Genomic DNA, 288,358 nt, shown 5'->3' on the forward strand with positions numbered 1-288,358 from the left:
CAAGCATTCCCAAAGAATGCCTGAAGAAAAGGAATGTGTGCAGCACAGGAGGTCTCTCTCAGTCACACTCCCACTGTGAGCTATGTTTGATATCCCTCCTGTTAAGGATTTTCATTTTGGAATCTCTTGGAACCTCTTGGAGTCAGAGGTTCAGGGAGAAGGGGGGGGGATATGGGGGAGTCCTGCCTAAAAACGGAAGCACCTTAATAACCAGGTTTGTTTCTAGAGCTGCCACAACAAATTACTAGCAACTTAGGCTCCCAACGCAGGCTTTCACATTACAGCTCTGTAGATGAGAGGTCCTTGGGTGAAGGTAGTAGATTTCAGGACACCTGGGGGAAGTGGTTTCTGTCCTTCTTCTGCCTTCTGGAGGCTGGCCTGCATTCTGTAGCTCATGATAATTTCTTTTTTCAAAGCTACCTGCCCCTTCCCTATTGACACACTTCTCCCTTTTCCAGAGTATGGCAGGGAAAAATTCTATGGTTGTTTTTAATAGCTGAGTAGTATTCCATAGTGTAAATGTACCACAGTTTCTTTATCCATTCTTCTACTGAGGGACACTTAGGCTGTCTCCATGTTCTGGCTATTATGAATAAGGCTGCTATGAACATGGTAGAGCAAATGTTCTTGTTGTGTGCTGGAGCATCTTCTGGGTATATTCCAAGGATTCTCCACAGTTGAGTGGAGAGTGGGGACAGACTTTCACACGAACTCTGGTGCCCCATATTTGACCATGCCCCCTGGATGGGGAGGCCTGGTGGCACTCAGAGGAAGGATAGCAGGCTACCAAGAAGAGACTTGATACGCTATGAGCATATACAGGGGGAAGAGGTCCCCCTCATACATAGTCATAGGGAAGAGGAGTAAGGGGAAAATGGGAGGGAGAGAGGAATGGGAGGATACATGGGATGGGATAACAATTGAGATATAATATGAATAAATTAATAAAATATATTTTAAAAAAATTCTATGGTTGTAGGATTGAATACCTGTGTGTACAATTCAAGATAATCTCTCATTTAAACAGATTTGTTAACTTTTAATTTTATTGTTTAAACTGTGTGTGTGTGTGTGTGTGTGTGTGTGCGTGTGTGTGTGTGTGTGTATACGTGTTCACATATGTGTGAGTACATTTATCGGTTACATGGCAGAGGCCATACATCCAGAGGTCAACCTGAGCTGTTTCTTTAGTCAATACTCACCTTGTGTTTTGAGACAGGGTCTCTCACAGTCTAGGCATCACCAATGCAGGTAGGCTAGCTGGCCAGCAAGCCCCAGCTATCCTCCTATTTCTACCATCCCCAAACTGGGATTACAAACATGTGCCATGGCACCCAGCATCTCACTGTGGTCCTAAGATTGAGCTCTGATCCTCAAGCTTGTGCGGCAAAGATTTCACTGGCCAAGTTATCGCAGCCACAAAAATCCCTTCTGCCACGTAAGGGAACATGTTCTTGGGTTGTAGAGGCGGCTGGAAATAACTGGATCCCACCACAGCCAGAAAGCTGATATTCTCACCGAGGTACAAGGTTTTTACCTTAGGCCTGACTTTCCCATCTCCTTAGGAGCTAATGACTCTCCCTAGATATGTTTAAGCTCTCTGTTTGATGTGACATCAAACATGTGTATAATAAAGTTTTCTAGGCAAGCAATAGCAATACTAGCAATGACTTAATTTTTCTTTATTCAAATGATTAGCTTAATTTGTTATACCATAAGTTTGGTGTCATTTTCTCTATGCCTCTTTTTTCGAACATACACGAGTTTCCTCTACCTTAAAGAAAACTTTAGGAGCTTGGGGCTTTGCTCAGTGGTAGAATGCTTGTATACAAAGCACAATAACCTGGGCTTGGTCCAAAATATCGAAGAAAACAAAACAAAACAAACAAAAAACATGGCAGGATAATCTACAAAATAGCTTTTACCTTTCTTACCCTTTGTAGCTATACAACGATTCTGCTCCCTTCATTGCTGGAGTTCTCAGTAAAGAAAATAATATATCAATACGTGCTACCTATATTTTTTTCTTCACATTTTATTTACCCCTCAGAATCCAAAGGCTTAGTTTCTACTTTAGTTTCTTTTTTTCTGGCTCCTGAGCATTCCTGTAATTCTTTCAGTTCACCTTGAAATCCCACACCCTTGGCTCCGGAGGATCGCCTGATCCCTCACATCAGACTGCCGGACTGTAGCTCTCCCTCTCCCTCTGCCTCTCATGGCCACTATCTGGTGGGCATTTCTGCATCGTTATCCTTCTGGCCTCTGAAACTCAATGGTCAGAGCCTCAGTCTCCAAAGCTGCTCTCTTGCCTGGCTTGTTTGCCTGGCCACTTATATCACTTTATCTTTTAGTCACGAGAGATCTACCATTGCTTTAGGCTCCTTGGCCCGAGCATTCGACTCCTTTCCCCCTTTGATGGACTTACCCGATACTGTCTTCTTATGTCTGTGTCATCTCTTCTTCTGCTTCTGTGCTGTTGTTATGACTCCCTCATGCCTGGATGAGTCTGATGTGCTCTGTGACCATTTTCTTTGTCACCACAGTTAGATTAATTGCCACCTTTCTTCTTCCATGATGTTACAGCTCTTTTCTCCACTGCTCAATATCTTGATGGTGTTTAAACACCCTGGGTTCTGAATCGACGTGTTGCAGTTTTAGCCAAGAGTCTTGATCAAAAGTCCTCCATCCTGGCTGCACCGTGGTGCCCACGGACCCTGATGAAGTGCTTCTTCGTCACCACTACAGTGCTCTCCTTCACCTATAGCTCATCAGCTCTTCTGTAGACACCTCTATTTATAGCTTCCCCATCCTCTTAGCACATTACCATCGCCCGAGTAATACCAATCAGCAAAGAACTTCCGCAATGCCAAATTATCAAAACTACTCATCTTCCTGCTCCCTTTGCTGTGTCCTCGGCTCGTTTGATTGTTCCTGTAGGTAATAATATTGTCACACCTATGACACACACTCCATTTATCCACCAGATTCTCTCCCTTCTTGCCTGCACACGAGAAGTAAGAGACTAGGGAACAGCTTAGCAGCCAGTGATCCATTTGGTTAAGGCTACGTGTACACCCATCTTCTAAAAATGCATTTGGCACTACTAACTGTACACACAATGTCTACATACCTCTCAATATGGAGGGCACGGGGCAGATCTGGCGTGGCCTGGATTTGAGTACAAGACAAAAATGTGTCTTTCAGTAAATGTTTCAGGAAAATCTTCTATTAACTATCTTCTGCCTATGAGTAATAAGGTGTAGATATTAAAATCAGATGCATTAAGGAAAGAGGCATTCACCGTGAGCAAATGTTTGTGTAATAAAGCTAGCAGTCAAAATAGAGACTGTGATTACGCCCTAGGACCCAAGCTCTTTTGTCTTGTGTACCCTATAAAATGCAGCCTCGAACAATAATTGGAGCCTTGAGTATCTTCATCCGTGTGGCCCCCTGTTCTCTTGCAGCATCTGCAGCATCTTCTGTTCTTTTGCTTTTCTTGAATAAAATCTCCTCAGTGTTTTGTAATCTGTGTGGGCTTTGCTTTCAGGCCAAGAACCTGGAAACACCTGGCCCAGACCCTGCCTGTTACTAACATACCAACTTTGCCCAACAACAACAACAACAACAACAAACCAACCCTCTCTTTCCTTTGTGTTTTATTTTTCTCACTAGTCATTTCTGCTAGTGCACACACACATGCCATGCTTCAACAAAGCACACACGACCTTACTTCTGCTTCACCCCTCCCCACTTATTGCTGTTACATATGAGAACACTCTTAGAAAGGGTGGTCCGTACACGTGTTCTTTTTCCCCCTAGTCCTCTTCAGATCTACTCCAGTCAAGCTCACACGCCCAGCGCTGTTGAAACTCTTGCAGTTGAGGTCACAGGTGACTTCTGCATTGCTAAGCTCCACACCGTAGTCCCGGTTCCTGTCTCATTGGACTAGTCACAGACTTGGGGATGCCGATGAGTCTCTCCTGTCTGAAATGTTTTTTTCTCTGGGCTTCCAGGACTCTGCAGACTCCTATCTCTTTGGTCTTTTCTATTTGGCTTCTAGTGCTTTCCCGGACTCCAATAGGTAGTGTTTTTCCATGCCTCAGCCCTTGACCTTTCCTATCAAGGCTTACTCTCTGGCTGACGTCATTCAGTCTCATGGTTGAAGCCTCGTCTATATTTGGATTCTCTTCGTTCTAAGTTTCTATCTTTAGAGTGAACATCTTCCTTTAACTCTATGCTTGCATCTTTCATGGCTTGCTTAATACCCATACTTCGTAGGAAATCTTAGTACATAGTACTTAGCACTAGTGGTCCTTAGTACTGAATCTTAGTACACCCCATCTGAGCTCCTCATGTTGTCCACACTTCAATTTTCACTTGCCACAGCCTTCTGTTTGTCTGTTGACAGAACTGTCACACATTCTCTGTTGATATTGCATCGCAAATCCTTTTGGTTTTACTTTCAGTACCTACCCCCAGAAACCACGCACGTCTCACCATGCTACCTGCATCGTGGTCTAAAAACTGTCACCTGCCTTTAAAGTAAGCAAATAACAGCTACAAGTGCAGGCCCAGACGTCACATCCTGCAGACTGGAGCTGCGGCTCTGCCAACGAAGAATGATCTGAGCAAGTTGCCCAGGTCGGCTTCTCCAGCTTCCTTACTGGGAAGACTGGGAGAATAACAACAGGGCTGCTGCTGCTATTAGGAGTTGTGAAAAGGAGAAAAGGAAAAACACCATGCATGTAAAATATTACCAGTTCTTGTCAAATAGCATATGACCAATACATGCTAAGTATTATCAATACATCTACAGGAACTCCATGGCAAGAGGTGAAAGGTGGTTAGCAAGACCAGAGAAGTTCTGGAAATGGCTATTCTAATGAACATAAGCCCAAGCCGACCTTTAAATACCAAACCTAAGCCAGGGGTGATGGTGTGTGTCAATAATCTCTGCACTGTGGAGGAAGAGGCAAGGGGATTGGAACTTCAAGGGTATCCTTAGATAATAGTGAGTTCAAGGCCAGCCTGAGCAATAGGAGATGCTGTCTCAAAAATACAGAAATTAAACACATACATACATACATACATATATACATACGTACGTACGTACACAAGCCCACGCTGAATTAGGCTGGAGAAGAGTTGTTCCAACTACTCTGAGTTGGCCTGTTGTTTGGCCCATTGCATCTTGGTGCATCTTTTATTTACCTTGTAGATTTACAGACAGCCAATCCATTGCTAACATGCCTCAGTCTTGTACTACTTGCTATTATCGTGTTGCTTTCCTCTGCTTTAAAAACAATTTCTTTTCCAAATCGTCTTCTAGATCCCAGAAACCACAGATGGCTTTAATCTCAATCCTGGCTCCATGTTGGGTTGATCCCCCAATGCCTTTAAGGATTCCATGTCTGGTTTACTGTCACTGCTCCTAATTATAACATCTAAACGTGAACCCTAACAAGTCCAGCCTGTGTGGCTCCGCATCAGGTCCTCTGCCTATATATTGTGGTTTTCAGTTTAGTGAGGGTTTTTTTTTATGGGTTTCTTGAGTGTGCAAACGAGTGAATCTCTGACTCTTGTGCCCTCTCTTGTGCACTTTTCTTTTTGTTGGCCGGCCTTTTCAACTTTGATGTGATAGTTTTTGTCTTATCTCATTATATTTTATTTTGTAATATTAAAAAGTGAATGAATGAAAGAATGAAGAAAAACCTAGCCGCTGGCATAAAGGTGAACAACTAAACTATCACTTACACCTGCTGAGAGAGAGAAAATCAGCTTCCTCCAATAAAGTGACACTGAGTATATCAATCACTCCAGGACATGCCTCATGCTCAGCAGTAGTTGACCAAATTGGAATCCACAGGTTGTTTTGGTGTATGTGTGTGTGTGTGTGTGTGTGTGTGTGTGTGTGTGTGTGTGTGTGTGAGAGAGAGAGAGAGAGAGAGAGAGAGAGAGAGAGAGAGAGAGAGAGAGAGAGACTTTTACAGATCGGAGTGTTTTTTGTAGGATGTGATTTTACTTTGCTCTCTTGGTTTGGAGGGGTTCTGTTGTTGTATTGGATTTTTGTTTGTTTGGTTTCTTTAACTTGGGCAGGTAAGGAGGAAGAGAGGATCTGGAAGGACTTGGTGAGGGGAAGAATATGACCAAAATAGATTTACATTTGAAATTTATTTTAAATAGTAAAAAATATAATTAAAGCCATAATAAAAATGAGCCCCATAAATCCAATTAATACTCCCATGAATGCCATTTTAAATTCTCATTGGCAAAACAGCCTAGGCTTCTTAGGAAAGTAGTTGATACAGAAAATTGTGAGCACCAAGTGAGACTAGAAAAAAAAAACCTTAATATTTACCCACAAATTTCAAGGTGAGGCCAGCCAGGCAGGCATCTTTGGGGAGAAAAAAAAAAGAAATTCAGTAATTAAATAATTTCCCTGAACACCCATAAGAAACCTTTCTTATTTGTGACTAAACTTCAGCAGTAGAAGCTTTTTAGGAATTTCTTTTGGCTAAATGTGAGAGTTGCTAGGTTTGTTAGGATTTCCGCAGGGTTCCTAAGGCACATGGTGCCTTGGCTGGAAAACACTAAGAGACATCTCCCCCACTGCCAGCCCTCTCTCTGACTTGCCACTCACACAACCCAAGGCTCTCCATCACACGCAGGTTGCCGACACCAAATAAATTAGGCAGATGGAGCTCATACATCAACGCCACCTACTTGGATTCCTTTTTGGCCACTGATGCATTCCCTCTCTCACTCTTTTAATCAGCCTCATAAATCTGACCCTGACAAGGTCTTGCCCATCTCCATCCTGTAGTCAGAGGTGAGGCGGTAATTTGTCCCCAAGCTTTCATTTGAGTCTCTCCTTGAGTGACCATCAGTGCCATGTGGAGCCCATCATTACAGGGGCTCATGTGTGACCATGAGGACTGTGTGCCAAGGGCTGCCAAACTGGTGACTCCTTCCAGAAGGACAGCATGGTTCTCTAAGCACTGTGCGCATCAGATGCTCATGCTCCATGGTGCCTGATGAAATCCTGGCACACTGAGCACTGCAAAGAACAGACCACATCCTGAGCTGTTCTTCTGAGCATCCAGTGGTTGATAGCTAGTCACATCCAAGTTAATGAATATCTGGACTCTCCCAGTTTTTCAGGAGATTTATACAAGTCAAGAATTGAAGACAAAAACAGCTGTTCAGAGTTAAGGTTAAGATGCCTATGCGCTACTGTTGAGTTGAATTTGATTCAGTCTTTGTCTCCAGATCTTGGCTATAAGGATCGGGAATGTTGACCCAGCTCATAGCGGTGGATTTTATATTTCTCTTCATTTGAAGGCCAGTGCCTTCTGTCTTCTAGGAGATACATCTTTGAATCTGGACTATGTCTGAATCCTTGACCTTCCCTCATTACTCTTCTTTAAAGGGAGAGTGTTTCTTTTTCTCTTCTTAAACAGGTGCTGCTCAAGGCTGACGTGACAGTACCTCGTACTCTGAGAGCTTCTCCATTCCTGATTCAAGAGAGAAAAAGGCCAGCTACTTTTCCTCACACAATATTATTTGTGCCTGTGAGTTGCAGTAGCTGTGGGCAGACACGTCACAGACGGGCCTTTCTACTTCATCCACTCTAAAGACCTTGGGAGGTGAAGACACTGTAGCATGCCCCAGCAGCTCATTTCTGCTGCTCACAAAACCACATTAAGCCCCCGTTATTGGCCCATAACAAAATAGGCTATTGAAAGAGCCAAACGGCTCCTCATTGTTTTCCATGCATATCATCTCAATGACACTATAGGCAATTTATGTGTTTCAGGGTTTTAAACCAGGCCTTCATGCTTTTCATTAGGGCCCAGTCCTTGGAAGGGTAATGTTCTGACCACAGGATTATGGTCTGCAAAAGCGAGCAGTCTCCAGATATTATTGTTGGAGATGATAAACGATAACCATGGCAACAGCTGTCAATTATGTTGAACACTTACTGTACATCAGCCTTCACATTCATTGTGTCTATGAGTGCTTTGTATTTGTCATCTTTAGATTCTTCTAGAATCCTTACGGAGGAGCCTGTTCTTGTCCCCACTTCACAGATGAGGAACCAGAGGCTTGGAGTATTCTCTTCTAACGAAGCTCTGAATTTTCCAGTGCCTCAGAACCTAGACCTCAACCTCTCATCTTTTAAACGCCACACTTCCCTTGAGCAGTCTCATCTAGTCTCATGAGTTGAACTGTCAATATGCAACTCACATCTATATGTTGACATCACTAGTCTAAACTCTCCCCACTCTTTCTGCTTGGGAACAAACCCAGGGCCTTGTACTCATCACCAGAACATTCTACTGTCAAGCACCACCCTCAGCCAGGCTGCTTCTCTTAGTCTTAAATTCACACATGCAACTGCCTTTTCCACTGGGCTCGCTAAGTGCCATCTCAAAGTCAACATGTCCAGAACATTCTCCTGCTTCTCTCCTCCAGTCTTCCCTTCTGAGCTCATGGCAAACCACTTAGAATCTCCCTCTGAAAATGTTGTGTGGTTCTTGACTTCTGGTCCCCATCACCTGCGCTCACAGAGATTCTGCAAGTTTGACCTTTGATCTTCACCCGGTTCCCTTTGTTTCAGCTGATGCCTCCTTGGCCCATGTGCGAATGGTTCCTACCTTGACTGGACCATAGCCTCCTGACTGGTTGTCCTGCCTTATACTTACCTTCCCCAGCCCCCAGCCAATTTCATACTGCAGTCTGACATTTCAAAACATGAGTCAGTTCATGCCCTTTTCCCTGCTTAAAACCTTAAAGATTTTCTTTTGAGTCAAGTCCAAGCTCTGAGTTGTGGTTGAGCCTAATGCTGCAGTGTCATCTCATGCCTTAGCTGGCCCTCATTCACTCATCCCTTGCTAGCCATTCTCCAGGCACAGTGGTCGGTGGTTTTCAGTTCTTTGATGGTACGAAGTTCTTTCCTGCCTCAGGGCCTTTATGCTCACTATATTCCCTCTGTTTGGAAAACTCTCTCCCTGGCCTGTAGGAACTCTGTAAATAGTATTAAATAAGTGAAGATAATAGGTTGCCTTTTTTATTTGAATATAAATAAGAACATGGAAAGGTGCCACTGATAAACTATTTAGCCATTTGTATCTATAATATCTTCATTAGAAGTTACTGAAATGGGCACTGGGGAGAAGAAGGAAGTGAAAGGAGGAATGACATGATGATTGTGTGAGGAAGACATTTGTAGCTCAGTTGTTCAGAATTATGTATCTGGGAGGCTGGATAACTACCGGCCTTGGGATATATAGGTAGAGAGCAGCGAGTCTCTGTTAGGCAGGCTGGTTTAACCCAAGTACCCACGTATGTCTCCCAGGTTCCAGTGTTTCTGCAGAGGTGATAGAAGATTTATATGTCTGAGAGAGGATGAGTAGACATTTGGAACGTCTGGCTCTTTTGTCCATCTGAGCAGCATCACAGATGGCTGTGAATTGGAGGCAGTGGACATCTTAGCTACTACATCCAGTTCTACTTTGGTTGTCAAATACGGCCCAAGAGAATGGAATCGAACCCTAGTATATGCAAACACAGACAAGGCGGTGAATGTAGTTAGGTATGGCAATTAATGAGCCACCATCTGCTAGCACATCACACTTTGAGTGGGACTTAACATGGCTATGGGTTTCTTTGAACATTTTCCCCTTACCATATGTGCTTAAAGGATCCAAAAAGGAAACAGCTTAATCCAGGAATGTGAAAAAGAATGGTGACATTCTGTGGTGTGTCAGCGAGATGAGAAACCTATCAGGCACCATCTATTTCAGGGTTTTTTAGTGGTATTTTGTGGTTTCAGGCATCTAGTCCGTGACAAAATGGCACTGTCAGGATGATTTACCACATGTGTAGGATACAGAAGAGCACCACAGTGTGAGTGTTACTTCTAAAATATAACTTTGGGTTTGCCCTGGACATAGTTGACACAGAAGAAAATACTTTTCTTCCAAGGGCCTGAGATGGTGTTGATGCCATATGAGTTACCTATGTTTTTCAGAGTGGAAACTTTTGTCTCTGGACTAGGTTTTCCTCTTGCACTTTGTTTGTGTACTCTGTGACACCATTTGTCCAGGCTTGCCTCTCTTTATTGCTTCTTACATTTCTGGTTTCTTCCTCTACCAACCTAAAGCTTCCTGAGGGCATGCATGGACTGTTTCTTCCATCTTGGCAGGAGCCAGTGAGACTTAGCACCAAGACTTGCTTTGGAAGTGCTTAATATATCTTGAACTAAAATAACATTGCTTCCAGAGAAAAACTTAGAGACGATACCTCAAGTATTTTTAGAAACGACATATTGTAGATCAACAACATAATTGACTACATCCTTACATTAAGTACTGAAAAAATGTGTGATATTACCAGGAAAGAGAAAGACTTGCTTTTTTTAATTTATTTTTTATAAGAGTTGGTGACTAGTTTTGGTTAAATGATATGGGCTTAATCCAATTGTTCAAAATAAGGAAGGACGGTACTTGGAATTTTGGCATTATTACAGAAAGGTGAAAGTCTCTTAGAATATTTATGGCCAGCAACGTTAAATTAGCATTGATGTATCAATAAATCATTGTTATAGTGTTATAGCTCTGGTATATGTGGAGTGTGTGTGTGTGTGTGTGTGTGTGTGTGTGTGTGTGTGTGTGTGTGTAGATCTTTTTATACCGAAATATCTATATAAACAACTTCTAACTAATGATAAATATGATCATTGTCATATGGCACTCAGATATGATGGCAAACGTGTTTGAGGAAGACAAAAGTGTTTTGTTTTCTAAATATTTAAACATGGCCAATATATCAGTTGGGGAATTTAAATGCGGTGGGAACACTTATCAGTAACAAAGGAGGACTCTAGAGGAATATAGTGAATTATTCTGCCTTTCCTAAAGAGCAGGAAATGCAAGGTGACAGAATGAAAGAGACATTGAAGAGGATGCACTGGCAACAGTGTCTGTGGCAACTGCAAGAAGATCCTGAAATCCTGGGGACCAAGGAGGGCACTGCCATGCCAACCCGGAGGTAAGGTGCTAAAGGCCCGGCGATACAGCTTGTGGAACAGACACATAAGCATGAATAGAAATAACACTTCAAAGAAAAAAGCTTCACAACTTGGACTATTCTGAAATTCCAAATTTAAGTGGCTTATATGAATTGTCAACAGGGGAGAAAGAGAGGCTGGGAGGGGCAGCTACAACGTGGGGGAAAGACGAGCTTGAGGTTTTGACATGTTGAGTTTCAACACAGTGAAATTCCCAGGTGGAAACTCTCCAGGTTTCTCTCTGTCACTTCAAGACATGGCTGTTGTGAGGGATGCGCTGGGGTATTTGATCTGGAGATAGCAAAGACAAATTTTAGCCAAGCAAAATTTGAAAATGTTGAGGTTCCAGTACAGCTAACGCTGAGCCAATGCCCGTGCTCTCCCTGGGCAGTCAATGGTTCATTACTTTGGTTCTACGCCAAGCTGAATGCCCTCATACCTTAACTCTATTCCAGCTCAGCCCCCCAGTTCCAGCTCTCTGTATCCAGCACATAAGATGCCATTAGTGTAGGCCAGCTAGCTGACTTAAAGATGTGGAAAAGTACTTGTTTTACAATGTCCATAAATGCTGAAATTTCCAAATGTACTAGATGGACATAAAATCGAAGAGTTATGACCCAAATGCAATGCTAATATCGCTGATATTATTTTCTTGGCAAAAACTGAATCTATCCTCGGAGAACTAACTCAAATGCCTCTCTGCAGACTCCTCCCTCCCCCAGGCAGTTAGTCTTTTTACTGCCCACCCTTCCCACCACACTTTGTTTATATTTCTGCTACAGTACTCTTGTCTCTGGTTCTGGTAAAGGGTTTTGTTTTGTTTGTTGTTTGTTGTTTGCTTTTCTTGCCATGAGACTGCAAACAACATGAAGATGGGGAACGGTTTTCTCATCTCGGCATCCCTCACTCTAGAAGCAGTGGTTGGTGGGTGATAATTCATCATTAGAAATATCCAACGGAGGAATGCTGAAAACGCGGACGAAGCAATGTGCTGTTGCTGTAGCCAAGCCCGTATACACACACACATCACACGTCACTGTTCCCCGACGCCGCTAATGCAGAGGCAGCAGAGGCGGCACTCTCATTACACACTGCTGGCCCATGTTTGTAATGTGTGACATATTTTTTATGAAATACTGTCAAAGGCAATCCATCATTGGGTAACCTTTAGATTCTATGCTGAAGTTGATTTTTAAACAGAGATTTTAAATGAACCCCAAGGATGATGCTAGTTTTCTAAGAAGCCTATGATCAGAGAGATCCACCTAGGGAGATGGGGCAGAACACTGTGTTCTTTTAAGTCACATGGCAGTGGCTGAAAAGGTTCCTGCTGTCTTTCTACACTTGGGGACAGGGCCACTGTGATGATGAGTATCTGACTATGAAACTCGGCTCAGTATTTGTGCCTTATAGTACGTCAGGTGAGGACTTGGTGAAGGGATGAAGGCAACTCACAGAAGGGCTGGCAATCTTTGAGGCTCTCCAGATTTGTAATAACTACCCTGGAGACTTTTTTTTTAAAAGAAAAAATATAAAAAGGCACAAGGCGCCCTAAGTTAATTTCAGGTGCCAGTTGGACTCACAGTTAAAAGGGTTCTGTGTGTCTGCAAAGATCTGTGATCTTACACATAGTATAGACTATAAATAAAAGGAACCTTCTAGGTCCTATCATTTCTGTGTAATTCCTGAGAAAGCTGCCTCTTGAGGCTCAGAGTTGCCTGCTAAAGGAAAGCTGATTGTGAGAAGAACACTAAAATTGTAATTCTTTGTCTTCCTTAATTAGACCCAGAGCTTGCCACAGTCCTTGCTGAAGCTGTGAGAAAATCCAAGCAATAATTCACATTGTCAGGTCAGCAGAAACGGACACCGGGTTCTGATAGGACCAAGATTTGCTTTAAGGATCTATCTGTGAACTGAATAGCTCAGAAGAGGCACATACTCCTCCACAGAAAAATATCCCCCTGAAGATGTTGAGCACAAACAGTAATGAAAAGGAGTCGCAGCAGGTCCGCTTGCCACCTTTCCAGATGCCATTCCATAGGAGGTAGATAAATCACCTTAATACCGATTGATGTGGGGCACTAATTAATAAGTCCCATTAAATCACGGAGTAATGACATTTAGCATCTAATGAATGCCTCATAATCTCTTGAATCATTAATATTTCATAGCATCAGAACGTAAGGCTAGCCATCCTAGGCTGGTACAGCATGGTTATCTGTCTCTGAGGTGGCCTCAAGGGCGTAGGTGGGACAAGCGTACTGCACCTTACCATCAAGACTACATATGTGCATAATTCACTCTGTACCGTGGTCCTAAAGATTCTTCTTTTAGAAAACAAGAGCCTGCCTGCTGTTTTTGGAGCGAACATCTGTGACTCCAGAGAGCCCTGAAAGAACAGAAAGCCTCAGATGTTGACTGGTGTGGAGCACTGGCTTGTTGTTGACCCTGGAAGGCCACCCGAGAAACTTGCACAGGAGAAAATCATTACTTTGATTTATCACTGGGGGCTTGCTCTATTCAAAGGCAATAATCACTCGGCAGAGCAGGTACCACTGCAAGGCCGTATTGATCCAGGAGGCTGTCAGTCACTCAGGCGTGGAGATAGCCCACGGAAAAGAAGTCCATCTCTGAGCTGGCAGAAATGAAGTGGGCGGGTGTTATCTCTGACGGTGGTTCTGTAGCTCCAGGGACATTGGGCAGCTTCTTGTGGAAGAAGGGCTGGAGCGGAGAGAAAGAAAGGTTCCAGGCTGCCATGAGATGGTGAGAGGGAAAGCCAGTGTCTCTGAGGCTAGGTCCTTCAGGAGTCAAGAAAAGAGCTAAGCTCTAAGCCAAGAGTCTAAAGAGTCGAAAAACGCCCACGCTCAAGAAATCGTATGGGATTTGCTCCTGGGGGCAAAACAGAGACAGTGATCAAAACCAACTTGGACAAGAGGCCCGATTGAGCCTGATGTTGGCGGATGTCTTGTAAGGTCGTGGGAGGGACTGAGGACCGGAGGCAGTGTGCACAGGGGTAGGTGCTGAGAGGATTGGAATCCAAGGCAGGTACATAAAGGCAGAAGGAGCTAGGGAAGCAAAGGGCCAGCGTGAGTGGGGAAAGAGCGTCTGGAAGAGTTTATGAAAACTAAGGGGAAAGTAGGGACCACCGGGTTAAGAGGAGAAAGGACGGGAGAGCAAAGCTAGGACAGATGCAGAGGTGAAGGAAGGGAGAAGGGTCTGGAGAGGGGGTGGAACTCGGAAGCTGGAAGCAGGGAAAGGGACCAGGGGCGTGAGCGGCAGCAGGGGGTGGAGGTTCGGTGCGAGGGAGCAGGCTAACGGGGAGGGCCGCGGGAAAGTGAGAGCGGCGCCGGAGGGCGCGGGGCCGGGAGGGAGGAGGCTCCCGCGGGGGAGAGAGGCAGGCGGGCGGGCAGCCGTGGGAGGGAGTGCGGGGCAGGTGGCGAGGAGGGAGGGCGCGCGGCGGAGCGCTGAGGCCAAGTGCATTGTGTCTGGCGGCGGCGGCGGCGGCGGTGGCGGCGGCGGCGAGCCCACCGGCGGCTGCAGCGGGCCGGGGAGCCATGGAGCCGCGGGCGCTCGTCACGGCGCTCAGCCTCGGCCTCAGCCTTTGCTCCCTGGGGCTGCTCGTCACGGCCATTTTCACCGACCACTGGTACGAGACCGACCCCCGGCGCCACAAGGAGAGCTGCGAGCGCAGCCGCGCGGGCGCCGACCCCCCGGATCAGAAGAACCGCCTGATGCCGCTGTCGCACCTGCCGCTGCGGGACTCGCCTCCCCTGGGGCGCCGGCTGCTCCCGGGCGGCCCCGGGCGCGCAGACCCGGAGTCGTGGCGCTCGTTCTTGGGGCTCGGTGGGCTGGATGCCGAGTGCGGCCGGCCGCTGTTCGCCACCTACTCGGGCCTCTGGAGGAAGTGCTACTTCCTGGGCATCGACCGGGACATCGACACCCTCATCCTGAAAGGTGAGCGGCGGGGGCGCCCGGTGTCCCGCCGTCCGCGGAGCGCATCTAGGGTTCCCAGGGGCGCGCGGGTCCCCGTGCTTGCCTCTCCAGTCTACGCGCTCCGCTGCCCCGCGCATTTTTCATTTTTCACCCTTGTTGGCTGCTTCCCTGACTCCCTTCCCCAGCTACTCTTCTCTCTCCCTGTCCTTGCTCCTTCATCCTGCCCCCCCCCCTTTTTTTTTTTTTTTTACCATTTCCTGGACTCTCGCTTTGCCCCTCGCTGCTCTCTCTCTCCCCTTTGCCTCTCCTCTGGTCCTTCTCCGCCAGTGCACCTGCCTGACTTGGCGTGTGTGTGTGTGTGTGTGTGTGTGTGTGTGTGTGTGTGTGTGTGTGTGTGTGTGTGTGTGTGTGTGTGTGTGTGTGTGTGTGTGTGTGTGTGTGTGTGTTATTTTTTTGACGTTCTTCCCTGGGTGGGTGACAGTCACAAAAACTGATCTTTCTCAACTGGGTTACTTCCCTGGAGTTGCATTTTTCTTTGAGAAATGCCTCCTGGAAGAGACAAGATACAAGCCCCAGAACAGGGGAAGGGGTTTTTTTTTTCATGAATTGAGCTGCTTGGTATATGATTAAATTGAGGCGGGCACTCCAGCATGGGCGGTTCATGAGGAGAGCTGAGGTCTGCCCTCCAAACACCAGTGAAGGCAGCTAAAGGCAGTTAAGACACCAGCTTTATTCATTATTCAGCCTTCCTGTTGACCCCCACCCCTCTCAGGGTCTAAGGAGTAGTTGAGGAGAGGCGCCGGCCAAGTCCTTGAAAGTAGACTTGGGCACAGAGACTCTCCGTGCCCCAGTTATGATTGTGACACTTTGTAGGGCTGTCTTTATTGTTTTGTTATTGGGCTTTGTCCTGTTATCACATTGCTTTGCTCTTCTGGAATCCATGCAACACCTGGTGTATGTAATCAGATAGTTTTGAATATTTTTTTTGTAATCCCATGCAAGTAAAAATATTCAATATGATAATCCTCTTTTGTAGAGCTTCCTTTAACTTCTAAAGCTAAAACCTTAACAGAATTTTTATGCCCGGAAAGAAAAACAAATAAATAAACTTCCTTGGACTCAACTGTTCCCGAAAGGAAGTCAGAAGTCAGCCCGTCTTAAAAAATATAGAAGCAGGTGAACAGACGTATATTGAATTAGAGCTTGCTGTGGAACTACACAGAAAGGAATGGGTTAATAACGTGCCGGCCTTCCCCATCTTGTTCCTTGGCATAGTCTTCATTTTTCAAACATGTCAATTTCCTCCTTCCCATGGCTAGCCCAGCTGGGGACTGCCATCCAAATCTGTCTGTATATGGAAAGACTCCAGCAATTTGGGAGGTGGGGGGCTATTGGATACAGTAATCTTCCTTTGGGAAGTAAGCCTTTTTTTTTTCTGTTCCAGCATGCACCCAAATCTGATTTCTCCTCATGAAGACACTGTATTAATTAATCCTGATAGTACTATAGGACAGGAGCAGACTGGAAAAGCTGATTGTGGAGGCTCGGTTCCCGAATGCTCATTTGGGCAAGGCAATTTTGAAAGTTAAGCAGTGCAGTCTGTCTTTGGAAATGGCAGGACTGCATTTTCCACACACTCTCTATGCCTGGAGTATTTCGTTGCCTGCAATTTGGATGGAGTGTAGTGTCTGAAACAGCAGGGCTGAGTCTAACTCACGGCAGGAGAACTCCCCCGGGGACACACCAGGATACTTGTGGAAATGTGCTGGCTAGCTGAGGTATCTAGCTGGAGCATATCCAGAACAGATGATCTTAGCAGTACAGGGATGGGAATAGAGGTCAGCGAACCCAGCCCTTCAACCCACTGTTCTAACCCCTCTACCATCTGACAGATGGCTGCCCCTATACAGTACCTCCACAACCGAACTCACATACCAACTAAATGAATTACCTTGTTCTGGTCATGAATGCATCCTTTAGATGAAAAAAGCTACCTCACATATATAGTATTGAGAGTTGCTGGCTAATCCTTTGTGGAGAGAGGCACTAGGGCATTCTGGCCTGTCAGAAAATGGGGAGTCCCATACTGGTTCTGTCGCTATTAAATCCTGGTGTGTTGTTTCTCCCACACTAGTCCAAACTTATTTGACCTTCCGTTTTGCTGTCGGTGAAGGCTCACCATTCTTTGGAGGATTTGCTAGATCTGAAGTGTAGTGTTGTTTTAATAATAACAATGTGAACTTAGATTCCTGGAAAGTTAGTGAGCTCATCCTGTTAGGAGCTCGGAGCAAAGGATGACAGCTTTCATTACGGGATCAGAGCGGGTTGTTGGGGAAAAGGCCAGAAGTGCCGCCAGTACCTTAACAGCCTTGTGCTGCTAGCCCACATTTTACCGTTGGTTGAGTGACTCTTCTGGGTCTTAGTTTCACCTCTGGGAAATGAAGGGGCACACAAACTTCATTAGAATTCCGATTCTGCGAATAACCTGGAAAAGCGAAATCACACATATATTTACCTGTCTCCGGCAGATGGTTCGGGCATCCGTATTAGGAAACAGTGTTAACTTGTTTGGACACTTGACATCAAACGGCTGTGGTGCGACTTTTCCTAAATGACCATAAAACATTAGAAACGGTCGTCACATGCACCTGAGACATTTGCCTAAGTAGAGGCTCAAATTCGGCTTCTTGCTTTCCTCTCTGAATTATCTTATCAGTCTCACAATCATTGAAACATTTTTAATTGTTAGCAAGTGGACTCGGACAGGAGAACAAACTGGGGTCAGACAGGGAGCCTACGAACTTTCTCCTATGTTTAGTGAACCTCTGAGACCAAAACAAGTCAAGCCTTTTAACTTGTGGACGTTAGGAGTAAAAGGTAGGGTGTAGATTAAGGGCGCAGAGAGGGCGGCATAGAAAACATCCTCCCACCGTGAGCGTTAGTGTTTCCTGCTCCTGGAGACTCTGTGTTTCTAATGGATAAGAGATAGAGACATACAGTGACAGATTGGTTTAGAAATGATACGTGTAGACTCTATAGTGTTAATCTACCCAGGAGAAATCACACAAATTGAAAGCCCCCATCTCAATGATTCAGAGATTTGGGAGAAAAATCAAGCTCTGATTTTTGTCCCCCTTTTGTGATTCTAGTTCACGTTTATCTAGTTTATTCTTTAGATGGTTTAGGTTGGAACCTTCAACGAGAATAATTGGGGTTTTTCCCTCCTTCCTTCCCTCTTTCCCTCCCTACCTGGTATGAGGTCGCATATATCCCAAGCTGGCCACCAACTCACTAAGTGGCAGAGGATGACCTTGAACTTCTGCCTTGAATATTTCCGCCCTCGCCTTCCAGATGCTGGGATTACGAGTGTGCAGCTGGTTTATGCAGCCCTGGGGATCGAGTCCAGGTCATGCTGGGCAAGTGCTCTGCTAGCTAAACTCCACCCCACCCCCCACCCCCAGCCTGAGGTAAAGCTACTGATAAGCCTTTTAAGGACCCCTCGATGCTGCTTGTCCAGACCCACAGGGAGTTATGCCCAACAGTGTGAACACAGTGCTTCTCCAGCTTTAAGTTCTCCCTGTCCGAACCAGTTTCTGTCGCACGGTCTTGCTCAGTTGGTGTGCTAATCAACCTTTTATTGCTGTGGCAAAATACCGGAGAAAAACAACTCACTTTTGGAACATTTATTTCTGTCCATGGTTGGCTAGTTCTGTTGCATTTAGTAACCCAGGAAAGCAGAAACACCATGGTGGCAAGCTACTCACCTCATGGTAGCCAGGAAGCAGAGAGTGAAAGGGGGGCTTGGGAAAGGCTTCAGCCTTTCGAAGCACACAAGAGCTAGTTGACTCAATTCCCCCACTTTTCCACTTCCTTCAAATAAACAACATCGGATCATGAATCTATCCATTGAATGATCCAATCAATTCCTCAGATCTGCACCTCCGAACATTGCATTAAGTACATGGATTTATTTTAGGGGGGCAGGATTCGTGTTCAAATTGTAAAGCCAGGATAACATGAGATCTTATCAAATGCTTTAAAAATACTTTATTTTTCAATTCAATTAAAAGCGCACTGAATGCTTCTTTGTGGAAAGTAATACTAGAAGATTTTGCAACATATCAGGGCCTCTTTTGTATCTCACTTTAAGATATTTTTGCTTGTGTTTTCTTGTGGTTCTTGTGGCTTTTTAAAGACATCATTTTGTGTGTATGGATGTCTTGCCTGTATATATGTCTGTGTACTGTGTACATGCCTATGGGGGGGCCAGAGATGAATTTGGATCTCCTTGAACTGGAGTTACTGATGGAGGTGAACCATTATATGGGTGCTTGGAATCGAACCCTGGTTCTTGGGAAGAATAGCCAGTGTTCTTAACCACTGAGCCATCTCTCCAACTGGTCACTGCTTTTTTTGTTGGCTCCAAGAAAGCTTTCAGTCAAGTCAAAGGACTAGCTTTGAGAATAGGCAAATGAATAACTTCTGCTTAACCAGAGGAGAGGTGTGGAGCACTTGAGCAAGCCAAGTAGGCACTTGAACACAATGACCTTGACGCTCAGTGCCATTGGTAATGGAGGAGCTTTGAAAGAAGCCTTTTTGTAGAAAAATTAAAGGACGGTTAGGCCAGTGGGCCTGCCATAGTTTATGTAAGCTCTCAGAAAATAGAAAGAGACCTAAAGATAGATTCTTCATTCATTTAGTCATCATCTATTTACTCAAAAAAATAGATGGTGAGGTGTCAGGCGTCGTGAAGGTGTGGACGACACACCGAGAGTTGAACAAAATGGACAAATCCCTTCCTTCTTAAGGGTGCATTTCAAGGAGCAGAGTTTGTATTTTCTAGTGGATTACACAGTAGCTCCTCTTAGTAGGTTGGGGAAGATTACCTGACTGGAATGGAGAGCACTTTGGGAGAGGTGATAGCCCTAGTGAGGAAATGACAGGAAATACAGTGCAGTGTGATGGAGTGTCAAACCTTGTGGGGACTCCCTGGCATCCTGTCCAACTGCAAGAGTCTGCAGAGCCAGAAGGGCAGGTGGAAGGAGGGTCCTTTCGAAGTGTTACGTGTGCTTCCTTTCAACGCCTGGGACCATTTACTTTAATAAACAAGTATCGGTGAAACCTGTGAATGCATTATGCATTATGTAGAACGTCAGAGAAATTACTTTTGAATTGGAAATAGGTTACAGGACTCTATTGGAAATCCTAGCTATTTTATTAGTTTTAACTTAAAATTTTTCCTTAAGAATTTTCACTAAGAACAAGTAACATTACTTTTCAGATATATGCACTTGTGAACACGTAAATCAAATTTTAATTTGTATCCTGCCTGCAATAAACAAAATGAAATTAAAAGTAGTATTTTGCTTTTATGAAATTAAAAATGACAGGGTTTCAGAGATGTGAAGATTACAAGTCTATGCTTGTAACATTAACTTGTGAAAATTAATGGGGACTGAATTGAGGCTTGAAGTAGAAATATGTCCCAGTGGTCTTTGAGGCAGTCTAATGAGATAAACAGAGATATCAGAGACAGTGAGTGGTACATAAATACTGTCATTTGCTTCTGTAGAAGAGGAGAGAGAGGAAGATTTGGAAGGAACTTACTAGGCCTGCTCCGCTTTGTGCTAATGATTTATCTACTCCTGTTGCTTATTTTCCACAAAATTAATAGTCTGTACAGGACCCACCAAGTTCTACCTGACACAGAAATAGATTGATGGTTTTCTTCAGCTCGTTTGTAGACCAAAGTATCATCTGTGTGGGAATAATTATCTACCAAGGGCAGATCAGTCTAGGGAAGCTGAGGGGCCAGCATTCTCCTTCCTTCTTTACCCAGGAAGACCTTGCCTAGACACTGGCTGCAAGGGCCTCCCTCGCTTTATGGGGTCTATGGTTGTGACTAAAAGTGGTCCAGAGCACCTGCTGCTCTCCCAGCGACCTGACTTCCTTTTCCTGCATCCGCTCTGGGTTGCTTACAGCTGTGTATAACTCCAGCTTCAGGGCAGCTGATGTCCTCTTTGGCTTCATTGTGCACCAATACACATCTGACACTTGCGTGCATGTGTGTGCATGCTTGTGTGTGCATGCGTGTGTGTGTGTGTGTGTGTGTGTGTGTGTGTGTGTGTGTGTGTGTGTAACTCTGGTTTCAGGGGCTCCAATACCCTCTGGCCTCAAGGCACCTGTACTCATGCACATGGCCCAAACGCACATGTACACACACACACACACACACACACACACACACACACACACACATGCACACACACGCACATGTACACACACCCACATGCACACACACACGCACATGTACACACACACACATGCACACACACACACACACACACACACACACACACACACACACACACACACATCTTAAAAAGACTTCCTTTATGTCTCCAGACAAGTGGTGTCTGGGATGTTTTTAAACATGCACGACTTTGATGCTCATCTAAACAAAATTTTCCTTATTCATTCAAAATCGTGTGCAAGTCTGTATTAGAACATGCATCATAAAGCAAAGACAAAAGCAATTTTTGAGGGGGGGAAGGATATTAAAATGGCATAAATAGAAATTTTGCTTGGGCGCCCTAATGCCTCCCCACAAACACACTTTTAAAAAATGGCTTCTCCTTGTGAGGGCACCCCCCCCCCTTCTAGGCAGAGGGAGGAGAGGTTTGCTGATCATGACTGAAATGTACGCGTGCTCTCCCAGTGTCCCCTTACACCACACACACTTATCTTGTGCAGAGGAGACAAGATGCATTTTATTTCCACATCAATTCTGACACTAGGCACCGCATTAAATGAGCCCTTCTGATTAAACAACTGCTACTCCATCCTGCACAACTCTTACTGACTAGATTTGTAGTTTCATCCTGCCTCACGCTGTGTGGAGGATGAGCATGCCCATGCCCGAGTGGGATATTCTGTTTCAACACGTTCTGCTGCCAACATGCAGGAAGGTTATCTGGGACAGGAATTACATTCTTGCTAGTCTGTCATCAGAAGAAGTGACTTGCGTCCGTTCTTGTCTGTTTGGACCCAGGAAGTATCTTTGAAGAGTCATTTACAAACACAAGAGTCAGTCCCGCTTTAAGTGGCTTGTGATCAACATTTCCAGAACCACTGACATTTTCACTCACCATGCCCCGTGGGTAACATTTACCGATGGCCTTGAGGGGAAAATGGAAACTTTTCTTCTTTTTACTATGTCATAGAAAGTTCACATCCAATTATACCCAAGTTGCTGTGACTTTTTCCCTTCCCTTAGCTACTGATTTTTCTTCTTCAAAGCTTGAAAAGAGCCCTCCAATGCCATCAGGCAGACTGCTTGTAATTGCTAGTGTTCTTGATTGCTGTACAACATAAGCTCCGGTTGGAGGAGCATCTAGGGTCACAAAGACTCCCTGTGTTACTGCCAATCAAGTGGTCCCAAGGAGTGGGGACACTGATGGGATGGAGGTAGGTCTCAGGGTCTTCCCAACAGGACCAAGAACTCCATCGTTGTGAACACCCACAGCGCCCTGGACTGTAGCTCATCAGCCTGTAATGACTGATTGTCAGATTCTCATTGCAGATTGCTGATCCTGGGCCCTCTGCCAAGCAAGCTGTCACCTCAGATCGTCGGGGCCCTCATTCTCTGAGCTCACCTTTCTTTGGTCTGCCTTATCTTCCATAGAAAGTCCACTGTCCTTCTCTGAGTCTAAAGTGTGAACGTTGGTGATCTGTTCTCTTGCATGGCTTGCTGGCTTCAAAGAATAAAAGTAACCGGACTTCATTGGACCACCATCGTCTCCCTGTCTCACCCCCTTCCCACAGCAAACGGTGGGACGGGAGGGAAAAATTGAAAAGCAAACCAGCTGAAAGATTGGCAGATAATACAAATAGCAAATATGTCTCCTTTGAAGCAAAACATTAGCTCATTATTTTGATGACAGAGATAAGCTCATTTTCAACCATGTAGATCTGCCTTGGGCTTCAAGATATGTTTTTATTCCGCCCCCTCTCTGTCTGTCTGTCTGTCTGTCTGTCTGTCTGTCTGTCTCTCTCTCTCTCTCTCTCTCTCTCTCTCTCTCTCTCTCTCTCTCTCTCTCTCTCTCTCTCTCTCTCTCTGTGTGTGTGTGTGTGTGTGTGTGTGTGTGTGAATGTGTGTGTGTGTGAGTGTATGTGTGTAAGAGTTCATGTGCATCATGTGTATAATAAGTACAGGTGCCTTCAGAGGCCAGAGCGTGTTGGAGGCCCTGAAACTGGGGTTGCAGAAGGCTGTGAGCCTCTTGATTTGGATGCTGGGAGCAGCACCTGTGTCCTCTGCGCAGGCACCAGGTGTTCTTAACCACTGAGCAATCCCTACAGCCCCAGCTACTATTTTTTTTAAGCCACCAAGTATTGATATTATCTACAGCGGTGCATAGCTTTTGGTAAATTTTTAGAAATCAAAATAAAGGCACTGTGACTAGAGAACACACTTGATCTTCCAAAACTGGTAAAATTGATAACGTTTGTTTGTTGGCTTGCTCACGGGGTTTCCCTGTGGTTAAAAGGGACGGTGGTAATTAATCTGCTTTATTGCAAGTTTTAACTAAAGGGATGTAAGTGAACTTCTTGGAGTCTAAGCTTTGGAGGTGGTGAGGCAGACAGCATTTGCTTGCAGCATTTGTCTTTCCTGCAACTCAGCCAGATCTGCTGATTTTAGACCAAGCAATCAAGTCATGGGGGTGGGGAGGGCACCATCAGGGAGCGCAGCAGCAGTGGCAAGGGAGGAGAATACAGTCTGTGATTTACTTTCTCCTTTCTTGAATTACAGACGATAAAGTGAATTGCTTACTGCGTGTACCCCCGAGCTGGGTTTATTTTTTATTTTTTTATTGTTTTGTTCATAGATTTAAAAAAATCAATTCTCTTTCCCCCTTCAAAATCTGAAGGATTTCTGCTTCTTTGGTTCCTCCATGGTTTCTGACATATTTCAGCTGGAAAATAGATTCCTGAAATTCTTGAGGTGGGAAATTGTGTATGTTCACATGATTCTAGAAGGCTTGGTTGTCTTTATTGCGGGCTGCTCACCTGCAAACCAGAGGCGATGCTTGCGTCTGCCTGGTGTGCTTAGGATGTGTCTGTAGCAATCACAGAACAGGCTGGGTAGGAAACCAGGATAGAGGCTTGCTTTATTTGGTTGGAACTTCATTTCACTACACTTAAAGGAATTTTTAACTCGGTGTAGGAGATGTAAATATTTGCTTAATTCAACAGTCAATAAATATTACTGCTAGAAAAAAAAAACTATTTAAAAAAATGGCTTCTCAGTCAAAAGTGAATGTCAAGTACTTTACATTTCATGTTACCTGAACTTCCGTCTTTATCACATTCATGGCAATGGAAAAGGCCTCTGAGTTGGGATTAATTTGTTGTAGAAAATTTCTTACAGTGCTACTTTGATAATAGAGCCTTGAGTCTATTCATGAGGTTATTCTTGAGGGAAAAAATTGATCACTTATCATATGATTGAGGAGTTCCAGGGTGCGGGGAGCAGAAACCATGGTGGCCTACAGGAGCAGTCTGTGCCACTTGGAGCTCGGGAGTTGTGCTGGGTCACTAATGACTACACGGCATATTGTAGCTCATTTAGTACTGAGCATCAGGCATTGCAGGGAAGTTTTACCTGGTGGGTAGACAATGGAACTAAAGGAGGTGATTGCGTGAAAGAGTCAGAGGAAAGGTGCAGATATTGCTGACACGAAGGGCTCTGAAAAACATTGTGTTTTTCTTCAGGTGCTTGAAACCGGTTAACAGGTGAAGTCTAGCCAGGTGTCCACTGAAGGAGTATGGCAGTTGTGTTGTGTTACTTTCTCAGAGGCTGTGCATCTCTTTTCTTTTGCCTCTGTCTGTCTCTATCTGTGTCTCTTTTTCCTGTATTTCCTCTTTTTCCCTTCCTACCTTGTCCCTCTCCCCCAACCTTTCTGTTCCCCCCTCCTCGTCCGTCCTTCCCTCTGTCTCCCTTCCCCCCTCCTCTCTCTTCTGAAAGAAACTCAAATTGGTAGGAGGTAGAGAGGAAAATATGGGTAGAATCAAAGATTTCAAGGAGCTGGAAGCAACACCAAGCCCTGGCCACCTGAGTTTTGTACTGCAAACTTCCACCAGCCACTTCCAGGTCCTGTGACTCCCCCCGCCCCCCACCCCTTCCTCTCTCAAAGCTTGTTAGCTGGCTGGCACTAGGGGGCTGTTGTCATCAGTTTAAGTTATAAGCAGAAGGCATCCTTTGGAAGGAGAAGGTCCTTTGACTTTATGTAGAAGAGGTGGCAGAGGAGCTTAATCCACTCTATTTTCTGGGGGGTGTAGGTTGTATGGGGGGGTTGATGGATACGCTAGCATGGGTGTTTCAGTCCTTTCAAGTCTTCCCTCGGTCCCACCAGTGATTTAGAAAAGTGGCAGCTGTATAAATAACTCATTACCTGTTGGTCCCCTGAACAGGTCCCCAAGCACATGATTTGGAGAAGTTCAAAAGAAAGTGACAGGAGGAACCAGAGAAGGGCCAACTGTGCATGCCCTCCAAATGTGACAGTTGCAGAAATGGATATGTGTGATGGGCACCGAGCAGAGCAGCCCCCTGCTCGCTTAGGCATGCACACAGGTGGTGTGCAGCGGTATTTTGATTATGCTGTGGTGGAAACTGAGCGCTTTGTACTAATAGGTACCAGAGTTTTATTTTGGAAATTTGTGGCAAGGGTGCATTTTTCAAGGATGTGTTTCTTTCTGAACTATTGTAGGATTCTGCCGTTAGCACCCTTATAGTCTCATTTGCAAGTTAAATTGTGCGCAGCCCCATCCCCTCCAATATTCCTTCATATATGTAGTTTTTCTGGAGTTGTTTTTATTTCCAAAAGGGTCAGATGCAGCAGCATTGCTGATGAAGTATGACACATTATAATTTGGATTGTGGGTGTAATTTTTTTAAAAAAGGAAGTTAATAAAGTACTTGATAAACATTTATGCGCTCCTCTGGGTAGGTTTACTGGTTACGAATCTTTTAGTGTCAAATAACTGAATATCCAAATAAAAATGGCTTAACCTAAAAGGAAAAGGCATTTCCTTGCATAGTAAGCAGTCTGGAGGGATTCTGCATCCCAGCTAGTTAATGGCAGAGGTTAGGTGCTGGAAAGCTTTGGCAGTTCCAACCAATGGTAGCTTTGCCTTAAGCCTGATTTCCTCCTGGACACAGTACTTCTGAGGTACTTCCTCACATGGTGACAATTTCAAATCTCTGCACTACAAGAGGCCGAACCCTCTTCTTGGCCCGCTTCTTATAAAATGTTCTAGACCCCTCCACGGGTCTCACGGGTCAGAACTATGTTCTGTGATCATTTCTAGACTCAGCCCCGACGAGAGGCAATTGGTTCTCACAGACTAATCAAGTCTGACATGCTTGGTTGAGGGATGGCTCACAGCTACCTGCTTTGCTCAAAGTCTGCCTTCAGTTACCCATCAACGTGGAGCCTGCCATAGTGGGGACATTCAAATGGCAGTCTCATCCAGCCATGGTCATTTCACTGTAGGGTAAAACTGAGACTAGGACTCAGGGTTTTTGTTTTGTTTTGTTTTTGTTTGTTTGTTTGTTTGTTTTTGCTTGCTCTTACAGTTTACCACTTCCTCCACAACCTGCCCTGTTAAGGCTCTGCATTTTTTTCCCTAAAAAACATCACATTGTTCTTCCATAATCTAGAATGACCCACCAGCTATACATTTGTTTCTAGCAGGCTTGTTTATAATTGCATTTTAAAAATAGAATACAAAATGTTCAAAGCTATGCATTCTTGGAGATATGAATGGTACTCTAAGATGGGATGGTGCAGTTGTTAAATTCTGATAAACATTTGATTGGTGTGATGCACATTAAAACAGTCCCCAGATAGGTAGCCTCTACCTTTTCCAGTAAATGGAAGTTCAGCAGCCACCAGAAGAGCCATGCGGAGATCATCACTTCGAACACGCACACTTCCTCACAGGCCAGTTCCTCCGTTACACCGGTTCAAGCCACACCATGGCTTATTTTAATTTCTTGTTAAGGAAAACAGCACATTAATGACTACATACTTTACTCCCTGTTCCTGACTGGTTCTAGGTGACCATCGTGGCAACTTTCAAACAAGGCTATAGTAAGTTTGGGGAGGAAGCCAGTAAGGCCATCTCTGTTACCGCTTGAGTCCTTGCATGCCCATAGAGACACAGGTTCAAGTTCTGAAGAACTAACCCGCTCCAAGGCAAAGAAATGCTAGCTGCACGCCTAGAAGGGCAGCTGAGGAAGCCACCCCCCTGCTCAGCAGTGCTTGTGGCTGTGCTTGGAGGAGGGGGATGGAGGGAAGGCTTAGGAGGATGAGCCCTTGTCATCTCAGCCAGGATGCTCACTCAGGGCTCCCCACTGCAGTCCACTCTGTGTTTCCTGATGGAACTGTCATGCTCTTTTGCACCTCTGCTCGGGCACCGAGAGGTCTGTTTATTTAAGTCTGATATCTGCTCGGAGCAGGAATTACAAAGCAAAAGTGAACTGTTGCAGATGGGCTGAGCTAGCAGGAAATTTTAGCACAGAAGCTGAGAAGAAGCTGTAAAGCCACAAGGTATGTGGGCGGGCACATATTTGGACCACTGGATTGCATGCCAACTTGTAGGTCTGAGATGGGGTGGAGGGGGTGGGGGTTGTGGGGGGTGGGTGGATGTACAGGGAAAAGGAACAAGTGTTTGCTGCATCTCCGGGAAACCATCTCTATAGGATCTTACTTCTAGAACAAGCCATTAAGAATAGTCAGCATCTTCAAATGCAATCTTGCTGCACCTATCTTTTCCCTGAAAGACTCTGATGAGTTCTCCCTAAGTTTAAACATACTATTTCCAAAGAAACCTGCCATCCCACTCATAGACATTTTTTACTCAAACAATAACTTGTGTTGATCCAACAGCATTCTTCCTAACATCCAAGAGTGGCAACAACCCAAATGTCCATCATCAGATAAAGAAATGTGATATGCCCATATAATGGATCATTATTCGGAGGTTAAAAGGGGCTTGGGGATGAAATGCTGGCTCAAGCAGTAACAGGACAGACTTTGCAAACTTGATGCTCATGAGTGAAGCCAAGCACACAAAACCATGCCCTGCAGAGCTCCTTATGAAATAGCCAGAATAGGCAAACCCGTAGACACAGAAAACAGGGAGAGGGAAGTGATTGCTTAGTGGGTGTGGAACTTTCTTTTGGGGTTTATGAAAATATTCTAGAAATAGTGGGCGATTGCACCATGCAGTGTCAATAAGTCGCACACTTTAAAGTGGTGAACAACAACATCAAGAGCCTCCGAAGCTGGTGATTATTGCCCGCAGCTACACGTTTGAACAGGGCACACACACAAGTCTGTAAGTACGAGCTCCAGACACCTTTCCAACTGCATTCCCTGCACTTCTTCATGAAAACCAGGCTCGGGCTACACTAGAATGTTCTGTCCTCACACACATACCCTTTCACCGTTTTATGGCCTGCTCTTCTGTTGAAATCCCACTCGGTCTAGATAACGTCAGCCTCTTTTCTTGAAATTCAGGTACCATTATATTTTCTGTTGTCTCAACTCTATCCTCAGCTCTACTCTCTCTCTCTCTCTTCCGAATGAATTCGAGCGTTTATTAATACATTTTGTTCTTTGACAGTTTCATGCATGCATATGATACGCGCTAGTTACCGTCCTCCAAACTTCTCTGCTGTCTCCCTCATCCCTCCCAGCCCCCTCCTTCCTTACACATTTGTTTTCCTTGTTCACTACTTTTTGTCATGCCCAGTGTCCCACAGGGTTTATAACTAGAGCCGTCTAGTGAGCAGGGGGTTGTAACTATCTATTAGAGCCTGGCGGGCTCACACTGGATACTGTGCCCCACCTTTTCTTCCAGAATCTGTTAGTTGCCAGGAGATCAGCAATAAGTGATAGGGCCCCCACAAGACCCTTCCCAGCCTATAGATGACTATTCGAAGGATTTGTGTGGGCTTAATGTCATTGGCACAGCTTCTGTGAGTTCGTGATTACCATAGCTGTGTTGGACATTCCCCAAGACTTCTCTCAGTTGGCTCTTATGAGCTTTATGAGAGTGGTTAGATATCTTGCTTAGGGCATAGCCCTCAGGCATCCTTTGTTCTCAGTATTTTCTGTCGCCAGGGGTCTCTACTTTCACTTCTCTTCACTGCAATGGGGGTGGGGGCTGTCTGATTAAGGCTTGGGTTAGCCTTTGTCTATAGAAAGCATTTTGATACTATGTAAATTCAGCAGTGTTAGGTTCTTCCTTCCCAGAGGCCTCTTTGGGTTTTTAATCCAGGTTTACAACACTAGATAAAGATTTTCTTTGGTGAAGCAGGCATCAAATCTAAGCAAGGGACACTTGGTTAACCTCCATGACAGCTGTGCCACTATTGCACCAGTGGGCACATTGTGACTAGCAGGTTGGGATTGGAGTTCATAGAATCCACAGCCAGATAAGATAGCTAATAACCTTTGACCGCCCCCCCCCCCCAGCAGCCATGGTGCACTAGCCACTACATAGGAAGCCTCCAGCTCAGTTTCAGCTCATTTTTCTATACCTTGAATTTAACCTGTGTAGTGTCTTCAGCCATAGGGTTTTTATCAACAAATTCTCGTGGGTAACCAAGAGGAATGGTATGAGCCTGTATTGCTTTGGAGGATTCTGAGTTCTTCTTGACCAACAATTCCTACAGAGGTGTCCAATACCAGGCACTGGGGCTTTTGTTTAGTAGCCCATTACTTCTAGGACTAGCAGTGTCTAGCCTTCCTTGTAGGGTGTCTCGAGGTCACCATATAGTAGGTTTCTGAGTAAATTATTATATATTCACTTCATTTTGGTCACTACCCCACTTTCCTTTATGCCCCTATCCCTACATCCCTCTCCCAGTGTGAACTTTGACACCAGAATGTTTTTTTTTTTTACCGTATTCTGCTTTTACTTACAATTTTGCTGTCCAAGGTCAATTGTGCTCCAAAATTATTAAATGGATACTTCCGGAAATAAATAGTTCATAAATGTAAAATGTGTAGCACCCTGAGTGATGTGATGAAATCTTGGACTCTCCTGTCCTATAATGCCCAGGAACTGCGAATCTTCCCTTGATCAGTGTAACCACATAGGATATGCTACTGGCCTGCCAGTCACCTAGTTATCTCCGTGTCTTACCAACCCTCTCATAAGATCTCAGTTGCTTCTGCTCAGATGATCCTTACTTTATGTTATAATACCCCAAAGTCCAAAGGTGGTGGCACTGGCACTTTTATTAGGGTAAATTATGATTATTTTGATTGTTATTATTAAACTTTAACCATATCTATATTATAGTTAGGTATGTATGGGAAAACATTATGCATATAGAAAGTTTGGTTCTAACCACAGTTCCTGGCATGTACTAGAGGTTTGGGGCATACTGTTCATGGATAAAGAGGAGTAGCGGTTGACTAGGACCCTATTGTGTTATCTGTGCCTCATTCCAGGGATGCCTACTGTGTACTGTAGCCTTTCCTTGTCTCTTCTTTCTCTGTATCTGGAAATGAAGAACAGACCCCAGCTAGCTTATTATTTGGGCCATTCAGGTCCTTCCCTTGGATGAGTGTTCAAAGCAACCATGTTGCGTGGATTCAAATCACAGCCAAACTTGACCCATTCTCTTCTCATTCACTCCCTGAGGTTTTATTTCAAGCACAGGAAAGGAGGAATTGTTCTGTTTTCAGAGACTAAGATATTAAGTATTAATTAGACCAAGACACTAATAAGTGGAAGACAAAGTACTTGGCATTTTAAAAGTAATAATCATAGTAGAAAATATAGACACCACACAAGCTAGTTTTAATGGTATGGTTTTCTTTTCAAGTCATTCAGAATATTGGTGTGACATTAACAGAGAGCTTTTTAATGGGTTTTTCTCATGAAATGCCCCCAAGCCATAAGTGAGGGTTTGTGAGACTATCCGGGTTCTCCCCTCTTGCTGTGTATCCCCACAGGAAGACCCTGCCTCCAGGAACTGGTCCTTTGTCCTTTTATATGGATCATCAGGTGGTTTTCAAATCACAGAAACAATATTCTAGGTTTGCTCTATGCATGTCTTCATACGTTAAGCTTATTAAATGTTCCTTTTTCAATAAGATTATTGCAAGTCCGGTTATGTGCCTCCCGTATCCAAAAAGCAAAATGGCAGGAGGGAGTTGCTGGTTGGTGTCCTTCACTGGTCCTCAACTGAACTGTCTGCTGCTGTTGGACTTGTTCCTTGGGAGGCTTCTAGGGAGAATCACGTGAGATGGGGGGTTTCTCTTCTGCCTCCTCAAGAGATGAGGGGCTTTGGAGGGATTCTGAAGTGATCTTCTTTCAGCAAATTTATTTTACAGTCTATTGAAGTGACAGGAGTCAGGAGAGTTGGGGCCTTACTTCCCTGTGTTATTAACTGGCTGTGTGACCTTGGGCAAGTCACCTTGACACTCCGGGTCCTGATTATCCCATTTGTAGACAGAGAGCTTGGATGTGAATAGAACCTGTTCCAGTCTCTTTGCGCGTTTACTGCCGGGGTGGGAGGATGCCTGGGCAACAGCAGCTTAAGTAACTTAGCAAAGTGCTGGACCATGAAAAGGTCAGGTTTCTGAAAAAGCAGGTGTTCGGGCAAGCCAAGCCAATTTAAAGGCCTTTCCTTCTTTTCAAACTGTTCACCCACACTGCTTTGCTTTGTTCTTTTGAATGTGACATGCTTTCTTTTCTCTAATTTTCTTTTTCTGTTTCACAATGGTATTAAAAGAGAAATCAGGATTTTCCTGTACTATTTTAGCATTTGCATTTTGTGAGCACAATGTTTTTGGAAGTATTCAGTTATCTAATTTTCCTCTTCCAGGATGATTTCCTAGAGGAGGTTGGTATCAGTAAGATTTATCTGCTTTTAGGAGATAGAATTTGAGTGTATATTTAATGGAGAATATACTTTTTAGAAAATCTTGTAGTGTGTACAATTTAGAATTTGCCTTACCAGTCCATTTCAGATGTCTTTGAAGAACTTTTGAAAAGATTCTGATGAAAGAAAGAAATCCAGTCTGTTATTACTATAGAAAAAATTCTAGTTGATTTCTTTCTTTGCTTCATGAGGCTATTTCATTTGCATAATCTATGTGAAAACAGAGAGAAGCCCATGACGATTATGCTTCATTTCGCTCAAAAGTTTTAGTGGCATGCTTCCTGAATCTAATTGTTAATGTGTTAAAGACCTGGAAGTTATATTTGATCAACTTTAATTCACATTATGAATCTTGATTATTCACTTCAACTTCTTCCTCTCTCCTAGGTAGTTTGCCGAATATTGTAATCGGCATAATAGTTAATTTCACTGAAAGTCTCACTTAGAAAACTTGAACATCATATCCCTTTCTCAAGCCCCAGCTTCCTCCTTTGTGCAGATGGGAGGCAAACCCAGCAACAATGCCTTCTAGTTAACGTAGGCAGCCATTAAAACTGCTGATCTGTAATTCATTCTCTGATAATACTTGACAGGACTGCTCTGTTTGCTTGTTCTTAAGTCCTTCCATACCAGCACAAACTGACATCTTGAAGCAGTTGCATCAGGATCTGGCTGGTTGTCAATGAGAGAGGCACTGTGAGACACAGTAGACGGACTGTGAGGTCCACTCCTGACAACCATACTATGCGTAATGAGCACACTGCCTCACCTTTGTCCTGTGGTAAGCAGTGTGGTCATTTGAAAATCTCACTTAGAGGGTTATTTAAGCCAAGACAGATGACTCTGTCCAAAACCAAGGTAACCACAGCACACCTAAAGGTGATGGGAAAGACAAGGTAGAGCGATCCATAGAGGAGGAGGAAGTTACGAGCCATGTGTATTCGTCTTCACTTTGTTTCTTAATTTCTGAATATGTCTCTTAGGATTTCCTTTCATTCCACTGGGATGTTTGCTTCTTTGAAGGCAAGAAGCTTATAAAATCCTTTAAAGTTGATGAAGTATGCAGCTGTAGTCTGTAATGACCGTGTGAGGAAGAGTGAACGCATTGCTGGTGCCACTCAAACGGCGCCTGATCCACACGGCGCCTTCTTTTCACAGAAGTCAAAGTAGGTTTTACAAAGAGAGGAAGAAGACAGGTCCTCTTGCTAATTGTGTGTGTTTAGCAAGAATAATGGTGGAACTACAGGCAGTTACTGCCCGTGTATGGTGAAGAGCATGTCTCTAGTACAGTGAGGGAACCCTGGGAACTAAAAACTGGGCCCTGGTTCTGGGGCATTGACACGTCATTTAAAGTATGGTAGACCCCAGTTCCTCCTCCTTTATAGGGAAGGCTCAAGCGCCACACTTCCTAAGCATTTTCAAACTCTTACACTCTATGATTTATTCATGGCATCGAGAAGTCAAGGGTGAGTTTCTCAAGTAGCTCAAATGCACCTTTATGTGCGTCAAAGTTTGTTCTATCTAACCAGAAGGATGTATTTACTCAGCACAGTGTGCGTGGATTTTCCTTCTGAAACAGAAAGACTAAATCTAATTTTTGCATAATGACTCAAGGTTATCATGTGATGTGTTGAAATATCTAAGACCCTCCCAAAGAATGTGGAGCTACGTAAGAGTGATGCGCCTTAAGACTTAATGACAGTCTGCTTAAAAAAGAAATTGTGCTTTGTTCTGATTATTTTTCTGTTTTAGGTTTGCTGCTTTGATCAACATAATCTCCTGATTTCTATTGTCTGTTTCTGGCTATCTCTTTTTATATCCCACTTTACTGTTTCTAATGGTCAAGAATCGGTGGCCATAGATGAAGCAAATTGACATTATGTCTGAAGTTAGGACATGGGGTCCCAGGTGACATTTCAGGAGCTGTTTCTGCAAGTGTAGACTTACAGAATTCATTGAAATTGCCCAAAAATTTGGGGTGATCTTTCTGTGTCCCGATAAGTATTATGTACAGTATCAAGGAATATGTTACTTTCTGATTAAGAATGAGGTGAGGACTGTGGCTCTCCTTAAAGGTGTGAAGATGAGACTAAGCCAAGTCCGAGGGAATATAGAGGAGCTTAGGAATACAAAGGGCAGACCCAGAGGGGCTGTTAGAGTGTCCAGATGATTGGCAGGCATGGCCAGATCTCATTTGTGGGCCATCGCACGTAATCACCCTGCTCACAGCCTTGGCTTGCTCATCACTACACTGGTAAGGTAAAGTAGAAAAGTGGAATTGGTAGCTGCCAAGGTTAAATCGGGAACCCAGAGGGGTGCGGCTCTTCCGGTTCCTTTTAATTGTTGATCTCAGGTCCCCTTGCAGCAAATTAAGAAAGGTTAAGTTGATTGTTTACTTTTTCTGTATTTACAAATAAAAGCCACTTTATTAGCTTGCAAATGGCAGTATGTCCACTCCAGAGTAAATGTGGCTGCTGACTAATCTACAGCTGGTTAATCTGCAGAGCTGTCAATTTTTGGAATCCTCCTACGTCCTCCATCTTCTCTCCCTCATGGTCTCACCTCACCCCTCCAACCACAAAGCCAAGAGTGTTGTTTTGGGACATGGAAGCCACATTAAACGTATCGTTGGGTTTCTCTATGCATCTCTGAAAGTTTTAAGAGAAAATAATAATAAAATCGTGTCTGTCTTCTACAGAGTTCTCTCTCTGCTTTCTGGGCTCTCATATTTGAGAGGCAACATGCCTTTCAGTTAGCCATGGTGCTTGCTGGGACCACACTTTCCCAGGAGAAAGGAGTTACTCAAGAGTTAAGCATTGGATCTAGTTCAGTGGTTCTTAACCCGTGGGTTGTGACCCTTTGGGTTCGAATGATCCTTTCACGTGAGTCGCCTAAGATGGTTGGACATATCAGATATTTACATAATGATGCATAACAGTAGGAGAACTGCAGTTATGAAGTAGCAAGGGAAATAATTTTATGGTTGGGGATCACCATAACATGAGCTGTATTAAAGGGTCACAGGATTAGGTAGGCTCAGAATCACTGATCTAGTCATATCTGTTTCTATAGCTTCATCTACTGTATGTTTTTATAGCTCATGAGGGTGATGGCGAAGTGTTTGGAAGAGCTGTGAAGAGACTAGGCATTTGAGAGCTAGAACCTTCCATGCCGCCCATGCTGGCTTCGTAGCTAATCATGACTAGAGCTGTGCATCCTCTCCTTCAACACAATCAGTGTGGATGATAATGGATGTAGGGTACAGGCAACTTTCCGGAGCCACCCTCCTGTGCAATGGGAAGACACTACCTTTGGGCTGGAGGAATGGCTCCGTGAGTAAAGTGCTGAATGGGTAGGCAGCATGCATCCTTAAACCTAGCCCCGGCCATCCAGAGAGGCAGAGACAGAAGGGTGCCAAGAGCTTGGTGATTTACAGGCTCAGAAACCCCCACCATCTCAAAAAAGTAGAGTGGACAAGGAAAATGCTCAAGACCAACCTCTGGCCTTCATAAATGTGCTTGTGCACGCGCGCACGCATACACACACACACACATCATCATCATCATCATCATCATCACCATCATCACAAACACACGCATATATTCACACATGAAAAAGAAAAGGAAATCTAAATATCTTCTTAATTAAGTAGAAAAATCTAGAATTGTAGCCCATGTAGCAGCATAGCCTGCTTTGTTTATTCTAAGGCTCAGGATTGACTGCTTCTGTATTGATTTCGACTGATAATCATGCAGTCTATTGGGCTGTTTCTAATTATTTGGGCTATCTTAATTATTGGATTGTGCATGATCTGTTTTGTTCAAATAATTTCTCAGGAAAAAAAAATTGAACCAGCTGAAGAGTGCAGGCATCTCTGTAATTCCTGTCTGCTTTGCCTCCAGCCTTTCATGTCATGTTAAATGAATCATTTTTGCTCCCCTGCTTTTCATTTTTCTTTCTATGAGCAAAATGGAGGGTAGATAGTATTTGTCTTGTAGCTTACAATTTGGGGTAATTAAATATCAGGTGCTATTGAAACATGAACTGTTGCTATCAGTTTGATAGGATCATCTGTGCTGACTTCATGTACCTTTTTCTAATTTAAATTCATAAAGATATACTCAGCATAGAAATTGCAAAAAAAGACTATAAAAAAGCAAACAAAAACCGTCTATAATCCCTAACCTAGTTACACAAATCTGTTAAAAAATTTGTTTTCATCCAGTCTTCATGCATAGATTACACAAACACATATTTGAGATAAAATGAAATATATCATTTCAGAACTGGCAGTGAGTCACAAAGATTGTACACTTTTTAATCATTTTTTTTTCTCTGTATAGTATTTTAGTGTGTGAATGCGTAGCCACTCGGGTAGCTCATCTTTCTGACCCCCTATCTCCTCCTGGTATCATTTCCACCAGCTAACAGAATCAGTGCATCAGTACATCTGATGCATCAGTCTGACTGTTGACTCCTCTGTGGCTCCTGATAACCCTGGCTGAGGTCCAGCTGTGCTGTGGAGAAGTCTCCAGTCTGGTCCCCTCCGCCGTTCTCTCCTGGCTTATTATTTCCTTTACTGTCCCTCCACTCACACTCCAGCAATTCTGAGCCCCATTGTCTGTCCCTATAAACACTTCCTGCCTCTGAACTTCGCTGAGGCCATTCCTCTGTCTGGAATGTTCCTTCCTTCTGCCAAACCTGCCTGACTCCCCGCAGGGCATCCAGCCCTGCCCCTCCCCCACAGCACCACCACTGGAAACCTCTCCTGGCAGTTCTCTGCTGCTTGTTTGTATCTCTGTTACCTAAGTCACTGCTGACCATCCCAGTCCGTTTCCCCATGCTAGGCTAGAGTGAAATGGCTTTGGCTTGTTTCCTAAAAATATCAATAATTTTACATCTCTTCCCGTTATTATCCCAAGAATTCCAGTGCCCTTCATTGGACCCCCTAGCTCTTCAAGAGGGGAGCCTGTGTTTATTTACATTCAGTTTATATGTCGAGTGGGACTAGAGGTGGCCAGAAGGGTGAGATCACAGGACCCGTAGCTCAGGTTAGACAAGGCTGGTTAAACTAGGCAAGACCAAATAGATAAGGACGAGAAGCTTTCAATGAAAGATGATCATGAATATTAGGTGCCTAGAGTCTTAGAGTCCTTTGAATAATTAAGAGTCAGGATTATTTTTCTGGAAGTCCTAAAGTGAGCATTTCATGGGGCTACAGTTCGTTATTTACTCTCTTGGATACACAGGATCGGGAAGCTGTGTGGAACGGAGCAACAGTCCGGGCTCTGCTTTGAGAAATGACAGAGTTCCTGATACGTACTTTGTAGAGCCCAAGTCAGTTGGTCTGCTTTCAGCAAACATTGGCAGCTGACCAGTTTCACCTTGGGTTTTGCTTCACTCCTCACTTTCTTGAGCTGGGGTCTCTTGTGGCTCAGGCTGGACTTGAACTTCTGATCCTCCTACCTTCACTCCCCAAGTGTTAGGGTTACAGGTGTGTACTATCACACCCTGTAATTTTTTTGGCTTAAATAAAGTTTATTCAGTGCTGGGGATTGAACTCAGGGCCTTGTGCATGCTAGAGAAGCACTCTACCAACTTGATCTACATCCAAGCCGCACTGTGGGTCTTAATCACCTAGCTGCCATGTGATGCTAGCACGTGATGCAACCATGTGATGCTAGCATGTGATGCAACCATGTGATGCTAGCATGTGATGCAACCATGTGATGCTAGCACGTGATGCAACCATGTGATGCTAGCACGTGATGCAACCATGTGATGCTAGCATGTGATGCAACCATGTGATGTTAGCATGTGATGCTCCCAAGTGAAGCAACCAGAAGCTTGGGGCACCTGTAGCAACTGCTTTTACCTCCTCACGCTTGCATCTTGGCGATGGTTGTGCACTCAGAGACCTATTGCATCAAATACAGCTCTGTATACGTCAGGGTGGGGCACAGGGATGTACAGCCACTGGCCAGAGTGCCTCAGAACACTGTGCTGTACCTCAGCAGGAAGTCATCTGATGCGCAGACTGGAAAACTCAGGTACTTCTGAGCCCTGAGGGAGAAACAGAGGCAAGTGCTTCAGTCCCAGCACTGTGCTCTTGAGCTACTCCGCTAGGAGGCATGAGACCTGTGGGATGCCCCAGAACATTGCATATCTAGCCCCTGGCTTTGAAAAACAAACAGATTCAAATCAGAAATCATCTGGTAACAGAATAATCCATAAAGGATGTTGCCAGAGAGATTTGAAGGGAAAAAAAGTCCTTAGAATTTTCTTAAATTAGGTTTTTCTTTTAATTACCTACTTATCCTTCAGAAACTTGGAGCGTTCCCATTCCTTATCAACATATTCCTTGTCAATTATGCACAGGCTCAGGCTTATGGTGCCTAGGGTGATGCTTAAGTAGGAGGCAGCTGGAAATGTTTCCCCCTGGGTTGAGGGGAGTGAGAGGAATACTGATGTGCTGAGCAGACTGGCTGCTGAGGGAAGCCAACGGTGCAAGGCTGCAAGGCGCCTGGGGGCTGGGAGCCAAGCTGAGGGGGCTGCTGCCCGGGCTGGGGGTGTGGGGGTGGGGTGGAGGATCTTGGTGACAGGGAGGATGGGGGCTGGAGTCTAGCCTTTGACCCTTGTGGTCCCGGTGAACTGTTCTTCCTGGCTGGCTTTCAGCATCCTCTCCTTCAAAGAGCTTAATGTAAGGATGCTAAGCAAAACTGCTTATTGGTACATTTCCCCCCCCCACCCCCCTTGCGTGATTGGCTACATCATGCCGCTTGATGCAAGATTAATGCTGGAAAAATTGTGCGGGCACGCTCTGATGAGATGGTGGAGGAAAAGCAGTGGTGTGTGTGTGTGTGTGTGTGTGTGTGTGTGTGTGTGTGTGTGTGTACCATGAGATGCAATGATACAGTGTGTAGGGTGAAGAACCAGTCTGAATTATTTTCAAGATACCATGTCCCGTGTCCTCCTTTTGTCCTTGATTAGGCGACACGTATGTCTTTGTTAGGACTAGGCGTGATTAGGACAGGTGGTAAAGACAAAGAGAATTACACTTCCCCTCCATGCCGGCACTGGAACTGAACCAAAAGTTCATTTAGGCCCAAGCACTTGGCTATTCGGATTATTAGAACCGTGTAGATAAGTGAGTGATTGTAGGATGGGAAATTCAGTGTGCCAGTGTACAGCCGTGGGGTAAGTTTCCCGCCCCCCATGCAAACTGAGATTCCCATGTAGCAGTGTCAGCATCACTTGATCAAACTGTGAGGTTTCCCCGTGCCATTGTCACACAACCCCATGTCCTAGCCCTGACGAGATCTTATGAGTTTCCAAATCCTCCTTCCCCTTCATCCACTTCCCTCATTTCTCCTCTTCCTGGTCAGTTGACTCAAACCGGACTCAGGTGCCCGGGTACTTGAAAGGCTGCTCTGCCATCAGGGGAAAGACGTCTTTGCACAGTGGTTTCAATGAGCTCTTTTAATTCTTGCTTCAGCATGGGAGAGGAAAGCCTCCAAAGAGCAGCTGTGGGAGCAAAATGGGACAGGAGTGTAGACGGCTACAATAAAAAAGCCAGGCCGAATGCCAGTGTGGGCCTGCCAGCTCTGTCCTCGTCCATTTAGAAGAATTAGCTGGGCACGGTGAGAAGCAATCATAGTGATTCTTGCTGGTCAGGTCTGCTCAGAGCTAACGAGTGGCCTTGGAGGCTGATGAAAAGCATCGCTTGTACCCTGAGTCTTCCCTTGATCTTAACCAAAGGCTAAGGGGCAACTTTAGTGAGTCACCTGGTGCGTTGTTTCACTTCCCCGCGCCTCGGTGTCCTCCTTAAAACAGAAGCATTAAATAGAGCCTCTAGACTTCTATTTGGAGCTTGCTGTCTGTATAGAAAGTCCCTAGTAAATCCTTACCATCACTGTTTGGTTGTGCAGCCATAAGTAGCCCTCCTTAGTGCCCCGTGCCTTATTCCTTTATTTGTGAGAAGGAGAGATGGTCTGCCATATGTAAGTAACGGGGCTGGTGAGAAAGAGCTCTGAGCAGAGCAGCAGGGCATGCTATGTGATGAGTAAAAGCCTGGCTGCTGTTTTCCTGCACTCTTGCAGCCATCACTCTGATGGGCTCTAAGTGTGGTTGTCTGCCTGTAGTGACTTACAGATGTGTGGGGAGCTGTTTGAATGAAACACAACATAGGAAACACTGACAAGGGCAACCAAAGCCAGAGCTCCGCCCGCATCACTCCCTGCTGCTGCCATTAGTGGCTTCAGGGTCTGGCTTCTCCCTACCCATCAGGCTTTTGCTGTTGGAAGGAAGGGAATTTAGCTTCTCCTTGTGCTGAAGGACCCTGGTAAGACACTATTACCCCTTTGTTTCTCTTCCTCTGGTATCTGTTAGGCAGCCTATGTACAGGAAAGTGGGCTAAAGAGGTAAAAAGAAATTCAGACAACAGTTTCATTTGACTCTTGCTTTAGAAAGTTAAAAATATTGTTTAAAATCGATTTATATTTAGTTTTTAAAAATTGATTCCAACAATCCACAAAAGCCCATGAGTACACTTCTGTTGATGTTAAAAACCAGCTATACACTAAACTCTCTCTTAAAAATGGTTTAATAGACTCCTAATACATATTTATAGGGCATGGTGTGACATTTCAACACAGGCATACAATATGTAGTGATCAATTCCAAGCCATCACTTCTTTGTGTTAGGGACATTCATCATCCACTCCATTAGCTATTTAAAAATAATTGATTGGTGTTAACCATGGTTCTACTACTGCATTCTAGAATATTTGAAGGTGTTCCTTACCCCCTCACTGATGACTCCCCTTGTTCTACCTTATGCTCCTGCGTACCCGTTGATAACCATGTGTGAGTGTGCGCTCGAGCATGTATGTGTGTGGATACATGCATCTGCAAGGACAGAGTTCAGGGTCAGGTATCTTGTTCTCCCCAGTATTCTTTGAAGTAGCATCTCTCACTGAACTAGGAGCATACTGATTAGCTAGAGTAACTAGCTCATTAGACACCGGGGCCTCATATCTGCCTCCCAGCCTTGGGATGACAGATGTGCAAGACCATTTTTTATGTTTGTTTGGTTGGTTGGTTGGTTTTAATATGGGTTCTGAGGATGGAACCCAGGTCCTCACTCTTTCTTAGACAGTACTTTATCTACTGAGCTATCTCCTATTCCTGTTTGGTAACCTTTCTTTAGATCTTAAAGGCCAGCTTTAAGTGAACTCCTAGTTTCTGGGTACCTTGGTATGTGTCTGTGATACAAACATCATAAATCTAGTAGTCCATCTGGTAGTGAAAGGGACAAAAGAACATTGTTCACCGTAGCAAATATTCATAGATCATTTTTATAATGTGAGTAGAGTGATTGCCCTTGACTACATTGTCATAAATTAGCCATGCTGGATGTTGTTCCTTAGTCTCCGTAAACAGCAGTAATTAGTCAATTCAGCTCGATCCAGGGCTTATTTCATAATGGAAGCAAACTTTTAAAAATATAGCTCAGTTAGAAAGATGCTATCTAGGCACGTGGAAAAGAGCAGCAGCACCTTGCTTCAGGATTACTTTCTGCAGAGCACTGCCTAGTTGGTCTAAAACATGTAGCCCTTTTCTGCTAAGTAGTTCTTGTTTGCAAATTTGGGAAATTAGTAAAGCCATGAGGTTTGTAGTTCATTATGAAGTACGGTCTTTTGTTCTCCTCCTCCTCCTCATTTCCTAGGTCTAGCTTAGTTTCACTTCATTAACTTTTAGTCTTTGTGGTACCATATTTTAGAGTCATGAAGTAAAGAGTTGAGTTAATGAGTAAATGAATGAGTAAAGAATAAGTGACGTAATGATTGACTTTGGAATGCCAATGGTAATGACTAACATAAAAACAGAAAGTAGAATGGTGACTGTCATAGGGATATGAGAGGAGCCTATGGGAAGGTTTTGTTTAATAAGTTGAGTTTAAATTTGTAAGCTGAGAAGAGTATGGGGTGACGGCTACAGAGCAGAGAAGAGTCATCATGACAGAGTGACATCAACAAGATGGCGGACTCAGAGATTCTCGTGTTCATGAGTCATGGCCAGAAATACCTCTGTTGTAAACCAGAAGAGGGGGGCGGGGAAAGCATTTCTCTGGGGAAAATAAACTGGAGTTTATTAGCAAAGGCCTAACTTTTGGGGATTTAAAAATGGCCACCAATCCTAGGACACTCTCAGAAGGATCGGAGGACTCCTCAGGAAGGTCTGAAGGATTCCACAGTCAGCCAGTGGTGAAGGCCATTCTCTGAAAACAATCAATAAGGGCTGGAAGAGGGGACGGCTCTCAAAAAACATAAAAAAATTAAATTTAATACTGTAAAAGGAACAAAATAAATATTCAGGACCTATCCCCAGTTGAATGGAGATCGATAAATTACCTGACAAAGAATTCATATAAGTGTCATAACAAAGCACAATGAAACAAAGAAAGCAATGCTGAGCAGAATGACAAGTTTAACCAAGTCACAAACCACAAAAAGAGCCAAATTCTGGAGCTGAACAACATAATGACAGAACTGGAAATGTTTGATAGACAGCTCCCGCAGTAGTCAAATCATTCCAAAGAATAGGGTAAATTCATAAACATGTCATCTGAAATTGCAGTCATGGGTACATAACGGAAAAGGAAAAGAGAGATAGTAAAGGACACTATTATGACACGTGGAATCCCATCAAACATAGCAATATTTGCACCGTGAAAAAAATCCCAGAAAAGCAAACAGAGAAAGGAAGGGAAGCTTTATTTAAAGAAATAATAACAGGGTCTAGAGAGTGGGCTCAACAATTAAGAACATTTGCTGCTCTTACAAGGACCCAGGTTCAGTTCTCAGCAATCATATGGTGGCACACAACTATATGCAACTCTAGTTCCAAGGAATCTGTTGAACTCTTCTGGCACCAGTCACACAAGTGGTGCACAGGCAAGACAAACATCTACATGAAATAATAATAATAATAATGACAAAGTGTTTAAAAAGAATTAATGACGGGAAACTCCTCACATTTGAGACTAGAGAGATTGCTCGGAGCTTAAGAGGGCATACTATGCTTATAGAGGCCCAAGTTTGGTACCCAGCATCGAAGTCAGGTTACTTAAATCTACCAGTAACTCCAGCTCCAGAGAGATTTGATGCCTCAAACTTCTGGGGGCACCTGCCCCTCACATTCAAGTGTACATGCTATACTTTTATCAGATAAAATAATCTTTAATGAGAAAAAAACCCACAGGAAATAAAGCCATTGCCTGATGATCAAAGGGTCAGTTCATCAAGAGAGCCTAACAATTAAAAATACTATAGCACACACAAACACAAACACACATGCATGCCTAATATTAGAATGTCTGACTATATGAAACAAATATCAATAGCATGAAGGAAGAAATAGCTAGCCACTCAGTAATAGTAGGCGACTTGCATACACCACTTTCCACAGTGAGCAGATCATCCAGACAGAAAATCAATGAAGAAGCAGCAGACTTGAGCGACTCTAAACACCAAATGGACTTAACAGACAGATATGGAACGTCTGATTCAAGGGTAGCAGAATAGGCATTCTTCCCAAGTGCCCGAGAGACATGCTCCAGGACAGGTGACATGACCGGCTACAAAACAGGTCTTAAGGAAAGGTTGGGGTGCTGTCATCATTTGTAACTGCAATAATATGAAACGAGGAATTCATCATAGGGGAAAAACAGGAAGATTTGCCCCCAGAATGTCTTAGGGTAGAAAAAGCAATGTATAAAAACCAGTTGTATTTCTCTACACTAAAACTAAACCATCCCTAACAGGAAAAAAGGAAGCAATCACACTTACAATTGCAAGGACAATTTTAAAAGGACAAAACAATAAATTAAACCAAAGAGGTAAAACATCTGTAAGCTAAAAATTGCAAAACATCAACAAAATTGAAAACCACAAATAAAATGGAAGAATGTTCCACAGTCATGAACTAGTAGATTGATTTTTGCCAAGTTCTCCAAGAGCGACATTTAGACTTGCAGTTCCTGTCAACGTTCCAATATTTTCTTTTTTAAAAAATATATTTTATTAATTTATTCATATTACATCTCAATTGTTATCCCATACCTTGTATCCTCCCATTCCTCCCTCCCTCCCACGTTCGCCCTATTCCCCTCCCCTATGTCTGTGACTGAAGGGGACCTCCTCCCCCTCTGTATGATCATAGGGCATCAAATCCCTTCTTGGTAGCCTGCTATCCTTCCTCTGAGTGCCACCAGGCCTCCCTCCCCATCCAGGGGACGTGGTCAAATATAGGGCACCAGAGTTCATGTGAAAGTCAAACCCCACTCTCCACTCAATTGTGGAGAATGTCCTGTCCATTGGCTAGATCTGTGTAATGGTTCAAAGTTTACTGCACGTATTGTCCTTGGCTGGTGCCATAGTTTGAGCAGAACCTCTGGGCCTAGATTCGCCCGTCATAATGTTCTTCTTGTAGGTTTCTAGGACCCTCTGGATCCTTCTATAGATTTCTAGGACCCTCTGGATCCTTCTATTTCCCCATTCTCCCATGCTTCTCTCACTTCAAGTCCCAATAGGATGTCTTCCCCTCTGTCCCAGTTTCCTGGTGAGTGAAGACTTTCATGGGACATGCCCCTTGGGCTAGTGTGCAGATATAAGTGAGCATATACCATTTGCCTCTTTCTGCTTCTGGGTAAACTCACTCATTATGATCATTTCTAGTTCAATCCATTTGTCCCCAAATTTCAGGAATTCCTTGTTTTTTTTAATAGCTGAGTAATATTCCATAGTGTAAATGTACCACAGTTTATTTATCCATTCTTCTACTGAGGGACATTTAGGCTGTTTCCATGATCTGGCTATTATGAATAAGGCTGCTATGAACATGGTTGAGCAAATGTTCTTGTTGTGTGATGGAGCATCTTATGGGTATATTCTAAGGAGTGGAATATCTGGGTCTTGAGGAAGCCCTATTCCCAGTTTTCTGATATAGTGCCAGATAGATTTCCAAGTGGTTGTACTAGTTTGCATTCCCACCAGCAGTGAAGGAGTGTTCCTCTCTCTCCACATCCTCGCCAGCATGTGGTGTTGCTTGAATTTTTTATCTTAGCCATTCTGATGGGTGTAAAATGGAATCTCAGAGTTGTTTTGATTTGCATTTCCCTGATGACTAAGGAGGTTGAACATTTTTTAGTGTTTTTCAGCCATTCGATATTCCTCTGTTGAGAATTCTCTGTTTAGTTCTGAGCCCCATTTCAATGTTCCAGTGTTTTCTACAGAAGTAGAAGAAGCTCAACATTAACATGGAACCACAAAAGACTCCGAAGGACAAACATGGAGTGCATCACACTGCTTGAATTCAAATTATATTATAAAGCTATATTAAACAGACCATGTGGTCCTAGCATAAAAACAGGCTCATAGATCAGTGAAACAGAAGAAAGAGCCCATAAGCATATAAACATACACAATATGTACAATTGATCTCTCCCAAGGCTTCCAAGAATGTGAATAGAGAAAAGATACATTTTTGATAAATAATGTAGAAAAACTGGATATCTCTATGTGAAAGAATAAAATGGAAAAGACCTCTTTTTCTGTATTAAAAAATGAGTTCAAATTAGGTTAAAGAGTTCAGACTTCAGCCAAAACTCTGGAGCTCAGCAGTGCACTCAGTGGTTAAGAGCACTTGCTGCTCTTGGAGAGGACCTGGGTTTGGTTCCCAGCGCCACATGCTTACTAACAACCTGCTCTATCTCCAGTCCAATGGGCTCTGTCGCCTTCTTCAGACCTCCGTGGACACTGCATGCACACGGTACACCTACGTACATGTAGACAGTCATACAACAAAACAAAGCAGAGTAAGAAAATATCTCAAACTGCAAAATGCTGGAAGGAAACAAAAGCTTCTTGATGCTAGTCTGTGTGAAGATTTCTCAGCTGTGAAGCCAAAATCACAGGTAACGTGGGCAAAAATTAAAAGAATAGGGCTAAACAAGCTAAGCCCCTTCTGTCACTAAAGGAAAACAGTCAGCACAGCACAACCCACAGAAAGGGAGAAAACCTATGCCTGAATAAATTAATATGCAAAATGTATAAGGAAGGAATCATAAAATTCAATGGCAGAAAAATGAGGATATACGAATGACAAGCAATGTGTAAGAAGCTGTGATTAACGTGGCTTATAAACCATTGGGCAAGTGGAGCCGAAACCAAGAGCTAGCAGCGTGCCATGCCTGTTAGGGTGTCATTTAAAATAAGGGACACATGTTGGGAAGGCTGAAGAAAGAAAGAACATCGTACCCACATGATGGGGAGGTAAGTTGATACAGCCGCAAAGGGGAACAACAGATTCCTCAACAGCTAAAGCTACCCAGCTTTGTTTTATCTAAAGAGCTCGAGATTTCGAGCTACAGAGACACTGTGAACACCCACCAACAAACGAGTGGATGTGGAATGTATTGCTAATTAGCCCGAGAAGAGAAGGAAGTCCTGCCATGTTCAAACCCACGACAGACCCGTGAGAAGTGCGGTAGTGCGTGATTGCACTTCTCTGTGGAACCCAAAATAACTGAACCCGTAGCAACAGAAAGTGGGCCCATGGTTCTCAGAGCTGATCGCAGACAAAGTGAGACAGATGTGCGCGAGGGGCATAATGTCAGGGTGTAAACAGGATAGATGACATGTTCGGCCATAAAATGAGTCTTAACAATATTGAGACTTAGCTTTGAACATGCAGGCAACATGGGCAGAAGGGAAAAAAAAAAGAGCGGGACCAAGCAAACTAAATACCTCTATTGACCAAGGAAAACAGTCAGCATAGGGCAACCTATAGAAAGGGAGAAAATGTGGAAATCAAAGTTTATTGTCTTTTGTGACTACAATGACATAAAACTAGAAGTCACCAGCAGGAGGAAAGTAGGGAAACCTGTCCAGGACACTGGGAAACTGTACCTATTGTATACTAGTGAGGAGACAGAGCCTAAGTGTTTTCAAAACATACACACACACTCACACACACACACACATACATACACACACACACACTCACACACACATACATACACACACATACACACACTCACACACACACATACACATACACACACATATACACTCACACACACATACATACACACACACACTCACACTCACACTCACATACACATACATACACATGCACGCACGCACCCACCCACAAGGGTATTTGCCATCCTGCACCTCTCGCCTCTCTGCAAAGATGACGGTCAGCCACATGAGATGCTGAGCACTTGAAATGTAACTCATCCAAAAAGGAGATGTGCTGTGAGAGAACAAAAAGTAGAGTGAGAGTCTGAGGACTTCCTGACCAAAAGAAAGTCAAAATAGCATTAATAATTTTCAAGGAAATAGTTTCAAAGTATCAATTATATGTTTAAAATATTAAATGTTGCTTGAGGTTGGGTTCAGTATGGGTAAGAGTAGCACGTGTGTAAACCTGACATTCGCTTTGGCTTTTTGTTATTGTTGTTTGGCTGGTTAGTTTTTCCGAGACAGGGTACCTCTGTGTAGCCTTGGCTGTCCTGAACTTGATTTGTGGACCAGACTGACCTTGAACTCACTATGATCCACCTGCCTCTGCCTCCTGAGTGCTGGGATTACAGGTGTGCGCCACCATACCCGGTTAGATATTAACTTTGAACCAACTGTAACTACAGCAACCAATCCAAGCACTCAGGAATGTGTTTCCTCATTTGTGAAACAGGTGAGTTGTGAAACATTCCCACAATTGCCATTAGGACTGAATGAGCCAATAGCACACAAGTAGGCGTGGTCTTGCATGACTATCTTCCCAGCACTTGGGAGGTGGAAACAGGAGAGTCAGAAGTTCAAGGTTACCCTCTAAGCTACATAGGAAGTTCTGTCCTCGCTTGGGCTATATGAGACCCTGTATTAAAAAAAAAAGGCAAAATTGAGCCTGGAGAGATGGCTCATTGACTGCTCTTCCAATGGATCTAGGTTTAATTGCAAGCCCCCACATGGCAGCTTACAACTGGAATTCCAGTTCCAGGGGATCTGACACCCTCACAGACATCTATTCAGGCGATACACCAATGCACATAAAACAAAAATAAATAAAATTTAAACATTAAAGCAAAATTACGTATTTATATGTTTATATGTTAATAAAGTTAATTTCTCAGTTTACTTTTCATTACAACTGTTAGAAAATTTGAAATTGTCCAGCACTTAGAGTCTATTTCCCAGTGGCAATGCTACTCATATTGAATGCGTCTTCTCGCCCTCCTTTCAGTACGCAGACTGGATGGCTTTTGCCCTCTAGACTGTACTTTCGGCTGGCTGTACGTGCCACCCAACCTTAGCGAGCTTGGTTTGTGTATTCAAGTCAGCGCTTGCTAAAGGAAGCAATGAGGGAGACACTTCTTTCATCTGCTTAACACCTGCTTCACTCGGAGGTGAAATCTCTCTGACGAGAACACAGCTGCTGCCCTGGCCTGTGACTCTACGGTTGATCTTCCCCTTTAAACTGGGGTGTGCGCCGACAGAGCTTTCATGAAAAAGAAAAGAGTTCTTTACTTTCTGTTCAGGGACCACTTATGGAATTCCAAGTGGTCCTTAAATGTTTTAGGAACGGTGTGCTCTGTCGTGACCCGTCAGCTAGACTCTGAACTGTTGAAGCCATTGCGGTGGTCATGCCTTTTTCAGACTTATCTGTGAGGTGTCACATCCTGACAAAGAAGCCATAGCCTCCGCTCGTAAGGAGCTTGGGTCATGAGCAGACAGGGTGACTCTCTGACCTATCAGGAAAGGACAGAGACAGTCTTCAGAGCTAAGGCGGGAGCCTGAGAAGAGAGGGCTGATTCACGAGGCTGAGGAGACAGAGCTGTGTTGCTCCGGCTTCTCCCAGGCAGGGATCTGGGGGACTGAGTAGGCTTGGGAGGGTTGGAGGAACGGTGTATGTGTGTGTGTGTGTGTGTGTGTGTGTGTGTGTGTGTGTGTGTGTGATGGGGAACAAGCTCAGCACAGCCATGGAAGTCTTTTAAGAAGGTCAGAAGCTGCCTCCGGGAATCATCCTCAGGTAACTGTAAATGAGGACAGGCTGGAGAGGTTGGAGTCAATGGGAAGCCACTCACCACCATCTTGGGGTGATAGGATTCACTGCGCACAATGAAACCCTAGCCCCGTGAACTGGGGGAGCATGAGAGATTCTCATTCTCTCCCTCCCTCCCCCCCCTCTCTCTCTCACACATACACACACACACACACACACACACACACACACACACACACACACACACAGTCGTCAAAATTGGAAAGTTGGCATATTGGCAGAAAATAAAAACTATGTAATAAATAAGTACTCCAGAGGCAGAGGCAGGTGGATCTCTGTGAGTTTGAGACCAGCCTGGTCTACAAAGTGAGTTCAGGACAGCCAAGACTACGCAGAGAAACCCTGTATTGAAACACCAAAAATAAAAAGAAATAAGTAAATAAGATATAAATACAAAGTTAAACACACAGCACTTATGTGTGCCAAGAACTTTAGTTTTAAACAAATACATATATTATGGCAAGCTAACACCCATGACCAACAATTTAAAGCAACATAAGCTAGGAGTATAATTAGATTACCCCCATAATCCTAGCACTTGGGAGGCAGAGACAAAAAGATGACATAATTTTGAGATTAGCTTGCTCTAATAGCAAGATACAGCCCAACCAGGCCTACGGTTGTGAAAATATAGCATTGTGACCTTTACTGCTCCTCCAGAGGATCTGGTTCCATTCCCAGAACGCACACCGTGGCTCACAATCATCAGTAACTCAAGCTCCAGGGTATCTGGTGCCCTCTTCTGGCCTCCATGGGCAATACACACACAGTGCACATACATTTGTGCAAGCAAAACAATTATATACATAAATAAAAGTACACAAATCTTTTTTTTTTAAAGCAGTGTCACTTTATGATACTGTGAAAGGTAGGAAGATGCAGAAAAGCCTCAGGTATCTTTAAATTACATTTGACCCATTTGGAAAAAATCCTTTATGTGTGTGAGTATTTTGCATGTATGCATGTCTGCATACCATTTGTGCGTTTAATACTCTCAGAGGCCAAAAGAAGGTATTAGATCTTCTAGAACCTGGGTTTACAGATGATAATGAGTCACCATGTGGATGCTTTGAATGAAACCCAGGTCCTCCGTGAAAGCATCAAATGTTTTTAACCACTGAGCCCATCTCTGAGCTCATGTCTCCAGCCTTCTCATGGATTATTGAGGCCCCAGGCACCATACATGACACATGGCAGATTAGTCCAACAGTGGCACATATGTGGCCTGACGTCTGAGCGCAGTGTGTCATGGATGCTAGTTAGCAATCCCTTCAGGAGCACAGTGCTGGCAGTCTTGCATAGATGACAAGAATGGAACAGAATATTGGAGCCAATGGTTGGGTCATTGCTAGGCAGCTAATGCCTGGTTCTGCTTATGTCTGTACACGTGGGCTAATCTGCAATGGCCACTTAGGGTTCAGCCTCCTGGTATGTGGCAGTGGTTCTGCTAGCAAGTGCCAGCGCTGAGGTTTATGAAGGGCTTACTTCCGGCCAGAGCTGGGCTGAGTCCTGGGCCAGGCGTCCCTTTCCGCGCACTAACCCTATGGAATATATGCCATCAGGTCTCTGCTCTTTACAAGAAAGGGAACTCAGGCACAGGTTAAATAACCTGCTAAATTTACATGTAACTCAAACCCATGTCCTGTCCAGTTTCAAACCCGGAATAACGTCTCCATGTGGATTAACGGTGACTTTTATAGTGTCCTGACTTGTCATGGTTCTTTCTTATTCAACCTCCAGTGACTCAGCTTGGAGCTAGTTCACCCTTGTCAGCACTAGAAACAGCAACAGTTCCCCGGACCAAAGGCTCCATTCCTCACGACGGCACAATACACTTACCTATGTATCTTACTCCGTGTTTTTTTAGCATCGTTAAAGTGGCTGTACCTGGCCCCGTAAGAAGCTAATTAATCACCAAATATAGACCAGGACTTGTTCTTTTCAGCCCTCTGCAGGCTTCTTCCCCTCATTGTGCGCTACCATCTGGCGCTATGAGCTCACGCTTTCTGTGTTCCTTTGCAGAGTGCTAGATTCATCCCTTCTAAGCTCAGAGAGCAGGCTTGATTTCAGAGTTTGCATGTGTGGTTTCGAAAGCCCTGGAATCTAATGCCTCCTTGTGGGTCTTGTCAGTATCACTCCTTAGCATTACTACAGGGGACTTCTGCCTTCACTCTCTCCCATGTAGACTATATACACGGACAGTCATGTAGATTTGTCTTTCTTTTTTAATCCATAGCTTTGGTAAGCCATTGAGCACCAGCAGGTCTTTTTCCGTGTCATTTTTGTTGTTGTTGTTGGCTTAATGCATGGGCTGTGGGAAGCCAAACCTCGTCAACTGTTTTACTTTGTGCTGTGACAGTGGAAGAGGTATTTAAGAGGAAGACATCTCTGATCCGTCTTTCACACACACTCTCCCTTCTAAGTCTGCTGAATGGTGGAGCCTCTGATCATTTCTCCCCAGGGAGTGGAGCACTGGGAACGTAGGACATTTTCTTGTACACTTTGCCACCAGACTGATAATCTTTGAGGTCTTTGAATGGCGCTTGTTAGATCGGGAGGACCCTTACCTTCCCACCTTCTCGTGCACACTACCGCATTCTTGGCAACTAAGTTTAGATTAAGACCCCAGGGGGAAGGGATTTGCATCTGGGGATGTATGTACCACTCACCTCATTTCTGATGCCAGCAGAGCACGGCTTGCTGGCTTGCTGGCTTCCTGCCTGCTCCTGTCAAGGGGCAGAGGACGGAACTGGTCCTGGGTATGCTTGCAATGGTCTAAGGGAGTACACAGTTCCCTAAACGCAGAAGTTGTTCTAAGGCCAATCCCTCTGAGTCTGAGAAAACGGAGTTTTGTTTTTCAAATCCTGCACCTCATCACCATCATGAAGTAGCTCTGAGAGATGCAGGTGGGGAAAGCCATGGAGTCAGCCATGTCGCCTGTCTCGTCTCCAGATAACACGTATAGGCAGGTGTGGAAGACACACAGACACAACCCTCCACCAGGGAGCAGGTTTGTTTCCAAAAGCTCTCATGTTGGTACTAAGTTGGAAAAAAAATCAATATTTCCTATTAACTGACCACATATTTTAGAACAGCAATAACTGTTGAAGCCTATAGGATTAACACGAGTTTCTAAACGTTAAAGAATTCAGTTTATCTTGACATCATACACATTAAGACTTGCTTACTTCCTTGTACTGTGGCCTAGGCTAATTACTTAACCTCTGAGCTTCAGACTTTTTCCCTTTAGTGGAAATAATTATGTCTGGGGTCATTGATGAACGTCACGTCAGTTGGCTTCTTTTCGTGCGTGCGCGTGGGCGTTAGTGCGTGTGTGTGTGTGTGTGTGTGTGTGTGTGTGTGTGTGTGTCTCCCTTTGTGGAGGTGCAAGTGTGTGTGTGTGTGTGTGTGTGTGTGTGTGTGTGTGTGTGTGTGTATGTGTGTAGAAGCCAGAGGTTCATGTTGGGCACCGTTACGAATTTAGATACAGAGGCTGAGTGCCTTACTTGACCCCAGGGTTTGCCTAGTCCAGTAGTGCAGCTGGTCAGCCTGCTCTGGGGGTCCTCTCTCTCTCTCTCTCTGCTTCCCTAGCGCTGGGATTACAGGTGGGCTGCCACGCCCTCCCAGTATTTATGTGGGTGCTGAGGATCTGAACTCCAGGCATCATGCTCATGGGCAAGCCCTGGCCTGCTCATCCATCTCCACAGCCCTCAAAGGGACTTTCCCAGATGGCCTTTCCTGCGTGCTTGAAATGATCAAGGCATTTCTAGCTTTTACTCCATATATGGCGTGCTGCCCAAAACCGAACTTTGTACAGTGAACCACTGGGTATTCCTGAGATAACTCATTTGGTCATGATGTGTGACTCTTTAAAATATTGCTGAGTTCAGATTGCTAGTGTTGTGAAGGATTTGTGCATAGAAAATATCAAAGAATGCTATGTGTTTTCCTGGGACTGGGGAGTTGTGTGTGAGGATCCTGTTTTGATCTGCAGAACCCACAATTTTTTGTTTGGTTAAATAAAAAAGAGAGAGAGCTGGGTGGGATGGTGAAGGTTGTGCTTCCAGCACTTAGAAAGTGGAATCAGGTTGATCCTTGGAGGCTTGCTGGCTGGTCAGTCTAGCTATGCCTCTCAGTGAGCTTGAGAGAGAGAGAGAGAGAGAGAGAGAGAGAGAGAGAGAGAGAGAGGAAGAAGAAGAGAGGGAGGAAAGAAGGAAGGAAGGAGGGAAGGAAAAACAAAAAGGCAGAGAGGAATGACACCCAAGGCTGGCCTCATATGCGTGTTCACATATGTGCGCTCACACATATGTACCCCCACACAGACACAGGATATTACGTAGCTCCCTTTCCTGTGGTGTCTTGGTCTCAGATCCACTTAGGAGACATTTTCTGCTCTTTATTTGGCTTTTGAACAGTCTGAGGGATGGCTGGTTCTTCTTTAAACATTTGGTAAACCTCACCAGCCGTGTCTTGGGCTTCTCCTTTTAGGGCCCATTTCACTGAGCTGACTGCTAACTCCACCCCTTTTTTTGTCATAGATGCAGTCAGATTAGACCACCTGCTGCCTTGAGTTAGCCTTGGAGTTCGAATCTTCCTATGAATGGCTTCTGCCCCACTTAATATTAGGTAGTGTTTGGCAGGTTCCCCAGTATTTATTTCCATAAAATTAACCTCCTTTCACTATATGATTTTTTTTTATTTTACTTTGCTTTTTTACTTCCTGGGAGTCTGTCTACCCACTAGAAATTAATCTGCATCTGTGAGGACTCTCTGGTTAGCAGCTGCTGGGTTTAAAGTTAGTTTAATGAGATGCATTTATTCAAGCAACTGGCCACAATGACGATGAAGGCTGACACTGAGAGAAGGTACTTTATGTTTGCTGCCGGGTTTTAGGAGAAGGTAGACAGTAGATGCTGCTCCTGAGATCCAGAAGGCTGTAGGGAAGAGTAGACAAAGCCATTTGATGAAGCATTGGGAAGTGAGGGTGAGGAGGAGAGACAGACAACCCAACGGCTACCCATCACTGCATCTAACACGGGACTGTCCGTGCCACCAGATGAGGGGAAGAGAAGAATTCCTTTGCTATCAAGACGAACGACTTTCTCAAGAGCCATAGTTTAAGTCAGTGACCTTAAAGAATGGCACAGCTGCTAGAAGGCTAGGTAGAGCTTTGTTTGGCAATTATAATCACCCCCTAAGCCACCACGTAGATGTGACGATGGAAAAATGTCTTCTGGTTTCCAAATAACACATATACTAAGGAATTGGTGTGTGTGTGTGTGTGTGTGTGTGTGTGTGTGTGTGTGTGTGTGTGTGTGAAATTTAATTGAGAGTTTGAGACTAGATCAAATTCAGCCAAGGCATTTAAGTGTTAATTTAGAATTCTAGGCTGGGTTTCTTCAACCATCTGTACAGCTTAGCACACCTTTCCCTTAATAGCTTTGTGTTTAAGTCATAAGACTCAGTATTGAAAAGCATTTAGTGATATATATGTATATATATATATACATATATATATATATGTGCATATATATATATACACACTCATAAAAATGCATTTAAAATGGAATGTGATTTTTAAAAGTCTATTTCAAGGTTTTGAGTTTTGCTGCCACGGGTTGCCTCTGTTAATGATAGTAATCAAGAGATCCCTTGCCCATTTCCCATTCAACCTGGTTTAGGATAAATTATTCTGCCTTGGGCCCCAGAATTCTATTACAAAGGAAAAGGCTAGTAAATCGCATTTCTTGTTTCTTTCAAGGTATCGCACAGCGATGCACAGCTATCAAGTACCACTTCTCCCAGCCGATCCGCTTAAGAAACATTCCTTTCAATTTAACCAAGACAATCCAGCAAGATGAATGGCACCTGCTTCGTAAGTATTTCTGGGAAAGAATTAGACAAGAGGCGGGCGGGGCGGGGGGGGGGGGGGAAGACACCCCAAGCATCAGTTTGTTATGCTGTGAACAGAGTGTATTTACAATTCAAGTGTGCCTGTCTGCCCACATAGCAATGCTAACTAACTGAACCTTATTTTTTTTTTTTTTTTAGTTTTATTTTAAATTATGTGTATAGTGAAGAGGTATATACACAAGAGTTCAGGTGCCCTTAGAGGCCGAAGGTGCCACTAGATCTCCCTGAAGCCGGAGTTACAGGCGGTTGTGAGCCACCCAATGTGGGTCCAGGGAACCAAGCTGAGGTCATCTCCTAGAGCAGCCTCTGTACTTTAACCACCCAGTCATCTCCTAGCCCAACTCAGTCCTTTTTCAAATCAAGTTAATGGGTATAAGGTCTTGACCTGAACATTATACCTTAATTTCTCTCATTTTTGTTTTGCTTATACAACACTCAGATCATTGTATTTTTGTTGAAATACCTTTATGAATATATGTCATACTTTTCTGAGAGTGTCTCTTACCTCTACATCTCAATGAAAAGTACCGCTCTTTTTTAATATCAAAAAAAAATGTGAAAGTCAAGATAAAATCATGCAATTTGAAATTTTAAAAAAGGTGGATATTTGCATGGAAATTGTTAGTTCAAGCTGCGTAGTGGCGAGTGGCACATGGAGACACTGAGTCCTTTCCAGTGTGTCCCAGAAGTCAACCTTACCATCTTTTTCAGTGAGCAAAAAGTGTTGTGGTCATGTTGTTTGGTGGTGAAAGCCACTGTAGGGACTGCCTCATTCTTTGAGTACATCGCAATATAGAGTAAAAGTTCTGTCCTGATTCTCACTACAAACACAGAGGCTCAAACAAGGTAGCATCTAATATAAAAAAAAATTGATGTGTTACTTTAGGGCTTAGAAAGTCATTGGATAAAAGCCTGGTCATGGTGGCCTATGTCTTTAATCCTAGCAGAGGCAGACGGATCTCTGTTTGAGTTCGAAGCCAGCCTGGTCTGCAGAGTGAGCTCCAGACCAGCCAAGGCTACAGAGAGACCTATCAAAAAAAAAAAAAAAAAAAAAAGGAAGAAATGAAGGAATGAAAGAAAGAAAGGAAGAGGGGAAAAAGAAGAAAGTCACGATAAAGTGTGGTTTATTTCCTGAAAATATAATAGATGTCTTCCTGGCAAATTTAAACAAGCCCTTCTCGGCTGAGCCATTCAGTGTTCGCTGAGTGGTACTCCTCCTTGGCTCTTTATGAGCATGTTTAGAGTTCTTTGTCTTGAGCGGCTGTGAAGACCAGTCTCATTATGGCTGACTTGGTCAGATAGGAAGAATCACAGGGCCCTGCAAAGGACCTCATCTCTTCAACTCCACAAGTTTGGACCTCTTTACCCAGCAAGGCAATGATTTGAGCATTAACCTTGGAGGAGTTTCTAATAGAAAGATGCTTTCAGCAGTGGCATGCCTGTTTCTAAGAGAGCCACCTTTGGTGATCTGTTCCACATTTATCAGTAAGACACCATGTTTGGGGCTGATGCCAGGCCCCTGTGGGTTGTGTCTGACCTTTGTGTTTTGTAGTCACAGAAGACAGAACTTTCATATCACAGGGCATTGGAATGTTGCAGCAAATGACTGAACTATTGTCAGTCCCTTGTCTCATATGTGACCATGGCCAAACTAGGTGTACCCCTGTACCCAGACCATTAAATTTGGCATATTTATATGGTTACTATCCATAACCCATCATTTTGTGCTGTATATTTTCTCTTCTGGGTTAAAAAAAAAGGCCCTGTTCTATTTCTGATCAAAATAATTTAAAAGCCCTGAGCTGGAAATGGGGAGTCCCTTCTAAGAAACAGGGAAACGCAACTGGGTGGCACTGGTGGTGCACACCTTTGATCCCAGCACTCAGAAGGCAGAGGCAGGTGGATCTCTGTGAGTTGGAGGCCAGCCTGGTCTATAGCACAAGTGTCAGGACGGCCAAGTCTACACAGAGAAACCTTGTCTCAAAAAACAAACAACCCTCCAAAGCCAAGAATAGGGTAGCCTGCCTGTAACTAAGATGCTATAGCCAAGATGGGAAGCTACTGTACCCCGTCACCCCTCCACTTACTGCTCCTAAGATACTTCCATCACAGTAGAGACGCCCACACTGCAACCCCCCTGTCTGCTGACAGCGCCCCTCCCGCACATGAATTTTGTTCAGACTTGTTGTCATGCCTTATGGAAAGCAGGTGTGTGCTTGGGGACTCTTGTTTTTTTGTTTTTTTTTTTTAAAGAGTCATAGACCTTAAGCAGTTACGTAGGAGTTCTTTTCAATTTTCTTTGTTCCAAACAATGATACAGTCAAAGGCAGGAAGGACAGAAAGATACAATGAAAAAGTAAAGTAAGCAGAAGACGCACAAACTGAGTGTGACTAAAGTGTCACAAGGGAAAGACAGTGGCTCGCAACCTTCCTAAAGCTGCGGCCCTTTCTTCCAGTTCCTCATACTGTGGTGAACCCCAACCATAAAGTTATTTTCACTGCTGCTCCATAACTGTAATTTTGCTACTCCTATGAATCACCATGTAAACATCTGATATGCAGAATATCTGATATGTGAAGCCTGGGAAAGGGTCGTTTGACCCCCAAAGGGATTGCATCCCACAGGTTGAGAACAGTTCAGATAGATATTGACAGGAACATTGTGGAGACTTGTCCCATGGGCATAGTCCCTCTTTACCCTGGGTAAATAGGTGCTCTGCTTGTGAGCCTTGTCTCATGAGCATAGTTCCTCTTTAGCCTGGGTAAATAGGTGCTCTGCTTGTAAGGCTTATCCTATGGGCATAGTCCCTTTCTAGCCTGGGTAAATAGGCGCTCTGCTTGTGAGCCTTGTACTTGAGTGGTGAGAAGGTGTTTTCCAGCAGCCAGCTGTCTCAGTCACGCACTTTAGGCCACTCTCTTCTCCATGTTAGCTTCACTTTCTCACATTTTCCTTAAATGCTTATTGAAAATAGACATGAATAGCTAGAAATGAAAAAAAAAAACTAATTGGCATCCGTGATGCTCAGACAAAACCCTCTTTGAGTCCAAGCTTGCCTTATAGGCTTTTTCCTCCAAAGAGGAAGAAAGCAGGTTAATAACAGCCACTGTGGTGTACTGACCTCCGTCTGGGTTGCTCTTTGAAGTCCGGGGATGCGTTTCCTGAATGTTCCTCACCCAATTTACTGTGTATGTTGCTTGCTACTCACGTTTACCCTGGGGTTGGTCCCTCATCTCTTCTGTAGTTCTCTCTGGACACAGAGGGGTACCATTTGCAAAGGTTACTCATCCCACATACGCACAGCCAATGTACCCACAGACACAGGAGAACTCCCCACATCCACCATCCCGAAGGCCCCATTCCCAGCCTCTGTAGCTTCTTCTCACAATGCATACGGAACTGTCTGGCCTGTAATTTTTCAGTCGCCGCCTCCGATTTTGACAATCTGTTTCTGTTTCGAGATTAGATCTAAGAAGAATAACGGCTGGCTTCCTGGGCATGGCGGTGGCTGTCCTGCTATGTGGCTGCGCCGTGGCCACTGTCAGCTTCTTCTGGGAGGAAAGCCTGACGCAGCACGTGGCTGGGCTCCTCTTCCTCATGACAGGTATACCGTCCACCATGGGCCTCCGCTCCTCAGCACAGTTTCAGCTTGTCCACGTCACTGTTATCTCTGTTTTCACTGGTGAGAAGTGAGCAGGTAGAAGCTCATTCCGCTTTGGTAGGAAACACTGAATTTAAAAGGAACAGTGGACAAAGTGCATTTTCCAATTTTCCCACGGTAGCATTAGTAGGTCAGAGGTAAGTGTCCTCTGTTCATTCTCGATTGGAGTCAATGCTGGGACTTCCTGTCTTGTCATTTAATTCTGTCTTGGACTCTTGACAAAGATGGGCCAGTGTTTCTCTGGATTCCTCAAGGAGATGCCTCAAGTAGCTGACAGTCCCTTCATAGTCCATGTACCCCGGATGGCATTACGGCTGAAGGATTTACTGTGCCAGTGGCTGCTCTTGGTCTTAGAGACAGAGTGTGTGTGTGTGTGGGGGGGGGGGACAGGCAATGTCTCTATGCATTTTTTATGGGTAGGTGGGGAGACATGAGGAATGATCTTTGATAGCAATGAAAGCTGTGAAGAAAGTGAGCAGAGTGCAGTCGGGTGGGGAGATGCTGAGCCAGCAGTTTCTGAGTCAAGTGATGAGGAGCAGCCAGAAGCCGGCTGAGAACTGTGGGCTGAGGAAGCCAGCACTGCCGAACCCTGAGCAGGCGTGGAATGAGCGCGTTCTGTGAAGGAAGAGAGGGAAGAGACAGGAAAGGAATCACACAAAGCGGGAGCCACAGTCAAGGAGCAAACCTTTAGAGACCTCTTAGTGAAAAGAAGAGCATGAATTTGAAGTGAACGTGATGGAAACTGCTAGAAGGTTTTAATCAAAGGATGACTTTACCTAAACCGTAAGGGGTATGGAAACGTGGCTACGTTTGTTTGTTTGTTGTTTTGAAGGATTAACAAGTCAAGAAGGGCTAGTTTTGTCTAAAAAGGAGTTGGGAGTTGGGTCAATGGCTAGCCAAGAGTGGCTGCAGAGAAGGAATGGTTTCCTTTTCAGTCTTCACGAGAAGTTAAGGTGTGGTTAATGAGACAACACTGAACTAAGCCCCACAAAATAGTAGTAAACTCAGCAGAAGAAGCAATATTACCCTAGATGGCCATTTCCACTTCCCTGAGGCTTTAGAACTCAGATGACCATGGCAAGGTTTTTTCCAATACTTCCCTTCGTGATGTGTGCTTTAATGAGCCTGTGTCGTGGAGGCAGCATGCCTCCAGAGCTGGCTCTGGCCGGCTTGCTCCTGTGTTTAGCATATACTGTGTATGCAGAATGAGAGGCTTCATCATGGTATTTTCATTCATGTCCACGCCATCTTTTCTATGTCTTTCTCAGAACCAATGGATGCATGGGGCTTTTGTTTCTAGCATGCCTACCTCATAACCTGGACGTGGCAGATGATTGACGTGGCAGATGATTCCTTTTTTTTATACTCCACTCTACTCCTTTTCCATGCAGTGACGTGGCCTCCTCTGCCGACTGTCATAAACACCCCAGCACAACGTTCAGACAACCCACGGCTTCTGCATAGTTCTGCACAGAAAACCAAGTTAGTTCTTTCTGGTTAAGATGGATGTCCAATGATGTAGCTCAGGAAGGCCGAAGCTCGTACCCAAGGGTTAGATGGAGGATTTGAACCCCCTGAGGCCAGGCTCTGGGTACATGTCCGGGTACAAGGCGAGCAAACTGCCCTGAGATTCCTACAAGCTTTGGCTGGGGCTTCACAGTCAGTAAAAGTTTCTCCTTTTCTCTCCCCTTTGTTAGTTGTGCCCCAAGTTTTTAGGTTCTAGCCCAGTATACATCAAAGAAGAGTAGGTTTGCTTTGTTTTTTTTTTTTTAATTGTTTGTTTTTTTAGGTAAAGTCTTGCTATGTGGCTCTGGATAGTCTGGAGTTTCTATGTAGTCCAGGCTGGCTTCGAACTTGCAACTTTCTTGCCCTTGCCTCCTGAATGCTGGGCTTCTAGGTATACACTATCAGGCCTGGCTGCTTGCCTTAAACTCTGGGGAGGCCCCACACCAATAGCCACAAAAGGATTAGTTTTTAAAGATCACTTTTTACTGCAGGTGATGTATAATGTAACAGTTGTTAGTGTTGAAATAGATCACAAGGCCACACTAGCCAGCTCTACCAGTTCTCCCGGACAGGCCAAGGAGATGATTTTTTTTTTTTACAGAAAGAAAAGGAATCCAGTGTCTGGTAGTCACAGAGAAAGCTGACAGTTTTCAGGGTGCTGTGCTCTTCTGTCACTTGAAGTGGAGGGCAGGGAGGTTCCTTTTGTTTCTGTTGCTCCAAGCCATGCCTTCAAATGGCTTCAAACACACTGAGATAGTTTTTAATCCTGTAGATGAGACAGTCTGGCTGGAGCACCTTCTCACACGCAGTGGCAGCCAAGGAGAGCTCGGAAGGGTTAAAAGAATTGATTTTAATTAAGCAGGCTGTCTTCAGCAGCTCTAGTCAGCAGCCCTCCCACAGAGTTTTGATGCTAAACTTAGCCCCTTCTAATACGCTGGCGTCTTCATTCTCTGCCTGAACTGATTAGCCGGCCCTTCAGTGGAGAATCCCCACTCTACTCCCAGTGATGTGACAGTTGTGCTGTTAAAACGGAAAGTGTAGAACACAGCCTTCCTCCTCCTGCTGTGTGGCACAGGGACCAGCCTTAATGACCTGTCGGTGAAACACCGCTCCTGGGCTATATCGGTTTGTATCTGAGAGCTGGGCTGCAATGCTATACGCCCAAACCCCACCCCCTTAGCCTTGCAAGGGATCTGGAGAAGGGACCTGGGGTAGGCATCCTCCAAGGCGCCTCCCGTTAGCCCTGTGATATCACCTGCTCTGAGGCTACACACTCGAACACAGTGCCATACAGAGTAGACTGGGTCAGTGAGACCCTCCTTTCCCAGCCTTGAGCTCCTGCCCATTGCTAGAGCGTACCGTTTTCAGCGCAGTGTGTGAATGAATGTTCTATCCACACTAAATGAAGCACTGGCTTGGGGTGGGGGGAATGGCTGACTCAGCACAGTGATTGCCCCCACAGGATCCAGGCCTCCTGTCAGTCCTCAGAACCCACGGGAAAATAGAGCTCTGGGTTGCGGTGGTGTGTGAGTGTAATCTCAGTGGTGGGGGAGGCAGAGACTGGGGGCGGGTGGAGGGTTAGGGATTGCGGGCCACTTGGCCGCGCCTACTTGGTGAGATCCAGGCCAATAAGAGCCTCTGTCTCAAAGATAGACAGAGTTCCTGAGGCTGACCCGAGGGTTGTCCTGCGATCTCCATGTACATGTGCGCATCCACACACTCATTTGCACACACACAGACACATGCAAAAAACAAAACAAAAAACAAAAAACAAAGCCTTGTTAGATGGCATATATACGAATGTGTATATTAACATATATACCATTGTTACTATTAAAGGGTTAATTTGTTCAGTGTTATCAGTTTTATTATAATTTTATCTTTCATAAAATTTTAATCTATCTTTCATTACATTTTTAAAATGTGTGTGTATGTGCATGTACGCGCACGTGTGTGGTGTCCACTGTGTGCATGTGGCAGTCAGAGGACAAGTTGTGGGATTTAGTCCTTTCCTTCCACCATGTGGCTTCTCAGAATTGAACTTCGGCTTCGCAAGCACCTTTCTCTGATGGTTTGTCTCTCCCTGGCCCTTAACTGCTTTTTAATACACCAGAAGCCTCAGACATAGAATAAAGCTTGTATTCAAATTTCCTCCCTTGATACCTGTCTCACTACCAGCTCTACCCGTTGTCCCTCATAGGCCAATGGCTCTGGAAGAGCACACGAAGCATGTGACATCCTCATGACGTCAGCAGGGGCATGCCCCGTCAAGGCCTCAGGAGCAGTTAGCGCCCAGCCTGGGCTGACCTTTCCTTTGCTCCAGCGCAGCTAAATAAAAGGAGTCTGCTGGAGCAGGGCTTATCCTGGAATGATCTAGGCTATCCATCAACTACAACGCTAAACCACAGGCCCTTCATACATTATCTAAAACCCTGGAGACTAAATGTGTTCTGGAATTCAAGGCCTAATATTTTATTTTTGAAAGAGACTATGGCGCGTGCTCTGTTTGATGTAACATGTCGGCGGGGTCTGGGGCATTGTTGCAAAATCAAACACATTAACATTTCTGCAACTGAATATATAGATGTCCACTCTAAGCTAATCAGTGAGGACTGTGACAGCCTTCCACAGGGCAGGGCGCACTTTGCCGCTAAAGGAAATGGATGCAATAGTGCAGAAAACGATTAGTTTTTTTTTTCTTAAAAGGAATTGCAGATCGTGCATCTTTTCGTTGTGATTGTTTACTTATTTTTTTTTAAAATAAGTTTTCTCCGCCTCTAGTAGGCCTGCCACACCATTTAGTTAAGACAATGAAGATGAGGCTTTCTGAGTAATCTATGTGAAAAGGAGCAAATCTTTTTTGCTGAAAGGGCGAAAAGTGCGGAATGCTGGGCAGGCTATCATTTGAAGGCATAGGGAAAAGAAAATCGATGTTTGTGCTTTTGGGTGTTGTAGTCCGTTATTTATCAAGCAGGCTAAGCAGGAGGAAGCAACGTCTGCTCTTCAGTCTCTTAAGCACATCAAAGGAGGGAGGGTCAAGAAAGAACGAACGGGCCTCGGTTACCCTAATTACATCTTCCGAGCTGGCCACAGGCACCTCAGAGGTTTCAGCGCCTGGGATCAGGCCGAAGATCTGGGGCGGTGGCATGAAATTATTTGCTGCCCCGATCTAAAAAGATCCCCTCCAGTTCTGCTCTTCTGTGATGTCACAGGGTGTTCTAATTAAGGATGTCGGCAGAAAACCCTTTTAATATTTTATGAGGGAAGTAGCCACACACAGGAGTTATCAGGAAACCAGTAATTATTCACTTTTTGATGATGCTCCCAGTGATAGCCAGGAGCAAGCTCAGGATAGGGGAGCCCTGCTCTCCCAGGGTCACCAGCTGAGCTAGAGCAAGCTCAGGATAGGGGAGCCCCACTCTCCTGGGGTCACCAGCTGAGGTGGAAGTGTGAGCTTGCTGGGGAGAAGAGGGAGGGGAGGGAAAGGAGGAAGGAAGAATGAGAAACTAACTTTGCTCCCTAACGGGAAGCTTTTAAACTTTTGGGGTGCAGAATACTTGTGTACCCCATTTTGTACCTTGGATGAATTAGGGTGCTACTGATAAAATGCAATGTTACTGAAAGTAACTTGCTGTGTTGGTTAAGCCCTTTATGGGACAACTTGGTATGAACTATGTTTTAGAAAAAAATTTAAAGATTTATTTTTATCTTGTGTGTATGTATATTTGTGTCGTATGTGCATGCAGTGCTCATGGGGACCAGTAGAGGGCATCAGATACCCTGGAACTGTAGTTAACCGAAGTTGTGAGCCATTGTGTGGGTGCTGTGAATCAAACCCTGATCCTTCAAGGACGACAAGTGTTCCTTACCACTGAGCCATCATTCTAGCCCCCATGAATTATTTATTAAGAGGGTATTAATCAATTAAGTGTAGACTTCAGTTTTGTGTAGCAGGTTTTCTTGACTCTATGAGCTCATGTCTGTTGGCCAATACATAGTCATTACAGATAATCCAAGAGCTATCTTCTACCTCTGCTCGCAATGCATGTTGGGAAATGGACAGAGCACTGGATTCCTGATCAAGAAGACCATATGAAACTACCCCTCATCTAAACCAGAACGAGGCCCGGACATTGCATTAAGACAGTATAGCCTTGCTAAGACATATAAAAGAGACGGAAGTATGTGCCGTTCAGTTAGCCGACCCAAGCACACACGACGCTAAGGGTTGAGTTTCTCACAACTTACATGTCGAATCCCCAGCCCCTAGGATCTCAAAGTGTGACTTAACTTGGACACAGGGTCTTTAAAGAGAAACTCATGATAAAGTAGGGCAGTATGCTGTGTCTTAAAGCAGTATAGATAGTGTTGCTCTTAGAGAAGGGGGCATCTGACGAGTTATGCATGAAGACATGAGGAGAAGGCAGCCATGCCCAAGGCAAGGTGGTTTCAGATGCAGACTGTCCCACTGATGCCTTGAGCTTAGATTTATGGCCTCCGGGATTCTAAGAAAAGTAGCTCTTTTTTTGTTTTTGTTTTTTAAGTTGCCTTGTCTGTAATACACTGTTATAGCAGCTTTATCAAACTCATACACATGAACACTGTTAGGTGTGTGGGGGACCTAAAATAGAGCTCCAAGCTGACCTTTGTTATTTAAATAATGGTTTTTTTCTCATGTGATCAATTTTTAGAATTTTTGTTTCTTTGTTTGGAGACATGGTCTCATTATGCAGCTCTGGCTGTCCCTGGAACTCACTCTGTAGACCAAGCTGGCCCCAAACTTTCAGAAATCCTCCTGTCTCTGCCTCCCAAGTGCTGGGATTAAAGGTGTGAACTAGTACCCACAGAGGCATTTTGTTTTATTTTAAGACCTTGAGCAGGGCAGCTGTCTTTATACAGGACCGTGCTGCTAAGCTCTGTGATCTTTCAGTACATTTCTTTGTCTGGTCATAAATAAGCCTTCCCATTGCACCAGGAACAGCTGCAGCCTCTAGGCATTTGCAGACTTCCTCAAAGATGCAGGTCTGGATGCGACAACTCTTCCTGTCTCTCCTTTGCCTTCCTCTCACCCAGAACCACTGGAGGAGTTTTAGAATGGGGAAAGGCGCTGCTGAGGGTAGCACCCCATAGGGTCCCATGGGACAAAGGAGGGGCAGACAGGGGACACATAGGTGGGCCAGGATGCCTGCTCTCCCTTACTGCATGTCACACAGTTTCATCAGTTTGACAAGTCTATCTTCCGAGAAGAACCCGAGTGTCTGGGAGATGCATGTGGTATTTCATGAAAAAAATAAACACAAGCAGGAGTGGAAAAGGGGGTAAGGGAAAGGGACAAAGAAGTTTACAGGGTATGTTAGCTTTCTGTAAGTATTAAAAAAACACCTGAGTAAATCAGTTGAAAAGGAAGAAAACATTTGTTTTGATTTGTTCTTGGGTTCATGGTTTTGGAGTTTTAAGTTCATGGCCTCTTGGCCCCGTGGCTTTGGGCCCATAGACAGAGTGAGCACATGGCGTTCCAACAGCTCCCTCAAGGGTACACCTCTGGACCTAATTTTCTTCTACCAAAGGTTCCACTGTCTCCCAGTCATGCTCACTGTTACTCCGTATGATAATAGAGTGGTCAGGTCCAGAGAGGAAGCTGACACACAATCACCTGCCTTGCCTCCAACCGCTACTCTATTTATTATTGTATTTAACATTTCGTGCTGTGTCTTGAGACCTGGAAAAAGAAGCTAACACTAGCCCCCCCTCCCCCTCCCCAACCTCTGTCTTCCTGTTCCTCCTGACTTTGTGGCTCATGGGATAATTATGTGTCATCCTTTCTCAGGCCCGCCCCTAACATACCATTATTGTTTATTATTATTACTACTACTACTACTATAGTTAATGCTCACATGCAGATAAACATGACACTTGGCCTCTGCTGGACATTTAAGCTCCAAACCATAACACAAGGCAAGTTGGAGCCAAGAGAGGGTAGAAGCTAAAAGCACACCAAGGCAGTCTATGTTTTGCTCACTAGAGGGAGTGGGGCATAGATTTTTAGCTTTAGGGAGCTTCAGCCTCTAAAGCTTGGACAAAGAAAGAAACCCAGTTAGAGTTCTCACACAGTGTCCGTGAGGGCTGCACTCACCAAGCGCACAGGAAAACACATTGATTCAGGACACGAGGCAGAGAGAGACACCTATGCCCTGGCCGTGTCTTCAGATTAGATGGGTCTTTACCCCCTTTTCCTATTCTGGGGGTACAATAAAAAATACATCACACCAAAAACAGATTTATAGAGTTGAAGGGTGCACATAAAAATCAACATTTATTTAGAAAGCAACAGGAGTAAGCTGTTACCTTTTTTTCAGTAATTTTGTTTCCTAACAGTACGGTAGTCACAAAGACATGTTAGGAAAAGCACTTCTTCTGTGTCTTGTTTCAGATTAGCAGAATTATGAGCATTTGACACTGTAAGAGACTTGTGTTGCCAAATCCCCCGCTCTACACTGCGACTTGAGAGAAGGCTAGGCGATATCGGGGTCGGACAGAGCTGAGACTAGAATAAATAGTTCTTGCAGCCCAGCCCAGTGCATTTTACATCAAAGGATGCCTGGCAAGTCTAAGTTTGAACTCAAGCTTTCAGGGGTCATTAACATCACACGCTGCTTGTTAAAAAATGCTTGCTTTTAGGCAGTCAGCTGTGTGCAGAGGACATCTGAGTGCGGGAGGAAGCTGTCATCCCCCTCCCTCCCCCCATCCCCCTCCCCACCCCCTCCCCCCCACTTCCCCCAAGGAAAAGGTCGTTGTTCCACCATTATAGTCTGCCTGTTGATTCTCCCGACATCAGTTTCCTCCTCAACAGCCTTATTGTTCCAGTACCAGTGTTCCTTCAGGGCCCTGTTGTTCACAAACACGGTTTCTGTTGCCAGTGCAGTCATGTGGACAGATGTAAGGACATGTGCTTTTCGCAGGGCTTGGTAGAAGCAGGGAAGTATTCTCTTAAATGGTCTGCTCCTTGATGAAAGGATGGTTTCCGTCCTTGTTTCCCATCTGGACAACTCCAGTGATATGTCTGCTGATTAAAAAAAAAAAAAAAAAGAAGCCAGAAAAGCAACGTCATTTCTATTAGAGATTGGAAACAAAGCCAGACAGAGAGAAGGAAATAACAAATTATCTTAGCTAGGGCACCCTCTTTTAGAATATTTATTTTCTGAGCGCACACTTGGAAAAAAGACTTAGGTAATATGTCCTTGCATGATCGGAACGGAAGCGGAAGCCTAGAGCTTGTAAACGGGTGACGGTGATCTCTGTTCCCTGGGAACTGCGGCCTGCTCCAAGCTTGTTTCTCAGTCAGTGGCTTTGATCTCCAAAGGTACAGATTAGAACAGGGCCAGAACTCTTGCTTTTTTTTTGCCTCTGTCTTTTCAGTTCTAAAATCTGTGCCTCGTGTGTCCCCAAGGACATGAAGGCCATCTCCCAGCAAACAGATGCCACTTTCTTTGTCCACAGGGATAATCCAGAACGTGATGAGGGACTGTGTGGGGTTTGGATGTCCTGACACTTGATCGAATGCCAGTTTCTGTTTTCATTAGTTCATTTTATTTCGTGAACTCAGCAAACACCCCATTTTCGTCCTGTCCCAACTCCCATGAGCCACCCCTGACCGCATCTTCAGATCATCACTTGAGTACCAAAAAACACTTTTTATCAGCATTCTGGTGTGTGTGTGTGTGTGTGTGTGTGTGTGTGTGTGTGTGTGTGTGTGAGAGAGAGAGAGAGAGAGAGAGAGAGAGAGAGAGAGAGAGAGAGAGAGAGAAACAGACAGACAGACAGAGACAGAGAGACAGAGAGACACAAAGAGAAGACAGATAGAGAGACACAGACACAGACAGAGAGACAGACAGAGAGAGGAGGGATGACAACCTCAGGTGACAATCTTTGAGTTTTGTTTTTTGACAATGTCCCTTACTGGCCCAGTGAGCTAGACTGGCTGCCTAGCAGGCCCTGAGGCTCTATCTGCCTGCCTTTGTCTTCTCAGGGCTGTGATTATAAGTATGTGCCGCCACGATTGGCTTTTCAGGTGGTATCAAGCCAAGAACTTCATGCTTACAAGACAAGAACCTTAGCAAATTAGCTCTTGTTTTGTCTGTCAGCCCTGATTTTTCATGTTCCTGAAGGACAATTGTATATCGCATATTGATATGTTAAGGTAAATTTTTGGCATATATCTATATGTACATATGATATATGTGCAATATACAATAAATATGCACATATGCATATATATTTACCACTCTAATTGCAGTTTGCATGATTGAAGTGCATAATACCCTTACTAAGATATTTACATCAATTCTAAATTCCTAGATTTAATTTATTCATTTGAAAGCATTCATCATTTTGTTCTTTTAAAAAAAATTTTGCTGAAGGCCTAGTGTGTGTTAGATCCTGTATCTTACAAAAAAGGGCCACTTCTAATAATTCACTTAATTTTATAGGCAACATGATAAATATAATTATCATCATTACAAAAGAAAACATAACTTTGTATAATGAGTACAATTATATGAAAATATAAAGCTAGTATAGAGCAGAGGAAATGACAACTGGATTTGAGGGATTGTTAGATGTTTCCCCCTTAAAAACAGATTTTTTTATTTTTTATTTTTTGTTTTTTCTAGACAGAGTTTCTCTGTGTAGCTCTGACTGTCCGGGACTCTTTATAAACCAGGCTGGCCTCGAACTCACAGCGATTCACCTGCCTCTGCCTCCCCGAATGTTGGGATTTCAGACGTGTGCTACCATACCTGGCTTAAAAACAGAATTTATAAGGGCTGGGAATGTTACTCCAGTGGTAGAGTGCTTGTCTGGCATTCAGGAAGCCTTGGGTTGATTCTCCAACATTTCCTAAAACTAGGTGTGGTGGTCAATGCCCGTGATCCCAGCACTCCAGAGGTGGTGACGGGAGGACCAGACATGCAGGGTCATCCTCACACAGTGAGTTCCAGGCCTGCCTGGGCTAAATGAAACACTGTCTCAGAAAAACAAACAGCAGTAACAAAAAACATGGCCTGGGAAACAACTCTGTTGATAAAGTGCTTGTTTTCATGAAAACTGGAGTTTGATCCCCAGTACTGAGGAGACAAACACACTTGCATACAGAGAGAGAGAGAGACAGACAGAGACAGAGAGACAGAGAGAGACAGAGAGAAAGATTTACTATGAAATTGTTTAAAAAACAAAAACAAAACTAAGTTGAAACATGCGTAATTACTTAAACTAGGCAAAATAAATCTGAATGATTCAAATTACCTAAAATTTCCCTGCTACTTGTCAAGGCTTCTTGAATGAATTTATTCAAAAGAATGTCAGGTGTCCCTGAGTTTGGAGTGTTCTGATTCTCACAGAGGCTTGTCTGGCATTTGCCCGGTTACAAGCAAAGGCACGGCTGACCGTTCTGTCCTCTCTGTACCACTTCTAGGGATATTCTGCACCATCTCCCTCTGCACGTACGCTGCCAGCATCTCCTACGATTTGAACCGAGTCCCGAAGCTGATTTACAGCCTGCCTCACGACGTGGAACATGGCTACAGCTGGTCTATGTTTTGTGCCTGGTGCAGTTTAGGTTTTATTGTGGCAGCTGGAGGTCTCTGCATCGCTTACCCGTTTATTAGCCGGACCAAGATGGCACAACTAAAGTCTGGCAGGGACTCCACGGTATGACTGTCTGCGCCGAAGCAGGCTCAGGTACGGAGTGGGTCTGCGTTCCGTTAAGGAGTGGAACTGAGTTCGCATCGGGGCTCCAAGCACAAAGAGGTCTTCTTCATTCCAACCTGTTGACTGCAGCCCTTTCTGGATGACTGACAGAGAACTGTGCAGAACCTCCCAACCTTTCTACGGACAGAGCAACTGTGGGTTCAAGTGCTTTAATGACTATTTATGCTTTGACTGTGAGAAACAAGGAGCCGTTCAATGGGGACGTCTATAGGCACCGGAGACCGGGAACAGAGATGGAAAAATTTGTACGATTTCCATTTATTTCAGAAAGTTTGTATATAGTGATTACCGGAGAGCCGTTTCTATTTGCAAAAGGATTCATAATTTTCTTGTCACTGTACCAGGCTTGTTCGATTTTAATGCATCATCTTCAGAACCTGTCCCAATGGTGTTTTCTTGTGTCAGCACCTGATGTTTGTGGGTTATTTGTGGATGTTCCTTGTCACAAGAGGACTCTTCTTCTGTTGCCTTACTATTACTTTTAATGAGTTGACGTCCACTTCCTGTCTTTGTACTGGATTCAAATGCATAAAAAAATAACTGACCAACCGTGTAAGAGCTGATCCGCACCACTATGCAGTATTGTGTGAAGTCTTTTGTCGTTTTCTCGTGTCTGTTTCTGTTAACTGGATTTCTGCATTAAATGTCTGCCCCCTTGTTAAGTTGGCCATGCTTTTTTCCTGTCTTTTAGCTGGGTCAAGAAGTCTTCCCTAGGCATAGGCCACCCAAAAACTCCGTTTTGTGAATTCTGCTTTGGTTTTAATTATTTTGTTTGTTTGTTTGTTTGGTTGGTTTGGTTTTTTGAGGCGAGGTCTTGCTATGCAGTCCTGTCCTGTGCTCACTTTGTAACCCCGTCTGGCCTTGAACCTTCAGGGATCCTCCTGCCTGGACCTTTACGAGTGCTGGGAATATAGGCATGAGCCACCAAGTCCAAATTATACTAAGCCTAATTGCTTTGCGTCCACTGGTTATTCTTATTTGTCTTTTTGTAGCAATTACATGTTTCTTATTGACATAAGATGTCACTTTCAAATGTCAGGTTTTAAGTTTCGCTATGGATATTTAAGCCCCCATCCTTACCCCCTGTCTGCTGTGCACTCAGGGGTACGTGTGAGTCTTGGCCTTATGGGGTTTTCAACTTCACATGGGTATATATCAGAAATACCTGGAAAACTCTTCAGCGGGACAGTTAATTCAAGGGTACACAGGTGAGCATACGCTTTAATTTTAAAAGAAAAAGAAGAGCTATGCAGATAATTCTGGTGTGCTTCCAGGACTGAGAACATTCACTATTTGGTCAGAATGGGACTTACTTCCTAAGCCACCAACAAAAGTACTAACTTAGCACTGGCCCTGAGCCCCCAGCTGGGCCGTGCGTGTTTTCAGATGTCACTATATTCCTTCCTCTCAGAAGCTCTACCAGGAAGGAACTAATACAGAAGCCGAGGACCAAGAATGGGAACATTTGTTTCATTTCATTTCTTTTCTTTTCTTTTTTTTTTTCCTACTTTAAAATCTTTCCACTGTGTTTTCTCATCTTCTAATGGAGAACTAGGCACTATGGTCTAAGCTTTTCCTTTGGGACCAATACCAGCCCCTGTCTCACATGACAGGTATGATAAGTTTCTATAAATAAGGGGAAATGCCACCTCCTCAGTAAGACATTCTTTCAGAGTTTAATTTCACAGCAGGAACTTCGTTCTTAAAAAACCTCAGTTGGTAGAGTGCTCGCCTAGCGTGCCAAAGCCCAGGGTCTAGTGCCCATGACTTCATACACTGGGCATGGTGACACATGCCTGTAATCCCTGTTCTTAGGGAGGGACTCAGAGGACCAGAAGTTCAAGGTCATATTTGACTACTACTACAAAATGAGTTTGAGGCCAGCCTGGGCTACGTTGAGAACCTGTCTCAAACAACACCACCTGAAAAATCTCAGTATTTAGAAAAAGAAAAATAATAATCTCTCCAAGAAGGGAACAAAGTCTGTTTCTCAATGCCAGCACCCACACATCATCCTGGGGGCTTCTGGGAGGAGGCAGTGATGCCAGAGCCGCCCCTCCCCACATCCTCCCCAGAGAGTCTACGCACTGCTGAGGTCTCAGGCAGCCTCTCCAGTCTGGTTAACAAGCCAGTCTCTGTAGATGAGAACAGATACGTCTAGAAAGAGGCGATTATTTTCATTTATTACTGACATGGGAAACTCTCAAAGCAGGAGAGCTCTTTCTTTGAAGCCTTCTCGCCAGATCCCCGTAGAGGATGTCAGGACTCTTGCGCATTTGTATTCTACCCACCGCAGTGGCTGAGCGAGTCACTTTTGAAGTTTCAGAGGCTCTTCCTAGAGGTTTGAGGTGAGAATGGAAGAAAGCTTTGGTGTGGCAGAGGTAGGAAGGTTCACATAGCACACAGGTTCCTAGGAAGCCAGGGGAGTTAACAGACTCCAAACAGGAGCTGGCAAGAGCCTTCTGGCCGTAGGATCTGGGAACGCCGGCGGGAGTGGGGGCGATGAGCCTGGCCAAGATTCCCCCATTTCTGTTTACTCTCCAGGAATTGAGAAAATGGTGTCAATATTGGGCATTTGCGCCCCCTCCCCCATCTTGGGGTCCTCCTAGGGGTGTTTCTTCAACTGGTCCTTGGACATGACTGGTTGACATGGCTTAGCAGGACTGCGTGGGGAATGAAAATTTCTTCTGCTTGTTCGCGGCTTTTCATTGCATTCATGTGGCAAGACTCTTTCTTTGCCTCAAGGGATTTTGATGGGCAGTAAGTAGATGTAGTTGAGCTCATTGAAAAGAGGATAAAAGTGGAGAGTCACACGAGGGACTTCGTGCACTGGAAGTGTCCAGGGGCAGCTCGGAGACAACAAAGGGAAAAGGAGGCAGCCAGGTGATTGGCTGTACCCTGTAGTATCAGAGTGTCCAGGGATCCTGGAGCTATTGGCATTAAAAACTCCCATCTCCAAGTGGTGGCACATGCCTTGGATCCCAACACTCAGGAGGCAGAAGCAGGTGGGTCTCATAAGTTCGAGGCCAGCCTGGCCTACAGAGTGAGTTCCAGGACAGCCAATGCTACATGAAGACACCCTGTCTCAAAAACCCCAAACCAATCCAAACTAAACCAAACCAAACCAAACAACAACAAACAGACAAACACCCTTCCATATCTCAAGACTGTATTCAAAAGCTGGGAAGAACAAAGCCTTGGCCAAGGGCTTTTCAGTAGTGGCTGGTCAGCCTTGGAAAATCTAGGGACATTGGCCCATCTGTGCTTATGTCTTTCTAGTGGTGACTCATAAAGGTTTTTGGCTCCCCTCCCCCCCTAGCCCCATAAAGTAAAACTCTGAATGTTAGGTGGATTTACAGAGCATCTGAGACTTCAGGATTTAAAAAAAAAAGTTCACATCTTCCTGCCACATAGAAATAACATTTAGCAAAGAAGGCTTTAGCCAAAGCCCTGATGAGAGAGCCACAGGGTCAACATTGCCCCTCTTTTGAACAGCCTTGTCTGTGGTTTTACTTGCATTGTTAGAACCTTGACCACCCACTCAGAGGAAACCTTGCCTCTTTCTTTGGACCACCAGGGGCTCTTGAGAATCAAGATTGTGAAAACATAACATCTTCCATAAAGATCAATTAAATATTTCAACAAATATTTTTGGAATGTCTAATATGAGCCAAGAGCTCTGCTGGACAATTGGGAAGCAATGCAACCGAACAAAGGCTGTTGCCGGCATGGAGCTTGTGCTGTGGTAAAAGAAAGTAAGGTATAGATAGGCAAATCTATTCTTTCTGGTCCCAAATTGCATAAATACAGAACTAAAGTAATTTCGACAGTTGTTTCCATAAGGCACTTTTGAGTGACAATCACACGGTGAGCTGTATGCGTTTCCCTTTTGCATTGTTTTTATAACTTACTAGACCCCGGGCTGTGGTGGCGCGCACCTGTAATCCCAGCACTCAGGAGGCAGAGGTAGGTGGATCTCCGTGAGTTCGAGGCCAGCCAGGTCTCCAAAGGGAGTACAGGACAGCTAGGGTTACACAGAGAAACTCTGTCTCAAAGCAAAGCAAAGCAAACAAACAAACAAAACAAAACTTACACGATTTTTTTAAGAGGTAGGAAGGTGCCTTTTGAAGATTTCCTATTTGAAACCGAGATCAGAGAAGGATAAAAGGGTATGAAACAAGTGAACTAAATAGTGGGACAGAGAGGCACCTGGGTCCTGAGGACAGGTAAGTGGAGGTCGCTGTACTCCAGGGCGACCTTCTGATGAGGGCTGAGTATTGGGATTCCCAGTACTTCAGGGCCTGGATGCTGCCTCAAGGCCACTTAGGCTGGTTCCCAAGCTGAGGACAGCCACATACATATACATCTCTGCTTGATTTATTTGAATTTCCACACACCTTGAACTGTCCTTGAACAGGCTACACTGCCATAGCGCCTCTCCTCTCCCAGTTATTCCTCACACTCTGACTACATGCTACCTAACATTGACCAGACTTAAGACTCCTGCAAGATGCAAACTGCCTTGCTCCTGCCGCGCCTCCACTGCTGTGTCCAGTGTCGGGTGCTCAGTAGGCGCTCTTAAATCTCTGTGCAGTCTATCAATGACCTCAGAGTCACAGATGTAAAGTCTCCTTCCCCAGACACCACTGACTCCCTCGACACCCGTTGTAGGGAAGCCACTAAAATTAGACAGTAGCATAGTAAGGCTGAATGGAAGGAGAATATAGCTTGGCAAGCAAGTAAGCCTCATTAGGATAATTAAAGGGACTATTAACCCAAACTAACCCAGATATAGCTTGCATGTGTTATGAACAAAGCACTATGCAACATTTATTTGATGGCTCAAACGTTATTAAGTTAGTAACCTCAATATGATTCTACACCTCAATTTAAACCTCTCCCCCATCTATGTGCTGGCATTTTACGTCTCTAATTGGAATTCTGAAAGGGATGCCTCAGAAAATAATTTCTTCTGAATGCAAATGGCTGTACTGACCAAGAACTCTTTTAAAATGCATTTGTATTTCCCCGGGGCTTTGTCCTTTGACCAGAAGGAGTGGAAACTCTCTGTTCTGCAAAACAACCACAAATGGTTGAAGATGCTTAAGGCGCGCCCAACTGCATTCTGGGAATATGGCTATTCAATATATTTCCGCTTTGTATGCAATCTATATTTTTGCAAATCTTCAAAGCAAGCTTTTTTAATTGTTCTAAATTCTATTTGAGTATGTCTGCCTGGAGTGCCTGTAAGAAGAAAGCAAACGTTACCTATAAATTAAGATTCTTTCTTTGTGTGTTTGTGGACGTGTGTGTGGATGTCACAGGCGTGGGTGTGGATACATGCACCGAATGTGCATGAGAGAAGAGGCCAGCGGAAGACATAGGACATTTTCCTTTATTATTCTCTTCCTATTCCCTTGAGACAGGTCTCTCACCAAACTTGAAGGTCACCCAAGCTCCTGGGATCTGCTTGCCTCTGTCCTCAAAGGCTGGGGTTACAGCTCTCTGTGAGGCCATGTCTGGGTTTTATGTGGGTACTTGGGATTCACACTCTTGCACAGCAAGGTCTCTTACCCACTGAGCTCTCCCCGACCCCAAGATCCCTCTGTCTCTATCGTGTGTGTGTGTGTGTGTGTGTGTGTGTGTGTGTGTGTGTGTGTGTTTCTCTCCTTTGGCACTCACTGTTAAAACAGTGCCTGTGTGCTTGGACTGCTTTTGGTCTCCTTTGGGTCTCGGAGTGAATGTGCTGCTGGTAGGAAACAGAAGGTCAAAGGGTTTGGAGTGGAGAGAACAAAAGGGCAGTGGTAGAGCAAGGTCCCGAGAGCAGCGGGGCTTAGCTGGCTGCCATCAGGACGCGGCTGCACTTTATTCTGGCAATGGGAAGCAATTAAAGTGTTTAAGGAAGGAGAATCATTTGCTCTCATTTCAGGTTTAGGACTTTCGTACCACGGCTGAGTAGAAAAGGGATTAGAAAAGATGGGGACTAGCCGTGACGTCACAGGAGACAAGATAATGACCTCGACTGGGGAGATGGGCAAGGAAAATAGACAAGAGTGGGCAGGTGTGTTTCCGAGGTGGCCTTGACAAGACAGGCCAGTCAATTGGACCTGGGGGAAACAATAGCAAGGATAACCAAGGAGGATGCCTTTGGGAGTTTTTGGGACTAGGTAACTCTCTTAGGATCTTGGGTTCTGGGTGGAGTTGGCACACAGCTGTAACCCCAGCTACTGGGAGAGGAAAAATGAAGGCCGTCCTTGCCTACACTGCAAATTGGAAAGGTCAGCTTGGGTCGCTGAGACCCTGTCTCCGAAAGCAAGCAAACAAACAAGGAAGTCAACTGCCTTTTCCTCATTTTGTTTCCTGGCACGTGCCGCCACATCCGGTTTGTGAAGAGCTGAGGATGGAACTGAGGGCTTTGTATATGCTAGGCAAGTACTCTGCCAACTGAGCTGCCTTCCCCCTAGCCTGAACCACTGTGGTTCTTGTTGGGGCAAAGAAAAAAAAAAGAGAGAGAGATAAAGAAAATGGGGAAAGACAAGAAAGAAAGCGAATGGAGTTTCATTGCAAAGCCTGTGTCACGTAAGATTCACTAGATCCTGAAGTTGAGAAGTCGCGGCACTGAGCACTGTGGTTGAGCATGTGGCTCAGGAAGTTGGCGGGAAGTCATTGCTCACTCTGTGGGACTGGCAAGACTTCGGTTCAGGCTCGACAGGAACAGCTTCTAATGTTTGTGGGTAAATGATCCTAGGTGGGAAGGGCAGGTGTCCCACAATGTGTCTTCCAATCCCAGCTACCCCCCCCCCCGCCCCGCCCCGCTAGGCTGTTGGTCTCAGGTCAAGTGCATCCCTTCTCCAGAACATACCAAGCTTGTGAGAATAAGCTCCTGAGTGATTTAGGACTGACATTTCTGAAATGTTCAGGTTATTGGGAAGATGATTCCATAACCTTAAATGGCCAAGACCCTGGCTTCGTCTAGTGCTGTGAGGCGAGGTGAACTGTAGCTTCAGATTCCTTCAAAAGAGATCTTTAGTTTGCACAGGACCTCTGTGTGCTCTGTTCACGTGTACACTTGGAGTGACACCCTCTGGGGCTTCTAGAAAGTGCACAGAGTCTTGCAAGATTCCTAGAAGTACCACTAGACTCTGACAAAGTGAGCCTGGGCTCTCTGTTGACCATGGCCCTAAAACACAGTAGGTACCACATCACCATAGCCAGATGTGAAACAAGGGACAGTTCATTCTGGTTTGTTGTTTTTGGATCTTGAGGCAGGGTTTCTCTGTGTAGCCCTGGCTGCCCCAGAACTCACTGTGTAGACCAGGCTGGCATTGAACTGGACATTTGCCTGCCTCTGCCTCCCAAGCACTGGCATTAAAGGTGTGCCTCACCGCCATGCGGCTCAGGACAGTTCGTTCTTTAATCACAGAATTTCTGTTTCAATCTTTCGGCTTTGTCTGCCTGTCAAGCTGACTGTGATGAGCACATAAAGACTTGCTTTAGAAGCCCGGCCACGCCTGAGCTGAGCTTCACTCAGCCATGGCGTCCGTGGGTTTCAGACACACTCCCTACAAGCTGAACACATTACACCTCACCTTGTCAAGCTGTTTCAGCCTGTTAAACCTAAGTGTTTAAAATGCACCCAAAGACATCGTTGAGGTTTTTCTCATTGCTCCCTTAAGCCCGGTTTTCCACTTCTTAGTCCTACACTCCGTGGGCTGCTTCGAAAAGAAAAGAAAACAGAAATAACCATTAAACCCCACTTTTGTCAAGCACTTTGTTTTAGAGACACATTCATATTAAACTTAGTTTCTCTTCATTCTGGTTAGAGAGATAAGAGACAAAGAAGGAAGCACTGGGTCCCATGCTCCTCTCCACTGGTGGCTCTGGGCAGTAAAGATAGTGAATCTTCCAGTGAGGACCTGACTCACAGCCTCCTGAAAAGTACTAAGTAGCTAGGTTGTGAGTTGCTTTCCAGCCCTCTTATGCCACAGACTTTCTATCTCCTTATGCAGCATCTATGTTAACACCCCGAGAAGCCACATCCACTCCGGGGTGATCTATCCCTAGCCATATATGAGACATTCTCGGCATTTTATGCATCTATATAGAATTCTCATCCCCTCATGATTTTGACAGTTCCCCTTGGAAGTAATTGCTCCATAGTTTTTAATCAAGCAGCTGTTATTTCTAAACCAGAACACACACTGCCCTCTGTGAGTCTGTAAAGAACGCCAGGCTTATTTTTATAAGCACAGGCTTCTTTTTCACATGACTGACCTTCAAGGGACCCCATAGTCTGCAGTAGCCTAAAGGTATGACAGCAATTTTAATTACCTTCTTGGCACTCCCCCCCCCCCCCCATAGCACGTTATGAGAAATTCCCATGTCATCAGGACTGCCTGAAGATTAATATCTAAGTGGGCGAAGTGTCCCTGTTTTGTCCTGTGAAAGCTTCCCTGATGGCTTTTTTTTTTAAAATTATTAAATGAAAGCAATTATTTGCAAAAAAAGAGGCTTCAGAGCCTTGTGGTTAGAGGCAGGCTAGCAACTCAAAGACTCGGTAACTGTTGTCGGTCTTTGCTTCATAGCTGTCTAGCTGTGTGGCTTTGAAAGTCAATCATCTCTGTTGATCCTCTCAAGAGACGCCGGCAAGCTGATATACTTTCCAGAAATGTCGGCAGTAGTCACACATTAAAGAGACACTCCCCTCCCCCACTGCTGCCAACAGCATTGTGAGGACAGTGTAAACTTTTATTTTCTTTATCCATGTTGAATGTGAGCTAATTAACAAGACATTGCACAAATTACGATAACAATAAAATAAAGCTGCTTGATGTTGTCAGTACAAGGATACCTTCCATGTAATCTATTTTTTAAAATTACATATGAAGGAAAGCACTTCATTTTATATTTTTTTCCCTTCAGAGATGGGTGCACTGCTCAGTGAGTTGGCGGTGGTGGTGGTGGTGAGGCATCTGTCTCAAACATGATAAATCAAACCTTGAAGTCGCCTTGGAGGTGAGCAGAGGCAATGATTGCTGTCCTTGTTGGCAGAAGAAAACACTGAGACCCAGAGCATCAGGCGAACTCCCACAAAGCAATGAGCTGGCCTGTGAGGTGGAGATGTCTGAGTGAGTTATCTGTCTTTCTGCAAAGGCATGGGCGAGGCGTCAACCCCTGCTTTATGAGCCGCAGCTGGGCTACAGTCAATCGCTATCACGCCGACATGTTTCTAAAATAAAACGGACTTGGGAGTTGAAACTAAACCAGCCATGAAAGGTAATCTGAGGAGATAACAGGAGTGATTAATTCGGAATTGACTCCGAGGATGAAGCAGTTCCCTAAGTAAGGAATTCTCCAAATAAAGCAACAGTTTAAATAGTGTTCACAGCACTGGTTTTCTGAGGGAGAGCCTGAGGGAGGACCATATGGGGCCCGCAGAGGGGACGGACAAGCAGGCCTTTTCTCACAAGCCTGTCCAAAACCGCAACAATAAAGCAAAGCAGATAAAACAGGAAAGAGTTACCCCAGGAAGCCAGAGAGGAATGGGGTCAGAGGTCAAGAGGAAACCCAGCGAAATTGCATCTAATCCGCCCACGAATGAGTGATTCACCTAGACCATCATGAAGGGTGTCAGTGCCGGCGCCGAGCTGTCCCCTAGCAGTGTTGGGGCAGCTGTCCATCTGCTGCGTGATTCCATTTGAGTGTCACAAAGGGACAGAGAGGGCTTCCCCTGGGAAAGATTTTCTTTTTCCCACCGGTGACATTAGAACGCATGGATTTGGTTAAAGCAGAGAGTGCTTGATTTAGAATCTTGGGCCCTGCCGGCTCTGCTCACGTTCCTGGCAGTTGAGGGTGAGATGTAACTTGGTGGTGGGTAGGTGGGGGGTCACGGAGCGTGGAGGAGTGCTAGGCTGTGCGCTGAAGGAACGAGGGAATGCGTGAGGTGGGAAAGTACTGTGAAGTGTGCTCCCCGACCTTGGGGAACTGCCTGCCGTCTCATAGCCTTTGCTCTATAAGCTTGCATTCTTGAGTCATTCAGAAACCCACTTTTCACTTCAGAGCCCAGATTTCTGTGGTTGCTTTCAGAGCGAGGCAACGGCAGCAAGATGGCTCTGGGCCTGCATCTAAAGGACGATGTCTCCACGCAAACGAACAAAGACTCATGTGGCCATAGAGTGAGGACCGGTGCTGGGCATATGCTTGCTTATTCACAGGCTCGCTCACACATCAAGCCTGTATTAAGGGCACAGTGGATGCCCGAGACTGATTTAAGTGCAAGAGGTGGACAATGAAGAAAGCAAAGCTGCTGTTCTCATCTCAAGAAGCAGTCTTCGTCCCGGTGAAAAGGCGGACAATAGTCAGGCGCGCCTTACAGAGGGACGATGTGTGCTAGGAACTCAAGGTGGCCAGGAGAGTCAAGGATGAAAGACAAAATCGTGGCTACTTTGGACAGGGAGGCTACAGATGGCCTCTCTTAGAAGGAGGTACTTAAGGGGAGAGCCCAAGAAAGGCAGGTACCTAGAGAAATGTCCAGGAGATGGAGAAGCAAGGACAGAGGACTCAGGGCCAGAGTAAGGGACAGAGTAAACAGAAGAATGTTTGGAGTGAAGCATTTGGAGTGAGATGTTTGGAGATCCCACTCAAGACTCGAGGTTTATTATCAGTGAAACACAGTCATTGGAAGATGTTGGACAGAAAGGTAATCTAATATGACTTATTCTCAAAACAAGAACAAAACTCTTGGCTCAGTAAAGGAATTCTCGGTTCCATGCTAATTCCCCACACAAACCAGGACTGGCTTTAGTCCATGGTAAATAAGAAAACTCTTTCAAGATGAAATCCATCTCAAATAACTTTGGGGGATGAAGGGCAGCAGTCACAATAGAGCAACTGGAGGGGTGTAGAAGGGCGACCAGAAATTGTGTGTGTGTGTGTGTGCGCGCGCGCGTGCGTGCGTGCATGCATGTGTGTGTGTGTGTGTGTGTGTGTGTGTGTGTGTGTTTCTGGAGTGGTAGTACTTATTTATTCCATTCTTCTGAAGGGAGTGACGGATGAAGAGACCTGATGAAGACTGACAATATTAAATGACTGTGGCAATCAGAGGGCCAGGTCACCCTTCAAGTCGCTTCACTCTGTTTAACATAATAAATGTATGGAATTTAACCAAAAGAGAACGCTGAGCTCTTCTTGTATGCAGACGTGTTTCTGTGTTTTCCTGGCCTCTGTTCATCCTTCTCTCTCTCCGTCAAGGTTTTTATAGACTGGCCTCAGCCCTTCATTTCCCACGGTCATCCTAAACCAGCCAATCAGCTTGGCTGTCTGCAGGGAACAACCATGGCAGCCACGCAGGAAAGGCCAGCTTACCCAGGAGCATGCCCAGGGTCCGACGCCAAGCCAACACTCAGTAAATGCCTGGTGGCTGGATGGATGGAGGAACAAGTGAAGAAATGAATAGGAGATCTGAAAGGACTGCACACTTTCACAAAGTAAAATGTAAGGGCGCACGAAGCCATTCACTTGATGTTTCTTAATTAGCAGGGTCTCTTGCTAAGACTCTGCATCCTGCACATTTAGTCCAGAGGCATTTGTGCATAGCTCCCTGAACAGTCACGTTTGTCTAATATTGACGGGAACAGTTGCTCTTGAAGTGCACTTTATTTGAATCCTTAATGAGCTTCGGGTTATACAGGAAGTCCATGTCTCCCTTGACAGCCGTCTGTTTCCAGCATGGCTTTCCCAGTGTCTCCTTCCCTTCCCTGGCCCACAGGCATGTATTTGTTTCCTTCCACTTTAGTGAAACATTAGGTGTTTTTGTGTTTGTGGGCCAAACCCAGAGCATGTTCTGGAGAAGGGGGAGAAAGCTCTATAAAATATTACAATTAGAAGATATCATCAATTTGGGGAGAAAATTCAGGAAACTTTAGAATTCTGTGCATTTTCTATTAAGTCCATATGAGCAGAATGTAAAACCCTGATTTAATTCTGTGACATACACAGATATTATCCAGACTGCTATCTGTCCTGATCAATACCACTGTCACTCAAGTCAATGAAGAAACATGAAGAAACACACTTTTATCTGTCATTTGTTGGATCTTAGACACACACACAGAGGAAGATATTTACCCAATACATTGTTTCTTCTTCCCCCAACACTGCAAGTAAGGCTTCTGCACACCCTGAAACTGGAAAAGGGCATCACATAACAGTGAATGACACCTGGAAAACACATTATTAGAAAGCAAACAAACAAACAACAAACAAGTAAGACTCAGGAGGCTGTTCACTAAGGATGAACTACAGTGTGGTCGGTGACCTTGCAGGTGGGGCAGGCTTCCCAGAAGCAGTCAACAGAATCTACTCCAAGTTAGTAGGCAGGAAGTGTTTCCAAACACACACACTCACACACACACACACACACACACACACACACACACACACACACACACACACACCTCATCCTGGATGCTTAAGATCAGAAAATGAGTCTTGGAAGCTACTTAAGCAGGCGTAGCATCTAAACTACCTGCCAGGAGAGTTGTCGCAAGGATCCACTACAGCCCATCGGTCGCCCACTTATTGCCTTGTACAGCTGATGCCGTGAGCACATGCTTCTGTGAGTATGATCTTGGAATTCTGATGCTTATATTATCCCTCTTCTAGATGGCGTTTGCCATGGTACCTGCTTCCCCAACATAGCTTCCCCATGGATCAAATGATCGTATACCAGGGTCTGGCAGATGTCTCTCTAGAATAAGGTTGGAAAAACTAGCTACCTTTGGGGGTGGAGGTCAGATGGTGGGAAACTCCCCAGTACTGAAAAAGTCCCTGGTAGCCTGAAAACATGATACTTTATTAATTCAGTGTTTTCTTTGGAAAGCCAGTATCAACATCTATTCTTACGACATATTTAAGATCCCACCAAGTACCCCGTGTTCCCACATAATTTAATGCAGTTATTATTCCTTCGAACAAAAGCACACCCCATTTCTCTCCTTATGACAAGGGTCACAAGCACCCCCCACTCAAAGAACATGGTTTCTGAGCAGTGTCAGTGTTCCCTCTACATGACACCATGTCTATAGTGGCTTAGACTGTGACGTCCACATCTTAGAACTGTGGAAGGAATGAAAGGCTGTGCTCTCCAATGGTGAGTAGGAGAGGGTGAGGAGGCATCCTTTCGTCTTGTCTGTTGGGCGGACAGTCCCGAGGTGCATTCTACACAGCTCTTCAGAAGGACTCCTCACAGTTGATTCTCCTCAACAGTCTATCCTTGAGTTAACTTTCTTTCCCAATTTCACCCCCTTTCTAGCCTTCCACTCCCACAAATAAGTTTCAGCTCTGATCATGTTGGGAATCGAGGCTGGCACTTGGAGATAGCGTCCCAGCCCACATAGCTAACACCTTCTGTGCATTTCTATCCAATGGAATGACAAATCCAAAATAACCAGCACTGCCTTATCCAGTGGCTTCGCTGCTGTTTCTCCTGGCGGGAAAACCGTCTTTAAGAACTGTTATGTGAAGAACGGGGTTATTCCAGGAATGGCCCTGGCTGTTCATAGTGAATTATGAGTAGCTGGGAATTTGAGGGAGGGCACCACTTTCTCCAGAAAGAGAGGCTGCCTTCATTTAAACCCAGATTCCCAAAGAACCTTTCTTTTTTTTTTGCCTCTTACCTCTACTAGGAAGGAGACTGCAACATATCATGTGACCTCATGGTCAGTAGGTCTAGATTCGTAGACCAGAAAAACTGGTTTTCCAAACAATTTCTGGAAAGATCTAGGAGACTAAATTCAAGCTGCCTGGTACCAAGAAGACCGTGTCGTTTTCCGTAGGAAAGGCTTCTTTATCATAGCTGTGAGATAAGGAAGACGACCCCAGGCTGGGGCGGCAGGCAGAGACATGGATGATGGTGGCCTGTTAGTCACTGTATTCTAATGGATCTTTCTGTGAGATGACGAGATCGAGAGACTGTGTGGAAAACATCCTGATTCTTCCTGGAATGGATGACAGCCCTGAAGATTTCCACCTGGAACAAGAGGTGCTCAGACCACGAAGCCAGGGAGACCAGTGCAGCACTCCAGTGATGAGAGACAAATACCTCAGAGGGGCAGTGAGGAGTGCTATGGTGGAAGGTTCTCGCTTTATGCCGACTCTGGGAGAAACAGCGCCATCTGTTGGTCATTGGCTCATAGCACATGCAGCGTCTCACAGGGCAGTACCTCAGGCCTGGCGTTGTAGTAGCTCTCTAGAGGAGTTGGCCTTTGACAGACCAAGCCTTGAAAGTACAAGGGAATGGGTGGAGCCTACTGTGGAGATGGGTGGAGGGGAGGAGCGGGAGAGGGGAGGGAAGATTAGAGATAGGGAGGGAGGAATGACGACGTGCAAAGTACAATGATATGTTCCCATGAGGTGTCATAATGGAGCCCAGTCTTTTGTTTCTATATTTATCCTTTGTAGCAATCACAATGCTTTCTTTTGACAGATGATGTCACTTCAACTTACGTTTTAAGTTTCACTGCAGTAGTAGTTGACTCGCCGTTCTTTTACCATCTACCTGGTACTCATCAGCTAGGCAAGCGCTCTACCAGGGCAGCTACATCTTCAGCTGATGAATGGAGTTTTAAAGGAATGTACATCTAGTGAAATTAAAATCTGGACTAGTCTTTAATCAAGATATGGCGTCTTCCCCTGTTTATATAAGACGTTATCATATTTGACATGTGAGATAGAGGCTGGCGTTGAGAGAAAAGGAAAACCTTGGATGTTAGTGCCCATCCCTCCACCGGAAGAAAATACAGTGGGAGGAGCTTAGTGAGAAAAAAAGAAAAACTCCAAACCCAAAACGGAGTCAGTGCTCTTGCTCTGACCCTCGGCTTCCCTGGAACACAGTCTTCCTGGTAGAGCTTTCGAAAGGACTGGATGACATAACATCTTCGGTTTCTGGTGACAGGACACACGATTAAAATAAGGAGTCCCAGGAGTGCTGTTTCATTACATCCCTGTAAAATGACCTGTTTCGTAAGAACCCTAACAGCACGTGGAAGCACACGACTGTGAATAAGGTCATCCTCTGTGAACTCTGTGAATGTGTGGGTTTCTGGTGGGATGCTACCAGAAGAAATAGTTGTTCCAGTGAAGCATTGCTCAAGGGTCTCTCGTGTAACCCCCTTTCCGCTTACTCTGTTGTGATAACTCTCACAGCTGGTCACTACTACTAAAGTTGAATTGGCACTGGCAGTAGCCACTTCAGTCTGGTGAGAAGTCACTGTTGCTCTGAAGAATTGCCTCCATCCCTGCCCTTTGTCCAAGGTGGCTGGGAAAGGGACAGACTGACACCTAGAGGGCACAGGGAAGAAGAGCTCCTTCTTGACACAAAACCCTTTCCACAGTGTGGCCCTCTGTGACCCTTCCAGTGGGGGAACCACTATTCTTCTCCTGGGGGGGTGCCTGCTGTAAGAGGCCCCCCTGCATTCCTCTTCTCTGACTGTCATCTACACACTTAGTACCCACCTGTGACATGGCAAGAATGTGCCTTCCAGGACATCTCTCCTTTTCGGTAATGTTCACAGAGCATGCAACTCAAAGTTTGGCTTCCTAGGAGGACTTCTTTTTCCACTCTCCAGGAGTCGGGACCAAAATGCCTCCGTGGGTACCAAAAACACCCGCAGAGTCACCTGTAAGTCAAATATCACTTGCTGATGTCTCCAGACGTCCTGCTGCTAACTCCTCAGGAGCTGTGAGGGCAGGCAGGGGTGGTCCTGTGCTGGGAGGCTTCGAGTTAGGATGGAGTGCAAACTCCATTCCCCTGCATCCCTGAATGGTCAGCCGCGTGGAGTTCTGCATCAAGAGATGCCACGTCTGCCCGGTGAGGTGCTGCTACTCTGCTGGGTCCTCAGGACCCTGAGCTTGGTATGTTTCCAGTTCAAGACATGCATTGCAGATCATGTGGTCACTTGATGCCCAAAAGTCAAGACCCGGTAGCAAACCAGGAGTTGTTCCCAAAAGCAGAATAATTACTTGTGGGCTAGAGCTTGGCGTTTCTCCAGAAGTTAAGAGGCTGCAGCTGTGCTCTCTCCCGCTTGGCTCTGGCACAGATGTTCTGGGCACTGTTAGATCTCTCGGGTCATGAGAACATTAATGTGGAGCTGCTGACAGCGGGGCCCGAACCAGCTGGAGACTTCTCTTCCCAGGCTTCCAGGAAATGAGAGCGGCAACCCCAGAAGTGACACGGGCTGCCTTCAGATGCCAAAGAGCTCCATCAAGCATCTGTGCCTCCCTTTCTGGTGGTACTGATGCCTGCAGCTTCTGATATGCCACGGCCTTACTTTTGATTAGCTATTTTGGCAGGAATGGGAAGATCAGGCATGTGACCTTGGCCCTTTAATTAGCTGACAGCCTTCCTTCTCGAGTCAGAGAGTCCTGTGATTTTGGGAGGAACTGGGTAACGTTGCCATTTTGTTTTTCACGGAGAAAATCAAAGTAGACAGAAGAGAGTTTCCACACTGTACTGCTGTCGTGTCCAACATCTGCCTCACACTGTTTGCTCAGTGGCATGACTCTGTAATGGGCACAGCCTCAAATATTACTACCAAGGAGGGGATGCTGCCTTTATCACATAGGCTAGTAAGTTATTCCCTTCCTGTGGCATATTACTCTTTTGCATGATCAAACATGAGCACCAGAGTATAAAGGGTCAGAACACAATGAGAAGATTGTGCAAGCTACGAGAGAATAAAGCTTCACCTTGGAGATCATGCCTCTGTGCAGCTCAGTGGCTGCTACCTTCCTCACGCTCAACTTGTCAATGGTGACTTTCTCTTTTCCATGGAAAGTGCAAGTCTGTTATTTACTCATACACTATTTATTGGGCATGTGATATATCTTTATTTGAATACCTGTGGTGTGGGCATGCATGGGTATGTGTATATTCATATATGTGTGGATGCATGTGTGTGCACGTGTGTCGTACTTGATCTCTCTGTGTACTGAGACAAGGTCTTATTCCAGAGCCTCCTAGTTTGGCTAGCCAGCTGGCTCTGGTGTTTCCAGCTTTGCATCTCACACACTGGAATTGTAGGCTCCTGCCACAGCCACTCAGGTTTACTGTGGCCCCACAGTAGCACAACAAGCACTTTGCCCATGGAGTCACCTCTCTAGCCTAGTAAGTCATTTTGATTGTACTAGTTTTTTATAGGGTATTCTAGGGGAGAAATGCCTTGTTATGTTGGCCAGTCTGGGTTTCAATTGTTAAGCCCAAGCAACCCACGGGCATCTGCCACTGTGCCCAGTTTTATACCAGCATGTTTATTAAGATTGGTGTTTGCTAGTGTCCAAGTTGCAAGGATGTAAAGATTTGGGATGATCTACCCAACCTAAATTATTATTATTATTTTTTTAAATTCTGTTGGTTTTAGAGCATGAATTTGAGAGTGAAAAAATGTTGGGATCATATTTATCATGTTATAGCAGGCATGTCCACACAGTACTCCTTTTCATCTGTATCCATGGGCAAGTTACTCATGATGCTACCTAGAGCAAATTCCTCTGCTTGTGGACATCATCCCATCCTTCACTCAGGGACACTGACCCAAGATGTCCTGGCTTTCATCAATTTCTCAGTTTTCCTGGGATGCTCTAACATTACACACACACACACACACACACACTCTCTCTCTCTCTCTCTCTCTCTCTCTCTATATATATATATATATATATATATATATATATATATATATATATATATATAATGTTATTTATGTTTCAGTGTTCTATATATCTACATATACACACACTTCTACTTCCCCCAATTAAAACAACCATTTTCCGATTCTGCATCCATCATAACCTCGTCCCTTTGCCTCAGCTTTCAAAACCTAGCTGTAGTGGTTGTCTGTGTTCACCAACTCCATCTCCGTTCCTGTTTTCTCTTGATCCCACCACAGACCGCTTTTGTTCCCCTCTTCTTTTAAAAACATTTAAAAACTATTTATTTTATTTTATGTGTGTGAGCGTGTTGCCTCTATGTTCGGATGTGCATTGTGTGCGTGCAGTGAAGCTCAGAAGAGAGTGTCGGATCCCTTGAAACTGGAGTTACAGGTGGGTACTAGGAACGGAACCCAGGTTCTCTGCAATAGCAGTCAATTCTTTTAACCTCTGTGCCATCTCTCCATCCCCTCTTCTTACGAACATTTTTAGTCCCAAAGCCACCAGTGACCTTGTTGGCAAACCTAGCCTTTGATTCCCCTCCTCTTCCCACGGGGTCAGTAGCTGCACGGGCAGGTCGGCTCCCTCCTCCTCCGTAACCCACGTTCATACTTCCCCATACACTTCCAGCCTACCACATCCCTGGTGGCTCCATCTCTGTCTCCTCTCCTCTCTTAGTGGCAGAGGAATGCAGGACCCAGCCCCAGCCTTTGTTAATGCGAAACTCCCAGCTCTCATCTTAAAAGAAACAAGAGCATTTATTCTGGAGTCATTTTGAGTGACCATGACTCAGGAAGACAGATTTACGCCCCCACCCCCACCCCCCACCCCAGGTATCACCAAATTCTATCCTCTGACATGGGGGCAGTTTTGTCAAGTTTTATGGGTTTACAGAATAAAGAAACTCATACATCAAGGAAGGCTTAAAATAATTTGGTAACTACACTGGAGAGGGTAAAAGCAAGACTGGACAAGCTTTCCTATGGGCCAGTACGCTAACTGATGACAGTCTTAGCTTTGGGAGTGGATGAAGCCAGTGGCTCTGCTAAGTTAAGAGATTACAAAGCAGGGCTCAGTAGTTAAGAGCAGTGTCTGCTCTTCCAAAGGACCTGGGGCTCAATTCCCAGCACCCACATGGCATCTCATAATTGTAACTCCATTTCCCGGTGATCTGACACCCTCACACCAAATGTACATAAAATAAAATTAAATAAATTATTTAAAAAAGAGACTCCACAGGTTTTTATTTATTAATCACAGGATATTAGTTCTGACACAAAGGTGGGTAAGGAACAGCCATCTTAGGACTAAAGCTAGTGCAAGATCAGATAATTAGCCTCTGGACCTCTAACATCCCAATCTTTCCACAGTACTGACATCCAATCAGCCTATCAGATGGGGCTTCTATGCAGGTGTTCCCACCTCCTTCCTTGTATCTTATGCTTAGTTCTCTGGTGATGTCACCCAACTTCAAGCCACTCTAAACACAAACCCACAGTGTCCTAGTGAGCATCTCCAGAGGAGACCTTTTTTTTTCTTAAACCGCAGTTTCAAATATTCAGTTGCCTATTTGACATCTCTTCTTAGCTTAATGCACGGTTCAAAATTAGAAAGTCTAAAACTGTCTAGCGAGCAGGTCTAAACTAGATTTGTTAGTTTAGACTGTCTTGGCTAGACAAGTTGAAATTAGGTTGTCTAGCCTTAGCAAGTCTAAAAACTGAGCTTCTGATACCCCCAAACCTTTCCATGGCCCTTGCTTCAGGTAGCATGCCCAAAGGCCTTGCAGTCATTTTTCACCTTGTCACCCTGGTACTAAACACACCTCAGATCTCGTTCTTTCTACTTTTAGTGGGTAGCCAGCATACGTCCTCCTGCCTCCACTGCATCCATCAGGGAGTACGTCATAGTTTCCTCCTGTTTGTATTACTGCAAAACAAAAACAAAACAAAACAAAAAACCCTAACCAAACCACCACCACCACCACCACCACCACCACCACGGCCCCTCCTAGCTACCCAGGTGTGGTGCAGCTTACAAGGAAGCTCAACATTCTGGAGGCAGAGGCAGGGGGCAAACAAACAAACAAACAAACACCCAACCAATTTTCTGCTTCTACCATTTCCTTCCTATAAAGAGCTTGCCACACATGGATGCTACCGTGTCTGTCAGCTGTTCGCAACCTGTTCCATGCTAAAGCCAGGCTTTATCTGTCTAACCTATGTGACACCCCTGCCACATCCTGGCCTGTCATTCTCCACTCTGCTCAGGCACCTTTGCCTTTCTCTAGCCTTCTCCTGCCTCCTGCAGAGGCCCTGCCTACTCCTTCTGCCAGGAACCGTCCTCCATCAGCTTTAAATATTTGCTTAAACCTCACAACCTCAGTGCTGCCTGTCCTAATTAAAAGCGTAAATGCAGACAGAGGCTGCAGAGATGGCTCAGTGCTTAAGACAAGGATGTACAAGTGTAAGCAAGGGTGTAGTGAAACCACAGAACGAGACCACTACATCCCTAGAAGGAAAGGTGTAATGGGATCAAAAAGCGCACCCATTTTATGAGTCAACAGGGTGGGGTCTTTGAGCTCATAGTGGCTGTCTGCATAGATGGGAATTAGGTACCATTTCTGGAGGTGGCTGACCTTTAGGGGAAGGTGAAGGGGGCGGGGGTTCCTGACAAAAGAAACTGCCTTAAGAGATCTGCTTTTTCTAGTGAACTGACACCTTCAGGCTTGTTTTCCTGAACAATCCTGTTCACACAGCCAAAGGCCTTCTGTTTAGAACAGTGTCACCAGCACTGCCATTTGGGGGTACTACTTTGGACCCAACAACAAGAAGGCTGGTGTTTGGATCCCTAGCACCCACATAAATGCTGGCTGGGTATGGCAGCTGGTAATGCCAGCCTCAGATGGTAGAGACTAGGGATTCTTAGAACTAGATTCTGGCTAGTGTGAGACCAAAGAAGGAAAAATACACCTTGCAAATGTAGTGCTCTATTTGTAGTTAAGAGTAAGTTCTCGCTCAGTTTTCTTTAAAGGGCTGGCCACTGGGAGTTTGACCATGTTCCGGTGAATATATAGGCAACACAAACTGGACTTTTTTCTTTCTTTCTTTCTTTCTTTCTTTCTTTCTTTCTTTCTTTCTTTCTTCTTCTTCTTCTTCTTCTTCTTCTTCTTCTTCTTCTTCTTCTTCTTCTTCTTCTTCTTCTCCTTCTCCTTCTTCTTTATGGGGGTGGGGGAGGTCACAACGGCCAGGGGCAGGACCTGAGAGGACTGGGAGGTGAGTATGATTGGGGTTTATGATGTGCAATTACCAAATAATCAATAAAAATATTATGTAAAAAATAAACTTTGTGTGTGATTAATCACAGTTGGGCAGGAGGGATGTGGGCAGGAACTACATCACGACATATGCTTAACCCTGATCAGACCTGACAAGAAATGTGGTGAATTGTGGGTTTTACCTTTTCAAGCCCCTGTAAAACACGACTCATGGCCATCTTCTCGGAACCCAGAGACAGACCTGACTAGTATTTATTTAAAACTTGCTTCAAATTTGGCTCAAAAATGTGGTAGTGGGATTAACAGTAGACTAACCATATCTTCAGATCTGGTTCTGACCCAGAGAACTTTTCTTAAAAAAAAAAAAAAAAATAGATGGAGAGTGATTTAGGACATCAACCTTGGGCCTCTACACTCATAGACATATATGAGCTCCCCACACATGCAAGCATACATGCATATACATACTCACCCACACCAAACACACTATGTATGAAAAGAAGAAAAAAGAAAAAAAAAAGTAAAACCTAGTTTCCTACTACAAAACCACTTTGTTGTTGAACTTGGGGGTGGGGTCACAGCCTGTGCCCCCAGGCCAGTTTTAGCCACTTGTTTTCAATAAGGCAAATATTAATATAGTAATGTACAAACAGATTCAGTTGATGTGGCCATACTGGGAAGAAGGGAAAGATCCAGCAAAAAACTCCTTAGCATCCCCTAAATACATATTAGCGTGTGTTAACATGTGGTCCCGCCCACTCTGACCCATTGGTTGGGCTTCAGTTTTATCTGTAAAGTGGTCTGACATATTAGAACTGTATGAAATTGGTGCAACACGTGGTCCCTCTGGTTGGGGTTTTTTCTTTCTCCCCATAGATTCCTGGGGAAAATTCCCGATCTTTCTGGGCCCTTGTTTTAATAGTCTCGAGAGCCTGGTTGAGAGTTACAGGCGTCTCTTTAGAGTATCTCGTTTCTCCTGGGCTAGAACTTCACTGTTTCCCCAACTTCACAGCTATCACAACTGTTCCACCCCAGCAAATAGCTGTCGGTTGTTTCTTACTCCCCCCACCCCTTACATCCTCTCCCCCCTCCCTGCACTGAACATTCAACTAGGCCTTTGGGTCACAAACTTGCTTCAGGCTTAGAGCAAACAGCGCTGTGATGATTTGTCAGCATAGCATGGATGGGCTTTAGAATCGCCATGGAAACAAACCTCTGGGAATGTCTGTGAGGGGCTTAATGTAGGCTGGTACCATCTCCTGGGCTGGGGTCCTGCACTGAGTGAAAGGAAAGAAGCAAGCCAAACAACCAACGTTCATTGCTTTCTGTTGCCTGACTGTGGATATAATGTGATCAACTGCTTCATGATCTTGCTACCACGCCTTCTGCTATGATGGACAGTAACTTCAAAGAGTGAGTCAAAATACATTTGTTCTCATGTTGCCCTTTTCAGGTGTTTTGTTGGAACAGAAACAACTATTTAATACAAGCGCTTTGGCAGCAGTAGGCGTGTAGTATTTGTTGTATAAGACAGGACTGTGAGGCAGTTCAGAGCCAAAGGCTCATGTATCATGGAAGTCCCATGAGCTTCCCCCCCATCCCCCCACTCCTCTAGCCCCGCCCCCCATCTCTGACCAGTGGACTGCAGTGGCACTTGGAATTCCAGGGATGAGGGCCAACCAAGTGCCACAGTCAGCCAGCAATGCAAAGAGACCTCTAGATATTCCCCACGGTTGGTGAGCTGTTATTTTAATTTGTGCTGAGTCTTCTTTCTGTGGAAGGCTAGGAGGTTTTGTTTCTCCAAGGTGTCTATCCTTTCAGCATTAAGACTTACGGTGGAAGCTAGTTAATTTACTATAGCTCTATAGTGGTTTTAATTAGAGCCGAGCTACTGTTTTAACTATGCATAAGAAGTGAGACTTAAAATAGACTTCCTTCCAGCTGGTGTGGAGTCTAGGGATGGTAAGCTTAGTTTCCCCTAGCCGAGGCCTTGGAGGTGAGACATTTGAGGAACCACTCAGGCCTTGGTCTCCACCTGTATCTGAACCCTGTGAAGCGGTTTCTTTATCTCTCATGCAATGACCTCATCTTCCCTAGGGAGATCAGGCCTCCTGTGGTAGCAGCATCCTACAAGCCCCACCCCCACAGTCCAGCCCCTACATTTGTCCACCTTCCATCTGGTTCTCAATGCTGCAGTGGAGGGCACATCTTTTGGGCTTCGGGAGAGAGGGCAGAGATGTAGAGTGGGCAAACATAGTGAAGTCCATCCCAGTGCTTCTCTGCACAAGGCTTTAGAGTTCATTCTTCAGATTCAAGAGGTGAAGAAAGTTCCTAAGTCTAGATTGCTGTTGACTAAGTATTCAAGTTGTTAGAAGCGTTTGGTCTTAGTCACTGCCCGATTGTTGTGAAGAGACGCCCTGACCAAGGCAGCTTTTAGAGAAAAAAGCATTTACTTGGCTCTTGTTTAGTTTCAGAGGGTTAGTCCATTGTCATCATGAGGGCACACAGGCAGACAGCGCACTAGAGGGGTAGCTCAGAGTTCTACATCTGGATCTACAGGCAGCAGGAAGGGAAAGCCACTGGGACAGGACCGTTTCAGACCGTGGGTGCGCTCCAAGCTGCCTGCACTTTTACACTATGGAATACTACTCAGCTATTAAAAACAAAGAATTCCAGAAATTTGGGGACAAATGGATGGAACTAGAAATGATCATAATGAGTGAGTTCACCCAGAAGCAGAAAGAGGCAAATGGTATATACTCACTTATATCTGGACACTAGCCCAAGGGGCATGTCCCATGAAAGTCCTTACTTACCAGGAAAGTGAAACAGAGGGGAGGACATTCTATTGGGACTTGAGGTAAGAGAAGCATGGGAGAATGGGGAAATAGAAGGATCCAGAGGGTCCTAGAAACCTACAAGAAGAACATTATGACGGGTGGATCTGGGCCCAGTGGTCCTGCTTAAATAAACTATGACACCAGCCAAGAACAATACGTGCAGTAAACGTCCTAGCCAATGGACAGGACATTCTCCACAATTGAGTGGAGAGTGGGGTCTAACTTTCACACGAACTCTGGTGCCCCATATTTGACCACATCCCCTTAATGGGGATGCCTGATGGCACTCAGAGAAAGGACAGCAGGCTACCAAGAAGAAACTTGATACCCTATGAGCATATACAAGGGGAGCAGCTCCCTCTCAGTCACAGACATAGGAGAGGGGAGTAGGGGGAAAGCAGGAGGGAGGGAGGAATGGGAGGATACAAGGTATGGGATAACAATTGAGATGTATTATGAATAATTAAAGCCACTGGGCCTGGCTTGGGCTTTTGAAACCTCAAAGCTCACCTCCAATGACACACTTCCTCCAACAAGGCCACACCTAATCCTTCTCAAGTAGGGCCACGTCGTGATGACTAACATTCAAATATATGATCCTATGGAGGCCATCCTTATTCAAACCACCACACCATCCCAGGTGCTCATTCCATTATATATATGCAGGCCTATGTTAACTGCACTAGTAGCAACAGACTTGACCCCAAATAAGATTTTGGTTAAGATTTAACAGATGCTCCTTCCCCATTGACTGGACTTCTGCTGGGTTCCGACTTTAGTTGAGGTCCCAGAAGCCACAGGGCTAAGATGCCTGCAAACGCAAAGGCTTGCTTAACAGGGGTACCCAGAGGGCTGAGTGGGTTTGAGGGAGCTGAGTCATCCGTGTTTCCATTCACTTCTCTGCTAATCATGATCTTACTTCCTGCACCTGAGAGACCTAGCTATGCTGTGGATTCAGCTGACGTAATTCAGCTACCTCAGCCCAAAGGTGACCAGCAGTAAGGGTTGTCTCGGCACAATCACGAGTAATTCCTGGTATCCCCTGCTCTGTCTTAAGCCAGTGTTTCCCAGCTTAGCACTGGTGGCCTTCTGTTGTGAGGGGCTGTCCTGTGTATTGTAGGAGGCTTAACAGTTCCTGGTCTTTATTCATTAGACTCCAGTATTCTTTCTGCCTCCTAAGGTAGCAGCCAAAATGTCTGAAGATGTCTTCTACAAAGTTGCCCCTGGCTGTCACCGCTGCGTTGTCTTGTCCTGGACCGTCAAGTTTTGCTCTAAATAGAGAAGCCGCTCTACAGAGCCAGTGTCCTTGTGGTTGTTTAAGCATCCCATGGCAGTCAACAAGCACAGGAGTAATGGATTGGATTGTTTCACCACCAAGACCTACCAGAACTTTCTTCCCGCCAGTCAGCTTATACAACCAAGAGCACACTCCCATTTCTGGGGCTTTTTGCTTGAAATCCCTGAGTGTCCAGCCCCAAATTAGCATCCTAGTTGTTAACAAGTGAATCTAGAGTTTGAGCAAAAGTAGAAGGTATTCAAGGTTAGTATATGGCGTTCCAAACTCACCTAGCAAAGCCAGAAAGCCAAGTCAGAAGCCGAGAGCTCAGCTAAAATTTCAGGCTGGAATGTTCTGGCAAAGACAGCTTTGCTGCTGCTGCTGCTTGGCAGCGATGGAGAGCTTGCACAAGTGGATGTTCCCTCATATGGCATGGGGTGGCTAAAGTAAGCACTGTACACTACTTGGAAGGTAAATTATATGGGAGGTAAGAGTCATAAAGCGGGGAAGGTTGCTCAAATGGTATCAAACCTGAGAAAAACGTGAGTTACTATATAAAAGGTCAAGTAAGAAAATATATGTTCACTACCTTCCTACTTCCCTTTCTCACTTAGCAAACACAAGAAACACACTAACTCTCTACAAAGGAGAGCAAGGAACCAGTTTATTAATGCTTTTTCTAAAAAGCAAAGTCCAGGGGCTAGAGAGATGGCTCAGTGGACAAGAACACTTGCTGCTCTTACAGAGGACCTGGATTTAGTTTCCAGCCAGCACCTACATGGCAGCTTAAAAACACTTGTAGCTCCAATTCTAGAGACTATAACATTGTCTTCAGGGCTCCATCAACACTGTACACATTAGTATACATCCGTGTAGGCACTTATACATACACATAAAATAAAAATATATCTTTTTAAAAGGCAAAATTCATTTTCATCATTTTGAGGGATTCTAGCTTACTGCTATTATCTGATATTTAAAAAAAATATAAGTAATAAATTATGGCAAATAAAATTTATTTTCCATTCGGAGAAGTGGAAGAAAGCAGAGCTCTGTGAGTTCAAGGCCAGCCTGGTCTACAAAGTAAGTCCAGGACACCCAAGACTACACAGAGAAACCTTGTCTTGAAAAACCAACCACAACAAAAAAAAATTTTTTTTTTCAATCTCAATGGAGTAGCAAATAAAAAAATCAAGTTTAATAGATTTTTAAAAAGTTTCACATAAAGGTTTTCTCATTTTTGAAAGTTCAATTTCTGGGATGAAGCAGTTTTTATACCAAGTCTTTTCAAAATCTTAGCCAGCTGCTCTTGTGAGGAACCCTGAGTACTGAAGAGTATAAACCAGGAAGCCTTACTGACAGTGTGGCCTCGGCCACATCCACCTGCCCTGTGCACTTGGAACTCCAGGGCTATGTGGAGTCCTGGAGACAGGGGGACTCTTGCATGGCTGCCCTCTCAGGATGTGCACCTGGCTCAGGGCATTCAGCCAGGGACAGTCCGGAGGAGTGTGTCTTCTTATATTTACATATGAATGCATCTGTTTTTCCAAGGCTAACTCTGAAGCACTCCACTGGCACCAATGAGCCCAGGCACTGCAAGGCCCCACGTGAAGGTGATGCTGTTTCTGTTGCACCAGTTCTGTCAAGATCCAAGAGCATCTTCATCTCAGGGTCAGCGCCGTTGCCCTGGGACGTCAGGGGGATGCTGCTGCCTCCGCAATCTCTAAGACAACGGTGGTGATCTTCACTGAGCAACAAGACCGCAGCTCCACCAACACGCAGCACTCTGTGACAAAAAAAACCAAAAAACAACAACAAAAAAAAAACAAAAAAAAAAAAACGGTAATTGGGATGAGTGTTTCTATGTTCCAAGACAACAAACCATCCTGATTTATTTAAAATAGTTGTTAATCTGAAATTTAATTCCATCTATTTAAACACAAGAGTTTTGATAATTAGGTAGTATCTTCCATAATGCATATTCATTATAGTAATTATGGAATCTCTAGTACAAATCGGCTTTAATTATCTATTTTTACCCTACTTAAAAGGCAAGCTTCAAAGTAATTTGTAGTCACAATTTAACAAATGGCTGTATAACAGAGAAGACAAGTGACAGAATCCTATGGAGTCAGCATGTTTAAGAAAGAGAATGCTGATGGCAGAAGTCACCAGGGAGGAGTTAGGCCACCAACAAAGGGGTGGCTAAGGGAAGATCCCACAAAGGGCAGACCCCGAAACATCTGCTTGGGAATTTGTTTACTCAGTCCCTCAAGTGCTGTGACACATCTGTGGAAACAGGCACCGCAGAGCATAAAGCAGTGAGGGGGGCGGCGGGGAGGAAGGGACAGTTAAAGAGTGTGAGGACAGTTAAAGAGTGTGACAGAAGCTGCAAGGTACACACACATGAGAGGCTCCAGGAGTGAGCCAGGCCAGTGACAGGAAGGGGCCAATCTAGGAGGTAACAGGGACAGAAATGACAGGATGAAGCACTGACAGTGGCTGAGCCTGGGGTAGGCAGGAAGAGGGGAGCAGAGTTCAGTCTGTATGATGTTAAATGAGGGTGGGTTCCAAAGGACAGCTGGGTGCACAGCCTGGGGACCTGAGAGGCCAGGGCAGGAGGCAGAGACGGGTTTAATGATAAATGGGAGATAAGGCCAAAATGGCTGGGATCATCTGGATGGCAGAATAAGAGGGAAGCAAAGACTTCTCTCTTAAGGAAGGACCTTGGAGGAGAGCCAAGAGGCACACCCTAGAGAAAACGGGGCAACAGTGGTGCCATGGAGGCTAAAGAAGCATGGCTTCAAGTGTCAAAAGCTATAGGACCAGCAAGTGGTCATAGGAAGAGGCCACCAGTGAGCCTGGGGACAGAAGGCCCAGGGCAGCAAGGAGAGAGTGGCTGCTACGGAAGGCTCTTATTTCTTCCATCTCTTCCCAGTGTCCTCTAGAAGGCAGACGGAAATGCCTGCTCACTCTGCAGTCCCTGCTGGGTGTCAGGCAAGTTCTAAACTCCGCCCTACGGCACTCAAGGCTCCTCTGCAGTCTCCCTACTCCTGCCTTTGTAGACCCACTGCCTGCCCACTTCCCTCTGGCCCGGGAATTTCCCTCAGTTGTTAAAACTCAGTAACAAGCTTCTGTCTTCAGTCACGTGGTCTCACTGCTTGCTCTCTACTAAACACACATTCCCGCGTGAGCTTTCTCATCCTCCAGACCCTAGAGGTCTGATGCCACCTCTGTAGAGAGGTATCTCTTGACTATGCCTAAGGCAGAGCCAGCACTGCTCTGTCCAGCAGGGTATCCGGTCCCATTTCTGTACAGCAGCAATCACGACCGGAAACACTGCTGTGTGTACCGTTGTCCCACTCTGACAGGTGGGACCTCTACTGCATCCTCAGGGTCTAGTACAGGACACAGACATCCACACACATCTGAGAGCATCTCGGGAAAGGATGACTGAGCCTCTTAGAAGGGACAGGGAGATAAAATGGCTGAAGACAAGAGGAAAGTGGGCAGAGTACGGCTCCTGAGGAAGACACTGGGGGAAGCAGCCCAGCTGGAGGAGAGAAGCCATCTCTACACAGGCCAGCAGGCAGGAGGTCAGGCATGGCTGTATGCCAGAGACAGAAAGGAGAAAACAAGTATCTCAGAACACAGCAAAGAAAATGTACATAAAGTGGTAATTACACAACCTTTTAACTCATCTCATCATCAAAGACTAGCGCTTAGGATGCTGAGACTAAGGCCAGGAGCATTCTTGGAGATGGGAACTGCTGTTACAGGTTTTGGATGGTAGATCAGTTATATTATATGAGCAGTACAGAAAGTCTCCAACCCTGCAATATCACCTCCATGGAATTATCCCAAGATGACGTAACCGCAGGAGCAGCAGAGGAACAGTGCTCAGTAATGGTGACGACAACGAATCTTGACCCAGTGCATGCACCTCCCTCTTCAAGCTCACGTGCAAGGCAGGATGCTTCACACGGTATCTACCAACTTATTTATGGTCAATTGTTTTTCAGGTAATGGATAAGATAAAGGAGAAAAGATGCCCCATACTTCTCTTCCTGTGTACAGCTACACAGAATTTCTTACAAAAGGCTGATTTGGAAATTATAATATTGCTCAAAATGCTTGCCCTGAACATTTTGGATACTGACGGGAATATCTTTAAAATGTTGTTATTAAGAGGGTGAGAAACTCTGTATACAAACCGTAGAAAAGCTTTTTTCTGCATGTGGCCCTGCAAGGCCAGGACTAGACGATTCAGTAACGCTGTTACTTGACCGTGAAGCACATTAGGTCTTATGCATCTGAACCGCCCACTGCACCCTTCCGCCTCAGGAAGTCTACCGTACCCGCTGGACCTTGAGGACCTTCGCTTCTTCCTTACACCCTGAATACTGGCATGTATAAAAACATGGCCCCTTAAAAAAAGTCTTTTACAACTTCCAAATTTTACCGCCAACTCTCCTCATCTGTAACCATTCTGGGCCTCAGCAGCACACGGAGCTTTCTCCTTTCTTCAAAGTGAGCAAGGGGCATTTTACAATTTGCTCACGTATTTTACACGGAACTAGTTGGGAGGAAAGCTCAAACGTTCCATCAGCCTCCTAAGTGTGCGCTGTCCTGGCGACATGGTCAAGTGAGCTGTGTGCACAGCTCCTGCCTTCAGCAATCATGCCTGACACTGATTCTGAGCCACACACTCCTTCCCCGGGGGACCCCACTCTGTGTGACACACAAACCATCTTCCTCCACCACCATTACGAATACGTTTAGCGAGCATTTGTTTCTTCCTGCATTTTAGTAACGTAAGTCTCCTCTTTTGATTTCTAGATGTGGGGACCCATGAATACCAGTGAGTTACTGGGAGAAAAGCTTATGTATCTATCTACGACTGTATATCCTCACATACTTTCCAAGAAGGGCTTATGCTAAAAAGTCTGGGTAAGACGCTGAGGCTGCCCAGTGCTCAGAACTGCTCTGAAGCTTTGGCTCCACGGAACCCTCTGAACAATACGTCAGCCTCTGTATTATGACAGAAAAAATTAGCCATGATGTGGTCTGCTTATGTCTGAGGAGTTGTGAGTAACAGCCAAGACGAGCCACTCGTCTGGCTTCCAAGGCTGTGGTCTCAGTCACTGTGCTACGTTGTCTGTATGAACCTGAAACCTTGTAAGTAAAAAGTCAGGTCATGGCTGGGGAGGATGGTGCATGCCTGTAATCCCAGAACCTGGGAGGCAAAGGCAGGCAGATCTCTGTGAGTTCGAGGCCAACCTGGTCTACAGAGCAAGTCCAGGACAGCCAAGGCTACACAGAGAAACCCTGTCTTGAAAAACAAAACAAAATGCCAGAGCAGAAAGGCTGCAGGCAGAAAGGAGAAGGAACCCCATTCCCTATATTCAAATGTATATACTCTGATCTGGACCTGAGGCACTCTTAACCATGCAGGAAATCTTGCATATTCATCTTCCTGGCTCTGTGGTAAGTGTTTAAATTTACTGACAGTGGGCAGGCAGGCTTACCCATCACTGGCTCATTTCTAGAACTTCCAGCTGCTGCAGGTGCTGGCTGCAACCCTACCTCCCACGACTGGTAGACATGTCTAAAGTAGAGAATGCTAGATCTTCAGTCAAGTCATTATCTCTGCAAGTTCCAGTTTAGAGACATGCCCTGGCTCACAGGTTTGTTTTTTTTTAATCTCCACATGAACTGGTGGTTCACAGGCTATACTTATGAGCTGGGCTGTGGCACAGCATCACACTGGCAGGTTTTTTTTTTTTGCTTCTATTTATTTATTATTTTTAATTTTAATATTTTATTAATTTATTCATACTACATCTCAATTGTTAGCCCATCCCCTGTATCCTCCCATTCCTCCCTCCCTCTCCCTTTCCCCCACTTCCCTCCCCTATGTCTGTGACTGAGAGGAACTTCCTCCACCTGTATATGCACATAGGGTACCAAGTCTCTTCTTGGTAGCCTGCTATCCTCCCTCTGAGTGCCACCAGGCCTCCCTTTCCAGGGGATGTGGTCAAATATGGGGCACCAGAGTTTGTCTGAAAGTCAACACTGAAATTCCATCTTACTCCCATTAGAATGGCTAAAATAAAAAATTCAAGTGACACCTCATGCTGGCGAGGATGTGGAGAAAGAGGAGCACTCCTTCACTGCTGGTGGGAATGCAAACTGGCAGCTTTTAAGAAATCTACCCCGGCCAACACTAGGCCAGTTAAATAAGAGATGTGGAGCGTGCTGGGGAATGGGCAGCAGTAGTTTAAACATGCTCCTGCGAGGACTTCAACATGAAGTCAGAGTTGTAAAATCTGCTGGAGGGGAATTAATATCAGATCTGGGGATGCTCAAGAGATGCCTACATCACAGTGCTGCCTCCAGCAGGACTGAGCTAGGGACCCAGGCAGCAGGGAGCGGTTTATTTATTTATTTATTTTTGTGTGCCTGCATGCCATGGCTCACGCACATGGGGATCAGGAGTCGTTCCAGCCCCCCCCTCACATGGGAGCACTGGGACTGCAGATGTAGATATTCCTTACTGTATCTGGTCCTCAGGCTGGGCTGGAGAGACTGTAAAGGGCTTTGACATGAGGACCCGAGGTCAAATCCCTAGCACTCATGTAGAAGAACAGATGTGGCCACGTGTGCCTGCAGTCCCAGCATGGGGGACGGGATACAGAAAGATCTCTGGGACTTGCCAAGCTGGTCACAGTTTACCTACATCTGTGAGCTCCCTGATCAGAGGATTTATCTCAGAAATTGCGTGGAGAGTGATACCGAGAGACACCCAACAGAGACTTCCGGCCTCCACTCATGCGCACCACATGAACACATTACAAACACATAGACAAGTGCACCACAAAGGAGAAGACCGAGAACCCAGCTGACAAGACGCAGTGAGAGGGCTAACAGGTAGGCTTTGACTTCCTCGCGGTATGCCAGCATTACACCCTGGTGACGTGTCGCTCCCGCAGCAGGCTAGTAGCACTCTTGTCCTGACCCATCAAGTGTCCAACTGACATATATTCCCATCAATTGAGCCCTTATTTTTGTCTGTTTATTCCTGCATCAACATAAATGACTGGAAAGTGTTTATCTAGGCCTCCCTGTTAGAACGTCTCAAAAACATACTTCTGCTAAACGATTTCCCGAGGTCAACAGCAGGAAGCAAGGTTTGGACATGATTCTGCATTTCCATCTCATGTCAGAGATGGTCCTGCCCCTGCCACTCTGGTTTGTGGTCCAGCAACCCTGTGATCAGACACAGGTTCATCTTCCTGGGCCCCAGTTTCTCATCTGTAAAGTGTGGGGTCTGACACAGAGGATGCAAGTTTTTGTGAGATTTAGAAGCAGATATCTAAATTATCCACCCTGGTGACTGAAACAAAAGTCATTGTTTTTCTCAATAAAATGGTAGAAGACACAGAAAACGGGTTTCAATTTTAAACTTCTAACTTTTGGAAAATTAAATGTCAAAATTTTGGGAAATTATTCCACTGCAAACAGACTTAAGGGTAATGATATATTTTTACTAAATGGCCTGAGGCTAGAAAATTATGGAAATAAATTCAACAACTTACCTTTCCATTTCTTGGAGAATGCTTTTGATGTCTTTTCCTAACTGAAATTTTTTCCCAAATGGGATGTCAGAAATAATAACATCGACACTTTGTGATGGCAGCGGTAACTCTGGAATGCAGAAAGCAGAGACTCTTAGTACAGCAAGGTCAGACACGTACCACCTCAATAGGACACTGACCAACGAAGATTTTCAAACAATATCCAATAAAATTTAGAGCTGCTATATTGTTTCTATGAGAAGACAAGACTCTCACTGCTTTGGAGACCCAAGATAGAAGGCAGCAGCATTACTGTCCAACCCTCTCAGGCCTGGCAGGGCCACAGCCAGGAGGCAATGCAAGTACTGGAATCTCATAAGGATTCCGATGTACATTGGCAAAAGGTCCTTTAAAGGCTTAGGTGGCCACGCCCTGCAGATACGCCTCTGTCCTCCTCCCCTCCTCCAGCGGCAGTTCTACCACAGCATCAGTGTGTACCACAAGCACCAACCAGACTCTGCACGCAAACAATTCATCTAGGGGCATCTGCGAAACAGGCTGTGGGCCAGGCATTTGATGCAGACTCCCGAGACCGTGAGCGCCTGACTCCTAAGGCTGAGCACACAGTAAAATCCTGTACGTTAGTGAGTGCTCTGGGCTGCCTGTGAACATATCATCTGTGACTAAGAATAAGGCTTTAAAATAGGAACAGTGAAAGGCAAACAAGTGAACAATTCTGTTTTCCAGCTCAGAAGGATGATTCAGAATATGAAATGTTTTGTTTTCAAACTGTAGGTCTTTTGAGCAAAAGAATTGCCCAGATTTCCCGTGGAGTTAAGATTCTTTCTTGTAAGTTTTACGGGCCCCTAAGGTATGTTTCATGCACATATGCAGAGCTGGTTGGGGGGGAAGGGCTTTTCTAGAAGCTGCCACTCTCCCCCTTCTATCTGTCCCTTTTTGCTGATGTTATCCCTTCCTGTGCCAGGGACCGGAACACTCACGGTCTGTCAGACACAGCCATCTCTTAGTTGTTCCCAGTAAGTTCTAGATTCAGGAGGACCAGGTTCTTGTCACCCACCGCTCTGCCGTAACTCTCTCTGCTCCTCAGCTGATTCGGCTCTTCTCTCTGTCTGCATTTTACTAAGCATCTCTCCACTTCCAACGAGCCCCCAAAGGCTCATTAACAAAACGTTCTTTGAACATTTTACATCTGGAAATGTCTATGCTAAAATGCTGTTGTGGATGGATGGGGGATGGGGATATCCCCCCCTCCCCGGTCATATGCTGCTGCAGTAATCTCAAAAAAGGACCACAGAGCCCTGGAAACAGATGCTACTATGCTGGAAACTGTTATAACTCCTCTCTTTGTCTAGGGCCAAAAGCAATGATGGCTTCACTGGCTCGCCATCCTCCCTAGTTCAGCTGCTGCTGATCTTCTTCTATGCTTAATCTACTTTTGTTCATTTCAGCTAAGTATAGGGAGGTGTAAACAATGCCAACAAATTCTTAATCTGCCACTTTAATGCAGAAGCCCACAGTTAGTCTTTTTGTTTTCATTTTATTTTTGATGTGTGTGAGTGTTTTGCCTGCATGTTTTTTATTATTTACTTAATGACTGATTGAGACAGGGTTTCTCTGTGCAGTCATGTCTGTCCTGGAACTCACTCTGTAGACCAGGCTGGCCTTGAACTTAGAGATCAGCTTGCCTCTGCCTTCCGAGTGCTGGGAATAAAGGTGTGCGCCACCACTGCCCAGCAGCCTGTGTGATTTCATGTGTACCAGAAGTGGGTGTCGGGTTCTGAGAATGGAGTCACAGACAGTTGTGAACTGCTATGTGGGTGCTAGGACTCAAATCCGGAAGAGTAGCCAGTGCTTTTGATGACTGTGCTATCTCCCCATACGTAGTTTTACACATGTAAAATGTAGTCTGGCCAGTGGGTTGGGATACCCTTTAATTTATAGTTCACTAAGGAATACTGCTGAGAAGGAGAATGCTGAAATTATACACTTTGGTATTTACTCATTATATTACATGATGTTGAGCCTAACAATAACACATATTTGTGCACACTAAGGTTTTACTCGAACATTAAAAATTCCAACACTACAATAATTGTAGTATACACTCATCTACCAATCAGCTTCATAGACACATTTGTTTCTGAGCCCCTATTATCACTCGGTTAAAGCTATTTTTCATAGGACTGTCTATGAGCTTCAAAGTTCTACTTTCATATTTAAAAAACTTTTTGGGCTAAATTTATATTTCAGAACATATTTTGTCTAGAGCTGTTATAGTAATAATAGCTCTCAGAGCAAATAGAGGTCACTCACAATGAAAAATGGGTCCATTTTAGCCCTTCATAGACCTTCCACTCGGTGACATCAGCAAATGATGTCTCTCTATTGTTTTTATTTTACCAACTGTAGACTCAACAAAATTAGGATGGCAGTTTCGTTCCATCTTACTCTAGAATCTACCCATGTCCAATTAAAATGAAAAAGCCACCAGAAGATTCTTGCCACAAGACACTCGAGGTGTACTTACAGAGCCTCATCTTGTGCATTAGTAAGACTAGTAATCTGTCCATGCTTTTCTACTGCTAACCTTATTTTTAATAACAAATCACCCAAAACACTCAAACGTAAACACACTTGCAGTTGAAGAGTGAGCAGCATCACTTTAGAACACCAGCCGTTTCATGTTGATGAAAAGCCATACTTCACACACTGATGTCAAATGCATTTTCTTCAGCTGCATGTGACAACACCTGGCTTTGATCCACAGATATCTCTAAAATAACTTCTCAGCTTTGAAGTAAATGTTAAGTGACTCTCTAAGTGGACTGTCTCATTTGGTCAGGGATATTGGCCTTCAGAGTGGACAGTGAGTGTCAAGATACTTCATTAAGTTGCCTGTTCATCGTCACCCCTCTAAGGAGATATAGACTTGGTGCTTACCTTTCCACATGAAATCCACCCTATGAACTCACTGGCAGAAAAGCTCATTACAAAATACAAATGTTAGCAAACAATACAGTGATAGGGGCAAGCACTTCTGAGGTGAGTTCTTATCTTTTTTCTGTATGTACTTCATGCCTACATCCCACATTTGCTGGTAACTCTCTAAAAGCTAACATCAGCCCAGCCAGCAGGACTGGAGACAAGTGGTAGAGGCAAACATATCAACATGAAGGAAAATGAAACCACGTGGCCTTAGAAACAGTCATTCACCTCAACAAAGGCGGCAATAAACGACACACTTGTGACAGAAAATCTTGTTACAACAAAGCCTGCTGATGAGTGACCAGCTATTGAATATCCTACTGGGAGCAATATAAACATCCTCTTATTTAGTTATGTTTTAAATACATCATAAATTTATCTCTTTTGCCCAAATATGTATGTGACAACTTCTAGCATACATTAAGAATGTAAATAGAGGGCTATATAGATGCCTCAGAGGTTAAGAGCACTTACTGCTCTTCCAGAGGTCCTGAGTTTAATTCCCAGTAACCACATAAGTGGTTTACCACCATCTATAATGAGATCTGGTGCCCCCTTCTGGCATTCAGGTGTGCACGCAGGAAGGGCATTATTTACATAATAAATAAAACTTTTAAAAAACTGTATATACATCAACATGAAAATCAGTGATGAGTTCTTCCCAGATAACTGGCAGCACAGCACACATTTTATTCAATATAGTTTCACAATGATTAAATCTCAGGAACAAATTTGTAGAATTTCTTCATGTTAAAAGATCTTTGATTATATAGTAGCAGAGGCTTACAACACAAAATAAATGCCAGCAAGAAGCAGAAATAATAAAGCTATTAAAATACAATAAAGTGGGGTCAGTAAGATGGCTCAGTGGGTAAAAAGGCACTTCCTGCCAAGCCTGACGACTATAGATCACTCCTTGGGTCCCACATAGTGTAAAGGGACAACTTTTAAGTTGTCCTTTGACCTCACACACGTCAATACACACATGTGCGCACACACACACATACACACCCATCCAATTTAAATAAAGTCCTAATGCTGTGACCCCTTAATACAGTTCTTCATGTTGTGGTGTCTCCCAACCATAAAGCTATTTTTGTTGTGATTTCATAACAATGGTTTTGCTGCTGTTGTGGATCATAATGCAAGTATGATATGCAGGATATCTGAGATTCGACGCTTGTACAAAGGTCATTCAATCCCCAAAGGGGTCGTGACGCATAGGTTGAGAACCAATGTGCAGTACAAAACTGATCCTAACATTTTCTCCTGTGATTCTCATTTCTGCTGTTAAACATACTCTGTTCTACTGGACTTTAGGTTCAATATTTACTCATGGCCAAAAGCACAATACAGTTTCCACAGCGGGATTAAATATGTGAAGCCAAGACAGTAAGTAGCCAAGGAGCTCTGTGAAACAGCTAGAGCAAGGCCAGCCACCGCGGTTAGGGAGCTCCGAGAGGCATTATGCTTGCTTGATGCCCACCCCCATCAGCTACTGCTGACTCTGTCAGAGGGGCTGATGGTTATACCCATCCTGGTTGGCCCCAGACCTCCCTGGATTCTTGAGCGTACTGGGTTAGCACCTAATCCACCATGGTTAGGGTGGGTAACTAATTCACTTCTCTATGTCCAATGTGAAGCAAAGATTTGCTGATTCATTGCATTTTGTACAGTTCAGATGAAGGAAATTCAAGTCATTTCTTCTCCCTCTAATACTCTATACTGTGGTTGTACCATTCCTTCCAAGGTCACGAGATGACAATGATTCAGTAGTAACAAGCATGTCTTGAGAAGGTGCCCCCAGCATAAGTGCTATGGAAGCTACGTAAATATCACTTCCCAATCAGGAATATCTTGAAAAAAAAAATCAAACAACTATAGTAGCGGAAGTAGAGTACGTTAGCCCCACAGACCTTCCACAGGATTAGCAAGCAAACCTGTGCACACACGCTGGCTCTTGTTTCGTGTTTACTACTTTACCTGTAACAGAGACTTTAAGTAACTCAATCTTGTCCGCAAGGCCTGAGGCCTTCAGATTCTCACATGCTCCGAGTAACTGCAGGTCGCTGACATCAGCACCCAGGTAGTATACATCCTACGGGAAAGAAACCCACATTAAGTATTTCAGTATTTAATATAGTCTATTTGCATTTTGATAAAGGGCAAAAGTAAAGTTAAAAGAGTCTCATTTCAAGTTAAAGCAAATTTAAAGCTTTTCTTCCCTAAAATACACAATAGTGAATTTTAAAGTCTGTTAATATTTTACCATTACAGATGCCCGAAGAATTTGGACATTAGTATAATCTATGTATGAATAATTATCATAATCTTGCCATATTTTCTTAAATTCTTTATAGCACTTAAAGAAATAATGCAGAAATTTAATTAACTCTTCAAAATCTCTTATACTTATAGTAAACAATAACTCAAAACTAGACTATCTACTTGTAAAAAAAAAACAGTGACTGTAAGTATTAAAATAAATACATAACTTGATTTAGACCAAACTTTGCAACTTACTGGCCACTCTTCGGCAGCTTCCACAAGTATGGTCGCAAGGCCACACATTGGATCTAGAACCAGCGCTCCAGCCTAAACACAAGTAGAAATAAGCCGGATGTAATAGACGTAATATAAGAGAAGCCAAACCTGGGGAGTCACTATTTCAAGAGTCAAGATTCCTTTTTATGTTCCAGGAGACCCTCAGGCAGCTCAAGTCCTAAGGCAGGACTACATTTGAAATGGATCGAGGCAGGAGGGAGCCCAGCGGCGTCAAGGAACAGTGAGTGAGGTGGTCAAGGCGATGGAAATGGTGGAGAGGCAGGCAGGGGATGCCATGACTATATAATCCCCACCCGGAGGTCTGCAACAACATGCAGCCCATCCTGCATGCCCGCCTGAGGCAGGGCACCCGGGGCTGCCCTCTTCCTGGATGCCAGGCTAACGAAGCAGTGCCCATCTGCAGTGTTACCATCACCACAGCAGAAGGAGGAAACGCAGGACAAGTGTGCATTGCTCTGAGTGGTCTCACTGGATGTTGTTCCCATGACTTCCTATGCCATCACACTGGTTACACCATGCCAGTCACCTGGTACACAGAGCTTCAAGGAGTCAGGACAATGCGATACTATTTGTGGTCGAAGGGAAAAAAAAATTCAGAGTAAAAGATTAATGGTCCCATTCTGGGAACATCATTATTTTAGATCTTGTTACGTGACAGTGCAGCTGCATGAACCACCGGTGGCTGGAGAGGGTCAAGGGCGGTACCGGGAGAAGTAGTGGGATTCTGGGTATATTTTGCAAAGTGGAGCTAAAAGGAAGGTTTGGATGAGGACTACTAAGCTCACCAGGATGGTACGGCTAAACTTTCTGCCTGACCAACAGAAGAGCTGTCTGTTACTGGTGGGGGCAGAGGTGTGGAGGGAGGTCTGGAGGAACCAGGAAAATGTTCTGACACGCCCATTTTGAGACACCTCTTGGGATGGACGATGATTGAGTCACTGAGGAGATGACTCTAGAGTTCAAGGTTTGGGCTACAGATACAGACTTGGGAAGAGTCCATGTGAGTCAGCCGAGAAGTCGTGTTTAAAGCCTGAGAACTGGGTGAGATCATTAGGGAAGCAACCAGAGTTAAAAAGGAACAGTCAGTGCCTTAACCATAGGTGTTAGGACACCGAGGCTCAGTCATGCTTCCTGAGGGGAGGAGCGTTCAATTCAGGAGGAGAACCAGAGCGGTTCCTAGGCAGCAGAGAGAACTGGTTTCAGGGAGAGTGGCCACGGCATCAAATGTTAAAAGGACGATAGGCACGTTCATCGAGGTCTTCATGAAAGAAGTGGGTAGTGAGAGAACGTGGAGAAGGAACCACGTCAGCAAACGTCAGCCATCTCCAACAGGCGTTCAGGTGGTTTTCGTTGTTGTTATTGTTTTTATTTATTTGTTTGTTTCTTTTTACAGTAAGTAGAGAAAGAGACCTTGGACTTATTAGAGAATTTTATTTTATTGTAGTCTTTTTAAGTTCCAAGATATTAGAGCAGCGGACAGGGTGATGACAATGGCCCACGAGAGGGAACAAGTCCCTAAGTATGAAAGAGGAAGCTGAATCCAGTACCCGGTCCTGGGGCAGAACAGAACAATTCACTACTAAGGGACAATGGGCAATAAATGCTATGTGGATGCAGATTCCTGCATGCTGATAGGTCTGGGCCTAGTACTCAAGCCAAATAAGAAGGAAGAGAATTGAAACTATTGTAAGAGAGCAGAATTCTTTTTTTAAGAGATAAGGCCTTGCAATGCTACCAAGGATGTCCCTAAACTCCTAGGCTTTTATGATGTTCCTTCCTCAGTTTCCCAAATAGCTGAGGTGATAAGACTATTGTAAGGGAATAAAATTCTCCCTTTTTGAGAGACATGGCCTTGTAATGTTACTGAGGCTGTTCTCAAACTCCCAAGCTCTTGTGATGTTCTTGCCTCACTTTCAGAAGTAGCTGAGACTACAGGTGCACATTTCCACCCCTGCGGAAGAACAGGACTCTTCAAACAGAGACCTTCACAAGTCACACCCTTCTGGATCTGACATGGTCTAGGATGGGACGAGGGCAGATCACTAGAGGGAGAGGAGCCAATAAGGCAAGAGGCAGGCTGCCTCCGGCCTACGAAGGTCAGTCAGAACCAGGCAGGAATAAAGGCCTGTACTCTGACAGGAATGATAGGGAGAGAGCGCTGTACTTGACTGGCATAATCTGACAACACACGCTTCCAGGGCAGAAGAAAGGAACGGACAACCAGTGAGGGGCAAGCAGGACACCTACCCCTTCAGGCTGAGTGGCAGTTGGATATAGGAGGAAAGCATCCATCACTGGACCTGTCTACAGAGGAAGCAGGGTCCTCAGGGCACAGCCAGGTCTCAGAGCCAGATGGTACCTGAAGGAAAGAAGTAAAATATCCTTCAAGCAAGAAAATCTGCATATGCCTACATCAAGACAAACATAAAAGTTCAGATTTGTATGTGGTCATGTAAATTTACGTTTAAACACAAACTTTGAAACTGGTCAAAGTGTAGAAAAGAACTGATGGGAATTATATCTCTAGTTTTATGCCAAAATAAGTTGGGATAACTGTTAAAGACTAGCATGGGGTCTGGATCCCTGACCAAGCTGATGCTCAGAGAAACCTGCTCCCACTGAGACCCCCAAGAAGGAACTGGTAGGGGGCCATCTGGCCTGGGCTGAGTAATAAGAGTAGCAGTGGAACCAGCTGGGCGCTTGTCTTCAGAGAGCTGCAGGCCTAGAGGGAGAGCAGAGGACAGCTGCCTTTCCTTCAGGCATCTCAGGGCTGACAGAGTCTCTGCACACGATTGACACACACACCTGTTTGCCTCTTACCATTTATTTGAGGCATTCGAATACCCATTGATACCACACTTTGGCCTTAGTGAGAAAAAAAAAAAAATCAAAAACCCAAACCCAAACCAAACCAAAATATACCTGGCTCATCTAAGGGAACAATGCATTCTATCTGCTCTAGTGAGGAGAGCTGTTGATAACCAAAAACATGTCTTTTAAGGTAGAAAACCAACAAATGAATTAAGGGAGATCATGTCTCTGTTATTGGAATTTGGAAGAATAGTTCAAATGGAATAGTAAAGTAAGAAGAGATGAAACCACATGAGAAAAAAGAAAAAAAAAAAAAGAATGACTTGGAGGATAGAGCCGGCTAATTAACATGCTCTACTAGGAATTTCAGAGGTCAAAAACAAAGAGCATAAAGCTGAATTCACAAGACAGCTGAGGCAACGCTATTACATCTTGGAAGAGTGTTTATCTAGGAAGAGCAATAGGTAGTAATTATTATTCAATAGGAACAATTTCCTATGCCATAACAACTCATATTTGTGCACTTTCCATGACAGCCACTAGTGTAATTGCTTTATTAATGCTAATTCATTTAGCCCCCATCTGAAGCCACTAGAACCATCACAGCAAAAGGAACACATTCTAAGGGGGGTCTCTCCTCTCACCATGGAGAAAACGGACCCCAAGGCACTTCCCTGGGATCTTCTGCTGGGATAAAGAAAGCCAGAGGAGGAACTGGTCTCTGACAGATTTCATATAGTTCTGACAACTGTCAGACCAATGTGCAAGAGAATGGGGCAGAGACGATGGTGACAGGCAGGATGACACCTTGACTAGGATTGCGTGGCTCTGCCAACTGGCCCTGTATTTAAACCTAAATCCTCTGTCAGGGATGGGTTTGTATATGGTGGGTCACTGGACCCTTTTTTGATAGTTTCTTTCCTAATGTGACCTTACTGGAATGTGTGTGTGTGTGTGTGTGTGTGTGTGTGTGTGTGTGTGTGTGTGTGTGTGTGTGTGTGTGTGTGTGTACTATTCATGATTACTTATTTTTTAATTTAAAATTTTCATGTGTATGAGCATTTCTGCCTGCATGTATGTCTGTGCACTATTTGTGTTCCTGGTGCCTGAGGAAGCCAGAAGAGAGGTAGATGGCTGCAACTGGAGGTACAGATGGTTGTGATGGGTGCTGGGAATCAAATGCTGGTCCCCTGGAAGGGCAACCACTGAACCATTTCTTCAGCACTGTTTGTAATTGGCCTATTGAGGACAGGTGGCTAAGCCTAGCCCATTAGGACTGCTAAGGCCCAGGCTCTGACCATAATGATGATTCAAACACTATGAAATTCTATTTTTGTCTTGCAAATAAGGAACTGAGGCAGGGTTGTTACATATCTTTCCAAAATTCCTTGGCCAGTAAGTGCTGGAGACAGAACTAAACAGGCAGGTGGTCTCTAGAACCTCTGGGCTTTAAGGGAAACATACTGACACACACACACACAACACACACACACACACACACACACACACACACACACACACACACACACCAAAATGCCACATGTACAGGGATTCTGGAAATATTTCTTAGCTTTAGGATTGAAGTCAAAATTCTCAGCCTACCATTGGAAAGAACCAAGAAGCCCCATAGTGTGTGGCCCGTCCATCAGAGGCACCAGAAGATGAAAGGCAGGAAGAGTATCACATGCCTGAAAGGGGAGAATTCTAAGTCAGGAACTTTCTGTCAGCCACGGAGCATGGGACAGATTCAGACAGTGTCCCAGGCAAATACAACAAGAGAGGGGACAGCCATGAAAACACTGTGACCGAGTCACTGCCTGAGCCCTAGGTGGGAAAGGGAAGGAACAAGGTAGGGAGTAACCCATCTTGGAAGGACCTTGGCATCTGTATCCAAGTGTGTTATGAAACATTAAGGGTGGGCAGGACAGCCATGAAAAAGCCTGTGATCCTCAGTAAGGAAGCTACTTCACTGCAGCAGCTGGGGGCTGGGAGAAGAAGCCAGGGCAGTTGCAGGGAAGGGAAGAGAACACACGCCTCATGGCCCAGAAGGGGCAGCTGGGAAAAGCGGTGGCGAATGTGATCACTTAGGAGTGGGCAAACAACTTAGGGAGTAATTGCTAAGCAAAGTCCCTAGCCTCAGGGCGGACACCAAGCATTAGCAGGTGGTCTGGTCACACCAGGGGCAGTCCATAGGTAACCAGTAAGACACCACACCAGACACAAAGAGAAGACAGAAGTGGAACTGCCATGCCTCTTTCAGGATGTTTTCAGTGAAAGAGACAGGGACAGAAAAGATCAAAACCAGGTGTGAGCCTGGGTGTGGTGGTAAACTGAAAGCAGGGAGGCTGATATAGAAGCACAGCCACAAGTTCAAGACCAGCCTCAACTCTAAAGAGTGCTCAGGAATGTCTGGGAGAAAACAAAATCAAAACAACAAAAATCCTCGATCTTGAAAATAAAAAGCAAGGCATGAGATGATGAATAAAACAAGAGACATGGTAAAACCTCAGCTGAGCTGGCTAACCCAGATGGAGAGGGCTTCCACAGCCAAGAGGCAGCATTCACAATAAAATCAGAATGTTTTACAAGGAAATCCAAAACTTAATGCAAACAGTGATATGGGGAAGTTTCAGAATAGCTTTTAGATAATAACACACGAAGTAGATATCACACAGAATATTTCTTAATAAGAAAATACAATTTTCTTATTGTCAGTGGAGCATTTATAGACTGATAAAGTGCTTGGATATAAAGAAAACCCACCTTTTTTTTTTTTAAACAGGTGTAGGTTCTATAAACCAAATTTTTGGATTATGACTCATAAGGTTAGAAATAATGAAATGCAACTCACTTTGCCCTCAACTTTTCCAGTCAAAATGCTTACAGAAGTTCAATACAGAAAAGCAAAAAAGCAAGAAACAACAAAAAAATATAAACTGTAATAGTTTTAAATCAAGTGGTAACTGTAAAAAATTGAAAGACAAAGGGGAGAAAGGAAATTAAGACCATAAGAAAAACGCCAAACAGAAGCAAGCAGGATGCCCACCAGCAGGAGGCTTGAGTTAACACCTGGCTGGTGTGGAGTGGGATACAGGCATCCTCCTGACCTTAATTTCCGCAATAGATGCCATGGCCCATGCTATGGTCGACCGCAGCCCAGCTGTCTGGATGTAAGTTCTGCTGGCTAAAGGAACTCTGCAAGAAAGACAACAGGCAGGTAGCACATATTACTATATGCAAAGGAACAGGAGACAAAAGATGGTAATTTTGTCTCCCCATGAGAAGCACTTCAACATATCAACCAGACACACTCTCTGAACTAAAGGATGTTTTAACCTCCCTATTAAATACCTTCTACATTGGGCCCTTTGTTTAACCAACCAGTGTGGGATTTAAGAATAACAAATCTTTCTTAGACAGCTGAAATTTAAACTCTCCTATGTTCAGGTTACATGAAGGAGATCTCTGACTTAGCACTTCCCTGTCTTTCTACACAGAGCAGCTGGCGTCACCGAGAGGAACAGGCCTTTGTGATCTGGTGCGATACGGGGACTTTATAGTCTCTCTGTAAGCTTGGTTTCTGCTGATTTGCTCTTTCTGAGAGGACAGAATGAGGCAGGAGCATACATGTGAGTCTCTAACTCTCAGTCTCAGCTGCGGCACAGGCCACCCTACACCTATCCTCAGCCTAGCTACCAGGTGCCTACGCTTGACAGACTTCAAAGTTGATAAAGTACTGTCAGACTATCAGGTGTCATTTCTATCGTTCTGTGTAGATGTAGGTCAGAGGTCAGTCTTGGGTGTTGTTGCTCCTGGGAGGCTGTCACCTTGTTTCTCCTGCTGATTAGCCTTGGACTGCTGAACAGCAAGTGCAGGGACCTGCCTGTCTCTCCCTCCCCGATGCTGGGGTTCTAAGGGTAAAGTCAGGTCTTCTGGGGGGTGTAAAGAGCACCTTACAAACCAAGCTGCCTCCCTGGCCTCCATTTCTGCCTTTCTAATGCAGTGAGCAAGGGGCATCGTTTTGTAGCTACAATTTGTGGGTAAGATAAATAAATAATGATTTCAAGAATCTGTGCTGGTGTGTTTTGGGGTAGGTTTATTTTAAAACCAGTGAGAGGGCTGTCATGCAAAGTCACAATGTTCTCTGCATCCTTCTAAAAGCCTTTCAACGGAATCGCTCTCTCCCTTAAGCTGCTTTTGTCAGAGTATTTTATCACCGGAACAGAAAAGGAACAAAGACACAAAGACACAAAGACAGACTACCATTGCTACCATTGCCTGGAAGCTCTCTCCCGCCTCCTGTCCACTGGGGAAGCCTGACTTAGTCCCTTCCCACCTTTCTTTTCTCTCCTTCATACTTGCCATCTCCTCCTTGCCTCCCTCCCTCTCTCCTTGTCTTCTTCTCTGATTTTCTTCTTTCCTTCCTTCCTTCTGACACAGTCGTGTTATGCAGTCCAGGCTGTCCTGGAACCCACCATGTACCCAGAGTACCCTGTGTTAGATGACAAGGACCTAGCTGTTCCGGTCTCTTAGGTTCTTTGCCTACCTGCAGCCCATTAGTTAACTCTTCCCTAACTGGTCAAGCAATTATCATTATGTGCCAGACTGATTTCTTGAACTTAACCATCTCACTCGGAGACACGGTTGTTTCGCCTCAACCTAACTGAGTAGATTCCTGTTACTCTAGTAATGTTCTGATCTCTTCCTCACTAGTCGCTGGATAGTTTCAAAAATAAAAGCTAGAATGTTTTCAGCATGCTCTGAATCCTAGAAACAGTACCACACACTGTCACACTGTCACAGCGGCTGGCTCATCGAACCCTGACCACAAAGCTAATTTAGTGGTTTGAATGAGAACAGCCCATAGGCTCATGCATGCTTGGTCTACAGCTGGTGGACTACTGAGAAAGGATTGGGAGGTGTGGCCTTGTTGGAGGAGGTGTGACACTGGGGCTGAGTTTTGTGGTTTCAAAGGCCCACACCAGATATAAGCTCTCAGCTACTGCTCCAGGACTGTGCCTACCTGTCTGCTGCCATGCTACTCACCATGATGCTAACAAATGCTAATCCTGTGAAAGTGTAAGCCCCCAATAAAGACTTTCTTCTAGAAGTTGTCTTGGACGTGGTGTTTTATCACACCAATAGATAACCAAGACAGCTATAAAGTAGGTAATATTATTTTCTCGATTTTATAGCCAAGAAGAGATGCCATAAACGTGTTGGTACAGGTACAGTTAATGTCCTTGAAACGTCAAATTGTTCTTCAAAAGATTGGAACAGTTGTTGTCTTAAACAAACAACCCGTTTAGGAACTACTAAGATACTGTGATGTGGCCATCAGACATCCTGGCTATCTTGTGCTGCTTCATAATTTTCCACTTTCTCCCATGGCGAGGGCCACCATATTGTTCCTTTTATTTATACTCTTGGAAAACATTATTTTCAGCCAAGTGCACTGCTTTCCTTCACCAAGGCATTTAACTCAACCTAACACAGGATATCAATTGTAACCTTATTTACACTCTGCATTCCAGTTCTGTGTCTTAATTTTTGGTAACATGTGATTTTAAACTTTTAGCTTATTACCAATTATTATTGGAAATAGTATATGCATGACTTCCTGTGTTTCTCAAGTATGAAAAATTTTGGAGTAGTAAAATTTAATGACTTAAAACATTTACATAAAGTTATATATACTTGTTGAATAAATGTTTAATAGTTTTATATATAATTAAAAATTTTAAAAATTACTTTATTTGGTGTCGGAACCTAAATAATATCACTGTTGCATTTAGTACCACAAGGGTAGAGATATTCTTTTTCTAGTCAGTTTCTAGATTCACTTATTTGGGGGGAGGAGGGGAGGGGCTGGGGGTGTAGTTCAGCAGTACCACATCTGTACTGAACGTGAGTGTAAAGCCCTGGGCTTGACCCCAGCATTGAGGTGGGGGAGGGAGATGAGAGAAGAGGGAGGGGGAGGGGGGAGAGGAAGAGGCACAGAGAGAGACAGAAACTGACTGAGACTTACTTTATGATACGAATCCTTATAAAATATATGTTTTATGTTTAACTGTTTGACTTGGCCTTCCTACCTTTGTTTTGGTGATCATAATTATTTATAATTAATAAATGGAATAAATACACAGCTCAAATGTAATCGTTCTGCAGTCTCTCCCATTCTTTCTGTCAGCCAGAGGCAGAAGGACTGGGATTAAAGCCATCCAGGACCTCGCTGCAGGGCAGCCATCTTGGACTGAAGAGCAGGCAGTGGGGCAGCTGTGGCCCAGGGAAAGCGGCAGCCACCACGGCAGGCGATGGTTGCACAGGGTGGCAGTGCTAAGAACTTCCATCTAAGTCCTGCTCCTTGCTGGTGTGAGAGCCTGGTGGAGCCTGCCATATGGCCAACAGTAAGCAGGGACACCGTCATTCAGCATTCTTGGGCATCTCTGCCTTGTGTTGGCCAGCTGCAGAGCTCACCACTGGATAAGAGCCATTATAACCACCTTAAGCAATTACAAACATATTCTCGTTTAAGACAGAAAACAGGAGCTTTTGGTAAATGCAGAATTAACAGAGGGAGGCATATAAATCACTATATTGAGTGAATAGAGTTAGGTACACAGGCATTTAAAAATGCCATTACTATTTACATGCTTTCAAGACCCTAAGAATGTCTATTTGCATCTACCAGCTTTCTCCCCAGAACACCTATAAAGCAACCATTGCACGGTAAGAAGTCAGTGGGTATGTTTTTTTAAAAAAGAAATTGAGCTTATTTAGTGCTCTGACTAAGTAGAGAGACACTTGCAAATGATTTTTAAAATGAGCAATAACCACTCGTAATAAAACAATCACGGCAATGAAATCTGGACAATATTTGATATGCACTTAAGTAACTATGCTTCATTTTCTTTTTAAATTACATCGCCAAGATGCAACAGACTAACAGTTTTAGCTTACACATGGGCCGGTGCAAACTACTTAATAATAGAAATAAGAGGCATTGTTTCGAGATTTATCCTGCGATCCATGGATGGCTGTGGTCAACCCTTTCTCAGCTTGAACCAGTCAGATCAACACCCACCCCCAAGCCAAGACCTCAGCATCCTGTCTGCCTCGTCTGCTGTGTCAGTACTCCACACTGCACAAGTAAAAGTCAGTTCTTAACTGTATACGCACAACCGTTACCTGAGCAGGGGAATCCCCACCACACAGTAGGCATCGCTTAGATGCATGAAGATCTGAAAGGACAAACGAGATGTCAGGATGGCACAAGAAAACACACCAAGTTACTGACAATCTGACGCATCTGTTTTGCGTTTCTATAACCTGGATTTTAATAACAAATGCAAGACCTACTTGCCATGTCTGGAAAAACTCTACTTGTTGTTGTTGTCGTCATCCTTGTCATTTCATGAAAAAAAAAAAAGTTAAGGTCCAGTAGCAGGTAAGCTCCACAGAGTCATGTGTCGAAGAACTCAGCTCTTTCCGCACTGGCACGCTCTGGCCCGTAGTACCTGGATGGAGCTTTTTACACTGAGGAAGATAAGACTTCCTCAAGCCTAGTCTAACCTCAAGCAAGACTTGCAGGCACGCAGGGCTGCCTACCCCAGTGCACAGACAGCTCACAGCAGCGGAAGCTTCCCCACGGCAGGGTGTCTCCCTCTCTGCAATCTGCAGGTGAGGGTCCACTTAGCTTCTATCGCTGGAATAAGCACCAAGACCAAATGCAACCCTGGGAGAGGGGGTTTGCTTCACATTAAAACTCCAACGTCATATTCCATCACTGGGGGAAGTCAGGGCAAAACTCAAGGAGGGACCCTGGAGCCAGGCACTGAAGTAGACGCCCAGCGGAACACTGCTTACTGGCTTGTTCCAGTGCTTTGTTCAGCTTGTTTTCTTGTACAACTCAGGACCACCTGTCCAGAGTGGCACTGCCACCTGCAGTGAGCGAGGCCCTCCTACATCGCTCATTAAGACCCATGCACAAGGCAGCTGATGAAGGCATTTTCATTGAGGCCTCTCTTCTCAAGTAACTCCAGCTTGTGCCAAGCTGACAAAATCAAAACAAAACAAAAACCTAGCCTCTTTCCTTCCTTCTCTTAGGTCTTGAATCTAGTTTAACATGCCATCATTAGTAGCCCACATATAAAAATGGGAATTTCTCTTACTTTTATAGTCTGATAAGATTTACAGACCATTCTAACACGCTGACCATGTGGTCCTTGGTACTCTCACCCAAAGCATCTTTTCCCCCTACTCGCTGCTAGAGGTTGAACATTGAATCCAGGGCTACACAGATGCTGGGTAAATGCTCTACCACCGAGCCACACCCCAGCCTGCAAGGTCGGGTTCTGTGTTAGCACTTTCACCAGAGTCATTCCATACGAGAAATTTTAAGATTTACCTTGTCCCACATGTGGACAATTCCTCCATCAACTGAAACATCACAGCTGACCTTTCCAATTGTATTGATTAAACATTTTAGCAAAATTACTTAATAGAATTCTATTAAACTTTTAATATATATTGATCTTCTTTTCACATACCAAATATCAAGAACAGCTTCTCCCTCTATAAAACTAATTTCCTATCAATTTTACAGAATAAAATTTAAGATTTGTTTCTTAATCAGTTTGAGACACAAATTTTATTGTATGTGGCTTTAACACCAACTATGCTTTTGTATGGTAACTTTAAACCATTACAGCTATTATTAATTGCATGAGGTAGTGGACAGGAGCTAAACTGAGCATAGTTTTGTGAGATGATTTTGACAGCGTAACACAGCTAGAGGAGAGAAGAGGGAGAAAACAGAGAGAGAAGACCAAGTGAGAGAGACAAGACCATGCCCAAAAATCTGGGGGCCAAAATATTCTAGGTACACCATAGAGGTGAAAAATATCAAATAAAGGACACTCCCATCCCCCACCCCCACACAATCAACAATTCAGAAAGAGTTCTGACATCTGGCCAGGTCTGTCTCCATATAAACTTGTACAGAAATTATTAAAACAACTGTCTGCCTGCCAAATCAATTCATAAGATGGTTTTCAAAATACAGGGAAGGCTATTTTTTTTGTTACCCTGTATATTTATTTGTTCCTAATAAAAGATAAACATAATCCCAAAAACCCAAGGCCACTAGTAACAATAACACTATATTTTGTGATTCTTTTTGTTATTACTTATTTTCTTTAGACAAGAGCCATAATTTCTCATTAAAGAGATTTGTTAATCATGCAGCGACCATGGAGAGTGCCTCTGCAGCATCACTATAAATGCTCTCTTCAGCTGTGGCCAAGGGACTCCAGTTTTCCTTAGACACTGTCTGCACTATTTGGCTGTTGAAGAGAAACCAGTGGCTGGATCCATGCAGACATGGTTTTTCTAACTGAAGTTGACCTGGAAAGTACAGAAAGTAGACAGTGCTGTTGTATAGAAATTAAGATGGATAGTCATTACCTCTAAATTTGGGTTCCTCAAATCAGCCTTCCATCCGAACTGCCTCATGAGAGCAATTCCAACCACTCTTCCTATCTCCTGCAAAGTGGCAAGTTACAGAAAACACAGGAACGTAAGAAAGAAGAAAGTGTTAAAACAGAAAAAAGCTAGTAGCCTGAGAGAAAAAACCAAGTCATGATGGTAATTTAGAGATATTAAAATATACCTCCAAAGATTGCCTATGCACAGCAACAGGGCTGTAATTTTACTTTCTCCATCTTTCAAACCCTTTGAGATGTCCTTCTACCTGTGTGCAGTCTCTACTCTGGTAGTCTTAGGTGTGTGACATAAGACCCTGACCTGATATGGGATCCTTCTAATAAAGAAAATGAAGGCACACTAAAAGATTAAGCACTAACTATTACCACCCTTTATGTTTACACTTGACCAGGTCAACTTCATAAGACTCAACTTTTAGGGTTTGTGAGATTCTAAGTTTAGCTAAAAGACCCAGATCAATTTTGTGCTATTGAACTTTGTAAGGGCCAACTGATGAGGCCTTGGGATATAAAGAGGTGTCCACCCTTCCCTAGACTGTTAAGACTTCACATGCACTGGTGTGTTTGTGGCCCTGATCCAGTGACAAGGCTATAAACATCACATGGTGCAAGGTGGTTCTCAATAAGCATACAAACGTAGTGAAGAAGAACACCGACATATTAAGACTGCAGCATTGGGATTTACAAATGCAAAGGACACCTAGGAACCTAAGGGAACCTTTGGCAGAAAGCAAAAGAAGGCCGTGACGTGGAAAGGCACGCCATTTCTGAGCCTCTGAAGCTGAGTTAAGAAGGGAAACACATTCTTATGAGGTCAGACCTCCTCATCTGTCTGGGCCACGGTACCTACCTGTCCTATGCTCTTGGAAAGTGGGCTCCCACTTGGGAGATGAGCTTACCTGTCCAGTAAAGGCCTTTCTGATATTCCCACTGCAGCGACAGGAAACCCTGAAAGTCACGTCCTCCTCCTCCTCGTGCTGAGCACCAGCTGCCCTCTCCTCGGCATTCTGGAGTCCAGCAGCTCTAGTGACAGCAGCCCCCTGCTCTGGTGAGCCTTCTGGTACTCCGTCCTGCTGGCCTTCCACGTGACTCCCATCAGCCACCTCTCTCTCCTCTACTTTTAATTTCTTAGCAATGGTAAATTCATTTTCTCCCGCTTTTCGTTTTAGTGGGTTAGCATCCTTTTGAGGAACTTTTTCTCTTTTTGTATCACATTCGAGAAGTTTCTTCCAAAGTGAAATGCCCTTCAGCCAACTTCCTGGATCATCATTTATAAGTCTTTGGATTTCATTCAGTATTTTTCCTAAATAAACAAAAGGTTCAGTTTACCCATTCCATCTTCGAGCTTTATAGACAATTGTCTGTTATATTCATTAACTCCAGACTTCATGACCTTTATTTCTTTAAAATACTTTATTGAATTGCTACATGACCAAAATTTCACTTTTATTTAGAAGTTATATAATTTGCCCTAAAAATATAAAACAGAATAAATTTCACTGTCTTACATTCAGAGTTCTAAGTTTTATTGGATTTAAAGAAGTCCCATGTATTACCTTATGAAAGCCATATATCTTGTGATAATATACTCAGCCAGATTGTGAGATTTTTCTTTCTTTGTTTTTTCTAGACAGGATTTCTCTGTGTAGCCCTGGCCATCCTGGAATACCCTTGCTTTGCAGTCCAGGCTGCTTTGAACTCACAGAGCTCCACCTGCCTCTGCCTCCCGAATGCTAAGATGAAAGGTTTGTGTCATCAATGTCCAGTCAAGATTGTGTGTTTATTCAAAGACTTAGAGAACATAGTGATCTTTGAGAAAACAGTAACCTTGTCCATAGTCGGGGTTGGGGGAGACAAAAAGAAAAGAGAGGAAAAACCGATCAGGGTTAAAACAAAACAAAACAAAACAAAACAAAAAAAACAAGAATAGGAGCTGGAGAGATGGCTCAGCAGCTCAGGTCCAAAGGTCCTGAGTTCAATTCCCAGCGCCCACATGACGCTCACAACTGTCTGTTTCTCTAGTTGCAGAGGATCGGATACTCTCTCACAGACATACATGCAGGCAAAACACAAATGCAAATAAGTAAATTTAAAAAAATAAAAAACAAGAATAAACAGAAAAATACAGAGATCAGAAACAGAGCAGCTGAGCCTTGGACCCATTTCATTTAAGACGACAAAAATTTAACATAAATATTAAAATGAGCTCCCATGAAATCAAACTTCAGAACACAAGCCACTTATAAGCTTGCCCAATGAACTTTAATCTTTTCTTATAAACAAAAGCCACTAAGATGATCTGAAAATTATCATTATAGTTCCTTCAATATGACAGTATATGGATATCTGGAAAGAAATTATGTTAGGCCCACAAATCCTCAGGATTCTCTATAATTTTTTTTGAGTCTTGATTTCTTACATTTGCATTTTTCTTGAAATAGCTTCTTATAGATTTATGTAATTCTTTGATGTCTTATGCATACAGCAATCAGAGAGAAGGTTAAGGCAGTGTTAAATCCTGCAGTTTCTGCCTTTTTAAAACGGCTTTAATCACGATCTTGAAATTATTTATACAACATAATTTTAAAGTTGGGGAGTAGTTACGAAATCTCCTAAGCTCCCTTTGTACAGGGTCATAAGTTTGTTGAAAACACTTAAGGTTCTAGGAGAAGAAAAATTTACTATGTAGTAATTTTCCAACTATATCACTCAGCTAAAATTCATTAGATGACAGTTTTTATCAACTTGGGATGTGCAATTGTATTCTGGTTATCATAGGCTTTGAAATCAGATAAATAACAACGGGGCATATTTATCTCTAGAAAGAAAACATGTGAACAGTAAAACCCAGAAGGCGAGAGGCAGTTTCCACGGAGGACTGATGGTGCCTGCTATAGATATGTGACAATAACAGGGGACTAAAACCTCTAACGAACAGTGGCACAGCATGAGTGAACCTATGAGTGTGAAATGGAGACACATATTATTGAGGGGGCAGCCTCGCAGTGTCATATAGCAGGTGGGGACCATGCTGTACCTTTGTACAGAGAGGAAACTGCAATCGGAAGCTGCTTCTTAATCAACAGAAACAGTCTTTCTGCTGACTTCAACTTCTTCATCGAGGTCAAATCTGAACAGGTGGTGAAAAACACTTTTCCTGAAATATATTCAACCTAGACACAGAAAAGCAGATATTAGTGTGGCCTGGGGCTCAGAATGAGGACTACTTCCTTTTTCCCTTTCATCATGTGTGGAGCATCTCTCTGAGGTTAGGTTCTGCAGTAGGCACTGCCACATGTATTTTTCCTTTAAACACTTAACTACCCTAAGGTAGATTTTATCATGCCCACTTTCCATGCTGGAAACCGACATTTAGGGTGGGCTAAGTCATCTGTATAGGGTCACGCGGTCAGACTATTATGTTCCTTCTTGTAAAGTACACACCCATGTGACTACAAAAACGAAGACAAAATATTCAGTAATCACAACCAAATTTTACTCACTGCTTAAAAGCAGGCAAAGAAAAGGCATTATGCACAGCATAACTCAGCTGTCTAGACCAAGGTGGGTGTTTACTAAATACTCTGTGTCTACCAGGGGACATAGGACAAATGATGAACAATAATGCAACAGACATATAAAGTAAGATATTAAACTCATAAGACCACCTGAGTTTAACCCAGGAGGACATAAAAGGTTGAACTGATTACCAGATGTACTGATAAACTACATACTGTGTGAGCACTGAATATGGAAGCACCCATCTTTCTAATGTTGGGGAGGAGTCCTGTAAGAGCAAGGATGCAGGATTCTAACGAACAGGAGCAGGTGCAGAAGCAACAAAGACCTGGCTGCAGGAAACTGGCGGTATCCTGGCGGCACTGGCTGAATTATGCTGATTGAGAATGTCAGGGGGACGGATGGCGTAGCTCAGGCCAGCCTGATATATGGCCGTGAAATTCTGAGTACCACAGATGGTAATGGACAGCCATTAAAGAATTTTGATGAAAACTAGGACAGCAATGATTTAGCTGACAGAAAAATTACCTTGGAAGGGGCATAAAAGACTGGGTTAAAGAAATGTGGTGCTGGAGGGAGAAACAGATTACTGAGGTAGAAATGATGGGGCACATGGCCACGGAATAGGAAAATAGATGGGACTGAGACATACACATCACACAGAAATAGTCTTTGGGATGAGCTTGTGGTACGCTAGGCAGGAGGGACGCGGGAGACTTGCTGATCCACAGGGAACTGAATGTGGTATGGCAAAGTGCACTTGGTGCCCTAGGAATCCTAACCCTTCTGGCTGTCATAAGTTCAGGAAGGCTATGGATTGTCTTGGAGTTTTCCTTTTCACAATGGTCATGGTGGACTGACATAATCCTAAATTATCTGGAACTTAGGCACCAGGGAATATGGGGGTACCTTGTGGTATTGGTGTATACCCCAAGGGTCATGTGTGGTGACACTGAAAGGTGGCAGAATTTTCAGGTTTGGCCTAGCAAGCAGTGATTGGGTCACACAAACCTTGAAACCAATGCTGGCCACCTGGTTATCATTGGTCTCATGACAGTAGCTACTTCCCGGGAAAGCAGGTTGCTATAAGAGAGAAGCTTCGTTCCTACCCCTCTGCCGTAGACACGGCCCTCCTTCCGACAGGCTCTCTGAGCTTCTCCACCTCCCTGTGACAGATGGGCGTGGGCACTTCAGACACTGCCCATGCGACATCAACTTTCCCCTAGCAGAATGTTACGTTAAATAGATCTCTTTTCTTGGTTTGTTACCTAGTACCAGCTATTCTGCCACAGCATGAAGAACGAACTAAGAAACCACATGCTTAAGAAGCTATCATTCAGGGTTGGAGAGATGGCTCAGCGGGTAAGAGCATTGACGGATCCTTTGGAGGAGCTGGGCTCGGTTCCCAGCACACACACTGGGGCTCACAACCACTTGTGACTCCAGGTTTAGGGATCCAGTGCTTTCTTCTGACCTTTGTAAGCACATGGCCCACACAAGCTACATAGACACACATGCAGGCTAACAATCAATACACATAAAATAAATCTATATATAAAAAGGGTCATTATGCAACTTAACTTAAAATCCTTGCCAAGATCCCAAAGGAAAAAAAATCACTTTACTGAAGATGAAAAGTTTTAGACTAAAATAATGGGACAGAAGAGATGGTTCAGTGTTAGGAGCACTTGCTGTTCTTGCAAAGGACATGGTTCCTAGCACCCAAAGGGCTGCTTATAACTATCTCTAACTCTAGTTCCAGGGGATCTGATGCCCTCTGTTGGCCTCTAAAGGTATTGCATGAATATGATACAGAGAGATTAAAGTAATGAAAACAAGAAAACAAACATAAAAATCTAGATCAGGGATTTTACTTAAGTAGTCAGTGATTTAGACATTTATACTTCCTTAAATATTCAACAATTTTTGCTTCTTTTACTTATTTGAACGTTAAAGAAAATAGTTTGCATAATGAGATATTCTTAAAATATCTCTTTGTTTTTTGTTTTTGTTTTTGGAAGGCTTATTAACAAGAACATGATGGGGTGTCTATCAACTGACACAACTGAAAGGTTGGCATATTCAGGACATCACATCATGAGAACACTATGCTGATTAATTAAAATACCAAACACATCTAAAAAACCCAAAGCAATGTTACTGTCTTTAGCATTTCCATGAGGGTTACCAGTCTTTGTACATGCCATGGGCACATCATCACAAGTAGCTTACTAATTTAGTCACTGTGAAAATCACACAGTCACAGAAGTGAAGAGAACAGTTTTTTCATTGTGAACGTTGACATTATTTCAAAGGAGGAGGCAGAATGAATTTCAGTACTTAAGACTTCACCAACTGCTAAGGCTAGGATTTCCCCTTTCCTCCAGCTTTTTTCACCGGTTTTGGGGTAGGATTTGCTCTTATCTGTAATTATGTGTGTAGATAAATAAATACATGTGTGTTTGGGTGACATAAGAGGTCATAGGTTATAGGCAATTGTCAAGTATGTGACGTGGGTGCTGGGACCCTAAACTCAGCCCTCTACGAGAGCAATATTGTGCTCTTAGCATCTCTCTAGCCCTACAGTTTATCTACTCACTTAAACTACTTATTTGTGTGCATGTGTTTATGCCACGTGTGTTCGGGTGTCCATGGAGGCTAGGCGGGTCCTTTGGAGCTGGAAGCGGGTTGTCAGCTGTCTGATGAGGGTGACCCCTGAGCTGGAATCCTCTGGAAGAGCAGCAAGCACTCTGAACCCCAGAGCCGTCCCTCCAGCACCACCCCGGTCCTACTTTACATTTATTTATTCTGTGAATGTATGTGTGGAGGCATGTGTGCCACAGTGCGTATGTGGAGTTCTGAGGACAACTTGTCGGTGTCAGCGCTCTCCTTCTACTATGGGGTCCTGGAGACCGAACTCAGACTGCTATGCTTAGCAGCAAGCACCTTTACCCATGAGGATATCTCAGGCCTTGGCTTACTGCTTCTAATTGATCATATTCAATTATAATATTATGGAGCAATGTGGCATTCTAGAATTTTCATCTTAATATTTGTTATTTGAAAAGGCATAAGTTTTTCTCCTGTTTTGAGTCAAATGAAAATGAAGTGTCCGAACCAAGTGGTCTAATGTTTAACATCTATGCAGATGAGCTAAGAGCCCTTCCATGCCGGCGTGTCTAAGCAGTTAGCATATCTGGCTTTCCTTTCACATTTATAGAGTTAAGTTTAACCTGAACATTAGTAGATATTTAAATTTAGGCAAACCATAATATCATTGAGAGGGACAAAGGTTCTAATTCTACTGACACTATTTAGCTTTACGATGGAGTTTTAAAGTACTAGGTGATCTTTTATGGTGGTATCTGAGTTTGTTTTGGTTCATTTTTTAAGACAGAATTTAAAAATAGATCTAATTTTCAAAATGGCATCAAACTGAAAAGAAAAGAAATGCACAGAATCTTGAAAAGGCATGTATAATCATCCCGTCCCATGGAAATGATTACGAAATAACCCCTTAGCTTTAACTATCCCCTACTGTCATGACACTATTAAACGAAAAACTGGTCAGCCTACTAAAGGCCTGGGCTAACAGTCTCCGCCGTGTGGATCCACAGAGATCAATGGACCGATGGACAGGAACCTCTGCTTGGCTAGCATAGCATCACCTCCCCTATGTTCAGTTTTATCTTAACCATCGCTACTATGATCCTTACCAAAAATTAATATTTAAGACATTACATGTTGTTATAAGGAAGTTTTTCTGTACTTGAGGTGATCTGAATGTGTGTATTAAGTACTTTAAGGTACCCACACACCTTTAAAGACATCTGCCTCACCACTGGAACATGGGGACAGGGCCTCAAGCTTCAGGCTAGCCTAGCTCTAGACACAAATTACAGGAAATGCAGAGGACAGAGTCCCAGGTTTCCCTACTTACATACACAAACTTAAAAACAAAAGTGATACTATAAAAGAAATTCACTTTTGAATACTAATTAGGTTTCTTAATAAGGAATATTTTTAGCCATTACACTACATACACTGCTATGAACATCATAATTTAGTGATACATGAACAAAGATACAGATGAAATGATTCCTGGGATTTGCATCAAACTATCACGGGTTGGAAGTGTGGCAGGGGGGACGAATGGAGCAGAATTCACTGTGTGCTGGTCTCTAAGGCAGCCGGCTGATGAGCAGGGAGAACTCACTGCATTATTCTGTTTGTTTTTGTGTCCATGAAAACAGTTAAAAGGAATACACAGGAGGCTATCTGCTGCAGGCTTTTTCGGAGGATCTACCTGAGCGGCAGCCACCTGGGAAAGGACGGCGTTTTCATGTTCAAATGCTAACACCTGGGCTCAGCAGCAGAGCAGCGGAAAGGAAAACCTTCTGGGGCTGGCACCTTCAACAAGCTTCCCTGGTGAGTCTTAGCAGTCACTAAAATCCTAAAAACCCTGATTAAAACTGAGTGATTATCTTCTAAATGTAAGCACTCACTTCTGAGTTAATTCGTTTCATAAGTTCAGATTTCTGAATATTAATTTTCTTCCAGCAAACCGAAATCCCTAGGAGACTCTTCTCCCCACAAGAAGGAGTTTTAAGCCTCCCCGTGCAACACATTTTGTAGGAAAGCATTTATGTAGCACCAACTGTTTGCCACGCATTCCACGCGATCTGTCTTTAACTGAATGACACCATGGACATTAAGTGTCAGCCAGGGAAAAGTGATGCTTAGAAACCTGAACAGTTTATCCGAAGCCACACATCTGCTGAAGAGCAGTGCAGGAGTTGACCGTATGCTCTTCACTATAGGCGTAGCTCTCACTCAGTGCTACGGGGCAGGTCCTCACGCTGTCCTTGGTCCCCTGTGTCTGCAGAAACCCCCTCGGTGGATTCAGTGAATCTCAGACAGAAAACACTTAGGAAGTAAATCTTGTGTCTATACTGACAGACTCCTTCCTTGGTACTTCCTAAACCATTTGTTTGATCACTGACACAGCATTAGTGCCCTCATTTCCTGGACAGAGTTCACATGTGCAAGTTACGAGCAAATACTACACAACCGTGACTATAGATCTGAGCAACCCTGCATTTTTTTTTTTAACCCTGTATTTTTGTACAGAGAACAGGGAGGTGTCTTAGACTCCTCCTCCTCAGATATGAAGGCGAGGCAGACTACAGGGACCCATCTTGGGGCAGAAGGTAAGTTTACTGTTACAGGACTGTTAAGCAATGATGTTGATGACAGAGAATCATGTTTTCCCAACAACCCTCTTAATGTTTGTTTCTCCTTTCCATAAACTAAGATGTGGGCTGGGGAAATTTGACTCCCTGAGTGCTTTAGACACTTCTCTGGTACCCTGGCTGTTTCTAGCAAGCTCTGTCAGTGAGTAGTGTAGCCGGACTGCCTTGATACCAATGTGAACACTCTGGACACTTCATGGAGGTCTTGAGGAAGATATAACATGACCAGAGCTGCTTGCTGCAAAAGCACAACTCATTTAAGAGACTATTTTGGCTGTGGCTTTTCCAAACGCCTTGCATTTAACAGCTGAACCATTTCTTCAGCCCATTGGACCCTTTATTGACATTACAAGTCTTGGTAAACTAGACATGACCCTTCTTACCCAGCATTTATTCTTAATCAGGTGGGGGGTGGGAGGGCACTTTGCCAGACAGCCCAGCAAAGGGCCAGGATTGGTCCAAACACACCTTCATTTGCATGAGGGGCCTTGCTAGGATTAGTTTCATTTGTAGGCAGGGCTGTACTTGATGGATGTAAATATACATCCCCACCTCATCTCTTTATGGTTGTAAAATGCAGGCTGTTTAGCTTTCTTCTGAATCCAGCTGGGATAAACCCTTCTGTGCTGCCTCCTGGTGTTACTGCAAAATTAGTACCAATAAAAGGCTTCCTTTGAATGATTTTTTTTCTTTTTTTGCTTATTTTTAATCTTCAGCACTAAGGTGGGATAAGTTGGTGACACACAAAGCCGGTGGCAGAAGCGGAGGTGGCAGTCAGATTAGAGGCTGCTGCCCCCAGAGAACAGCCAGGAGAGAAATGACAGAGAATAGAAGCAAAACAAACAAGGGCTCCAAGGAGCTAAGATGAAAAATGGTGGGTGCCCTGGTTGCCAGAAGACTCTAGGGAGCCGCCAACCTTAAAGCTCAAAGGTCTCAGGCTGTAACACATGCCACCAAGGGCTCAGGGTCCTTTAGGCCCAAGAGCTATATACATGGCACCCATTACTTGTTCCTGTGGCTCTCTGCAGTTGCCACTCACTGCTGCTGAGCACCAGGGATTACCAAGGGATCAGGGCACGCCTGGTGAGTAAAGCGCAGAGGAAAGTGATAAAGCTCCATCTTGAGTTCCTGAAGCCGCAGAGCTGCAGTTCTCAACCTGTGGGTTGTGACCCCTTTGGGACGGGGTGGGGCAGGATGTGTGTATCTAATGACCCGTTCACAGGGTTGCCTAAGACCACTGGAAAACACAGAGATTAACATTACAACTCATAACGGTAGCAAAATTACAGTTAGGAAGTAGCAACAAAAATAATTTTATGGTTTATGAGGAACTGTATTAGAGGGTCACAGCATTAGGAAGGTTGAGAACCACTCCTATAGAGGCTTCGTATCTAAAGACTGGAGCAAAATGTACCTCCCCATGGCAGTATGAAGCTGTTAGCCTCTGGACCTGCCTGCCAGTCCAGTTCCAAGGCCTTGGGTGCTCAAGATCCTAGGATTGCCAAAACTAGAAGAGCTCTCGCCTACCTGGCTAGGGTTCCAATGCAGGTAGACAGTAAAGGACCCAGCTGACAGTAACGAAATAATTCAGCCTAGTGGTAAAATACATGGGCTTCGGAGTTAGATTCGGACACACGTGTCTGTCTCCTTAAGTCTTTGTAAAATGGAAGTAAAGGTGACACATCCATAATGTAGCTCAGAGGATTAAATCGTAACATGCGTACAGTGTCTACCAGCTCAAGCGCTTGGGAACTGTCAGGGCAATCCTGAAGCAACAACTACAGCAACCATCTCACAGCAGCTAACGGGGAGATTCCCCTCTAGTCAGAGCCGCTGCGATGTAATTGAGGGGTGCGTGGATATCTCTGTCCCTAAAGCCAGAGCAGGGAAGAATATGAAAATTCTCTTGGCATTTACCTGCTCTTGCTGACAAGAAAGTTTCTCTCCTATTTAATTGAATTCTTGCTGCTTACGTTTTCCTCAAATGATTTTTCTCTTTAAAGGAGACAAACAGGATCCTTTTCTCTAACAATCTCAGATAAACAGATCGGATCACACCTTATCATTTCTACACTAAGCTCACCAAGTTAGCAGAACAAATCCCTGGGCAGCACTATGTATGGGCACATGGCTCGCTGGGTTGGACATCATATAGGCATGCTTGATTTCAGAATATGAATATCACCGCTGTCATTTTGTAGTTGCGTGACTTGAACACATGATTGGATTCGCTAGTTAAGACTAGGTAATAAATACTCTTGCAGAGGACCCATATTTGGGTCCTAGCACCCATGTTGGGCAGTTCACAACCAGCTCCGGGGACATGAGCCGATGTCTTAGCCTTCTGCCAGTATTCTGCATTAACACGAGCACACACACAATTAAAAACAAAAACAAAAACAAAAACAAAAACAAAAAACCCCAAAACCTTTAAACCCTTGCTGAATGCAGAGACTATTATAGAAAGACTATTTTAGATAGTATTTAGATAGATAGATTTAGTAGTGCAAGTCACAAATGGCAGTGGTCTGATATGGCTGATGCCATTCGTGGTAACTCTCTCCGCTGCACCTGTGCACCATCGCAGAAACTCCTTTTGCAGGCTTCGAACACTGCTCGTAAGAAATGAGCAGCTAGTTCGGTTTTCGCAAGCTTTCCCTTTCCAAGAACAACACATCACACCCACAAGTACCGACGTACCTATGGCATCTTTTCCCTCTGTTCTCAAGAACTAGGTTAGCACATTCTAGTACTTATGAGGGCGCTTAAAATCTGCCCACTTGTCACTCACTGAAACGCACAGGTAGCTAAGCTAGCTACAGGGCAGGCAGGAGCGTATTGTTTTTCTAGCTACGGGTTAGCGCGTGTTTTAGGTTTACTTGCTGCATGGACAACCCACAAGGTAAAGCCCAACCTCGTCAGGAAAGTAACAACTCAAACAACTGTGCATGGAAAGTATCTTTCCATCTAAGATATAAAGTAAGGTGTCTAACTCCAGTTATTGTCAATTCATAGTTTCTTTATTTAGGAACCCAGAACAAAACTGGCTTCCTCCCCTCTCTGTTTAAAACTTTGGCCGTGACACATGTGCGGGGACCAGATTGGATAAGAGAACGAAACCATCAACCATCTGGGCGCTCACAGCAGTCATCACAGGATCTGAGATGGGGTGCCGCGTGCTCGCACGTCCTTCCGGGGCCAGAGCCCCAAGCTGGCAGCGAGGGGGTGGGGTGGGAGGGACCCTCCTTCGGAGGCAGCCTTCCTAACACGGCAAGCTCGACTCACCTGCGTGGCCTCCAGGCGCGAGCGCACCTCCCGCATCAGGAACGGCTCCAGGCCCCGGCCCGCGGTGCAGAAGAACCGGGCGCCACCGGCGGGGTCAGAACCTGGGGAGTCCTCGGCCGCCGCCATGGCACTCGGGCGCGGCCCCGAGACCCGGTCACGTGAGCTCGGGCGCGCGCCCTGGCGCTCTCACAGGAACGCGCACCCGAGCGGCGGCTTCGCAGGAGCGCCCCCTATAGAATGTCCTGGAAACTACACCGAGCCTCCAGCAGCCAGAAATCTAGGTGATTTGCCAAGAATCCTGGGCATTCTGTCATTACTGTCTTCACCCCAAAAACTGGGCCAAACCGGTGAACTCAGGGGGGCCAAGAGCAGAAATTCTCGTTCTCCAACAAAATGTCTTTATGCTCCAGGAACTTGTTACATTTCTTCCACTTGACCAGCCGTCTAAGTAAATGATAAATGTGCCACCAGTTTAGTCTAGCTGATTGGAGTAAGTAGTAACAGTATTTGAACAGTATGTTTTTAAACTCTTGAGTTTTAAAATGACAAAGAGAATATAGCATATGTAGAATAAAATCTACCTCTAATTCGACAGCATTAAATTAGCTATGTATTTCTATATTGAATCAGTTTGGTAGAAATTTTTAAATAAATGTTTCTAGAATGTACCTTCCTAGTAGTCTAGAAATGGATGCCAGTAGGTCACTGATAATATCTCCCCAGCCGCTCATGAAGGGTTGAGGCAGAAAGGCAAGCTCCTTATGGAGTCCTGTCACCTGAGCTTTTCAAAGGGGCCAGTCCTAAATTGGTTCACTTGGTGAGTTGTCCCAGCCCCTTTCCAAATGGTTCTTTTCCCTTTGTTGGTATGGCTGCTTCCAACGTAGTTATACTTTGGGCTCCCATCGCAAGTCTATGTGAGGAGGGACCATTGGGACTCTCAGCATGCGTTCCAGACTGGGTGAGCTCATGGGTACAGCACATCCTCTCTGCCAGCCAACAGCCCGTGTTGAGGAGTCAAAGACAAGGGTCTGGAATTCAAGGCCTTAGAAGATGGCCATGTTGACGGACTTATCAATAATAGTAGGTCATTGGTGACCCACAGCCCCACTTGGAAGATGAGGAGAAAATGACTGTCTTCCTGGGAGGACACCCAGACATGACGTTCTCAGCATAAAGGAGATTTATCACCCGGAGTAGCAAGCTGGGGTGTGTGTGTGGGGGGGCGGGGGCTAGGGCTGCCTCTGGGCTGGACAAAGGCAGCAGCAGGTAGTTCTGCGGGAAAGTGGTATTTAAGGAGAAAATGGGAAAGTCCATGCTTGGGTGAGTTGAGAAGTCCTGATGGGACATGCTAGCCAGGGTAGCCAAATAATGAATTTTGATAGCTCGACCTTGGAGTTTTAGTCGGGCATAAGTGGTCAAATAAAGGAATAGACTTTGGGGGGCTAGTTTTAGGAATGCAGTACAATGGTTTAGCAAGGGGAGGTAGAGACAGGCAGCTCCCTGGGCCTTGCTGGCCAGCCAGCCTAGCCAAATTGATGGGCTCCAGGTCCCAGAGAGAAAAACCTATCTAAAAATCAGATTAAAAATAAAAATAAAAGATGGATAACACCTGTAGAATGATACCTGAGGTTGTCTTCTGGCCTCTATATGAATGTGTTTAAATGGACATTTGCCCACATATGCATATTCTCCTGCATACACATACATGCGAATACACACACACACACACACACACACACACACACACACACACACACACACACACAATATAGTTTGTACTAAAAAATACCCTCAGATGCCTTCAGATGAATTTAACTTATCCAGCTGCAACTTGCCATTTGAATATTACATATTCAACATTCAGGAAGTTGGAAGTCAACAGAAGCAATTTTAGAACGGGCAGACTTTAATTCTGTTTCATGTTTGGCAGTTTCGTTCATTTCTATAATGAATTTTAGTCATTTTTATCCCACCTCAAGACACACTTTTAAAGTGAAGCTGTGTGTGCACATAGGGTTCGACATTTGCTTCAAAATTTCCCCCCATTTTGATGTAATTGTCAGTTCCTTTAATTTTAAAGGTGTTTAATGTGTGCAGTTAGCTGTCGGAATTCAGATGTTTTAGGCTGCAAGGTCCCTGGGGAGAGGATGGTTTCATCCATCTGGATACACAGTCACACACTGGCTTACTCTTGGTAGGCACTCAGCCAGTGTGGTGCTGAGCTGGGCGCAGTCCAGTGGCGTGAAACTAAAAGAAAGACCCAAACCGGAAGCATCTCTAAGCTCAGAAGATGGTCATCACCACCTGTGCTGGTTAGTTCTTCTTAACCCGACACAACTTAAAGTCACCCAGAAGCCTCAACTGAGCAATCGTCTAGATCAGTTTGGCTTATGATCATGTCACTGGAGGACTGTCTTTCTAGTTAAGCCTGCCCACTGGGGGTGACACTATTCCCTAAGCTGGCTCCGGACTGTGTGTGAATGAGGAAAGCTCTCTTGGCTATAAGCAGAAAACAAGCAAGCAAGGATCCATTTGTTCCATTCTCTTTCTCTTCTTGAGTGTCTATGTGGTGCATTGATTCCTTAACCTGGCAGTGTAAGCCACATAAACCTGTTTCCTCCCCCAAGTTGCTTTTGGTCAGGCTGTTTTATCATGACAACAGAAATGAAAGTAGAACACCATCCTATTGGCGGTAGCCGTTGTGAGCAGGCATGGGATAAAGGGAAGGAGGTGTGGGCAACAAAGTAGGAAAGTTGGGCGCTAGTGGGTAGGAGATCACTGTACACCTGAGCGTCTTAGAACATTGCTGGTTGCTTTCCTTCTTCCTTGTCTTCTCAGTTATACCACCCCACAGTCTGCAGCCAAGAAGAATATTCCTCAGAATTACTAAGATGGTCTTTCAGCACCATGCTTGCTCCTCCCCCTCTTTCCTCTGTACTGATACTGTTGAGCGTTGGCACCAGGCCTTGGTCCCCTTTCCCTCCAAGAGATCGAGAACCATTGCTACAGCCCACACACAAACAATAGCAAGAATGATAATAATAATAACAGGTTTAAAAAATTCAGCTGCACTGTAATATTTAGTAAAAACCTTAGATGAAGATGCACATCTATCTGAGAGACACAAAACTGAGCCACACAAAAAGAATAAACTTATTACTATTATTATTATTATTATTATTATTATTATTATTATTATTATTATTATCATTATTATTTTGTCTACAACTGTAAGCCATTTGGGGAAAAGCTACCTCTGGCCATGATCGCATACTGATTATTTAAACCACGTATATGGCCACGATAATCACTTCAAGTGGTGCTTCTTTGAACATATAGTTAAAAAAGAGAAAACTCAGCAGAAAATGGTTGCAGAGGATACAGAAATACTGTCTGTAGAATGTTGCTTGCTAATTAGTGTTTACAACAATGTACTTCTAATGTACCATTGGAATTCTAAAGATGTGATCTTTATGCTCTCATTCAGAGACAGTTTTGTTTACACCTTGTCTGCCCTTTTGTTAAACAGTGCAGGAAATAATTTCTTATGTACAAACACAGTGAAGTATTTCTAGTACCCTTTGGAATAGTGTGCCATGTATTTATTTAGTGCCTATTTCAAAACACTATAAGCTATTTAATGTGATTTTATTTGTTTAAATGCACTTTGAGCCTATAAAACCATATGTATATTTGCTAGACCCCTTGAATGCCCCAGTTAGAAGAGAATAGGAAAATTGTTTCAATGTATCTGTTGAATGAATGACTGACTGAATTTGCAATTTTCTTCAATTTACTGGAATGAGCTATGTTGCCTAAATAAAACGAAGCCATTTTCTTCTTGCAGTTATGTGCGCTTCAATGCAGATTGTTATTTTAATACTCTCTTTTTCCTTCTGCACTTATGATTATAGGTGTATAAATTTTTTTCCTTTAGAGTTTTGCTATTATCTCCTCTTTTTGTTACAGTGTGTGCCTGTGTATGCCTGTGTGTGCATGTGTGTGTATGTGTGTATGTGTGTGTGTTTGTGTGTGTGTGTGTGTGTGTGTGTGTGTGTGTGTGTGTGTGTGGTGTAAGCCAGAAAAGGCCTCTGCATCACCAGACCTGTATTTTCAGGCATTTGGAGGCTACGCAGCACGGGAATCCATGTTTGCACAGCATGTTCCTTTAACCGCTGAGCTGTCCATCCTCCTTGCACAGGTTGGCTTCAGAGTCCTGCACTCAAGCTACTTTCCTGCCTCCGCCTCCCACATTGCTGGACTTTGTTACTGTGAGCACACGCTACAGATTCTTTTTCTGTTTCACACCTCAGAGAAAGCCACCAAAGGGTAGAACAGCAGCGACAACGCTGTTTTCATATTGCTCCTGTTTGTTTTCTCTAAGTCTGACTTCCTTATAGCAGGGGATCGCTTGTTTCGAGTGTCTTTTCCATGATATTTTAAAAACCAAATCACTATAAAGCTCCAGGGGATGACCTGAAAATAAACAGAAGTAGAGGGTGTGCTTTATTTTCTTAGAACGCAGGCAGAGCACCCTGTTTCACGCAAGTGGCATTTAGCAGCATGATGTCTGAGCATTTTATTAGCCGTTGGCTAACTCAGTCAGCTTCCCCCACTCTTGACACAAGGTGTAGAGTGCAGCTGACAGAGCAAGGGAGTTTACTTGTTACATGCATTGCTCATTTGCTTTGATTTGTCCCATGAAGGGTGATGATTTATTGTGGCCTGCACATATGTGTGCTGTTCTGAAAATTAGCCTTTAGCATGTTGAAAAGCTCTGATGTCTGTTCACACACAATCTGACATATCTTGCACGGTTTTCCTTTTTTAAAGCTTGCAATTTAATAATTAATTACACACTATGCCTATTTATACATAATGTTATATTTTAAATGAATGAGTGCGAGTTATTTGGCCAAGCAGAAAAATAATTTTGTCTGAAATAAAAGCAGATGAGCAGCAGCCCGGACAGTCATTAGGATCTTTTTACTAAGTTCTTCTGCAATGACATGGTGGCTGACAGTGTTTGAACCTAGGCAAACTTGTAGATCACAGTGATATTAATACCTTTTATTTCTATTTGTAGCTTTATGTTTCTATTAATCTAATTTAGATGCTTTTAATCTCTTGCCTAAAAGCTCCAAAATCTAGCATAGCCAGGCTGAGAAAAATAATCTTTTTGTTTATATGGTTTTTTTTTTTTGAGACTCAGTTCTTAAGTCTCATTTCTTATCCTTGCCTTGTATGTAGCCCAAGTTAGCCTCAACTTGTGGCACTATTCCTTTCTTGGCCTCAAGTACTGAGTTGATGGGCGTGTGCTACCACACCCAGCTGCAACACACGATCTGCTCTGATCCACTCTGGCAAGTGAAGCTTTGCTAGCTCTCCTGGAAACCATTTGTGCTTTTTTTTAAGAATACACAGGTGCCCTTGGTGCTGCACCCACCTCTTTTTCTGTCTCGAATGTGAAAATGGTGCTTTTGCTAAGACAGCCATTTTGCAGCCATGAAGCTCTAAGCCAAACAAAACAAATTCCAGTAAGTTAAGAAGGAAGAAAAAGAAACTTGGAAAGAATATGGATTTTTAATAACATTGCTGGGCCCAGAGACTATCCACCCTTTCTTGGTAAGTAATCAGTAAATGTTATTATAGTCTAATCCCTCTAAGCAGCGGTTCTCAAAAGTTGCATGTCAGATAACCTGCATATCATATATTTTACGTTATGATTCATAACAGCAGTGAAATCACAGTAATGGAGTACCAATGAGAATACTTTCATGGTTGAGGAACACGAGAAACTGTATCAGGAGGGACAGCTTTCTTTTATTCTCTGCTTACAGAAACATTCTGAATGCAGACAAAGTTTACTCTGGACAAAATTTATAAGCCAGATGCAGATGAGACAATTTCCAAAATCCTGGTGAAAGCTTTGAAACAATTTGCCTACATGTATACCTGCTGTTATACAAGCCTGTGCTATTTCATATAAAATACAGAGGTGCCAATATATTTTATTGATAATATTTATCAGTTGTGCATCTGTTTTCATATTTATATACAATCACTATGATAGCATTCCATACTTGGAAAAAAAACCCACTTGTCCAGTCATTGAACAATTACTTTAATTCTGCACTAGGAAGTTGTTTTAGGTAAGCATATACAGCATGCCAGTGAACAAAACAAACATTTTTGTCTTTAAAAATGCCTGTCCTGCCAGCTGAGGTGAGGCTCCATGAGAGACTGTGTACATGGCACACATGGAGACTCAGCTTTGTGAACAAGCACGGGCACATGCACTCACACCTCCCGCCTTAATCATGTTGTGTCGCTGGAACACAATACCACAGATTAGGTTGCAGATACAGAAAAGACATGTATCCCTTACTGTGTCAGAGGCAGGTAAATCCGTGTGTGTGTGTGTGTGTGTGTGTGTGTGTGTGTGTGTGTGTGTGTGTGTGCATGCGTGCGCGTGCACTGTATCAACCCAAAGAATATGCAAGCCACTAGTCTCATCCTATGAGCCCCACCTCATGACCGCATGTGAGTCTAATAGCCCAGTACCGCTAACTGTCTCCAATACCCAACACGAGGGCTTCAGAGAATGGATTGCACCATAGCAATAACCATGTAGAATTTATATCCTATGGGGAAAGTGAAGAGGAGAAAAATCACCATAATAAGACACATAGTACGTTAACATTGAGAGTGCTTTAGAAGCACAGAAGAGGCTATCAGGTATGGCAGCACACACCTGTGATCCTTGGACTGTGGAGGCTGACCTGTGGGGGTCATACATTTGAGGCCAGCTTGGGGTATACATACTGAAAGCCTGCTTATTAAAGTGTGTGTATGAGAAATTAAAAAGAGATCAGGTGTGGAAGAAAGTATGGTGTGTACACTTAAGCCAGGAAAGGGCATCAAGCCTCTCACCTCTCCCCACTCCATTCCCTTTTGCTTGTTTTTCTGAGATATGGTCTTGCTGTGCAGCTGGAGCTGCCCTCACAGTATAAGATTCACTTACGTCTACTGCCTCCCCAGTGCTGGCGCTACAGGTGTGTTGCCATGCCTGGCTGAGCTTTTTCTTGGGACATTGGCTCCATCTTTAAGTACGTAGAGGAAGACATGATTATAGAAAATGAAAGATGTCATCTTCGATATGATATCCATTTTCTGAACGTGCAGGATAACTGATATGTGCTCTGTCAAGGGCGAAGGAAGGTTGCAGCTGCTAACCACAGATAAGGGGAAAGGCAGACCCCTTGACTGCATGGCAAACAAGTGTCCTGGGGGTTAAAAACTCTGAGAGTTCCCTTGTCGCCTTTGCGGTTTGTCTGTTTCTGTGTCTGGTAATATTTAACGAGTCACTGAGGTGGCTGAACATGTTGGACAAGATAAGTGCAGCCCACGGTGGCTCACAGCCATCTATAATTTGATCTAACGTCCTCCTCTGGCGTGCAGGCGTGCACGCAGGCAGATGGAGCACTGTACACATAATAATGAATAAATATTTTTAATTGAAAATAAACTTTTAAATTAACCATAATGACAGGGGGAAAAACTAGTTCAGAATCTTTCAGTAGCCAGGCGGTGGTGGCACACGCCTTTCTTTAATCCCAGCACTCGGGAGGCAGAGACAGGTAGATTGTTGTGAGTTTGAGGCCAGCCTCGTCTACACAGCGGGTCCAGGACAGCCAAGGTTCCATAAAGAAACGCTGTCTTCTGGAACCAAAACCAAAACCAAACCAAAAGAAACAACAACAACAAAAAAATTAGACGGAGGAGCTACACCAGACCTCTGAGACGGTTCCTTTCATTCTATTTGCCTTTATTTCATTTTATTATATTTTTTCTATTTCTTTTTTTTCGGGGGGGGGCAAGGGATTAGTTTTTCACGTTAGGATTTCTCTGTGTAGCCTTGACTGTCCTGGACTTACTTGCTTTTGTAGACCAGGCTGTCCTAAAATTTACGGCAATCCGACTGCCTCTGCCTCCCGAGTGCTGGGATTATTGGCGTGCGCCACCACCGCCCGGCCTTATTTTAATTTTTTTCTGTGCATCAGTCGGTATGAATGTGTCAGATCCCTTGGTAGTGGCGTTACAGACAGTTGTGAGCTGCCGTGTGGGTGTTGGGAATCCAACCCAAGTCCTTTGGAAGAGCCGACAGTGCTCCTCACCACCGATCCATCTCTCTAGTCCCATTTGCTTTGTCTTCATGCTCTCTTTCGTTTGAATTCTGAGGCACCGCCACACAGGGGGGAAAAAATCTTCCGAAGTGATCTTCTCTGTTCTCTGTGTTTACCATCCCTCTAAATGGCAGGGACTTAAATCCAATTCACACGGGGTGGGGGGTAGGGGGGTGGAGCGGAGGGCCGGGGGCGCAGCGGGGGGAGGGGGGGATTGTGAGGAGCCTCTCACCCCTGACCTGGAAAGTACCCTTTAAATTAAAAGTGTAAAAAAAAAAAAAAAAAGATAAGTGCAGCCATTTTTGGTTTTAGCAATGAAGACTGAGGATTTTCTTTATCTTAAAACAGGTTGTTCTGTGCACCTTGATCTCATAACTAAATATAGTAGTCCTTCCTGTTTCTCTTTTTATTATGACAAGAACAGTACTAGGAGACATAGCCTCTGAAAAAATATTTAAATACACAGCTTGGGTTGTTAAGCATAGGCGTAGTGTCAAACAACAACCAGAACCCGCTCGTCTTATATGAATCGGACTTTCTGCCCATCAACAATTTCCCATTTCCCCTTCTCCTGTCCCACACAGCCACCACTGTCCTCTGTTTCCATGAGTCTAGTTTAGGTATAGCTTATGAGTGGAAGTGTGTGGCCATAGCTCATCGGTGGCTGGCTGATTTCATTCAGCACAATACCCTTCAGGTTTACCTGTGGTTGATGCATACAACGGAGTGATTTGGATTTTAGTTTATTTAGTAAAATTTGGCACAGCAGGGCATTACAATGGCAATGCGTTGTTCTGTTTGGGAGCAGAAAAGAGACAGACACAATAGCTGGTATTCCTCAGGGTAGATGCCACTCTTACCATCCTTGGTGTTCTGCCTTTCCTGGTAGACTGTGCATGAGCTCCCAGTGAAACCTTACCAACCATGAACACCAAGAACGGGAAAGAGACAGATGCAGGCGCAGGCCTTTCCTTAGAGTAATGGTTCTCAGCCTTCCTAATGCTGCGACCCTGTAATACAGCTCCTCACGGTGTGGTGGCCCCCAAGCCATGAAGTTATTTTTGTTGCTACTTCAGAACTGCAATTTTGCTAGTGTTATGAATCATAATGTAGTAGATATCTGATAGGCAGGATGGTCTTAGGGGACCCACAGAGGGGTCGCGATCCCCACGGTGAGAACCGCTGTCCTAGAGTCTTCCTCTGCGTGGATCCATGAAATCACGTACACAGTTTAAACTTGAGGAGTGTCTCTGAAGACTGAGCCCACCGCCGTGTGAGTACAAGTATGCACACCACCACGGGGCTGTACCTCCAGCTTGTTTTAAATGATTTCTTTTTATGTAAATCACTTAAAAGATCTAAAAATAAAAAATTACTTTTGAAGCAAGTGTACAAAAGTAGTTTGTTTCCCACCCCCTGCCCCAAGGCATGTCACACAACTTTAACCCAGCACTTGGAAGACAGAATTTCTGTAGCTAGCCTGGTCTACATATGGAGCTCTAGACCAGCCAGCTCTGCATAGTAAGTAAGACCCTGCCTCAAGAACAGCAGCAGACACTCTCTAGCCTTGGTCTTGAGCGGGGCTGGCGCGTGGTTATTGTCATCTGAACATACAAACTCTCTCAGAGACAGTGAGCAAGTTCATCACTAGCTAGCTCTTTGTTTTTTGTTTCTAAAGAAACGTCTGCTTCTCTATTATTACTTGGGGAAGGTGAAGTACAGTAGATACAGAAGATAAAAAAGAAAGTTACTGCTTTAAAAAAAACAGCCATAAGGGAGGCACAGTTTTATTTTCAGTCAGAGCAAATCTGCTTGAAAGAAGAACTGTGAGAAGCAAACAGAAGCCTGGAGGTTGGGGCCTCCCAGCCTGCTCTGGGGCTGGCGGATGATGGTTCAGGGAGTGTTTTCAAGCTGTGCTCTTGGGAAGAGCAAGGAGAGTGAAGGAAGAAGCTCTGTTTGGATGGCTTCAAGTTCCCAGCTTTTATCCCCGAGTCATCGTGATGATCTTCTGGTCTGAAGTTTTATGGCACAAAAAGAGAACTGTTTGTTTTACCCAGGCTGCCGCATCTGACACAGGCACGTCCGTCATTGGATCTCCCATCCTGGAGACAGCGTAAACAGGAGTGTGATAATAATATATGTCCTCGGGGACAAGTGTGAAAATTAGTTATCGCCCACGCAAACAGTATTTTTAATTTTTTTTTCTCCTGGTTGTTCTACTGGTTGCGTTTGTTCTAGTATTCCTCCCCAGAACTAAGGTTCTATGGTGTGATTTTTTTTAATCATTTGACAAATATTTCAGTAAAAAAAATGTCAGAAAGAAATCTTCGTTTAAACTCCAAGTCGCTTGGTGTTGCTTCTGTGATTTTGAAAATAAATGTAGCTATCTATTTTGGGTGTGGTTCAACGCATTGCTCAATAAAACACTTAGAAACCAAAGAAAATGTTTCCCCATGTGCCTTAGAGAAAGGTAGGTTGGTAGATGAAGTACGGACAGCCTTACTTTGTGCAGCAGTGGTTCTCAACCTTCCTAATGCTGTGGCCCTTTGCCACAGCTCCTCACGGCATGGTGACCCCAACCATAAAGTTTATTTCCCTGCTGCTTCATGACTGTAATTTTCCCTACTGTTATGAATCGGAATGTAACTATTTGATACGCAGGATCTCTGATAAGCCACCCTGTGAAAGGGTCGTTGGACCCCCGGAAGGGGTTGTGACCCACAGTGTGAGAACCTCTGCTCTGCAGTGTCACCCATGAAACGTTTGTTCACCGTCACTGCTCACAGGCAGGCATGGCTAGAAGCTAAGTCACAGCACCGGTGTCAAGGCCTATCTGTGGGTTTCCTTACGTTCCGAGCTCTGCTCTCCTGTCTCACAGGCACCAGCTCTTTCCCTGGCGTCTTTCCTACTCTATTCTAGTCTCTCTGCACTGATGTTCACTCAGAGAAAGGCTACGCAGGCTACCAGGATGAGACTTGATAGCCTGTGACCAGATAGTGGGGGAGGAGGCCCCCCTCGTTCATAGACCTAGGGGAGGGGAATAGCGTGAAAGAGGGAGGGAGGGAGGAACGGGAGGATACAGGTGATGGGATAACAATTGAGTTGTAATCTGAATAAATCAATTAAATAAAAAAAATGCACCTAAAAAAAAAAGGATCGAACTGATGGAGAGAGCCTGGACTCCTTAAACACTGCTTTGACTGAGAGTAAGAGAACACAGTTCTGAGACCTTGTCTGTGCCTCCTCAGCTACAGTGGCCCAGCAGGATCACTTTTCAAACATCTCTTTGGAGACTTTGTTGGTGCTAGGAGCAGTGCTCAGCTTTTTTTTTTTTTCTTCCCCTCTCACTTACTACTCCTTAGAACAGATAAGGAAACCGAGTCACAGTTAAAAGACCCTCCTCCTAAAGACACCCACAGTCACAGGGCTGCTCCCAGCAAAGCCCAAGCTCTTGTCTGATTGACGTCACTCTCTCTTGCACGAGCTATGGAAGAGCTGTCTCAGCAAAAGCTTATGGAAAGTTGACAAACATTCACAGTTCTGTTGAGGAAGTTTACTGAGTTAGACCCAGCCTTAAAGGTATGTGTTATGTATATGTGGCACTTAAATGCTTTTTTGTTTTTAAAAATATATTCTTTCACACACGCAATGTACTTTGTTTATTTTATATTCCCCTATTTTTTCCCCTTATTCCCTCTTCCTCCAAACCCTTCTTTTTCCCCTGCTCCACATATATATATGTATATATGTATATATATGTATATGTATATATATGTATATATTTATATATGTGTGTATATATATGCTTTTTGTGCTCCTTGAATTTAATTAGGGTTGCTTGTATGAGTGGAAGTTCAGAGACAGGGGAGGGAAGCTATTAAACAGGCTTGATTTTCCTCCTGTTTACTTGCTCCTTATATTTACTTTAGGCGTTGATCCAGTGGTTCTCAACCTGTGGGTCACGACCCCTCTGGGGACAAATGACACTTTGATGGGGGTGCTGCATATCAGATATTTACATTATGATTCATAACAGTAGAAAAAGCACAGTTATAAAGTGTCAGCAAAATAATTTATGGTTGGGGGTAATCACAACTTGAGAAACTGTGTTAAAGGGTCATAGCACTAGGAAGGCTGAGAACCACTGCCCTAGTGCTGTGGCAAGAGTCACATTTTAGACATTTCCAGCACTAGGCAATGAAGGTGAACTTAAGGCTTTATCGTGATGGAGTTGATGAAGTTTGAGGTCCACACCGACTCTTTTCTACGTGTGAAGAACGTGCCGGTTGTTAAGCTGGTTACTTTCTTTAAATGAGCAGTAGGTGCTGGCAGTGTCTTAATGGGCAAATAGGAACCATTTTAGGCTTTGCAGAGCAGAACCCTGTCACACAGCACAGCTGTGGTCATGACCAAGCAACCACAGAAAATACGTAAATGCCTGATACAGATGTCTACTAACACCGTGGGTCTACAACGCCAGGCAGCCATCCGGCCCGCCATACCTCTGCCCTGCCTCTTTACTGATTCTCTTTCTGATCTATCAATTCCTATTGGTTATGCTGAATTTTTCAATAATTCATCACTTATTCTTGATTGGTCTTTTAGAAAGTTCTCATTTGTTACCTTAACATGGAATAGCAGGAGAAATGAGAGGATGAGACTGTGAACTCCAGTCAGGAAGCTCCGAGCCTGCCCTTCTTGCTTCAGCTTAGTTCCTTCCTCAGGAGACTGGGGGATAACCCCTATTTATCCCACGGGTCACTAAGCAGAAGACTATTTGAGGCATAGCAAGCTCTTATCAAAGGGGAAGGGCTGCTAGTCAAGATGGGTTGCTTAGGTACACAATTGTTAGACCCTTTGGCACATTCTTTTAATCTAAATATCACATTTGTATTTTTGCATGATATTGTGACTTTAAATTTAATTTTTATTTGACATTAAGATTTCTATTCTTTTTTTTTTTTTTTAAGAGCAAGTCTCCCTATGCATCCCAGGCTGCCCTGGACGACTCTGTGTACTCCAGACTGACCTTAAGCCTACAGTGAGCCTTCTGCTTCTTTCTGCCGAATTCCTGCATTCCAGGCACCCCCCCCCCACACCTGGGTTTTCTAGTTTGCTTCAGCCTCTCATGTGCCTAATTTTTCTTTTTCCTTTCCTTCATTTTAAACTTTTTTTGTGTCGCAGACTTTCTGTAGAAAATTTATTCTTTCTTCTTACTTTAAAATTTTTATCTTATTTTTAAATGTGTGTGTGTGTGTGTGTGTGTGTGTGTGTGTGTGTGTGTGTGTGTGTGTATGTGTGCATTTGAGTGCAGGTGGCCTCAAGGGCCATCCAATGTAAGTGCTGTGATATGAGCCTGGGTGTAAGTGTTGTTTTTATTTCCTCAGATGTGGAGATAAGAGTTGTAGCCAAGTCTTTCTCAGGCTTTCTGAACTCTCACTGGTTGGTTCAACTCAGCTGTTCTGGCCCAAACTCCTCTCCACAATGACTGATTCAAACTGACTTCTCTTGGCTTGTGACTGCATTGCTCTGCCTGGCCTCAAGCTGATTCTACAATATGTTTTAATCTTCTGGCTCCTTCTCATTCTCTGGATTGTTCTGCCCTTGCCTGTAGCTAGCTTGTTCTGTCTGCAATCTATCTGTAAAACTGTCCCTGTAAAAAAATCTCTTCTCTCTCCCTGTGTTGCTCTTAAGTAGCCTCTCTTTCCTGTCCTGTTCTCATAAGAGTTATTCTTATTTCTGACTCATTCTATCAAACCTTTTCTGATTCATCACTTTGTCTGTCCCTCAATTAGATGTCACTTTCAAACATGGCTGCTTAATTCTATACATTAACCTTACCATTATTGTTTGGGATTAAAAGAGTGTATACTAAGGGTGTGTCTGTATTCCAGCTGGTTCACAAAGACATAGAAGGTTTTTGGGTATGATCATTTGCCAAAGCAGCCATGTTGCTGCATTAAAATTCCTCTAGACCTGGGTCTTAGGCAAGGGCAGCACTTAATAGCTGAAATCTCCCTCCAGGCCCAATATTTATTTATTTTTTCTTTTATTGAAAATAGATTTTTTCTCATATAATATATCCTGATTATGGTTTTCCCTCTCCTTTCTTCTCCTGGATCCTCCCCACCTCCTTTCCATCCAGATCCTCCCCTCTCTCTGTCTCTCATTAGAAAACACACAGGCTTCTAAGGAATAACAGTGAAATAAAATAAAATAATATAAAACAAAAACTAATGTATCAGATTTGGATAAAAACAAACAAATAGAAGGAAAAGAGCCTAAGAGAAGACCCCAAAAAAAACCCAGAGACCCACTCATTCAGGAATCCTGTAAAAGAGGACTAAACTGGAAGCTGTAATCTGTATGCAAAGTGTAGTACCCAGATCATGCAGATCACCAGACCACCAGGACTCGATACTGTTGCGACATACACAGGGTCCTGTATTACAGGCTCAAGCTCGGACAACAATCCCTCCCAATACAAAAGGATAAGAGAGTGGTGTAGAAGTTCAAGGGCAATGGGTTTATAAAGGGGAAAATCATAAGTAGGGGTTGTGGATCACAGGAATGTTGACCTTTAGGAAAGTGGGTAGAGGCCGAATCACAAGGGGAAGTTGTGGTTCACGGGAATGTCAACCTTCAGGAAGATTGAATGGAGGCTGAGTCTTGAGAAGTTTGGGGGTTTTTTTTTGTTTTTTTGTTTTGTTTTTGTTTTAAATCTCAGAGGAACATTGGATGCTGATTGTATCTAACTGCTCCAGTGGAGTTTCTGGAGGCCGCTGGCAGGTGCGGTTTACAGCAGTGTGTGGTCATTCCGGGAATGCAGGGAGACGTGAGGGTCACCTAGAGGACAAGCTCTCACAGAACATACAGACCATGCCATTTCGTTTACAGAACATACAGAACATGGCATTTCGTTTACAGAACATACAGACCATGCCATTTCGTTTACAGAACATACAGACCATGCCATTTCGTTTACAGAACATACAGACCATGCCATTTCGTTTACAGAACATACAGACCATGCCATTTCGTTTACAGAACATACAGAACATGGCATTAGTTTGGTCCTTACAAAAGGATCTTCAGGGTAAAAAGAAAGAAGAACAAAAACATTTAAGGAGATAATATGAATTTTAAGAAAAGGAATCGTCCTGATAGAACATCGTGAGACAAGGAGCCTCTAAAGATGCCCTTGAGTTCATTTCCTGTTGGCCATGCACTGCTCCTCATATAGCCTGCCCTTCAGAGAGTTTTCCCCCAGTAAGAGTCCCTTGGAGGAAACTAAATTTTCATTTGCAAATTGTTATCAACTGGAGATTACTTCTGCGTTAAGGATGGGGCCATGTGTGCACCTTTTAAAAATATTTATTTATTTTATTTATTGCATACGAGTGCTTTATCTGCAGAAGACAGTATCAGATTACACTATAGATGGTTGTGAGCCACCACGTGGTTGCTGGGAATTGAAGTCAGGACCTCTGGAAGAGCAGGTGGCGCTCTTAACCACTGAGCCATCTCTCCAGCCCCTACCTTTCTTTTCAGCTCCAGGAACCCCTTTCAACTCATGTGCATGCCCACCTCAGGCTCTGTCAGTTCATATGTGCATAGATAGTGTTGATTTAGAGGGCCTTATTTTCTTCGTGTCTTCCATGTCCTTGGCTCTTACAACTCTTTCCACCTCCTCCCCTGAACCCTGGGGAGAGGGATCTGATGGAGACATCACATTTAAGGTTGAGTGTTCTAAGGTCTCTCACTGCCTGCATAATGCCTGACTGTGGGTCTCTGTATTTGTTCTCATATACTCTAGGAGGAAGCTTCTTTGATAATGGCTGAACAACAACAACAACAACAACAACAACAACAACAACAACAACAACAAAAATGATCCATGAGTATAGCAAAACGTCATTAGGAGTCATTTTGCTGCTATGGCTTGTTTGTTGTATGTTTATTTATATTGATTTATAACAGCACTATCTGGTCTTACCCTATGCCCCGGGGCTATCTGGTCTCAGATTCTTGGTCATCTAGGCAGTATTAGGTATGTGTTCCAGGTGACTTAAATCAAATCGGATACTGATTGGTTATTCCCCAAGTCTTGCGCCACCATTGCACTATCATATATTGCAGACAGGACACTAATGTAGATCAAATAATTTGTGGCTGGGTTGTTGGTTACATTTCTCCTTTGGTAGCATGCAGATTACCTTCTTGTACCAAAGACACTAGCATGTAGAGTTGATGGCTGTATGTAGGCACCAGTTGGACTCTTCCATGTTTAATGAATTGTGTAGGCATTGTTTTCAGCAATGGGGCCTTGGGATCAGTTTGTAGAAAGCAACCTATAGTCTTTGTAACAGCCTGAATTGTTTGGGGGTAGCTGTAGGACTCCTTTGGCCAACAATTCAATTAGATGTAACTTATTCCTGGTCCTGGAGATTGGTTTGATGACAAAGAGATGGCCAGTTGGAAGTCCCATTATTATTATTATTATTATTATTATTATTATTATTATTATTATTTGTATTCACTTTACATCCCTACTGTAGCCCCCTTCCTCATCTCCTCCCCATCCCACCCTCATTTCCTCTTCTCTGCATCCCCCTCCCCTAGTCCTCAGAAAAGGGGAGTCCTTCTCCCCTACAAACTGACCCTAGCCTATCAAGTCTCACCAGGACTGCCTGTATCCTCTTCTGTGTCCTGGCATGGCTGCCCTCACAGGGGGAGGTGATCAAAGAGCAGACAACAGAGTGCATAGCAGAGACTGCCCTGTTCCCCTTACTAAGGCATCCACATGGAGACTGAGCTGCCCATTGGCTACATCCGAGCTGGGGGCCTAGGTCCTCTCTACGCATGGTCCTTTCTAGGTGTATCAGTCTCACAGGCCCCCCAGGGCCCAGATTTTTGGCTTTGTTGGTCTCCTTGGGGAGCTCCTGTCCCCTTCAAGTCCTTCTATCCTCTGACTCTTCCCTAAGACCCCCTGTGCTCTGCCCATAGTTTGGCTGTGAGGTTCAGCATCCATCTGCTTTGTTCTCCTGCTCAGCGAAGTCTTTCAGAGGACCTCTATATTAGGCTCCTGTCCTGTTCCTTCTCTTCAACCTGGAAGCCCTATTACTTAAAAAACAAAAACAAAAAACAAAAACAAAACCAAAAAACAACAATCTGCTACCCAATTTCTCTTTCTCTCCTTCTTATTGAATATTATGCCACAACGCATTCTTTATATGATTAATAGTTCTCAAAGTTGTGCTACTTATGTTAGAAGAAGACCAAGTATAACACAAATGCCTTCCAAATTTCAGCAATTTTGATAATTGTTGAGCATTCCTGTACTATTATCCGTATTTTCCCTACCCTTCCTTCCTCCCCACCTCCCTCCCTCCCACCCTCCCTCCCTGCTTTCCTTCTTGTGATGCTAGAGATAGAAGCCAGTGCTTTGTACATGTTTGGCAAATAGTCAACCACTGAACTACATCTATAGCCGTAGCATTTTTTTTTCATCATGTTGTTTAGTTTTTATCATGTTTGGAGTGACTGATACCTCTAACTCAAATTGTGTTCATACTTTCATTCGCTTAATTTTCTTGTCCTTCTCGTTGAATGAATCATACTTTCTTATGTTGGCTAGGTGGATGGTTATCAATTAAAAATTTTTATTTATTTGTTGGTTACGTAAGATTAATTTAAACATATACTTGTGCTTGTTTTTCTCTTTTGTAGAATCTGATTTTATTCACAACTTTATCTTCCTTCTGAAAACTATGGGCTCTAAATCAGATTGCCTGAGTTTCTCTCTCTCTCCCTCTCTCTCTCTCCCTCTCTCCCTCCCTCCCTCCCTCCCTCCCTCTCTCTGTCTGTCTGTCTGTCTGTCTGTCTCTCTCTCTCTCTCTCTCTGTGTCTGTCTGTCTGTCTGTCTGTCTGTCTGTCTGTCTGTCTGTCTCTCTCTCTCTCTCTCTCTCTCTCTCTCTCTCTCTCTTTCTGTGTTCAGATAGGTGCACATGGGTTTCTGTGAATGCTGATGAAGTGTTTGTGGAGGCCAAAGAGAATCTTTGGTGTTGTTCATCAGGGGGCTTCTATTTTGTTTTCTGACAGGGTCTCTTACTGACTTGGAACTTGCCCAGCGTGGCTAGGCCCCAGGATCTGTCTCTGATTCCTCCCCCAGCACTGAGATCACAAATGTGCACTATCCTGGATTTCTTCTGTGGATTCTGGAGATGGAACTCAAGTTCTTATGCTTGATGAAAGCACTTTACTGATCTCCAGCCCAGAGTTAGAGGGTTTTTTTTTGTTTTTGTTTTAATAAAATGTTTTATTTGTTTCAGTGTTTGCCCTGCATGTGTCTGTGTACCACATGTGTGTAGTGCCCACATTGGCCAGAAGAGGGCGGTAGATCCCTTGAAACTGAAGTTACAGACAGCTGCAAGTCACCATGTGGATGCTGGGAATTGAACCTAGGTTTTCTGAAAGAGATCCGAGTCACCGAGCCATCTTTCCGGCCCTGGAGTATCTGTCTTGTTTCCCTTCTGCTAGACAAATTTCTTAACATTTTCTGCCTCAGTTCCTTCAACTGTGAAGTGAGGTTTTACTTCTCCCAGACTTCACCCGTCACCTTCCTCCTCCTTGTACCATGTTAAGTCATCCACTTTAACTTCTTGATTGTATACATTTATTTTTCTTTTTTCTTTCGGTTTTTAGATAAAATAAACATTTGCTCCCTCTACCTTCCTATATATCTCCCCAAGGTTCTCACGGTCCTTTTTCTGTGCTGTGGTTTGTGGTTAGCCTTCTGACGTTGTGTGGACAAGGAGCATCTCTATTGCTGTTATACTTAAACCTTTGTACAGTTAAAGCACGGCTTTACCAGATTCAGCACCCGGTGTTTAATGTTTTTTTGTAGAAACATGAGAAATCCCTTCCCAGTGTGCCAGCTCATACTCTGCATTCCTAGGAGATGCCGTTTCTCCTGGACCCCGAGGTTCCTGCAATTTCCCCTTTGATGTCTGGAGTTTGGATTTCTTTCCCTTCTCTCCGTTTTGTTTGGACCTTAGCATGTACTATGAGCCTTTAAAATCTGAGGCATTTCACCTTTAATTCTGGGAAATCTCCCATCATCCTTTTCCGGTAATTCTTTCTGTTGGCTTTGTTCTCGTTCTGGGAGAGTATGTATGTATCCATTTCGTTGTTCTTGGCTTTGGAAAGTTCTCGTTTCTGAATCATGCAATCAATCCTTGGTTGTATCTTTACCCTAAATTCTTGGTCTGTTTTTTCTCATTGGTTCCACTCTGTTGTGTGGCATTATTTGCCTTCTTTTGTGAATACCCAAAGGGAGGAACTCTATCTAGATCAGGACTCCCTTGTGAGGCTGCTGTTGAACCTCAGATGTTTTGCCTTCTGAACTTCTGGGTCCCCAGGAGTCTCTTAATAGGTTTTGTGTTAATTTTTCTTGTTTTTGTTTTGAGACAGAGTTGTTGGTGTGTGTGTGTGTGTGTGTGTGTGTATAAACCTGGCCATCCTGGAACTTGCTCTGTAGATCAGGCTAGTTTGGATCTTAGATATCACCTGCCTTTCCCTCTAGAGTGTTGGGATGAAAGGCCTGAGCCATCACACCCAGCCTGTACATTTCCTTTTTAATACATGATATTCCTTTGGACTTTGCATTTGCTTGGTCTTATTTGGTTTGCTTCTTCAGAACTGTGTTCAAGACATCCACCAGAATGGGCTGATCTAGTATTATGTCACAATGCATCCTTTTTAAAAAAAGATTTATTATTATGTGTACAATGTTCTGCCTGCACATATGCCTCCCCACCAGAAAAGGGCACCAGATCTCATTATAGATGGTTGTGAGCCACTATGTGGGTGCTGGGAATTGAACTCAGGACCTCTGGAAGAGCAGCCAGTGCTCTTAACCTCTCAGCCATCTCTCCAGCCCTCACAGTGCATTCTTTATAGTATTAATAATGGTTCTCAAGTTGCACTGCTCATGTTAGAAAAAGGGTGAGCATGACATGACTGCCATCTAAAATTGAGCGTTTTTGGTAACTGATGCATATAGCTGTTTAAATGGCTTGGCCACAGTAGTCACCATCTCCGGGCACTGCTGACATTAATGGCATATTATCCTGCAGTTTGGTGCAACTGTGGTACATGAGGTTGGCTTGAACTTTCTTTTCTTGATGAGCCTGAAAGGCCAAATAGTCTACTTGCAAGGGTATAATTCATGGCCATGAATGATGGTTCATCTGGTTCTTCCTCTCACAATCCCTCCCAGTCTTGAAGATTTACAAGGAAAGCCACATCTTAGAATTTATGTTATTTTCATAAAAAGTTTAAATTGAATTTCACTTTCATTGATTTCCAGAAGTCAGGCAATCCACTTCAGGACCATAAATCTTGTACCTACTGCAGGTCTGTCCCTCAGGATGATGAGTGAGGCTGAGTCTGTTCCTCTCGCCTTCACTCTACTTCCTATTTTTGTAGGACTTTCTGTGAAATTTGCTTGCAGTATCTCACCACCAGCCTTGTGGAGGTCATAAGACACCTGACTACTTTGAGAAAGGTAAAAAGATTTAGGCTGTAGGTTAAATTGTTCTTTATTCTTTGATTTTTTTCCTTTGAAGCCTCTGTTAAAGGTCTGAGTGAGAATTAATTTAATTCATAAAGAATTTTTCCTTTCTTTGATTTTAGAAACACCCATGAAAGCACTGAATGATGGTTAATTTAATTCATGAAAGAGGTGGTTTAAGCACTGAAATTAATCATCAAAATGCCACATAGAAATCTCTTTCGGGAGGCCCTTAAAAATAGGGTATATTTCTCTCTTTCTGAGATGGCTGGCTTAGCGATATTTTAAAGATGGTGAATTGAGATGGTACCTTTTATAACCCTACTTGAGGCCCTTGATTGAAACTGCTCTTCAATTATAGGTAAGAAAATGCAGCTTTTTTTTTCTCTTAAGTGCTTTTGTGTAACTGATATTTTTCAGGGAGATATAGGTAAAGACTGATAGGCAGCCTAGGAAGGCACCTGTGTTCACTACTGTGCCACCAATGCACACTGACGGTGGCCTAGGAAGTCAGATCCTTTAACCACTACACCACCAATGCATGCTGACAGACACCATTAGAAGACAGCTGCATTTACCGCTGCACCACCAATGCGTAGTGACAGATGCCTTCAGATGGCAACTGCATTCACTACTGTACCACTAATGCCTTAGAACAATTGTAAGCCACCTACCATTTTGTATTAGTCGATTTTCTCGTATCTCTACAATCCATTTTTTTTTATTGTCTTCAATTGTCATTTGTTATGGTCTTACATACAGGAAACATTTGTCTTACAAACATTTTATATATATATACATACACACATATATAAAATATATATATATTCCATCCTAGACTAGCATTAGATTTGTCTTTTCTCTTTTCAACTTATTCTTTACATTCTCTCAAACAAATATCCTTACATGGTCTAAACCAGAACACTAATTATTGGTTTTGTTTTGAGACACGGTGTTATCTATCCCTGGCTGGCTTTGAACTTACCATGTAGTGGAGGATGACTTGAACACCCAATCCCTTTCTAAGGGCTGGGATCATGGCCTGTTCCACCACACCCGGTTTCTAGAATAATAAGCGTTTCTGTTGGAATGGTCTGAGTTTTTCCTAGTTTTATCAATCATTATAAGATTATTATAATATTTTGATCTGTTTCTCTCAACTCCTGCATTACTTCTAAGGGAAAAGTAGATTATTATGCGATTGTTTTGGTATACCAGGAAACAGGAAATGGGCATGGAAGGATACATCCATTCTCAGGAGATCCTGTTGAGCAAGTTGCTCTGACAGTTTACATTTTGTTCTGTTAGGCAAAGCTTACAGGCGGCTTGCACCTATCTGTGGCCAGGCAAAGCCCATAATCCAGTGTATTCTGCAACAAGGTGGGAAAGCTTTCTAACTCTGAAATTCTGCCCATTTAAAAACTTTCTAAATGCTCAGATTCAGTCTATAACAGTAGCTCTCAATATGATGGCTGTGACCCCTTTGGGGGTTGTGTATCAGATATCCTGCATGTCAGATATTTATATTATGATTCGTAACAGTAGCAAAATTACAGTTTTAATGTAGCAATGAAAATAATTTTATGCTGGGGGGGGGGGTCCTCACAACATGAGGAACTGTATTAAAGGTCATAGCATTTAGAAAAATTGGCAACTACTGATCTATAATAAAGTCAACAGAGAATCATTGAGAGGGTTGAGAAACTAAGGAAGGAGATAAGAAATAAAAAAAAAAAGATATGGTAAGATGTTAATTCATTTTTGCAGTAAAGGATTCATTGTCTTATCTGGATAAGAGTGCTTATGAGGCGGTGGGTGGGGCAGAGGAAGGAGCCACAGCAAATGTACCTTGTTTCGTTCCTTGCAATGCGAGAAGTAAAATAATAGAAGGTCGTGGGAGCAAATCACAATTTAAAGATGAAAGAGGCTGAGAAGCAGCTGCTACTGTAAGTGGAGAGACTGAGGATATGCAAGGTGTTGATGCAAATTGCTATAGAAAAGACCTAACCCTCTGACGGGAGCTTGGACAGGCTTCCCCTGAGTCTTGCTTGCCTCAGTCTTAGAGCTTCTTAGAACTCAGTGTGACTGTAGCTTCTAAGTACTATCTCAGCCTGCCTTGACTGCTATGAAAATATCATAAACTGGTTAGCTTATAAACAACTGAAAATTAGCCCCCACCCTCACCCCCTGAGACAGGGTTTCTCTGTGTAGACTTGGCTGTCCTGGACTCACTTTGTAGACCAGGTTGCCCTCGAGCTCACAGAGACCCGCCTGCCTCTGCCTCCCCAAGTGCTGGGATCATAGGCTGCGCCGCCACCGTGCCCAGCTGAAAATTAGTTTTTAAATAGTTTTCAAGCTTTCTTTGTAAGGGCATCCCATTCCTAGGGTGCCACTCTCCTGACCTAATAATCTCCAATGACCCCATGACTGTTGTAATTGTCAACTGGACATGACCCAGCATCACCTGCGAAGGGACTTTCAGTGAGGGGCTGTCTTGATTAAGTTGGCGTGTGTGTGTGTGTGTGTGTGTGTGTGTGTGTGTGTGTGTGTGTGTGTGTGGTCATCTTTATGACATTCACTGAGCTGGGAAGACTCAACCACTGGCGGTGGCACCATTCCCGAGCAGGGGATCCTGGATGGAGTAGAGGAAGCAGGCCGATCAGTAGCACACAGCATTAATTCATCTCTCTCTCTCTCTCTGCTGTTGTCGTCTGTGGATGTACTGTGACTAGCTGCTTCCGGTTCTGGCCACCTTAGCTTCCCTGAGATGGTGGGCTGACTACAACCTGGAAGCCAAATAAACTCCTTTGCCTTTAAGTTGCTTCTGACAGAGTGTTCCATCATAACAACGGGAAATAAAACTGGGCTGTCTGCTCTTCTCGTCACATTTGATATCTGGACTCAACATAGAATTTAGGAGGGACAGATATTCAGTGTAGGGAATATGTTTCTTTATACACTCCTAAGATAACTTAAACTCACTCCTTGTTCCCACAGCACTATGCTCACACTGAACCCTAGTGGAGAACTTTTATCCATTCACTGTATCAGATTCTGAGGTTCCTGGGGTCAATATTTTTGTCTTTATTCCCCCATCATAGTAGCCACTTGGTGGCTTATTGAATGACCGTTGTTTCCCCTGTGTGCATGGTTCAAGAGGATGGATCAGGAACGCCATTTCGATTTCCCTGTGGTGCAAAGCCTTTTAGGATATATCCTCACTAGTAAGGATATAAGTGGCAGCCCTGAAGTGACTTACCAACCATTTCGTACTTTCATTTTAAGTGTGGTAATGCACCTTTTGGGGTTCGCTTTGCCCTTAGAATGAATGCCTAAAGCGACAAATCCTGTTAGCTCTACACAAATATGTTTTATCTGGCAAGGAAAACGGCTGCTTTAATGTGGGGTGAGAAGAAAAACACACTGCACTTTCAAATTTATTTTCAAAACAGGAAAAGCAGATCTATGAAAGTTTAATGCCATTTGTTGTTTGGAATGATATTACATTCCAACTGAAATTATTTAAGGAGTTTATGAAGTTCTTCTTTCTGTGCTACGCCATCCTTTTTTCCTCATGCTCAAATAACTTAGTAGGTGTGTGTGAGTGTGTGTGTGTGTGTGTGTGTGTGTGTGTGTGTGTGTGTGTGTGTGTGTATGTCTGCATTTTTCCTGAGACATTTTATTTATTTTTAAAGATTTATTTATTATTACGTATAGAGTGCTCTATCTGCATGTACACCTACAGGCCAGAAGAGGGCATCAGATCACATTCTAGATAGTTGTGAGCCACCATGTGGTTGCTGGGAATTGAACTCAGGTCCTCTGGAAGAACAGGCACTGCCCTTAACCTCTGAGCCATCTCTCCATCCCACTCCTGAGACATCTTATGCACCCACAATCATATAAAAGTAGTCTTTATCACCACATTTATGCAAATGATGGCTTGCTTTGTACACTAAACCACACCTTGCTCTGTTTGTTTTCTGTATTTCAACAAGACACCTTTTTCATACCTTAACCTTCAATGAGCCTTATATTCAGTAAATCTTCTACTAGAGTCTAAGAGCAGGAATTCGGGTTCAGCCATTGAAGGGACTCTAGTGGGCCCGAGCATGGCAAACCTGGCTCTGGCAGGCCTTGCCCTTCTCCCTCCTTCCCTCCGCCGTTCTGAAAACACATCACATCGCACTCCTAAAGGCAGTAACCAAGGTCTATTGCCTTATTTGGCCACTTCCTCCTCCTCCTGAAGTTGGCTACCAAAGACCAGCTATCAAAGTATTCAAGTCCAGCAATCAAAAGCCCCTGTTGGCTCACCTAATAATTAACGTGCTCAGTTAAAATTAAACACCTCATTTTAACAAGAGGTTTCTCCTTTTATCTTTATAAATTGTCATTTGCCTTTGGACCACGTCTGTTTCCTCTCTGTTGAGAGGCAGTCTCTTCTTGTGGTTGCCTCATTCCTCACCCCCAAATATCCGTTGCCCCTCTTTCCTGCTCACTTCCCTTCTCTCTCGCCCTCTACCTCCTGTCTTTTTGTCTCTTATTCCCTGCCCTGTGTCTCCCAGGAGCAAATAAACTTCCTTTGTGCTGAGAACTTGATCTAGCAGTGTCTCGAGCCAATACAATCCCTCAGCCATAATTGCGTGCGAGATTGGGAGAATTACAGTTTTTTTTTTTTTTTATATTATGTCAAAGGCAATTGAATGACCACATTGGCAGAAACCTGCGTGCCAGCCCATCTTTGAAACCCTCCCAATCTCTTCTTCTAATAGAAGTCAAAACAGCACTATTATCAAAATTATTCATGTCAGCATTTTTAAAAGATCTGTGAGAAGGTAATGGACTGTCATATTTCACAGAAAAAATTTGGGTTTCTAAAACCTCAAGCCCTAAAGTCATGAAAAGAAGTTTAAGAAATCCTTCAAGCAATTTATTTCCTTTCCTCTCCTTTTTATGTCTGCACAGTTGTGGTTAATAATAAAATTCTTTAAGTCAATTTGAAAATTCATAGTTAAGATTGCATCTGGAAATAAAGCATGATATGCTTTGAAACAATCGAAATATTTTGTTTTTGATCAGAAAAATACAAGTCTACGTAATAAATATGTAGTAATTCATTGACTGCTTTCCCTCCCAGTGATGCTGTTTCTGGGTGCGTTTAATCTTTTGTATATATATATATATATATATATATATATATATATATATATATATATATATATAGTGGGTCACCTTGAACTGAGATAATATTCTACTAGGTTTGTAAGACCAATTCTAGAAGTGAGGTCTGCATGCAGATTTGAAACTCTTATGAAGGGGCTGGAGAGACGGCTCTGGCGTTAAGGGCAATCTCTACTCCTGCAGGAGGCCCGGGTTTGGTTCCTAGCATCCTCACGGCAGCTCACAACATCTCGCATTTCTAGTTCTAGGGGAGCTGACGCTTTCTTTTGGCCTTTGAGGGAACTGCATGCATGCGATGCATATATGTACATGCAGGCAGACACTGACATGCATAAAATAAAAAGATTAAAAGACCTTTGATGGAGCTCCCTAATTCGCTTGGTTTTGTTTTAGAGCACACAGATTTACATGGAAAAGAATTAGCATTGCTGTTGTAGCCGATGTTTATATTTTCAGTTTAGTTTTTGTTTATTTTAGGATCATCCTTTTTTAAAAACTATGTGTTTTCATATTATTCTAGAGGACTTTTTGGCTGCTATGAGAAAGGGAGATTTTTTTTCTTCTTCTTCTAGTGCAAACTCTATCTAGATGGAGTTAAAGGTAATTCTTTAAATGCTGCAAATTAGTTTCAAACTTCATTCCAAAAATGTACTAGTTAGTTTAAAATTAATCGTGTTATAAAATTATATAGCAAAAAACCAAAAAACAAACAAACAAAAAACCAAGCAACCCAGTTAACAATAGTGGGCCAACTTCTAACTTGGTAAAAGTTACATTTACTCTGTGTGTGTGTGTGTGTGTGTGTGTGTGTGTGTGTGTGTGTGTGTGTAGGTTGGAATTCAACTTGCACAACTTGCAAGAGTCAGCAGTTCTCTCTTACCACCATGTGTGCTCCAGGGATCCAGGTCAGCCTGTCAGGCTCGGCAGCAAGCATCTTCATCCACTGAGCCCTCTTGAGTCTCATTGTCCACCTGTTTTAGAGGCCAACTGTCTGGTGCCATGAACCACGTGTATTGATAGCAAGGCAGCAACATAGTCACTTGGTTTTCCTTCCGGCTAGTGAAGAATGAGATCTGAACGCCTTGTGCCTGAAGCCAAGGCTGACACCATTGTGCTGGGTGAAATGACACTTGGAGACCATGGGTTGGTACTGACTGACCACACAAGTGTCCTGGATGTCTGTCACCGTCCAGCTCATCAGGTAACATCCAGACTTTAATTCCTGAGGATTCTCTCACAAGTGAAATGTTCTGTTCCATCAGATGGATTTGCAAAGAATCCTGAAGCTGTCTGAAACCCTCACTGTCTTAGCCCCACTCCGCGGCATCAACATAGTCTCATAAGGAAGGGGCATTTTTCAGAACATAGACTTATGCTAATAAGTCTATTTAAAGGGCCATGCCCTTTCGTATTGGAGGTGTGTTATTGGTTGCCTTCTGCTTTACCATGTCCAGGGCCTGTGGGCTTTTTGGGAAGGGATGGCACTTGGTATTTTTTTCTCTCCATGCATTTATGGTTTGTATCAATGTACAACTTCATGAACAATCACACAGAGAGTGTCAGTTTTGAGGATGAAAGCATTGGTGATTCATGCCATCAATGGGTTTAAAGTAAACATACACTATTTTTTCAAATAATGTATATTGATTTATTTTAGTGCATAAAATACAGAAGAAAAAAAACCCAAAGCAGCCTTCATCATCACCGTTCTACTAAACTTTGTTGTTTACAAGATAAAATATGTACGGGATAAGATGGTTTAAGCAATTCAAAAAGGAATCACACACACACACACACACACACACACACACACACACACACACACACACGTTTCTTGGGGCTAGAGAGATGGTTCAGTTGTGACAGCATTTTGTCTGCAAGCATGCAGACCCGAGATCAAATTCCCTCATCCATAATTTTAAAAAAGGACAAGCTGGCATGGCTAGGCACCTTGAAAACCCCAGCACTGGGGGCCAGGGGACACTAGATTCGAAGAGCTCAATGGCCAGCCAGCCAGGATGCATTGGCAAAGTTCTGAGAGAGAGAGAGAGAGATGCTGTCTCAAGGCAGTAAGATGGAGAGAGAGAGAGAGAAAAAAAAGAGGTATTGTCCCACTATAGCCTCATATGAAAGCATGGATATGTGAATGGGCACACTCATGGGCATGCTGCACTTAAGACATCCCCCCCCACATGCACACACACACACGTATGCACACACACATGCACACACACGCGAGTGCACGCACACATGCATGTATGCACGTGCACACATACAGACACATTTACCACACACACACACCCCACACCACACATATACCATTCACACACACACATGCACGCGCACACACACTTTTGTTTCTTTCTCTTTCAGATTTCCCTTTTGCCATAAAACCACTGAGAGTGCATTCTTAGCTACTTCTACCACAATATGCTTGTAGATGCTTATTTTTGCATGCGTGCATGAAAAATTTTTGTCATATTGGAGGTTACAGAAAAATCATCATGTTAAACACAATATTTTGGTCCTTGCATATTTCACACAGTGACTTAGACCTTTCAATGTCAATTCACGCAGATCTAGATTATTCTTCCTGGATATTTTAAACACAGAGAGCTATTAGTAAATCTACTTATAAAATCACTATACCTTTCCTATTTTGCATAATGTTATGATTATATTTATTAGGACTTTGAGGAATTGTGAGAGTATATCTGAAGACTAAAGCAGGCACACAACATAGTAATTAATAGTATGGATTCTGAGGCTGGGCTCCATGGCATTTGCACCCTTTGTTTCTTTATTATTATTATTATTATTATTTAGCTGTGCAATGTTCTCTGCACTTCACCTTGTCTTGTAGGACTGGCCTAAGGTTAAAGCATGCCTGAAGTGATAGCTTAGTCCACTTTGTACTGATACTTAATAAAGACTACATTGTTAGGGATAGAAATCACTGCCCAGGGCTGAGGTCAGCTTCCTGAGGGAGGGATGCTGTGTCCTTACACGGCACGGCAGGAGGCATCGAGATCAGGGCACGCTTCCTTAAGGACCTTCACGCCGTCCACAAAGGGAAAAAAACACTCTTGTCGTCTCCATCTCTCAAACTCCACCCTCTGTAATATTTCACCCCTGTGACGCACACACGTGGGAGAGTCTACATTCAAACCATGACAGCTGATGTGAGGACGAAGGCACAAAGAGCTTACATCGATGTATGACCCAAATGCTTCTGGTTACAGTCATTGCAATTTGAGATGCTTACGCGCTGAATGCCGTTGTTTTGGGCGAGAAGAAGAGTAGGCGTTGGGGGAAAGAAGGGAGACCAAAGGAGAAAACAATAATGGCTAGAGAGAGCAAAGGGAGAAGAAGGGTGAGATGGACCTCAGGCTGGTCCTCAATCGCATTTTCCTATAGTAGTAACACTAAATTCTTTTCAGATATTAAAAATGTAATATTTATTAATCATAGTTATATATTATACAATAGATATTTTGACCTTATTCCTCCCAATTCCAGCTCCCTTCCAGCTACTTGTAGCTGACACCCTCTACTTCTATAATTTTACATAATCATGCTTTTAGATTCCTGTATGTGATTATTTCACTTAGTATAATGTCCTCTGGTTCATCCATATTGCTGGAAATGCAGTGTATCAATGTGTGTGTGTGTGTGTGTGTGTGTGTGTGTGTGTGTGTGTGTGTGTATGTGTGTGTGTGTGTGTGTGCGTATGCAAGTGCATGTGTGCTATACCTGTGTGTGTAATTTTCTTTATTTATGCACTCCTCCATACATGGTGATCGACCTCTGTACTGTTTATCACATTGGCTATTTCAACTGACGTTCCCAACATCAGTGTGCGAGGGTTCTGTTTTCTCCTTATCCCCACCAATACTTGTTTTGTTGTTGTGACAGAAGCTGTCCTATTATATCTCACTGTGGTTTTAACTTGTGTTTTGCTGATGGTTAGTGATGCTAAAGATGTTTTCACGTATTTCTCAGGTATGAGTGAAGTTTTACCCATGGTACAAGATGAGAACCCAATTTCATTCTTTTGCGTGTGGATATCCAGTGTCCCCACATTATTCATGAAAAGGCCATTCTTCCTTATGTTTTCTTATAAACATTGTTGAAAATCAGTTAATCATAAATGCATGAATATATGTCTTAGATTTATATTGTTTATCTATCTATCTATCTATCTATCTATCTATCTATCTATCTATCTGCTGTTATGAGTATGGTAGCTTTGTAATGAACATAGTTTTGTTGCTTTTGTTCAGGGTTGCTCTGGGTTTTGAGGTCTTTTGGTTCCAAGCAAATTTTAAAATTATTTATTTATTTATTTATTTATTTATTTATTTATTTATTTATTATTTAATCACTTTACAGCCTGATCTCATATCCGTCCCTCCTCTCCTCCCATCCTGTCCTTACACTTCCTCCCCCTTACCCACTCCTCTTCTTCTAAGAAAAGGGGAAACCCTGCCCCCATGCATAGTAACCCACCCTGGCACACCAAGTCAAAGCAGGGTTAAGCACATCCTCTCCCACTGAGGCCAGACAAGGCAGCCCAGCTAGGGCAAAGGGATCCAAAGGCAGGTAACAGAGTCAAAGACAGGCCCCACTTCCTTTGTTAAGGGTCCCAAATGATGACCAAGCTTCACATCTGCTGCATATGTGTAGGGGGCCTAGGGCAAGCATGCGCACGCTCTGCTCTTTGGTTGATGGTTCACTCTCTGTGAGCCCCCATGGGCCTGCATTAGTTTACTCTGTACATCTTCTTGTGGTGTCCTTGTCCCCTCTGGTTCCCTCAATTCTTCCTCCCATTTTACACAAACCCTCCTGAGCCTGACCTATTTAGCTGTGGTTCTCTGCCTCTGTTTACATCAGTTGCTGGATGAATCCTTTCAGAAGACAGTTATGCTAGGCTCCTGTCGGCAAGCATAGCAGAGTATCATTAATAGTAACAGGGGTTGGCTCTCTCCCATAGGGTGGGTCTCAAGTTGGGTCAGTCATTGATTTTCTATTCCCTCAATCTTTGCTTCATCTTTATCCCTACACTTCTTGTAGGCATGGCAAATTTTGGGTAGAAAGTTTTATGGGTGGGTTGTCATCCCTACCCCTCCACTGGGATTTCCCCCTGGCTACAGGAGGTGGCAGCTTCAGGCTCAGCTAGGCTCACTATAGAATCTTAGAAGCCTCGCCTGACTCAGAGATGCCACACCCATTGATTTCTGTTCTCTTTTCCATCTGCCTCATATCACACACTCTCCATGGCTGATCTATACCACCTTCCTCCCTTCTTTATCTCCCCATCCCCTCTCCAACACAGTTCCCTCCCTCTATTTACTACAAATGTGCATTCTATTTTCTCTTCTGAGTGTGATTCAACATCCTCCCTTAGGCCCTCCTTATTACTTAACTTCTTTGGGTCTGTGGGTTGAAGTATGATTACACTGTATTTTATGGCTAATATACACTTACAAGTGAGTATATATGATGCATTTCTTTCTGGGTCTGGGTTACCTCAACTCAGGATGATCTTTTTTAGTTCCATTTATTTTCCTGCATGATGTCTTTGTTTTTAATATCTGGGTAGTATTCCATTGTGTAAATGTACCATATTTTTTTATCCATTCTTCAGTCGAGGGATATATAAGTTGTTTCCAGTTTGTGGGTATTATGAATAAAGCTGCTATGAACATGGTTGAGCAAATGTCTTTGTGGTATGTTGGAACACCAGGAGGGGTATAGCTGTGTCTTGAAGTAGAACTATTCCCAGTTTTCTGGGAAAGTGCCAAATTGATTTTCAAAGTGGTTGTACAAGTTTATACTACCATCAGCAATGGAGGAGTGTTCCCCTTGCTCCATCTCCTCACGAGCATGAGCTATTGCTTGAGTTTTTTATCTTGTCCCTTCTGAGGGGTTTAAGATGAAATCTCAGGGTCATTTGCATTTGCATTTCCCTGATGACGAAGGATGTTGAACATGTCTTTAAGTGCTTCTCTGACATTAAAGATTCCTTTGTTGAGAATTTTCTGATTAGCTCTGTACTCCATTTTTTGTTTGGATTGTTTGGTTTGGTGGTATTTAGTTCCTTGAGTTCTCTATATATTTTGGATGTTAGCCTTCTGTAGGATGTAGGGTTGGTGAAGATCTCTTCCCATTCTGTTAGCTGCCATTTTGTCTTATTGACACTGTCCTTTGCCTTATAGACATTTTTTCAGTTTTATGAGGTCCCATTCATTGATCTAAGCGCCAGAGCTATTGGTGTTCAGCTCAGAAAGCTGTCTCCTCTGCCAATGAATTCAGGGCTATTCACCATTTTCTCTTCTATCAGATTTAGTGTATCTGGTTTTATGTTGAGGTCTTTTGTCCACTTGATTTAATTTTTGTTCAGGGTGATAGAAATGGATCTATTAACATTCTTCTACATGTAGCCATCCAGTTATACCAGCACTATTTGTAGAGAATGCTTTCGTTTTTCCATTGTATGGTTTTGGCTTCTCTGTAAAAAAAATCAAGTGTCTGTATATATGGGCTTATTTCTGAGTCTTAGATTCAATTCCATTGATGAACCTGTTTCTATGCCAATATCATGCATATTGTTTATTACTATTGCTCTATAGTACAGCTTAGAATCAGAGATGGAGATATCTCTAGAAGTTCTCTTATTGTACAGGATAACTTTAGCTATTCTGGTTTTTTTCCATATGATGTTTAGAATTGTTCTTTCAAGGTCTGTAAAGAATTGTGTTGGTATTTTGATGGTAATTGCATTGAATCTGTAGATTGCTTTTGTTAACATGGCCATTTTTACTATGTTAAATTCTACTGATCCATGAGCATGGGAGATCTATTCATCCTCTAATATCTTCTTCAATGATTTGAAGTTCTTTTCATACAGGTCTTTGACTTGCCTGGTTAGAATTATACCAAGATATTTTATATTTTTTTGGCTAATGTTAAGGGTGTTGTTTTCCTAATTTATTTCTCAGCCCATTTATTGCTTTTGTACAGAAGAGTTATTGATTTTTCTGGAGTTAATTTTGTATTAACCACTTTGATGAAGGTGTTTATCAGCTGTAGGAGTTATGTTGGGAGGGGTCATTTACATATACTATTATATTGCCTGTAAATTGTGATACTTTGACTTCTTCCTTTCTAATTTGTATCCCCTTGATCTCCTTTAGTTGTTTTATTTCTCAAGCTAGAAATTCAAGTACTACATTGAAGAGATACAGAGAGAGTGGGCAGCCTGTCTTGTTCCTGATTTTAATGGATTTTCTTTAAAAATTTCCCCATTTAATTTGATGTTGGCTATCAGCTTGCTCTACATAGTCTTTATTATGTTTAGATATGTGACTTGTATCCCAGATCTTTCCAAGACTTTTAACATGAATGGGTGATGGATTTTGTAAGGCTTTTCTGCATCTAAAGAGGTGATCATGTGTTTTTTTTCCTTTCAGTTTGTTTATATGGTGGATTACATTGATGGAATTTTCTATGTTAAACAATCCTACATTACTGGAATGAAGCCTGCTTGGTCATGGTCGATGATATTTTTGATGTGTTCTTGGATTCTGTTTACTAGTATGTTATTATCAATGCTCATAAGAGAAATTGGTCTGAAATTCTCTTTCTTTGTTGGTTCTTTGTGTGGTTTAGATATCAGGGTAACTATGGCTTCATAGAATGAGTTCGGCAATGTTCCTTCTGTTTCCAATTTTTGTGGAATAGTTTGATGAGTATTGGTATTAGATCTTTTTTGAAGATCTGGTAGAATTATGCACTAAAAACACCTGGCCCTTGGCTTTTTTTTTTCTGAAAGACTATTAGTGACTTCTTCTATTTTCTTAGGGGTTATAGGTCTATTTAAATTGTTTACCTGACATTGATTTAACATGGGTAAGTGGTATCTATCAAGAAAACCATCATTTCCATCTTGCTTTTCCAATTTTGTGGAGTACTGATGTTTGAAAGAAGACCTAATGATTCTTTGGATTTTTTCAGTGTCTGTTGTTATGTCCTCCTTTTCATTTCTGATTTTGTTAAATTGGATACTGTCTCTCTCCCTTTTAGATAGTTTGGCTAAGGATTTTTTTTGTTGATTTTTTTCAAAGAACAAGCTTTTGGTTTCATTGATCTTTTTGTATTGTTTTCTTTGTTTCTAAGTTATTGACTTGAACCCTGAGTTTGATTATTTCCAGCTGTCTATTCCTCTTGGGTGGGTTGCTTCTTTTTTGTACTAGATCTTTTAGGTGTACTTTTAAATTTCTAGTATAAGACTCCTTCAATTTCTTTATGAAGGTACTTGGTGCTATGAAATTTCCTCTTAGCACAGCTTTCTGTTGAATGATTATTAATATTTAATACTGATTTATAATTTTAGCATAATAGTGGTTACTCTTTAAATAGCTTTATACCCAAATAACCACACAAAGAGACTAGGATCTATTTAATTTGCCTATAACACAACGCTGTGCAATACTTTCTCCATCCTAAACCTCCAAGGTAGTATAGCTTTCTCCCATTTAGATTTCTTACTTTATACTTGATTTTTACTTATATCCTAGGTCCAGCTCATTCCTCCTGGTGTTTTATGGTCCATATGTATCCTCCCTTTCCTTCCTGCTCTTTCTCCTTCCCCTCACTGGACCAGGATCTCCCACCCTATTCTCTGTTATTGCTTAGCATTGCCTAGTTGGTTTTTATTGGCAATACAGAGAACAAATGGTGATGTGTTCACACAAACTTGAGAGAGGAGATACTTAGTATAAGCATTACAATGCAATGTCCAGATTGAAACTAGATAATGAGGTAGAAAAACCGGCATTGAATGAACAAGGGTAAACTACACAGTCCACAAGCACATTATGCCAATAGCTTTCCTTGTGTCCTATAAGTTTGGGAATGTTGTCCCTTTATTTTCTTTCTTTATTTCTTTCCTGACCCAGTGATTATTGAGTAGAGAGTTATTTGGTTTCCATGAGTTTGTAGGCTTTCTGTTGTTTCTGTTATTCTTGATTTCCAGCTTTAATCTATGGTGGTCTGATAAAATACAAGGGATTGTTTCAATTTTCTTGTATCTGTTGAGGCTTGCTTCGTGACTGACTATATGGTCAATTTTGAAGAAGGTTTTGAGAGGCTCTAAGAAGAAGATATATGTTGGGGGTTGGTCTGATATATTTTGATGCTAATTAATAAAAAGCCATAACACCTGGGCAGGGCAAATGAGATAGGTGTAGCTAAGGTTCCCACGCTTGGGGAGACAAAGAGAAGCTTGGGAAGAAAAGAGACCTAAGGAGAAGAAAAGCAAGAAGGTTGCACCATCATGGGTTAGGTGGAAGAGAAGCACATGGCCAGTGTGGATGGAGATTTGGCCCGGATGAAGAACATTAGCAAGTATTTGGGATTATGGATGGGAGGTAGCTTGATAGAAATTATTAGAAGCAGATGGCATGGGCATACTTCCCACTATGGGAAGTAATTTAGGGGATTAATATCTGCCCTGTCCCAGATTGACTAAGGCTATTTTAAAATATAACAAATGTCTGTGTCTTGATTGATTGCTAGCAGGTTATACTGCTATAATAATAGTATAAGCCAGATAATAAACATTATTAGGCTCTATTGATAATTTAACAACAACAGATATATTCTTTTGTGTTTGGGTGAAATGTTCTATAGATATCTGTTAGATCCATTTGATTCATAATGCCTATTAGTTTCATTATTTTTCTGTTTATTTTCTGTCTTAATGATATGTACATTGGTTAGAGAGGGGTGTTGAAGTCTCCCACTATTAACATGTGGTGTTTGTGTGTCATTTAAGCTTTAGTAATGTTTCTTTTATGAATGTGGGTGCCCTTGCATTGGGACAGAGATATTTAGAATTCAGATGTCATCTTGGAGGATTTTTGTTTTGATAAGCATCAACTGTCCTTCCCCATCTCTTTTATTTAATTTTGATTGAAAGTCTCTTTTATTGGATATTAAAATGGCTATTCCAGCTTGCTTCTTGGGTTCATTTGCTTGGAAAACTTTTTTACAGACCTTTACTCAGAGGTAATGTATATCTTTGTTGCTAAGGTGTGTTTCTTATATGCAGCAGAATGATGGATTGCTCACATCCATTCTGTTAGTCTCTGTCCTTTTATTGGGGGATTGAGTCCAGTGATGTTGAGAAATATTAATAACCAATGATTGTTAATTCATGATATTTTGATGTTGTTGTTGTTGTTGTTTGTGTGTGCTTCCCTTCTTTTGTTTTTGCTAGTATGGAATTATTTCCTGTGTTTTCTTGCATGTAGAGCTGGATTTGTGAATAAATATTGTTTAAATTTGTTTTTGTCTCAGATAAGAGTTTTTCTTGGAACAGTAGTCTAGGTTGTAGTGTCCTTAGAGGCTTCATGACATCTGCCCAGGTTCTTCTGTATTTTAGAGTCTCTGTTGAGAAGTCGTGTGAGATCTGATAAGTCGGCCCTTGTAAGTTACTTGGACTTTTTTCCTTACAGATTTGAATCTTCTTTCTTTATTCTGTAGGTTTTATATTTTGATATTATGTAGCAGGAGAATTTTCTTTTCTGGTCCAATCTAATTGGTGTTCTTTATGCTTCTTGTATTTTTATAGGCATCTTTTTCTTTAGGTTGGGGAAATTTTCTTCTATGATTTTGTTGAAAATATCATTTTTGGTCCTTGGAATTGGGTCTCTTTACCTTCTATTCCTCTTCTTTTAAAATATATATATTTTTTAACATATAGATTTATATTATTCCTTCTATTCCTCTTATTCTTTGCTTTGGTGTTTTCATAGTATCCCAGATTTTCTGGATGTTTTGTGTCAGGAATTTTTGAGATTTAACATTTTCTTTAACTGATGTATCAATTTCTTCTGTCCTATCTTCTATGCCTAAGATTCTCTTTTCCATCTCTTGCATTCTTTTGGTGAGGTTTGCAATTTGTTGATCTTGTTCTCTTCTCTAGGTTTCCCAACTCCAGGATTTTATCCATTTGTGTTTCCTTTATTGCTTCTTCATCACTTTTCTGGTCCAGAACTGTTTCATTCATTTTCTTCGCCTGCTTAATTGTATTTTCCTGCATTTCTTTAAGGGATTTACTCATTTCCTCTCCAAAGGCCTCTATAATCTTTGTAAGGCTGGATTTAAGGCATTTTTCTTGTGCTTTGGTTGTGTTAGGGTAACCAGAGCTTGCTTTAGAGAAATAGCTGTGCTCTGAAGGTGCCATTGTGCCCTGGTTCTTGTTGATTGTGTTGTTATGCTGGCCTTTAGCCATCCGGCTGTCCTTGGATGTTTGTGATGTAACAGGACTCTGGTGGGCAGACTCGTGGTGGACATTCCTAGTGCAGCCTGCCTGGATGTTCCTAGTGCAGCTGGCCTGGCAAAGGTAGGCAGAGCTGTGGCTGAATGACAAACCTGGAAGGACAGCTCAGGGCAGCTAGGTGTGCCCCAGGGACTTTCCAGGCAGAGGGATGATGTTGGAGGAGGGATCTAACCTGGATGATCCTGGTGCCACAAGCCCGGTGAAGGCTGGTGGGGTGGTGGCTGGACAATAGAGCATGGGGGACAGCACACAGCTGGCTGTACCCCAAAGGGCTTGGCTGGCAGAAGGGTTGGAATCTAAATTGGATGTTCCCAGTATCACAGGCCTGGTGAAGGGTGGTGGTGGGGTGGCCAGACACTGTTAAGATTCTTTTTCATTACTATTATTTTGATTTAGACAAGCCCCATTTTGTCACTCAGGCTGGCTTTGAACTCATAACCCTTGTATCTGCCTCCCACATGCTGGGACTGCAAACCTGTACCTCCATTATGTTCACTTCCCTGATTCATTTCTGTGAAAAATATCGATGACATTTTCAGAGGAATTGCACTGAATTTATTGTCTGCTTTAGGCTGTATGGACATTTTATCAGTATTGACTCTTACGAACTGGATGTGATGGCATACGCCCATAATCCCAGCACTTAGCAGGCAGAGGAGGAGTGATGGCGGATTTCAGGCCAGCATGGGTTACATAGTGAGACCTGATCTAAGGGAAAAACCAAAATAAACAAATAAAAAAAGGGGCAGAAATATTAGATATTAACTCTTTCCATACACTAACCTATAGTTGTGCCTTCTACGATTGCTTTTCCCCCCTTCCATCAATGTTTATAGAGTTCTGTGTGCAGGTCTTTTGACTCTGTGGCTAAATACTTAAGAATATTTCTTTGCTTTACTATATATCTATAAATGAATTATATATTTTTTGATTAATTTTTAGATAGCTCATTATTAATATAGAGAAACCCCAGTGCTTCATTTATATGTTTGCTTTGTATCCTGCATCCTTACTAAATTTTGTTTGCAGTTTTTTCATTTGGTGGATTCTTTAGTACGTTCTTTCTCTACACAAGATTGTGTTATTGGCAAGCAAAAGCTATTTAATTTCTTCCTTGATGATTTCTTTTTCTTGCCAAGTTGTTCTGGCAAGGACTTCTAGTACTATACTGAAAAGAAGGAACAAGGCAGGGGATTCTTGTTTGGGTCTTTATCTCAGAGGCAAAGTTTTCGACTTCCACCATCAAGCGCCATATTAGCTGTGGAGCTGGCACATTCCCACTCTATCTTGTTTGTTGGAAACTTTCACAATGAAAGATTGATGGGCTTTGCCAATTGCTGCTTTGCGTTCATTGGCATGAATACAGTTGTTATTCATGACAAAAAGGTCACGTGGCTTTTGTCCTTCGGCCTTGAGATAGCTGTTCGGAAAGCTAAGCCCTGAAGGGAGCAAACACGGATCTCTAAATTCTAAAAATTCCCTCAGTACCAGGAAAAACACACACACACACACACACACACACACACACACACATTGGAATGCTCAGTGTATACAGATTTAAATCACAGATTTAGACTCTCTCAGCTTCTAAGAAAGACCAGCCCATCAAGGCATAGAGTCACCATGAGGTGGAACAGAGAGGTAGCAGGATGGGCGCTGCCCATAGTGTAGGTGGTATATGTGGAGAAATCTCAGGGTGCTGGGGGCCTCCTTCTTGCTTTTCATAGATAGGCTACTGTGCATGCTTCCCATTGCTGCTGCAGTAGACTGCTACTCACTTTGCCTCAATTACAGTTCAGAAACACAGAAGCCAGAACTGCCTCCTTGGGCTGAAATCAAGGCCTCAGTTGGGCTGTGTTTACTTCTGGGATCTCCGTCGGAACATGCATGTTCTGAGTCCTCTGTCCTTTTCCTAATTACCCTCATCATTCTACGTCTGTTAACTCCCCTTGAGTTTGCAACAGCCCTAATCCAAGCATGAGCATTTACATTACTAGTTAGCTTTTACTTATACCATGTGCATGCATAGCATAGTCGAAGCCCGAGACTCCCTTCCTCTCTTCATGCTTTAGTCCTGTGGTTTATTTTTACTTTAGTTATACCTCTTTCACTTGGCCTTTAAAACAGTAACTCCTCCCTGCTCCCCACTCCCCCACCCCCTGCACATCTGTGTATACGAAGTGAGGCACTCAGAGTGTGTCATCAGAGCAGAGCCTCAGGTGTAGGCCTTTGCTTTCCACCTTGCTCACGGCAAGGCTTCTTGTTCTCTCTGCTCCATACAATAGGCTAACTGCACCACGAGCTTCTCCTGTATCTGCTGCCCTGCAGGGGAGCTGGGAGCACAGCCGCAGCTTTACGCAGGTTGTGTGGATTCTAACATAGGTTCCAATGCTTGTTTGGGAACTGCTTTCTAAGCCGGGCGTGGTGGCACACGCCTATAATCCCAGCACTCGGGAGGCAGAGGCAGGTGGATCGCTGTGAGTTCGAGGCCAGCCTGGTCTACAAAGTGAGTCCAGGACAGCCAAGGCTACACAGAGAAACCCTGTCTCAAAAAACAAAAAACAAAAAACAAAAAAAAAAAAGGGAACTGCTTTCTACCCATCGAGATATCTCCCCCGCTCTCTTAATTTGCCTTAAATTCATTTTCTCTTTTAATCAATTAATTATTCATTAATTTATTTAGTTTTATATGTATGTGTGTGCACACGCATGCATACTCATGCCCACGTGTGTTAGCATTTGTGTGTTTGTGCACGTGGAAGTCAGAGGCAGCGGGAAAGTGAGATCACTTGTCAAAATATTTATTTTAGTTACCTGTCTCATGCCTTGCAGTTAAATTGAAATGTCTTAAAACTAGGATTTGGTAACTTCTCTTTTTTTTTTTTTTCCTTGCTTGCTTCTTTTTGATGCTTGGAGGCACAGACTCACCATAGTCTAAGCCAGCCTCAAACTTACCATGTGATAAGAATTATCTTGGCTTCCTGGTCCTCTCCCCTCCAATTACTTTCTGACTGCTGGGATTACAGGCACACACCATACCCAGCTAAAATATTTCTAATGATAAAACACGAAGACCATATGTAAATACAATCTCTCAGCCCAGTTTGCACTTTAACCTGGCAGCCTATTACACAATGCCGCCATCTGCTTACAACCCGTTAGTCATACTTTACTAAGACCCAGGTATACTGAAGCTGTTTATAATGTAAAATAGAACTACTACATTTGGTGATTATCAAAACTGCCAGCTGAATAACTGAAAAACTCCATCTGTTCCTATCTGCCTTTCACCAAGACAGGAAGGAAACAGAAAAAGGAAGAGGGTGCCTGGACTACTGTGACTTATTTCACAGAATGAAATTTCTCCCTAGGCTGGATGGAGCTGCCTGTTATTCATCATTGTACTGGTCCTGTGACTTGTGGGAAATGGGCACTCAGTTAGCATTTGTCTGGATATCTATAAAAAAGTCACAGTCATTATTTAATATGTTTGCATGTGTTTATTATGGATTTTGTTGTTGTTGTTGTTTTGCTTTGAGACAGAGTCTTGCTATAGCCTTAGTCATCTACAACTTACTATATAGACTGAACTGGCTTCAAACTTAGAGCTCCGTCTGCCTCTACCTCCTGTGTGCTGATATGAAAGCCCTGGCTCTGTTTTTATGTTAAATAAAAGCAGCAGATAACTTCAAGAATCTGTAACACAAATGGCAACAGAAAGTACGGAAAATGAAGTTAGTCACCACTAAACACACCTGTGCTTTTCTCCTTCACAGAGGTCAGAGGTAGAGAACGGCTTAGAACTGCCTCATGCCCCTGTGTTTACCTCACAAATTTCCAAGATTACAGGCATGTTCCCCCTTCCTCCCTGTTGTCTTAAATGGTGCTAACGATCAAATCCAGGGCCTCACACATACTAGGCAAGCCTTTGAACAAATGAGCTACCTCCCCAGCCCTCCCTCGGTCTCTGAGTAAAGTTCAGTGACTCTGGATTTTTAACTCCTCCCACCTTACCTCCCTTCCCAGATGGCATCAGGGTGCAGGCACTTTCTTCTACTCATGAAGTAATACACAATTATTTGTTTGTTTCTTAGATAACAAGGTCCTGATCAGGCAGAGATAATGATTCTGAGAAAGAATGCCGTTGCTGATACAGGTTGGTCAACACTGGCTAGATTCTGGGTAACATTCTAAAGTTAGTGCCAACAGTATGCAGCAGGATTAACATATTGGTTAGGGATCTCTAGAGGAGTGTATGCAATATGGGCCAAATAGCCCACCAACAGTTGTCTCACATGTGAAAGACTAAGAACCAGTCGCTGCTTGGTCCCCATCTGGTGGAGGACTCGGAGAGTTCCTGGAGACCCACTGGTCCTCAATCCCTATCGAATATATTGCGATGATATCAACAGCAGGACAAATGGCATCAAAGGAACAAAGGGTGAGTTATCATCTTTTCCCCATGCCCTTTCTTCTCTGGGGGTACTACCAGGAGATGCTGCCCATACCCAGGGTGGGTCTTCCCACATCCAGTAAGGCAATCCATACAACCTGAACCCCTCATAGATGTGTCCATGCCCCACAAACCCACCTGATGTAGGCAGCTCCTCAGTTGAGACTCCCTGCTCAGGAGACTGCAAGTTGTGGCAAGCTGACGTTTAAAACTGACCATTATAGTCGGATGTTAAGATGGGAGTGGACAAGGCTCACTGCTCTTTCAGAGGACCCCCAAGTTCACTCCTCAGCACTTATGTCTGCCAGCTCACAATCGCCAACATCTCCAGCACCAGGTTATCTGACACCCTCTTCTGGCTTCTTGGGAAACTGCACACACATGGTATACATTCACACAAACACACAGACATATACATTAAAAATAAATACATTTAAGGTTGAGAGGAAGTGACATGAACAGGTGGAAAGGAATATTAGAGAGGAAATGTTGAGATGTTTTTCTTATATGATCAAGAATTGATTTTCTAAAAACATGCAAAGATTGATTGTATGTTCATATATATATGATGAAAAGATTAAAAATCTAATGGAGGGGCTGGAAAGGTGGCTCAGTGGTTAAGAGCACTTGCTGCTCTTGCAAAGGATCTGGGTTTGGTTCCCATCACCCACATGGTATTTTGCAAGCACCTATAACTCCAGTTTTAGGGGATCCAACACCCTCTTCTCATCTCTTCAGGTACCAGAAGTGTACATGGTGTATGGATATGCACACAGGCAAATCATACAGATATGTAAAGTAAATAAACATAAAAGAATCTAATTGCAAAGTGAGTAGACAGCTTTAACAAAAGGGACGGAAAAGATGGCTCAGTGGTTAAGAGCATTGGCTCCTCTTGCAGAGGACCCAGGTTCAATTCCCAGCATCCACATTTACAGCAGTCTGTAAGATCTGACTCCCTTATATAGACATACCTGCAGGCAAAACACAATACACGTAAAATAAAAATAAATACATCATTTGAAAACACCAAGGAAGAGAGTCTTATAAAAACAGACAAATAAGTATTCTGTGCACTAGAAGTCATGCTAATTTATCTTGTAGTAATGAGATACTGTTTTTTACCTTTCAAAGTAGCATGACTTAAAAAAATGACAAATCTGGAGTTTGTGTTTTAGAAGCATTTATTAAAGCTATATAATTGTTTATAATCACTTAGATGATCAATACAGCAACCAAATTTAAAGCTTATGAAAGATTCATGTGTTTTTACCCATAGATGTTATTTTTAGGAAATTATTTCTTTCCATCCATCTTCTCTTCCTTTCTTTTATTGTTTTCTCTGTTTGCAGTCCTGGGAACTGAACAGAAAGCATTAATGTGTATGAGGTAAGTGCCTTTCCCCTGGGCCACCATTCAGCCCCTAAGAAATTGCTTCTTAGAAAAAGGATCAGAAATTTGCACTGGATTTACAAGCTACCCACATGCTTAGTAATTAGCAGGACTTTTAACCATGTTTACATCTACATGGAGAATACAATGTTGACATTAACATTCACAACATAGGAAAATGCTCACATGTGTCGAATGTATGTTGAAATGATCTGTTTGGCGAAACAAACTACCTACCAATAATATTTCATAAAGCAAAATTGTGAAAGATTAGATAAGATATTAATCAAGTATTTCTTTAAAATATCTTTGTATCACCTGTAATCCCAGCAGTTGCGGAGGCATAGGCAGGAGGATCACTGTGAGTTTGAGGCCAGCCTAGTCTACAAAGCAAGACCATGGCAGCCAAGGCTACACAGAAAAACCCTGTCTCGGAAAAAAAAGTCTTGGCAGGGGGCTGGAGATGGCTCAGTATTAAGGGCAGTTGCTGCTCTTGCAGAGGATAGAGGTTTGGTTTCCACCAGAAGGTTTACAGATACTTGTAGCTCCAGTTTTAGGGGACCTGACATCATCTTCAGCAGGAACCTTTGTGCCCATGATACACATATAGATAAGCAGGTGTGCACACATAAATACAAGTAAATATAGGTGAAAAATAAAGTATTTAAATATCTTTACAAGGCTTCAGAGACTCCCTTAGAAGCTAATGGTTTTGAGATAAGAGGTTAAAAGGAGTTGGGTGCTTGGGTTGCTGTACTGTGTGCCTGTGTGTTGGTCATAGCTGGCTGATTTCATTGGGAGGAGAAAAACACAACTGCCAGAGCACACTTCTGGAGGTCAGAGGACAGCCTTGGTGCCAGTCCTCACCTTCCACTTTGTTTCCCAAAGCTCCTTTTGCTGTTTTGATGCTGCATATGCCTCGCTCACCGGCTGGCAGGTTCTGGGGATTCTCTTGCCTCTGTCTCCCATCCATCTGTGGGAATGCTGGGATTACAGATGCTCATGCTCCTGGCAGAGCTGTCAGTGGATGCATGATTGTATTCACACCCGAGGAATGAGCCCTGGTGTGCTGTTGTGTGGTAGAGTAGCTACACTCAGCATTACCAGATTATATATTTCAAAAGAGCTAGGAAATATTCAGAATTCTCCCACCACAAATAAATGATAAATGTTGAGGCAATGCATTGGTAATTATGCTGATTAAATCTTTACATCATATTTGTACCCACAAACATGCAGAATTATTGTGCCAAAAAAAAATCACTGGATTGTTTTAAACTCACAGCAATTATTCCCTATTCCAGAAATAGTGTGAATGCGTTCTGAGGCAAGCTGCCTGGAGTGTAATTACAGGAGAGCTTGGTTTCTTAGGCTGTATTAGGAAGGACTGAGAGAGCTCAGGAAATCTGAAAATTAGAGTTGTCCCACCCTGGCATTGGAGTGGAGTGGGGGAGAGGTGAGAGGCAGCTGTGCAGGAGCTAAGCTTCTTGTTTCACTGGCCTGGCTGTCAGATTGTGCCTAATAAACCTAGTACCTTCCACCCACAGCCTTCTATCTCCTGGCAGCAACTGCAGGCTGCAAAGGGCAGGAGAGGGGCTGGTCTCCAGAGGAAGAACTTTAAAAATAACCACTGCCTCTTGGAGCCAGATGTTTTCCGAACCATCTTGCTCAGAGGGAAAGCAAGCATACTGAAGGGAATTGCTCTGCACCACCAGGTGCCTCCCTTTACTTGGAGAAGGACTGGAGGTAACCAGTGTAGGGCCAGGGTTCATCAGGGTTTGCCAGGGTTCCCCAGGGCCACCTTCGCCTGTTGAATGTATCAACACAATGTGATCATGGATGAAAGAGAAGCAGCTGTCCTCTGGTCTGTAACGTTCTGGGGCCAGGAGAAAAACAAGTCCTTGGTTACCCTTTTCTAAACTCTTTAAACTGTTGCAGCCTTCCCACTTTATCTGATAGCAGATGACGGTTTTATGTGCAGGCTTTATTTCTTTGGATTCTTGGAGTGAGCCTAGCCTTTGACATATAGGCCAACTACTACAGAAGGCCACATAATAATATGTTGCTGCTATCTGCTATTTCATGTTTCCAATTTTTTTCCTGGTGAGATGTTTAGATCTCTTGTCTGTGGAAGCAGAAACAGTGGATGTGAGACTGGTTTTTTTTTGCTTGTTTGTTTGATGAGATGTTTCGGACTGAGGTCCGCACACACCACACATAGTCTTGAATGCAGACTGGAGGGCTGCCACTGCAAAAGTTACAGACTTGGAACATGGAAGTCAGCGTCATTCCATTTGCAGTTGAATTGACTTACAGCCTTAGCCAGAGCCAATGAATATTTATCTATTATAATCTTTGTATTTATCAAAGATTTTGTTGAAAAAAAAAACAATGTTAGAAATTACTTCTGTTGCCCTAGTGTTTGTCTTTCACTTACTGTGAAAACGTCTAGTCCTGGTCAGTGTTTGCAGTCCTGGGGCCTTCCTCGTCCTTCTGCATGGTCAGGAGAGTGACAAGCTGAACAGCCTCAATCATTCTTCCTAGATGTAAACTATGGAGGAGATAAGGCTTTGGGCAACTCAGCCTGTCAGCATCTCCACTTACGTTATAAAATGAGACCTTGAGCTGGCTGATCTTCTAGTTGTCCACTGGACTTTTGAGGATCTGTCTAGGACTCCTCATTAAAAATTCTGATGGCCAGGCTACTAGGGTGATTGTTGAGGAAGTGATTTTTGAATTTGATGAGATTTAACACGTATATTAACTTCTGACGTTATTCCCATAAGACAGACCACTCCGTCTTCTGCTATCCTAAAGGCGCAGCTGCCGAAAGCTGGCTTCCATACAGTCACTGGTTTTTTTTTTTAAACTGACGTGACAGAAATAGTTTATGTTTTAACTTCATTTTTCTCACTTGAAGTTTTATCACAAAACCAAATTTCAGCACCTGCTATTCTCCATGTGAAAAAAAAAATCAGTTCAATTTTTCATTTTTGCCTAAAAACTCTGGGGTGCACTGCATGTTTGTATTTATGTAGGAGGAAGCCTTGTCTTAACTAGCCATGCTTACTCGCACTAAGAATCTAAGTCATTGGGATTTCAGGATGAGCTGCTTTTGGTGAGATGTTCTCTCAAACACAAAGAGATCAAAACATCGCCCTTCTTTCTCTATTGGGATGAAGGTGAGAATAAAGTGGATCATTAGCTTTTAAATGGCCCCATCACTACAACTACCAGCTTCCCTTTTCAGCTCCCTGGTGAATGTGTTGCCTTAAATTCTAGCTAAGTTTGAATTTCACATAAAAAATTTTTGGAGGTATACATGCATGTTCTGTTTAGCAAACCATTGGGTTAAGTTATATCTTAAGGTAATCTCATTAAAATTCCATTTTTAACAACTGAAATTTAGCTGCTAATGTACATCATCTGTTTATTATTTACAGCTTATACAATCATGAGTCACACGCAAAGGAAATGTAAGGATGTAGAGATGGCAGCTGTGCTATTCATATTGCCACAAATAGTCACAGACCCCCTTCACCTAGACCAATGGTGAACATCATCCAGTTACTTAATTTACACCCCAGTCTATCCATATATGCCCATTTTAGAGTCTTAGGATTAAATGCTTTATATTTTCCATTTTCATTGACTATTTATAGTGTTTCTAGCTCTATATTATAAAACCACGTGCAATTTTAAGTGCAGATAAATTATTTAACATTTTTCTAGAATTAAGTATGGTGGCTATATCCATTTTTTTCCCCAGCAAAATTTGCAGCGCCTTCTTGATGTGAACAGCAGTTGTATTGTTACACCATCTCTCTGGACTACTCTTCCAGGGGAAGAACCAGCGGGCCACCTGGAATTGAGCATCTGTATCACGCCTGAGTAATCACAGTCAGGTTTCCTGATGTTACAAGTGGGACAAACAGGGAGAGAGGAGGAGAAAAAATTGCATGTGGACACAATCGTGTCTTCATACTTCTGCGAGTGGGCTGTCTCTTTAGAAAAGTATTTTAAGCCTCTGAGAGGAAGATGCTTCTATTTTCCCCACTGCTAGTAAAATATCAGGCATGGAAATGGATTTTTAAAGATCAAGCGGAATATGAACTATTTCAGTAACTGTAACTTCTCCTTGTCAATTACGACTTACAAACATGCCATCAGGCTCCTCAGATCGCCATGCCAGTCCACAGAGCTCTTTTTGGATTAATGCGAGCATGCAGAAGGCGTTGTCTGTGATGGCGCCATCACCTGGAGATGCTGTGGTGGTGTATATGTTCATAAGTTATTCACTTATTTCTCCCTGGGTGTGTCGGGGGTAGAAAATAGGTTTGGAAAAACTCAATGGACGGGCAGCAGTGAGGACAGTTTTACCCAGAGAGAGGACGGGAGCACATATTGAGAGCAGGCAGAAGAGTTGTCTGTTGAGGCAAGAAAGAGACAAGTAAGAAGTTGGGAAAAGCAAAGGTAAGGTGAGGTGCCACCAGGTAATTTGTAATTAGTCAGGGTAATCGTTCACCAATTTAAGGATCAAACAAGACGCAATGGAAAAGAAAGCACCAATGTATTCTGACGCTGAACTTGCTTATTATCTAGTTACTTTGGCTGCTTAGCTTTTATTTCACACACCTAGAGGCCACTAGCAAGATCTGTATTGCTGCTGCTGCTTCACAGTGATAGCCAGACAGCATAGACTTGGCTTAGAAATATGTTTTCTTCTTTTGTTGGTGATGTGATCTATTATATAATACTAATAAGTATGTATCTTAATAAGTTCCCCAGCTAGTCTGGTATTCTCCATGTAGCCGTTCTGGCTTTGAATTCACACCAATCCTCTTGCCCAAGCTTTCTATGTCCTGGGAATACAAGTGTGGGCTCCCATTCCAGGCTTGACTTCTTCCTTTCAACTGTGTCTGTAAGAGTAAAAATAAATTTTGCAATGTGGATTAATTCTTTAGACCAGCTGGCTACTGACAAATTGTGTTTAAATAGTGCTTCATTGATTTATTTCAGGTGAGTGTTTATTCATTAGATTATCCTCCTGTGCTTTGATTTTCATGAGACTATAATTATACAATAAGAACTTTTCTATTATGGTGTTTGTTGTTAGTGTATAGAAGTAAAGTTAAGGGCTGGAGAGATGGTTTGTAGTTTATAGTTCTGGATGCTCTTCCAGAAGACCAGGACTCAATTCCTAGCACCCACTTGGTAGTGATAGCCATCTATAACTCCTGCTCCCTTGGAGCCAATGGCATCTTCTGGGCACTGCAGATGGTATGAAGACAGACAATCACGCAGGTAAAACATTCATACACATAAAATAATAAAGCAATCAAAATATGAGCAGTGGAGTCCTTAATGACATTATACTAAGTAACCTTTTTCTAGCTGCTTATTAATTAGAGATATGGATTCTTCCCAAATTACTATATTCATAGTTATGGTGTGTAAAGAATAAATAGTTTTTCTTATTTCTGTAGCTTGCCTCATGTCTCATCCCAGGGCTCCTGTGCACTGTCAAAAAGAAGTAATGAAGGGGAGCTCTTCTGCTGCTTCCAAATTTAGTGGAAAGCCTGTTATTTCTCCACTGAATATCTTATTAGCTTCAAGGATGTTGATTTTTAGAAAAATTTCAGACACAGAATATAGACAATCATGGGCTGGGAGATGTCTTGGTGGGCAAGAGCACTTGCTACAGAAGCATGGTGAAATGAGTTGAAATCCCTAGACCTCACATTTAAAGAGCCAGCCATGGCTATGCGGGCATTGAACCCCACAGTACGGCGAAGGGAGACTCTAGGGGCTTGCCATGCAGCCAGCCTAGTGGGAATGGTGAACTTTGGATTCAGTGAGAGATTCTTATGTCAGTGGAATAAGGCAAAAGAGTAATAGAGCAGGACAGCCAGTGTCCTCCCCAGGCCTACACACTGTGCCTGCATGGTATGCGCACGTGCACACATATGTACTAAGAAAGAAAGCAGTCGTCAATCTGAGGGATAATATGAGCTGTACTAATGTTGACCTGGCACCTTATTTAATGACGTCATTCTCCTAGGTGCTAAGAACAAAGGACAGAACGTGGACAATTTAAAATTTGTTTTATTTCATGCTGTTTCAACTATATGTGGGATATTTATCAATATGTGCTGTATCTTAGGATGGTCACCAATGGATGGAGAGATGGTATATAAAAAGGGAAAGTGAACACTAAGCACTGTGCAGGGTCATTGAAAGGATGAAGAATGATGGAGATTTAATTGGTCAGATGGAAAGGGGAGAAAAGCTGGTGTCGCACAATAGTAAAACCAGGATGCGAAGATGAGAGCCCCAACAAAATGCATTAGACTCAACGTAAGGAATTCCTCCATAATTCTTGAATCTTCTAGTAGCAGTGATGGTTGTATGTCGCTAGAGGGAACAAGTACAGGATGTCTAATAATGTTCCCACATAGCCTGGGTGTCCATGGCAGGAAGTTGGATTCATTAACTCATTTACTAGACTCTGTTCTAACATTAACATTGCAAATTTTATAAAAATCCTTTGGAGAAAATGTGTGCTGGTTATTTTTCAAGTTTGAAAGATGTGCCTTAAATCTGAATTTTAGAAAAAAGCTAAAAAAAAAAATTAGCATGGTGGCTGGAGAGTTGGTTCAGTGGGTCACGGCATCTGCTCTTGCATAGGATCTGAGTTTGATTCCAAGCACCCACATGTGGCTCACAACCATCTGTAACTCCTGTCCCGCAGGATCCAATGCCTTCTTCTGACCTCTGTGGGTGCACACACATGCGTGCGTGCAAGTGGTCAAACAGATAAAAATAACATAAATAAATCTAAACTTTTTAAGAAGCTAGAATGTCTTCACAGAAGGGCTGGCATCTTCTCTATGGGATACTGGAGGGTTCTGAGGACATGTGTCCATGTAAGAAAGAGGGGTAGCACACTTTTGATGGTTGGCTTAGAAAAGAGATCGAATCCATTTCATTCACTTTGGTCATTTGATTTTTATCTGGTTGTCTCAAAAATGACATTCTTAGCCTTCTTCATGGTTAAATGTGGGCATCTGGACCCAGACATCATGACTGGCCTTATGAATCCTTAGCCACATTATCACATAAGATCTTTAAACCACTGTTTCCTTGGATGATGAAGGGCAGCGGGTTATATGAAAGACTGAGTGGGGGCACTCATGGATGACTCAGCAAGTCTTACACAGAGCACGTACAGGGCTTATTAGGATAGTTGATGCTTCAGGCATCTAGTGAGAGACAGTAAAAGACTGCAGAACTGTTTCTGCACTTCCTTAGAAATTCAGGTGTTGGGACAACGCTAACCCTCAGTCCTCAGTTGACAACTAGGACTTTGCATCTCTTTCTCTTTCACTCTGCTACAAAGCCAGTGACACCTAGTTACATCTCCTATTGCGCGAAGAGGCAAGAGCTGATCGCCTGCACCTATGTGAAGGTTTCTGATGAAACTTGCGCCTGACTTCCATGCAGAAAAATTAAGGAACTCAGGCCAAAAACATGTAAATCCTATTTATCAGGAATGTTCACTTATTACCTCCACCACCTCCTCCAAATTAAACAGGGAAGTGAAAGAAAGAAAGAAAAGAAAAACACATCAAACTGACCAGTGATTTATTTTTTTGTAACTCTGTTGCCCTTACGTATTCCTACATGGAAGTAGCAACCTGGCAGACTGTAAAGGGTGCCAGGTGCTAGGAAGGGCCTGCACTGGGCTTACTTCTGTAATGTGTTGCCCTAGAGCAGTGGTTCTTAACCTGTGGGTGGCGATCCCTTTAGGGATCAAATGCCCCTTTGGCAGGCATCACTGAAGACCATCAGAAAACACAGATATTTATATTGTAATTCATAACATTAGCAAAGTTACAGTTATGAAGTAGCAACAAAAATAATTTGATGGTTGGGGGTCACCACAGCATGAGGAACTGTGTTAAAGGGTCGCAGCATTAGGAAGGGCAAGAGCCTCTGCCTTGGAGTGCACTTGCCATGGTGGGAGATAAGGGAGGTGAATGAGGAGACCACTGGGAGGAGGCCCTCCCAGCCAGCATCACTCAGAGGCCCTGAGTTATCCCCACCCCACCTGTGGGTGACAGCTGTCCGTGGTTTCCTAAAATCGACGGGCTGCTCTGCTCGCCTTTGCTTGCTGTGAGGGGTGAACTTTTTTTCTTTTTTACATTTTTTAATTGAAAAATAAAATCATTCATATTACATTTCAATTGCTAGCCCATCCCGTACATCCTCCCATTCCTCCCTCCCTCCCGCTTTCACCCCATTCTCCTTCCCTAAGGGTGGACTTTTTTGTGTGTTTAAACCCTCCCTTCGGGGCTGGAGAGATGGCTCAGTGGTTAAGAGCACTGACTGCTCTTCCAGAGGTCATGAGTTCAATTCCCAGCAACCACATGGTGGCTCACAACCATCTATGATTGTGATCTGATACTCTTCTGGCCTGCAAGTGTACATTCAGGCAGAACTCTGTATACATAATAATAAATAAATAATTAAAAAAATAAACCCTCCCTTCTTCCCCTGGCTTCTCTGTTTTGTGTTTGCTTCGGATGATTGTATACTGGGAGGAGACGGGCTTTACTCACTAGATGTTTGCTAGCTCTAAAGAAACTCAGAAAGATGGTGGAGAACCTGCTGCACTTTGAGGCGAGAGCCCTTCTGACCTGTGCCAGCACCACTGGGGAAGACACGTTTCTCTTTGAAGTCAGATGGTAAGAGGCTTCTCAGTGGCTGGAAAATTCAGCTTGGATTGGGGTCTCAGAAATTTAAGTAGAAATGGATCATGTGTAGACAAACTGAACTTGAACGTGCACACCACTGGATCTGAGAGAAGAATTAAAAAAACCCAGCAAAGAATTACATTTATATACCCTTTGGCTACTTTAGAAGGTGCCAAGTATACAGCAACTATTTTACTTTTTGGAAAAATTAAAAATGTGGAGGACAATAGTCTCAGTTTCTCCCGTCAATTGTTGTTTAGTGTTCTTGTTAGTGTGATTCGAAGGAAAAAGTCAAAAAGAAAAAACAAAACAACATAAAAAAAAAAAACAACAAGCAGAACAGCCCTGCAGTGCTCACCTTGTACAGAACCATTCATTTCTAAACTTACACACGGTAGTTCAGGGAACCATGACCACATAATGTGAAATCCATCCTCAGCTGGGCTTGTGTCCCTGTACACTTCTTAGTGCCGATGATGAAAGTGTGGGGTTGAGAGACAGGTACTCAGTATAATATTTACCTTTGAGGAGAAAATGCTTTTACAGAAGTTAGAAGATTTATGCATTGTTCTGAAAGCATGAAACAGTAACTGATAGGGATGTTGTCTGTTTCTCAACATTATTTGAGACTTGTCTGATGAAGGCAACATCCCTCAGTCCGTTTAGTATATTCTAATGATCATTAAAATAATTTCATCATAGTACCTGTTTTTATGTTAATATAAATAGCCTTTTCTCGTCTCACTGTCAATATGAACAGGTTGTAAAAATCTAGATTTCTAGGTAACGGGTTACATAGCCTATATCGCTCTGTGTTATTGTGCGTGGCCAGTGTTCCCATTATTTTATTTGTAGCCTCCACAGATGTTTTAGACTTAACCTATGTATTTTCTATAATCACCACACATTTCATGGGTCACTTGAAGAAAGAAGCAGTGTTTTACTTCAGAAATCTGCTTTGATGTCCATATTTTCTTGATTTTTTTTTTCTAAGCTGAAAAATACACAGGATTTGAAGACTAAACACAGAAACTTATCAGACCATCATCTGGATAGTAGAAGCAATTTATATTTTTCCTGTTTCCTTTGCTGAAACATTTTTACAGGTAATGTGACCTTGAAGCTACATAGATTTTGATCCACCTGTGCCACCAGCCCTGACATCCGTGCCACCTCCACACCCACCAGGACTACTCTGAGAACTGCATCACTCACCCATTTAATGTAACTCATCTTTCTGAAATGCAACCCCTATTGCATTATCACTGCCTCTCTAAAGTCTTCAGTGCCTTGGTGCATTCAGAAATCTGGCCAGGCCCCCTGATCTTGAACAGGTCTCTCAGTCCCTTCACTGTGCTGTGCTCCTCAGTCCACAGGGCCTGGGGTCGCTTTATCGACCAGTTGTTCACAATGCCTACCAGTGTCCGTCCCTCCATCAGACCTCACCTGAGTCCTCACCCACTCAGAGTCTCGTTCTCTCGCCTCACCTGACGTCACTGCTTACAATGCACAATCCTAGCAGGAAACCACAGCTTTTCGTTTGTTTTGTGAATTTCAGCATTGCCTGCTTTTCCACTTGACTAGAAGTTTTACCGGGGAACTTTTATCTTAAAAAGGGCAGGCACCAACAAACATTTGTTGAATAATTGAATGGGTCAGTGAGTATAAATTAATAAAACTAGAAAAGTGCATACTCTCTCAAGGCTAAAATCCTACAACTCTGCCACATAATTTCTGTGTGTAATCCTTTTTATTAAAATGAGGTGATATTGTGTGAATCTAAAACAATTGGCCTAACTTTATGGCATTTAAAGATGTTTTTATTGTTTTAAGGATTCTTTGACAATAAGGCAAGTTAACTCCTGGCAACACCCAGCCAACCTCACAGAAGATGATGAACATCAAAGAATCTCCTTATTGAGATGGCTTCAAATGTGGCAAACCAGCCACTGGGCAAAATGTCCTCATTTCAATCACTGACAGAATTCTGCCTAAAAATAGACAAGCTTGAATGCAGGTAGAATTGACCAACAAACTCTGCCAAGACAGGGTAATCAAGTTCTCAATAGTTCCTGCCTCACAAATATGTCTGTCAGATATATTGGGCAAGAAGGCTAAAGATGATGCTCCAACATTATAGAGAGTTTGGGGTGACTGTTCAGGCAGCAAACTGTCTCTGTCACTTTTTCTCAATTTGGAAGCTGCTAACCTGCATTTCCTATTTATTCAGGTAATCAATTTTATTCCTTCTCAAGTCTCTGATGGGGTTGAAGACCAAATAGGTCAGTTTCACAATTAAGCTTAGTTGTTTAGGGGTTAAGATATTTTTAGGTCTAGATAGATGTTTTAAGCTGATAGAAATGAGATATGATAGATAATGATTTACATTCAGAAGTTTAGACTCCCCAAGATAGGTGAGATGTTTTCCTCAAGGTTCCCAAATACAAATAGTCAAAACACTATGAATGTAACATTAATATAATTTCTGATTTTTTATGGTTCTTCTTGCTCTATATAGTTTATTTTATATATGGATAAACAATATAAATGTATATGTAAAATATAAAAAATTAATTTTAAAAAATGGTCTAATTTATATATTTCATTGCTATCATACAAGTTCCCTATACATATTTTATATTGTATAAATTTTTATACAAATAATACATGTATAAAATAATGTAAGTATAATATTTTAAAATAATATACATATATAAAATATTAAAAACCTATATTACACACATTTCTTAGAAAAAAGCAAGCAATCTGTCAAGACACAAAATGAAAGGTACCCCAAAGGGAGCATTTTGGTGGAAAAGGTAACGAGAGGAACAGGAAATTGGTCCAGGCAAATAATAACAAAAGCAATAGCCAGAGAAAGAAGCTCTGATGGTAGTGATGGGGGGAACATCACCAATGTTGAGTAAGCAGATAAGTAGCTTGATTCCCTCACAGAAAAGAAAGAAAAAAAAGAAAGAAAGAGGAAACTATGCAATGGCAGAGCTGAGTCTCTTATAGCCATGAACAACCATGTCTAATGCAGAGCACAGCTACACAGGTGCCCTGGAAAACACTTTGGGTGGAAATATTTATTTATTTATTTATTTATTTATTTATTTATTTATTTGCCTAGGACAGCAGTTTTACTGCTGTTTTCACATTTGGAAGCCTAACAGCTACCAGAGCAATGAGAGACACTGATCTTTCCTGCCAGCAGTGCATGGTTTTGTTGGCTGTGCTTGTGACAAAACAGTTAGACGCCAGCTATAAAGGAGAGTGTCATGTTTACCTGTGTGAGAACCCTCACTGTGGGCTCTGTGAGCAAAGAGCAGGATTAGAAGCTCCAGCTTTTCGCTAACACTTTGGGAGCTATTAAGGTAGAAGTGCCAAAAAGATTTATAGATTTATAGATCTGAAGCTCCAGGGAGATTTCGAGATAGGATCATCAATGAAGGAACTGAAGTTTTGAAAAACCCTTTCTTGAACAGGGCTTGGTGGCACACACACTAATCCCTGCACTCGGGAGGCAGAGGCAGGCAGTGTAGGGATTCTGCCACTGCTGTGGCCGCTGCTGCCCACATGGCCACAGCCAGATAAAGTCTGTTGCCACCTCGGTGGAGACAAACTAGACTGAAAGCCGTGGTGCCCTGCTTCAAGCCTCAGCCTTAGCTCAAGCAGCAATAGTAGTCTGCCCCCAAAGCCATGGTAGTCCATCCCCCAGCCGCAGCAGCCTGCCTCCAAGCTGTGGTGGCCTTCCGCTAGCTAGCCACTAAAACCTCCCCTGCAACCCTGTGAAACCCCACCTTTCTCAAACTGTGGGGCACCCACTGCCCCCCTCCAGTCCTTCTTCCCACTGTATCACCACCCCCAAGAGCCATGTCTAACCCTTGAGAAATGAGCCACTACGATTTTAAGTGGTTTACTGCCAGTCCCCCTTCCTGCCTTAGTGCAGGCAGACCCTCCTTCCTACTCTGGGGCTGTGCAGAAGGGAAACAAAATGGCAGGGGCTCCTGGCAACACCTCAGCAGGAGCTGTCCATGGTGACTATTACTGCTTCAACTGACTGCTCTATGAAAACCACACACCTTTCTAGGCTCAGGAAACCTGCTGCTGCCGTCATGGGAGCTGTCCATGATGATGACAACCTTTCCTGCTTCAGCCTGCTGCCTTCACAAGGGACTCTTCGTAAATTTTGGACACATTGTAAACTTTACCCCTCAAGGCAGAAAAGAGGCCAGACCTCTGCCTGAGAAAGCGCCAGCAGCGCCCCCCAACCCCCAACCCCAGGCCTCTGTAACTGCCCTCCCCAGCCCCGCAGTAAGACTCATCCTAGAATATGCTAATTTGGGATGAGAAGTCTGGCCAAAAACCCCACGAATTCATGAGCATCCCTCAGCTCAGGTTTGAAATCACTCCAATCTACGCTCTGGAAATCCCTGCTCCAGAAAGCTCCGCCCCCTAAGAAACCCTATATAAAAGCTGTGTCTTCCCAGTTCTCTGCTTTCTCCTTCCAAGAGCAGAGGCAGCCACTCCTGGATTCATCCTTCCAATAGATCTCTTTGAAGAGATTTACTGTCTGCTGTCACTCTTTCACCAGGATGAAGAAGAAGAAGAGAAAGAGGAAGAGGAAGAGAAGAAACAAAGAAGGAGTGGGGCTCAGGCTCCACGGCTCCTCAGCTCCTCAGGGCTTAGTGGCAACCCTTCCCTGGGAGCTGTATTGTCTGTGTTGAGGAGGCCTCCGCTCAGAGCTGTGAGGTTCCTGGGCTCCCATGCCTCAGGATACCCTTGGGACACTGTCCCACCTCAGGGCTGGGACCCCTTTCCATCTTTCAGAGTTGTGGACAGCCTTCCACCTGAGTACCAGAAGGCAGGCCACCCACACCCACACCAACATTTGGTGCCGTGTCTCAGATCTTCATGAGTTCTAGACCAGCATGGTCTACATATTGAGTCCAGGATAGCCAGGGCTATTACACAGAGAAGCCTTGTTTTGAAACTTCTGCCCCCATCAAAAAACAAAACAAAACAAAAAACCCAAACCAAAAAACAAAAGCACCAAAAACAATAAATAAATAAATAAATAAATAAATAAATCCAACACCCCTCCGCAACCAAAGCAAAACCAAAGCAAAACCAAAACCAAAACCAAAACCAAAACACCTTTTCTCAAAATCACATACCTCATAGGTGACAGACAAGATTAAATGCAGTCTTTTTGTTTCTAGATCAAGCATATTCTTTTTAAATTTTTTTATTTTGCTATGTATGAGTGACGTGTGTGTGTGTGTGTGTGTGTGTGTGTGCATGTGTGTGTGTACTGTGTGTATGTATACCTACATGCCTGATGCCCATGGATTTCAGAAAACAAAACCAAGTCCTCTGCAAGAGCAGGAAGTGCTCTTATCCATGACATCATCTCTTTGACTATATTCCTAACATTATAGAATAGAAAACTGAGGTAGTGAGAGGCTGCAGGGGTAGGCAGTAGGCATGATGCCTTTCTTGGTCTCACTGACTCTTCACAAAGTGGAAGACTTATACATTAGAAGGAAATAGCATGTTAATGCACTTTTATTTGATTTGCATTGCAAGATTTACAAGCTAGATTCCAGGGCTGGAGAGATGGGTCAGTGGTTACAGGCACTTCTTGCCTGTCCAGAGGACCCAGGTTTGATAGTCACCTCCCGCACAGAGGCTCACAACCATCTGTAACTCCTGTCCAGGGGATCTCATGCCCTTTTCTGGCTCCCATGGGCACTGTACCCACATACATGTGCACATACTCTGCAGATACTCTAGGTCAAACACCCTATAAAATAAAAATAAAGGGAAATCTATAGTTAGACTTTAATTTTATAGTCCTGGAAACTAAATATTAGCAGCTGGTTAGCAGACTGTATTTGATCATCTCCAACAAGCAAGGCTATTATGCAGTGAATTCATGTGAAAAGATGGGAAATGATTGCACCCTGGCCATGCATTTAGGAGAAAGTGCATGGATTCTCTGAAGGGTCCATACTTACTTCCTATTGAGATTTTTGTTGTAAAATAGATTATAGAGGTGGGATAAAAAGAAAAACAAAGAGAACCACAAATGTCAGTCAGGTGGTCTTGGGGATGCCTGACAACTGCTTGTGGGTACCGTAAGGGGAGAAGAATCACTGTGTCCCCCATTTCCATGAATGTGCCCTGAGATCAAGAAGACTTATAGAAGCAGTGAGCGGTTAACTACAGGAACATCACAGCATTATGATTTGCTGTGGCGTGTGCTCAGAACAGCATTCTAAAATGTTAATAACATGATTAATACCCAAGCCCTATTTTCATATTTAGCATCCCTTATTCTTCTGGAAGGTTGAAACCTGTCCTTCTATTTTTTCAGTTTAAAAATGCTCCAATTCTGATTTGCTTTGCAAGGGAAAGATGATTTATGCATTCTTAGTGCCTGTTCTCTTTTCTAAAAAAGATACTCAGGGGATTTTTAATCTGAAAATTTCCATTTCAATTAACTCTGAAGCCATATATAGAAGACTTCAGGCAAAGTCCTCTCTCATTCTCTACCACCCCCATTCTTCCATAGCCCTTGCTCCAGAGGCCTATAGATGTGGCCAGGCAAGGTGACTTTTCTACACTCAGAGAACATTATCTCTTATAGCTGTGTTCTCCCATCTTCTTGTTTCGCCCTTTCCCCCACATATTGAACTTAAGTTTTTTTATACTATGTGTTTGTGTGTTCATGTGGGTGCACATGTATATTCATATGGAGGCTGAAGGCCAACCTCAGGCATTACTCATCAGGTGCTGTCTACCTTGTGTTTTGAGGCAGAGTCTCTCATTGGCCAGCATGCCTCAGAACTCGGCCTGTCTGCTGTCTCCAAGCATTGGAATCACAAGTGCGTTTCCCATATGAGTTCCGGGGATTGAACTCAGGTCCTCATGGTTGCCCAGCAAGCTCTTTACTGTTTGAGCCACCCCTCCAGTCTCTGAAGTTAACTTTGAAGTGTAAAGATACCAATGCCCTTTAAGGATTCACCCATAGAGTATATTTTGAGGGACACAAGACATGCCTTTGAGCACTGGACCATGCTCCAAGGTTTTACACTAATTATGGATCAAAGCATTGAAGTTTGTGACAAAAACAAACTGTCCTTAGGGAGTGTTCAGATTTAGGAAAACATGAGCAAAGATGTTGTGTGATATTGTACTCGCTATTGCTTTAAGCTTACATGTGAAATACTAGGATGTAAGAATAGAGCCAGGGGCGTTTGAGGTTCATGCAGTTGTTTGTGTAGTGCAGCGTGCAGAAAGCACATTGACCCCTGTCTTGGAGGTATAAGTGCTTTCACACCTTCGTAGGGAGAATGCGGTAACAACAGAACCCAGAGCAGAGGCAGATTTATTGGGGAAATCATCTGGCAGTGGTGGTGGGTAGGAGTGACTCCAGATCTGGGCAGTGGGACTGTGACATGGCTAGTTACACTGCAGAGGCATTCATGACGCCGGGAGAACTCAGGCCAGCGATAACTTGTAAGACCTAATCCTCAGAAACTCACTTCCTTCACCTGGGCTCCACTCCCACAGACAGCTACAACTACCTGGGGACCAAGTGTTGAAATATATGAGCCTACGGGGGCCATGGTGCTCTCAACCATACCACAATGGTTCTTTCAGACCCATGAAGTCCTTACCAGAGCATTCTTCTTCCTCTAAACATATTTGTGCTTATTTTAAAAGGAAGGTTTAAAAAGATTATTGCTTTTGAATATTTATGCCTCTACCTTTCCCAGGGGAGGAAAAGCCCAAAGGGTCATATTTGTATTCATAGACCCTGAGTTTGGGCTTCTGAGGGTCTGTTGGAAGAGCTGCAGAACTCCCTACCTCCGACCAAAGTAGCTTTTCCTGCATCCTGATTCCAAGTATTTCCTTTTTCTAAGGGTTCTGAGAATTCTTATTTGCTGATGGTTGATTTTCATAGATCAGGGAGAGGGTGATGGTGGTGGTGGTGGTGATGATGGTGATGATGGTGGTGGTGATGGTGGTGGTGGAGGTTCTGGTGGTGGTGGTTGTGGTGGTGATGGTGGTGGTAGTGGTGGTGGTGATGGTGGTGGTGATGGTGGTGGTGATGGTGGTGGTGGAGGTTCTGGTGGTGGTGGTTGTGGTGGTGATGGTGGTGGTAGTGGTGGTGATGGTGGTGGTAGTGGTTCTGGTGGTGGTGATGGTGGTGGTAGTGGTGGTGGTGATGGTAGTGGTGATAGTGTTGATAGAGGTGATGGTGGTGGTGGTGGTGACAGTGGTGGTGATTTTGGTGGTGGTGGTGGTGGTGGTGGTGGTGGTGGTGGTGATGGTAGTGGTGATAGTGTTGATAGAGGTGATGGTGGTGGTGGTGGTGGTGGTGGTGGTGGTGGTGGTGGTGATGGTGGTGGTAGTGGTGATTCTGGTGGTGGTGGTGGTGGTGGTGGTGGTGGTGATTCTGGTGGTGGTGGTGGTTATGGTGGTGGTGGTGTGTGGGCCATTTTTTCAGGATTATGGCTTTTGCATATCCTACTCTCTTTTGTCTTGCTGTCACAGGATACCAGGGGCTATGTAGTTCATAATGCATAGAGCATGATTCTGGAAAACCTGACTTTAAGGTGACATCCAGCAAGGAACTTCTCACTATGACAAAAGCACAGGTTGAAGAGTCAGTTTGGCCTATTATAGGGAATTTATGACTGTGCAACAAGGCATTAACCTGTTTATGGGGCTATCTTACCATTTCTTAAGGAACCAACCTCTTAATATGGGTACAATGCCAGAATCCATCCTACCTTATCATTTGCATCTGACTTTTGGCAATTATGAATAAAGTTGTTGTAAGCACCTTTGAGCAGGGGTTTTGTTTTGTTTTGTTTCGTTTTGGGGCAGTCAGATCTTGGACTCTCGAATACGGAGTATGGTCGTTGGACCAAATGGTGAGGGTTTACTATGCTATTGCCTAATATTCTTCCTAAGTGGCTGTGTGATTTGGCATTCCTACCAGCAATGAGGACAGTGTCTGTGGCTCCAAGTCCTGGCCAGAATTTGGTGATGTTAGTGGTTCTGAGTTTGACCATGCTAACATGAATGGAGTTGTATCCCCTTGTTTTAACCTTGTTGACAGCAGATATTTGGTTTTTTTTCCACTGGCATTTTTTTTTATTAATTTATTCTTGTTACATCTCAATGGTTATCCCATCCCTTGTATCCTCCCATTTTCCCCTTATTCCCCTCCCCTATGACTGTTCCTGAGGGGGATTACCTCCCCTTGTATATACTCATAGGGTAGACAGCAGATATTTGAATGCTTGTTTTTCATGCATGTGTCTTGTCTGCTGAAGCCTTTGGCTAGCTTATCATTACTTTGACCATAAAACTCTCCCTCAAATAAAGCATGTCTCCAGACAGTGCCTTAACCAAGGCCTTACCTAGACAAGATTTTTTTCTTTTCTTTTTCTTTTTTTTGAGACAGGGTCTCTCTGTGTTAGCCTTGGCTGTCCTGGACTCGCTTTGTAGACCAGGGTGGCCTTGAAGTCACAGTGATCTGCCTACCTCTGCCTCCCACGTGCTGGGATTAAAGGTGCACCACCATGCCCAGCATCTAGACAAGATTATAAGTCTGAGGATTATGTTTTGACCTGTGTGTTGCCCTACTCCTCCCTCTCATTTTTAGGATGCTTTTGGTGGAGGCCCTTTGAAGCAGTGGGCTAAGGTGAGGACAACACTCGGTCTCTACCAGAGGTTTTGTGACTTTCAGGTGGTAGAGCATCTGCTATTTCTTGTTAAATCTGTGTACTTGAAACCTGTCTATCACTGAGTGCAAGCCAGCAAGTTTCCAGATTTCAGAAAGAAAGAACATTTGCTGTCTCACATCAATAGCAGTATTTCCCGCAATAGCTATATTCGTTAAAAATAACCTTTCTTTAAAAATAAGCATAACGAGTTTAAGAGGAAGAGGACTCTATGAATCTGGAAAAAAACCATTATAATGTGGTTTAAGAGTGTCATGTCCCCCATTTGAACTGGAAAGTTAGTTGTAGCTGTTTTCCAACTCAGCTTGGAGTCTAATTGAGTGTAGGGTCAGTTGATCGCATTCACAGCCAGAAATCATAGAAATAGAACATTCTTATTTTTTCTCCCTGAGTGTTGTTATTCTTGGTCAACCTGTAGCCTCCTAAGGTAAATCAAGGGGAAGCATAAAATAGGTATACTTTTTTTTTGTTTTTTGTTTTTTGAGTGAGGGAGGAAGGATAATTAGAAATTCAAGGCCAGCCTGGGCAACAGAAGACCCTGGAGAGATGGCTCAGAGGTTACAAGCACTGACTACTTCTCCAGAGGTCCTGAGTTCTATTCCTAGAAACCACATGGTAGCTCACAGCCAACTACAATGTGAGCTGATGCCCTCTTCTGGCCTGTAGCCATACTGGCAGGCAGAGCACTGTATGCATAATAAATTAAATAAATCTTTTAAAAAGTCATTCAAAAAATTAAAACAATCACTCCCCCCCTTCAAACAATGATACCTGGAGTTGAGTTCAGGTCTGTAGGGATGCAGACCTCTTCAGGTCTCAGCTGCCAAAGACCCTATCCGGAAGCACTAGCTGGGCATCGTGAGTGGTTGTCCAGTATTCATTGGGAGACCAAAGGCAGCAGTGAGAGAGAAAGATGTGCGAAGATTCTTCTAGGTTTTTGGCTTTGTGGATTTTGAGGACCCAAAGGAGGCAGATGATGCTGTTTATGAACTTGATGGAAAAAGAACTTTGCAGTGAATGGGTTACCATTGAACATGCTCAGTCTCGATCTCGGGGTGGATGAGGGAGAGAACAGTACTCTGACTGTTTTAGTAGTCACAGACCTCGGAATGATAGACAAAATGCCCCGCCTGTAAGAACAGAAAATCGACTTAGAGTTGAGAATTTATCCTCAAGAGTCAGTTGGCAGGACCTCAAAGATTTCATGAGACAAGCTGGGGAAGCAGCCTTTGCGGATGCACATCGACCTAAACTAAATGAAGGGGTAGCCTCTTTGGGTGACTTGAAGAATGCTATTGAAAAATTTTTCTGGAAAGGAAATTAATATGAGAAAAATCAAATTAATTGAAGGTAGCAAAAGGCACAGGTCTAGAAGCAGGCCACGATCTCGGACCAGGAGGAGTTCCTCTAGGTCCTGTAGCCGTCTCGTTCCCGTAGGAGCAAGTCTTACAGCCGATCAAGAGTCCCGTTCTGGTAGTAGGTCACCCATGTCTGGGAAGAGCCAGAAACGTGGTTCTTCAAGTAGATCTAATTCTCCAGTGGCTGTGGATCGCCAGAGGTCCTGATCTCGGTCCAGGTCCACATCAGTTGACAGTAGCAATTAAACTGTAAATAACTTACCCGGGGGCTTTTAAAAATGAAACAAAACAAAACAAAAACAAACAACAACAAAAAAATCAAAACCCAAATTCTGAAACCTTACTTGCTAAAAATTCTAGTTAAGTATGCTTTTTCCCCCCTGTGGGGTGGGGTTTGTAGGGGGGGTTGGGCTGGATTTCTTTGTAGATGTGGACCACCAAGGGCTTGTTGAAAACCAATGTATTAAATGTCTTTTGATAAGCCTTCTGCTCATACTTTTGTGACTGTCTGAAGTATATAGTTTGTGTATATTGATAGAGCTTTTTCATAACTAAAACATTTAATTTTTTGAATCAGAAAAACTTTTGAATATTTTAGTTCCTTGTTCAGATATGTTAACTCAAGTTTAGTTTAATTACGCAGTTAAACTAATTAATAGCTTTGGACACTTTAAAAGAGCTCTAAATTTTCTTGTATATAAGGCTTACATGATTTTTCCTTGTTAGGGTCAAGGGTGTCTTCTCACCCACTAGCAGCTGTAGGCAGACATTAAAGCAGCTGTTTGTTATTGAAAATAAAATATGTCAAATATTATTTTTAAAAAGTGAAGGTACCCATCTATGCCATCATCTTCGCTGTCCTCCAGTGACACCTGCTATCTCATTTGTGGTCACATGTTGCAAATTAAGATTTTATCTTAGAATTTGATTTAGCTGAGAACAACAGAAAGCACACTTTCGGGGAAAAGATGAAAACGAGGTAGAAAATTATTTTTCTCTCATGTGAAATTTTGTCTTCTAGTGGTTTAGGGGGGTCTATGATGGCTCTGTCTACAAATGGCTGAGGGACTAGGGATTTCCCGACACCTGCTACAATGTTACTAGGCTATAGCTCTTCTCTGCATGAGCTCTAGCTTTGGATCTAGACAGAGATAGATGAGAAAGAAAAGATTTAACAGGGAATGCCAGCTAAAGTTCTTTGGATGTTGTTACTTCCACTTGAGATATGGAGGAAGGCTCCAAGAAAGGCCAAGAAGGGAGATGAGAAAGGCAATGGAAGGCATTCCTTCTACAGTGACTGGCCGATTAGCAGTCAACACTGCTTAGCTTATATGGTTCCTGTGACAGAGCCTCTCATATAGCAATATTAAGCTGACCTTTCAGATGTGGTTGGTGACCTTGTACATCACAGGAGAAAGGAAAGTGCCTAATAATTTAGATTCAAAAGTTTCATGAGCAGGGTTGTTAATGCTCACATGACAAAATTCACCTGTCTGTCTGTCTGTCTGTCTGTCTATCCGTCTGTCTGTCTGTCTCTGTCTCTGTCTCTGTCTCTGTCTCTGTCTCTGTCTCTGTCTCTGTCTCTCTCTCTCTGTCTCTCTCTCTCTCTCTCTCTCTCTCTCTGTTTTTTGGCAAGAGTCTCACCCTATGAAATGGTTTGGCCTGATCATATTGTTAGTTAACATGAAAACCAAGACTAAGAATGGCTCCTTTGGTTTCCACATTAACTTTTTTTTTCATACTGAGAAGAGGTGAATAAAATATTTATATAGAGAGACATTGACTTGAAGGATTGAATTTTTAAACTGGTTAATAAATCACAGAACATTGCTTTACAAGAAATTTATGCCAAATAAAAGGGATTATTATGTTCAAGTTGGAGAAGAATTGGCTGCACAGAGAGGACTGGGTTCTTCACTGCAGGACTTCTCAAGGTCTCTCATATGCTGTGTGCCTTTGTGAACTTCTGGCAGATTTATTCTGAAAACTTCTTATCCTGGTAAATGTTTTATTTCACTCTCTACCCTAGAAATATTTCCTAGAAAAGTTTGAAATGAATTTAGGAGATGCTCAAATATTTAAGGAGCAACTGTTGTACAATATTAGAATCTTTAAATGATTTTCTTTCTTTTTTTTTGGTTTTGTTTGTTTGTTTGTTTGTTTGTTTCCAAGACAGGGTTTCTCTGTGTAGTCCTGGCTGTCCTGAACTCAATTTGTAGACAAGGCTGACCTTGAACTCACAGAGATCTGCCTGCTTCTGCCTCCCCAGGCATATGCCACCTCAGATGGCTCAATATTAGAATCTTTGTAGACTGTGATGAATAAAAATGTCCTTCCTCATCTGCAACTCTCTCTCTCTCTCTCTCTCTCTCTCTCTCTCTCTCTCTTATACACACACACACACACACACACACACACACACACACACACACACATTGGGAAACAAACCACAGATGCATAATTTATGTGACATTCAACAATTGTGAAAAAAAATAAAAAAAAAAAACAAAAAAAACCCCAATTGTGTAATTAGCACTACTATTTGTTTTAACACCCTATGTTCCAAGTCTTTGGGATAAAACTGCCCAATATCGCCATGAGCTCTCTTATGCTGTTTACTTTTAAATGATGATGTCTCGAACAAAACCCTGCTTTTTTTTTTAATCAATACTAGTTAGATGAGCAGTATTATGCTAAGGGTGTGGATCAGCTCTCTGGGGCTCCAATCCACCTCTGCATGGGATTCATGAGTGATTAGCAAGCTGTCGGCTGGATAAACAAATGTGGATACAATTCCTGACTATAGTTCTTGGCTGACTATAGAACCATGGCTTGATTCTATGGCAGGTTAGCTTTATTAGTCAAAGGCTACCATGTACAGACAGTTTCCCATTCTCTTAGTGAGACACTTCCTCCAACAAGACCACACATATTCTGACAAAGCCTTACCTCCTAATAGTAGCACTCACTATGGCCAAGAATTCAAACACGTGAGTCAATGGGTCCATCTTATTCAAAGCACCACAGCTCACTCCCTGGCTTCCATAGGCTTGTAGTCATAACATGATGTAAAATGCTCTCAGACTAACTTAAAAAGTCCCCATAGTCTACCACAGTCTCAACAATGTGTAAGAGCCCAAAGTTCAATGTCTCTTCTGAGATTAGTGCAATCTCTTAACTGTAATCCCCTATTAAAAAAAAAAAAACCAAACAGAGCACATACTTTCAACATATAATGGCACAGGATATACATTTCTGTCCCAAAATGCAGGGAAGGGAGCACAGTGAGGAAATACTGGACCAAAGCAAGGCAGAAAACCAACTGGACAAACTTAAAACTCTGTATCTCCATGTCTGATATCAAATGCTCTTCAGATCCCCAACTCTTTTCAGTTTTGTTGACTGCAGTGCACTTGTTTCTCATGAGCTGGTTCCCCTCCCTCTTAGCAGCTCTCCTCTGCAGGCATCTCACAGCTCTGGCATCTCTAACATCCTGGGGTCTCCAAGGCATCTCACAGCTCTGGCATCTCTAACATCCTGGGGTCTCCAAAGGTAGCCCAGGCTTCCCCTTCACAGCTTCACACATGGCCTCTCTGAGCCTCCATGCAGAGACACACGTGCCGCACAGGGGGAGATCCCATAACCCCTTTCTTCTACTCTTGATTCCAAAGCTAGAACTATGTGGCTGAAGCTGCCATGTTCCGCTACTTTCTGGGGCTTGAGCATGGTCCCCTTGTTGAGTTATGTCAGTTTCCTTTACTGTCTAAACTTGGCTGTTTTGGAACTTGCTCTGTAGAAAAGACTGGCCTTGAACTCAGAGGTCTGCTTGCCTTTGTCTCTTGGGATTAAAGGCGTGTGCCACCAAGCCTGGACCTAAACTATTCTTTAATTCCTTCTTACAATTGGAATCTTTAGCTGGGGAGGATTGTACTCTGGGGCGACCACTCCCTCAATTCCATTTAATATCTTTAATTTGTTATCTCCTTGAACACAGGATTTAGCTCCATTCTACTTCCTGGTGGCCCTTTAATCTTTGAACCACACATTTTGTATTTTTCCTTTCTCTGCTGTTTCATGAAAACATTCTTTATATGAGTGAACCACAGGACAGAGTCAATGCTAGGCTGTTTTGAGATTTTTCTTTGCTAATGCAATACATCTAAATCTTTTCACTTTAGCCTCAGGCAGACTCTCTGGACAAGGGCTAAAACAGTCACATTACCAAAATATCACAACATGCTAAAATTCTTTTCTGAAGCCTCTTGAGCTACCCTCTTGAGCTAGCCTCTCCACCCTATAATTCAAATCACCCTCGGCACCATTGTGATATATATTCCTGTTAGGATGGTCTACTAAGTAGCTCTTAGAGCATTCTACTGCTTTCCTAATCCAAAGTCCCCAAATCTGCATTCCTCCAGACAAAATCATGGTCAGGGATATCACAGCAATACCCCAGTCCTTGGTACCAACTTCTGTCTTAGTTGGAGTTTTATTGCTGTGAATAGACAATATGACCAAGACAACTCTTACAAAGAAAAGCATTTAATTGGGGATGGCTTACAGTTTCAGCAGTTTAATCCATTATCATCATGACAGGAAGCGTGGCAGACATGGTGCTGGAAGAGCCAAGAGTTTTACATCTTGGTCCATGAGCAGCAGAAGGAGACTGTGTGACAGTCAGCATAGCTTGAGCATAGGAAACCTCAAAGCTCACTCCCACAATGACACACTGCCTCCAATAATGCCGTACCTACTCCAACAAGGCCACATCTCCCACCAGTACCACTCACTATGGCCGTTTGGGGGATACACCTATTCAAACAACTACAGATAGATTCCAAGAACTGAGTTATATTTGTTCTTAAAGAATGATTGCAGAGTCAAGACTAAGGCATGGATGTAAAGCTGTTCAGTGTATAGTTTTTGTTATAATGCATGGTAGACATTAAATGCAGTAGGAGCTCAAAGGAGACCTCTTACAGTCTCTGTCTGCAGTCCAGAGGGTTGGCTATTAGGGCACCTTAATAATGATGCTTCGGGACTGGAGATGTGGCTCAGTTAGTAAAGTGTTTGTATTGTAAGCATGAGGCCCCGAGTTCTAACTCCAGATCCCATGCAAGAAAGCCAGCCGTGGTGGCATGCCTTGTAATCCAGTGCTGACTATGAAGACGTGAAAAGATCTCTGGGGCTCACTGGCCTGTCTAACCAAATCAGTGACCTCCAGATTAATGAGTTTCCCTGTCTTTAAAATAGAGATAAATGGCACCTGAAGGATGACTTCTGCTACCCTCACACACATGTGCGCCTGCACATGCAAACATATAGGAGCATGTAAATACACACGTAAGCATCCGTACATACATACAGCAATCCTTTGAAAATTCCTAAATTATTGTCTCAAGAAACTTGGATGTGTACACATACATGTATGTGCATCTGTGTGCTTGTGTTTCAGGTGTTCCTTTCTGTGGTGTTGGCAGTGTGTGCTGGGCCTCACACATGCCAGGAAAGTCTTGCACCAGTAAACTTCAGAGCTACATCTCCAGCCTAGAGAGTACATACTGAGGCTGCACAGAAGGAATGACAGTATGAAGCAAAGGGAGGGGTCCGTGTGGAGCTACATTACTACAGAACATAATGCCTGTATTTCTCCTTTAATCCTACCGTTCTCAGGCTTATGGTCAGGAAAGTGGTCATGAAAATACAAGGTTCCTGCTGAAGAGGAAGAGAACAAGAGCTACAGCACTTTGCATACCCTGCAAAGACTGCCAGGGAAAGAACGTGGTGGAGAAAGACACTGAGGTTGAATAGAGACCACCACAACATTTCCCTTAGTTGTGACAATCAAAGCTTATTGCTAGTTGCCAAATAACATATATGGTGTATAATTTTGGTTGGCAAAAATGAATTCAATCATGGTGAAGATTTCATTAGTCTTCATAAAGGCCTGCAGTTAATGATATCACCTCTTGGTGTTGTTATTTATAGAAATACACTGCCAGCACAATTGAAGGCAAAACCAAATAAGTAGAACCTCCAAATGGAACATATTTCCATTTGAGTATGTGACGGACTTCACATTTCTATCTGGAAGATATAATTCTAAATTTCTTGCCTGGATTATGATCTACGTTTTTGAAACAAGAGACCACCCAGGCTTTTAGAAATTCTATTAGTGACTGCAGAAAGCTCTCCCAGAAAGAAAATGAATAGGAAACTGTACGATTTTTTTTTTTGATAAAATAGTAGAGTTGATGAGAATATCTCTGACGTGAGGTTTCTCTGAAGGGAGGTGAAGGCCCATGGACAGGGGGTAGGATAGGAAATGTCAAGCGAACAACACCGAGGCACAGTGTTGGTCACTAAAGGACGACTGAGTGACTTGAACTATCACTGTCATTTAAAGATGGCTGATGACAGAAACTGTTGATGAGACCCTGCTCATTCTGGATATGGAGCAGCTGTCGAGGGATGGGAGAAGCACTGCTAAAGGAGATGCTGGCAAAGAAGGAGTTCAGGAACACTGGGCTCTTGTCTGAGATTATTGTTCCTCAATGAGAAAAAAGTCATGCTATTCTCTCTCTCTCTCTCTCTCTCTCTCTCTCTCTCTCTCTCTCTCTCTCTCTCTCTCTCTGTCTCGTGCCATCTGTGATAATTTTAAATAAATTTTTTCCTTCTCACATTATAACTGTGATCATAGTTTGCCCTTCCTCTAACCCTCCCAGTTCCTTCCCCCTTTCCTTCCATCCAGATCCACCCCTTTCTGTCTCTCATTAGGAAACAAACTAGCTTCTAAGGGATAATAATAAAATAACTAGAACATATGAAAAAACAAAAAAAACTTCAGAATGTGACAAAAGAAACAAATATAGGTATGTTTACATTGCTCATATGATTTTGACTTACTTTAGGAGGTGGAAGGTGAGGTGGATTGAGAAGGAATGAAGGCAGGCGTGAAGAGCAAATATAATAAAAACACATTATATGAAATTATTAAAGGATTATTCAAAATATTTTTAAAAGAGGAAATTATACCTTTGGTATACATATAGTATTGGGATATTCAAAGGAGAAACTGAAGGAATACAAAATTTTCATCTGAATATTTCACAGAGAAAGCTATAAGATTGAACTGTTTTGATTGTCATTAAGTAGCACTCTGTTCTTAGTCTGATGGATAACTTTTCTTTAGGAAAAATAACAAAAATCACATATGCATGCATACTTCATGCACACACGTATCGAATCCTTGTTCATTACATAAAAAGAAAATCTTATATAAAAGATAATTGTGTTTTTTCTAATGCACTGTCAATTCAATGGTCATGAGGTAATGAGTGAATAGGAAAATTTGTTCTATAATGATTTATACACACACACACACACACACACACACACACACACACACACAGAGAGAGAGAGAGAGAGAGAGAGAGAGAGAGAGAGAGAGAGAGAGAGATAGCATTTATGCATTCCTGGCCTTTATGATCCTCACTGTAAGCCCACAAAGTAGACAAACTTTTAATTTTTAAGATAAGGAAATGAGGCAATCAGAGATCAAATTGTATCCTACTCCAGTGTGGAAGAATTGGATCCAAACACAATGCATCTGACCTTTTCACCAGCCTTTGGGACAAGCACCTTTCAATGTATCTGGCTGACAATTATTTTTAGTGTGAATATTGCTTATTCAAGTTGTAGGGACCAGTGTAGACAGCTTATTATCCAAAAATAGTACTTGGATTGCTCTGCCAGGAACTTCAGGTGTTTGGATGGCTGAAGTGCATAGCTTACTTACTTTATAGCTCTTTCAGGTTTGTGCCATCATGAGACATAACAGAGAGACAAGTCCCCTCTAGAATCCACTCTCTAATTTGGGCTGTTTTACTTTAAAGTGGTTGGGTTTTTTTTTTCTGGGTTTGTTTGTTTTTTGTTTTTTGTTTTTTTTTTTTTGCGCATGGATCTTCATTTCTCTTTCAATTATTTTTCATAGGTTGATATTATTTTTATCCTTCATGGAATAGCATCAGTGGTGGGGACTTGGGCAGAAATGGAAACATGCGTGTCTTGTGAAATAGTAAATGTGATATGATAATTATATGTTTATAAGTAAAAAGTAATAATATCTTGAAAATGAAAACAGTGACCAATATTTTTATGAGTTACCAAGAAATTTCAATGGGATGTGGTTAAAAAGAGCCGAGGACTACAGTGCCGCGGCAAGCACAGGGCTGTGGAACCAGACGTTGACATCCCACATTCGCAGCATGGAAGTAGCAGGCCCGAGTTCAACTGCTCCATTTCTGCACCTCAGTTTCCTAGGGGCAAAAAAGAGCGCATACTAGCCAGTTATCTTACAGAGTAAAGGGGGTACTTTATCAAGCAACGCATCGCTTTGTTAATTCAGGGTCTGGCCCATGGGAGGAACTGGAATTACAGCTTCTTCCCACTTTTGTTTTTAAGTTCATTCTTTTATTCAAGTAAACGTGCAACACACAGCTCATTACATCTGGTTTCTGGCCCGTCTGACGTGAAGCTGGGACACACTGACGGCTGGAAACAAAGGTGGTGTTGCAAGGACGGAGTCACTGAGCACCTTTTTTGGCCCAAGAAGTAGAAGAGGGAAGTGTTTCATTTTGTCTGGTTTGGAGAGAAAAGGCTACTCTCTCTGCCAAGTCCTCAGCAGGGGGAACAGAAGTGCCAAGAGTGGGGAGGGCATCCCAGTAGTGAGAGACAAGTGAAGTACAGCTCCCAGCGGGGGTGGAGGAGGCCTTTAACTGTTGCACACTACAGGCGCGGGGAGGGGGGGCGGGGGCTCTGCTCTGGCTGTCCTCTCCTAAGTGGAGGAGGTCGGCCCTCATTTCCAGGTTCTGTGGATGGCTTTAACTAACAAAAACCTCTGAAGGCCCCTTATCAAAGCTTGTTCTCCCTTTGCTAAATGTGGCTTTAGCTTCACCAACGGCAGAGGAAGGAAGTCACCACTGACAGACTCTTTGCGCATGACTGAGAGATCACCCCACTTGAACACAAGACACCCTCAGAATTTTCTCTTTCAAAGGGTCACTTTCATCCTCTTAAAACATGATGCGGAATCTGTAGACAGAATCTCTCTACACCCGCCTCAAACTTTTCTGTGTGCCTTACTACGCTGCAGAGGGTACATTTTATTTTTACAGACTTCTTTGCAGTAATTATTTGCGTATGGTTTGGCTCTCACTAACCGGGTGCTCTTGGAGGATGCCTGGATTGAGATTTCAGCCCAGGAGCGCAGTGGCGTAGCCGAGGGGGGTTCTCGGGATGCGGTGGTGTTCAGGGAGCGGCGCAGTCTATACCCCGCTCCTTTACCCTGTCCAATAACTTTGTAAGTTCCTAATCACCTGTATGTTCCTCTAATTTCTTAACACGGTCACAGTGGTTTTTTTGTTTTTGTTTTTTTGTTTTGTTTGTTTTGGCTTGGAATCACTCTTTATTCATGAAAAATACATTTTTTCAAAAAAGGCTTCAAAGTTGGGCTTGGTGGCACAGGCCTTTAATCTCTGCACTCAGTGAGGCAAGAGGCAGATGCTGTGAGTTTGGGACTAGCCTGGTCTACAATGTGAGTCCAATACAGTAGTCAAGGCTACGCAGAGAAAGGTCACAGCAGTTTTTGTTACTAACAAATGAATCAAGAAGTCTTACTTAAAGATAACAACAAAAACTTTCTAACCAGTTCTGGTCAGCAGATTCCATAGTGATGCGGCTCAGACTTACTTTAAACTCTTGTTCCTTCTACTTCAGTTTTCTTTTTTTTTTTTGAATGCTGAAATTTTAGATACGTGTCACCACACTTAGATAAAACATCCATGCAGGAGGAATTCGAGAAATAGAGGCTGTAATTACAAAAATGTCTGCATAATGTATGTGTGAAGAGAAGACGAGCTGAGTGTAAAAGTGGTGTGTGTGTGTGTGTGTGTGTGGGTGTGTGTGTGTGTGTGTTACGGAGGGTAGGAGAGTGATTGGTGAGGGAGGAAAGTGATTTTTAAATACAGCAAGAAAAAGTGGAGAAGCTGAACAGTAAAGGCATCCTGAGAGTGCCCTCGCCCCTTTCATGTTGACAATAGGTGAGGCTTTCTTCCCACTTCCCCAACATCATAAGAGAGAAAGCAAGAAAAGACACTACCCTGTAGAATGGACACTTGCCTGACGTGTTTTCAGCCTGGTTTGACTTGATGGGTTTTATGTTTGCTGTTTGTCATGGTTTGAGTCCGGCACAGCTGGATTGGCCCGCTAAGGCACATTCCTGTGCTGGATACACAGCAGCCCTGAAGTGCTCTCAGGCGGAGCTGCTCCAGAAGTCTGGCAAGAGCATGCTCTACATTTCAGGGAAGTTTTGAGTCTGAAGGATGTAGCCAAAGGTCATCCAGAGCACCGCTTTTCATTTCCCAGAGTCGGTTTTCATAAAACCACGGGATTTTAGACCCAGCCATGTCTTTGGGCAAGAATTCGGGCTTCTCAAACTTTTATCTGCTTTCATATTATTTACATGTGATATCAACCTACATGACATGTAGTTTTAGTTGGGTACCCCTGGCTTTGTAAAACAATTTTTTTTGTGTGCATGTATGTGTGTGTATGTTGTTAGTGTGCTTCCCCCCCCAATGAGTTTGCATGTATAGATGTATTTGCTTTCCATGCACTTGTATACAGGTGCATAAAGGCTAAAAGTTGATGTCAAGTATCTTCTGCTATTGCTCTCCATCTTATTTTATTTTGTTTTATTTTATTGAGGTAAGTACCTCACTAAACCTGGAACTCATCAAGATTGTCAGGTCAGCAATAACTGTGCCTGAGAAAACTGTAGGTGCCTTGGAACTTTGAGAAACAAGTGTTACTGGTAAGGTGCTTTCATAGTCTCAGCTACGCCCCAAGCCGAGCAGTCTCCAGCACCTCAGAAGATGAGAAGACAGCCTTTTATAGGACCAGGCCTTGGGCCATGATGACAAGGGAAGCATGACTTATCTAACTCCTCCAGGCTCTACAGGACAAAATAACATTTGTGTGGGCTGTTCTAAGAACATCCTGGCCATCAGTCAGTCAGTGTCAGTGACTGTTAGGACAGATGTCATGTCTAGAGGCACACACATGGGACATTTCAAATCTCAAAGCTCTGAGGAGTTTGTAATTTAGTAGTAAAAGTAATACACACACACACACACACACACACACACACACACACACACACACATACTCTTCCGACCCCCCACATGCAGAAACACTTGTACACACAAACTTGAATATACATACTCTTGTACACATACCCCTCCAACCCCCACACGCACACACACATTTGTACACACACACCTCCAATCCCCCACATGCATATACATATGGGGGTTGTACACACACACACACACACACACACACACACACACACACACACACCCCTCTAAAGGAGTTGTAGGAATAGAAACAACTGCTCTAGAAGTTTAGGGATGGAGACTAGACTGCAGGCTGGGTCTTCTTGTGAGTCTGAAGTATTCAAACAGCTGGTGAAGGGAGTGGTGGGGAAGAACACTTTTCATGGGCATCACAAGATGTGAAACTCAGGGTCATTTCACCCATGGTAGGGTGCTGCATGGCAGCCCACACAGGAAAAGGCTTGCAGAAGACTGCTGCATTGACACTGGGTCACAGAGGGAAGATCAAGAGAATCCGTGCAGAAGAAAACAGGGCGCAGACCTTGGTGGCTGCCTAGGGTTCTTTGCCTTAACAAAGAAAAGAGAAAGATCAAGTGAGGATCTACATAGAAGCTGGAGAAGCTGAATTCTCTCTGGCACAGACAAGCTGGCTAATGGCCTAAGTTGACCATCCTGGGGATGATCCTAGATGCTTGGTTGCTAGAGGGGTGAATGGCTCTGCTTTACTGTAGGATTCATTTCCTTCTCACAGCTGGCATTGAAGCAGGTGTCACGGCTCACAGCCACATACTGCAGCATCCCAGCATGGTCTTGTTTCCCAGACCTGAAGGTTTGCCCACCTAATGCAGGCATGGGGGCTTGTGATCAACATGCATCAGCACTGGGAAGCATCTGCCAGCCTTTCTGTTAGGAGGCCCTGTCCTGGGAAGGATGCTTTGTGTCTGTACCAGTGCTAAGCATAGAGCCATGCCTCCTATCCCAGAATGGTTATGCTTCTGCTCCAGGAAAATGGATTCTGAGTCTATTTAGTCAAGGTAGAAGTGAAAAGGCCACGGAAAATTCCAGATAAAGGAAAGGTGTTGAAATCCAATGACTGGAAAGTGTCAGGAACGAGGAGGACAGAATTCTAACATGTATTTCAGCCTGCTAGGACTCCATGTTGTGAATTGGCTTTCTCTGAACAGTGAGTGGGCTGAATCATGTGTAATACTTGGCGCTCAGGTCTCGGTTCTTTCTAACATGTCTCTGGGCAGACCCGCAAGCTTTCCTACTGATCATTTGAGCTACATACTTAAGCAACTAATAGACATAAAAAGCATTATGTATTTATTTGAAACAAAAATACAGAGACACCCAAGAAAGATAAAAGCAGCCCCACACCTTGCAGCTACAGAGCACAGGAGGACCTAAGCTCACTCTTAATTTGTCTGCCCAACATCACAAGTCAATACTCTAGGTGCCTGAGATGAGACGAGACTGTGTTCCCATTAGTAAGTAATGTGTGACTGTCTACATCTTTGTATGATTTACTCAACACATGAAATGTACTGACCTTTAGCTATTGTGGATATTGATGCCTCACAAATAATCCAAGAAGTAACTAGCATGAGTGTTGGGGGACCAAATGAGAAGTTTTATATAAATCGCTAAGAATTTTATAGTGCTGTATAGGACATTAATACTAGGGGCCACAGTTCAAAGTAGCAATAGTCACAGTAGTCCCATGTGGCAACAGCCCAAATGCCTATAATGACACATAAAAATGGTACATCCATAGGTAGAATATTATTCAGCAATGACAAATTCAAAAGTACTTAGATACGCTAACTCAGATATACTACTAAATCGTGTTCTGCTAAGAAAGCTCAAAAGGTATGTGTCATTCCATCATGCCATGGGCAAGGGGAGGGGAAAATGAGGCGTGAATTCCTAATGAGAAGACCTCTTTTAGAGCGGTGAATAACATCATGGACTTCAACAGTGAGAGTCACACAGTACTATGAATGTACCTGATGCCACTGGAGCTTATCTCCAATGAAAGAAAGCCACCAGAAAAGCATAAAGAATTTGCAGTAAGGGGCAGTTTGCCTTTTTATGCTCTTGAGTACAAAAGTGCCTTGCAGCTTTCCAGAAGGAACACATAGGTAGATGTTTCTGGAGTCCTTCCTCTACTTGGAAATTGGATTTCTGATGAGTGGTTTGTGCTGTCACTGCAAAGTAAAAAGTCCTTTGACCTTCCACTTCTGCTCTCAAGCCAATTTCTATTTCAGGGAACATTCTTGGTTAACTGAAAAAAAAATCTATTTTTTTTTTGTCAATAAAGGTAAATCTTTATAGTAACCGGGGAGTAGATGTAACATGGAGATTTTTATTTTTGACATTGTAGCCTGTTTTCCCGGGGTTGTTTACTAGACGAGTTATTCCCTGCCAGGGTAAAGGAGCTCCCTTAATCTTACGTCCTGAGACCTTGTGGCTGTCATGACTCCCTTCCACAGGGCAGGAAGTCAGACTCCAGAGAGGAAATAGAATTTAACGGACTCTTTACCCAAGATTTCACTAAGTAAAGGGTTGGTAAAACAGTCTGCCAAAGGATGACAAATTATCTCAAAGTGCACGTGCTCCCAGAGTCCTCCAGGATGAAAACACTTGTCCGGAATGCAGACACCTAACAGGAAGCCTCCAGTCCCTGCTGCACCCTCATTACTCAGCTTTGTTTTTTAACATGGTGGAAGAAACACATCCAATCCCTGTATGTGTGGCTTATTTTCTCATCCCAAGGTGGGTGATTATATTATACTAGAGTCTGCTTTTTCTCCTGAGGTGTTTTTTAAAAGAACTCCAATGTCTAATTTCTAGTCATTTCTAGTCTACTTTCTCCTGACTAGGAAAAAGTATCTAATATTCACTGGAGTTACAGAGCTGAGGGGTCAGGCGGGGGAGGATGAATCACTCCAGAGAGGCTTCCAGTTGTTTCTAAAGGAGTGGAAATAGTAAAGTGCTGGTTTGTTCTCTCTGCAACTGAAATAACTCCCAGGGTCTCCTGTAGCCAAGTGCTTGCTGATATGATATTGTATCAAAGAAAAAGCAGGCTAACTTCCGAAGGCCTGGGAAGGAATCTTTTCTGTTTCTTTTTTAACTGTAACTTTTTTTCTCCAGATGTGCAGTATAGATACTCTATTAAGCTCAGGGCTCCTCTAAATTTAGCCATCTTCCTTTCTCTGTGGATTCTAGTCATTGCAGCTGCTTTCAGCTCCCTTCTCTTTTGGAGGCAATAACTGCTCACAGAACCCAGTCTCTGGCCAGGTCCTCCCAAGCTTCTCCATCCTGCAGACTCCTGTGTGGACAGTGCTCAGCTCTCCAGGAAGGGGAAGGCTCTACCATTGCCAGTCTCTTTCCCACCATGCATATCAAGTAGACACTTTATTGTCCCTGGCACTTGGCCATTTACACTGGGGTCCTGAAACTGCTGGCCGGTGGTAGGTCTTGAAGACAAGGATTTCTGTTTCTATTTGTAGCTGTTGATCTTGCACAGCTGTAGACTGTGGCCATGGAGGATGTGTGACAGAGAGGCCAGGAGTGGAAGGTCTGGGATCAGGAAGTCTGCATTTGGATTTCCAGTCACTACTCAATGGCTTGCTTGCATCTACTTCTTTGTGGAGTGTTCGCCTCTCACAATGGGTTTCAAGAGTTCTCTTCTTTGAGACAGAGGGACCCAGAGGTCTGGATTCTACCTGGTCTATTGAGTTGCAGAGAGACCAGCTACTCAGACAGGTTCTGCTGTTCCTTCCTGCTTCACTGTGAACCATGGCAGGTGAGTGTTCTTATTGCTCCATGATGGGTAATGGGACATGCAAGCTAGGGTATAAGTGGTTTGCCATTTGTTTTGATGGTAGCTAGCACATTTTTATTCATCACATTTGTTTTACCTTTGTGGCCTTCTAAGAATCGTTGAGATGCAAAATTATACCTTTGGTGCCTATTAAGACCTGAAGGTCCAAGGCCCCTAGCATCATTTTGCTGTTAGTTCAAAGTTCGAGGAGTCCCAGGGATAAATAATTCACTGTATTGGGACCCACAAGGAGACTATGCTACTGTATCTGATCAGAGGGTCTAGGTCCATATCATACATGGTCCTTGGTTGGCTAATCAGTCTCTGTATTGTAGTATAGTTATCCTGTATTATGTGGCTAATATCTGCTTATGAGTGAGTATATACCATGTGTATCTTTCTGGGTCTGGGCAACTTCACTCAGGATGATCTTTTCTAGTTCCATCCATTTTCTTGCAATTGTCAAGATTTCCTTGTTTTTAATAGCTGCGTGTGTATGTACCACGGTTTCTTTATTCATTCTTCAGTTGAGGGACATCTAGGTTGTGTCCATATTATGGTTATTATGAATAAAGCTGCTATGAACATAGTTGAGCAAATGTCCTTGTATGATGGAACAGGCAGAGTTGACAGCCAAACTCTGCCAAGACAGGGTAAGCAAGTTCTCAATAGTTCCTGCCTCACAAATATGTCTGTCAGATATATTGGGCCGGAAGGCTGAAGATGATGCTCCAACGTTACAGAGAGTTTTGGGTGACTGTTCAGGCAGCAAACAATTCTGTCATATTCTCATTTTGGAAGCTGCTAACCTACACTTCCTGTTTATTCAGGTAATCAATTTCATTCCTTCTCAAGTCTCTGATGGGGTTGAAGACCAAATAGTTTAGTTTTACAATTAAGCTTAGTTGTTTAGGGGTTAAGATGTTTTTAGGTCTAGATAGATATTTTAAACTTAAAATGATGATACATGATAGATATTGATTTACATTCAGAATTTTAGGCACACCAAGATAGGAAAGATGTTTTCTTCAAGGTTGCCAAATACAAATAGCCACAACAGTATGAATGTAACATCGATATAATTCCTGATTGTTTCATGGTTTTTCTTGCTGTAGGCAGTTTATTGTATATATCTGTAATAATAAAAATGTATGATATGTAACAATAAAAAATTTATTAATAATACTAATAAAAAAGAATGCACTAAGGAGGCAGGGGAGGCTTGCAGAGTCATTGGTACCTGCTTCAGAAAAGGTCCTTAGTTGCTAGACTAGCCCTGAGAGAAGAAAGTTTCTGGTTTTGGAATGAAACCAGAGGTGCAGTCAGGACTGTCTTCATAGCCTGCAGGGCTGGGCACAGTATAATAGCAGAATATCTTGTTAAAAAAATAAAGAAGCCCAGTACAAAGACAACAGAGCATAAACCTGAGTATGAGACCCTGTGAAACTGTGCATGTTGTGCTCAGGCATATTGCACGTACACACACACACACACACACACACACACACACACACACACACACACACACCCGCCCCATACTGAAGACTGAGGGTAGTGAAGGGAATTCTCTTTAGCACGATCACTGCGGTGTTCTGACATGTGGCACTGTGACGGCAGGCCCTCTCGTCTATAAGCTCAGGAAGTGGTTCTCTCATTCACTGCTCCACTTGAGAGCCTGGCAAAGATGGCAGCACACAGGGAGAGCAGCGGGGAGGAAGGTAGGCTTCTTGACTTGTCACCATCTGCTCACCTACCCGGCTCTTGTCTAGTGGGGCATCGAGTTGGTGCCCTTGGCATATGGTAAGCCTTTTGCAGTTTCTCAGAACTTCAGTGCCCTTCCACTCCGGTGAGCATTCTACTGGTAAGAAGTTCTGCATGAAGACGGCGAGGCTGAAGGTAAAAGGAACTCAGAGTCTGAGAAATCGAAGCCTGCCCATTTGTCTTTTGAAAGCATAAAGGCACAAGTAGAGCAGGAGAAAGAAATAAAAAAGGTAATAAACTGAGATTTGATTTCAAAGGGGGATCTTCTTGGTAACGGAATCACGACATAAAAGGTGATTACCTTGCGGGGAAGCCAGCTGTGGCTGAGGGTGAGACTACTTGCTGTCAAGTCCATAGGCTAGGAAGATTTAACTCGAGAAATCTAATTCTTATGGCAGCTGAAAAACACCCTGTTCTTCTGAAATTCTTAATCCATAAGTGTAGCCTGGCAGAATATTTAATTTTTCTCCTTTGGAAGAGAATATTAGCTGTCTGTACCTTTATGACTTTTCACAGAAAAACTGAACAAAGTGTGTGTGTGTGTGTGTGTGTGTGTGTGTGTGTGTGTGTGTGTGTTGTGTGTGTGTACTCTAGCTGGTGCTGGGTCAAAAACTTCTGGGGTCTAACCAAGCCCTTTATTTTTCTTACACTTTTGAACACAGTAAAACTTTGGGAAAAGGTTTCCATGTGATAATGATTACAACAGAGCTTCGGGCCTGGCTACAGCGAAACTCCCTTGCAAATACATCTCGACAGCAAGGCACCTGTGACTTTTAGCCTAAGAATGGGTTGTATTGACAGAGAAACAGTGCTCAGGGTAATGGGCTAGGGAGGGAAGATTTATAATAAGGATAAAGACGGGTTATATTGATTGAGAAACAACGCTCAGAATCCCGCGGAACTCGATGAAGGCCGGCCCCATAGCATAGCAGAAGATCCCCAGGCTGTTAGACAGTATATGCCCTAGCCTCCTGTGTGAACAAGTGTCATTACCTTCCTTTAAAATAAAAACCTGTGTGTTTAACAATTCTGGTCTGTCTAGTGCTTTTTTAAAAGCTGTTCCCTCTACAAAAGTGGATGTATCAGTCGGTTACTACGAAGAGAGTGGCATGGGATGGGTTCAGATGCCTCTTGGCAATGCGTGAGCTTCTGTTAGAAGCCACTTGATTTCAGTCCTGTTTTCAGTGTTCTCTGTACAGCCCTCAGCCCCACCGAGTACAATGATGAAAAACAAGGTGCCACAGTTTGTGCAATTGGATGTTGTATTGAGTGTATATATTTTGGAATATACAGTTTACCTTACCCTCTTTCATCTCCTAAATTAATTAAAAATAAAACGATGTAGTAAATGTGTCCCAGTCTCCTGGTGACTGACCTCCCCATTGTAGAGGTTAGGAAGCCAGTAGTTAAAAAAGTAAACATATAGAATCAAAGTTTGGCTGGCTTTTTTAAAAAAGCAGTTTTTAATACTTAAAAAACATGGACTAAGAATAGTTCCAACTTTAGCCAGAATTATGGGACATTGATTTTTCTCCTCTGTGGAGGATTTTCCCAGTATGAAAGAATGACAGTGACCAGCGATTATTTGTTCTCTAAGGTGGCATAAAATGCAATGAAGACAAGTTGAATTATGGACAGTGCTGCAAGGACTTGTGAGGATTTTTCTAGTCCTAAGGGAAAGGCAAAGAAAGGACATAGGAATAATTAGAGTTATGCACCCATTAAAATGTGTGGAGATATATTACCTCCCATCTAATGGTCTGAGAAGGTCCTTCCCAGGGTCACTGGGAAGCTGAGGTTCTGGCAGCACTTTCAATGGGGAAAAAAAGTAGCCAGGATGTCCCTGCTGCAGGGGTGGGGCGCCGCTCTCCTTGACCTTAGATGGACGGGCAAAGGATTTAGGCACGTTAAAAATGATTTATTTCATGTGTGTGTGCGTGGGCGTGCATGCATATGTGTGGTGCATGTCTACATATGTGTACAAGTGTGTGTATGGGTGTGTGTGTGTGTGTGTGTGAGTGTGTGCGCGCGCACGCGCACGTGCACATTTACACACCCACCAAAGCCAGAATAGGTCATTGGATCCTCTGGAGACAGAGTCACTGACTGTTGTGAACTATCAGATGGAAGTGCTAGCGACTGAACTCCCGTCCTTTCTAAGAGTGCTGAGTGCTCTCAACAGTGAAACCACCTCTCCCAGCCTTGATTTGGCCATTGCTATTTAATAAGCAGGACTTATAAACTGAGCATTTTGGTTGTTTAGAACAAGGACATTTTGGGGAGAATGCTAAGATTCTGGGTGTACTGAGTGGAGCAGAAGTGACAGGCACTTGTGTTCAATGAGCAGGTCTTGGCAGGGTTGGCCAGCTGCCTAAAGGATTTGCCATTCATTTTGTTTTTACTGTAGTGGCATTCTTTTAAATGTACAACTATTTGAAGCCTTTAATTTTCTGGGAGTGGAAAAAAAGAAACACAACGTTTACTGTATTTACTATGCATTAAGATTCACTTAGAAATGTTAAGGTTAAATAAATTAATCTGAGACCAAAGTAATAATAGTTTTGTATCCCAAGGAGGGGAGCGTGTAGGATAGGATGGCCACTGTGTGTTCTGCAGAGAATAACGGTAAGCCTGCTGACCATAGGAAAATGGCTTCATTATCAGGATCTATGTGGCAGTTTCTACATCTCTAAGCATTGCCATTGTCATAATTATCAACAGTGAAGTTTTCTTGAGTCCGTAAGCGTCAGTTATCAAGTGAAGCCAATATTATTTAAACCTTACCGATATTATAAGATGTTATTTGTATCACTTGTTTTGTTGCTATAACCAAGTACCTGACAAGAAATAACTCAAGGGATGAGAAGGTTGATATTGGTTTACAGTTTTAAAAGGGGTACAGTCCATAATGGCAGGAAGCCATGGCGCCAGGAATGTGAAACAACTGGCCACTTTCTTCCAGCAGTTAGGAAGCAGAAAACAAACAGGAAGCAGACTTTCTGTTTACAAACTCTCAGGGCTTGTCCTGAGAGAGCTGCTTCCTCTGATGATGTTCCACCTAAAGGTGCCAAAAACTTTCCAAACCAACGCCACCCTCTGGGAGCCTAGTGCTCAAAGGTTAAACGGTTGGCGTTAGACCTCATGGAAAGTAAATGTTGAAGCCATGCTTTAATTTAGGTTTGTTTGTTCCTCAGACTTGTATTATTTTACTTTTAATGTCTTGGAGTTCTGTGAATTTAGAATCAACTCTCTGGGTCAACTAGGGTGAAAGTCAGACCTAGATCTGGGTAGGGATTCGAAGTTTACTGCGCGTACTGTCCTTGGATGGTGCCATAGTTTGAGCAGGACTCCTGAGCCCAGATCTCCACAGTTGAATGGAGAGTGGGGTCTGACTTTCACACGAACTCTGGTGCCCCATATTTGACCACGTCCCCTGGATGGGGAGACCTGGTGGCACTCAGAGGAAGGATAGCAGGCTACCAAGAAGAGATTTGATATCCTATGAGCATATACAGGGGGAGGAGGTCCCCCTCAGTCACAGCCATAGGGGAGAAGAGTAAGGGGAAAATGGGAGGGAGGGAGGAATGGGAGGATACAAGGGATGGGATAACAACTGAGATGTAGTATGAATAAATTAACAAAATATATTAAAAAAGGAAAGTCAGACCTAAGTTTAGATGAATAATGGTGTGTATGTTAGTTATTCTTTCTTTAGCATTTGCTTCTTCTCCATATGAAAAACGTTCCATCATGGTCTATTGGGGAAACTATGCATCTCTTCTTCAGCTCTGTGTGTTTCCAGTGTGATGTTGGTACCATACCCAATAGAACATGAGACTTGGGCAGAGGCCAATTAAGCAGCCTTTTCTCCCAAGGCAGAGGGCATGGGTAAGATTTGGGCATCTGACACAGGGCCAGTCAAGGCTGGGAGAGCCAGATGTACTGTCCCTGGAGTAAATTCTCACTGTTTTTTTTCTAGACTTGAAATTGGAAGTATGTGAGCTAGCTTCTTGTAGTGTTAGTATGAAAGCCCCGCAGAGATAGATCCAGTGGAGAAAAAGACAAGATGAAGAGACGGAAGGGGATAGATCCAATTCTAGTCATCAACTCAAAGCTGCAGCTGAAATCAGAACGCAGAACTTTCTGGTTGCCTAGCGCTAAAACTTCCCTCACTTATGAAGAAGTGTTCTAAGTCAAGTCAGATTTACAAAGTGACCTGTAAACCAACGGTTTCTTCCCATTGTACCTCAGCAAACCTCCATTTGATTTTGTTGCTTATATGCCATAATTCCCGGACCTTCTTCTCTCTGTAGCTCTAGAAAGCTACAACTTACTGTTCTTAATGAATGGAGGTCATTCTTCCTTTCCCATCTCTCCTTTTTCGTTTGGGTTAACAGGATTCGGTGTAGACTCCAGATACCCTTGGAAACATATGTTTCATGCACTTGGGGCTATAGTCAACTTTACATGGTAGACAAAATGTGTCTTAGGTATAGTGACTGTATAGAGTTGCTTCTTTTTGTTTTGTCTTTTTGCGACTCAACTTTACGTGGTAGACATAGTGTTTTTTAGGCAAAGTGACTGCATATAGTTGCTTTTTTTGTTTTATGAAAGAGAGTTTCTCTGTGTAGCCTTGGCTGTCCTGGAATTTGCTCTGTAGATCAGGCTAGCCTTAATCTCAGAGATCTGCCTGCCTCTGCCTCCAGAGTGCTGGGATTAAAAGCATGAGCTACCACACCAGACAAAGAGTTTCTCCTTTTAAGTGTGAGGAAATCCTGAATTTTTAGAGAGTAATGGAATCTACTAGAAAGATGGTCTCTGTGTGTACTTGCACATGTACAGTGGAGGAGAGGAACATACGTGTACTAGAGGAAGGTATGCATCAGGTGAAGAAAGCAACAGTTACAAATCTGTTCTTGCCCCAAATGTTCCTTGAAACGATTTTCAAGGAAGCATTTATCATAGTTATTGAGAACACCCTGTTGTGCCAAGAAATATTTGAGAAGTCATACATTTTTAATCAGGCTGTGAAATAATTCTTCTGTGAATCTATCAACATAGCAAATGGCAAAGTTGATCTAGAGAAGCAATGTGCAGTGTGGAAAGAGCATTTGAAAGGACTCTGCAAGATTTGGATGCAGGCCCAATTAGGCCATTAACTGCAAGGGAAGCAGAATTCATTTAATTTTGAGTCACTATGAAAGGAAGATAAACCACTCAGCCAATATTCATCGTCTGTTTTCAAGTTCAGAATGAGACCTTCCTACACGAGAAGAGCTGTTACTGTCTGAACATTTGAACACACACACATATGCATGCACACCCACATGAACATGCCTGCATGCAGTCTTCAGTCCTCATTTTATGGATGAAGAGACGGAGGTATGGAGCAGTGAAACAACTTGCCCGAAGCTATATATCCCTTAAAAGGTGAAACTAAGATATTAGTATATATGTATTATATATATAATATTATATACATATATATTTGCTCAATACAAGTTGATATATAAGTGCTTAAGCCCTACTTCATATTGTCCTCTGAGCCACCACAAAGGCCCACCTCTCTCTCATCAGGGCAATCTGATTAGTAAGCTACAGGCTCTAAGCTTGCGAAGGGTAGATCTAGAAGCTGGGGCTTCAAGATGGAATCTCACATGGACTTCATCACAAAACTGAAAATGAGCACCAGAGAGTAGAGCTAACAGAGTGTGAGAGAAGTAGAATGGGCACCCCAGGAAGAGACACCGAGGAGCATCACATGGTCTTAGCCAAGAGGCCGAGGAGTTAAGAGACAGAGGCAGAAAGATAAATTTTTGATCCTGATGACCTCCTCTTCCTGCTTCTGGTTCTTTCTGAAGCCAGAATGTTGTTCTTGTCCTTAGCTTATATGGGGCATCTCTAGATTCTTCAAGAAAAATGTCGCTTTGTTTATCCTACTTTCAGTAGGTTTAAACTCTTATAAACATGTGTGTCTTGGGTAAGGAGGAGGCAGTTCTGGGATGTGAATGTACGGATAGAATTTTATGAGATAATAGGATGAGCACTGCCATAAAGTATCAACCCTGACAGATGGTGGCTTGGTTTCTAGTTGAACGCTTCTGTGACAGACAGCTCACTGTGGCCAGAAAAGACCTACGGTACTATTACATGGCTGACTTTAGTTGGCTAACTTTTCCTACACTTATCCAAGATAATTCTTCTATATTTATGCCCACTTCTTATGGTTCTGACCATACGTATAACATTCTGGAATATTATACTATACGTTTTTCATCAGGATAGAACTTCCGTTCATGTTATAAGTGATACATATATCGGTAAATGTAGAAAACATGTAATATTCCCAAGCAAAGCAACCAGCTGATGAGACGTGTGGGTTGTCCCTTCAATGACTCTTTGACTCATTTTACATAGAGCCTCACTGTTCTTAGAAAATGCTCCTTAGGATTTAAAAAAGTTTTGTAGATGTGTAGGAACCAATTGTTGAGTTTCATAATTTGGCCTATAGCCCTGCGATTTTGCCACAATAAGATAATGTTAGTTATTTGAGATGTTCGAATGTATCTGGTCATCACTGAGCATCACTTTGACTCAAGTGAGGTAGACTTCAGTAGAGGACTCATTTGTGACCATTTGACTGGTGTGCAGAAACCACCATGTTGGTAGGTGCTACCATCATGTTGGTAGACAAGTCAAACGGTGATGGTACCATTCTCAAATTTTATCTATTGCTTTGGTTGGCTAAGGAGACTGGATTCTGGAGGCACTGAGGAGTTCTTTGCCTTTGGTTCACCTAGCTCTTGGTTTTCTCTTATGAGATGTGCTACATAGGTTTAATTATTCAGTCAGTCTTCTCAAAGAAATTCAGTCAGGATTTCACTCTGTCAGGATTGAGCACAAGGGGTGGTTTTCTTTCTCTCCTCTCTCCTCTCTTTTAGAGGAGAAAATCCAAATTTACATTTTGATTCAAGATCCTTCATATACTCTTTGCTCTTTTTCTTTTCTCCAGTGTTAGTGAGTTGATCCTTTCCTATAGCCCTAATCCAAGGGTTGTCTAAGAATAATGATGTCAGCACAGCCCAATAAAGTTAAGATTCAGCATGTTCTTCAGGCATAGAACATAGGTAAAATCAATGATTTTTATTCTCAGCTCTTTTAATGTTTCCGTTCTTTGAAAGAAAAACAAAACAAGACAAAACAACCCCCCTAGACCCTAATTAACACACTCCAGTCACTAATATGTTTTGGTTTTTCATGTTTTGGAAAGTAATGTTACTCCTACACTTTAAAACTCAAAGCCAAAAATATTAAGAAAACATGCTATAACTCTGGACTTCCCAGTGAAGAAGACATTTGTGTGTGTGTGTGTGTGTGTGTGTGTGTGTGTGTGTGTGTGTGTGTGTGATGTTTGCACATGAGTGTGTGGAGGTCAGAGATAGGTGATGTGGAGCTTTTCCTCAACCACTCTACCTTATTTTTTGAGGCAATGTGTGTCACTGGACCTGGCACCCACTGGCTCAGCTAGGCTGGCTGGTAAGAAAGCTCTCATGAGCTGCTTGTGTGCACCAGCTTTTGCCTTATAGCCATGTGCTACCATCTGCGTGCATTCTGGGGAGCTGAACTTAAGGCTCATGCTTGAACAGCAAGCGCTTCACTCACGAGCCAAGTCCTCAGCCCAAGAGGACTTTCCTTTCTATTGTTAAAAATTAAAATATAATTATATTACTCCCCTGCCCTTTCCTTTCCTTCTCTACTTTGTCATTTCTAGGAGATACAAGCTCTCAGCATACAATCCCGGCCCTCTGGCCAGGAGGAGTTTCTTAAGGTGACACCCCCATGGTTGCTTTTCTCTGTTTATCCATCACATTTCTTTGAAGTTTTGTGTGCACACATAACTTCTTGATTCCTAGTCTTGTTGTAATATGCGTTCTCCAAGTCTAAGTGTAGAGATTACTGGAAGAGATTATGACATAGAGTATCTTAAACACCAAGACTAACACTGAACCTTAAAAAAAATTTTTAGAATTTTATTATCAGTTTACTATACTTTGGGGACAATGCCACTAATGTCCCAAATTCAAGGAATTATGATAAAAGAATCAAATGGTTTAAACTTTCAGATGTTCCACCTCCATCATGTGCCCTGCCACCAACAGATGAGATTTTGATTTGAGAAGATAGTTCTAGAAAATAAATTCCTCTTTTGCCCAAGAGCATCTAGGAGCTGTTTTTGTTGGAGCTTGCTTTTTAGTGTGTTGATAACCACTGCTTTTTGAACTGCTTCCTTCACTTCCTCCAAGAGTCTGGGATGAGGCAAGAGTCTGGGTTTGTCCACTAATCTTTGAATTCTAGATACTTGTCTGCCAAGGTTTGGGGTTACTGTGTTTTGGTAAAATGGTGTAGCCAATACCCTGGGGCACTCTCCTTAACACAGCAAGAAAAGAGATTCTTCCATACATAACTTTTCCCTCACCCTCTTGGTTACAAGAATTAGCATTGAAAGATCCCCAAAGGGAGACCCTCACTCAAGCCTCGGGATGGTGCGCACCCAAAGACACACAAATGACCATCTTGCTGTAAACACATGAGGCAGTTTATTGGCGGAGCTCCGGGTCGACACATATCTCACGCAGGAGACAGAGGGGTCAACCCCGAAGCCCAGGGGTTAGGGGTTAATATGGGCAAGGGTCGGGGGGAGTGGGAAGTTTTGGCGCGGCCACACACGATTGGTTGTTTCAAACATTTGAACATCAGCAAATTGCGTAGGCAGATCTGGGGTAAGCTCAGACTTAATCACATGGGAACAGTCCTTGGTTCCTGTTTTTTTTTTTTTTTTGGAACCGGAGGGTAGATGTTTATCTGAGCTAATGACACATCTGGTTAAACTCAAACCTGGAACATTGTGTGCGGGCCTCAAGGGGGGGGGATTAAGCAGACACCATAAGATCGGATGAGGGGTCTTGGCTCATTACTCATTCGACCATGTCTGGTACCTGTTTCTCTCAGGAATTTGTCCTTGTGTATTCTCCCTATCTTTTATGGCCAGCCGGTCCCTGGAACACTCAGTAGGCCTTTGTCTCCTATCTCTGCATTCTTTGTGACTTATCATCTGGGACCTTGGGCTAGCATACCTGTCGACCTGCACTTATGAGTTAGAGAGCTCTGCTGTTCTGGTTGCTTTAATGCTAATTAAAAAATTTTCCCTTTCAGCATCAATTAACCATTTTTCACAAAAGTGCTGAAGAAGGACCCCAAGCTTCTTCCTGCAGATCACTAATTATTATTCCATAGAATATTCTATTTAATTTCCATGTATGGATATTCATGAAGTCATATGTACAGTATGCTATCCTGCCTAAAGTGCCATCCTTGTTTTCAAGATGTTGACAATCTATTAACTCAGAATAAGAACTGGAAATGTATAGTCTGACCTGTATATTCTGCTATTTTAGACTTGTATGCATTGGGCATTATGTACAGGACCCTGAGGCAGGAACCAAACTGAGTTATTTGGTGTCTGTTCTCCAGAAACCAGAATCCTCTCTAGACATTGATGGGGCACAATTCGATTGCACCTGGTTCTGAGGGAAACACAGGCACAGCAGTGTAAGAGGAACTTATTTGATGAACAATACTTAGGAGTTTCAAAACAATATAAAAATATGAAAGAAAAATGAATTACAATTCAATATGAATTGGAAAATGGCTTTTTTGTTTTTCCCATAAAGTAATTCAAAGCAATTGCTCTCAACTACTGACTAGAATTTGTTGTTCTGGAAGGCTTCATCTTTGTTTATCAAGTAAGCCAAGGTGTGTGTGCATAATGATTTAAGATTTAACGCCGAAGTGATAAGGTTTACAGCCTGCCTGTGGAGGTATGTTTGTCATTCTAGTCCCTGGAGGTGGGAATGGGGTCTGGGGGACCTACAACAGTCAGACATTGTGGGACAGGAAAAGACTAGCTTGAACTAAATTCTAATACAGCTGGGCAATTATTATGAGGCATAAAGATTTTTCCTGGGAGCTACGCCATAAAAAAGATGAAAAGAAGTCTGTGGAAGGACTACAGGCGTGGTTACAGGTGAAAGCAGTCTTGGCTGGTTATGCCCTTGGACAACACCACATACTCCCTGAGATTAACCTTGAGATAGACTGGGTGGAGCATCCTGGCCCTGGAACTCAGGAAGCGGACCAGGGGACTCCACCCAGATTACTGTGTTTCTAATCGACCCTCCATGGGAGGAGGAGACTGGCCCTTGCATCTGAGAGACAAACAGACAGAGAGGACAAGAAGAGGTGACAGGTTCGGACTGGGCTTGAGCACACATGAATCAGGAAAAGGATCAGCCTGCAGGCCAGACCAGTGCACAATCCAGAGGTACCTAGGGACCAGTCCGTGGAACAGATAATGAAAGATTCACTCTTGTTTCCCTTTAAGCTTTTTCCCCTCTTGTGTAAGATAGTTGGGCTGTATAATAAAGTTTAATTGTTAAGAAACAGAGCCAACAAGTGGGGCCCGATGGGTTCCATAATTCCTAAATAATACGAGGAAAGATTCAAAATTCGAAGGTTCAGTCACATTTGAAAGCATATCACAAAATACACTTTGTTTTCCGCAGGCAAGTGGGCTCTGAGTACAAAGAAGAACCCATTGGAATCACATTGGCTGAGGCAGAGTTCTGTTTCAGACCTTTGTTTTCTTTTCAGTACACTACGAAATTGTAGGGCAGAAGAGAGACCGGGCCTGTGTCCGGGTTTTACCTTTTGTTGAACTGAAGTTACTGTGTTAGTTCATTTGCTTGTTCTGTGAAACAGTGCATGATAAAGAAGGGGAGACTTGGTGGGGGGTGAAGAAATGGCTGAAGGTCTTAGTGTTTCCTAGTATCTACTGTTTGTAGCGGAGTTGCGTCCTGAATCACTTAGACTCCAGATAACTTTCCCAAGAAGGCAGTTTTATCTCTATTCTGTAGTGAAAAACTCAGAACAGCAAGAGGAACTTGTCACTTGTGGCTCGTTGGTGACAAAGTGTGGAGCATACTCTGAGTTTGTCTCATGTTCATCTACTATTTTTTTTTTTTTTTGTAGAGAAATGGTGTTGAGTCACATTTGGCGTGATGCGCCCTCAATACTCTGTTTTCTCTTGTAAACTCTGTAACATCTTATACCTAGGAAACGCACACTTGCTTGAATCAGCTCTTTTCATTCTTTTTTTTTTTTTCCCCATTCCAGAACAGTCAAAGATCTCCGGTGGACCACTTGTGGGATCAGGGCATGTGCATGGTAGAGATAACTGAAGTTTTTTGAGTCAGGTTGAGCTATTCTTAAATGGCAGCTCTGTCACGTCCTAGCTCTGTGACTTCAGACAATTCTCTGATCTCTGAGTATTGCTTCCTCAACTGTACCATGTAAACAGTGTCATATATCTTCTAGGTTAGTAGTTCTCAACCTGTGTGTCATGACCCTTTGGGGGTCAAATGTCCCTTTCACAGGAGTCTCCTATGACCATCAAGAAAACACAGATATTCGGATTATGATTCATAGTGGTAGCAGCATTACAGTTATGAAGTAAAAAACAAAATAAGTTTATGGTGGGTGTCACCACACCATGAGGAACTGTATGTAGTTTAAAAGTAATGGAGCACTGAGAGATGCTCTTCTCAGCATTAGGAAGACTGAGAACCATTGATCTAGGTACTCAGTGGTGCTAGATGGTAGAGCCCATGGCCCAATGCCTGGAACCTAGGAAGCATATTTCCTGACAATAGAGGCTGGGAAGGGAGGCAGGCTGCTGCTTTGACAACCCACTCTCCCCAAGAGTGATGCTGGACTCTGTCCATATTGGTTTTCCAATTTCAGTGTAACAGTATCCCTGGAACAATCCACTTAATATGTTCGGGTGAATCTTTCTTTTGGCGACTTTAATTACATCTGGTGTCATTCAAGGTCTTTTATAACACAAAACATGAAACAGATCACAGGAAGAAAACTGCTAGAAAACAAGCTGCAATCGACAGAAAATAGATTAATATGGCTAAGGGCAGACAGGCTATCACCCTGGGCAGTTAACATGGTTTATAGCAAGCTGCTTCCTCAAAATAGTCACTGCCCTGGGTGACCAGTAAGTCCCTTCAGGATCATGAGTGCCAGCCAATGTCAGAAAGCTCCAGATTGGTTTTCTTTCTTTGAAGGCTTTGGGACCTCCCTGAGAGGCTTATAAACATTTATGAGTTTTGGCTGTGGTCAGGGGTGAGGGATAGGTGGTGAATCTATTTCCACTATAGGAAGAGAAACTCAAAATGAAAATAAATTTACCAAGGTCATCCCAAGTCTGGGAAGCCAGCCCCTCCCTGAGCTGTCTTCTGTATTTACCACTTTCCTGGGAGGCTCAGCACTCCCATTACCAGAAGTTCTGTAGATTTCTGGAATGAAGGAACAGCACCACCGTCGAAGCAGAAGCCTCTTGTTCCCCCGAAAGCCCATGGGCTCACCCAGGGTTGGGGTACAACGGAGGACCATATTTTAGGAAAACAAAAACCAAAAGAGTCTGAAAACAATACTTATAACCATGAGACTGTTAATTCCATCATGGCTTTTACTTTTTTAAAATATGAATTAATTCATGTTTAAAGTCAATTCTCTAAATCCTATTTTAAAAACAGAGACAGCAGAAGGATCCTGGGGAAATCAGCGTGGTATGGGAAGGGGTGCAGGCTCTGGGATGTGCTACCTGCCCTGGGGTCACACTCTTATCTGGTGCTGATGAGGGCTGGGATGACTTCTGCCCTGTGAGGCCACCCTGCATGTTTTGTGCATCCTGTGTTTCTCTCCTGGTCACTCTGCCCACGCTTTCTCTGACATCCCGCCCTCCCAGGGCTTCTCTCATATCATCATGATACACGCATCTTAATTTGGGACTGAGAACTCCAGGGTGTGAGAATCAGACCTCTGGTCTTCATAATCAAATCCGCGCCCCCTACCCCCATCCCTTAGTTGATTGTTTCCCAAAGTCCATAATGGACTATATTGAAACAGAAACCCAAACTGGGTGATCACCACAGATAAGGCTCTGGACGGCATGCCTCACCTCATCTCACTCTGTACTCACACTGTGAAGAAGACAGGATGTTTTGACATTTTACATAGATGAACTTTCTGGTTAGGTCTGAAGGGAACTCCATTTCCTCAGACTCTGGACAAAAGCCAGCACACCTCAGAAATTGTGAAGCCCGTTTCCCCCTACCAAAGGGAGCTGTGTTGGCTACTCTTGGTTGTCAACTTGACTATATATGAAATTAACTAAATCCAAAAACAGAGGGCACATATGTGAGTGATTTTTTTTGTTCAATTTGAAGTAGGAAGATCTACTTCTAATCTGATTTTAGGCAGAAAGACACACCTCTAATCTGGGCCACACCTTCTGCTGGAAGCCTATATAAGGACATGGACAGTGGAAACTTTGCTCTTTGCCTGCTTGTTCTCCCCTTGCTAGCAGGTCCATTTCTTTACTGGTACTAAAGCCTTCTTCTTGAGGATTACAGAGTCTACTGAAGATTAGCTGAGGCACACAGCCTTGTGGACTGAGCAACTTCTGGATTCTTGGACTTTCCATTCATAGCCATCCATTGATAGCTTTGATTACTGCATTATAGCCTGCAAGTCATTCTAAAAAAAAAAAGACATCTAAAAATATTCCATATCTGTTTGTCTGTCAGTTGGTCTGTATATCTATCATCCATCATATCTATCTATCTATCTATCTATCTATCTATCTATCTATCTATCTATCTATCTATCTATCTATCTATTTATCTATCATCTATCTATAATATATCATAAATCAATCAATTTATCATCTATCTATAAGCCTATTTATCTATCCCATATCTATCTCTATCTCCGTATAAAAATCCCATCTCTATGCATACATAAATACATACATACATGCATTCATTCTATAAGTTCTGTTTCTATAGAGAACTTTGACTTATATGGACCCATTTCTCTTACCACTGGCAGAAGGGACAGATGGCTATCTGTGGTGCTTATTATCACATCAGAGTGCAGGCTGTCCTCCAGGCTCCCTCAGTATCACAAGTACCTGTAACACATTTTAGAGTTCATGATAGCTCCTAGATTTTCCTCATCTCCTTCCTTACTCTAAACTTCTTCAGGTCCTGGCCTTGCCTTCCCCCAGCTCTTTATTCCTCTTATAACCCTCTTATTTTTGGCTGTTAACTCTCTTTTGCCTGCACTGTCCCTTTGTCTTCCTCTGTTTTTCCCTCCTTGCCCCCTCTGCTCACCTCCTGATGCCCCCATGGCCATGGCTATGTTCAATCTACTACTTTCTCTCTCTGCTCTGAACTGTTACAGATGCCTCTTATATCTACAATAAAACTTCCTCCTAACCATGCCATGGAGTGGCCCTGTCATTAGTTTAGACAGTTAGATCTTGGTTAGTGAGTATTAAGATTCTGACCAAACCAGTCTCTACTAGTCGGGTGAACAGGAGGAGACAAGGGGTTGCCACAGAAATCCCCAAGGACACATTGTCATCCCCACTTAATGGATGAGAAAAAACAAGTCATGGAGAGCTCAGTTCACAACCACATGCCTAGGAAGTAGTAAAGCTGGGATTTTAATTTTTAATGCAACATTTCCCACATGGCTAAGTGCTTCCCTTTGTGGCTTATTGGGGAGAAGAAGAGATTCTGAGTCTGGCTGAGCCCTTGGGGGATAGCCTCATGCTGGGTACTGTGGAGACTAAGAAGTTAGCACTGTACTTTCTAATGTATAACTCCCTCTTTCACGCAGAGAACCCGAAAAGAACATAAAACCACTACCCTCCAGCAATGTTCATGTTTTTATAAAGTGTGTAGACTTTGAACTCAAACTGAGACATTCAGCTGTCCTGGCTTTTGGCCTTCACAGATGGGTGAGGTTTTTGTTTGGTCTGGAATGCTCTTTCTCCCAGGGCTGTTCTTAAATGAAGAAACTTAAGCAAAACATCAAACTCCCTGTCTCTGCATAATGGTCCACTTTGACCTCTTCTGAATTTCAGCCTCCTGAGTGGGAAGGTAAGTGATTCCCAGGTAGGTGACAGCAGTCTATGCCTGGGGCCACACTGGGGCCTGAGGTCAGGCAGACCCGGCAGGCTGTAAGATCTCTAACCTTGATTCCAGATGATGGCCTTGGGTTGGAGTCTCCTTGCTTCTTAACAGAGTGATGAGTAGTGTACTGAGTTCAGGCTCAGCACTCACATTTATAAGAGGCAATAACCACTAAGATACACCCTGTGAAGGGGGGATTGTCCTTTTACAGGGTCTCCAGTGCAGCCATTGTATCAAGTAAGGAGCCCTCCCCAAAAGTGAGTTCTGCTGGCTGCCTTTTTCCTCCCTTGGATGGTTCTTCTTAGACTGTCCACCTTATGAAAGTTTTTTTCTTGTTGCCCATTCCCAGGTCAGTTTCTGCTTGCTGCTTCCAAGGGGAGGAGAGACTGGATCTGACACCCCTGCACCCTATACAGTGTGCTAGAGTCCCTATGACGGGGGCTTACTGAGCCGTGCTGTATGTCACCCATGAAGCCTGTTTACCAGACAGGACAGTTGCACAAGACAGTAATGGCAGCAACAGCGGGTAGAGCTTTGAGGCCTCGGTGATGGGAGCTTCCTGTGGAAGGCTCAAGATGGTGGGGCCCTGTTAGAGACTCAAAGTCCCCTTAGGATCCAAGGCACAAAGGTGCTTAGAGAGAGAAGTGAAGCATTTAATATAGTTTGCTCATCACTTTGCTGACTAAACTTCTGTTTTGTTTTTTAATTTTAATTTTTTTTCACTTTACATCCCTTATCTCTTCCTGGTCCCATCCTTCCCCCTCCTCCCTCCTCCCCTTCTCCTGTCTCCTCGTCCTCAGAAATGGGGAGCTCTCTTCCCCTATCATGTGCTCTCAGCCTATCAAGTCTCATCTGGACTGTATTTTTTTCCTCTGTGGCCTGGAAAGGCCATCCTGTCAGGAAGAAGTGATCAATGTGTGGGCATCAGAGTCCATGTCAGAGGTATCCCCTACTCCGCATATTATGAGACCCACGAGGAGACTGTGCTGCCTATATACTTCTTCTGAGCAGAGAGCCTAGGTCCTGTCCATGTACAGTTCTTGGTTGGTGCATCAGTTTCGACAGTACCCAATCCATCCCCAGATTGGTTGACTCCACTAGTCTCCTTGTGGAGCTTCTTTCCCATCCTGGTCCTTCTGTTCCCCAACTCTCCCATAAGACTCCTTATGCTCTACCCTAAAGTTTGGCTGTGAGTCTCAGCATTTGCTTCAATCCCCTGCTGGGTGGAGTCTTTGGTAGGCTCCCATCCTGTTCCTTCTCTTCAACCACTCTGGAGTCTGTTCTACTTGCCCTTCTGAATGAGAATTAAGCATCCTCCCTAGGGTCCTCCTTGTTATTTAGCTTCTTTAGGTCTGTGTATTGTAATATGGTTATCCTGTATTATATGGCTAATATCCACTTGTATGTGAGTATATACTATGCATGTCTTTCTGGATCTGTGTTATCTCACTCATTTCTAGTTCTGTCCATTTGCATGCACACTTCAAGATTTCCTTGTTTTAAATAGCTGAGTAGTATTCCATTGTATAAATGTATGGGTTTCTTTATTCATCCTTTGGTTGAGGGAGATCTAGGTTGTTTCCATATTCTGGCTATTATGGATAAAGCTGATATGAACATAGTTGAGCAAATGTCCTTGTTGTATGGTGGAACATCTTTTAGGTACATGCTCAGGAGTGGTTGGCTGGGTCTTGAGGCACTATTGCCAGTTTTCTGAGAAATTTCCAGATTGATTTCCAAAGCCTTTGTACAAGTTTGCATTCCCACCAGTGATGGATGAGTGTTCCCCTTTCTCCACATCCTTGTCATGTGCTGTCACTTGAGGTTTCAATCTTAGTCATTCTGACAGGTGTAAGATGGAATCTCAGAGTTGTTTTGATTTTCATTTCCCTATGACTAGGGATGTTGAACATTTCTTTAAGTGCTTCTGTGCCATTACATGCTCCTCTGTTGAAAATTCTCTGTTTAGCCCTGTACCCCATTTTTAGTTGAAATATTTGACTTGGTGGTGTTTAATTTCTTGATTTCTTTATATATTTTCGGTATTAGCCCTTTGTCAGAGACAGGGTTAGTTAAGATTCTTTTCCCCAGTCTATAGACTGTCTTTTATGTTTTGTTGACTGTTTGCTTTGCCTTACAGAAGCTTTTCAGTTTCATGAGGTCCCATTTATTAATTGTTGATTTTAGAGCCTGAACTGTTGGAGTTCTGTTCAGGAAGTTTTCTCCTGTGCCAATGAGTTCAAGGCTCTTCCCCACTTTTTTCTTCTAACAGATTTAGTGTGTCTGGTTTTATGTTGAAGTCTTTAATCCACTTAGACTTCAGTTTTTTTGCAGGGTAATAAATAGGGGTCTATATGTATTTTTTACATTTAGACATCTGGTTAGACCAGCACCATTAGTTGAAGATGCTATCTTTTTTCCACTCTATAGTTTTGGCTTCTTTGTCAAAAATCAAATGTCCATGGGTTTATTTCTGGTTCTTCAATTTGAATCATTTGGTCCATCAGTCTGTTTATATGCCTGTACCATGTAGTTTTTATTACTGTTGCTCTATAATACAGCTTGAGATAAAGGATGGAGATACCTCCCGAAAATCTTTTATTGCATAGGATTGTCTTAGCTCTTCAGAGTTTTCTGTTTTTCCAGATGAAGTTGAGATTTGATCTTCCAAGGCCTGTAAAGAATTATATAGGTATTTTGATACGGATTGCATTGAATCTGTAGATTGCTTTAGATAAGATGACAATTTTTTTTACTGTTAATCCTACCTGTCTATGAGAATGAGAGATCTTTCCATCTTCTGATAGCTTCTTCAATGTCTTTTTTCAGAGACTTGAAGTTTTTTTTTTCCTACAAGTGTTTCACTTGCTTGGTTAGAGTTAAACCAAGATACTTGATGCTTTTTGTGGCTATCGTGAAGGGTGTTGCTTCCATAATTTCTTTCTCAGCTCATTTGCTTTTTGTATACATGAGGGCTACTGATTTTTTTTTGAGTTGATTTTGTATCTAGCCACTTTGCTGAAGGTGTTTATCAGCTGTAGGAGTTTCTTGATAGACAATTTTGGGGTCACTTATGTATACTATGATATCATCGATAAATAGTGATACTTTGACTTATTACTCTCCAATTTGTATCCCCTGATCTCTTTTAGCTGTCTTATTGCTCTAGCTAGGACTTCGAGTACTATATTGAAGAGATATAGAGAGAGTGGACAGTCTTGTCTTATCCCTAATTTCTATGGAATTGATTTAAGTTTCTCTCTGTTTAGCTTGGTGTTGGCTTTACTATGTTTAGGTATGTGCTTTGTACCCCTGATCTCTTCAAGACTTTTAAAATGAATGGGTGTTGGATTTTGTCAAATGTTTTTTTTGGCATCTAAGGAGGTGATCATGTGTTTTTTTTCCTTTCTGTTTGTTTATATGGTGGATTACATTGATGGATTTCTATATATTGATCCATTCCTGCATGCTTGGGATGAAACCTATTTGTTCATGATGTATGATATTTTTTATGTGTTCTTGGATTTGGTTTGCAAATATTTTATTGAGTATTTTTGCTTCAATGTTCCTAAGAGAAACTGGTCTGAAATTCTATTTCTTTGTTGGATCTTTGTGTGGTTTATGCATCAAGGTGACTGTGGCCTCATAAAATGAGTTTGGTAATGGTCCTTCTGTTTCTATTTTATGGACTAGTTTGAAGAGTATTGATATTAGTTCTTCTTTGAAGGTCTGTTAGAATTCTATATTGAAACCATCTGGCCCTCAGCATTTATTTTTGGGGAGACTTTTGATGGCTGCTTCTAGTTTTTAGGAGATATAGGTATATTTAATTTGGTAAGTGGAATCAATCAAGAAAATTGTCCATTTCATTTAGATTTTCAAATTCTGGGGCATATAGACTTTGAAGTAAGACCTAATGCTTCTTTGGATTTTCTTGGTGTCTGTCATTATGTATCCCTTTTCATTTTTGATGCTGTTGACTTGAATACTCTCCTTCTGCCCTTTCGTTAGTTTGGCTAAGAGTTTGTCTATCTTGTTGATTTTCTAAAAGATCCAGCTATTGGTTTCTTTGATGATTTGAATTGTTTTCTTTGTTTCTAATTTATTGATTTCAGCTCTGAGTTTGATTATTCCAGCCATCTACTTTCTCTTTGTTGTGTTTGCTTCTTTTTGTTCTAGAGAGGCTTTCAGGTGTGCCATTAAGTTGCTAGTGTGGGATCTCTCCAATTTCTTTATGCAGGCATTTAGTGTTATAAACTTTCTTCTTAGCACTGCTTTCATTGTATCCTATCAGTTTGGGTATGTTGTGCCTTCATTTTCATTGAATTCTATAAAGGTTTTATTTCTTTTTAAAAATTTTATCTCCAACCCAAAGGCCATTGAGTAGGGAGTTGGTAGGTTTCTATGAGTTTGTGGGCTTTCTTTTGTTTCTGATGTTGCTGAGTACCAGCTTTAATCCATGGTGGTCTGATGTGATGCAAACGGTTAAGTTTATCTTCTTGTATCTGTTGCAGTTTGCTCTGTGACTGGCTATATGGTCAATTTTAGAGAAGGTTCAGTGAGGTGCTGAGATGAAGGTATATTCTTTTGTGTTAGGGTGAAATGTTCTGTAGATATTTGTTAGGTCCGTTTGATTCATGACATGTATTAGTGTGAGTATTTCTCTACTTAGTTTATGTCATGATGATCTGTCCATTTGTGAGAGTGGGGTGTTAAAATCTCCCACTACTAATGTGTGGGATTTGATGTGTGATTTAAGCTCTAGTAATGTTTATTTTATGAACGTGGGTGCTTTTGAGTTAGGGATATAGATGTTTAAGATTTAGACACCATATTGGTTTATTTTTCTTTTGATGAGGATGAAGTATCCTTTCCCATGTCTTTTGATTTGTTTTTTTGAAAGTGTATTTTATTAGATACTAGAATGGATACTCCAGCTTGATTCTTGTGTATGCTTGCTTGGAATATCTTTTTACAGCCCTTTACTCTGAGGTAATGTCTATCTTTATTGCTAAGGTGTGTTTCTTGCAGGCAGAAGTCTTTTTATTGGGGAGCGCTATTAATGACCAGTGGTTGTTAGTTCCTATTATTTTTATGTTGATGGTAGTAGGGTGTTTGTATGTGTTTCCTTTCTTTTGGTTTTGTGGGTGTGAGGTTATTTATCACCTGTGTTTTCCTGGGTGTAGTTATCCTCCTTGGGTTGGAGTTTTCCTTCTGGTATCTTCTGTAGGGCTGTTTTTGCGGCTAGGTACTATTTAAACTTGGTTTTGTCATGGAATATCTTGTTATCTCCATCTACGGTAGTTGAAAGTTTTTCTGGGGATAGTAGTCTGGGTTGGTATCTGTGATCTTTCCATGTCTGCATTACATCTGCCCAGACTCTTCTGGAATTCTTAGTCTCTGTTGATAAGTAAGATATAATTCTGACAGGTTTGTCTTTATATGTGACTTGGCCTTTTTCTCTTACAGTTTTTAATATTCTTCCTTTGTTCTGTACATTTAGTGTTATGATTATTATGTGGCAGGAGGATTTTCTTTTCTGGTCCAATCTATTAGGAGTTCTGAAGGCTTCTTTTATAATTATAGGCATCTCTTTCTTTAGGTTGAGGAAATTTTCTTCTATGATTTTGTTGAAAATATTTTCTGGGCCATAGAGTTTGAACTCTTTTGCTTCTTCTATTCCTGTTATTCTTAGGTTTGGTCTTTTTATAGGGCCCCATATTTCTTGCATGTTTTGTGTCAGAAACTTTATTCTTAACATTTTCTTTGACTGATGTATCGATTATTTCAACTCTATCTTCTACACTTGAGATTCTCTCTTCCATCTCTTGTACTCTGTTAGTGTTGCTTATGTCTACAGTTCCTGTTCTCTTCCTTAGGTTTTCCAATTCCAGGGTTGCCTCAGATTGTGTTTTCTTTGTCGCTTCTAATTCTATTTTCAGGTCTTAAATAGTTTTATTCATTTCTTTCTCCTGTTTGATGGTATTTTTCTATATTTATTTGAGAGTTTTATTTTCCTCCTTCAAGGCTTCTATCACTTTCATCACCCCAGATTTAAAATCTTCTTCTTGTGCTTTGGGGGTGTTAGTATCTCCAGGGCTTGCTGTGATAAGTCTACTGGTTTCCAATGATGTCATATTGCTCTGAGTTTTGTTGCTTGTCATCTTGTGCTGGCCTCTAGCCATTTGTTTGTCTCTGCTGTCAGGAACTCTCTGGAGTTCCCTCTGATGGGGCCACTGTCTATGTCCCAGGTGGACCAGGCAGGCTGGGAGCAGGAAAATAAATCTCCAAGCCAAAGACTGCCTTCTAGGGCTCCCCTCAGGCCTCTTATGGATGGCTGACAATGTGGGTTGTGTCCTGCACTGTGCTGGTTCACTGTCTGTGTCCCAGATGGGCCAGACTGGTTCCAAACTAACCTTTTCAATATGACAACTTAAAGTTTGTCACCAGCCATTAACTGAGAAGTGCTTGTTGTGGGAATTCTGCCTTCTCCCAAGGCAGTGATGGTTGATTTGTTTTCATACATGACTGGCCATGAAAATGCTGTCATAAGCTCATGGCATTGCTATAGATAAATTGCCAATCACTTAGCTTGGGGAGATTTAACAGATTAATATACTGGTTGATTCAGTGCAAAACCCAGTCATATTAGTTCTATCTGAATTCAACAGCATGTTTTACCAAATGTACTTTAACCTTGAACATACCTCAAACTCAGTGAGAAGGTTCTATATGCCTTAACGAAATAGTAAAGGGTAGTGAGGTACACTAAGTGTTTGGTCCAAATTTTGAGATTTGATGGAGGAATTCATGGGCTATTCACTGAGCTTATGATTTGGGTGAGAGATAGTCCAAATGTGTTCTGTGAAGCTTGGTTTTGAATAAGAAGGTAGAGGATGCATCTGCCCCTGCCCTGTTCCTCTGCATTTCTTCTTAATAATTCCTATCACTATAGCTTTCCCCCTTAATATTTTGTCCCATATTATTTGCAAAATATTTAGAAGAACTGATCTAAAACAGCCATATATGTGCTCTGCTGCCTTCACATGGGAGGGGTAATGTTCCATTCTGAATGCTAAGGACTATTACCAATTATCAGGACAGTGATTCTGATATGGTCAACATCTATACCCAACTTTATGATTTTGGACTCTTACTCATAATTTCTTTAATGCTGTACTTATACCTACTCTTGTCCACCAGCTACCACTTCTATTTTCTTGGGCTTGCCATTTACTTTGGAGGTTAAAAATGTCTGGTTTTGACTTATTGACATTAGAAAGTCATACCCATGCCTCAAGAGGGTTTTTCTATTCCATCTCTCAGATTCCTTTCAGTTTTATCTTCCACAAGAGATGAGAGGTACTGTTTCACTTCTGTCCATTTCCTCTGGAATACTGGCATGCTCTTCAACCAAATTCAACAGCTTATTTTATATTAATCATTGCTGAGGTCATCAAAATCTTTACCAAACTTCTCCCAATGTATAGCAACCACACTCTATTGCATAGCTGCATGAAATTCCCAAGAACAAAAAAAAAACAACTTCATCAAAGCTGCACATCTAGGGAATTTCTAATACATATTAGACTTCCTAATTTCTTCCTCCTACTACTTTGAATTTACCTTCTGCTCACAGTCTGCCCTTGCTTGCAACATGCCTTGCCTTCCTGGGAAGACTTCCCAGTTCTCCTTTTGGTTGACAGGAGCTGCCCTGCATCTTGTTTTTTTTCTGTTCCAGATATCATTGTCTTCCTGGTGATGGGGTAGGGAAAGACCTGAATGATAAACTTTCCAAGAAGTAAAAACACAGTAGGCAATATTTAAAAATAAACACAAATATAAGTGGCATTTGGGCACAGCTCTCTCTGCCCTTTGTCTGCCACCCCTTCACCACATGCCTACTTTCCCAGAACAGACAGTGACTATTATTTATTTTTAATTTTTTTTTGTTTTTTTTTGTACTATTTATTTTTAGGTGACTTATCTGACCTTTTTTGGTTTGGCTTTGGCTTGGGAAGGAAAAGAAAGCCATTATCCCTGAGATCTTTGGTGGGCTCACAGCCATGCCATGGCTTGAGTTGCAGGTGAAATGTCTGCATCGGTCACATGCTTGCAGAGAACTCAGATGATATATGTTCCAGCAGGATTAGTCACTATAATCTTGAGGCTATGAGGATAGGTTTGAGAGGAGGTCTAATTACAGGATTTTGATAAGTTTTGAAGCTCCACATCTCTGTATGTTGAGGCAGAAAACTAAATAACCTAGTTTAGTAAGAAAAAAATTATAAGAAACATACCTATGCTTATCTCAAGCACAGCTTGTTCATACCCACTTAATATGCATCAGGTCTGATAATATTAATTTCATCTCTCAGAGAAAACTTTAAAATGGAGACACTATTATGATAAAGGAAGTCTTGCTAGATTAGTCTTGTTCTCTGCTCAAGGTAAGGAAGCTCATGTGATAACATTTGAACTAGTCATTTCTGGGATTTATGCATGAGTCTTTCCCTTAAAATTGGACCAGTTGCTGTCAGGTGATGCAGTTGAAGTCCCTCTCACCCCACAGCCTGTTTAGACCAGGTGCTAGAGTCATGATGACCCAAGTAGTTATTGCCTCTGACTGTAAGCTCTTGAAGGCAAGCCCTTTGTCTGCTCACACTGTAGTTTCCTCTAGAGATTCAGATGAACATGCAGGTGAAGGGTTGAGTATGGGGAGACCATTCTGACTGCAACCTGGTGTTGGGGGCAGCTGGGAAAGGAGGCTGTAGAAGAGAGAATGTATTCATGCCAATGGTTCTGGGTAGAAAGCTATGGGAGAATCCAGGTATCTAAAATAAAGACAGCAGCTGAAGATGGGGAGAGAAGGCAGCCTCTATGGTGGGGAAGCCTAAGGGTGTGGTGGTGACTTCAATGAACTGTGCTGAGGAACCCTGGCTCCAGAGGCTTCCTTTATGTGGCTCAGACAGAATGCTAAGTCAAGCTCAACTTTTTCTTCTCTGGTCTCCCGAGTTTCAAAGAATGAAACTCATTTAAAAAGCTAAATATACAGGCAAGCAAAATAAAATTTGATTGTAGGTAAATTGATCCTTCACTGTTACACTACCCAACAACTCAATGTTATAAACTAAGAGAGGGTTTCCAGGATGCAGAGCTAACATAGATGAAGCCCAGGGCGTCCCATTTCTATTTATTTTCCTTCCACAGTACACTCTTGCTTGTGCTGTTCTTGATCATCTACCTTGGTATATTATTTGACTTTTTATTGATAAAGCCTGCCCCCAATGATACACCTCCCCCAACAAGGCCAGATCTCCTAAGCCTTCCAAATAGTGCCATCCACTGGGGACTAAGTGGTCAAATCCATGAGCCAGCCATGGACATTCTCATTCAAATCATTACACATAGGGTACCCGTTATTAAGAAAAATGAATGGATATATGTCCCAGGTCCTTTTTTTTTTAAAAAAGAAAAGACTAGACACTGGTGACTTTTGTATTATCAATGGCCATCTCATCAATGCCTATGCAAGAGCTCTTCAAAAGTCAGAGAAAATCGTGTTGTTCTTTGTCTTCCAAGCACTGAGACGCACACAGACCCTTAGTTCACAGGAGGCGATTGTCACATCCATAGGAGACTACATTGCCCCAAATCCTGGTGGTTAGACAGTAGCCAGCATTCCTCAGGAACCTGTGAAGTTCCCCTCCAAAAGAAGCCATTTCCCTTGCCACTGGTAGAAGGGACAAATGGTTATCTGTGGAGTCTATTAGCCTACCAGAGCACATGCTGACCTCCAGGGTTCCTCAGCATCACCAGTACTTGGTAAACACTTCTAAGTCCATCCTGGCTCTTCTCAGCTCTTCTTTTCCTCTCTGCTGCTCTAAACTTCTCCATCTTATGGGCTCCTCTCCTCCCCCAGCTACTCACTATGGTAATCCTGCCAACTTGGCTATGCTCTCTTTCTCTTTGCTCACCCTCTCTTCTCTTTGTCTTCATCTTTTTGCTCGCCTCCCCTCTCTCTTCCTCTCTCCCTTCTCTGCTCCTCCTTCTCTCCTGGCCAGGCCCAGTCTACTGGCCATGTTTAGTATACTACATTCTCTCTTTGCTCTGGATTCCCCAAGATGCCTCTGGCCGTTCTCTTCCTCATGTCAACAATAAAGACCTTCCCCTTAACCATTCCATAGGGTGGCCATGTTATCAGTTTACACAATAACCTTCCATTGCTTTATGAATTAGAAACGAATTCCGTTTCTTTAGAAGATACACAAGCTGACTGCATGTGTCCCATGTTGGATGTACTTCACTGATGACCAGAGGGCCGGATCCTGAAAGGCCATGTTCGAATGTCTGGAGGCATGTACATCTCACTGCTTCTTTGCCACCTGCCAATCCCATGTCCTTCCTTTTATTCCAGATGGTTGTCCCACCTACTGTTTGGACACTGACCTAAATGTACGTTTTTTATTTTAAGGGTAGCCATGATAAATACGAACTCTGTATTGCATAATCCTATCTCCTCACTATAAATACTGTCAAAATTAGTTTTGACTTAAAATTTCATTGTAGTTTAAGAGGAAGTGGTATGTAGCAAGTTAATAATTTCAGTTCATATGTGTTTGAGCTGCTTTTTTCCTTCTAGAGGCAGCCACACTTCTTCACACTCTGATAACACTTGTAACTTAGAGTCATTTTAATTCAGTGTGGGGCTGCAAATGCTTAGTTGGAAAGAGGAGCAGAAACAGTGTTGAAAGCATTCAAAACTTTGATCTATGCTTGCTTGGAAGACCCTCCCTCTGTAATGTTCCATCACTAGTGGGTACCACATCTGTTGTAGACATCTAAATCTCTGGCTCCTTTTGTACAGTAATGTAGGGATTCAGGTTAGTCCTGAATCCTTCCTTAACGTCTCTGCCAGGAGTATCTGGGATACTGATCATAGACCGATGCATAAGAACTGAGTACACTGACTCCAGAGGACTTCTGTCTCTGTGTCTGAACTTTATTCCTTTCATTCAACGAAAACGTTGCATTTTATTACAGTACATTTTCCAGTCACATGGCTTTGAATTGTTATTGATTTACTTCCTCCTCTTCTCCTTCTTATCCTATACACATTCTCTGGCTTTTCCTGTCCTCAGCAGCTGTCTGTAATGGGTAGAGGGACAGGCTGGACAATAGCATCTTTTATGAAGGGAATACAGAAAGAAAGAACCAGTACGTATTCAAAGTCTAGTTTTCAAAGTTAGATTATTCACCTAGCTAGTAAGTAGGCTTGCAAGCTGTAGTTTTGTATTTGTTTATCTGTTTATTTAATAGGTTTGTATAGGTATGTATATATGTACAAACATGTAAGTTGTTTTTGTTGGTGGTGTGTGTGTGTGTGTGTGTGTGTGTGTGTGTGTGTGTAGGTCTGAAGACAACATGTAGGAGTCATTTTTTCCTTCTATCATGTGGTTTCCAGGCATCTAACTAAGGGTGTTGGCTGGGCACCATGTGCCTTCCCTATTCAGGCATCTTTCTTGCCTTGTAATATGGTATTGAGGAAGAATGATCCACTTCCCTCTAGAATAACATCTAGCAAGGTCAACACACAAGCAGAGTCCTCTCAGGTGTCCTAGGGAAGGTGCCCTGCCCACTCATGCCAACCCAGAGCTTTTCATAAGGAGAGGGACGTGGGTAGAGGAGGGGTGATGCGACATTTCCTGTATGAGCTGATCCTGCAGGCATGGAAGAAGGGGATGCATGCTTCTCAACTTCCTTTCTTCAGTTTAGGCTTGAGGAGGAGCAAGAGGGTTGGGTCAAGGAAGATAGCACCAAGGATGAAGATCTGCTTGGTCCCTTCCCCCCTGGAATATAGTCACAGTAGAAAGTACTGAGGTGTCCCATTGCTCTATTGAGAGGTATTTGAGCTGGGTTCCAGTGGTCCTGTTAAGGGGCTGATGTGGCAGGTTAGGTGACCGGAGGAGAGGCAAGAAACTTCAGAACCTACAGCCTATAGAAGCCAAACTATGTTGGGTCTGCAAAAGACTATCACAGGAGTCAAAGGATAAGTGTGGTGTTCACTAGCTTAAGATAGAAAGCCACAAAGCACAGACCACCCAGGATGACGATGGCCTTTGCTGTAGGCCTGCCAGTGCACGCAGCAGCACTCTAGCACACGGGTAAAGGGCCTCTTACCGTCAATGCCACCAGGCCCTTAGGTGTCTGGCACCATGCCCTGTCTGAGCATCATTTTTTAGACTGAGCGCTAGTTCAGGGGGATATTTAAGCTACCAAGTTAGCTTATATCTAAAACGGATAGAGTAGAAATCGAGGGCTTGGAAGAAAGATTGCATTCGTTACAGATTAAATGATGTTTTATTCACCTTGCACATGTGAACCATAGCAGGCTGAACTTTGACCTTGTTACACGTGTCTCTGTGCGGAAAGAATCTGATCCTTTTTCTAAGACGTCAGCCAAAGAGTTTTAGCTGGGGAGATTATACAAGCCTTTTAAACAAAAAGCTGCCACTTAGAAAATTCTTTTCCATAGTGTACAAAATGGTGTGAGCCAGCCATGAAATGTGCACTCTTTTTATGAGGCCAGCTACGAGTCTTTGCTTCCTTATTATTTTATGCGCAGAGCTTTTCACCAGTTACAAAGCAGTTTTGCATGAAAAGTCTCAATGTGTTTCTTCCAGGCTAGGGAAACCTATGAGCGAGATAGGGGTTTTCATTGTATAGAGTAAGGCAAACACCCTGACTCACCAGCCTCATCCTGTGTAATCCAAGTTTCTGCTGTTATGCTATACACATTTATGGGCACCACGTGGTGTTTCAATATACATATGCATTGTATATTGATCAAGTAGAAGTAAACACGCTCACTATCTCAACCAGTATTGTAGCTCTGAGCTGAAAGTAGTAAGGTCCATTTTTTTTTTATAGATTTTCAGAATTTTATTAAATTTTCTAAGGTGTCTGAAACTGGAGTTACAGACAGCTGTAAGCTGCTAACGTGGGTGCTGGGAATTGGACCCAGGTCCGCAGGAAGAGCAGCCAGTACTTTTAACTACTGAGCCATCTCTCCAGCCTCCTTCCAGCTTTTTTGAATGGACATTATCATTATCCATAGTCCCCCAGCTGATGATCCTTGTCCTGCAGTGGCGGTGGGGGATGTGCAACAGCTGCCTTGACACTCATCTCCAAGAGACAGTTGATGGAGAACGCCTTGTCAGGGTGAATGCCTGTAGTGGGGCATGCTACCTGAGCTCACGGGATTGTGTTATGCGTGAAATCATGAGGCATTCAAAAATGTATTTATAGGAAATCAACTCAATCTGGTGAACAAGACCAGCGTAAAAACTGCAAAAGAAATGCTGAGGTATGAAGGAAGGCGGAAGGTAGGAAAATAGCTAGTTTGCAGGACCATAAATGATTCAAAGCTGATGTGGTATGTCTGGAGACAGAAATGGGGCAAATTGAAAGAATCCTCCTTTAACCATTAAAGACACTAACGGCCATAAAATGTCAAGATTTCCTGTCTCCTCTCCAAACAGCAAAAGAAGAAAAGCTACTTGAAATAATAATATAGTGCTACATTAACCAATGTAATAAACCAATAAGAGGCTGGAGCTAAAAATGCACACCTTATGGCAGCGCTCAGGAGGCTGAGGCAGGAGGAATGCAAACTTGAAGTCAGTTTGGGCTAAGTAGTGAGATCTTGCCAAAACATACAAAACCTAAAAAAAAAAATTAATAATAATAATAATAATAATAATAATAATAATAATAATAATAATAATAATTAACACAAGAACTAAAGCTACAGGATCATTGATTTTATGACTATAGATGCAAAAACAAGTATTTTCTCTAGAAAGAAAATGCATAAGTATGATTAATTACAGCTTCTCTCAGGAGCCACATTACAACAGAAAATGTATTAATGTAATTCCCGCTTCCAGACTAAAGGAGAGGTACACTAAGGCCCTGACCACAGCCTCAGCATTTCTTACTTACGAGGCTTTTTGAGAAATGACCTTTTGAGGTGATAGGCTGGAAAGCTGAACTTTAAATTTTTATTCTGGTAGCTATTTCTGAACAGACAAAAACCAAAAAGCATGTTTCTGCGTGTTATGAAGAGCGCGTGCGCTTATGTTTGCCGGTCTCTCTCTCCTTCCTTGCACCACCTGTTTTCCCGGTTCCTTTCATATATGCCGAGGAATTTTCTTCCCCTTCCCAGGCTGCTGGCCGTAGCTGGCGGCCTTTCCTCTTCTTTACTTCTTACCCTTTCTGTCCTTCCCTTTCTCCTCTTGTTCGGACTAAGGTATTTCTAAGTTTCTTCTGCTTGCTTCCCATCCACCCCAGCTGCCGTCTGCACTTGTTTTGCTTCCCCCACCCCCTCCAACAGCGCCATGCTGGCATAATTCCGACATCGTACAGAAAGCCCGCAAGTGTCTTTATTGTACCATCGCCTTCCAGCATGATCCGAGGCAATGTTCTGAGATGAATGGCCTTCTCCCCAGCAGCCTGACGATATTACACTGCATTCCTGTACCCTGCGCGGCTGAACAGTCTTAATCAGTTTCGGGCTTGCTTCTGGAGATGAGTTCTCCGGATGCCCTCCAGAAGTCTTTTGCTTTTGGAAAGAACATCATCATAGTGAGACTCCAGAGTGATTGTGTCTCCTGACACAGCTTGGCTGTGTAAACTCTCTGGGTGTGTGTGCGGACCCGGGCCTTTGTGCAGTTCTGGGAAAGACCCTTTGCCTGTAGTTCTTTTCTGTGTACAGGCTTGTCCCTTCTGTTGCTGTGTTCACCGTCCGTGTTTCAGGACCTTGGCTCTTCTGACACACCCTGGGAGGGTTCCTCACTCCCAACTTTCTCTTTCTCATCTACAGTTTTACTTTGCTCATTCTGGCATTAAATCTCTACGTTTGAGTGTTCATTTCATTTCGTTCATTTTGTTTTTTTAAAGATAGGGCCTCCCTCCATAGCCCAGGCTGGCTTACAATGCACAGCTATTATCTGCCTCAGCTCTCAAACGCTGAGATTATAGGCATGAGATACTGCATGTGGCTTGAGTTTTTATTTTCAATGCAGTATTTTTCATAGCCAAAAAAAAAAAAAAAAACCCCCAAAAAAACCAAACTCAACATTTTCCTTGTCACTGCTTCTTGCACCCCATGTCTATCTTACTGTTTACGCTGTCAGTTCTGTGTGGTGATTATATCTAGTTTAACCCCTTGCTTTCTTAAGGTCTCCTTTGGATATGCTGCTTGGATTGTCCTGTTTTCTGTTGCTCTGGGCTGGGTGGGGTTCTACAGGCAAAGTGCAGCACTTTGACATCACTAGGGTTCGTTAGCCCTGGGCACAGAACGGAAGATTAGGCACCAGGAAATTCAAGTTGTGTCTTTGGCTCTTGGGGAATAACTTCCCAAGAAGATGCATGCAGGCTTGATACACGGTCTGTTAGGAGTATCTAGAGTGACGGTCCTTTGGCTCAGAACTTTTGCTGAACGAGCATGGGTGCTTTGTTACTTCTCGTGGTAGAGCCATGTGTGAAGTGGAATACACAGCATTAGCTGAGTTAAAGAAGATAAATGTGAGGCCAAGATGGAAGGCAGAGCTGATATCATTGATATACTAGGAAAACAAAAGGCTATTTTAGCTACCTGAAGCAGAAATATTTGTGTATATTAAAATGTAAATCATGGCATGTTCTAAGCCACAGACCAAGGCCCCAGTAGGCAGTGGCTGATGGGATGCCACACCCCTCACAGGGCAGCCGCCATCTGCAATCTTCCCTGCTTGTTGCCTGTTTACCTGCCTGAGCCACACTCTCTTTTACCAACTTGTCCCATGCCACCTGCCCAAACACCCAACCACTGGCCTGGTCTGTCATCCCAACCGCTGGCCTGTCAACTCAACCATTGGCCTGTCTGCTGGGTGCTAACAAAGCTCTCACTACTACCTTGAGAAAAATGTAAATCATGAAAGACATTTTATCTACAGTTCTAGCTCTTTCAATAATTCTTTAATAAGCGATTTGAAGGAAAACATAACACATAAAAAAAAAAACTTTTCCCATGATAGCCTAACAGTTTCATCAAGTAAACTGAAGACATTCTCCTAAAGATCATCAGTATCACCATCAGCATCTTCTCCATCATCCTCTGATAGTCAAGTCAGATGCATCTTTGGCTAAGCAACATGTTATTCTAATGCATGCACAGCTGCACGTGCATGCTCACATGAGGGCCAGAGGAAGGCATTAGGGGTTGTCCTCTGTCTCTCTTAGGCTTATTTAAGACAGAATCCCATACAGAACTGGAAGGCCACATTTTTGTCTATGGTATTTGACCAGAGAGTGCCCAGGACCTGCCTGTGCTAACTCCTCAGTTCTGGGATTCCAAGCATTGGCAGCCATGCCTGGCTTTTTACACATGGGCTGGGACTTCAAACTCTGGCCCTGAGCTTTCGCAGAGTGGCCTTATCCCCTGCGTTGGTTAGTTTTGTCAGCTTCATGCAGACTAGAGCTACCTGGGAATAGGAGATCTCTGCTGAGGGATGTCCTTCCTCAGGCTGGGCTGTGGGTGTGTCTGTGGATGGTGCCTTCCTTAGGAAAGTGGACATGGTTCTGGAAGCAGGCTGATAACCAGCTTTTCCCCATGTTCTCTGCTTCCATTCCTGTGTTTCTGCCATACAGCCCCTTAATGGGGGACTCCAACACAGAAGTATAAGCACAGCAAACCTCTTCCTTTCCAAGCTGATTTTGGTCAGCGTATGTGATCTCTGCGATAGGAACAAAACTAGATCACTCACGGAACCATCTCTCCAGCCCATGTTCTACTTTGGAATGTCTCAGTTACTCCTTCTCTATTGACTTGCTTTCTAACCCTCCTTTTGCCACACAAATTACCTTGCATTAATTTCAGGAAGAATTATTTAAAATACTCGTGTGCTGATGTTCAGAGAGGTGGAGGTGAGCAATGGCTTTAATATCAAGTCACACTTTTGGAGGGGTATGTGTATCTGATATAGCTAATCTCACAACACCAAAAATAACCAATAAAATCCGAAGTAGAAAATGCACAAAAAGTATAGAGAAACCAGTACTCATATGTAGTTGAAATAAGTGTTACTAATTTGGATTTGAGTAATGATTTTAAAGTGTGTGTGTGGTGTGTGTGTGTGTGTGTGTGTGTGTGTGTGTGTGTGTGTGTGTGTGTATGCTCATGTGTATGTCTTCTTTCCAATTTAACAGTGAGGCCAGGAACTTTGTCCATTTTAACTTCACACCTTAGGATCTGAGTGCTCATGGTACCTAGTCGAGGCTCAATGATACTTTTAGAGGGCTAGTGAAGATGTTGACTCTCTTAAATATGGTTTCTATTGCTGTTATTAAAAAACACAACCAAAAGCAACTCAGAGGAGATTTATTCTGTTTACATTATAGTCCATCACTGAAGAAAATCAGAGCATGCACAGGAGCGAAAGCAGAGTCCATGGAGGAGCACTGCTTCCTGGACCACTTCTCATGGCTCTCTCATCCTTTTTATAAGTCCCAGACTCACTTGCCCAGCGAGCGGTGCCCTCTCACACCAATCTTCAATCAAGGAAGTCTACCATAGGCTCTCCCACAGGCCAATCTGGCTGGGGGCATTTTCTCAATTGGAGTTCTTTCTTCTCAAATGACTCAGGCTTGTGTCAAGTTGACATGAAACTAGCCAACACAACGGATTTAACCTACAGGGGCATGGCTTGCTGTGCACTGCCATAGGCTATCATTAATGACATTGCTAGGTAAAGTAAGAGAGCAGACTCTGAAGTTACCTACTTTGAATTTCAACCATGGGACTTCAATTTATTAGATGTATTACTTATCACTGCACCACAACAAATTATCCCAAAGATGAGTGACTTGTAATTATCTGCTACATAAGTTTCAGTGGGTTGCAGAGGAATGCTGCGGTATCCTGGCTTTGGTCTGTTGTATGAACAGCAGTTCAGATCTGGCGAGGGCTACAGTATTCTCAGGATTGATGTGGGTAGATTTCCTGTTGAAGAATGCCATCAAGGCGGAAGTCGCAGTGTTTGGAAACCTAATTTCAGAAGGGACAGCTCATCACTGTCCCAGTACTCTGTCAGTTAGAAGGGAGTCCTTAGTCAATGTGAAGACAGAGGCTGTTGCAATGACTCATAGAATGCTTCTTTCAGGAAAAGATGTGTGACTGTAGTTATTTATTTCTGTCCTTTTGTTTAGCTTCCTCATCCATAAAACAGGAATATTAATGAGATAATAAGAGTCTTCCTGTTAGAGCTCCGAGGACAAACATAATGAAAGTGCACACATCAGTGGCTGAGCAAAGTGCTAGACATAGAACAAAACCCAGGCCAGTTATGCTACGTGATGATGCCTGCTGGATGTTCAAGGGACCCAGGGAAGCTGTTGAGATTCTCCCCGGCCCTCCCACCCCCGGCATCTATTGACTTCTGCTTCATTTCAACAGACTAACGTTTTCTTTACTTTTCTTTTTTTCTTTTTACACAGTATGAATGTTTTCACTCTTCTAATGTCTCCTCATGATCATATTTGAAACCTCATTATTATGAAGGAATCAACCAATCATTACTGCTTAGGGGGAAGCAGTTCTGTTGGTCACTGTCCTAAGGGTGAAAAACCTTTATGGCTTTTGGCTTTCACTCTCTCTGGTTGACCGTAGACAAATACTTTATCACTCCCACTTCAGCTTGTAGGAGTTGGGGTGCATTCACTGATTAGTCTCTGCTACCTCTTGTAACTTGAGATCTTAAAGTCTCATTTTCGTTTTGTCCTGAAGTCAGCTTACCTGAAATGGCTGCGCCAGCTTTGCTTCCTTGTTTGTTCTCTTTGCTTGCTTGGTTGTCTTCCATCCTCTGATCCGCAGTCCGAGAGTCTTTAAGTGGCAATTGGATTTCATTTTTAAATCTAGCCAGCCAGTCTGCATTCCTTACCATGGAATTGAGGCCATTTGCCCTTTAAAGGCACCATCAAGCCATATTTACCAGTTTTTCTTCATTTAAAAGTTAAAAATGGAGTTTATTGTCTACGATACACTCCGATTCCAGTGCCCAGCTCCTCCCATATCCTCCCCACCGACTCAAATCCACACTCTTTTTTTGGTCTTTCTCATTAGAAAACAAATGCCATCTGAAAAAATATATAAAAACAAACAAACCAACCAGAATATGGCAAAAATAAACAAAAGTATATAAAATAAAAAACAAACAAACCAGAATATGGCAAAAATAGACAATCAAAGAGATTAAAAAAAAAGTCAAAGGAAAAGCATAAGAAGCACATTCAGCTATAGAAACACACACATCCACAAACATAAACATCCACAAACACACATCCACAAACACACACATTCACAAACACACACATCTACAAACACACACATTCACAAACACACATCCACAAACACACACATTCATAAACACATCCACAAACACACATCCACAAACACACATCCACAAACACACACATTCACAAACACACACATTCACAAACACACATCCAAAAGCACACACATCCACAAACACACACATTCACAAACACACACATCCACAAACACACACATTCACAAAAAACCCAGAATATCGAAAACAATCTTGTACAATAAAAGGTGCTCTGGAGGAATCTCCATACCTGATCTCAAACTGTACTATAAAGCAATAGTAATTAAAACAGCATGGTACTGGCACAGCAACAGGCTGGTTGATCAGTGGAATCGAATCGAAGACCTAGATATGAACCCACACATATATGGTCACTTGATTTTTGACAAAGAAGCCAAATCCATTCAATGGAAAAAGGATAGCATCTTCAGCAAATGGTGCTGGTCTAACTGGATGTTTATGTGTAAAAAATTGCAACTGGACCCATATTTGTCACCTTGTACAAAACTCAAATCCAAGTGGATTAAAGACCTCAACATAAAACCAGAGACACTAAGTCAGAAGAAAAAGTGGGGAAGAGCCTGGCACAGGAGACAACTTCCTGAACAGAACACCAATAGCCCAGGACTTAATGTCAACAATTAATAAATGGGACCTCATGAGGCTGAAAAGCTTCTGTAAGGCAGGAGACACTGTCAAGAGAACAAAGCGACAGCCTACAGACTGGGAAAAGATCTTCACCAACCCTACATCTGACAAAGGTCTAATATCCAAAATATATAAAGAACTCAAGAAATTAAACACCACCAAACCAAATAGCCCAATTGAGAAATGGGGCTTGGAACTAAACAGAGAATTCTCAACAGAGGAATATCAAAGGGCTGAGAAACACTTAAAGAAATGTTCAACCTCCTTAGTCATCAGGGAAATGCAAATCAAAACAACTCTGAGATTCCATCTTACCCCATCAGAATGGGTAAAATAAAAAATTCAAGCGACACCACATGCTGGCGAGGATGTGGGGAGAGAGGAACACTCCTTCATTGCTGGTGGGAATGCAAACTAGTACAGCCACTTTGGAAATCTATCTGGTGCTATCTCAGAAAAATGGGAATAGGGCTTCCTCAACACCCAGCTACTCCACTCCTTGGAATATACCCAGAAGATGCTCCAGCACACAACAAGAAAATTTGCTCAACCATGTTCATAGCAGCCTTATTCATAATAGCCAGATCATGGAAACAGCCTAAGTGTCCCTCAATAGAAGAATGGATAAAGAAACTGTGGTACATATACACTATGGAATACTACTCAGCTATTAAAAACAAGGAATTCCCGAAATTTGTGGACAAATGGATTGAGCTAGAAATTATCATAATGAGTGAGTTAAGCCAGAAGCAGAAAGACTCAAATGGTATATACTCACTTATATCTGCATACTAGCCCAAGGGGCATGTCCCACGAAAGCCTTCACTTACCAGGAAACTGGGACAGAGGGGAGGACATCCCATTGAGACTCTGGATGAGAGAAGCATTGGAGAATAGCAAAGTAGAAGGATCCAGAAGATCCTAGAAACCTACAAGTAGAACATTATGATAGGCAGATTTGGGCCCAGGGGCCCCTCTCAAACTAAGGCACCAGCCAAGGACAATACAGGTGGTAAACTTTAAACCCCTACCCGTGTCTAGCCAATGGTTAGAACAGTCTCCACAATTGAGTGGAGAGTGGGATATGACTTTCCCCCGTACTCTGGTGCCTCACCTTTGACCATGTCCCTTGGAGGGGGAGATCTGGTGGCACTCAGAGGAAGGACCCCAGGTTACCGAGAAGAGACTTTATACCCTATGAGCATATACAGGGGGAGGTAATCCCCCTCAGGAACAGTCATAGGGGAGGGGAATAAGGGGAAAATGGGAGGGAGGGAAGAATGGGAGGATACAAGGGATGGGATAACCATTGAGATGTAATAAGAATAAATTAATAAAAAAAAAGAATTAAGTTGAACAATCCGACAACCTTGATGTCTCTCAATATTTGAAATTAACAAATAATGTCAAATGTGTTTTTGAATAGCAATCTCAGACCCTAATAAATAAATCTGAAACATTTATTAACAGTGACTTAAAAAAGAAGAAGAAAAAGATTGCCCAATACTTACAAAAACGCATAAACAAATATAAATAGATGAACGTAGGGGGATAAATAGTAAAATCATTATTATAAATGTAATAAAATAAAAATATTGGGAAAAGTGTACCCCTGGGCTGGCAGGAGCGTAGGAAGTCATCACAGCACTGATGTCAGTCCGGGCCGAGGCTTGGTCTTCTTACTTTCAAGGCCTCTGAGGTATGAATTGCTCTGCTGGCGGGATGCACATGAGGATGTTAAGTACACCTCTAGACTTCAGAGCGCTCGGACTCTACAGCACTGATCTTCAGGACGCAACTATTTCAGGCATAGCTATCAGACTTCAGGATTATTCTCAGCTAAGGAGCTTGAAAAACTCGCTCCCAGCCACAGAGGGCGGGACTTCCGGTATGCATTTCCCCCCCTGAGCTGGCCCTCTGAGGATCCAGTCTTTACCTGTCTGGGCTGTGGCAAGCCAAAAGAGGCTCCCTGAAAATGCGTGTTCCTTGCTCTCAGGCTCTCAAAATGATGGCTGTAATATAAATATCTGATTACAGGGTGTCTGATATGAGACCCCTGAGAAAGAGTCATTCTTTTTTGTTAGTGGTTAATTATTTTCCTTTCTTTTTCTTCTATCACACCCACCTCCCTTTTGATTGTCCAATTTTCTTTTCGCTACATTTAGCAGTGTTTTTCACCTTATTGTTTTTGGAAGTTATGCTTGTATTTGTTATTCCCCCACATTTGTCTAATTTTGTTTACATATTTTTTACCTGTGTGCATTTCTGAAATCTATCTCTCTTTGGATCTTTTTTTTTTTTTTAGAATAAATCCACATTTTCTTCTGCCTCTTTCACTGAGTCATAAGGAGACACAGTTCTTAGCCCACTCTCTTAACCTGTTTCCATAATGTCTCATGTAAACGTAATAAAACCACAAACCACAAACCAATAAAACGTGTCCTGTGTGCAGCACACAGCACGAGGAGAAAGCAAATGCACAAGTGCTTCCTGCTGTATTATTTAATTTTTCAGACTCGGTTGCACCTTGGAATCACCCCAGAAGCTGTAAAACTGCTGCCATGTCCAGGACACACCTGAAACCACTTAGGCCAATTTCCCCAAAGGTTGAATCCATGTTAGCGGCCTTTACAAAGACTTTCTTAAGTGACTCTAGCAGGGAGCAGAGCTTGAGACTCCTTGTATTAAATGACACGCATACAGGGGTGGGTAGAGTAACTGAAGATTTTGCAGTTGGAGGTTGCAGATGATTCTTCGACTGTGTAGGAGTTGTGTCATCAGGGGCAGTTTCCTCCTTTCTCTAAACCAGTGGTTCTCAACCCTCCTAATGCTGTGACCCTTTAAAACAGTTCCTCATGTTGTGGTGACCTCCAACCCATATAATTTTCTGGTGTATAAGACGACTCCCAACTTCAACTTTAACTTTTCCAGCTAAAATATAGAATTCAAGGCCAACCTGGTCTACAAAGAGTCCAGACCAACCAAAATTTTGTCTCAAAAACCAAAAACCAAAACAAACAAACAAACAAACAAAAAAACAACCAACAAACCAACCAACCAAAAAAAAAAAAACCAAAAAAACCCCCCAAAACAAAAAGCAACAACAGCAACCTCCCTCCAGAAAACCCCAAAAAACCAAAAGCAACAGTTTGAAATATACTTGCCATATAAGACTACTCCTCTTCCAATGCACACCCTGTGCAGCAGACTTGGCTCAAACTCTGTTTTTTAAATGGAAATGTTAAAGTTAAAGTTGGGGGTTGTGTTATACGCTGGAAATATGGTAATTTAAAAATTGGTACTTCATACTTGTAATTTGTGTTACTGTTATCGATCGTAATGTAAATGTCTGCCACACAGAATGTCTGATATGCAGCCCCCAAAGGGATTGTGACCCACAGGTTGAGAACCACACTCTAAACCTCCGTATGCTAATGATGACATGGATTTGTCTTAAAAACTAAGTAAACTAAGACATCAAATATTCTAGCACATTGCCTGGAATATTGACAGAACTCATGAGCTCTTGAGTCTCTTGCACATGCTCAGTACAGACACTTAGTTGCTTCCAGAAACTTCTGAACATTGGTTCTTGGGTAGAAGTGGGAGGCTGATTAGAGTCTTTCATATCATTATTCACTTTATTTTTTGAGACAGAGTTTCTCAGTTTAACAGAGCCCTGGCTGTCCTGGTCTTACTCTGTAGACCAGGCTGGTCTCAAACTCACCGTTCTGCCTGCCTCTGCCTCCCAAGTGCTGGGAAAAAAAGAATTTGACAGCATGCTTGGCCCATAATTCATTTCTTAAATATGGTGCATGGGACTCATATTTCTGTGAGAAACTGGTAGTGTTTACTAACAGAATCAATAAATCCTGCATCCTGTGGGTAGCCTAGAACACTTAGCCACCGGGCAAAGGCACATAGGTATTTGATGACTGGTTAATAGTGGTGGCTGGGAAGTGACCATTTACACATTTTGTACACAGTTAAACAATTCTCTGTAGACATTCTTTCCCTCTTCCATTTGGTTACTTTTCTTTCACAGGTGGAGGCAGCAGGGTTGTTTGAGTTAGCCTTTTAAGTAAGGGTTTAGTGGTGATGAGTAATTGCTTGCAGCTGCACACATTGAAGAGCTTTATTTTTCTTCAAGTAAGGGACAAGATAATTTGCCTGACAACTTTGGGAAGTGCAGTCTTGGTTGTTCCCATGTGCCTGAGGATGGTGTGGTCCTATTGAACGGCATGGATGCTTTCTTCTCTCTCTACTTCTCACTTTACGCCTCACAGGGCATCCTTCTAGCTGGAGCTAGCCACTCAGATTCATCTTCAGAAGGTCTTTACCCACTTCAACAGAGAAAGGGAGTAGTATAGTGATTTGGCGGGAAGATAAACAGCATAGGTTTTCTAGCGACAAAGATGTCAACGTAAGCATTTGGGCCAGTCCAACTGAACAACTGAACATCTTTCAACAGAGGGTTTGGGAAGTAATAGACGTCCTTAGAGTACAGGTGTTGGTTCAGCGAATGCTTGGATGAGTCCCTGGGATTCTGATGTGATCCTTAGCTAAGCTCTTCAGATTTTATTGAAAATTCCTAAAGAACAAATGAACAAGCCCCACCCTCCAACTAATTCCATTGTTGTCCGAGAGGTAAAAACCCAAGAAAGTCAATGAAAGGTAAAATGTCATTTGAAAAAGATGAAAAATGTGAATTTTGGCAGCTTTCCCTTGCAGATTTTATTTGATATAATGACGACGACGACAATAATAACAATTAATACTAACAATAACAACAATAATGGGACTTTTTGTGAAGTTTCTTTTGATGAGAATGCTAGATATTTGTCACGGCCACTAGAGGGCAGTGTTGGCATTGGAATAGAGATGATTTCCCATCTTCAAACTGAGAACCAAGCTTACACTGAAATGCAGACTACTGCCAAATTGCGGTGTATATAAAATGATTTGACGCAGTGGTTTTATATTGCAGGAGATACTACAGGATCGGAATCGGACCCCTCTGTGTGACTGGCAACACGCATCTTGAAGGGAATCCTTACATCCCGGTGCCTGGAATTGTGGGGTGGTTATTTCACGCCCCAAACCAGAAGGCATTTGGGGGGATTAAAACGGATTCTTGCCTTTTCACTTCAGTTCCTGTTTCACTTTCTAGTTGCAAATTATAGGCACCTGAAGTTCTCCATCACAATCATCTTTCCTTTTCCTCCATGCAACTATTACAAGTGCCACACAGGTTGGTTCTTCACTCGGCATGTCTCCTGAGCACTTGTCACAGAGGGCCACCAGCGTTATCTTTGTTCTGATGCTGTGGGGTACCTGGGGATGCTGTCCTCTTGACTTGAATCAGTCCCCTGCTTTGCCTGTGGGTCTAGGGCTGGGTTGCAACTGCAACAACTCAACTTACTGAGCCTGGTGCTCGATTAGCTAGGTGTGCTGTTGGTTTTCCTTCCGTGACTCTCCTTCCACCAGGCTGCTTCTAGCAGTATCCCACCCCGACCTTCAGGCTAGAGCAGTGTCCAGGAAATTATATTTAAGAGCATCCCAAAAAAGAAGTATGCTTGTTTAAATTTTTTTACTCATGATCTCTTATGAAGAAGGCGACTTTATTTTTAAACTTGCGATTGTGTTTCTCAAAAATCAAAGCCTGTCAGGCAGCTGCAAGAAATGCTGGAGAGGAAGTCCACGGACCCCGCTCAGTTACAATAGCAGCGTCCTGTAAAACTGCAGCACTCGACAGGACAGGGATGCTGATATTGAAGCAGTCAGAGCACAGGATATTACTACCACCGCAGGGATCCTGTCTGTTGATTGGGTAACAATTCCCACATGCTGCCTTCTGACAATTACTTCTCTGCTCAGTGGGTTTTTTTTTTTCTCTCCATCATGTTGTGAATTCAGTAATTGCCCCTTAGTAGAGATGTATGGTATGTAACATTGGGGGAATTGCATTTGCGTATTCATCATATTCTTGTGGATATTTGTCTCTAGGTTGTGATGTTATCAATTGTTTACTCCATCTTATTGCTGGGTGATATTTCACAGTATGGATTTACTAGGCTTTAGTTGTCTCCTTGCTCAAAGACTTCTGGGTTATTTTCAGGTGGGGCTATTGCAAAAATAGCTGCTATAAATAAATATTTATGTCAAAATGTGTGCTGTAGGCTTGCATTTCTATGGGATAAAGCCTATGAAGGCACTGGCTGAGTTGTATGTTCGTGTTTCAATTTAACAAAAACAAAACAAAACAAAAAACAACAACAAAAAAACTTGCTTCTCGGAAGACTATACCCCACTCTGCCATTCCACAAGCAAAACATGGCTGAAACAGTTTCTGTGCTCTCACTAAGATTTGGAAATTTGTGTTGCCATCATTTTCTTTACTTTAATTATTTTGATAAGTGTGTTGAGGTGTTATCAGGTGAAATTCACGGTGGTTTTGTTTGAATCCACTTTTCTTTATTTTCATATATATATATGTATATACATATACATACATACATACATACATACATACATATGTCAAGTATGTGGCTGATAAATATTTTCTTTAGCCTGCAGCTTGTCATTTGGCTTGGTAGCAGGCTCTCTCACAGAAAGGCTTTGAATGTGGGGGAAGGCCAGCTTTAGCCAATTTCCTCACTGTGAATTGTGCTTTTGCTGCTAAGAACTGTTCACTCTGTTCAAGTCCTGAAGGTTTTCTCGGTATGTTTTCCTGAAAAGTTTGCAGTTTTATGTATTAATCTGTGATATATTCTGAGTTAACTTTAAATTTTTTGGTGTGAGGGATATGGGAAGGACACACACACACACACACACACACATACACACACACATACACATATACACACACACACACATACACACACACAGACACACACACACATATACAAACACACACACACACAAACACACACACACATATACAAACACACACACACACACACACAAACACACACACACACACACATACACACATACAAACACACACACACACACACACACACACACACACACACACACACACCCAGACACACATTCAACGCCAAAGAACAATTTGTTGAAAAGGCTCTTCCTCATCTTAATTTATATTTCATCTTTGTAAGAAGTCAATCAGGCATATTATTAGAATCTAGTCATGTGTTACATATTCAATTCCACTCACCTGTGTTCAGGTTTCTCTTCTGGTACCACCCACTCCTGGTACTCTACTGATTTTGAAACCAGACTGAGTCTGTTTCTCTACTTTGGAAGAACTAGCATTTTTGAGGTAATTAATGAACACTGTTTATTTTCCCATTCATTTACATCTCTCAATTCTTTCCCTCATCCTTGACCAGTTTTGGTACCCAAAACTGTTAAGTATGTATATTTGTATTTCTTTGTTCTTGCTAGACAATAGCAACTGATGTTGTATTTGCTAGTATGAAGGAATACAACTGGTTTTTATGTTTGTATTCTATGACTTTGAAGACATTTATTAGTTCTTGAAGGGTTTTTTCTTCCTCCTCCTCTTCTTCCTCCTTCTTCTCTTATTCTTATTCTTCCTTTACTAAGACAAATCACATCACCTATAAGCAGGAATAATTTATTTCTTCCTTTCCAATTTGTATTCTTTTTATTTATATTTCTGGCTATATTTCATGACAGAATATACAATGAAATAAATAACAGAAGACCCCTAATATCGCTTCTGAGTATAGATGTAGAGAATTTGATCCTACCAGTGTGGCACCCATGCCATTAACTTTCCTCATTCAAGGCATATACTTTTTAAAATGTGTTACTATGTGCTGTTACACTGCTTTGAAGACCTTTTGATACCTTCATATATGAAGAACATTGTTTAAGGCTTTCTCTTTCTCTCCCCATGTCCATTTTGTGTGGTTTTGCTATCAGGAAAATGAAGTGAAAATATCATCATCATCACCTTCATCACCATCATCATCATAATCACCATCATCATCATTACCACCACCATCATCATCATCATCACCATCACCATCATCATCATCGCTACCACCATCATCACCATCATCATCATCACCAACATCATCACCACCACTATCATCATCATCATCATCATCAGCAGCAGCAGCAGCAGCAGCAGCAACAGCAATATAATCACCATCATCATCACTATCGCCATCATTTTGGAGATATGGCATCATAGTGTACTTAAGTCTGGCCCCAGACTTGTGATCTTGACCTTCCTGCTTCAGTCTCTTAGGATTCCATATTTTTATCATCATACTTGACAATTTTTATTTTTACTTTTTGGCACTGGGGGTGAAATATGGTGCCTTCTGCATTGTGATTAAGCACTCTATGACTGAGCCATACCCCTAGTCCTTTTTAATTCTTTTTACAAGGCACTGTATGGAGTGAGTATTGATTCTCTGGTGGAATTCTCTATTGCAAGCATCCTATCCTTGTAATTTGGGGAAGGAAAATAAAAAATGAATTAGCTATTTTAAAGAGTTACATGGTTTTTCAAATGTTATGTTTTATTCTAGGTGAGTTGGACAGCTCTTGTGTTTGGCTGTACTGATCCATTTCATATCAGCAGAAGAAAACATACCCAGAGAAATGTTCTTATTGTTCGCTCAGGTCTCTTTTGTGTTTTCACACTGATGACATCTGTGTCCATCCTGATGTTGGAGATTTGCATCTTCTCCTTTTCTTTCTTTATTAGACTTGCTCAAGATTTGATGGTTTTACTGGTCTTTTCAAAGGACAAAATTTCAATTAAATTTTTACTTCTATTTTCTGTTCAATATCATTTATTAATAGTCTTAGCTTCATCATTTTCTTAATTCATGTGGATATTGCTATTTTAAATGTGTTTTGGGGTATGAGCTTACATTACTGATGGGAGACCTTTTTCTTTATGCTATTCCATGCATTTAGTGCTGCCTTCTTTATACAGCTTTAGTTTTATCCCCAACTTTTGACATGCTTCCTCTGAAACACCTCCTTTATCCCCTGGGTTATTTACAAGTATACTTAGAAGTCAGTATAGAATTTTGTATTTTTCTCTAACCTTGTTACTGCTTTCTAATTGGAATTCATTGTGATTAGTGCTTGTTTAATGGCTCGGGATATGGCCTCCCTTGATATATGTCCCATGGCAGCTTGGAAAGAATGTATATTCTGCTGTTGTTGAGAGGAAAGGCCTATAAATGTTGATTAGAAGTGGTTTCTCTATATAGCCCGCACATTCTTTTATGTGCTGGCTGGTTTTCAGAGTCCTCATTCTGTCAGTATTGAGAGAGGGATGGATCCGTATAGAATGGGGCTCCATGCTTTAAGATGTGCTCTTTTCTTTTCACACACTCTGACACAAACCACCTGATCTAAGACTCCTACCAGAGCGAAGCTGATACCACAGCAGGTTTTTGCTTCTTTGAGCCAAATAAGACTCTTTATTTTATTTTTTTAAATTATATTATTTATTTAATTAATTTATTCATATTACATCTCAATTGTTATCCCATCCCATCCCTTGTATTCCCTCATTCCTACCTTCCTCCTGCTTTCATTCTATTCTTCTCCCCTGTGTCTGTGACCAGAGGGCACCTCCTCCTCCACTATATGGCCGTAGACTATCAATTCTCATCTTGGTAGCTTGCTTTGTCTTTCTCTCAGTGCCATCAGGCCTCCACACCATGGGGAAGTGGTCAAATATGGGGTTACCAGAGTTCACGTCAGAGTTAGTCCTTGCTCTCCACTCAACTGTGGAGAATGTCCCATGCATTGGCTAGATCTGAGAAGGGGTTTGATGTTTATTGTATGTATTGTCCTTGGTTGGTGTAGTAGTTTGAGAAGAACCCATGGGCCCAGATGCGCCAGTCATGATGTTCTTTTTGTAGGTTTCTAGGACTCTCTATATCCTTCTATTTCCCCATTCTCCCATACCTCTCTCACCTAGAGTCCCATTAGGATGTTCTCACATCTACCCCAATCTCCTGGTAAGTGAAGACTTTCATGGGACATGCCTCTTGAGCTAGTTTGCAATTATAAGTTAGTATATACTATGTAAGTCTTTTTGCTTCTGGGTTAACTCACTCATATGATCATTTTTAGTTCCATCCACTTGTCAACAAATTTTGGGATTTCCTTGTTTTTAATAGCTGAGTGGTATTCCATAGTATAAATGTACCACAGTTTCTTTATCCATACTTCGACTGAGGAGAATTTAGGTTGTTTACAGGTTCCGACTATTATGAATAAGGTTGCTATGAACATGGTTGAGCATATGTCCTTGTTGTGTGGTAGTGCATCTTTTGGTTATATTCCAAGGAGTGGAATAGCTGGGTCTTGAGGAAGCCCTATTCCCAGTTTTCTGAGATAGCACCAGATGGATTTCCAAAGTGGTTGTACTAGTTTGCATTCCCACCAGCAATGAAGGAATGTTCCTTTTTCTCCACATCCTCGCCAGCATGTGATGTGACTTGAATTTTTGATCTTAGCCATTCTGATGGGTGTAAGATGGAATCTCAGAGTTGTTTGGATTTGCATTTCTCTGATGACTAAAGACGTTGAGCATTTCTTTAAGTGTTTCTCAGCCATTTGATATTCCTCTGTTGAGAATTCTCTGTTTAATCCTCATCCCCATTTCTCCATTGGGTTATTGGTTTTGGTGGTGTTTAATTTCTTGAGTTCTTTATATATTTTGGATATTAGACCTCTGTCCAATGTAGGATTGGTGAAGATCTTTTCCCAGTCTGTGGGCTGTCGTTTTGTTCTTTTGACAGTGTCTTCTGCCTTACAGAAGCTTCTCAGCCTCATGAGGTCCCATTTATTGATTGTTGACTTTAAGGCCTGGGCTGTTGGTGTTCTGTTCAGGAAGTTGTCTCCTGTGCCAATGTGTTCCAGAACCAGCTCCTCGTTTTGTTGATTCTTTGAATTGTTCTCTGTGTTTCTAATTTATTGATTTCAGCCCAGAGTTTGATTATTTCCAGACATCTACTCCTCTTGGGTGTTTCTGCTTCTTTTTTTCCTAAGGCTTCCAGATGTGTTGTTAAGTTGCTTATGTGGGATGTTTCCAATTTTTTAAAAAGGCATGTAGCGCTATTAATTTTCCTCTTAGCACTACTTTCACAGTGTCCTACAAAGTTGGGTATGTTGTTCCTTCATTTTCATTGATTTCAGGAAGTTCTTAGTTTCTTTTATTTCTTCCCTGACACAGGTGTCATTAAGTAGAGAGTTGTTTAGTTGCCATGTGTTTTGTTTCTGTTGTTGTTGAAGTGCAGCCTAAGACCATGGTGATCTGATAGGATATAAAGTATTATTTCAATCTTCTTGTATCTGTTGAGGCTTGCTTTGTGACCTCCTATGTGATCAATTTTGGAGAAGGTTCCATGGGGTGCTGAGAAGAAGGTATAATACATTGTGTTTGGGTGAAAAGTTCTGTAGATATCTGTTAAATCCATTTGATTCACTACATTGGTCAGTCTCATCATTTCTTGGTTTAGTTTCTGTTTCAGTGACCTATCCTTCAGTGAAAGTGGGGTGTTGAAGTCTCCCACTATTAATATGTGAAGATTGATATGTAGTTTAAGCTTTGTTAATAGTTCTTTTACAAGTGTGGGTGCCCTTGCATTGGGATCATAGATATTCAAAATTGTGATGTTATCTTGGTTGACTTTACCTTTGATGAGTATGAAGTGTCCTTCCTCATGCCTTTTGATTAATTTTGGTGAAACTCTATTTTATTGGATATTAAAATGGCTACACCAGCTTGCTTCTTGTGACTGATTGCTTGAAATATTCTTCCCCAGCCTTTTACCCTGAGGTAATGCCTATTCTTGTGTCTGAGATGTGTTTTTTGAATGCAGAAGAATGTTGGATCTTGTTTATGCATCCATTCAGTTAGTCTGTGTCTTTTTATTGGAGAATTGAGACCATTGATGTTGAGAGATATTAATGACCATTGACTGTTAAGTCCCTTAATTTTGATGTTGGTTACAGTAGAGAGTTTGTGTGGTTGTGTTTTTTGTGGTAATGTAGTTATCTATTTCCTGTGTAGTTCTGCTTGTAGCTTATTCCTTTGGGGTGGAGTTCTCCTCCTAGTAACTTCTGTAAAGCTGGATTTGTGGATAGGTACTGTTTGAATTTGTTTTTGTCATGGACTATTTTCTCTGTCAATGGTTATTGATAATTTCACTGGGTATAGTTGTCTGGCCTGGCATCTGTGGTTTCTTAGGGTTTGCAGGATCTCTGTCCAGGCCCTTCTGTCTTTTATGGTCTCTGCTGAGAAGTTGGGTGTAATTCTGATAGGTTTGCCATTATATGTTTCTTGGCCCTTTTCTCTTGCCTCTTTCAATATTTTTTTCTTTGTTTTGTATATTTTTTGTTTTGATTATTAGGTGGTGGGAAGTTTTTTCTTTCTGGTCTATTCTATTTTGTGTTCTGTAGCCCTCTTGTATGTTTATAAACATCTCCTTCTTTAAATTGGAGACATTTTCTTCTTTGATTTTGTTGAAAATATTTTCTGGGCCTGTAGTGAGGTGTCTTCTCTTTCCTCAATGCCTATTATCCTTAGGTTTCATCTTTTCATGGTGTCATTGATTTCTTGGATATTTTGTGTCAGGAATTTTTCAGATTTAGTACTTTGTTTTGACAGTTGCTTCAAGACTTATGATTGTATCTTCTAATCTCAATATTTGTTCCTCCATCCCTTGGTTTCTGTTAGAGAAGCTTGTCTCTGTGTTGTTTGTTTTCTTCTCTAAGCTTTCTTTTTCCTGTTTTTTTTCTGTGTCCTTATCATTGTTTCAATTTTCATCTTCAGATTTTGAATTGTTTTTATTGATTTTCTTTATCTGATTGTTTGTATTTTCTTTAATTCCTTCCAGTGCCTCTCTATAGGCCTCCCTTTTGTCTTCTACCTATTTGGCTGCATCTTCCTGCATTTGTTTATGGATTTTGTTTGTTTCTTCCATTATCTTCATTACTAAGGATTTGAGGTCATTTTCTTGTATTTCAATTGTTGCTTGAGTTCTCTGGGTTGCTTTCTTTGGGATAGCTGTGATCTGGAGATGTCATATTATTTTGTTTTTTGTTGTTCATGTTTCTATGCTGGCATTTAGTCATTTTGCTGTGCTTGATGTTAGGAGGTAGCTTCTGGAGTCCTTCACTGGTCATTGAGAGCAGTTTGTTGGTGAGTGATTATAAGTCATGTGCTTTTGCCTGTGGTGGTAAGGGAACTCTTCCATTGGACAGGTAGGTGTCCTAGTTTTGGCTCTTGAAGACTTTGTTCCACACCTTGGGCTCCCTACTGGGTTAGCTGGGGTAGATGCTGGTGCTCCGTAGCTCCAGTATCCGTTTGAGCTAGTGTATATAGAGCCTGCTTTCCTATCTTTGGCTGGGCTTTGAATACCCTGCCCTCAAGCCCTGGGGCTTTGGGTCCTAGGCTCAGATCACCCTAGTATGCCTGAGCCCCTGCTGGTTTCTAGAAGTTGTTTAGGTTTCTGCCTGTTCCAACCAAGTAGTGGGGCCTATGTTCTGCCTGCCAGGGAGAGAGCAGCTACTGCCTTCTGATTGTTGTTGGTTGGCTAGATTTTTGCTCTATCTCTTCTGACCAGACCAGCCTTTCCCAAGAGTGTGAGAATTACTGCTAGTATGTGAAGCTTGAATAGGCTTGGTCTGTTGTGACCAGTTGTGCCACCATAGTCCTCTGGGGCCAGCTGTTTGGCTTCAGCCCAGCCTTGCTCAGATAGCTGCTGCAGTCTTGACTCCCAGCAGCATCTCCATTCTCAAATCACACAGCTGTGGCTGTGTGTCTCCAGTTTTGGAGCCCACTACTGCAGCTGGGCGACATGCTCACAGCCATCTAGGCCCCGTGTGGTACCTGGTCTTTCTGTGGACTGGCTTGGGGCGAGTGTGTGTGTGTGGGGGTCTGAGAATCAACCCACTTATTTCCCCCAAGATTTCCTTAGGCTGGGAGGTCTTCTGCTCCCTCTGTCGCAATTTCAGCCCCAAATACTGAGTTCCCGATGCTGAGCAAGGCACCACATACAGCTTATAAGCTTGTAGGTGGGGTCCAAATCAGGTGCTGTCCTGCCATCCTTCCTAGGGCACTGGATGACCAGAGGTCAGATTCACCTGTGTGGATCTCTCTCAGATCCACTGTGTGGATCTCTCTCATCCAATTATTCCAAGCTTCCATGGTCAGTGGCTCCTGATAGCATCTATGGTCTCTTCCCTGCAGCATCAGACACTGCAGCATCTTCCTTGCCACCATCTTGGCTCCACACCCTCTTCTCTTTCTTCTTTAGTATGGTTTTGAGATAATCTACTGTTTTAAACTTGGATAATTAGAATTTTTTTTTTGATATTTTTCAAACTTAATTTCTTCTTTTCCACCTTGATACTTCTTTGTTATTTGTAAGTTTATAATGTCTTCTTACTGGGACATTTTTATGATGGTTTGTTTAAAACCTTTGTTATCCAGTCCTTACAATCCTGCCATCTGTTATCTTTTCCCACCCAGTTTTCTTGTTCTTATGTGAGGTTAATTTTTAATCAAGACTTGGATTGATTGTGGTTATTATATTATGACTGTCTGAATCTTCCACTGTAAGTCATTCCCTTTGACATGCCTGTTTACACAGAAAGTATAGCACACAGTCTTGGTAATGCTGGGATGGCACAGAGGGCAGGTAGGCTTGGCTTGTCTCTGGAGAGATTGAGGTCCCTGCTTGCTTACTAAGGCTTGGTTTTTAACCCATAGGACCTTGGACTAGGGGTGCTCTGCTGACACGTAGGGGGGCTGCCCTACGTACTGCTGAGAAGTGATGCTATCGTTGACTGTTATTAGGTCTCTGATTATACTCTCCAGAGGGGAGGGAGAATGTTGCTTTAATACTGATGGATGGATATTAAAGTCTGTGCTCCACAGTTGATATTCTTCTGATACCATTGGAAGAAGGGTTATTTGTTATTCCTTTGTACTTCTTTGATATCACTTGGGTACCGGCTTTGGGTCTATTGACATATTGTTTCATTGGGAACAACAATCTAAACTTCATATAATTTAGCTTTTGCTGACATTGATGAAAGGCTGTAGAGTTTTCTCTGCCTTTTTAACTACAAGTTTTGTGAATGCCCTTCCCTTGTCTTCTGGCAAGAAGAATGAGCTTTAGTTTGAGCTGTGTTTGTGTACATCTTAGCATTTTCAGGTGGCTAGCTTCTTTAGCTCTAAGCCTGAGATATAGAAAACAAAGGAATTTCCGGTGCTTTAATCTTTGAGTGCTGAGGTCTCAGCTCAGCTGTCTTAATTCCATCGTTCTGAATCTTTCTATGGATTTTTGAAATATAAATTGTCCAGAGATTTTATTAACAGTTACGTTTAGTCAGAGGAGTAGGGAGACATGTGTCTATTCCACTTCGAGGAGAAAAGCGGTCTTTAATTAGACATATCACACTTTCATTTCACAAGTACCTATCGGATGTGTCTGGCACTGCACAGGACTCTGTGGCTGATGATGAAAATTAAAAGATACAAATATCAACATTAAGAACGGATGGCATACTCTTTTGGTGTTTGCATTCAAGCATGTATGCACATGCATACATGAAGATGCCAGAAGTCAATGTCCGAGGTCGTTCCTCAACACATTTTCTACTTTGCTTTTTGTAATAAACAGTCTTTCAGTGGCCTGGAACTCTGCAAAGAGTCTAGTTTGGCTGGACAGCATGTGTCTCTCCCTCCTCAGTGCTGGGATTACAAACCCATTGCCACTATACCCGACTTCTTTAAAAAATAATATTACATTTCGTGTGTGTGTGTGTGTGTGTGTGTGTGTGTGTGTGTGTGTGTGTGTATGTATGTGAAAGGGTATGTGAAAATGAGAGGACAAATTGTGGCGGTTGGTTCTTTCCTTCTACTGTGTGTCTCAGGGACTTAGGTCCTCAGGACTGGCTGGAAGTGTCTTCAATCTACTGGCCATCTTGCTCGTCATTTGGCTTCTTTACGTGGGTTCATGTTGCAAGGAAAGTGGTTTACTATAAATCATCTCCCCCACTCCCTCGGCCCCATTCTTTCAGTAAGAAAAAAGATGAAGTAATGTAGCTATCCGGACCAATCAATGGGAGGCCATAACGTACTTGTCCCCTACTATCTTCTGTGGAAATTATCAAGCAACAAAATGTCTTGGGTTGGTGTTCTGTCATGTGGGCCACAACTCAGGTGCTTGCAATGCATGCTAACTTTGGTGGAGGCAAGAGACAGCAAGTTTGGGTTGGTCAGTGAAGGTTTTTTTTGGCAGGGCTGCTGAAGAGTTCAAAGATGCATGTGGGTGAGAATGCATGCACTTTCCTGTCTGCTTGTGTGGCACCTGGAGGCAAGCCAACCAGGAAGTCAAAACTACCTAGAAGGGATTACTGGGTCAGGGCCAGGCTAGCCCTGTTACGATCCTGTGCGCACTGACCCTGGGACTGCTTCCCTGCCACTTGTTCATTTCCCAGCTCTCCCACAGAGTGACTTCCTGCATTGCTCCTGACTTTTTACTGACGTGTTGACTGATATATTCTAAAATATATGTCAGACCGCATATGACTGATATATTGACATATCAGTCTATGACTGACACATATATTCTGAGAAGTCTGTGTGAATTACCAACAGCCTTCCCCTATCAGAGATGAGCTCCTGAGTCTTTGTGGTATTAGAATGGTTGTTGTTTATATCATGTGCACAGCTCATGAAACACCTCTCCCTGTCCTGTTTTGATTTAACTATATAATTGTATTTCAAGGTCCTGAAGGGCACAAACCATGCTCTCCAGCCACCACAGCCCCAGAAGGACCTTAACAGGTCACTGAGAATAGAGATTCTCTAGCTCGTTACTGATGCATCTGGGGGTGTCTTTAAGAATGCATCTTCTAAGGCCCCACATTAAACCTAAAGTGTGTGCATGTGTTTGGGAGGTGGGGTGGTAGAGTCTGAGAGAAGGAGCTGTGGTTTTGCTCTGCCTCTGGCCCATGAAAACACTCCTAAAACTCAAGGCACTGCTTGATGCATTTGCTTGGTGTCCGCTGCATGCAGTTTTCTCTCTGGTTCCTCATTTGAGAAACAAATCTCAAGTTTCTAGCACAGTGACTCAACTTAAGTGCTGCAAATGTGGACATCTGTGTATCCTGGAAATGGACAGCAAGTCCTGCTCAGTACCAGGACATTCTGCTGAGGCGCATCCCTGTTTACCAGCTTGGAACTGTGCTCAGGTGGCTCTCCAGTCTCTTGTGTTACACTTTATCAACTGGGGAGATCCTGAGTTTACTCTGTTCTTTCTGGACAGAAGTCGAAGGACTCCAAAATGCCTGAATTGGGTGATAATGCAGATCTGATGTGTGCTTTGCTAAAGAGAAGAAATCACGTACATAGTCATATTGAAAGAAGTAACATCCAATTGAATATGTTTTGCAAAGAACTAACACTTGAACTGGAGATGGCTCAGTGGTTAAGAGCACTGGCTGCTCTTCTAGAGGACTGGGCTTTGATTTCTAGTACCCACATGGTTACTCACAATTGTCTGTAACTCAAGCTCAGGGGATTGGACATCCTCTTCTGGCCTGCATGGAGATCAGGTATGGTACACAGAATTACATAGAGACAAAACACATAGAGACAAAAGTAAATAAGTCAACAAAATAAAAATAACACTATTTTGTGAGTTGAAAACTAAGGGATACTTTTAGCATTTGATTTCAACAGATATTCACAAAGTAAAAGTTAAATTTTTATAGGAAAATTTTTATTTTCATTCCATTGTTCCTTTATTCCTTTATGAATCTCATGGAAGATTAAGCTCACAAAAATAGGATCACACCAAGACAGATACGCTTTTCCTTATCAGGGCAAATCCCTGCATACTAAAGCAACCAGCCTTCGGCAGCCACGGGTGGCAAAGGCCTGTGCTTGCCTGTGTTTTTGTCATTCACTTGGAACTGACTTGTGAAGCTGGAAGAGTGGGGAAGGCAGACATGACCCTTTGCTTTGTGGTGCATGGTGCACAGTAGGTGACATCTCGTGAGTTGCCCGGCAGTACTTGCACAGACTGAGTTACACATCATGATAGCTGCCATCCTGGGCTCACCCATCTGTCTCACAAGTTAACTGTCTCACAAGTAAGTCATCGTGTTGAGTGGGGTGCTGTGGGACTGTGTGACAGGAAAAAGGAACAAAAGCTCAAGGGTCCCTGTTTACCTTTGACTGATAGGAGGGACAGAACGGATAAGGCTGACCGAATGCTGAGACAGAGCAGGACAGACATGATGCAGTCAAGGTGGGGCCAGGGCAGGTGACAGAGTTTCAGTCACACCTCGGATTTCTGGAAGATGTATTCATTTTTCATCTTCTCTCACACAGTGAATTTTAATGTGTCTTTTTTTTTAAATTTCCACACCATCTCTTGCTGCATGCTGTTCCTTTTCATTTTTTAACATATTCCTTGTAATGTTTTCTGAAATTCTCTCTCTCTCTCTCTCTCTCTCTCTCTCTCTCTCTCTCTCTCTCTCTCTCTCTGTCTCTCTCTTAGAGCTCAGTAGTTAATCAGCTCTTTGCAAATATTCTCCCCGTCTTTCTTGTGTTCCTTCTGACTCCCTCCTTTGTATTGTTTTTCTCTGCGTGTTCTGGAAAACTCTTCATTTTGGCTCTGTCGCAAATATCTGTTGAGCCTTAGCTGGTTGGTCTGCAAACTGGGCACTTACCGGCTGCTTGGAAAATCTGGCCTGAACAAGAGACCCGCTGACATCTGTCATCAGGTGTCACCCAGGAATTTCGTTGGATAGAGTATAAAATGCCAATGCCGATATATTAGGGATTTTTCTCTTGAATTAGTTTTTTTTTACATTGAATTCTCCCATCTTCTGGCTGAGGACAGCCTTATGGGCTCTGCTATCTGCAGGTTAAATTGAGAAGAGTGATTTGTTTCCTACTGGGCCACACAAATCTTCATTGAATTTCCATGCCCTCACAATTGCTGGGTGTTTGTTACAGTTCGAATATGAAACATCCCTTACAGAGTGATGCTGTAATGTTTGTTTTCCAGCTCATGATGCTCTTTCTGGGTCTGTGCAGCCTTTAGGAATTAGGGTCTCCCTGGTAGGAACTAGGGCACAAAGTATAGGATTTTGAAACCTATACTCTAGACTGCAGTCCAGCTGTTCCTTGTGTCCTGATCTGCCACCATGTGAACCTTTATCTGCAGTGCTGCCACAGACCATGCCACCATTCCATGGTGTCTTACGTGCCAGGATGGGCACTCTGAAGCCACGGACCAAAATAAAGCTTGGTCTGATGGCATGGTTTCTTTCAGCCATTTTTTGTCTCAGTGATATGAAAGTGAACTGCTGAACCTTCTAAAGGATTTGGACCATGACTGTGGATAAAGGCATTCCGTTTATACCTGCAAGATAAGTGCATGCTCAAACTTTCCTGTTTAATTCTATTTAATTGCCAAGGTTGACTTTCAGATTTGTGTCACTTACAGTAAATACAAATTTTGTAAACTGAATACATACATACATACATACACACACACACACACACACACACACACACACACACACACACACATATATATAAATAATAAATTTCTATTTATTATAGGGTTGGCATCCCCTGACTCCTGGCATTTATTCACGTGTTTTCTTTCTAGACTTCAGAAGAGCTTGGTCTTCATGGTCACAAAATACTCATCTCTTTGGCTTTGGAACGTGGAAGTTTGTCTTTAAAGAATACAAGGAATATCTCAGCAATCTGAGAAACAGCCCATCAGCCAGTGGCTAGCTAATGCCAGTGGTCTTTGAGACTGTTAAGGGGTTGGGCTCAGAGGATCCAAATGAATTACCTTTATAGGGCCATGCAGTGATGAACTTTTGCATTGTAGTAAGGGTATGGCTTAGGACAAGAAAGACTTTGAGTTCATTGTCATGCTCTGAGCTATGGAAGACTTGGGGTTTGTTTTGACCTGCATTTTCTCCAGATTAGCTTATCTTCAGTCTTTCAAAAACTGACCAGAGTAGAGGATCTGAGGCCAAGGTCCTTTCAGATACATTTGGTCCTCTGGTATTGATGCTTGTTTTAAAACTCTATTTTATTTGGGATACTGAAGCCTCCACCTCTCTTCCATCAATCTCTTAATCCCAAGTAAGAGAAAGAAGGTTAGTGAGGAGAGGGAGCACGGACCCCTTTATTTGTGGGGCAACACCAATCTCCATCAGCAGCAAATGCAACAAGCAGTCTCCTCCCAGCTGCTGCATCGAAAGGTTTCTCTCTGTCTGTCTTCAAGCCGCCACACTATCCATCTCTGGTCTCTCCAATCTACTACATGCCACATGACACACCCCAAGCTTTCTCTTTCTAGGCTCTCACATCTATCTTCCTTAAAGTCCTAGACCACGCCCCTCTCTGTGCAGCACAAGGCATGCCATTACCAGCGGGCAAAGACCGTGCCCTGCAGGAGGCAATTATCAGATGTGGACATACTGAAGTCCAAACTAAAATCCCACACTTGGGATTAAAATAAAAACACATTTACATAACGTTACTGAGTTTACAAAGAAACCGAAACTTCTATCACACTCAGGTGACTATTATTTTTTAATTATAAAAGACAAACATGATGGAATGAATTTGGATACATCATAGCTTTCTACAAAACATAAAATAAAGTGTGTCCTAAGCATATATACAGTTATGGTGACAATTTGCAAATGACTGTGCATTTCTTATAGTCTTTCATTGGACTCTGTAACAGTGTGGTAGGTAGTTGTTGGATAAAAGCATTTCACTTTTGAGTTTCAAGAAGAGGACTTCTTTAGCCAGATGCTTTACTATAGGGCTGGCATCCTTAACTCTTGATCTTTACCCAAGAGTTCTCTTTCTAAACTTCAAAAGGAGAAGGACTTTCTGGTCACAAGATGCTCATCTCTTTGGCTTTATAACTTGGAAGTTTGTCTTTAAAGCATACAGAATCCCATCCAAGGAGGGAGTTTCTCTTAGAACATGCCTCTCTCCATATAGATTTTGACCTCCCTGTAGCCACACATTGTTGCTGCTGCTTTGGATGCATCTTTGTATTTGGGCCAGCAAGTGCTGATGGAGAGGAGAAGCTCAGGCCTGCCATGGTTGGGACTAGGTGAGGGTCTGATACATACCTGAATTAGATGCTATCTATCAGAGACTATCCAAAATCTTGTTTTATTCAAGAGTAAGCCAGAACTAGAAAATATCTTTCATGAATTCTTTTTTTCTTGATTATTAATTCTTAAATGATTGTTGTGTGTATTTGTTGAACATGGTACTGTGCTACTTAAGTATAATTAAGGACATTTTATATAGGATAAATATGTGTGTCCTTCTGGGTCTGGGTAACCTCACTCAGGATGATCTTTTCTAGTTCCATCCATCTTCCTGCAAATTTCATGATGTTCTTGTTTTTAATAGCTGGGTATTATTCCATTGTGTAAATGTACCTCTGTTTATGCATTCTTTAGAGACCTGAGATGGAGGAGGTTACTGGGAAGATATGGAGTGACTCTAGCAGCGGGAATATTGATTCTGAAGTGTCCACATCCTGTATCCAGAGAGGACGTCCAACGAAAGCAGAAGGACACCAGCCCACCCACAAAAGCCTGGACCCAAAATTTGTCCTGCCTACACAATGTGCAGGGATAAAAGTTGGACTAGAAATTGAGGGAATGGCCAACCAATGACTGGCCCAACTTGAGACCCATCCCATGGGAGAGACCAAACTCTGACATTATTAATGGTATTCTACTATCCTTGTGGACAGGAAATTAGCATAATTGTCATCTGAAAAGCTTCATCCAGTAGATAATGGAGACAGATGCAGAGATCCAGAGCCAAACATTCAGCTGATCTCAGAGAGTCTTGTGGAAGAGTTAGGGGAAGGATTGAGGGAGCTGGAGGGGTCAAGGACACCACAAGAAGACCTACATAGCCAACTAACCTGGGCCCATGGGGGCTTATACAGACTGAACCACCAACCAAAAAACACATGCATGGACTGGTCAGAGGCCCCTTACACATACGAAGCTGAGAAGCTGCCTGATCATCAAATGGGTCCCCTAACAACTGGAGAGAGGGCTATATCTGACCTGGACTCTGTTGCCTCCTTCTGGGTCTCATCTCCCTACAGGATTACCTTACTTTGCCTCAGCAGGAGAAAAGAGAGTAGGGTTGTGCTTGGAATGTAAAAATGGACAAATAAATTAGTTAATGAAGAAAAAGGAGTCCTCACTCTCGCCCAGAATTCTAAGAGCTGAGTCATGAGAAGCAACAGAAAAACAAAACAAAACAACAACAACAACAAAAGAAAATTAAAAAAAACCCCTTCCTTTATTTTATTTAGTTTTCAATCCAAACATACATACCAAACTGTAAAGAGCCAACACATATGAAATTCATTTTTACACACAAATTTAAACTTTTTGAAATTATAATATAATTACTTCTTTCCTTCTCTTTCCTCCTTTTAAGCCATCACTTTTCTTCAAATTTATGGTCTCTTTTTTCACTATTATTGCATGCATTTGGGTAAGTGTTTATAAATACTTATTTTTAAAATTATAACATCACATTTTACTGGTTGAAAATAAGAAATTTTGATAATGAATATTAAGAACTATGAAATAGTACTGATATATCAGTTATACAACCTTAAGTAATGTACAACCTGACAGATAAATCAAAATTGTAGATTATTTTCAAGCAGTATTTTACTTTTATTAATTTTCTAATGTTTTATATATTTTTCATTAATTTATTTATTTAATCACTTTACAGCCTGACCTCTGCCCTCTCCCTCCTTTCTTCTCAGTCCCATCCTCACACACCTCCCCCAAATCCCCAAGTCCCTTCTGCCCCCCCCCCCCATGGGCATCAACTCATCCTGGCACATCAAGTTGCAGCATATTACATATATTATGTATTTATAGGTGTGTGTATCCATGCATGTATGTATGTGTGTATGTGTATACTGTTTAGTCCATATAATCTTACTTGTGTATATATAGGTTTTCAGGGCTGATCCTTTGGCACAGGATAACCAATTGGCATGCTCTTCTCTGGGGAAAACTCCTGTCCCAGCTCCAGCATTCCTCAGTTGCTTGTAATTCTTTGTGTAAGGCTGAGGCCTTGTGGGCTTTTCCCTGTCCAGTTTGGCATGTCCATGGTGCCCTCCATGTTCAGGTCACACCTGGGCAGTCATGTCGGTGAGACTTTATGGGTGTGGTCTCTGATGTTACCAGGAGACACAATCTCACAGCAGACTCCTTTGATCCTATGGCTTTTGCAACCGTTCCACCCCCTCTTCTGCAATGTTCCCTGCGCTCTAGAGACAGGAGTGCCTTGTAGATGATCCACTGGGAAAACTACCAACAAAGTTCGCTGCATACAATCTGTAGTGTGCATCATTTTCACTATTGAGAACACATATAAAAGTCCCCTGTTTACACCAGCACTTGGGAGGCAAAGACAGGGTTCTTAAAGCAGCTAAACTGCCTGACTGGTGAGTTCTTAGTTCAACTGAGAGAGTGTGCCTTGATGTATAAGGCAAAGTTTGATCAAGGAAGACATCTTGCATCAATCTATGGCCTCTCAATGATTGTGAACACACAGGCATTTGCAACTATACCATGCATGTGCGTGTGTGTGCACGCATACACACACATGTAAATATTCATATGCGTTCATTCATACCACACACACATACATGTTCTTACACATACACACCACACACAAACTTGTATACTTGTTCATGCATACACAGATCATACACATATATATTTTCATACACATACACAACACACACATGTGTACATGTGTGTGCACATGCGTACGCGCACACCATACACACATACACACATGTTCACATACATGCACTCCAAACATGCACACACAGGAATTAGAGAAGAATAAAGAAGCATGTGGGGAAGAACATTCAATCTCTTTTGTTAAGCTCTAGGAAGGGGAGAGGCACAGAGCCTGCTAACACGCAGGGGCAGGAAGAAGCAGCCGCATCCTCTTTGAAGTTGACAGAGTATTGAGATCACTCATCAGGACTCCAAGTGGGAGGATGTAGAGGTTGAATCAGACTGGATACAGGGGGGAGAATGTTGTCAGGATCTCATCAAACAGAGAAGGGAAATAGTCACTAGGAATTTTGACTCATAGTAGGAGGCAAGCATTTAGGATGCATCACAAGAATGTAGCTTATCTTGAAACAAAAATGGATAAAATCTAAAAAGCCTCATTTTACAAAGCAATCTCCCTTAGACCATTATTCCATTTGGCTGGATCAGTTTGGTCATTGCCAGGTTCTGGACTCTGAGGAAATGTCTGCCTGCTCTTCCCACACATTCCGATTGTCCCTTGCCTCTCTCCAGGCGTCGCGATGGGCATTATCACTTATAGCAGCATAGACAGCCTCTGTCCCCTCCACAGGTTCCCTCATGTGCCTTTTAGTCCTGGAAGGGTTTCATCTGCAACTCAAAGCCAAGCTACACCAGAGATCAAGTCCGGGGTTTTTATTGAAGCTTTGGGGAGGACACAAAATCAAAGAAATGTAAAAAGTAAAATCATGACTTTTTTTTTTTTTTAGACAGGACAAGCAGAGAATCTTTAAGTCAAGACTCAAGAACAAATAAATTCAAGAGACCCACGAAAGCTTTCCTCCCATGCAGCCATGTTTGAAGCACCTATATTGCATGCAGTGCCCATCTCAGGTCTCTAGCTGGTGAGAGTGCAAATTTGTACAACAACTTTGGAAATCAATCTGGTGCTTCCACAGAAAACTGGGACTAGCTCTACCTCAAGACCCAGCTATCCGACTTCTGGGCATATACCCAAAATATGCCTCACCAAACCACAAGGACATTTACTCAACTATGTTCACAGTAGCTTTTTATTCATAATAGACAGTAATTGGAAACAACTCAGATGTCCCTCAACTGAAGAATGCACAAACAGCGGTACATTTACACAGTGGAATAATACCCAGCTATTAAAAACAAGGACATCATGAAATTTGCAGGAAGATGGATGGAACTAGAAAAGATCATCCTGAGTGAGGTAACCCAGACCCAGAGGGACACACATGGTATGCACTCACTTATAAGTGGGTATTAGCCATATAGTACAGGATAAATATACCACAACCTACAAGTACAAAGAAACTAAGTAACAAGGAGAGTTCAAGGGAGGATGCTCGAGTCCCATTAAAAGGGGGAAATAAAATAGATATCACAGACTTTGGAAGTGGAGGGAGAGAGGGAACTGGGCAAGAGACTGGGTAGAGAGGGGATGGGGTGAACAGGTGTGGGGAAAGCGTGGATGTGGGCGTGAGAGGGCTGGGAGAGAGAAAGGAAACTGATGTTAAGAGTGCGGACTCTAAGTGGTGTCACAGGAAGATGTTATGGTAAGGAAAGAGGGGACTATTAAACTGTGCCTGGTGAATGTCATCTGAGTAGCATTTGATTGGTTCATGCTTTCAGTAGGACTACAGTGGAACTATGGGGACAAAAAGGTGTCAATCAAAAGAAAAAAAAAAGACTACCAGTAGTTTTTTTTTCCTGCCTTTTCTTCATTCATCTTCAGCCCCAGGGGGTGGGTGATACATTGCTCCTGCTTAGTGCAGTGTCATCCCCTGCTCCTTCCTAAAGTGAGGCTGTACCTGCTCTTCCCTTCTCCACAGCCATCTCATCACAGCGCTGTTTCCTGCTTCCTCCTTGGTTGCAACAGTCAAGCTACTGCATTCAGTGCAGTCACTACGCTTAGCCTAAAGGCCCCAGCTGTGGTCCAAGTGGGACTAATAGGAAAGCCAATGGGAGGAAAATAAACAGAGCTCAGAGCTAAAATTAGACAGTCTCATAGCACTGTGTTATTTAGATTGCCAGTGTGTGAATCAAGCACTACATTTTAATTACTATATATGGTAGATAAAAAATATTTAAAGTGTATGTGCACAGTGTCTGTGTGTGTGTGTGTGTGCACGCACACCTGCTTGTCAATATGTGTACCTCATGTATGCAGGTGTACTTGTAGATCAGAAGAAGGTGTCAGAAGCTAGAGGGAGGTGCTTGCGAGTCACTTGATGTGGATACTAGGAACCAAACCATGGCACTCTGCAAGAACAGCATTACTCTTAACCACTGAAGCATCTTTACAGCCCCATATCCTTGCTAGGCTTAATAGTATTTTTAGTTGCTCTTAAATCTTGACATAGTAGATTGAGTTGTGCTTACAGAAAACCTTGACATCCAATGAGAGAGATAGTAAAGTGCTTTCGTGGAAGGCGTAAGGACTTGAGTGATTCCTTGAAATCAATGCTGGAAGAAAAAGTCAGATCTGATGATGTGTGCTTGCGATTTCAGCTCTGGGAGAGGGGAGGGGCTAAAGCTTCTTGGCTAGCCAGCCTGGACTACTTGGATGCATTCTAGTCCAGAGAGAAGAGAGATCTTCTCTCAAAATTACAAGGTTGGTGGCGTCTGAGGAATGAGAGCCAACATTGTCCTCTGGCCCACCACATGCACATATGTGCACATGTACCTGCACACACATACACAAAGTAAACCTTGATCCCTTATCTCTTGCTGGCACCCACTAGGCTCCATCACAGTGGTGGCAATTGCACACATCTCTAGTGCCAATCTCTTTTTGTTAACTTAACTATTGAACACATCCTATGAGTCGGCAATAAAGGTGCCCTGGGCCATTGTACTCTTAGTTTCAGGGCTGTGGGATGACCATGCTTACAGAAGTAGCACTGGTAGAAAGGTCTCCCAGAGCATTCCACAGAGCAAGGCTATATAACCAGAGCCTAATTCCTGAAGCAATCAGCCATGATTCCTAGGCGTGTCTTACTTAGACCCCTTGTGTTAACATAGCAGACTAGCATATGCTGAGCGATTCATAAAGAGCTGGCTGAAATGCATATCTCAGTCTTGGAGGCTGGGAAGATGCCCGCAAGTTTGGTGTCTTGTGAAGGGTGGGTCTGCCTCAATCATACTGTTTTCTTTGAGTGTGTGCTAATAGGGAGAGGAACAAAAGGAAGTCTAATTGAATTCTTCAGCTTTTCTGCATTCATGAGAGCAGAACCCCACAGCCTAATCTTTATGCCTCTTGATAACATACATGAAAAGTACCACATTTCAAGAACAGTGGTGGGGAACCTCTGGCTGCACCTCTGGGGTAATTGGGCCAGCACTATTAGGGCATTAATGATGTGCTCCAAGGCAGACATAGAAAAGTGTTTGGGACGTTCTGCCCACTGGTTCATGACAAGGTATTCCTTGCCCTGGGCTTGTGCTTTGAGCCATGTTCACAAAGAGTTCAGGAGGATTCACTTATCTCTGGAGAGCTTTGCTGCTTATTTTAGGGGTCTTTTCTAAGGCATAAGTACCACAGCTGTGCCCGCCAATTATTTTCTGTTTTAGCTTGGTTTCCCTAGAAATCAGAGCCTGAGGCAGAAGCTTATGTTTATATGTTACATCTTTATTAAAAAAAAAAAAAGGTAATGGGAGAGAATAAAGGAATGATTCATGAAAGGTGGGAAAGGTAGATTATTAAGTCACAACCACCTGTTGTCAGGAGAAACACTGATGGTTTAATCTTACTGGATTACCTTCTAACGAAGATGGTTAAAATAGCCAGTGTGTAAGAAAGATTATCCAAGTGTCAAATGGAGAAGGATTTACCCATTGGCTCCTTTCTGTTTACCCTGGATCAGAGCTAGCCCCGAAGAGGCTATTCTCAAGGACTTCATAGATATGCACATGGGACTCCGTAGTGTGTCCCATCAGTATGGTGAGAAACCATGGAGCTATGAGAAGCACTATAAATAACTCGTACAGTAGACCATAGAAACTCTCTGGAAAATGACATATAAGGCCAAATACTCTAAGAGATTTCCTTTAAGGCAGTGGGCACCACCAATTCTGAGAAGACCTAAGACAAGAGAATTAATGAGGCAAATTATATTTGCCATAGAAACAAATGACCTCCAAGCCTAGGATGAAATTTATTACCTCACGCCTCCACAGTCTCTTCCAGACTTGCTTTGTCTATGATCAATAATTCCATTAACCTGGAATGCGTCAGCTAGTTGATCCCAAACTTTGACCCCTAAGGGTTTTGTGCCTTTTCACAGGAAGCTATGATTGCTTTAACTCTCCATTTGCCAATATTACTGTGTAGAGAATCATCAAGAGACGCTTCAAGGAATCTCCTATTTCTAAACTCCTCTTCTTGCTCATTATGTGTGAGCAATCCTGATCTGTCATGGCAGTCAGGGTGGATCACCTTCACCAGTTGAGTCACACTTTGTCTTGTAGCACTAGCAAACCATGTTACCTATGATGTTACTTGGGGGCAGGACTTTATTGGAACCTTTCCCCTCAATAGGGAAGTCAAGGGAGCAGGGAGCAGGAGGCAAAAGGGTGTGTGGTGCTGGCATAGGATGAGGTTCTCTTGAGTTGAACCCATATAAACTCCGTCAGAGTTCCAACAGAGCTGGTAGCCACTGAAACCACTAAAGTCGGGACAAGTGTCCAGTCTCTGTGGAGTCTGCGTATGAGAGACTCTATTGTGGTACATAATGAGTATTTTCTTCATATTTTCTACAGGAAAGCCTGGTGTGAGAGTGGCGTGCATTCATATGACTCTTGCACATCTGTGAACTAGGTAGGTAGGTCTCTTACTGAGCACAGACAGCCAAGATAAGAACACAGAGTTGGAACAGGCCTGATGGTTCCTTTTCCTATGAGAGAGCCTGACATTAGTGAAACTTCTGTGATAAGAGAACGTTGTTGAAAACAGACTTCGAGTGGCTTTTGTGTTGTTAAAATATTTGCTGCCAGTGACATATTATTGTGAAAGAACAGTCATTCTGATTGCACACAGAAATACTAATTTTAATGACTTTAGGAAATAGTTATTATAATATAGATAAGGCAAATAGTAGCATATGTAATCTTTTGTACCTTAATTTGTTGTGATTCTCTTCCCATATCAATTAACATTTTTACATATCTTTAATTACAGTGGTATTTCACTACATAGTTAAATCATAATGTCTTCAACTAATTAATTATATTTGGATAAATTCCCAGCCTTTTATCATTAAAAAAGAGCTTTATGAAATGGCCTCAGGATGGTGTGTTCATGAAATCTATGATTATTCACTCATAATATTCTCAATATGAATTTTTTGTCTTTAAAAACATGTGCTTTTGTACATATACATATCAGCTCATGAGAGTGCTTTATCTAATTTCCTTGTTAGTCATGCTAGTTAGAATTTTAAAGTATTTGCCCATTTAGTGAAGAGAAAAGTAAATCCTCATTTAAACAACTGCATGAAAAGCGTTCTACTAGAGGAGTTAGAGCCAGCCAGCCAGCCAGCAAGGACTGAGGTAATGTTTGTCTGATTTGTATGTATATTCACTGTAGTATATTTTAATGTTTGCACAAGCAATTTTATAAATTCTCAAATGATAAAGGAGAAGATAGTAAATGAATCAAGGACAGATTTTTAATATCTATAATAGAAAGAGGACCAGTGGGTGGAAGAGGAAGGGTAGAGAAGGTAATGAGGGGGTGATGTCACAGTGGATTGTGCAAGTTTGAAAATGACTGATGTACACTAATACATTTCTCAAAATGACTACAACTATTTCTGCTTTTGTATCCAACTTTTCAAAAGTGCCTTTGCAGGATCTTAATTATTGTTAAGAGATGAGGTCTATGCCCTCAGTGTTTTAATTTGGGTTTGTTTTATAACTTGCTACTAAGGTAGCAGAAGTGACTATTGATTTTGGAAGCTAGAATCCAAGGCTCCTTGAACCGTTATATGCACGTTCTCAGATCCTGGCAGCCACCTTAAAGAGAATCCCAAACTGACTGAATGATGAAAAACACATTGCCCAAGTTCTTCATCACCCCTGTAGTTACCCACTGAAGTTTCAGAAGTAGGATTATGTGCAGCCTACAGGTAAAGCACAGATATGTGAGTGAGCTTAGTTAACATCAAACTCACTCAAGTCATCCCAGTTTACACTGGTGACCATGTATGGTAAAAGTAGTTGTTGATTTAAGTTATCAAATTTTTGGTTTAGTGTTGTGTAGTTATTTCTTCAGAAATAAAACAACCCATTCTGGAAGCATGGAGGAGTGTTATAAAGCTCAGGAAGCTAATGAAACTTATGGGGCTCAGGAACTCCACAGATTTTACAAGACTTAGAAAGCTCAGAAAGTTAGAAAACTAGTGGAAGTTTCTGGAAGGGTGGAAATTCTTCAGTGGAGCTGACTGAAATCATGCAGGGAGCTCCAGGGAAGCTGCTTTTCTGAGAGGTTACCCATGTTGTGATAGATTTTCTGGAAATGCAGTTTCCTTTGAATAATTTACCTACACTCCTGAAATCTATCTTTCATCCATGCTCCTACAAGTAACTCCCCAAACTCATTGGCTCACCATTCTAGACTTGGGTGGAATGATTTCTTTCACTTGTTATTGCTTCCCTCATTTGAACAAATAGACATCTGTTCATCTCTTTCCAAGAAAAGGTCCATTTTAGTTAGGCAATCCCCATCTATTTTTGATGATGAACATAGTCTCCTTTTCTAAAAAATTTTCTTATTTGCAAAAAAATAGGAAAAATGTTTCAAATAGTAACAAGTAAAATTACAAGAGACATATCATTATATTTTATAAAGTAGTAAAAACAAAAATATGAGGGTTGACACCCTACCAGTTATTAAATGTAAATGAACCCCTGTAAGATGCTGTCTAGAACTCCTGTAAGCAAGCAGTTCCAGGGAGTGTGGGACTTGAAAGATTACAGGGTTGAGAGTAAAGCCATGGAAGGTTTTAACTGTCTTAATTGTACAAATAAAAGCCAAGTGAGTCAGGACAAGTACAAGAAAAAAAACTTTAATGATAAGTCCAAACTATTAGCCCCATAAAAAACTATTCTGAGTGATTTTCAAGTCAACATACTTGATATCAAACTGCCCTCTTCAAGCAAGCCTGTTTCCTGTAATCTTTCTGGCTGAATAATACAGATTCTCTTTAGATTCTCTTAAAGTTAAAAGCTCTTCTTTATCAACAGACCCAGGAACAAAGTGAAAGGGCAAATAACAAAATGGGGGAAGGAATTTGTACCATACAGAAAGTTTCCATAGATCATGAACAAATACTTAAGAAAAGGAATACACACATGGCCAATAAATATTAGGGAAGGCATTTGAAATCATCAGTCATCAGGGAAATTATTTTAGATAATAATAATAATAAAAATGGACATATACTATTGATGAGTTATAAACTGGTATGCAGTGGTTTGAAAACTCTTTCACCCTCTAGCAATCAAGGCATATACACCCACTCTTGGCTATATACTTAACAGGAGACAAGTTGAGTGCACTAAAAAATATGCATAAGGTTAGTTACCAAATTACCATTTGGAATAGGACAAAACTGGAAATAGCCACCTGTCTAGCAGATGTTGACAATGGCATAGTCATGTGATAAATATTAACTGGCAACAAAGAATAAACTGCTCCCACATGGGCAATACGGACAAGTCTCACAAGCATCACAGTGAACAGAAAAGACAGGCACACAAAAAAATGCATGATTTGGTACCTGTGGGGAACAAGTGGGCCAAACTGATTTGTTATGTGGGAAGTCATAGGAATGGCATTTTAGGGAGTGAGGCAAGCGACAGGCTGATTCTACTAATAATGGCTGGCGGTAGGTAATTGTTTTTCATGGGTAGGGATTTTAGTGACTGTGAAAAAGCATGAAGGATCTTCTGAGTGGCTGGTAATGTTCTCTTTTCTTGTTCCAGATAAAAACTGCACAGGGTGTTCACTCTGAACACTTCTCAAGCTCTTTATGATTTGTGTGTTTTTCAGTTGTTGATTATACTCTAGCGGGGGATACATTTATTTAAAGCTATATAGCCTGTGAGCTGTTCGGGAGCTTCTGGAAGAAGAGTTAAGGAGTTGGAGAGAGCAGAGAATTCTGGACAGCAAAGGCAGAGCTTGCTGCCCAGAGAAGAGAGAGCACGTGAGTGCCCGTGCCTCAGTGAGATAGGACCAGGCATGTTGGCTCTGGCTGACACGTGGTAGACAGGCAAGGATCATATTTGGGTTTCTGCAGAGCTGTAGTACCATAGGGAGGTAAATCCTGCGAACTCGGAAAATGCCAACAAGGTCAGAAGGACTTGTTATAAACTAAATAGGGTAGCCAAGGAATCTGAGAGCTGGAACTGACATTCAAGTATCTAAGCATATTACAGGCATTGCTAGGAAGATGGCAACACAGATTTCTACAGAGGCAGGACTTTCCTGTATTAGGAAATAGATGGTGGACAGGGCTCAGACTTGGAGGCTAGGAAAAGCATCTTCCTGTGTATAGACTGACAGCATGTAGCCCTCAAGCTTGCCTATTGGGCCAAAGGACAATACCTTGGTAGGTGTTAAGTTTTCTTTCTTTCTTTCTTTCTTTCTTTCTTTCTTTCTTTCTTTCTTTCTTTCTTTCTTTTGTATGGACAAGGATATTTCAAAGAGATGCAAGCCTCAGGGGGGTACTGGGGTGAAGTGCAGCAAGAAGGTGAGGCTTTCCAGGGAGAGCTTCCCGTTCCATTGCCGAGGTGTTTCAGGAAGGATCATTATTTCTGATAATTCTCTTGGTAACAGGGAAGAACTTTTGTGTGGGTGCTGTATAAGACAACTAGAGCAAAACCCATGCAATTGGAAGAAGGCCTACCTTAGCTTCGATGGCTTCTAGCCTAAGAACAAACAACAGTTGGTCCTCAGATGCGAATCGTGATGTGGCCAGGATCCATCTCACTCAGCATGGATCAAGCGCGTGTTGGGAAATGACAAATGAGATACTAACGCTGGAGGAATGCCTCGTTCGGGTGCAGCGCTGTGACTGTTCTGAGAACTTCCTCAGATGATCTCACCTGAAACTCAGAACACTCAGAAGGATGCAAGGCTGAGTATCTCTCTCCTCCTGAAAGGCAGGAAGCTGGAGCCCAGATGCTGAAGGGAACCAGAGGAGGCAGAGCCTGAGAGCCCAGGTCTCACCTCCATGGTACAGAATCCTCCTGCTCAAACCAGCCTGCAGCTGGATGCAGGAGGGCAACTGAGCCCAGAAAGGGATGTGAAAGAATAGCCTTGTTTTTAAATTTAGGAGATTTTGCAAAATTAAAGCCCCAGTTAGAATGATTATCATCCAGGGAAAAAATGACAACAACTGCTGGTGGGAAAGATTTCTTATTCACAACTCCTGTGAGGATAAACTGGTGGCACTGCTATAGAAACAGGTGTAGAAGTTTCTCGAAAGTCTAAAAACAGAACTAGCATGTTCTGTTTCTCCTATCACGGAGATGTTATGTGTCCATGCTTGCTGTTCCTCTGTTCACGGTAGCTAGGAAATGGAATCAGTTTAGATGCTCATCAACAGGTGAATAATGAAAATGTGGCCCATATACACAACAATTTTATTTAGCATTAAAGAAAAGGGAAAGTATAAGAATTTCAGGAAGATTAGTGGGTGTGGGTTTAGGGGGAGGAGAGACATGCACTAGCACTCTGAGCCCCATCTGTTTTGTTTAAATAATGATCATTGACTGGAGAGATGGCTCAGTTGGTAACGGTGGTTGCCAGCAAGGATGACAACCTAAGGTAGATCCCTTATACCCACATTGTGGAAATAAGAGACTGACTTTCACAAGTTGTCCTCTGTCTTTCACATGCATACCTCCGTATATGCATACATCTCTGACCTCTGTGTGCTGGAACACACACAAGCACATATAAATAAAATGTTAAAAAAATAAATAAAAGCCAGGCATAGTGGCACTCAGCTTTAGTCCTAGTAGGAGATAGAGGTAGGAGGATCTCTGTGAGTTTGAGAACAGCCTAGGGTACACAATGAGACAATGTTTAAAAATAATAAATAAAGAAGTAAATAAATAAATATAGCGGGTGAGGCTGGAGTCATGACTTAGCAGTTAAAAATATTTGCTGCTTTTGCAGAGGACATGGGTTCAGTTCCAAGCACCGTCGTGGCATATGGCATCTTATAATTTGTCCAGAGGATATGATGTCCCCTTCTGGGAACGCAAATAAAGAAAAATAATTTCAGGAAAATTGATGGATCTGTATATCACTGTGTTAAGTGAATTATCCAAGACTCAGTTACCATGCTTGTTTGTTTGTTTACCTTACATGTGGATCTTAGATTCTAATTTTTACCTTTTTTTCTCCGTTTTAATCTGAGAGTCAGTGTGTGTGCTAGAGGGCATGAAACTAGCATCGGAGCCATAAAGGGGGAAAAGACGGTTTAAGAAGCCAGGTAAGAAAGCACATGAAAATAGAAATGGAACTACTCAGGGCTAAAGGACACAAAGAGAGGATGCGGCGGGCAGGGGGAGAGGGGAAGGGGGCATAAGGGTACTATACCCCCGTGGTTGCTGCAGGCTGAGAGCTTTGGAGTCTCTGGCTCCAAAACATTTAGAAACTGTTATGCATATGCTGAAAAACAGAACCAGATCTTTATATACATAAGGTTTCATTTAGGAATATCTATGAAAATCCAAGTGCTAGAATAAAAGGAGGTGAGGTGGGGGGCTAGAAAATTTGACCTTACTCCTTTCCATGCTATTTCACAGAAAATTAAATTTATGATTGTGGATGATTCATTTACCCATTCATCCATCTGCGATGTGCCTCAAATGTAAGAACCCCAATTTTAAACACTGGGTATAACCCAAAGGACAAAATGGAAACTGGCCCCACCATCACAGAGTTAGCTTGCAGTCATGGAAAATGGACATGTATCAGGGACACAGTGACTGTGTGTGCGGGGTGGAGGTCATAGGAAGGAAGGAAGGAAGGAAACAGTTTCAGAAAAGCAGGAATGGGAGCTGTGGGCAGCCTTAAGCATAGTAAACTTGCTGAGCGAAAGACAGGAGGAAAGTGAGCTAGGGGTGGGAGGTTGTCAGAAAACTATCCCGTGCGCAGGGCTTCATCTGCATAAAAGATAGGATCATGGATGGCATTCCACAGACTAGCAACAAGACCTTAGCATTGGGATGTGGGCCAGTGGCGAGATGAAGGCAGGAGGAAAGGGCAGCTGAAACTGAAGGAAGCTGAAACTGACTTCCATTGAGTAAGGTCAGATGCCGCTTGACAGTTTGTAGCAGAGGAGAGAAAGTGGCACGATTTGACTTACATTTCACGAGCATCCTTGTATCATTGTAGGACCCAGGCTGATGTATGTAGAGGGTAAAGGTCAAAGCTATGACATCAGGTAGGGGGCTATGCATCATCTAGTTGAAAGACGAAGTTGCCTTTGGCCGTGGTGGCTGCTGATGAAGTCATTAAAAGTAAACAAATCATAGGCAAGTGTGATTTTCCTGTGTGTGTGTGTGTCCCTGAATCAATGGCAACTATAACTCATTATTTATTAATTCATTAATAATTAATTTTGATGACTTTCAAAAAATTGTGGTAGTTATAAAGTTTTAATTTTAATTTTTTTCTATGCAATGTGATTTTATTAGCTTGGACACTGCCTGAACCAAAAGACAGTTAAAAATGGCCAAAGATATTTAAAAATAATAAAATAATAGTCATTTGTTTTCTAACATGAATGCTTTCAGCTGGATGTTAAGTTACTAAGCTACATGAGTCCCAGAAAGGCAGGTGGGCATCCATGTCACATCTATGGGCACTCTTGGATATGGAATCCTGGGAGCATTTGAACCCTTATTCCCAGTTGTTTGGATGTTGTTCCGGAATAGGCAATCCTGGAAACAGGAAGACCAGGTTGTCTGTGTTGTCACTGCTCATTCTGTTGGCTCTCTGTGATGGAGTAGGACACAGAACCTTGGCCCTTGTTGATGTCACCGAGGCACACCCACTGTCTATCCACCAATTCTTTCCATGGGGTCACTTTTGCTGTCTTCATCTGACATGGCCAGGATGTTGGCTGTGATGGACCAGCTCACGAGCCATACAATATCGTTGGACTGGTGTAGGAGTTTGGGTGACCACATACTACCTGAGGCATCATCGCAGGTCCAATGGCAATGGTGCTAGTGGGCAGGTCAATGGAGGGGCCCAGGCAACATCTCGAACCCAGTCACGGTGGGTCTCTAGCTTCTGCTCCTCCCTCCACTAGCCATCCTCCTCCTCCCTCCACAGCTTGATGAGGTTATCACAACCACTTGATGCAAACTTCTTGATGTAAATTGGGTTTTTGCCCTGACGTTTGGTCTATAAGGCTTCCAGGAACAACAGCAGAGGCCCAACTGACAGCGTTACAGCTGATCATGTGATTGTTGTTGATTTTCTTCACTCCCCACTGGCCTTCCCCTGCATAGGTAGGTCAGCAGGGAAGATGGCCCCATCTGAGCTCCAACAGGCCAGGATCAGGCTGTCGTCATGAGGGGCCCAGCAGGCAAGGTTCACTGAGGAGTCATGTCCTGAGTGCTCATGGGTCTTCTCCCAAAGGCCATTTTCTTCTTTTCAGATAATGACTTTCTGATCATAGGAACTGGAAGCTGGGATATTTCCATACATGGGGTGGGCCCAGGCCACTTGCCATACTGGCCCCCTATGTCTTCTGAGGTCTGTGAGGAGGATCCGCCCCTCCATTTTGCACATCAAAGGTTTTGACAAACCTGTTTGAGGAGCAGGTTGCTAGGTGGGTGTCATGATAGTCCAGCTGTGCATCAGGAATCATGTCCTCATGAGAGGTATCCGCAGTGTTCATTACTGATGCTATAGATGCGGCAGCGGGGACTTGTGGCCTTGGACATGGCAGCCTAATTTAAATTTTTAAACCCTATCATTTCATCTTATTTCAGGAGATGTATTGCCATTTACTTATTGGCAAAATGTATGGAATATTTGAAGCATTTGAGGTTAATTTTTACTAATATTAACTTCAGAAGTTTAGCATCTTATATCCAATTTTTAATTTATTTTAAAATAATTTATTCAGATTACATCCTGATTGCTATCCCCTCACTAGTATCTTCCCGGTCCCCTTCCTCCCTCCCTCTTTCACCCTATTCCCCTCCCCTAGATCTCTGACAGAAGGGGACCACCTCCCCCTTCATATGAGCACAGCCTATCAGGTCTCATCCAGATAGCCTGCCTCCCCTTCTTCTGAGTGCCATGAAGCTTCCTCACCAAGGGGAATTGGTCAAATAGGGAGGGAGGAGACCAGAGTTCATGTCAGAGGCAGTCCCAGCTCTCCCAATAACCTTGGAGAGTGGGCTGTCCATTGGCTAGATCTGAATAGAAGGTTTACTGCATGCATTATCCTTGCTTGGTACCGCAGTTTGTGCAGGCCTCCTGGGTCCAGATCTGCCAGCCTTGATAGTCTTTTTGTAGGGGCTCCTGGACCCTCTGTGTCCTTCTATCTCCCCATTCTCCATCCACTCTCATCTGGAGTCCAGTAGCGAGTCCCAACATCTGTCCCAATCCCCCACTGAGTGAAGACTCTCAGGGGACATCCATGTTGGGCTAGTATCCAATTATAAGTGAGTATATACCACGCGTGTCTTCCTGAGACTGGGTTATCTCAGTCAGGATGATCATTTCTAGTTCCACCCATTTGCCTGCAAATTTCAAGATTTACTTGTTTTTAATAGCTGAGTAGTATTCCATAGTGTAAATGTACTACAGTTTCTTTATCCATTCCTTACATTACATTTTTGAATAGTGTATCACAGATAAACTTATTATTAAAAATATATATCAGGAGTGGCAGAGATACTCATTACTATTTTCCTTTATATAGTTCTAACTTGAGTAAAAGACAGAAGCTCTTTAGAGAACTCACTGTTATGGAAACAACAAATACACAGGGAATATTGTTGGCCTGGTGGTTTTGCACCAATGGGAAACATTGTTAATTTATCTTTCTCACTAAGTGGTGAAAGACTTTGGGGATTTTAACTAAACCATCACTGATAGGTTAGACTTGGAATGAATTACAACTCACTTGCTATTTCTTCAAGTGATCATTCACTCTGACAGTTTAAGGGAATGGACAGGAAGCTATAACATCGTGGTACAGGACTTCACCTTTGTCTTCCCAAATGCTGATCCCACCACCTGCTGTCTCTTTGATCATCTTCAGATGATTAGCCTAAACTTCACTAGGCTTAGCATTTCTAAGCCTCAGTTTTCTCACCTGTAACTCACTGAGTTGCTGCCCTGTGTAACTTGTGATTTCAGGTCACAGTGTGTGTCCGTAGATGGGAATCTATTGCTTAGGCTAAGGTACATGCAGAAAAGGTTTCTATTTGTAATTTTGATGACCATGGAGGGGCATTGTCGATCTGAGCTTACTTTCTGTTAGTGTGTAGATTTTAGGACAACACAAACGATTTATGAACCAGAGAAAAGTACAGGCCTACGATTTAGATTCCTATTTTTTATTCTCACTCCAAGTCCTGTAGAAATAAGTTTCTTTTACTCAGAATTTTTAGTTTCCAGTAAAAAACATTTCACTAAAATTGTAGTTTTCCAAGGGTTTCTACTTAATCCCACCTCTCAATGTGGCCCCAGTCTCTGGTTTCTGTGTGGTCACTGGATTCCCCACCCAGCTCATCAAGATTGGTACCCTCTGTATCCCACCAAGTACTCCAGGCAGAGCATCATGGAGCATAAATGTCTGGTTCAAGGTTGCTTCTATTTCTGACGTTTGGGATGCTCCTTTTTTGTCCCACTAGGCATCAGCAAAAGAATGTTTCTTCTATTTCATCTATTTCTGGACACTTGCAGTAGGAAAGTCTTAAAGCTGTCTTGATTCTGCTGTCAGCTCACAATCAGAAACACTTGCACTTCAGATGCTTTAGGAAACGCAAGTTGACACCAAGTACTGAGCTTAGTAAGGAGATATGAATGCCTATAAAATTAAGTCATGCTCACAAGATAATGTTCCAGTAGTGTGGGGTGCCATGTAGGTTTTGTGATTGGTACAGAAAACTATTTATGCCACTTTAGAAATAAACAGGACTACCCAAGCTTCTGGGTGAGATAAGGTGAGAGGTTTCCTAAATGAAGAGATATATAATTGGATGCTAAGGTATGAATAGGGAAACCTAGGTAATAGAAGAAAGGTACATGGTAAATTAGAAGAAATTATAAGCATTTCATTGCTACTGGCCCAGAGTTCCAGGAACTGGCCGCGTCTTATTGCTGGACTCAATACACAAATTTCTGATTGAGCTCTCCTGCTGATACTTTGGCAAGAAGACAAAGGCAGTGCCATAAACATAACGCACTCCAGTTACAAGAGAGTGAGAGTTCCCTTGGGAAATTGAAACTGTAGGTAAAGAAGCCAAAAATAGCTTAGATATGCAAGAGATTTATTGGGAGTAATATCCATAAAAGGGAGTGAGAACCACAGAAGGCAGGGAGAGCCTTCATGGTGTACAGGGAAGATAAAGAACCTCAGAAGGCAGGAAGGGTCCTCAGCATGTGCAAAGAAGATCTCATATTTGTGAAATAGGGGAAAAGAAACAAGTTCAGACTGTACTATAATTCTGAGGAAAGATTTACCAAGCTAACAGGGAGTTTTGCATCACCCATAGACAGAAGAGTCTATGTTAGGTAGAAATGGCCAGACCATATTATTCCCACACAGTACTGCTAGGTAACAACATAGCTTCGTTGGCATGTCATGACACAGCCTGAACCTCTATGGCTACCATATCCTCACCAGAAATGTCATAACTAGGCTTTCTGACTTAGGTACAAGTTTCATGTAAATTTATTATTGTTTCTATCACCTAGAACAGTGGCCCTCAACTTTCCTAATGCTGGGACCCTTTAATGCAGTTCCTCATGTTGTGGTGACCCATAACCATAACACTATTTTTTTTGTTGCTACTTCATAACTGTAGTTTTGCTCCTGTTAAAAATTGTAATGTAAATATTTTCAGAGAGAGAGATTTGCCGAAGAGGTTGCAATCCATCAGCTGAGAACTGCGGACCTAGAATCTGTTCATTTACAAATTTCTAGTTCTTGCTGGTGTAAGGCTGGGGTGAGAATCATATTATGACAGAATTATGCAGCTAACAGCCAGGAAGTCTCATGCTCCCTAGCATCTTTTCAGACTGTTAATGTAAAAATGACCTCCCTGTGTCCCAGTGTATCGGAGGCATCCTGTGAGGGTGTAAGTCCAGTCTTTCTATTGTGTCGAGCTTTTCTCTTACCAGTCCAGGCAGTGTTTACTTGATTTCTTTATTGACCTCTTCCCATCTGGACCAGAGAAGAGGACTGAAGCTTTGATATGAACACATAGAGGTATAACTATCCACCAGGTATTTGATCTATTTTAGAAAAAGATGCATTAATATCCAAAAGAAGCTAACATTATTTTCATACTCTTTCCCAAACAAAACTTTCCCTTACCAGAGATTCTTTAACACATCATGGAAATATTGGTCACAGAATTTGAACCTTTGAAATTACATGGTGTTTAAATTGTTTTTTTTTTTTCAGTGCAAATGAGAGTGACTCACTATGAATGAGTCATTTGTGTTCTCTCTGTGCGTTAGCCACCTCATCAAGTCTGTTAAGTGCATATATCTTGCCTAAATTTCTTTATCTACAGGTGAGAGAATGTGCCTCTATTTTCCTTATTCTAGGGTATGTAGAGTCAATGTATACCAGGAAGCATCTAGACACTCATACAGGCAGAACATGATTATTTCTAATGCCTGTGCACAGCCTTCCATTCTGACACTCTCTGTCCCT

At 42.9% G+C, this 288,358-nt stretch overlaps 2 protein-coding genes, 1 long non-coding RNA gene and 2 pseudogenes across 6 annotated transcripts; 2 read left to right on the forward strand and 3 right to left on the reverse strand.

Moving 5' to 3' along the window:
• Positions 1 to 12,942: 12,942 nt before the first annotated feature.
• Positions 12,943 to 19,525, reverse strand: LOC311603874. Of its 2 annotated transcripts, XR_014781295.1 has the most exons (3): positions 18,254 to 19,525; positions 17,364 to 17,489; positions 12,943 to 13,792 (listed from the first exon to the last, which is right to left on the reverse strand). It is a non-coding gene; the product is annotated as an uncharacterized lncRNA (long non-coding RNA). The 2 variants fall into 2 exon arrangements; XR_014781296.1 differs by lacking the exons at positions 17,364 to 17,489; positions 18,254 to 19,525 and adding an exon at positions 15,108 to 15,247.
• TMEM178A (transmembrane protein 178A) lies at positions 13,782 to 70,608 on the forward strand. The gene is made up of 4 exons (XM_084793128.1): positions 13,782 to 15,025; positions 54,859 to 54,972; positions 58,475 to 58,612; positions 69,645 to 70,608. The coding sequence occupies exons 1-4, from the start codon at positions 14,626 to 14,628 to the stop codon at positions 69,884 to 69,886; spliced, it is 894 nt and encodes a 297-aa protein (XP_084649254.1). The 5' UTR covers positions 13,782 to 14,625; the 3' UTR covers positions 69,887 to 70,608.
• Positions 70,609 to 95,676: 25,068 nt separating this feature from the next.
• On the reverse strand, positions 95,677 to 132,698 carry THUMPD2 (THUMP domain 2 tRNA and snRNA guanosine methyltransferase). Its single transcript, XM_084791899.1, has 10 exons — positions 132,555 to 132,698; positions 123,536 to 123,671; positions 121,398 to 121,801; positions 120,461 to 120,538; positions 118,184 to 118,236; positions 114,103 to 114,190; positions 108,143 to 108,214; positions 107,603 to 107,717; positions 102,635 to 102,743; positions 95,677 to 96,822 (listed from the first exon to the last, which is right to left on the reverse strand). The coding sequence occupies exons 1-10, from the start codon at positions 132,678 to 132,680 to the stop codon at positions 96,447 to 96,449; spliced, it is 1,557 nt and encodes a 518-aa protein (XP_084648025.1). The 5' UTR covers positions 132,681 to 132,698; the 3' UTR covers positions 95,677 to 96,446.
• On the forward strand, positions 132,679 to 195,831 carry LOC311604145 (annotated as a pseudogene). Its single transcript has 4 exons — positions 132,679 to 132,835; positions 143,296 to 143,465; positions 194,132 to 194,170; positions 195,060 to 195,831. The product of its transcript is annotated as an uncharacterized misc_RNA (transcript).
• An 87,267-nt stretch (positions 195,832 to 283,098) lies between these two features.
• LOC311603576 (protein SEC13 homolog) lies at positions 283,099 to 284,353 on the reverse strand (annotated as a pseudogene). Its single transcript has one exon. The product of its transcript is annotated as a protein SEC13 homolog (transcript).
• Between the last annotated feature and the right edge of the window lie 4,005 nt (positions 284,354 to 288,358).

Source organism: Acomys minous (genome assembly GCF_964271855.1).
Source record: "Acomys minous genome assembly, chromosome: 8".
Classification (NCBI taxonomy): Eukaryota; Metazoa; Chordata; class Mammalia; order Rodentia; family Muridae; genus Acomys; species Acomys minous.

Excerpts from the sequence above, each read along its gene's own strand:
- TMEM178A (XM_084793128.1), top strand. The coding sequence starts at position 14,626 with ATGGAGCCGCGGGCGCTCGTCACGGCGCTCAGCCTCGGCCTCAGCCTT. Across the intron at positions 15,026-54,858 it reads CGACACCCTCATCCTGAAAG|GTATCGCACAGCGATGCACA; the intron begins GTGAGCGGCGGG and ends GTTTCTTTCAAG. Across the intron at positions 54,973-58,474 it reads AGATGAATGGCACCTGCTTC|ATCTAAGAAGAATAACGGCT; the intron begins GTAAGTATTTCT and ends TTTCGAGATTAG.
- THUMPD2 (XM_084791899.1), bottom strand. The coding sequence starts at position 132,680 with ATGGCGGCGGCCGAGGACTCCCCAGGTTCTGACCCCGCCGGTGGCGCC. Across the intron at positions 121,802-123,535 it reads AGTTTCCTCTCTGTACAAAG|GAAAAATACTGAATGAAATC; the intron begins GTACAGCATGGT and ends TTGTTTATTTAG. Across the intron at positions 102,744-107,602 it reads ACTTAAAGTCTCTGTTACAG|AGTTACCGCTGCCATCACAA; the intron begins GTAAAGTAGTAA and ends TCTGCATTCCAG.